This window comes from Pleurodeles waltl, chromosome 4_2 (assembly GCF_031143425.1).
Source record: "Pleurodeles waltl isolate 20211129_DDA chromosome 4_2, aPleWal1.hap1.20221129, whole genome shotgun sequence".
NCBI lineage: Eukaryota > Metazoa > Chordata > Amphibia > Caudata > Salamandridae > Pleurodeles > Pleurodeles waltl.
This window is the reverse complement of record NC_090443.1, coordinates 1,008,206,469-1,008,494,826: the sequence shown is the minus strand read 5'-3', so window position 1 is coordinate 1,008,494,826 and position 288,358 is coordinate 1,008,206,469. Positions and strand designations below refer to the sequence as shown.

Genomic DNA, 288,358 nt, shown 5'->3' with positions numbered 1-288,358 from the left:
CCACCTCCCCCACCCAGACACCTCCAATGTGCGCTGAATCAGCTGAATGAGAGTGTACTCACCCCCTTGTGGCTGCTGTGATGCCCTCAAGCGCCCATCCAACTCCTGATACGCCACCGCAAGGATCTGGAACATCAGCGGGGTCATGGTGCGAAGAGCACCCCTCTCACGTTGGGAGGCCATCCCCAGCTGGGCCTCCGCCATCTTCTTGCTCCAGCGGCGAATGTCCTCCCATCTTTTACGGCAGTGGGTGCTCCGTCTGTGGTGGACACTCAGGGTCTGCACTTCCTTGGCGATGGCACGCCAAATATCCTTCTTCTGGTGGGCGCTGACCTACAGGAATAGTACAGGGGAAAAGGAGAAGCTATAACAGTCTGGACCGTCAGAGTCATTTGCCCGCGTCCCTACCCTTGCCATGACGCACATGCACTCACCGTCGTTTCATGCACGCCTCATTCTCCCCCCCTATCTTCCATCCACACCACTCCACACAGGCATTGCCCATACAGCATGCTCACAGTGTACTTGCCTGTTTGTCTGGAGGACCGTAGAGTAGCGTGTACTGGGGGAGGACCCAACCCACTAGTTTCTCCAACTCCTCCGTGCTGAAGGCAGGGGCCCTTTCCCCAGACACATGAGCCGTTGTCTCTTCCAGACTGAGATCACAGCAGCACTTGCAGCGTAGGTCCTCTCCTGTCGAAGATCAGGTATCAAGTGAGTGAACAGAGAGAAAATGGCTGTCAGGTCCAAGGCAGTGCGTACCGTCACCGCCGGCGTACATCGTCATTGGCTCCTGGGACCCATAGGGTCCAATGTTAACCAATGCAGGATTGCGCCGCAGTCTTCGACCACCTACCGCGACGGTGTACAACGCCAGTGCAGATACCTCATATCCCCTTATCCCACATTACAGGTCAGGCAGTCGCCATTTCAGGGGGCCACATGGCATTCATTTTAAATGCGTCACACATATCTAGGCCTTGCATACACACTAAGACAGGCACATAGCGGATTCAAAAATATGTGTAATAAAGTTGTGTTTTCGTACCTCAGTGTTGGCTAACCCTCTGCTCGCTGTTCTCCTTCATAGAGCACGTCCGCTGGGGCAGGTGAGGAGATGGCGGCATCCTCCGTTGTACAGACCGCTGGTGGGCCTGTCGACAATGGAAGAGTGACATGTAATTGTCACGTAATTGTCACCTACAGACTGGACAGTGCCACAATCCATGAACTGTGTGCCCAGTTGGAGCTGGACCTGAAGTGAGCTATCCGCCATCCCACAGGTATCCCCCCTCTAGTGCAGGTGCTGTCAGTACTCCATTTCCTGGCAAGTGGGTCTTTTCAGACAAGAGTGGCCATTGCATCAGGGATGTACCAGCCTATGTTCGCCAACGTGTTGTCCAGAGTGTTGTCTGCCCTGCTGAAACACATGCGCAGCTACATCATGTTCCCTCAGGTGGAGGATTTGTTCTATGTCTCATCTATCTGTCACTTTCACCCAGTGTATGGACCATGAGTTATCACTTTCCCTTTCAATTTCACAGATGTGGGTCCCACTGTGTGACATCTGCTTTGTTTCCTCATGGACTACAGCTGTGTGACATAGGTATGTTGACAATACAATGGATATTGCATTTTTTCCTCAGTTATTGCAAATACACAATTGTGAAATCACAGATTGACTCCAGATAGTTTTGTGATTTAAGGGTGTTTATTTAAGTGCTAAATAGTGGAGGGGGGTTGTATAATGGTCAGGGGTGATGGTGGAGGAATGTTTATGGCAGAGTCCAGTCTATTAGTCTCAGAGGTGCATTGTCCAAAGGGGCATAGGAAGTGGAGCTGTGGCAGTTGATGGATGGACAGGGTGACAAAGTGGGACAAAAGGATGACAATCAGGGTGGTCTCATTTCTTGGCGGGGGTCTTGGTATTGTTCTCTATCTTTGTCCTGGATCTCAGGGACCTCTTGCGGGGTGCTTCTTCATCTGCAGGGGGTGGGGTGCTGGTGTTGTGGTCCTGTGGTGGTGCCTCCTGTCCACTAGCGTCGGCAGAGGTGGAGGGCAGTTCATCGTCCAGGCTAGTGTCAGGGGCCCCTTGTTGTGCCACAGTGTCCCTCCTGGTGTTGATGAGTTCCTTCAGCACCCCTACAATGGTGCCCAGGGTGGTATTAATGGTTTTGAGTTCCTCCCTGAACCCCAAATACTGTTCCTCCTGCAGCCGCTGGGTCTCCTGAAACTTGTCCAGTACCGTTGCCATCATCTCCTGGGAATGGTGGTAGGCTCCCATGATGTTGGAGAGGGCCTCGTGGAGAGTGGGTTCCCTGGGCCTGTCATCCCCCTGGCGCACAGCAGCCCTCCCAGTTCCCCTGTGTTCCTGGGCCTCTGTCCCCTGAACCGTGTGCCCACTGCCACTGCCCCCAGGTCCCTGCTGTTGATGGGGTGGTGGGTCAGCCTGGGTTCCCTGTAGTGGTGGACACACTGCTGCTTGACGTGTCCTGGGGACAGAGGTATGGGCCCACTGGGTGCCTGCTGTGCTGGTGTTTCCAGAGGGGGGAGACTCTGTTGTGGCTTGTGCCAGTGTGAGGGGAACCGACTGTCCTGAGGTCCCAGATGGACCGGGCTGGTCATCTAGATCCAGTTGGACAGAGCTGCTGTCATCACTGTGGGCCTCTTCTGTGGCGGGAGTGGACATGTCTGGACCCTCCTGTCCGGTGACGTTGGGTAGGGGTCCTGCAGGGGTGTAAGGGCATGATTATTGCATCTGTGTGTGCCATGGTGTGCAATGGGTGGGTGACCCTGTACCCCAGGGCTTGCATTCTTGTGTGGGATCTTGTGTGATAATTGTTTAGGGGTATGTGTGGGTATGTGCAGTGGCCATGCATTGGTGATGGGTTTCCATGCTTTGTTGCTGCATGCAGGGCTTGGTGTTGGGATGTGTGGTTTGTGATAGTGGGACATATGTGAGGAGTTGGAGTGATGGGGGGGAGGGCGAGGGTGGGGGTATGTGATAGCATGCAGGTAGGGTGGGGGATGAAGTAGTTAAATATTTCACTTACCAGAGTCCATTCCGCCAGCTACTACTGCCAGGCCCTCAGGATGCAGTATAAGCCAAGACCTGCTCCTCCCATGTTGTTAGTTGTGGGGGTCCGCCGCCAGCCCTCTAAACCGCGATGTGGTGTCTTGAGACCACGGAACGTACCTTCCCCCGTAGGTCATTCCACCTCTTCCTGATGTCATCCTGTGTTCTTGGATGTTGTCCCACTGCATTGACCCTGTCCACGATTCTGCGCCATAGCTCCATCTTCCTAGCTATGGTGATGTGCTGCACCTGTGATCCGAATAGCTGTGGCTCTACCCGGATGATTTCCTCCACCATGACCCTGAGCTCCTCCTCAGAAAACCTGGGGTGTCTTTGCGGTGCCATGGGGTGGTGGGGGTGATGTGTGGGGTGGTGTGTGTTGTGATGTGTGGGGTGATGTTTATGGGTGTGTGGTGTTTTGTGCGTGGATGTGTATGTGTGATGGTGTTGTGTGCCTCTATATGGTGGGGTTCTCTTTGCTGTGCTGTCTCTCTGGCCTTCGTCTACATTTCTGGTCGTAAGGGTTTGTGGGTGATGTGGGTGTGTGTTTTATATTGTATTGGATGTTTGGTGTGTGTATGTGTATCAGGTGTGTGTATTTAGATTTGTCCAATGTGGTTGTGTTTTGTAAATGTGTGTGTATTTTGAGCGAGGCGGTGTGTACCGCCAATGGAATACCGCAGTTGAAAGACCGCTGCGTGGATTCGTGGGTCATGATAGGGTGGGCGCATTCCTGTTGGCGTGACTGTGGAGGTTTTGTTATCGCCAGTTTATCACTGACCTTTGGTGTGGCGGACTTGTGTGGGTGTCTGGATTTTGGCCGATTCCGAGCTGTGGGTCGTAATAGTTGTAGCGGAATTCTGCGGCCGCAGCGGTGTGTTGGTGGTCTTGTGCACGGTGGTAAGCCACATTTACCTCCAATGTTGTAATCAAATCAAATCATTAACATTTATAAAGCGCGCTACTCACCCGTGCGGGTCTCAAGGCGCTAGGGGAAAGAGGGGGTTATTGCTGCTCGAATAGCCAGGTTTTTAGGAGTCTCCGGAAAGCGGAGTGGTCCTGGGTGGTCCTGAGGCTGGTGGGGAGGGAGTTCCAGGTCTTGGCCGCCAGGAAGGAGAAAGATCTCCCACCCGCCGTGGAGCGGCGGATGCGAGGGACGGCAGCGAGTGCGAGGCCAGAGGAACGGAGGAGGCGGGTGGGGACGTAGAAGCTGAGGCGTCGGTTGAGGTATTCCGGTCCCTTGTTGTGGAGGGCTTTGTGTGCGTGGGTGAGAAGTCGAAAGGTGATCCTTTTGCTGACTGGGAGCCAATGCAGGTGTCTCAGGTGTGCGGAGATGTGGCTGTTGCGGGGTACGTCGAGGATGAGGCGGGCCGAGGCGTTTTGAATGCGTTGCAGGCGATTTTGGAGTTTGGCTGTGGTCTCGGCGTAGAGGGTGTTGCCATAGTCCAGGCGGCTCGTGACGAGGGCGTGGGTCACGGTTTTTCTAGTGTCGGCCGGGATCCAGCGGAAGATCTTGCGGAGCATGCGGAGGGTGAGGAAGCAGGCGGCGGACACGGCGTTGACTTGCTTGGTCATGGTGAGAAGAGGGTCCAAGATGAAGCCGAGGTTGCGGGCGTGGTCTGTGGGGGTCGGTGCGGTGCCGAGGGCCGTGGGCCACCAGGAGTCGTCCCAGGCGGACGGGGTGTTGCCGAGGATGAGGACTTCCGTTTTTTCAGAGTTCAGCTTTAGGCGGCTGAGCCTCATCCAATCTGCGACGTCCTTCATACCCTCTTGTAGGTTGGTCTTGGCACTGGCGGGGTCCTTGGTGAGGGAGAGTATAAGTTGGGTGTCGTCGGCGTAGGAGGTGATGATGATGTCGTGCTTGCGTACGATGTTGGCGAGGGGGCTCATGTAGACATTGAAGAGTGTCGGGCTGAGTGATGAGCCTTGAGGTACGCCGCAGATGATCTCGGTGGGTTCTGAGCGAAACGGAGGGAGGTAAACTCTTTGGGAACGGTTTGAGAGGAAGGAGGCGATCCAGTCCAGGGCCTGGCCTTGGATTCCGGTGGAGAGGAGGCGGGTGATTAGGGTGCGGTGACAGACGGTGTCGAAGGCAGCCGAGAGGTCGAGGAGAATGAGGGCGACTGTTTCACCGTTGTCCATCAGGGTTCTGATGTCGTCTGTGACTGAGATGAGGGCGGTTTCTGTGCTGTGGTTGGTTCGGAATCCGGTTTGTGAAGGGTCGAGCAGGTTGTTGTTTTCCAGGAAGGTGGTCAGCTGTTTGTTGACGGTCTTCTCTATTACCTTGGCTGGGAAAGGCAGAAGAGAGATGGGGCGGAAGTTTTTCAGGTCCCTCGGGTCAGCCGTAGGTTTCTTTAGTAGGGCGTTGACTTCGGCGTGTTTCCAGCATTCGGGGAAGGTAGCAGAAGAAAAAGAAGAGTTGATGACGGTCTGGAGGTGCGGGCGATGATGTCGTCGGCTTTGTTAAGGATGAAGTGAGGGCAGGGGTCCGAAGGGGCGCCGGAGTGGATAGAGTTCATGATGGATTTGGTTTCTTCAGTGTTGATGTGGGTCCAGTTGTTGAAGGTGATGGCCGGGGGTGCGGGTTCGGTGGTGTTTGGTTGGGTCTGGTGTCGGAAGCCCCCTAATCTCCAGATAGCAAAATCATCAGCTGAGATACAGTCCCTATTACATACCAACTTACCCAAGCACTTTGGAGAATTGGTGGCCAGAATATTCAACGCATCTGACACTATGGGGATTGTTCACTTCTTTAAAGCTGTCAGTTCTGGATTTGTCAGCGCCTTCTGGACTGTGTTTGGAGTGATACATTCAGCCCTACATTTGCTCTTTTTGAGTGTTTTTGGCAGATTTCCAATAACTTTGGTGCTAGTTGGTGGAATTCTGCTATTTTTGATACGCAGTGGCTGTCCCATCTCAGCAAAGTGTAGTGATAGAACTACCATCAGCCCAGCTGTGTTGTGAATGTATGATGCAGTACTTCAGTGCTCCCTTGCTGTAAGAGCTTACTAGTGTGCCAGTGCTAGGACAGGAAAAGCGTGCACCATATAATGTTAAAAACAGCCCATTCCTGCCCTTTCACACAGCACAGCAAGGTGGCTTGCTGCATTGACCTGTGTGAAAGGTTTTTAAATATGCCAGTCCGACCGCCACCATTAGTCTGGTGCTCCTAGGGCCACCAGACTTGTAATCTCTGGTTCCCTATACTGGTTTTATGTTGTTTTAGTGTCATTTTAAAGACAAAAATATAATTTGTTTCTATAAATATGTGAGGCATTTGTATTGTGTTTTGTGTTTTACTTAATTACTGGTTTGTGATTTTATATGCTTTACACACCTGTCTCCTAAGTTAAGTCTCACTGTTCATTGCCAAGCTACCAAAGGTTGAGGTGGGATTAATTTATTGAGACCTAAGTGGACCTAGTGGGGATTAGTGTAGGTACTTGCCTGCCCTTACCAATAATCCGCTTTCCAACAGTGAATTTAAGTGTTTTTTTGCAGTTCAAAACATTAATACATTAATCCTTTCAACATAGTCACCTAATTGTAACATTAATTTAACCTCATTTCACTGAATTTTTAAGTATTGCAGGCTTCAGGAGAGCAGCGTTGTTCTTTTGAGATGACTTTCTGAGGTTTCTGGTCTTAACCCTAATGCTTCACCAGCAGGAAGAGTTTGTCGCTACTTGTGACCAATTGTTTGTTTGTGTAATAAATCAAAGCGGCAGTGCCTAGCATCGAAGAAATGTGGAGAATTATGGAGTAGGCGAGGATGTACTTATCTCCTGCATGTGTACATAACACTGGAAGACAAGTGACTGTGGCCTGACTTCTAAAAGCATCTGGCGCTACCCCAGAATGGAAGGCACTATCTCATCAGAGAAAATACGTTGAGCAGATTCCCTATATTGCCAATGAGGCCCTGTAAATGATTCATGCAGGGTCTGGAGTCTGCGTGCATATTTTTTTGTTTATTTGGTGAAAGCATGTGAAGCAGGAAATGGATTGGGAGCTAAAATTCTTATTTGTAAACAAAGAGACATTGAGGATGGCATTTCAAAGGCACGGTTTGTCTGGAGCGTATTGGTTTAAGAAATAACACATACTACTAATTAATTTGAAGTGAAATAATTGTGCTGAAAGTAAAAAGAAAAATTTTGCAATGACTAGTGTTATGAAGATTGTCAACAACAAGTAGAGTGCACTGTTCCAGAAAAGGGAGCGGGGTTTTAGTTACAGGGAACCCGAAGGTTTAGGAGCAAGAGCCCTCACACACCCAATAGGGTGTCATGCTTCATCATTGGGAGATGCTCCTCATCAGACCGGCGCTGCAATGTCTGACGGGGTCCCCAGTATGGGGGCTCTTTGCCGGAGATCTTTTGTACAGGTCGCCAAGGAAAGGGTGTCTAGGCAGACTTGCGTCAAAAAGCAGGAGAGAGAAGATTAAAATTGGTTCTAAACCTCAATGTCTAGGTATTTTACTAACGGAAATCTAGGGTCTAGACCAAGATTAAAAACAACGTGAAAGTGTCCATGTGAGATATAATGCTCAACCACTTTCTGCAAATGAGTCAGGGCGAGAGAATTATCACTAGGGCTCTAGGCTAGGGTCAACATGTTTGGCGTCTAGTGGTCCAAAAGGATCCAATGACGCTTCATCAGGACCAAAAGGAAAAAAAGCCTTCTCCTGAGAAAAATTTGAAAAAACAACCCTGTAGGTTTCTAAGAAAGGTTAGATTAACCTTCAAGTAACTTACATTGAAGCCTATTGTCCGTCGGGTCAATTAAACATACGGTCACCCTGTAAAAAATATTATTAAATAAGAAAAAAGAGTGTGTTATAAATTCAAACATAACCCTTGTTTAAAAAGTGCACACATGAATGTGGAGACCATCACGCACACTCAAAAAAATTATATTCAAGGCTTACCATCCCAAATTTAGGACAAGGCTCCCTGGGAAGAGGAGGCCTAAGACTGGGGCTGCTAATATCAAAACAAACGTGATACATAATGAAATAAACACAGCAACCTGTATGCTATCAAATATGTAAAATTCATTGAATGAATCATAACACGCCAATCACTCACACTAACTGCAATACATTAGAACCCATTCCCTTCTAATATATACTCACCAGTTTCTTCACTTTTGTTGTTAAAATTAATTTCACAGATTGTTTTTGGTGCCTCTGCTTTACCCTTAAAAAGTTTTATTCCAATCAAATGCCCTATAAAGTGCATATACTTTTCAATTGATTCTGTATGATACTGATAATTATCAAAAAGTTAATTCTTGCAGAGGATGCCTATTCATCTTATTTTTGCTATCTTCTCTCTATCAGATAGAGATATGCAATTTACTTTCGATATTGAATAACCTTCATGGGATCTAATATTACCGATGAACATGTAACTCTGCATTCAAACCCCATGGGCTCTCAGTTCCAATTAGGATAATCCATCTTGATTCAGTTCTCCGCAACTGTTGTTCTTGATTTCCACCTCCGGGGTTGAGATTGATGCGTTGTATCCCGTAATATTGTAGTCCTGTGTATTCGCCATTGTGTTGTTCCCAAAAGTGCTTTGCCATACAGTATGTCATATCTTTATTGTTGATTGCTCTCAAATGTTGAAGTATCCGAAGCTTCAAATTGTTCACTGCATTTCCCACATATTTTTTGCCACATCTGCATTCCAATACATAAATTACAAACGTTGTCTCACAAGTAATTCTTTCCCTAATTTTCATGATTTTCCCATTGTACGTCTGAAAGTTAGAAGTATTTTTTCCAATGGAACACGCTTTGCATTTCCCACATTTCCAAAATCCAAATTTGTTCTTGTCTAGCCAGTTCGAAATATGTTTCTTCTTTGGGACCATAAAACTACTAGACAAATGTTCTCTTAAGGAAAATGCTTTTTTGTATGTGACTTGTGGGTAAGCTGGTAATATCCTTTTCAGTGTCTCATCCAATTGCAATAAACTCCAATTTTTGCTCAACAGTTTTTTAACCTCAGGACTGGCAGTATCAAATCTCATAATATATCTGATCTCACATTCTTCAGAAATCACTGAAGTATTCTTATTTTTTGGTATCAAGAGTTCAATTTGTTTGTGTTTTGTCACCCTCATCATTGTATCTTTTAAGGCAATATCTGGATATCCTCTCTGTATGAAGCGCATATACGTATCTTCCAAATGTCTTTCAGAGGCGGAGTCATCTGAACAATTCCGCCTTACCCTCACAAATTCACCATATGGTATACTCCATTTGAGAGCTCGAGGATGACCTCTGTTGGCATGCAATAGACTATTTACACTTGTAGCTTTTCTATAAGTCTGTGTGCATATCATTTTCTCCTTCATATACACACCTACATCCAAATAAGTTATAGTTAAACTGTTGTGGGTTATCATTAAAAGAGATGATGAATTTCTCTAATGCTTCTCGTTCTCCCTACCAAATCAAGATCAGATCATCAATGTACCGGACCCATAACATACATATATATATCATATATATATACATATTCATATATGTTGGACCTGGCCCTTTTTGCAGGATCATCCCCAATCTTTTTTCCTCCTTCCTCCTATTTTTTCAGACCTGTTTTTGTTGGTTTTAGGACTCTGCGCTCTTTACCACTGCTAAACTACAGTGCTAAAGTGCATATGCTTTCTGTGTAAATTGTATTGGTGATTGGTTTATCTATGATTGGCATATTTGATTTACTAGTAAGTCCATGGTAAAGTGCACTAGATTTGCATAGGGCCTGTAAATTAAATGCTACTGATTGTGCCACCCACCTGAGTATCCAGGTAAATATGGCTCAGACCTGCCACTGCCGTGTCTGTGTGAGCAGTTTTAAGCTGCCACTTCGACCTGGCAAGTGTACCCACTTGCAAGCCCTAAGCCTTCCTTTTTTCTACATGTAAGGCACCCCTAAAGTAGACCCTAGGAAGCCCCGTGGGCAGGGTGCAGCGTATGTTAAAGGTGGGGCATGCACTGGTGTACTTTACATGTCCTAACAGTGAAATACTGCCAAATCGTTTTTCACTGTTGCAAGATCTATCTCTCTCATAGATTAACATGGGGACTGCCTTTAAATAACTTTTAAGTGCAGATTCCCTTTGAGGGGAGATAAAAATGTGGAGTTTGGTCCCTCCAGAGACAAAGAGAGCTGGGGAGTAGCCTGCATATCCTGATGGGCCATCTGAGCTAAATTGGAGAAAGGAGTGGTCACTTACACCTAAATGGTCTGTGCCTGCCCTCATACAATGCAGTCTCCAACCCCCTGGTGTGAGTCTGGAGCCTGGCCTGGGCAAAGCAGGATCTTGTAAACAACAGAGACTTTCCAAAGTATTGGAGCCAAAACCCCTGAAAATGGGATTTCTTCAAGGATTCAAGAGGAACCTCTGCCAAGGAGAAGAGCTGAAGAGCTGAGGAGAAGTGCTGCCCTTGCCTATGACTGTGCGTTGTTGGCTATTCTGTAGTTGCTGCTTCTACCTGTGAAAGGGAACAAAGAATGGACTTTGTTGTGCATTCCTGCTTCAGAAAAACCTCCAAGGGCTTGAGTTGAGCTTGCCTCCTGTTGTTGAAGTCTCTGGGCCATCAAAGACTTCTCTCTGCCAGCACTTGGACTGTCTGGTGAGACTCCTGTCCTGCCAAGTGGTGCCCCATCCAGTCTCTGGACCCTTAAAAGGCAAAGTTGTAGGAAAAATGACTAGAATCCACACAAACACCACCATGCGGGGAAATTTTAGACACACCATCCGCAACAGGGATGATAAACGACGTGCCACGGCTGAAATTGATGCTCCACCCGTATCGTGCCTGGCAAATCGATGTATCACAGCTGGAGAAACAACGCGCAACACCCGCTAGCGGCTGCTGATAAGGCCGCAAACCCCTTGCAGGGTGGTTCCCTGGCACTGTACGTCCAGATTTCAAACGTAACATTGCTGGACGTGAAAAATCAATGCAACGCCTGCCCGGACCCGAGGTACCCATCTGGAAATCAATGCATTGCTCTCTTGCGTGGGAGAAAAGTGACACATCGCCGACCCTTTCGAAGAAGGAAACAACTCACGGGCTCACTTGCGAGTAAGGAATAGATGAATCGCTGACTTTTCTGATGCAAGCTCACCCGTGAGGCTTTATTTTTGAGGCAAACCAGGTACTTTGTGTAACAAAAGCATTTTCACTGTTTTCTAAAGATTAAGGGGGTCATTCGGATTTTGGCGGGCGGCAGAGGCCGCCCGCCAAAGTTCCGCCATCAGAATACCGCTGCGCGGTCAGAAGACCACCGCGGTTATTCTGAGTTTCCCGCTGGGCTGGCGGGCGACCGCCAGAAGGCCACCCGCCAGCCCAGCGGGAAACCCCCTTCCACGAGGATGCCGGCTCCGAGTTGCACCCGTCGCGATTTTCAGTGTCTGCATGGCAGACACTGAAAAACTTGGTGGGGCCCTGTTACGGGGGCCCCTGCAGTGCCCATGCCATTGGCATGGGCACTGCAGGGGCCCCCAGGGGCCCCACGACACCCCTTACCGCCATCCTGTTCCTGGCGGCGAAAACCGCCAGGAACAGGATGGCGGTAAGGGGGTCGGAATCCCCATGGCGGCGCTGCTAGCAGCGCCGCCGTGGAGGATTCCCCAGGGCAGCGGGAAACCGGCGGAACACCGCCGGTTTCCTGTTTCTGACCGCGGCGGTCAGAATGCCCAGGGATGCACCGCCAGCCTGTTGGCGGTGCATCCGCGGTCCCCGGCCCTGGCGGATTTTACCGCCAGGGTCGGAATGACCCCCTAAGACTCATATTCTTTTTAAAAATTCATATTTTGACTTGTGTATGTTGGATTTTTGCGTTTTGGTCTTGTTTGATTTAGATAAATGTTACCTATTTTTCTAAACTGGTGTGGTTTCCAATTTGTAGTGTTTTCACTGTATTACTGTAAAGAAATGGCTCCCTGTTGCAGTTACCCCCCACTTTTTGCCTGATACTGATGCTGACTTGACTGAGAAGTGTGCTGGGACCCTGCTAACCAGGCCCCAGCACAAGTGTTCTTTCACCCAAAATGTACCATTGTTCCCACAATTGGCACAACCCTGGCACCTAGGTAAGTCCCTTGTAACTGGTACCCCTGGTACCAAGGGCCCTGATGCCAGGGAAGGTCTCTAAGGGCTGCAGCATGTCTTATGCCACCCTAGGGACCCCTCACTCAGCACAGACACACTGCTTGCCAGCTTGTGTGTGCTGGTGGGGAGAAAATGACTAAGTCGACATGGCACTCCCCTCAGGGTGCCATGCCAACCTCACACTGCCTATGGCATAGGTAAGTCACCCCTCCAACAGGCTTTACAGCCCTAAGGCAGGGTGCACTATACCACAGGTGAGGGCATAGGTGCATGAGCACTATGCCCTTACAGTGTCTAAGCAAAACCTTAGACATTGTAAGTGCAGAGTAGCCATAGGAGTATATGGGCTAGGAGTCTGTCAAAAACGAACTCCACAGCTCCATAATGGCTACACTGAATACTGGGAAGTTTGGTACCAAACTTCTCAGAATAATAAACCCACACTGATGCCAGTGTTGGATTTATTAAAAAATGCACACAGAGGGCCTCTTAGAGAGGCCCCCTGTATTTTACCCAATTGTTCAGTGCAGGACTGACTGGTCTCTGCCAGCCTGCTGCTGAGAGACGAGTTTCTGACCCCATGCGGTGAGAGCCTTTGTGCTCTCTGAGGACAGAAACAAAGCCTGCTCTGGGTGGAGGTGCTTCACACCTCCCCCTGCAGGAACTGTAACACCTAGCAGTGAGCTTCAAAGGCTCAAGCTTCGTGTTACAATGCCCCAGCGCACTCCAGCTAGTGGAGATGCCCACTCCCTGGACACAGCCCCCACTTTTGGCGGCAAGTCCAGGAGAGATAATGAGAAAAACAAGGAGGAGTCACTGGCCAGTCAGGACAGCCCCTAAGGTGTCCTGAGCTGAGGTGACTCTGACTTTTAGAAATCCTCCATCTTGCAGATGGAGGATTCCCCCAATAGGATTAGGGATGTGCCCCCCTCCCCTCAGGGAGGAGGCACAAAGAGGGTGTACCCACCCTCAGGGCTAGTAGCCACTGGCTACTAACCCCCCAGACCTAAACACGCCCTTAAATTTAGTATTTAAGGGCTCCCCTGAACCTAAGAATTTAGATTCCTGCAACTTAAAGAAGAAGAGGACTGCTGAGCGGAAAAACCCTGCAGAGAAGAAGAAGACACCAACTGCTTTGGCCCCAGCCCTACCGGCCTGTCTCCCTCCTTCAGAAGAAAACTGCTCCAGCGACGCTTTCCCCAGGACCAGCGACCCCTGAATCCTCAGAGGACTGCCCTGCTTCCAAAAGCCCAAGAATCTCCCGAGAACAGCGGCCCTGTTCAACAAAGACTGCAACTTTGTTTCCAGAGGAGCAGATTTAAAGACCCCTGCAATCCCCGCAAGAAGCGTGAGACTTGCAACACTGCACCCGGCGACCCCGACTCGACTGGTGGAGAAACAACGCTACAGGGAGGACCCTCCGGCGACTCCAAGACTGTGAGTAACCAAAGTTGTCCCCCCTGAGCCCCCACAGCGACGCCTGCAGAGGGAATCCCGAGGCTCCCCCTGACCGCGACTGCCTGACTCTGAAATCCCGACGCCTGGAAAAGACCCTGCACCCGCCCCCAGGACCTGAAGGATCGGAACTCCAGTGCAGAAGTGACCCCCAGGAGGCCCTCTCCCTTGCCCAGGTGGTGACTACCCTGAGGAGCCCCCCCCTTGCCTGCCTGCACCGCTGAAGAGACCCCCTGGTCTCTCATTGAAAACCATTGGAAACCCACACATGTTTGCACACTGCACCCGGCCGCACCCGCGCTGCTGAGGGTGTACTTTTTGTGCTGACTTGTGTCCCCCCCGGTGCCCTACAAAATCCCCCTGGTCTGCCCTCCGAAGACGCGGGTACTTACCTGCTGGCAGACTAGAACCGGGGCACCCCCTTCTCTCCATTGAAGCCTATGTGTTTTGGGCACCTCTTTGACCTCTGCACCTCAAGGTTCAACTTCTAGTATTGCTTGGCATTGTGTTTATCATGTTTCTTTCCAATCACATGCGTGGGTTGACTGTCATAGGCATGTCTGAAAGCATCACAGTAAGGAGTTACCTCTGTTATAAAGGTTAAGGTCACAGACCCTCACACTAAAAGTTGCAGGTTGTACTCCAGATGTGTCCATTGTCATTTTCCTTTTAATTTCTTTTAAACTTCAGGTTCATACTGAAAGGTGATAAAAAACTCTTTTTACTTGACAAGTACATTTTTGTTTATCAGTTTCTCTCTTTCAATCTCTTCCTCCCTCTTACACACTCACTCAGACCCTTACACATCCACTCAAAGGCCCACTCAAACACTGATGCACCCACTCACAGACCCACTTGGACTCTGACACGCCCACTCACAGCCCATTAGACACTGACACACCCTCTCACGGACCCATTCAGACCCACTGAGACCCTCATGCACCCACTCACAGATCCACTCAGGCCCTCATGCACCCACTTGAATACTCACACATACACTCACATACCCACTGAGACCCTGACATACCCACTCACAGACCCACTCAGACACCAATGCACCCACTCACAGATCCACTCTTTCTCTGCCTTAAACATGCATGTGCTGAACAATGCACATGGTTGGTAAAGGCCGAGAAAAAGGGAGTCAGGATCGGGAGAGGACGCAGTCAGGTAAGTGGGGCTGGGGCTGGGGTAGGTGTATTTTTAGAGGCGAGGTGGGGGTCAGGGTAGTTTTAATTTTTTAGAGGCAGGGTGGGGGGTTGGGGTAGTTTTTGAGGGGAGGGGTGGTGTTTGGGATAGTTTTAGTTTTTAGGGGTGGTGGTGAGGAGTTGGGGTACTTTTAGTTTTAGGGGCAGGGGTGGGGGGGTTGGGGTAGTTTTAGGGGTGGGAGTTGGAGGCCAGGGTAGTTTTAGTTTTAGGGGTTGGGGAGGGGGTAGATTTAGTTTTTTAGGGGCAGGGTGGGGGGGTCTGGTTAGTTTTTAAGTGTGGGTGGTCGTGGTAGTTTTAGGTTTTGGGGACGGGGTCAGGGTAGTTTTAGTTTTTAGTGGCAGGGATGGGGGGTCAGGGTAGTTTTAGGAGCAGGAGTCGGGTAGTTTTAGTTTTTAGAGGTGGGGTGGGGGTCGGGGTAGTTTCAGTTTTTATGGGCAGGGTGGGGCATCTGGGTAGTTTTAGTTTTTAGGGGCAGGGGTGAGAGGTCAGGTAATTTTAGTTTTTAGGGGAGGGATGGGGGTTGGGTAGTTTTAGTTTTTAGTGGCAGGGTCTGGTAGTTTTAGTTTTGGGTACAAGGGTCAGGGTATTTTTCGTTTTTAGGGGCAGGGGTGGGGGGTCATGGAAGTTTTAGTTTTAGGGGCAGGGGTTGGGGTAGTTTTAGTTTTAGGGTTGGGGAGTCAGGGTAGTTTTAGTTTTAGGGGCGGGGTGGGGGTTAGGGTAGTTTTAGTTATTAGTGGCTGGGGTCGGGTAGTTTTCATTTTTGGGGACGAGGGTGAGGGTAGTTTTAGTTTTTAGGGGCAGGGGTGGGGGGGTCGGGGTAGTTTTAGGGGCAGGGGTAGTTTTAGTTTTTAGGGGAGGGGAGGGGGTCGGGGTAGTTTCAGTTTTTATGGGCAGGGTGGGGCGTCCGGGTAGTTTTAGTTTTTAGGGGCAGGGGTGTGGGGGTCAGATAATTTTAATTTTTAAGGGAGGGGTAGTTTCAGTTTTTAGGGGGTGGGGGTCGGAATCATTTTTGTTTTTAGGGGCGGGGTGGGGGTGAGAGTAGTTTTAGTTTTTAGGGGTGGGGTGGGGAGTCGGGGTAGTTCTTGTTTTAGGGGCGGGGGTCGGGGTAGTTTTATGTGCGGGGCTGGGGGTCAGGGTAGTTTTTGTTTTTAGGGGTGGGTGTGCGGGGGTCGGGCAGTTTTAGTTTTAGGGGTGGGGGTTAGGGTAGTTTTAGGGGCAGGGGTGGGGGCAGGTAGTTTTAGTTTTAGGGGCAGGGGTGGGTGGTCAGGAAGTTTTAGTTTTTAGGAGTGGGGTGCGTAGTTTTAGTTTTAGTCATGGGTGGGGGTCAGGGTAGTTTTTAGGGGCAGGGTGGGGGGTGGTCCAGTTTTAGTTTTTAGGGACAGGTGGGGGTTAGGGTAGTTTTAGTTTTTATGGGCCAGGGGTTGGGGTAGTTTTAGTTATTAGGGGGGTGTCGCAGTGGTTTTAGGGGCTGGGGTGGGGGTCGGGGTAGATTTAGTTTTAGGGGCATGGTGGGAAGTGGGGGTAGGATTGTTTTTAGGGGCGGGGTGGGGGTTCGGGTAGGTTTATTTTAAGGAGTGGGGTAGTTTTGTTTTAGGGGATGGGGTGGGGGTCAGGGAGGTCACATGCTGGAACCACACATCCCGTGCCACACATGCCTTTACCAAGCATGGCTTTACAACAAAAAATCGATGTAACAACATTTGTGGTTAAGGCATTTGTGTTAACAATGCGGTTGTTGTTCCGACAGCATTGTTCAAGCATGCGTGGTTCCAGGATGCGTTGTTTCATCGTGTATTCCTGGCTGAAGGCGGTGCGCGGCAGTGGTTTGATTAATGTTTAGTAATTAAAGTCACTTTACATTTACAAAAAACATAGAAATTCACTGAAAAAAACAAAGGTTACAGGAACATTATAGTTAGGAAATAGAATTAAAAAACATAGAAATTCACTTAAGAAACCAAAGGTTAAAAGGATGTCATAGTTAGATTCTGAATTTTCTTGCACGAAACCTTAGACATTCATGAGTTATAGTTAAAGTTATTTCAAGTAACTATAACTATTGCCCTTAGGTAACTATAACTAACGCCCTTGTCTTGCACTGCTAATTACCCCAGATTTCACAGCACTTGTGACAATATTATAACATCATTGATCATATCACTGTAACACTTGCTGTAAAATTATTAAAAGTATGGGGCACACAATCAATGCTTGGACCCACTGTGGCTATACACTTTCCCCTAGACCTCCAGAAGCTTTCTACCCAATTTGTTGTTGGACCAGTCAACAACAGGCTCCAGAGTGTCTCCAGTGGGGCATCAGAATACAAGTAAAAAGATTTTAGGAGGGGAAAACAGGTGGAGTACAGCATTTTCCAGCTTCCTTCAGCATATTCATTGACTACCTCCCCATCTATAAAGCGGTCGCCTGGGGAGGTGCCCACAACGACCAACAAGGAACAGTCCCCCAGGGAGTGCCCTGTATCATTCTCCAAGACTTTGGGGGTGCACCAAGTGTTCCACCCTTCTTTTGAAAATGCTCTGTCTTGCCTGGCGGGTCCCCCCATCCCAGTGGTCTAGCATCTTTAGGGCAGTATCTGTGGGAAAATGAGCAGGAGGAGGAATCCTCAATATGTAGGCCTATGTAGGGTCCTAAACATACTGTGGGCCACCATCACCACCAATCTGCCTCTCTCTGTATTTCTCATTGTCCCATAAGCCACACAATTCATGCCCCAATGCACCACTCATGTCTTCTCTGCTGTCTCTTGAACGCCTCAGGCCTCACCATCTTCGGAACCAGCTGAGGAGTCAGCCCAACCTACCTCTGTCAAACAACAGCGCAATCTCACCACAAAATTCTCTTAACACTGGGCCCCCAGATGCCACTAGAGGCTCCCTTGATGCATTGGCTGGGCTCAGGCACCCTGTCATCTCTCACCCTGGCTGACCGCACCTCAGCCACTCTCTGCTCAAGCAACCACTGCAGGAAGCGGCTCCACCCACCGAACTACTGTTGGCCGAATTGGGCTCCGTAAACATTCTACCCCAGATGTCAACCGCTAGTGTGCTCGACCCGACACAAAGCCCCCAGGAAGCTGCAGTATTTAGTGGATGGCCTGCATGAGTGGTGAACCTCCATCACAAAGTGATTGTAATGTTCGCGGCATAGCCACGCCCTCCAGTCACATTTTTCTGAACTCAGATTCTTCTAGCAGTTCAAGGCTGCAGGTTGTAGCTGCATAGGGCTACCAGAGTCCAGATACCTTTTCCAAAAGGCCAACTGAATCAGATCTTCTGCTGTGGGAAAGCTCTAAGTGAGGGCAACCGGAATATTTGGACCTGTGGCTTTGACTTCCTGTGGTCTTTGAAGTCAAAAAGGTTCTAAGTGCCAGGTTTCAGGAATAGTTAGAAGGAAAACACTTTGATACCAGCTAAACGTCCAAGATCTTTGACACAGAGTCTCACAGTCAAGACTCAGGGCCTCATTACGACTCTGGTGGTAAAAACCGCCAGGGCCGTGGTCCGCGGGAGCACCGCCAACAGGCTGGCGGTGCTCCCTTGGGCATTCTGACCGCGGCGGTACAGCCGCGGCCAGAAACGGAAAGTCGGCGGTGTACCGCCGGCTTTCCGCTGCCCAGGGGAATCCTCCATGGCGGCGCAGCTTGCTGCGCCGCCATGGGGATTCCGACCCCCATTCCGCCATCCTGTTCCTGGCGGTTTCGGCCACCAGGAACAGGATGGCGGTATGGGGTGTCGTGGGGCCCCTGGGGGCCCCTGCAGTGCCCATGCCAATGGCATGGGCACTGCAGGGGCCCCCGTAAGAGGGCCCCACTTAGAATTTCAGTGTCTGCTTAGCAGACACTGAAATTCGCGACGAGTGCTACTGCACCCGTCGCACCCCTTCCACTCCGCCGGCTCCATTCGGAGCCGGCATTCTCATGGAAGGGTGTTTCCCGCTGGGCTGGCGGGCAGCCTTTTGGTGGTCGCCCGCCAGCCCAGCGGGAAACCCAGAATACCCGCGGCGGTCTTTTGACCGCGCAGCGGTATTCTGGCGGCCCCAGCCAGGACGGCGGCTTCCGCCGCCGGCCGGGGTCAGAATGACCCCCTCAGTCCAGAAGTAGCAGGCAGGGCAGTCCAGGGTAGATGCAGTGGAACTGGCCAGCCAACCCTTTGGAGAAAATGATTCTTATAGCTTGTTGTGTCCTTGTAGCATGAACATTAGTTCAACTTTAGGACGCTTTGAGGTAGATTTACAAATTACAAAGCTGTCACCCAGTGCAGCCCAGCAGGAAAAAATTATGTGTTGCATTGCATGACTGTTGGAAAATGGGTTATTGGTAAGGGCAGGTAGGTACCTACACTTAGCAATAGGCCACCAACCTCCACTTAGGTCCAGTTAGGTCTCAGTAAATTAAACCCAGCTCAACCCTTGGTAGCTTGGCAACGAGCGACAAGGCTTAACTTAGGAGACAGAGTGTAAAGCATTCAAATATCACAAAACAGTAATTAAATAAAACACAGGAAACAGTTTAAAAATCCAAAACCAATTTATAACAAAAATTTACAGTGCACTAGGGTCTCGCATTTGTCGGAGTTACAGCTGTTGTAAACTCCCAACTGGATTTTTCCTGCATCAAAAGAAAAAACCAGCGCGATCGCTCTGTACAGTTCACACAAAGTGCAATTATGAACTTAACGGCAAAAGTGCGGCAAAAGTGCAATTAACGAAGCGCTCGACTTCTGCCCAGCAAGGTCGCACTCCAAAAACAGAGAAAAAGTAGTCCACAACCACAGCGAGCCTCGCATGTTTTCCGTACTTGGTCGCTGAGCTCGAGGAGGGCTAACCACGGAAAAGGCATGACATATGTGTGCCTTCGACTAATCAAAAGAAGCGGATTGTAACAGGCAAGCCAACTTGCCAATGAAAGACACTGATGTGACGTCGACGGGGCTCCGAGCCCTTTTCTGATACCTAAAGCATCTCGCTAGCGATACGCAGGCTCGACCCTAAAAATAGATTATATTTTTATCTTTAAAATGACACAAAAACGAATAAAATCAGATAAGGGGAACCGGAGATTTGAATTTTTAAAGAATTATTGTTTTTTTTAGCGCCTAGAAACAAAAAGCGCCAACAGGGTCATCTGGTTGCACCTCGACCGGGGCAAAGTCAAAGTTTAAGGCCGACCGCGATGGAGCCCTGCTCGGCTACAGCTCAATGGAGGCCTCAGTCAAAAGTTTACCTTCGGACTTTATCTCTTTTCTGAAGATTTTCTTCAGCGGGACGAACCTGCCAGTCCAATCTGACCTCCTGGAACTCTTCTCCGGATACGCGTCGTGGGAACCCTCGGTGGAGACTTTTACTTTCGGACTTAGTAATTTTTTTGAGGTGAAAATCCTTCGACCGGGGTAAACCTGGATCTTGATCCGACGTCCATGGAGCGCTCCTCAGATACACTGGCTGGGAGGTCCCGGTCAACTTTGTATGTTCGGACTTAGGTGGTATTCCAACCCTGGCGGTCGGTGTTAAAGTGGCGGCCAACCCGCCAACAGGCAGGCGGTAAAAAAAATTGAATTCTGACCCTGGCGGGAACCGCAGACCGAGACCGCCACTTTAACACTCCGACCGCCACGGCGGGACAAACAAACAGCGCGGCGGTCACCGCCAACAGGCAGGCGACAGACAATGTACCGCCCGCCCTATCACAACTCACCAATCCGCCACCTTTTCCGGGGCGGGAGCCCCGCCGATAAAAACACGGCGGAAACAGACTACGAACGGGAAAACGCTCACCTCTATACACTCCACGAGGAATCTGGACAGCATGGAACCCGAATTAAACATCCTACCAGCTATTGTCTACCTGCTCCTCTACCAGGAGCATGAACGCCGGCGCAGACGACAACGGTGAGTACTGCACCTACGACACAGGAGAGGGGGGAGGAGAAAAGGTTACTGGCACACACATACGCGACACACCCACCCCCCCACCCCCCCAAATACCTACACACCAATGCAGAGCAACAAGTCAGAGTGACACCCCCCAAACCCCCCGGAATAATGCAAAGACAAAATAAAATGATCATTAAAAATGAAGTATATTATAGCATATTTGAAGTTAAGTGAAATATTAAATATATACATAAAATATATTACAACATGAACAATATATACATAGCTCAAAAGTCCGGCACATATTGGCTACCTTCCATTGTTCGTGGGCCAATGTGCATAAACACATGGGCAAAGCCCACACACGAGACCCGATTCCATTGGAGAGAACACTGCTGGGGCATCAGATAATAAAACTACAGGCACCTCAGGGGGAAGGGAAGGGGGGGCACCTCAGCCACATGAGTCCACGACGCCAGATCCACGAGGGGCCTCCATGCCCACTGTACCATCCAGGGGAGTGCAAAGTCACAGTCTCTCAAGTCCCTACAGTGGGTGGATTGCCCACTGCTGCATCCTGGGGAGTGCAAAGCCACAGTCTCTCAAGTCTCTACAGTGGGTGGGTTGCCCACTGCTGCATCCTGGGGAGTGCAAAGCCACAGTCTCTCAAGTCTCTACAGTGGGTGGATTGCCCACTGTTACATCCTGGGGAGTGCAAAGCCACAGTCTCTCAAGTGGATTACAGACTCCACTGGTTATGGAGGAGGCATGTTGCCCAGAGTGCTTCATGAAGCCCTGCCCGACACAGATCCGGCCTGGCCAATGGGCCAGCGGTGCTTGAGATGAAGGGCCCAGCGGAGCAGTTCAGAGACGGCGGTGCCCAGCGGAGCGGTGCTTGACAGGAAGGGCCCAGCGGAGCAGTTCAGAGACGGCGGTGCCCAGTGGAGCGGTGCTTGACAGGAAGGGACCAGCGGAGCGGTGCTTGAGATGAAGGGCCCAGCGGAGTGGTGCTTGAGATGAAGGGCCCAGCGGAGCAGTTCAGAGACGGCGGTGCCCAGCGGAGCGGTGCTTGAGATGAAGGGCCCAGCAGAGCGGTGCTTGACAGGAAGGGCCCAGCGGAGCAGTTCAGAGACGGCGGTGCCCAGCGGAGCGGTGCTTGTCTTTAAGGGCCCTGTTCAGCGGTGCTTGCCACGGCGGGGCCCTGTTCAGCGGTGCTTGTCTTGAAGGGCCCTGTTCAGCGGTGCTTGCCACGGCGGGCCTTGTTCAGCAGTGCTTGTTTTGAAGGGCCCTGTTCAGCGGTGCTTGTCTTGGCGGGGCCCTGTTCAGCGGTGCTTGTCTTGGCGGGGCCCTGTTCAGCGGTGCTTGCCACGGTGGGGCCCTGTTCAGCGGTGCTTGTCTTGAAGGGCCCTGTTCAGCAGTGCTTGCCACGGCGGGGCCCTGTTCAGCGGTGCTTGTCTTGAAGGGCCCTGTTCAGCGGTGCTTGTCTTGGCGGGGCCCTGTTCAGCGGTGCTTGCCACGGCGGGGCCCTGTTCAGCTGTGCTTGTCTTGGCGGGGCCCTGTTCAGCGGTGCTTGTCACGGCGGGGCCCTGTTCAGCGGTGCTTGTCACAGCGGGGCCCTGTGCAGCGGTGCTTGTCTTGTGTTCCTAGGGAACCAGATCTGGCCAATATTTCCCGCTCAGTCACCATCCGACCTTTCGCTTGCGGGGCCCTCCTGTGCTGGAGTCCTGGGCCCGTGGGTGTCCTCCGTCACACCCGAAATGGGGCTGGTGGGGCCCTCCTGGGCAGCTCGCCTGCTGCCGGACTTGTCCACCCTGCTGCCCTTGCCCTCCTTCGCCGAATCTCTGGGGCCATTGCCTCCCTTTGTGGATGTGCCAGGTGACGGTGCAAGGTTGTGTCCTTGGGGGCAGCCGTCTCAGGCCTGTCGCGCCGGCCCTTCCCTTTTTTGGTTCTTTTCCCAGGGGGTGGGCTGGCTGTCCCCTTGCTGCTGGCCGATGTTCCTGCCCTAGGAGCTGGTGGACTCCAATAGCCCTGAACTATGGTCCTAGTAGGTGCAGGGCTTGTGGTGGCTGAGGTGCTGTTTGGACTCTTACGAGATGGAGGGGGTGGGTCAGGTGATGCAAAGAGGTTAATTGTGGAGAGGAAAAACTTTTTAGGAGCAATGGGAAGGGTAGGTGCAGTGGGTATGGGAGTGGAGGAAGAGGATGTGGTTGTAGGAGAGTCAAGTGTGCTGTCTTTGGGTGCCGGTGCTTGTGACGGAGGCTGTCGTTAGGTGGATGGCTATTGGATGGGTGGCTGCCTGCGTTTGTGTGGTTTGGAAGAGGGGGTGACAGACACAGTGGGAGAGGACACAGGGGACGTGTAAATGGCAGTGGGGGTGGTGACTGCACGTGTGCGGAGTGTTCTGGTGGGTGTGTTGGTGATGGACGTACTGGCTGATGGTGGTGTGCATGCAGGTGTGAGTGGAGACGTCACAGGGAAGGAGGAGGGAGACGAGGAGGAGGGGGACACAGAGGAGGCAGTGGCTGTTGGCATGTCTGCATGTGGATGTTGCTTGGGTGAATGCTTGTGTGATCTGTGGTGCTTATGTCTGGATGAGCTGCCCTTGGGTGTTGAGGTGTGTGCAGGCTGGTCTGTAGGTGTGGCTGGGATAGGCAGAGGAACAGGGGAGTGGGACTGGGTGGAGGGAGTTGGAGGAGGGAGGCTGGAGACAGGGACAATGGCTGCCGCCAGTGCTGAGGCCAGAGCGTTGAACGATCGCTGATGGGCAGCCTGACCCGAATTAATGCCCTCCAGGTAAGCATTGCTCCGGTGCACCGCCCTTTCTACACCCTGGATGGCATTCACAAGGGTAGACTGCCCAACAATGAGCGTCTGGAGGAGATCAATGATCTCCGCACTGAGGGCAGCAGGGGTAACTGGGGCAGGGCCTAAGGTGCCTGGGGCGAAGGAGATGCCCGCCTTCCTGGGCGAGCGGGCACGGGGCGAACGCTGAGGGGCTGCTGGGAGGGGGGAGCTGGTGCGCTGGGTGGCGGCTGTACCTGTTGTTGCAGTGGGCATGGTTGTTGCCGCCACCACAAGGGAGCTCCCTTCCGAGGACATGTCTGTGTCGCTGACGTCTCCACGGGTCCCCGTTGTGGAGCTCCCCTCGCCCTCCGTCTCACTGGTGAACTCGGAGTTGGTTGCATGGCTCTCCGGGGCCATGTGAGATGCAGCTCCCTCGTGCGCCAATGCCACTTCTCCTCCGCCTGATGATGCTAATGCACACATGAACAGGAAGACCAAAAAAAAGGGGGGGGGGAGAAAGAAAGACAGGTTGAGTGCATGCATTGGCGACACCGTTGGCGGAGAGGAGAGACACAGAAGCCCCCTGCACTACGCCGCGCACTCGGGGTACACTACTCAATTATTGTGACTTGGCCTACAAGTCTATGGATGACAAATGCACACATAGGTGAGCCCGGGTCATGGATAGCTGTACTTAGCACCCTACAGAGGTGGGGGGCGGGGGCACAGGGCCATGCCTTACGGAGGGGCTTAGCCTACAGAAACCGCCCTGGCCTAGAGATAGCCACAGCCCTCCTCCCCCACCCAGACACCTCCACTGTGCGCTAATATAGCAGAATGTGCTGATACTCACCCCCTTGTGTCTGCTGTGATGTCCTCACGCGCCCATCCAAATCGGGGTAGGCCACCGCCAGGATCCGGGACATCAGGGGGGTCAATTGCCGTGTGGCACCCCTCCTAGGTTGGGAGGCCATCCCCAGCAGAGCCTTGGCGGTCTTTCTGCTCCCGCGGCGGATGTCCTCCCACCTCTTGCGGCAGTGGGTGCCCCGTATGTTGTGGACCCCCAGGGCCCGGACGTCCTTGGCGATGGCACGTCAAATGTCGATCTTCTGATGGGTGCTGACCTATGTGACATGTACAGGGTGGGAAAAGAAATATCATCACTTTTCTGCATGGTCGATGTGAGTGGCCCCCCCTCCCCAACCTTGCCATGTGGCACATGCTCTCATCTGTCGTGCGATGCATTCCTCATTCGCTCCCCTCACCACCATCGTTCATTCACCCCACTCAACCCAGGCATTGCCCACTAAGCATGGTCCCAGTGTACTTACCTGTTGGTCTGGAGGACCGTAGAGTAGCGCATACTGGGGGAGGACCCCATCCACGAGTGTCTCCAACTCTTCTGAAGTGAAGGCAGGGGCCCTTTCCCCAGTCGCAGCAGCCATTGTCACTTCCAGACCGAGGTCACAGCAGCACTTGCAGTATAGGTCCTCTCCTGTGGATGATCAGGTCTTGAGTGATTAAGCAGATAGAAAATGGTGGTCACGCCCGCGGCGGTGCGTACCGCAGCGGTGCGTACCGCGACCGCCGGCGCACTTTCTCAGTGGCTCCTGAAACCCATAGGGTTCAATGTTAACCAATGCGGCTTTGCACCACGGTCTTCGACCGCCTACCGCCACGGTGTGCCACGCCATCGCAATGAGCTCACATCCCATTGTCACACTTCACAGGTCAGGCAGCCGCCATTTCAAAGGCCCACATGGCTTAATTTCTACTGCGTCACACAGGCCTAGGCCTTGCATTGCCACTCATACAAGCCATTCAATGCATAGAGAATCGTGTACTGTGCAAGCTGTGTGAACGTACCTGTGGGTTGATTGACTCTGTGCTCCATGTTGTCCTTCCTAGGCACCGTCCGCTGGGACTTGTGAGGAGATGGAGGACTGTTCCCGTGTACAGAACGCTGGTGGACCTGTCGACAATGGAAGAATGACATCTCATACTCACATACAGACTTGACCGTGCCACTATACAGGAACTGTGTGCCCAGCTGGAGCCAGACCTCATGTCACCCATCCGCCAACCCACAGGGATTCCCCCTCTAGTGCAGGTTCTGTCAGTACTCCATTTTTTGGCAAGTGGATCATTCCAAACAACAGTGGCCATTTCATCTGGGATGTCTCAGCCTATGTTTTCTAAGGTTTTGTCCAGAGTGTTGTCTGCCCTGATGAAATACATGCGGAGCTACATTGTTTTCCCTGAGGTGGACGATTTGGCTACAGTGGAGGGTGATTTCTATGCCCTTGGACATATTCCCAACATCATTGGTGCCATTGATGGGACCCATGTGGCTTTGGTTCCCCCCAGAGGAAGTGAACAGGTGTACAGGAACAGAAAAAGTTATCATTCGATGAATGTCCAGGTGTTCTGTTTGGCAGACCAGTACATCTCCCATGTAAATGCCAAATTCCCTGGGTCAGTGCATGACGCGTACATCATGCGAAATAGCAGCATCCCTTATGTGATGGAACAGCTACAGAGACACCGTGTGTGGCTAATAGGTGACTCTGGTTACCCCAACCTGTCATGGCTACTGACCCCAGTGAGGAATCCCAGGACCAGGGCAGAGGAACGGTACAATGAGGCCCATGGGCGTACTAGGAGGGTGATTGAGCGGACCTTCGGCCTCTTGAAGGCCAGGTTTAGGTGCCTGCATATGACAGGTGGATCCCTAATGTACTCACCAAAGAAGGTGTGTCATATCATCGTGGCCTGCTGTATGCTTCACAACCTGGCTTTGCGATGGCAGGTGCCTTTCCTGCAGGAGGATGGTCCAGATGGTTGTGTTGTGCCAGCGGTGGAACCTGTGGAGAGTGAAGAGGAGGAAGACGACGGGGACGACACAGACAACAGGGACAGAGTGATACTACAGTATTTTCAATAACACACAAGTAAGAATCAACACCGGCATTTTACAATTACTTACAGTCTCCTGCCTCTCTACTGTCTGTCCTATTCCCCCAGTGTATGTTAACTGAGTTGTGACTTTCCCTTCAAATTTCAGAGATGTGGCCCCCACTGCGTGACCTCTGCTTTGTTTCCCCATGGACTACAGCTGTGTGACAGTGGTATGTTTTCATCACTGTGTAACTGGACATTTTGGCAGCATTATGTTTAATACATTTGTTCACAATACAGGCAGACTCCAGATTGTTTTTGTGCAATACGTGTTTTTATTAAAATGCTGAATTTAGGGACATGGTGGGAAATCGGTGATGGGTGATGGTGGAGGAATGTCCATGGCAGAGTCCAGCTTTTCAGTCTCACAGGTGCATTGTCCATATGCCTGTGGAAGGTGGAGCAGGGGCAGTTCAAGGTTGGACAGGGTGACAATGTGGGACAGTGGGATAACATCAGGGGGTATCCTTTGCTGGCGGGGGTCTTGACATCCTACTCTGTCTTCTTACGAGATCTCAGGCCCCGCTTGCGGGGTGGTTCTTCTTCTGCAGGAGGTGGGGTTCTGGTGGCCTGTTGTTGTGTGGGGGCCTCCTGTCCACTAGCGCCGGCGGAGGTGGTTGCCTGTTCTTGGTCCATGCTAGTGACAGGGGCCCTTTGTGGTGCCACATGGTCCCGCAATGTGGTGACAATCTGGTTGAGTGCCCCTACGATGGTGCCCATTCCCTGAACCCCATGTACTGTTGCTCCTGCATGACCTGGATCTCCTGGAACCTGGCCAGTACCGTCGCCATCGTCTCCTGGGAGTGGTGGTATGCTCCCATAATGGAGGAGAGGGCCTCGTGGAGAGTGGGTTCCCTGGGCCTGTCCCCCCCCTGTCGCACAGCAGCCCTCCCAGTTCCCCTGTTTCCCTGGGCCTCTGTCCCCTGGACCGTGTGCCCACTACCACTGCCCCCAGGTCCCTGTTGTTGTTGGGGTGGTGGGTTAGCCTGGGTGCCCTGTATTGGTGGACACACCGCTGATTGACGTGTCCTGGAGACAGAGGCATGGGCCCGCTGGGTGGGTGCTGTGCTGGTGTTCCCAGAGGGGGTTGGGTCTGCTGTGGCCAGTGGCTGTGTGAGGGGAACCGACTGTCCAGAGGTCCCCGATGGTCCGGGCTGGTCATCTGGGTCCAGGGAGACAGAGCTGCTGTCATCACTGGTGGCCTCTTCTGGGGGTGGGATGGACATTTCTGGACCCTCCTGGGCGGTGTGGTGGCGTTCGGGTCCTGCAGGGGTATAGAGGTATGGTTATTGCTTCAGTGTGTGCCATATCGGTCAATGGGTGGGTGCCTGTGTAGCCCAGGGCTGGCATTCCTGTGTGTGGGCTTTTGTGAGGGTGGCTTGTGGGGGAGATTTGTATGTGCAGTGGGCATGCTTTGGTGATGGGTGTCCATGCTTTGTGGACGCATGCAGGTCTAGGTGTTGGGATGGGTGGGTTGTGATGGTGAGACATTTGCAGGGAGTGTGTGTGATGGGGGTGGGGGTGAGGGTGGGGGTATGATTTGGGATGCAGGTGGGGTGGGGGTGGGAAGAAGTAGTTAAGATTTGACTTACCAGAGTCCATTCCTCCAGATACTCCTGCGAGGCCCTCAGGATGCAGGCTGTGCAAGACTTCCTCCTCCCATGCTGTAAATTTGGGGGGAGTAGGTGGGGGTCCGCCGCCAGTCTTCTGCACCGCGATGTTGTGCCTTGATACCATGGAACGCACCTTCCCCCGTAGGTCGTTCCACTGCTTCCTGATGTCATCCCGATTTCGTGGATGCTGTCCCACAGCGTTGACCCTGTCGACTATCCTTTGCCATAGCTCCATCTTCCTGGCAATTGTGGTGTGCTGCACCTGTGTCCCGAAGTGCTGGGGCTCTACCCGAACTATTTCCTCCACCATGACCCGGAGTTCGGCGTCTGAGAACCGGTGGTCTCTTTGGGGTGCCATAGGGTGGAGTGGATGAGGTGTGGGGTGGTGTATGTGTTGTAGAGTGTGGTGAGTGTGGTGATGTGTGGTGTTTTGTGCGTGGATATTGTGTGGGTGATGGTGTGGTTTGCCTCTGTGTGATGGTGTTGTCTAAGCAGTGCTGTCTATCTCTGGCTTTCTGTCGTTTTTTTTTGTCATAGGGGTTTGTGGGTGATGTGGGTGTGTGTTTTATATTGTATTGGGTGTGTGGGTGTGTTGTTTGTATGTGTATCAGGTGTGTGTATTTCAAATTGTCCAATGTGGTTGTGTTTTGTAAGGGTGTGTGTATTTTGACCGCGGCGGTGTGTACCGCCAATGGAATACCGCGGTTGAAAGACCGCCGCGTGGATTCGTGGGTCGGAATGGCAGGGGCGCATTTCTGTTGGCGTGACGGTGGAGGTTTGGTCATCGCCATTTTTTCGCTGACCTTTGGTGTGGCGGACTTTTGTGGATGTCGGGTTTTTGGCGGTTTGCCAGTTGCGGGTCAGAATGACTGTGGCGGTTTACCGCGGCGGTGTTATGGTGGTCTTCTGACCGGCGGTAAACGCCTTTTACCGCCGAGGTCATAATGACCCCCTTAGTCTCTTTTTTGGAGATTTTCTTCACCGGGACAAACCTGCAAATCAGGCCGGGTCACGGTTGAGGAAAGCCGGCTAGAATTGCCACGGCTGGTCGGTCCCTCTATGAAGCTTTTTTTCAAAAGTTCTCCAAACTTCTCCAAACTTCTGGGTCTTCTCCCAGATGTTCTTTTTGGGTTCTTTTGGGGTCCACAGCTCACCCCAAGGGTCCAGATGCCCTGAGATGATCCTTGGGGGTGTGGACTACAACTCCCAGAATGCACCTGGCGCAAACTCCTTTTTGGCCACTGGACAGTGGTCAGCTGGTCGGTTTCTTCAGGAGTTGGTGCAGGGGACTCTGGTTAGCATTTTTACACCTGTAGAAAACAGGGAGTCCCTCCTTGAACCAGTTGAAGCCAGGCAAAGTCCTTCTTGTGGTGAAGCCCAAGTGTGCAGCTGGTGCAGTACTTCTGAGTACAGGTTCCAGGTGCAGGCCAGGAGTCCTTCTTCTCCTTTGGTTCTTCCTTGTTGGAATCTGATGGGGTTCTGAGGTGTGGGTGCAGGTCTGCCAGTTTTATCCTTGCTCCTGGGTGAAAAACAGGGGGGTCTTGATTTTCCAATCAGGTGCAGGGTCCTTCCCCCAGTGATGACCACTTCCTGGGAAGTGTAGCAAAAATCAATCCCAGGAGGCAACATTCTTAAAAAATCCATCATGGCGAAAAATGATTTTTGGAGGTTACATCTGGCTGAGCCCACCCACTGGTGTGGCTAAAAATCATAAACACACCTCTCTCCTGTCCTCTCCTAATCTAATCAAGGGGGCACCTAGTTGTCTGGGGTTGCAGGATGTGGGGGTGTTGCTGGGTTGCTCCAAATGTCCTTCTCTGCCTTTGAAGACCAGTTTGGCAGCCCTCCCCCTTCTTGCCTCACCATCTGTTGAGGGGAAATTCCCTCCCACAGGCACATCTCTTTGTGTGAAGCCAGGCCACTTCACACCTCATCAATGCAGCCTGGCCAGGCTGCCAGAGACTGGCCAATCAGGGCACAGCAGCAAAAACAATGCAGGGCTGAAATTGGCAACTTTTCAGGTAAACTCTTTACCTGAACAAGTTGTATTAAATCCCACAACTGGAAGTTGTGGGATTTATTATAACAATTAATTTGATACCAAACTCTTTGTATCTGTCATTTAAGGGGACTTTTAAAATTAAAATAAAGTCTCCCCATTCTAGCCTATGAAGGCCATTTACTACAATGAGGGAAAAACGGATTTGGCTGTTTTTACCTCACCGGGGCTTATAAAACTACTTTTATAAGGTCCCTGCTTATAGTTACATGGCACCCAGCCCTAGGGGCACATAGGGCACACCTTAGGAGTGACTTATATGTACAAATAAGGTAGTTCAAGACTTTGGAGCTAATTTTAATTCCAAAGTCGAGTTTGCATATAACTTTAATTTAAAAGCAGCCAGCAAGGCAGGCCTGCCTTTAAAATGTCGCTGGGCACCTCAGCAGTGCACCTACATGCCCTACCATATACTAGGGACTTATAGGTAGGTTGACTTGGCCAATTATAATTAGCCTAATTTGCATATTGATTTTATACAGAGCACAGGCCCTGGGACTGGTTAGCAGTACCCAGGGCACCATCAGAGTCTGGAAACCACCAGCAAAAAGTGGGAAATGAAGGCAAAAAGTTAGGGGGCCTCTGCAATCAGCCCTGTTTTCTCACAATGACAGGGAAGGAGTGGGAGAGCACCATATCTACAATGATTTGGCCCTCTCCTCCCCTTTCCCTGGCGCTTATGCAGATTTTAACTGCTGTGCACCAAGCTTTGAGCCATAGTGCAGCAAACATGCCAAGTGAGAAAATAAAGGAAAAATGATAAAAATATATTTTAATGCCTGGTTTCAAAAGGCATTATTTTTTTACACAAGACCCTGTCTCACATTTTTAGTATATAGGGTTTTGCTTCAAAAAGGGTGAGTGGTTGCACGTAAATGACAAGGTAACACCCTCTTCACGCGAAATTCTGCAAAGCAGCACTTTGTGCTACTTTGCATTACTTTTAGTACGTTTAGTCAATTTCCAGGTCGAAACAAGTTTTGCACTGAAAAGTAAATAATTAGGAAAACATTTTGTGCTGGTGTGTGTCACTTTTATGATGCAAATCCAACACAAAATGTTTGTAAATCATACCTCTGGCGTCCATTTCTTTTTCCTGGGTACAAGAAAGAGAAAAGGTCCAGTCTTCTGGTCCCTTCTCAAATCACAGACTGCAGAATCAGTGCTTTTCTGTTCTTCCACAAGCCCTATATGTGTTCTAAGCAGGGTGCTGCGGATGCCAGCTTGTGAGGGGTGGGAACTCCTGAACACTTCTAAATCAATGTCGTAAAAGTTACCAGGGGTGACTCTACCCACTTTTGCAGCATGTCCTGTGTGCAGTTCTGCATACAATTCCATAGTACCTCTTTCAACCTAAAATCAACAGGGCAGAACCTTTCCTTCTGTGCGCAGAGTTCCTGTACCAACACTAGAGATGTGACCAGGGAAATAAACAACCTTGTCTCTGTGGTCACTCAAAGGTTCTGGGCAGCTCCTCTCCCAATGGGATTAGTACCGGGCTGACTAAAGGGCCAAAGGTTTGGATGGCCCAGGGGCCTGTCTGTGACAGAGTAGGCCTCTTTGAAGTTAATACATTTCTGAGGCACAGACCTTATGGTCATCCTGCCAGAGGAAAATAACACCTCCCCACACCAAGGCATTTGACTCAGCTCTAGGAGTATGTTCACACCTCATCAAAGAAGGTATTTAGCTCCTAGTTGACACTTGATTCTCATGCAAATGGGCATTAGAGGCTTCAGGTAGGGAAAAGGTACATTTCTAAACATCCCTTTTCCAATATGTTTATTATAAATCCAACTTCACCAGTGAAATTGGCTTGTAATAAACATTTAAATAGTCCAAAAATGAACAATGTATCTGTTTCCTAGCCAGGAATAACAATATTAAATCTAATATTGCATCCCAATTCTTTACTTTGTAACACCCAACCCTGTTACAATAAGCCTTTTAGGGCTTTTTCTGTAAGTCCATGTCCAACATTAACCTTTTACATCCCCTACTTTTAAATGTCATGCACCCTTTTTTCTGGTCAGTAAGGCTTACTCAGGGGGACTTACGAATATTTAAAATTATGGTTTTAGGCTTGACAAAAGTGGTTATTTTGACAGGTCAAATTTGAAGTTTGCGGCTGTATAGCTAGGTTACAGGCTCAAACCTGCAGTCGGATTTACAGAGGCACTGTAATGGGTGTGACAGTGTGTTCTGCAGTTCACTTGTGACATTTATTTGACAGGACTGATGTGCATCCTATTCTAAGGATGTATAGGTAAGTAAAATATGCCACTTCATTTTATGCCAATGTCATCATGTGGAAAGGAGGAGCACAGTTGCTTTTCCACACTTAGCAGGGATATTGGGCAGAGTTCTACAGCCAGCAAAACAGTCAAAGCAAAACAGTGAGGGCACATCATGCAAAAGATGATATTTCTAACAGGAACGATGAGTCAGGACAGTCTCTGCTTTGATTTTGGGCTTTTTATTTCCATTGGCTTCAGATTTGCTGATCCATCACAGATTTACACTGGGGGTCATTCTGTGTGCCATGGTAAATCCACATATTGGCAAAGAAAAATAATCAGGCGTTTTTTTACCCAGGAGGGTTTCCTCAGAGACAACTACATAGTTCTATGTGGTCAGGATGCATGTATTCTGACCCCTTTTTTGTGTTTCTAATTATTTTTTCTCCTCTGTGCCCAGCCAAGAAACAAAATAGAGCCACAATTTTTTCTTCATTTTGCAGCCAGCCAATCAGGTCCTTGTTTTTTGCCCAGATCAGCGGCTCCGGCTGTAGCCATGTCTAAAAACTGCAAAATCCCCATGGACACTGCATAGGAGAAAAGGTATTTTGCGTTCCCCCTATTTGATCAGCCCCCACTTGACAAATTACCCTGAAACTTTCCAGATAGCAGCTCAACTAACTTGCATACTAGTTTTGAAAATTTAATGAGGGTTTGATTCTTCAAATGGCACCAAAATTATCAGTAAAACAAAAAGAACACTTTATCTATTGGAAAGGTTGGTCCTAACTATAACTACCTAATGGCTATCAGCAGTAAGTAATAATGCTAGTGGACAAAGAGTTAAATGCACCAGTAAGTAGACAATGAAAAACTGTGAGATATGTAGTTTCAGCACTAATATGTCAATTTCAGAAAGAAGCAGAAAAGGTGACTGTTAAATGTGCTCTGTTGGCAGAGAAAATCAAGATAGGTTCATTTAGGAGGTTGAGCCTGCTGTGGCATTTTCATACTTTGCAGAAACCAAGGTCATTGCTCAAGCTGGGCAAACATGAATCAAAATTGATAGGCATTAATACTTTTTGAACGAACAAAGGGGTAACCCTACCATAGCCAAATTAGGGACTGTGTACTGTGGAGGGGGGCCCCTCCCGTTTTGCTACATCACTGCTCTGGATGTTTCAGGGAGTGCTTGCTCTGACCCTTATTACTAAGAATTTTGGGGTTGCATGGACCATGTCCTTGAGTCCTGTAATACCTGTCACAAGATATTGTTCATGTTGTGGCTGCCAATCAGGGCTGGCTAATCCCCATCTATTTGGCTATACTCAGTCCATATCTGGACACTCTGAATTTTTTATCCCTTCATACATGAGTGGATGCGTTGATGTTCCTACGTATTCATCCATGCAGTCTGACACATTCCTAGATTTACCAACACCAGTAGAATTAGGAACACATTCGAATTTTATGACTCCTCTCCAAAAGTTCAGCAAGCTGAAATATCTTTATTTCTTCTTCTTGTTTCCTCTTTCTAAATGTGCTCCATCTGCAGTACCCCCAATGCCCATAGAAAGAGTAAAATGCCTCTGTGAATTTCTTTTGTAAGAGAAGGTGCAGAATGTTAAGTTTTGGGCAGATTTGTCAAAATGTATTGACGTCATTAGTGAAATAGTACTCTTCCTATGGAAACTATGACTTAACTAGTACTACATATATCCATACAACATGCATACATATAATTGCAGAACACCAATATTAATCAATAATTGAACTTGTGAAGTTTGCGACTGTCAGTCCAACTCTGTAAACTTTAATTTCAGCATCACAATGCAGACTCATAGGAAAATGTCTAGCCACACAAGTTCATGTTTAATGCAGTGTCAGAACAATTTATATAAGTGTTCTGAAATATGTGAAGATTAATCTGATTCTTTCCAAATTGTTTGCACACTTCTACTAAAAAGAGAAATTGTAATATGGATTAAAGAAGTTTTAATTTTACTGTTGTAGTCTGTGATTGTGAACAATCCATTATAAACAATGCAATATAATATTCAATTATTTCCCCTAGATAATTGGAATGAGGCATGCAGGATGCCCAGAAAACAGCACAGGTATGACAGTATTCCTGATCTTGGGATTTCAGACGCTTCCTAAACTGAATTCCCTGATCTTCCTTTTCTACCTCTCCATTTACATGTTGACAATAGCTGGAAACATCTTGATCCTGGTCACAATATCAACTGATATGTGTCTTCATTCACCCATGTATTTCTTCTTTGGTAAATTGTCATCCCTGGAAATTTGGTACACAACGTCTATCTATCCAACCCTGCTGGGTCCACAAGTACGGGAAGGCATTAGGATTGCTGGACATGGCTGCATCATTCAATTCAGTCTTTTTTGTAGGTTTACAGGATCTGAATGTTTCCTTCTAACGGTAATGGCATATGACAGGTATGTGGCTATCTGCCAGCCTTTACACTACACCACTCTTATGGATATGCAACTTTGTGTTCAGCTAGCTACTAGCACATGGGTGATTGGTTTAATAATTTCAATCATCAATAGTGTTTTCTTGTGTATGTTACATTTCCGTGATCAGAATGAAGTGGACCATCTCTTCTGTGATTTAGCACCCCTTATCAAAGATGCTGGCTCAGACACATCCCAGATAGAGTTTGAGGTTTTCCTCTTCTCCTTCGTTGTACTTTGTACACCATTCCTGTTGGTCATTATCTCGTGTGTTTACATTATCTCAACTATCCTGAAGATCCCATCAACCACAGGTAAACAAAGAGCCTTCTCCACCTGCAGCTCGCACCTAACCATTGTTATAGCCTACTTTGGGATTCTCAACCTCGTCTACATGGTACCATCAGCAAGTCAATCATTCAACCTGAACAAAGCCTTTTCACTTCTATACACTGTTGGGACTCCATTGTTCAACCCCATAGTGTATTCTTTGAGGAACAAGGAGATCAGAGAGGCCTTGAAAAAGTCCTTGAGCTACACTTTGTGCCAACTATAGATGTGATTGGTGGCAAACACCTTAAAGTATGCAAAGAATGAACTGTTTCCAGCAAGGTGTTTAAGTAATGCATGTGAAAAATCTAACAAAAGTTGAGGCCAAGTCTACTGAAACACTATTAGCTACAGTAATTTTCAACCATGATTTCTACATGAGTTTCTTACATAAAAGTGCATGAAGAGTTGTTTTTCACTTTTAATTATACCATGCCAGAACAATGACTCAAGGGGTCAGACCGTCTTAGATGTCCAATGTCTCAGCTCATTCAAATTACAGTAACTTAACAATTCTTTGCTGATTAAATCCCTTAATTGGAGTTGAAAACAGAAAGACTAGGGACTTTCTTTTTTACAAGCCTTGGCACGATACGGACACTCTTTTTACAAGCCTTGGCACTATTCGTACCTCAGGCAAGGTCCCTGTTGGTTGTCTTTCTATGTATTGTACCTTGAATCTATGGGTTTATAGTAATACCTCAGTGACTCAGCTGTAGGGTAATCTGCAGGCATCTCTATTTATTATGTGGGTGGCAATGGGTTTGTACTGATAGCCCAGACTGCAGCTGCTCTAAGGAGTTTCATTAATGTGGGAGCTGAGGGATTTTGCTGTGGTGCTGTGTCCTACTGTTTCTAGGTTACTTACATAAACTGTGATTCATATGCAGTCACATTCTGACCTGACAACGTCTGTCTTCTACTGGTCTGAGGTATTGCCAGAATATGTCTTTCATTGTTTGCATTGAAGCATTTTGCCTTTAACTGTACCTGTTGAGGAGAGACACAATTTTTCCTAAATAATCAAACACTATGTAGAAAAGGCAAAGGTTATGGAAGGCCTAGATGGGCAATAATAGATTATGGACTTCAGGTATGGGATTCCTCAACGCCTAGAGCTTCCCCATTCTTTACAGTTGTCTTCACTAATACTTCACTGGTAAGCATCTGTATAGAACCCAGGCATTGCCAACAGCTTAGATAATACCTATGAATATGGGCCAAAAGAATGAGTAAGGTAAATTATAGGAGACAGTTTTGGGGATATTATTTGGCACATGTTTGGTACTGTAAATGTATGCCCAATGTTCAACACTATTTCTTCACACACTATAGGGAGAGTGCGATCTGGCCATGAACACCATGTGCAGTAGACAGAGGTGTACATTGTTGCTCTTTTTGTCTGATGTCTCCTTGCTAAAGTAGAGAATTTACATTTTACTTATGTTGCTTTGTGTGGGATTATTGGTCCTCATTATGACCCTAGCGGTCGGCGTTAAAGAGGTATTAATACCGCCAACAGGCCGGCGGTAAAAAAAATGGGATTTTGACCCTGGCTGTAACCACCATCAAAAACCGCCACTTTAACACACCGACTGCCAGGGTGGTAACGGCCGCTGGGTTGGAGACTTCGGTCTATTAATTGGGGTCAATTGTAGTCCACAACAAGTAATAGTGTCACTATTTTGATAGGTCTAGGTACCAGTTTCAGTAACTTAGACCTGAGCTCTCACTTGTAGCTGTGGCACAGAGTGGACATGCTTGACTTAAGAAAATGTGTACAGCATTCATCAGTTCCAACACAGTTAAGAAAACAAAAAATGATAAAAATCCCACTCAAATTTATAAAAATAAAGAAAATTATAAGAAACAAAATGACACCATAACAACAAAAAGTCAATAACTGGTTCCACTAGACTGGGTCCAATACAAATGTTAAGGCTGACAGAGATAGGATGTTGGTGAACACAAGAATTGGATTGGTCTTGGTCAAGGAGTGAAGTTCGGACTTATACATTAACTTGAGAAAGAGTGGTCATGAACAAGTCATTGGTAGGGCAAGCTGGATCGAAGTCTGGGTTTGATGTCCTGTTGCTGAAGAACAGGATCCAGGTGTAAATGTCAGTTGAAAACTGAAAAGGTCTGAAGAAGTGACGTCCTGCATCCATGCCCAGGAAGGTTTTGACTTTAATCAGCTTTGGATGTCGTTCTCAGGGAAGCTTTCTATGTTCAAACTTTTCTGGAAATCAGATCTTCTTTAGCCTGGGAGACAAGGAAATAGAAGCTTACTGATGATTCAGCATCCACAGCTTTGGTCTGGCAGCAGTTTCAGTCTTCAGTCTTCTGCTGTTCTTCTGTGAAAAAGCTGGCAGTTTCCAAGTCCCAACTTTTGCAATGGTGGGCAGGAGGAGTACGCTCTGGCACTTAAAAAGGGGGCTTAGGATCTTAGAATCTTAGGGATACAATAGAAAGGCCAGGACTTTCTCCAGAAGAAGCCATTACATTGGTCCAGGGCAGGTCTAGTTATAACTGGACAGCTGGGCTCTTGAGAAATATGTTCTTTTTGTAGCCTTTGTGTCCCTAACAGGAGACAGATAACTGACCCGTGAAGTCTGCTTCTTGGCCCTGGGTACAAGTGAAAGCAGGTTCAGCCCTTTGGGTTCTTCTCCAAGGTCATAGCAGGAGGTGCAGTCCTTCTTCTGCCTTCCACAGGTCTAGCAGGATGTCCAGCGGTGCTATGTTTATGCATGATACTAGCTTTTGGGTGAGGGTGACTTCTGGCTGTTCACTAACAAATGGGAAAAGAGTTCCCAGGGGCAACACTATCACCTCGCAGCAGTTCTTGTTTGTCGGCCAGTATACTATACTTCTCTACCCAAAACAAACACTGCAGACTATTTTTCTACTGTGAAGAACTTCCTGTGTTCCTCCAGGGGGTGGATATAATAATAGGTAAACTCTCCCTTGTGGTCACTCCAAATTATTTCTAGTTTAGCCTCCTCTCCCACTGGATTTGGAGACAAGCTAACAATAAAGACAAGAGGAAGGCATGCCTTGGAGTGAGCTACATGTGTCGGTTTCAGGGTAGGCACAGCCACCAGGCCATTCTGCTCAATGAGAAAAAATATCTCCCCACACCCAAGCTTTTTGTCCACTGTCTGGGAGCAATCCACATCTCACCACAATGGACTTACCACTCGTTAGGTGACACTAAATACTGGCAGAATGACACAATTAGCTTAGGCAGGAAAAAGACAATTTCTAAAAGTGTCAATTTCAAACCAGTAATATAAATCCGTTATAATGGCCATTAAGTTGGATTCTAAACTTCTTTTGAAATAAGTAATTGGATCATTTTTATAGCTGGTGATGCAATTTTAAAGGGCCAGGGGAAAGCATGAGCTACAGTTCCCAATCTTTCAGGTGGAGACCTCTTATCCGAGATGTCCTGGGCCCTGACTTATTATTATTGGTCCTGAGCAAGTGGGCCACCTACCAATTCTGCACTTGACTCACAGTAATAGCATGTGTCTAGCGGCCCAAGGCTTCTCAGGGGGAGGATTTTGGGGGTGGACGTAGATGCATGTGGTAAACAGAGGCTCACAATTCAAAATATAATTTATAGCAGCAATACATGATTGTTCAGTCACATATTTGCTTTTATGAAAAAATGAGTATTATATGTGAACACAAATTAAAATACAATATACACAAATAATAGAAACAGGTCACCTGACGTCAGAACTCTTATGTTAGATAGGCAAGTGTTAGACTTGACATTCTTAAGGTGGTTCCTCCCCCAAGCTTTTTGCCTGCTTGACTCATATTGTGCTGGTTTCTGTTTGTTCGTCTAAGGATGCTGAGCACTTTACCACTGCTGGCCACTGCAAAAGTGCATATGCTCTATCCCTAAAACATGGTTTGATTGATATATACCTAACTGTCATACCTAATTAACGTATAAGACCCTAGTAAAGTGCACTACTAGTATGCAGGGCCTGCAAAATGAATTGCAACTAGTGGGCCTGCCGCACTGCCTGTGCTACCCACTTAAATAGCATTTTAAAACATTTCTCAGGTCTGCCATCCAAGCCTGAAGGTAGTGTTACACTGCCTTGTTGACTTGACATTTATAACTGCTTGCCAAGCCTTAAAAGCCCCTTTTATTATATATGTCACTCCTAAGGTAGGCCCTAGATAGCCCATAGGGCAGGGTGCTATGCAATTAGCAGGTATTTTTAAGTTTTAAAACTCTGAAATTAGTTTTCCACAACTGTGAGGCCTACTTCTCCCAAAGGATTACATTTGATATTCCTTATTGTATTTAATAAGCTGTAATGCCTGACTGGGAATGGGTAGATCTGTCATGTTTAGTACCTATGGCATTGTAATGATAAAGCCTCTTTAATGGTAAAGTCAGAATTATGGTTACAATTGTGAAAATGCCACGTTTAAAATTTTTGCATTTACTGCTCTTAGACCTGTGTACTTGCAGGCTGTCTCCAGAACACATCTGGGGTGGGTGACAGTTGGACTTTGTGCATTCCCTCTAGACAGCCACAGACAAAGAGAGCTTAAGTATGACTGATGGGCCATCAACATGCTGATGAACCCTCCTGAGTAGGATATAAGGGAGGAGCTGGACACAGCCTCAAACTTACACCTCAATAGGCTATGTCCTGTCCCCACACAAAGGGTTGCATACCACCCTGTAGAACCTCTGAGCACTTCAACCACACTTCTTTAAAGTCACCCCCACTTCAAAGGCACAATTGGGTATAAGTATTGGACCTCTGACCCTACCACTGCAGTACACTACTTGACCTGTGAATAACTCTGCCAGGAGGAAAGACTGCTGTGCTGCTACAAGGACCACAAATCCAGACAGATGCTTTGGAAGAACTGCTTTTCGGCTGTGCTGCCCTGTTGTCTGCTACACTCTGCCCTGCTGAGTGAGGACTGGACCAAACGCACGTATACCCAGAGTGACTCCAAAGGCAAGCTGGCTTGCCCCTGGTCTAGGTCTCAGGAATATCATAGACTTCTGATAACCCGTCCCAGCTTTGATAATTTACTTACAATGGGACTCGTTTTAGGCCAATGAATCTTTTGACCCTGATTGGAGACTCCTCAGGACGAGATATCAATTTAACATCCCAACCGACAGATCAGTAACCAAATTGATATTCGCAATAACTTATCAATAACACTAATCATTGACATTTAATAAGAATGAAACACACCATGACCTTTCGGCCATTGAATAACCACACACATCTAGTACAATTTTGGATATATATTCCCTATTAGTTATAACCTACTAGCATATTCATTAGGCTCAATACCAATAAGCACATCAATAAAACTACAATATGGCAACTGGAATAAGATGTTATCAATGCAAAGATCATAAACATTAGGATAAAACACAAAGTCAACATGAATCAAACTTTAGCAGAGTATCATTAGTACATTATTCAACAAAGCAAAGATTCAGTCATTTGTCTATAAGCACCCGATTTTGGTGAACTCCTTAACGAACCTCAAATTAGCAACCCCATGGTGGGCTTCATGCAAAACAATTTAGTAACATGAATTTAGAAAACATTTAATTATGGCCTCTGTCAAAAGAGCAGTTGGTACCTAGAAAGGAAAGGCAAACAGACAATTACAATTCATCATCAGATAGTTACCCATCCAAATGGGGCAGCATACAGTGACAGTCTTCGTCCTCAGGTCAGCAGTCGATTCGCCATCAGCCAGGATAAGCAAGTAAGGCTCAGCAAGGAGGAGAAGTGCAAATCAGGCAAGGGGTACGGTGAGGATGGTTTAGGGCATCAAACAGCTAAAGACAAAGGGGGTCATTTCAACCCTGGCGGTACAGGACTGCCAGGGCTGAAATGACGAAAGCACCGCCAACAGGCTGGCGGTGCATTGCTGGACATTACGACCGCAGCAGAAGCGCCACGGTCGCTGCTAGCAGCGCTGCTGAGGGGATTACGAGTCCCCCTACTGCCAGCCTTTTCCTGGTGGTTTAAACCGCCAGGAAAAGGCTGGCGGTACGGGGAGTCGCGGAGCCCCTGGGGCCAGCTCCTATGTTGCGGGCCAGATCTCCAATGGGCTGGCGGGCGGAAACCAGGTTTCCGCCCGCCGGCCCAGTGGGGATCTCCTAATGACCGCGGCGGGGGTGCGGCCGCATTGGCAGCCGCACGGCGGTCAGATCTTGGCGGGGGGCTGTAGCCGGCCGCCAAGGTCATAATGATGGCCAAACTCTCTCAGGATAGCTAAGAAGAATAACGGCTTCAAGAGTGGCAGGGTAAAGACGAGTAATGGCTCAAAAATGGCAAAGTAAAAATGGCTCAACAATGGCTGATTTCTCCTTGTGTCATGCCGTTATATCAAATCTGTCGAACAAGTCTCTAATTTCCAATTGAGCAAATTTTGGTGCATCGTTATCTCTGTCCAATAATCCGTTGCACACCTTACTAGAATTTTCACCTAAGACGGTTCTCATGCAGTTTATTGGCTCCTGTGATTGACGTCTTCAACGGGTAGAATGTCAGGTAAGAAAAGTTACACTTGTCGCTCCAGTCAGTAGTTCCAGCGTGTTTACCAGTTTAGGCGACCTTGCACCTGTTACGAATTACACTGTTGCATTCGGCAAGAATGAGCAAGTCGGGTGTCATGAGAAAGAATTTACTATGGCTACACACATCTCTCTAGCTTCTGGAAAAGTACAGCTTCGTGTCCGTCAGGAAGGCAGCACATTGCACGTTAGAAAAACACAATTAATATGAGACCGGGCAGCTAGGCCCAGAGCCTTGCTAGCTAATGCCTAGTGAGTAATTGAGCAAAACCTTAATACATAACTCTTAGTGCTAATACAAAATCATACATGAATACATCATTAATTCATTTTAGTCCGTTTCATTAGTCATCATATACATTGGTGGCCACACCCCGTGGGCACAATTCAAACGTGTGCATTAGTACTGCATATATGCGGTTTCATTAGACATTACATTGCAAACTTTTCATTGTTAATATTGATTATAAAAGTAACACTATGTAGATAAATACAATACACTGTTCCAGCGGGAAGAAGAGAAAGGATACAAAGGAGTCCTACATTTTAAGAGCAAGAAACCTCACACACCCACATGGGTGTAATGCTTCATCATCGGAGTTGCTCCTCGTCAGACCGGCACTGCAATGCACACATTAATGACATTGATTGGATGCCTTAGCGTTACTGATAACTTCCTCTAGCCATAAGATATTTCTGTACAAAGGAACAGCAACAAATAACCACTCATGTTGATTTAACCCTTGTCTTGCTGATTCTATTATTTTGGTATTATTATCTACCATGCACACGATCAATATTGTTTGACAATTAATTATGAACTATGTCTGTGATTGGTGACATGAGCATTAAGATATGTATATTATTGCTGGGGCATAAATATTTGATATATTTCCGGAGTACCACTATGTTTGATTAGACATTCCACTGCATACAATAACAAATTGTTCTACTGTTTTTTGATATTTTTTGTACCCCTGCTTCAGAGCATTTTGCGCCCGACCACTTGACTGTGTGGTCCCAGGAAGCGCGTTCCCTGATAGGGAGGGTAAGCTGGTTTTCTTCCCCTTGCATGCATACGTGTGCCACGTCTGACACCCTCACCGTGTTTTCCCACCGTCTGACAATGTCGTTGCATTATTTTGTATTCATGACATCGTCACTGTGTAAATACGTGCTGACTTTGCCACCCTTGACTGACCTATGTTTATTCGATTACAGGGCGACATTTAGGAATAGTACATCCATTACATTCCCGGACTAGTGTAAGTGACTGGATACATTGCAACTGAGAATTTCAGGTTATAGCAATCCCTGCAGCTTATTATTAGGAGAAACATGTAGTCATTAGGTCCTGAAGAAGTGTCGCTGGATCCGTATGGACCATAGAGACGCGAAACATGTCGACCCTTTGTTAGGGATGGTTTGGAAGTTCCCCAGCCTTTCTTTCCTTGTGGTACAGAGTGATTGACCATTACTCCTGTTTCACTCTTGTGACTATTTTTTAATCTTGGCCTCAATCCTCTGTATGGACTAATAAATTGATTACCCTGTGTTTAGGTTTGGGAGCCAATTTTAACCCTTAACTTTATTCTTCTATTTTTCTCCTTCCCAAACTCACACTTGGGGTCTTGGCATCATCACAAAAAGATCTCCGACAAAGAGCCCCCCCTTTTGGGGTGGTGCCCGTCAGACATTGCAGTGCCGGTCTGACGAGGAGCAACTCCGATGATGAAGCATGACACCCATGTGGGTGTGTGAGGTTTCTTGCTCCTAAAATTTAGGACTCCTTTGTATCCTTTCTCTTCTTCCCGTTGGAACAGTGATATTTATCTACATATTAGCTCTAATCGGGAGGTCACACACTGGACCAGAATTCCTCCCTATCCCCCTGTTTATTATTCTTATGAGCACAGCAGCCCAGCTGTGGGATCTATTTATTCATAACCCCCAATGATGGATAATTTCCAGGGGCTTAGCTTTGATGATGACATTGTGTCTGCGATTCTGCAGACTCCATCTATTCTAGGAAACGACGGTGCCGGACCTTCGGGTCCATCTAAGGAAGAGTGGGACAAACTGTCTACACTCAAGCGTGATCTTATCAAAACGGTCCTACATGGGACCATTATGACAGAATATCTAAGAGCACACATAGCCCCCAAAGGTCTTCTTGTATCTAACATACCTAGGATCTTTCTTCAGGACTTCGTCTTTAGAAAAGACTGGGCCCAGATCGCCTGGAAGTGCACCAGGGATTGGCTGGTGCTTATAATAAACACATCCAAACGAATAGCACAATCTATTATGGTACAGATCAATCTCATGGAAGGTACACTCAAAACAACAGTTTCACTCGCCGCTTTTAAGAGTTGGTTGACGGAGATTAATACCGAACTCAATGAGACAAAAGAATTCTTGACCCAACAAAAGATTACCAAATTACAGAAGGACATCACGAGGTTCAGCAGAGAGAAAGTCTATCCCTATATTAAAGATGACTTCACTGCTGAGACACAATCCTTCTCCTCAGATGAATCCTCCTCCTCAATTAGGAAACCTCGGAAATACAGTAACAGCTCCTCATCTGATGGGTGGAGTACGGATGATGATAGATCACATCCTTTTTACCACTTCACTCGATATCCTCCTGGGCAACCCCTAGCGTGGCAGCAGCCCTTCCCGTTCTACCAACCACGCCCCATGTTGCCATACATGCCTTTTTTCAGGCCGAGGCCGGGGCAGAGGAAGAGGCAGAAGGAGAGGAAGAGGCAGGAGGGTACACTGGGCTCAGGACGAACCTCAAATGATAACTCGCAGCCAAGGGAAGAACCCACCAAATAGGACCTAGTAGTAAATCTCTCATCAAGACCACTCTCCCCAGTTGGGACCCAGGTTTTGGATAAAGGTTTGGGCTTTGTTCCCACACCAAAAGAAGATTTATTTTGTCACCATTGTGAATTGTCCCAGTTCTTCAGAAAAATAAGATTACGGTTTCTCTTTAAAGATAGACCTAGTATAGAGCAGTCCATAGACTCAGGTCTCAAGAGACCATCTAAATTTATGCCTCCAGCCTCATCAATGCCCTGCGAAGTCTTGGCATTCGAAAAAGCAGTATTGAGTGATCTCACTACACTGCAACCTAAACAGAGTTTTATTAACACTTCCAACATTGAGAAGAGTGCCCTTAAGACTTTGGCATCCGACACAAGTATTGTGATCAAATCAGCAGACAAAGGTGAGGCTATAATCGTGATGAACTCGGTTGCTTACAGACAGGAATGTCTGCGTCTACTTGGGGATTCTACCTACTGCACTCAGATTAGATATGATCCCACGGAGAGATTACAAACTGAGATATGCAGGATGATAGAGGAGGCCCTGAGTAATTCATGGATATCGCATAGAGAAGCAGAATTTCTGGACACTGTGAATCCTCGTACCCCCTATTTTTACTGCCTTTGCAAAATTCATAAGAGCAAGATACCTCCACCAGGTCTTCCGATAGTCTCTGGGATAGGCTCAGTCCTCTAACCGTTGTCAACCTTCTGTGACCACTTTCTACAACCCATTGTTCAGGAGTCTTCTACTTATCTCAGAGATACAAAAGATGTCCTAAACCTGATAGAGACTATCAATTCTACGGTTCATGTTCATGCCTTGATTACCTTGGATGTCGAGGCTCTGTATACCAACATTCCACAAGAGGCTACTTTGCAAGTAGTTGAGACTGCTCTTTTGTCTGCTAATCGGGAGCTAACTACTCCGGTTCATTTCATAATGCACTGTGCTGCATTAGCTATGAAAGAAAACTTTTTTCAATTTGAGGACCTCCTTTTCCACCTGATTCGTGGTACATCGATGGGAAGCACTTTTGCCCCTAGTCTCGCCTGCCTCTATATGTATGACTTTGAGACACGATTCATATTGCCGAATACTAATCCATTTCACGGCAACATTAAATTGTGGCGTAGGTACATTGATGACATCCTGATAGTTTGGCAAGGCATTCTTGCTGAGGTCGACCGATTTACGGCTTGGGTCAATGCCTTGGACCCTTTTTTGAATTTCACTTCCTCTGTATCAAGTACACAGATACCTTTTTTGGATCTTATGATCAGCATAGAGGGTGGAAAATTATTCACGTGCACCTACCATAAAGCTCCTGACCGAAACAGTCTATTGTTATATGAGAGCCATCATCCAAAAGCACTGAGAGATAATCTACCCTACGGCCAGTTTCTCCGACTACGTCGCAATTGCAGCAGTATTCACATGTTTAATTCTCAAGCAAGAGATCTGTCTAACAAACTCTGTAATCGCCACTACCCAAACCAGGTGGTGAATACAGCCTACAAGCGGGTGAAATATTGCAGTAGAGATACATTGTTATCTACTACTTCGCGAACTTCAGACACCAAACTTACCTGTGTGTCCACTTTCACCCCCCTGTCTAATACTGTAAAGAAAGTTGTGAATAAGAGACGGGCCATATTATGCTGTGGAGAAGAACAGATTTCAAAACCCCTCTTCGCTTTCAAAAGAACAATCAACATTAAAGACGTATTAGTCCATACCAGACCACGTCCTGTCTCTTTACCCCCTAGACAGAGAGTTCTTTGGGACATTCCACCCATTACAGGCCATTTCCCGTGTGGTAACTGTAACGTTTGTGCCCTAACAAAACGTTTGAAGTCTCTTGATCTTGAACCAATAGGTACATGGCACCTATTAAAACACACCAACTGCAATACTCGCAACTGTGTATATTTAATTACATGCCCTTGTGGGTTACACTACGTAGGGATAACTACACGAGCAGTGAAACTGCGAATTAATGAACATCGCAGCAACATCAGATGAGGTCGCACAACTACTAAATTGAGCATTCATTACATAGAAGTTAAACACAGCCCAGATGACATGTGGTGGGTTGTTTTACAGACTAGCCCACACAATGACACTAGATCTCTTCTCGAACTAGAACAACGGTGGGTGTTTAAATTGGACACCCATGTTAATGGACTCAATGAAGATATTCCATGGGCCAGTCTGTTGCAGTAGTCCCTTTGTACCTGTTATTGGGTTGACCTCAGTGTTCCCACTCATTGCATGATTATAACTGGGTGTCCCCCTTTTTTTATTCTCAGCCAAGCTTTCCTAGTTAAATGTGTTTATTCTGCCCCTTACTAACATCATAACACATAGGAATTTTTGTATTATCACCTTTGCAATTATGGATAGTCACTTGATTACTATCATCTACTGAATCTGTATTTACGGATCCCTTGTACAACATTTGTGCTTGATCTATGTAAGTCCTCTTCCCATTTCTACATCTTGGTAACGAAAAGAGAGTCCTTCCTCTATTTCGACTCCTATTACACGACGAACGTATTCCCGGCATACGTCTAGCTCGGTTACTAAGCATTGCGAGCTGCTTCACACTGCAGCAACTTCCGGTCCGCGGGCTTTTTCTTCCGAGTGAACCGTGTTGTTCCCCATTGAATCGGGAACACGGACCCGGGTAGGTTCCCCGATGCTGTCAGGAGCGCTCCAAGTAAGTAATTATGGACTGCCGCTCCTGTATTCGATTTATTATTATTGACGTGCATTTATTTTTTTGCGGTGACATTTCAAGCAATTATTTTCACAATCGTCTCTCTATTTTATTAATAATTCCCTAGGGAGAGTGGTGTTATTACTCCCTGGCAGACTCATTTTTAATTGAGTACCGTGGCTGACTTAGCCATTGTTTAGTACTGTTGTGCAAAGGTATTTCCCTTCTAATTCACTCAACAGATTACACACATTAATGGCATTGATTGGATGCCTTAGCGTTACTGATAACTTCCTCTAGCCATAAGATATTTCTGTACGAAGGAACAGCAACCAATAACCACTCATATTGATTTAACCCTTGTCTTGCTGATTCCATTATTTTGATATTATTATCTACCATCCACACGATCAATATTGTTTGACAATTAATTCTGAACTATTTCTGTGATTGGTGACATGAGCATTAAGATATGTATATTGTTGCTGGGGCATAGATATTTGATATATTTCCCGAGTACAACTATATTTGATTAGACATTCCACTGCATACAATAACGAATTGTTCTACTTTTTTAAATAAATTTTGTACCCCTGCTTCAGAGCAATTTGCGCCCGACCACTTGTCTGTGTGGTCCCAGGAAGCGCGTTCCCTGATAGTGAGGGTAAGCTGTTTTTCTTCCCCTTGCATGCATACGTGTGCCACGTCTGACACCCTCACCATGTTTTCCCACCGTCTGACACTGTCGTTGCATTATTTTGTATTCATGACATTGTCACTGTGTAAATACGTGCTGACTTTGCCACGCTTGACTGACCTGTGTTTATTCGATTACAGGGCGACATTTAGGAATAGTACATCCATTACATTCCTGGACTAGTGTAAGCGACTGGATACATTGCAACTGAGAATTTCAGGTTATATCAATCCCTGCAGCTTATAATTATTAGAAACATGTAGTCATTAGATCCTGAAGAAGCGTCACTGGATCCGTATGGACCATAGAGACGCGAAACATGTTGATTCTTTGTTAGGGATGGTTTGGAAGATCCCCACCCTTTCTTTCCTTGTGGTACAGAGTGATTGACCATTACCTCTGTTTCACTCTTGTGACTATTTTTTAATCTTGGCCTCAATCCTCCGTATGGACTAATAAATTGATTACCCTGTGTTTAGGTTTAGGAGCCAATTTTAACCCTTAGCTTTATTCTTCTATTTTTCTCCTTCCCAAACTCACACTTGGGGTCTTGGCATCATCACAAAAAGATCTCTGGCAAAGATCCCCTCCCTTTTGGGGTGGTGCCCGTCAGACATTGCAGTGCCGGTCTGACAAGGAGCAACTCCGATGATGAAGCATGACACCCATGTGGGTGTGTGAGGTTTCTTGCTCCTAAAATTTAGGACTCCTTTGCATCCTTTCTCTTCTTCCCGTTGGAACAGTGTATTGTATTTATCTACATATTATCACTAATCGGGAGTTCATACACTGGACCAGAATTCCTCCCCATCCCCCTGTTTATTATTCTATTGAGCACAGCAGCCCAGCTGTGGGATCTATTTATTCATAACCCCCAATGATGGATAATTTCCAGGGGCTTAGCTTTGATGATGACATTGTGTCTGCGATTCTGCAGACTCCATCTATTCTAGGAAAGAACGGTGCCGGACCTTCGGGTCCATCTAAGGAAGAGTGGGACAAACTGTCTACACTCAAGCGCAATCTTATCAAAACGGTCCTACATGGGACCATTTTGACAGAATATCTAAGAGCAAACATTGTATATAACATACCTAGGATCTTTCTTCAGGACTTGGTCTTTAGAAAAGACTGGGCCCAGATCGCCTGGAAGTGCACCAGGGATTGGCTGGAGCTTATCATAAACACATCCAAACGAATAGCAGAATCTATTATGGTACAGTCAAAACAACTGTTTCACTCGCCGCTTTTAAGAGTCGGTTTACAGAGATTAATACCGAACTCAATGAGACGAAAGAATTCTTGACCCAACAAAAGATTACCAAATTACAGAAGGACATCACGAGGTTCAGCAGAGAGAAAGTCTATCCCTATATTAAAGATGACTTCACTGCTGAGACACAATCCTTCTTCTCAGGTTAATCCTCCTCCTCAATTAGGAAAACTCAGAAATACAGTAACAGCTCCTCATCTGATGGGTGGAGTACCGATGATGATAGATCACATCCTTTTTACCACTTCCCTCAATATCCTCCTGGGCAACCCCTAGCATGGCAGCAGCCCTTCCCGTTCTACCAACCACGCCCCATGTTACCATATATGCCTTTTTTAGGCCGCAGCCGGGGCAGAGGAAGAGGCAGAAGGAGAGAAAGAGGCAGGAGGGTACACTGGGCTCAGGAGGAACCTCAAATGATAACTCGCAGCCAAGGGAAGAACCCACCAAATAGGACCTAGTAGTAAATCTCTCATCAAGACAACTCTCCCCAGTTGAGACACAGGTTTTGAATAAAGGTTTGGGCTTTGTACCCACACCAAAAGAAGATTTCTTTCGTCTCCATTGAGAATTGTCCCAGGTCTTCAGAAAAATCAGATTACGGTTTATCTTTAAAGATAGACCTAGTATAGAGCAGTCCATGGACTCAGGTCTCAAGAGACCATCTAAATTTATGCCTCCAGCCTCATCAATGCCCTGCGAAGTCTTGGAATTTGAAAAAGCAGTATTGAGTGATCTCACTACGCTGCAACCTAAACAGAGTTTAATTAACACTTCCAACATTGAGAAGAGTGCCCTTAAGACTTTGGCATCCGACACAAGTATTGTGATCAAATCAGCAGACAAAGGTGGGGCTATAGTCATGATGAACTCGGTTGATTACAGACAGGAATGTCTGCGTCTACTTGGGGATTCTACCTACTACACTCAGATTAGATATGATCCCACGGAGAGATTACAAACTGAGATACGCAGAATGATAAAGGAGGCCCTGAGTAATTCATGGATCTCGCACAGAGGAGCAGAATTTCTGGACACTATGAATCCTCGTACCCCCTATTTGTACTGCCTTCCCAAAATTCATAAAGGCAAGATACCTCCACCAGGTCGTCCGATAGGCTCAGTCCTCAAACCGTTGTCAACCTTTTGTGACCACTTTCTACAACCCATTGTTCAGGAGTCTGCTACTTATCTCAAAGATACAAAAGATGTCCTTAACCTGATAGAGACTATCAATTCTACGGTTCATGTTCATGCCTTGATTACCTTGGATGTCGAGGCTCTGTATACCAACATTCCACAAGAGGCTACATTGCAAGTAGTTGAGACTGCTCTTTTGTCTGCTAATCGGGAGCTAACTACTCCGGTTCATTTCATAATGCACTGTGCTGCATTAGCTATGAAAGAAAACTTTTTTCAATTTGAGGACCTCCTTTTCCACCAGATTCGCGGTACATCAATGGGAAGCACTTTTGCCCCTAGTCTCGCCTGCCTCTATATGTATGACTTTGAGACACGATTCATATTGCTGAATACTAATCCATTTCACAGCAACATTAAATTGTGGCGTAGGTACATTGATGACATCCTGATAGTTTGGCAAGGCACTCTTGCTGAGCTCGATCGATTTACGGCTTAGGTCAATGCCTTGGACCCTTTTTTGAATTTCACTTCCTCTGTATCAAGTACACAGATACCTTTTTTGGATCTTATGACCAGCATAGAGGGTGGCAAATTATACATGTGCACCTACCATAAAGCTACTGACTGAAACAGTCTGTTGTTATATGAGAGCCATCATCCAAAAGCACTGAGAGATAATCTACCCTACGGCCAGTTTCTCTGACTACGTCGCAATTGCAGCAGTATTCACATATTTAATTCTCAAGCAAGAGATCTGTCTAACAAACTCTGTAATTGCCACTACCCAAACCAGGTGGTGAATACAGCCTACAAGCGGGTGAAATATTGCGGTAGAGATACATTGTTATCTACTACTTCACGAACTTCAGACACCAAACTTACCTGTGTGTCCACTTTCACCCCCCTGTCTAATACTGTAAAGAAAGTTGTGAATAAGAGATGGGCCATATTATGCAGTGGAGGAGAACAGATTTCAAAACCCCTCTTCGCTTTCAAAAGAACAACCAACATTAAAGACGTATTAGTCCATACCAGACCATGGCCCTCATTCTGACCTCGGCGGTAAAAGGCGCTTACCGCCGGTCAGAAATCCTCCATAATTCTGCCGCGGTCGCGGAAATCCGCCACGGTCATTCTGACCCGCAGCAGCCAAACCGCCGAAAATCCGACCGCCACAACAGCCCGCCAGACCAGCGGTCGGCGGAAAAGTGGAGGTGACCAAACCTCCACCGTCACGCCAACAGAAAGACGCCCATGCCATTCTGACCCACGAATCCACGCGGCGGTCTTTCAAACGCGGTTTTCCATTGGCGGTACACACCGCCGCGGTCAGAATACACACAAACGAACAAAACTCAGCAACATTGGACGATTTGAATTCCACACACCTGATACACATACACACACCACTCCCACACACACAATACAATATAAAACACACACCCACATCACCCACAAACCCCTTCGACCTAAATCCAAAAAGAAGCACTGAGAGACACAGCAGCGATCATAGAACACCATCACACAGAGGCACACTACACCATCACCCACACAATATCCACACACAAAACAACACACACCACCACACTCAACACACTTAACTACACATACTCCACCCCACACATCATACACACCACTCCATGGCACCCCAAAGACACCCCCGCTTCTCAGACGAAGAACTCAGGGTCATGGTGGAGGAAATCGTTCGGGTAGAGCCCCAGCTCTTCAGCACACAGGTCCAATACACCAGCATTGCCAGGAGGACGGAGCTATGGCAGAGGATTGTCGACAGGGTCAACGCTGTGGGACAGCACCCCAGAAATCGGGAAGACATCAGGAAGCGATGGAACGACCTACGGGGGATGGTGCGTTCCATGGTATCCAGGCACAACATCGCCGTGCAGAAGACTGGCGGAGGACCCCCACCTCAACCCCCACAATTTACCACATGGGAGGAGGAAGTCTTGAACATCCTGCATCCTGACGGCCTCGCAGGAGTCGGCGGAGGAATGGATTCTGGTAAGTTGAAGCTTCAATACTGCTTCCCCCCCACCTGCATGCCAAATCATACCCCAACCCTCACCCCCATCCACGAACCCCACCCTCACCCCCACCCCCATCCTCACCCCCACCCTCACCCCCACCACCATCCTCACCCCCACCACCATCCTCACCCCCACCACCATCCTCACCCCCATCCCCAGCACACCTATTCCCTGCCAATGTCTCACCATCACAACCCACACATCCCAAAACCTAGGCCTGCATGCGTCCACTATGCATGGACACCCATCACCAAAGCATGCCCAATGCAAATACACATCCCCCCCACAAGCCACCCTCACCAAAGCCCCCACACATGAATGCCAGCACTTGGGGACACGGGAACCCACAGATACACCCATATGGCACACATTGAAACTATAACCATACCTCTATACCCCTGCAGGACCCGACCGCCAACACCCCGCCACGGAGGGCCCAGAATTCTCCACACCCCCCACCCAAGAGGCCGTCAGCGATGACAGCAGCTCTGTTGACCTGAACACTGATGACCAGCCCGGACCATCGGGGACCTCTGGACAGTCGGTTCCCCTCAGACAGCCACAGGCCACTACAGACCCAAACCCCTCTGGGAACACCAGCACAGCTCCCACCCAGCGGGCCCATGCCTCTGTCTCCACGGCGCGTCAATCTGCGGTGTGTCTACCACTACAGGGCACCCAGGATAACCCACCACCCCAACAACAACAGGGACCTGGGGGCAGTGGCAGTGGGCACACCGGCCAGGGGGCAGAGGCCCAGGGAAACAGGGGAACTGGGAGGGCAGCTGTGCGACAGGGGGGGGACGGGCCCAGGGAACCCACTCTCCACGAGGCCCTCCCCACCATCATGGGAGCATACAACCGCTCCCAGGAGACGATGGCGACGGTACTGGCTAGGTTCCAGGAGATCCAGGTACTGCAGGAGGAACACTATCGGGGGTACAGGGAGGATATCAGAGCCCTCACCTCCACCCTGGTTATCATGGTAGGGCTGCTGCAGGAACTCATCAACACCAGGATGGACACTCAACAACAACAAAGGGCCCCTGCCACTAGCCTGGACCAAGAACAGCCAACCACCTCCGCCGGCGCTAGTGGACAGGAGGCCCCCGCACAACAGCAGCCCACCAGACCCCCACCTCCTGCAGGAGAAGAACCACCCCGCAAGAGGGCCCTGAGATCTCGCAAGAAGACAGAGTAGGATGTCAAGACCCCCGCCAGCAAAGGATACCACCTGATGTCATCCCACTGTCCCACATTGTCACCCTGTCCATCCTTGAACTGCCCATTCTCCATCTCTCCACAGGCCTATGGACAATGCACCTGTGTGACTGTTACTCTGGACTCTGCCATGGACATTCCTTCACCATAGCCCCCACCCACTTGAAACCACCCATCCCATTTTGAGCACTGAAATAAACACCTATTTTGCACAAAACTATCTGGAGTCTGGCTGTGATTTCAAAATATTGTAATTGACATGACAGTGCAAATATGTCCTTGTACATAGTGAAGTCAACAAACAGCTGCCACAAAGCTGTAGTCCATGGGGAAACGAAGCACAGGACTCGTAGTGGGGACCCCAGATCTGAAATAGGTAGGGAAAAGCCACAACTCAGTCATCAAACACTGGGGCAAATAGACAGGCAGCAGAGATGCAGGAGAGTAGTTTACATTTACTAAATTAGGTTTGAATTGTTACCTGTGTCCTATTGGAAGTACTGTGCAATGATTCTGTCCCTGTTGTCTGTTTCAGCCCCGTCGTCTACCTCCTCGTCACTCTCCACAGGTTCCACAGCTGCCACAACACCATCGTCTCGACCATCCTCCTGCAGGAAAGGCACCTGGCGGCGCAAAGCCAGGTTGTGAAGCATGCAGCAGGCCACGATGATGTGACACACCTTCTTAGGTGAGTACATTAGGGATCCACCTGTCATATGCAGGCACCGAAACCTGGCCTTTAGGAGGCCGAAGGTTCGCTCAATCACCCTCCTAGTACGCCCGTGGGCCTCATTGTACCGTTCCTCTGCCCTGGTCCGGGGATTCTTACTGGGGTCAGTAGCCACGGCAGGTTGGGGTACCCAGAGTCCCCCAATAGCCATACACGGTGTCTCTCTAGCTGTTCCATCACGTAAGGGATGCTGCTAATCCTTAGGATGTAGGCGTCATGCACTGACCCAGGGAATTTGGCATTTACATGCGAGATGTACTGGTCAGCCAAACACACCACCTGGATGTTCATGGAATGGTAACTTTTTCTGTTCCTGTACACCTGCTCCCTGTCTCTTGGGGGAACCAAAGCCACATGGGTCCCATCAATGGCACCAATGACGTTGGGAATATGTCCAAGGGCATAGAAATCACCCTTCACTGTAGCCAATTCGCCCACCTCAGGGAAAAGGATGTAGCTCCTCATGTATTTCATCAGGGCAGACAACACTCTGGATAACACCTTCGAAAACATGGGCTGAGACATCCCAGAAGCAATTCCCACTGTTGTCTGAAATGACCCACTTGCCAAGAAATGGAGTACTGACAGGACCTGCACCAGAGGGGGAATCCCTGTGGGTTGGCGGATGGAGGACATCAGGTCGGGCTCCAGCTGGGCACACAGTTCATGTATAGTGGCACGGTCAAGCCGGTAGGTCAGGATAATGTGGCGTGCTTCCATTGTCGACAGGTCCACCAGCGGTCTGTACACGGGAGGATTCCTCCTTCTCCTCGCCAAACCCAGCGGACGGTGCCTAGGAAGGACAACATGGAGCACACAGTCAAGCAACCCCCAGGTACGTACTCACAGCATGCACAGTAAACGATTCTCTATGCAGTGAATGGCGTGTATGAGTGGCAATGCAAGGCCTAGGCCTGTGTGACGCAGTTGAAATTGAGCCATGTGGACCCTCGAAATGGCGGCTGCCTGACCTGTGAAGTGTGACAATGGAATGTGAGGTCAATGCGCTGGCGTGGCACACCGCGGCGGTCGGCGGTCGAAGACCGCGGCGCGAAGCCGCATTGGTTAACATTGAAGCCTATGGGTTTCAGGAGCCAATGGCGAAGGGCGCCGGCGGTGGCGGTACGCACCGCCGCGGGCGTGACCGCCATTTTCTATCTACTTATTCACTCGACTTGAACTTTCACAGGAGAGGACCTATACTGCAAGTGTTGCTGTGACCTTGGTCTGGAAGGGACAATGGCTGCTGCGCCTGGGGAAAGGGCCCCTGCCTTCACTGGAGAAGAGTTGGAGAAACTTGTGGATGGAGTCCTCCCCCAGTATGCGCTACTCTACGGTCCTCCAGACCAACAAGTGAGTTTAATTCAATATGGATTTGGGGCCACTGGCTGGCTTGGGGGCCTGGCGGGGATGGGGGGCACGTTGGGCCTGGCGGGGGGCATGGCGGGGGCATGGCGGGGGGCCTGGCGGAGATGGGGGGCATGTTGGGCCTGGTGGGGGGCATGGCGGGGGGCCTGGCGGGGATGGGGGGCATGTTGGGCCTGGCGGGGGGCCTGGCGGGGATGGGGGGCATGTTGGGCCTGGTGGGGGGCATGGCGAGGGGCCTGGTGGGGATGGGGGTATGTTGGGCCTGGCGGGGGCGTGGCGGGGATGGGGGGCATGTTGGGCCTGGCGGGGGCCTGGCGGGGATGGGGGGCATGTTGGGTCTGGCGGGGGGCCTGGCGGGGATGGGGGGCGTTGGGCCACTGGCAACGAAAATGCAGACAAACTTGAACGTGGTATTTCTCCCTCCCTGTACGTGTCACATAGGTCCGCGCCCATGAGAAGATCGGGATTTGGCGTGCCATCGCCAAGGAAGTCCGGACCCTGGGGGTCCACCATCGACGGGGCACCCACTGCCGCAAGAGGTGGGAGGACATCCGCCGCGGGACCAAGAAGACCGCTGAGTCTCTGCTGGGGATGGCCTCCCAACGTAGGCGGGGTGCCTGCCGTCAACTGACCCCCCTGATGTTCCGGATCCTGGCGGTGGCCTACCCTGATTTGGATGGGCGCGTGAGGGCAGCACAGCAGACACAAGGGGGTGAGTACAAGCATAATCTACTCTGTTGTCGCGCAGTGGAGGTGTCTGGGTGGGGGAGGAGGGCTGTGGGTCCCCCTAGGCCAGGGCGATATCTGTAGGCTGGGCACCCCCGTAAGCCCCTGTGTCCCCAGCCACCACCCTCAGTAGTGTGCCAGGACAGCCATCCCTGGGCCGTGTCATCCATGGGTGCAGTTGTCAACTCTAGGCGTGTAGGGCATGTTCCACGGAATGCGTAGCGGACCCCAAGTGCGCAACTTAGTGCAGGGGGCATCTGTGTCTGTCATGTCCGCTAACTGTACCGGTGATCCATGTACTCAAAATCTCTTTATTTCTCTCTCCCCCCCCCTTTTTGTTTGTCTTTCTGTGCTTGTGTGCATCAGCATCATCAGGCGGAGGAGAAGTGGCATCGGGGCAGGAGGGAGCTGCATCTCACATGGCCCAGGAGGGCCATGCCACAGAGTCTGACTGGACCAGTGAGACGGAGGGCGAGGGGAGCTCCACAACGGGGACGACTGGACCCTGCAGCGACACGGACACGTCCTCGGAAGGGAGCTCCCTTGCGGGGGTGGCACCATCCGTGCCCCCCGCCATAACAGGTACAGCCGCCACCCAGCGCACCATCTCCGCCCTCCCAGCAGCCCCTCAGCGTTCGCCCCGTGCCCGCTCTGCCAGGAAGCCGGGCATCTCCTTCTCCCCAGGCACCTCAGGCCCTGCCCCTGTTACCCCCGCTGCCCTCAGTGAGGAGGTCATTGACCTCCTTCGAACGCTCATTGTTGGGCAGACTACCCTTTTGAATGCCATCCAGGGGGTGGAGAGGGAGGTTCATCGCAGCAATGCGTACCTGGAGGGCATTCATTCGGGTCAGGCTGCCCATCAGCGATCGTTCCAGGCTCTGGCCTCAGCACTGACGGCAGCCATTGTCCCTGTCTCCTGCCTCCCTCTACTAACTCCCTCCTCCCAGTCTCCTGTTCCTCTGCCTGTCCCACCCACACCATCAGACCAGCCTGCACACACCTCAACACCCAAGAGCAGCTCATCCAAACATAAGCACCACAGATCACGCAGACATTCACACACGCAACATTCCGATGCAGACATGCCAACAGTCACTACCACCTCTGTGACCCCCACCTCCTCGTCTCCCTCCTCCCTCCCTGTGACGTCTACACTCACACCTCCATTCACCTCACCATCAGCCAGTGTTTCCATCACCAGCACACCCTCCAGTACAGTCCGCACACGTGCAGTCACCACCCCCACTGCCATTTACACGTCCCCTGTGTCCTCTCCCACTGTGTCTGTCACCCCCTCTTCCACACCACACAAACGCAGCCACCCACCCACCCAACAGCCATCCACCTCACGACAGCCTATCCCTCCTGCACCTGCACCCAAAGACAGCAAACGTGACTCACCTACAACCACATCCTCTCCCTCCACTCCCATTCCCACTGTACCTACCACTCTCCATTGTCCCAAGAAACTCTTTCTCGCTACTGCTAACTTCTTTCCTGACCCTGAGCCCCCCCCTCCTTCTCGTCGGGGTAAGAAGAGCACCTCAGCCACCACCAGCCCTGCAGCCCCCTTGACAAGGGTGCAGGGGTATTGGAGCCCACCAGCCCGCATGTCTGGATCTTCGCCCAGCAGCAAAGGGACAGCCAGCCCACCCCCTGGGAAGAGGAGCAGAAGGCGGAAGGGGCGCCGCAGGAGCCCGGGTTCTACATCCCCCCAGGACACCACCCAGACACCGTCACCAGCCACAGCTCCAAGGGGAGGAAAGGGCCACAGACTCCCGACTAAGGAGGGCAAGGGCAGCAAGGCGGAGAAGTCAGGCAGCAGGCCTGCTGCCCAGGAGGAGCCCACCACCCCCATAGCTGCTGCCCAGGGAGGACACAGCCCAGCTGGCCAGGAGCTGGCTTTGCTCTCCCCAGGATGACCCAGTGGGCAGGCCACCCACTGTATGGACTGTATGGACTGTGGCTTTGCTCTCCCCAGGATGGGCCAGTGGTCATGGAGTCCCCTCGTGGATCTGGCGTCGTGTACTCAAGTGGCTAAGGTGCCCCCCCTTCCCTTCCCCCTGAGGTGCCTGTCCTTTTTTCTTTCTGATGCCCCTGCAGTGTTCTCTCCGTGGAGTTCTTGTCGTGGGACTGGGCCTTGCCCCTTTGCTCAGGACCCCTGTGGTCCACGGACAGTGGTTGGACTACATATAGTAGATGTATATATTTTGTACATAGTTTATTTATTTATTTGGATTACTGCTGTCCATTTTTCAATATATCTGCCCGTTTAAGATCTCTTCTTTTGGTCTTTGCATTATTTCGGAGGGGGGGGTTTGTGGGTTGTGACAGTGATCTGTGGGAATGCATTGATGTGTGTGTTGTAGTGGGTGTGGGTGGGTGGGTGTGTGCCGGTAATCTTTTCCCTCCCCTGTGTCGTAGGTGCAGTACTCACCGATGTCTTCCGCGCCGCCGGGCGTGCTCCTGGTACAGGAGCAGGTATAGGAGTGCGGGGATGACCTGTAACTCGGGTTCCATACTGCCGTAATCTCGCGTGGAGTATGTGGTGGTGAGCGTTTTCCCGTTCGTAGTCTGTTTCCGCCGTGTTTTTATCGGCGGGGCTCCCGCCCCGGAAAATGTGGCGGATTGGTGGGTCGTTATCGGGTAGGCGGTACATTGTCTCCCGCCGGGCTGTTGGCGGTGACCGCCAGGCTGTTTGTTTGTACCGCCGTGGCGGTCGGAGTGTTGAAGCGGCGGTCTATGTTGGCGGGAACCGCCAGGGTCAGAATTCCATTTTTTGGACCGCCAGCCTGTCGGCGGTATGGTCGCGGCTTTAACACCGACCGCCAGGTTTGGAATGAGGGCCCATGTCTCTTTACCCCCTAGACAGAGAGTTCTTTGGGACATTCCACCCGTTACAGGCCATTTCCTGTGTGGTAACTGTAACGTTTGTGCCCTAACAAAACGTTTAAAGTCTCTTGATCTTTAACCAATAGGTACATGGCACCTATTAAAACACACCAACTGCAATACTCGCAACTGTGTATATTTGATTACTTGGCCTTGTGGGTTACTGTTGAAGTAGATGAGTTTCTTGAAAGGGCTGAGGCAACAAGTCTCTTAGCCCTGGAAGAAGAAAAGATTGCAGCTCAGGAGCTGAGCTGTAAAGAGCTGAAACTGGAGGCCGGAAGGGCTGAGTCCAGTTCAGATGGTGGCAGCAAAAATCTTGCATCCAGTACTGCTGAAGAAGGGCACAAGCCCAGAGGTGTGGTGCCCAACTTGAAGAAGGGAGTTGACACACCCCAGGTGGTTCAAGAGTATGAGGTAGTTCCCGTTATGCACAGGGTCCCTGAGAAGGATTGGGGAACTGGCACAGGGAGTCATATTCCTACTGGGGGGAGGGACACTTTACTGACTCTAGCAGAGAGTGACAGAGAAAAGGGTTCCCCCCTGGTGGACGTCCTGGATATAGAGTGTAGAGACATCCCCGAAGAGTATGGGTTGAGTGTCAGGTCAGGGACAGGCAGATACTGTCTCACCAGTCTCAAGAGGGTGATGTAGAGTGCTTTTCCAAGGCTGAGTTACTGGGTGGTTGGGTGAAGGGTACTGTGGTTAATACATGTGAAGGGCAGAGTGATGTAATTGCTGGAGAGCATATGTCTGGTCCTTATTTTCCAGAGCTACGCCAACACCAGGTGGAGTATGAGTTCTCTGACCCCAGGGAACTTACAGTGGAGGCAGACTTTTGGGTGAGTACCAGAGAGTCTGAAGAGGCATTTGGGGGTGCTCCTGAAGGGAGTGGTCTAGGTGGTTCCCGACCAAGTGAGGTGGGAGAGGATTGTAGTGTCCCAGGTAGGTCTCAGAGCCTAACCTGTACCGTAAGGCCACCTTTTGAGGGAAGCCCCGCAGTGTCAGAAGAACTTGGGGGGATGACTGTGGACAGTTCTGGTGTCTGGCAGTACCACTCCTAGTGAGGGGGTGCAGAAGTCCAGACATAGGGTTGAGAGGGGGTGGCAGACCCCAGTGGAGGATCTTGAAATTCAGGGGTCAGCTCTGAGAGCAGAGCCCCCCAGGAATGACGCAGGTGAGACCGTTTCTGGTTTGGGGGAAACCCAGACTCTGCCGGATGGGCAGAGGTCGGGAGACCTGCGCCAACCAGACTCTTGTGTGGCCCTTGGGGACGGTGTGTCCCTTGTGGGGGGTGAGAGTGCCCCCCAGGAAGTCCTGGCATGCCAGGCAAAGATTCAACCTCAGGGTGGTGACTCTGGGTTGGATAACCGGGTTCAGAGGTTAAACTCTGACCTGGTGGGGGGTAGATGTGCCCCCCAGGAAGTCCTGGAATGCCAGGCAATGGTTCAACCTCAGGGTGTTGATTCTGGGTTGGATGACCAGGTTCAGAGGTTAAACTCTGACCGGGTGGGAGGTAGGTGTGCCTCCCAAGAAGTCCTGCTGTGCCAGGCAATTGTCCAACCTCAGGGTGTTGACTCTGGGTTGGATGGCCAGGTTCAGAGGTTAAACTCTGACCTGGTGGGGGGTAGGTGTGCCCCCCAGAAAGTCCTGGCGTGCCAGGCAGTTGACCAACCTCAGGGTGTCGACTCTGGATTGGATGGCAGGTTCAGAGGTTAAACTCTGACCTGGTGGGAGGTAGGTGTGCCTCCCAGAAAGTCCTGTGGTGCCAGGCAATTGCCCAACCTCAGGGTGGTGACTCTGGTTTGGCTAACCAGGTTCAGAGGTCAAACTCTGACCTGGTGGGGGGTAGGTGTGCCCCCCAGAAAGTCCTGGTATACCAGGCAATGGTTCAACCTCAGGGTGGTGACCCTGGGTTGGAGAACCAGGCTCAGAGGTTAAACTATGACCTGGTGGGAGGTAGGTGTGCCTCCCTGAAAGTCCTGGCCTGCCAGGCAATGGTTCAACCTCAGGGTGGTGACTCTGGGTTGGATATCCAGGTTCAGAGGTTAACCTCTGACCTGGTGGGGGGTAGGTGTGCCCCCCAGAAAGCCCTGGTGTACCAGGCAGTTGTCCAACATCAGGGTGGTGACCCTAGGTTGGAGAACCAGGTTCAGAGGTTAACTTCTAACCTGGTGGAGGGTCAGTGTGCCCTCCAGGAAGTCCGGGCGTGCCAGGCGATTGTTCAACTTCAGGGTGGTGACTCTGAGTTGAATGGTCAGGCGCAGAGGTTAAACTCTGACCTGGTGGGGGGTAGGTGTGCCTCCCCGAAAGTCCTGGTTTACCAGGCAGTGATCCAGTCTGAGGGTACAGACCCTGGGCTGGAAGACCAGGTTCAGGGTGTCCCCCCGGACCTGGAGGGAGGGGCTACTGGTAACAGTGCCCCTACTATGTTGTCTTCTGAGGAGGCCACTCCTAGTTGGAGGGTGCTGGACCCCAGAAGGGAGGGCAGGGGGAGGGAAGCCTCACCCCGGGCCCTAGTCCAACCTGAAGGTACAGACCACAGGTTGGAGGGCCAGTTGCAGGTTAACAGCCCTGCACTGGTGGAGGAATGGTACAGGGCGACTTCTTTAAGCACCCTGACCATGTTGGATTCTGGGGGTACCGCTCCAGGAGGGAGGGTACAGAGCCCCAGAGGGGAGGACCAGGTTCAGGCTGTCATCCCTGACCTGGTGGAAGGGAGAGTGGTTAAAGGGTGCCCAGCACCTGGGGCTACCGCCCCCCACTCCCCACAGCCACAGTGGGGGGAGAGCTTTGAGGGGCCTGGGGCCTGGCTCTCATCCCTGGCAACTGTCAGTAACCACTGTGGCTTGCTGTCCGGGTGGACAGAGTTATCCCTGGGGAGGGGACAAGTGTCACACCCCGGGGGTAGAGTGGGCAACACCACTGTGCTGGCCATGGTGGTACTATCCTGCTCCTGGGATACATCTGTGAGCAAAGTAAGGTTAGGTGCTGCACAGATGGGATCCGCAGGTAAGGAGAAAGGTTCCCCATGGGTTGGCTTAGTGGGCCCTGAGAGTATGGACAGAGGGATCCAATTGGAGTCACGAAGGCGAAGAACTGGAGCATGCCCCTGCTGTTGTAGGCCTGGGTCCTTGTTCTGTCGCCTCAAACAGGGAAGTACATCAGGATAGTGATTGTTCTCCCCTGGCTTTAGGCTGGTAGGGGGTCATGTTGGACCTGGCTTTTTGACAGGGACATCCCCAAACTTTTTGCCTCCTTCCTCCTATTTTTTTCGGACCTGTTGTTGTTGGCTTTTGACCTCTGAGCACTTTACCACTGCTAACCAGTGCTAAAGTGCATATGCTCTCTGTGTAAATTGTACTATTGATTGGTTTAACCATGATTGACTATTTAGTTTACCTGTAAGTCCCCAGTAGAGTGCACTACATGTGCCTAGGGCATGTAGATTACATGCTACTAGTGGGCCTGCATCACTGGTTGTGCCACCCACCTCAGTAGCCCCTTAAACCTTGTCTCAGGCCTGCCATTGCAAGGCCTGTGTGTGCAGTTTCACTGCCACTTCGACTTGGCATTTAAAAGTACTTGCCAAGCCTAGAACTCCCCTTTTTCTACATATAAGTCATCCCTAATGTGTGCCCTAGGTAACCCCTAGAGCAGGGTGCTGTGTAGGTAAAAGGCAGGACATGTACCTGTGTAGTTATATGTCCTGGTAGTGTAAAACTCCTAAATTCGTTTTTACACTACTGTGAGGCCTGCTCCCTTCATAGGCTAACATTGGGGCTGCCCTCATACACTGTTGAAGTGGCAGCTGCTGATCTGAAAGGAGCAGGAAGGTCATATTTAGTATGGCCAGAATGGTAATATAGAATCCTACTGACTGGTAAGGTCGGATTTAATATTACTATTCTAGAAATGCCACTTTTAGAAAGTGAGCATTTCTTTGCACTAAAATCTTGTTGTGCCCTTCAATCCACGTCTGGCTAGGTTTAGTTGACAGCTCCTTGTGCATTCACTCAGACACACCCCAAACACAGGGTACTCAGCCTCACTTGCATACATCTGCATTTTGAATGGGTCTTCCTGGGCTGGGAGGGTGGAGGGCCTGCCCTCACACAAAGGACTGCCACACCCCCTACTGGGACTCTGGCAGACAGGATTGAGCTGAAAGGGGCTTGGTGCATTTCTTAGACACTCTTTGAAGTCACCCCCACTTCAAAGGCACAACTTAGTATAAAACAGGGCCTCTGCCCTACCTCATCAGACACTTGCTGGAGAAGAAACCTGAACCAGAAACTACATCCTGCCAAGAAGAACTGCCTGGCTGCTCAAAGGACTCACCTGTCTGCTTTCTACAAAGGACTGCTGCCTTGCTGTTGCCCTGCTGCCTTGCTGAACTCTTGTCTGGCTGTGAAAGTGCTCTCCAAGGGCTTGGATAGAGCTTGCCTCCTGTTCCTTGAAGTCTCAGGACCAAAAAGACTTCTTCATTTCACTTGGACGCTCCGTGCGCCGAAAATTTCGACGCACAGCTTGTTTCGCGGCGAGAAAAACGCCGCACACCGACGCTGATCAACGCGACGCCCTCGGGACGATCGAGACTTCGACGCACAACCTCGCAAGGACAACGCTGCCCGACTTTCCAGGAGAAATTGACGCGACGCCCACCGTGAGCGCGAAACTTTGACGCACGGCCTCGCAAGGACAACGCCGCCCGACTTCCGAGGAGAAATCGACGCGACGCCTGCCGTGAGACCAAAATTTCGACGCACGGCCTCGCAAGGACAACGCCGCCCGACTTCCAAGGAGAAATCGACGCGAGGCCTACCGTGAGATCGAAACTTCGACGCGCAGCCCCGCAGAACGACGCGCAGCCGGAAAACAAGCAGGAGAATCCACGCACAGACCCGGGACATCTGGTAATCCCCGCGATCCCCAAAAAGAGACTGTCTGCGCGCCGGAAAACGACGCCCGACTTCCCCGCGTGGAAAAGAACGACGCAAGTCTGTGTGTGCTGAGGAGAAATCGACGCACACACCCCTTTTTCCACGCATCTCTTCTTCTGTGGCCCTCTGAGGAGATTTCCCACCAGAAACCAGGTACTCTGTGCTTGAAAGACACTTTATTGCTTTTTAAAGACTTAAAGACACTTAATATCACTTTTCAGTGATATCTTTACAAATTCGTATTGCAACTTTGATCGTTTTGACCTACAATTACCCAGATAAATATTCTATATTTTTCTAAACACTGTGTGGTGTATTTTTGTGGTGTTATACTATGGTGTTGTATGATTTATTGCACAAATGCTTTACACATTGCCTTCTAAGTTAAGCCTGACTGCTCGTGCCAAGCTACCGGAGGGTGAGCACAGGCTGATTTTGGATTGTGTGTGACTTACCCTGACTAGAGTGAGGGTTCTTGCTTGGACAGAGGGCAACCTGACTGCCAACCAAAAACCCAATTTCTAACAGTTACACTACGTAGGGATGACTACACGAGCAGTGAAACTGCTAATTAATGAACATCGCAGAAACATCAGATGCGGTTGCACAACTACTAAATTGAGCATTCATTACATAGAAGTTAAACACAGCCCAGATGACATGTGGTGGGTTGTTTTACAGACTAACCCACACAATGACACTAGATCATTTTTCGAACTAGAACAACGGTGGGTGTTTAAATTGAACACCCATGTTAATGGACTCAATGATGATATTCCATGGAACAGTCTGTTGCAGTAGTCCCTTTGTACCTGTTATTGGGTTGACCTCAGTGTTCCCACTCATTGCATGATTATAACTGGTTGTCCCCCTTTTTTTATTCTCAGCCAAGCTTTCCTATTCACATGTGTTTAATCTGCCCCTCACTAACATCACAACACATAGCAATTTTTTTATTATCACCTTTGCAATTATGGATAGTCACTTGATTACTATCATCTACTGAATCTGTATTTACAGACTCCCTTGTACAACATTTGTGCTTGATCTATGTAAGTCCTCTTCCCATTTCTACGTATTGGTAATGAAAAGAGAGTCCTTCCTCTATTTCGACTCCTATTACACTGTATGTCAAGAACAAATCCAAGTCCTATCCTCACCGCTGATCACCCACGTTAGAGATGAGTTCTATAGTTTGCAGTCAGCTTACACCCTGTCCAAGTAGGGACCCTCACTCTAGTTAGGGTAAGAGAAAGGGAGTCACACACCTGAGATAACCGTTGCTCAAGCAATGTATAAAGTGTTTGTATACACACATAGTAACATAGTGAAAACATCACAAAAGTACTCCTCACCAGATTAGTAAAATAGCCAATATTTATCTGAGTAACACTGACCAAAATGACAAAAATCCAATATACACAAGAAAAGATAGCAATTTTTAAAGTTAAAAGGATCTCAATTCATAGGAATCAAAGGATGCGTTGTTTTAGCACAAAGTACCTGATATGCATTAAAAACAGAGATGCAATAGAGGTGATGAGTCAGAAAAGCAAGTGATACCTTGATTCCTTATTCACGAGTGAGGCTGTGCATTGATTCTTTCCCTGCCGGGTAGGTGAAGCATCAATCCTTTCCCCACAGGACAACGATATGTCGATTTCTGGTCACAAAGCCTTGGTTCCTTGAGCTGATGTTAAAGATTTGACAATCAAGGATGACACATTGAAAATCCAGATGCAAGACAACGATGGATCCATGCCGAAGCAGACGATGCATCTATTTCACTGGCGCTGCATCAATTTTTCAGCCACGGTGCAAGCAGTGTGTCAATTTTTCTGCTGCAACAGCCACAGTGCGTGGACTTTTCTTTAGTTCACCAGCTTCCACGTCCAAGAGTCCAGGGACTGGATTTGGCACCACCTGGCAAGTCAGGACTCTCAGCAGAAAAACCTAGGCACTGGCAGATGAATTCTTTGATGTTCCTGAGACTTCACAACAGGAGGCAAGCTCAGATCAAGCCCTTGGAGAACCTTGGAAAGCAAGATGTAGAAAGCAAAGTCCAGTCCTTACACTCACAGGGCAGAAGTAGCAGCAGCAGGCCAGCACAGCAAAGCAACAGGCAGAGTGGCAGGTCCGTCTAAAGCATCCAGCTCTTCTCCCTGGCAAAATGTCCTCAGTCCAGAAATGTTACTACTGCTTTCCTGGGCTCTGGGGTGGGGTCTATTACTTACCTTTGGTGTTTTCTTACACTCCCAGCGCTCCTCTACACACAACACTTGCCTAGGTGGGAAGCAGACTTTCGCATTCTACTATCTTAGTATATCATTTGTGTTCCCCCTTGGCCCATTGCAACATTTTGTGATTTTCACTGTTTGCACTATTTTCTGACTATTTACTTACCTACTAGTGCATATATTGTGTAGTTTACTTACCGCCTAAGGGAGTATAGCCTCCAAAGTATTTTTGGCCTTGTGTCACTAAAATAAAGTATCTTTATTTTTGGTAACACTTAGTATTGTCTTTCTTGTGTGTGAGTACTGTATGACTAAAGTGGTATTGCAAGAGCTTTGCATGTCTCCTAGTTTAGCCTTGGCTACTCTGCCTACAGCTACCTCTAGACAGCCTAGCTCCTAGACACTGACTACATTTCACTAATCAGGGATAAATGGACCTGGTATAAGGTGTAAGTACTTGTGGTACCCACTACAAACCAGGCCAGCCTCCTACAAAAAAGTCTCTGTTGTTTTCAAGATCCTGCCTTGCCCAGGCCAGGCCCCAGACACACACCAGGGGGTTGGAGACTGCATTGTGTGAGGGCAGGCACAGCCCTTTCAGGTGTAAGTGACCACTCCTCTCCTCCCTCCTAGCACAGATGGCCCATCAGGATATGCAGGCTACACCCCAGCTCCCATTGTGTCACTGTCTAGAGGAGAGGTGTAAACAGCCCAACTGTCAAACTGACCAAGACAGGGAATCCACAAACAAGCAGAGTCACAGAATGGTTTAAGCAAGAAAATGCCTACTTTCTAAAAGCAGCATTTTCAAACGCACAATTTGAAAAAACAAATTCACTAAAAGATGTATTTTTAAATTGTTAGTTCAGAGACCCCAAACTCCACTTGTCTATCTGCTCCCAAAGGGAATCTACGCTTTAATCATATTTAAAGGTAGCACCCATGTTAACCTATGAGAGAGATAGGCCTTGCAACATTACAGGCCCTGTGCACCTTTAGTGCACTGTACTAGGGCCTTACTAGTAAATCAAATATGCCAATCATGGAAAGCCAATTACACCTACATATTGCATAGGAGCACTTGCACTTTAGCACTGGATAGCAGTGGTAAAGTGCCCAGAGTATCAAAAACAGCAATAACAGAGTCCAGCACACATCAACAACCTGGGAAACAGAGGCAAAAAGTTAGGAGGGACCACAAACGGGATGCCAAATCTAACAACCACCGACAGTTCAGAGAAGCATAAAGGGAGGCCCTGACCCTCAGACGTGAGATCAGTGCTAACCGATCCAAGGAACTCTTCACTATTGTCAGGGAGTTCACCTACACTGCAGCCACTGAAAATGCCATTCCAGAATCACAGAAGCTTGGCAACGACCTTACCAACCACTCCCTAAACAAAATAGCAACCATCTACAAGAACTTAAATCCCCAACCATTCTACTCCCGCAACCTCCAATCTACCCCTACTACCGACCAACCGCTCGACACCTGGAAGCAGCTCACCGATGCAGACAAAACCACTCTAATGATCTCTCTCCACTCCGGAGCACCCACAGACCCCTGCCCACACAGTCTCTTCAACCTCAGAAGGGGCAAGATCAGTTGTCAACTTACCACCATCATCAAAGCTTCACTAACCTCGGCCACTTTTCCCAACATCTGGAAACACGCCAAGATCAGAACCCTCCTCAAGAAACCCTTGGCTGACCCCAACAAACTACAAAACTACTGACCCATCTCACTGCTCCCTTTCCCTGCCAAAGTCCTGAAGAAGGCCATCAACCTCCAACTCACCGAACACCTGGAGAGAAACAACGTACTTGACTCATCCCAATCAGGTTTGAGATCCAACCACATCACTGAGACAGCTCTAATCACGGCCTCAGATGACATCTGCGTGATACTTGAGGAATGAGAATCCAACACACTCATCCTGCTGGACCTCTCTGTCGCCTTCAACAGTTTCCCGCCAAACACTCATCCACCGCCTGCACCAGTCAGCAATAACAGACAAGATCAGGGCTCAGATGGATGGCCTTTTTGCTCACCGGACGCCCTCAGAAAGTCCGCCTCCCCCCCTTCAAACCGCAGGCCAAACACAACATCTGCGGCATTCCCGAGGGCTTGTCCCTCAGTCCCACACTTTTCAACATCTACATGACTCCCCTAGTGGACACTGTCAGATCGCAAAACATCAACATCATCTCCTATGCTGACGACATGCAACTCGTCCCATCACTCTCTGCCGACCCCACTGAATATCCAAAACTGCATGAAGAACACCTCAGCATGGATGAAGGACATCTGCTTAAAGCTGAACACTGACAAGACGGAAGTTCTTATCTTTGGCGAAAAATACCACCCTCTGGAATGATTCCTGGTGGCCGTCAGAGGTCAGCCCCACTCCAATGCCGAAAGACCATGCCCTCAACCTCGGCATAATCCTTGACAACAAACTCTCAATCAGATGGCAAATCAACTCTGTTGCCTCAGCCTGCATCCATATACTTTGCATGCTCTGGAAAATCTTCAGGTGGCTCCCCATCAACACAAAGAAGACAGTTACTCATGTCCTCATCACTAGCCGCCTTGACTACAGCAACATACTCTACGCGGGCACAGCCAGTTAACTCACTCAAAGCCTCAATACAGAACACGGCTGCCAGACTGATTCTTGACCTACCTAAGAGAACCAACATCTCCTAGTACCAGAAATACCTTCATTGGCTACCTGTCCAGAAGAGATACCACTTTAAGCTCCTCTCCTATTCCTAAAAAGTCCTCCACAACAAGGACCCACTGACCTGAACCAATGTCTGCACTTCCACCACTCCTGCAGGAACCTCTGCTCTGCACACCTGGCCTGTGCACGGATCCCTTTCACACTCTGCTGCTGGGCCAGAGGCCACTCCTTCTCCTTTCTCGCCACCAAGGCCTGGAACACCATTCACCTGTGCACCTCCCCTAGGCTGACCGAATTTAGGAAAGGGGTCAAGACCTGGCTCTTCGACTAAGACCTGCACCTAGTGCCTGGATAACCTAACGGGTGACAATTTGCGCTTTACAAATACTGATTGATTGATTGATTCCTGTTGTGATGACTACCCTGAGCATTATAATAGACAACCAACTTTTAGATGTGGAGTGCATTCACAGTTTCCATCACAGAGACAAGCCTGTGCTGGAGATCACTCAAGAGAAATTATAATTGTATAAGTCACCAGGGGAGTACAGGTACAGCAGTGTTTTTGCACTGTATTTACAGGAGTGCTATTATATTTTTATAGCCATAATCTGAATCAGGTGCATCTGTGAATGACTCCTATAAGAAGGGATGGCCTAGAATAACACATTTCAGCCCCAGTGGAAATAAACCAAAGAGTAATGTAATGCACAACACATTTGATAAATTGGTTAGGACGTGGATGACCAACTATAGAGGGCATGGTTAGCCAAATGGTTAGCCAAATGAACCAATGTTGGACTTGGCCCTTCCTGCAGAGTTACCCAAAATATTTTGCCTTCACCCCTCCAGTTTTCTGAACCTGTTTTGTGGCTTTTCGGTCTCTGTGCATTTTGCCACTGCTAATCAGTGCTAACGTGCTTTTGCTATCTCTCCTTTAAACATGGTAAAATTGGCTTACATTCAATTGCAACATTTAATTAATAATAACTTTTGATTGGGAACAGGTGAGTTTACACTTTTTAGGGTGGGGGCACATACCCCGTATCAAAGTCTCCGGGAAAGTTATGTGTCTATCCATTGCCTCATTAACAAGGTTAGCAACATCTGCCCAATCTTCAACAATATTGGAACATGCCCCAAGATACTCTCCCATGTGAGCTGTGCACTGTACAAATATACATATCATAACACAGAAGAAATGAAGAAGGAAACTCGTGGATGGAATAGCCTTCCACAAGACAATGATTTCCCCCCAGACAGAGAAATTATGCTTCATGGAGAACGTCCCTTCAGCACCTAACCAACAAGAAAGAAAGGGGAAAAATAAATAATTTTGAGCAGGAGATGGCAGAAGGTGAAAAGTGAGGAAAGAAGCTGGTTGATTTTGGCAAGAGTGAGAGAAATTATGGATTGACGGGAAAGTATCTTGACGCATCTTTGAAAGTATACAAGTGCAGGCCAGAGGGAGCCTCTGGGAGGAAGTAGACTGCACACCAGCTGCAGAGTTTCTACAGTGAGACCTCTTCTAAATTGTTTCCTACTGCGTTTAGCTGAGTAAGAGAAAATTTGCTTTTTGGAATGAGAGAAATCTACAGGCAAAATTAAGACAGGTCTTTGACCATAGGTCAGGTAAGGCACAACGAAAAGAGTAAAGTATCTGGATGTCAGTGCACACATTCACTGTCTAGGAGTACATGGTTCCTACTCAGAAAAGTCTTTGTTCTACCTCTAAAAATCTAATGATTAGGATTGCAATTATTGTCTATCCTTTTGCAACACAGTAGACCCTTGGTCTGTACTGTTATTTAAATTATACAAACCAAGCAAGGAAGCAACAGAGCACTGAACATTGCTTGAGGGGGTTATGCAAATACAATTTGCACATTACATTTTATGGGCACAGGGAGATTAAGCCCCTCATTATGACATTGGCGGTAAATTCCGCTTACCGCCATGCCGACTGCCGCCAACATACCGCCGCCTCAGCGGATTTAAGCTACCTATATTATGACACACACATAGCAATCCATCACTATACAGCAACACACACAAGCCCAAAGGTCAGTGATAAACTGGTGGTATTCAAACCCACACCGTTTCGCCAACAGAACTACGCCCACAACATTATGACTCACGAATCACCGCAGCGGACATTCAATAGCGCTAAACCATTGGCGGTACATACCGCTGCACTCAAAATACGCACACACATACAAAACAACACCACATTGGACAATTCAAACTACACACACCTGACACAGATACACACACCACACCCACACACCCACGCCATTATAAAACACACACTCACATTACCCACAACCCTTTACAACTAAAAACAAGTGCCACAAGAGAGATAGCAAGACCACAGCAAGACCACAACCACACACCACCATCACCTAAACACCATCCACGCACCATACCTCACAACACCCCAACACATTACCCCACACACCCTCACCCACACCACTCACACTACACCCATGGCACCACAATGACACCCCAGGTTCTCAGAGGCAGAACAAAGGGTCATGGTGGAGGAAATCATCCGGGTAGAGCCACAGTTTTTCAGACCACAGGTGCAGCAGACATCCATTGCTAGGAAGATGGAGCTATGGTGGAGAATCGTGGACAGGGTCAACGCCGTGGGACAGCACCCCAGAACAAGGGTTGACATCAGGAAGAGGTGGAACGACCTTCGGGGAAAGGTGCGTTCCATGGCAGCAAGACACCAAATAGCTGTACAGAGGACTGGCGGTGGATCCCAACCTCCTCACCCCCCCAAAACTAACAACATGGGAGGAGCAAGTCTTGGCAATCATGCATCCTGAGGGCCTGGCAGGAGTAGGAGGAGGACTGGACTCTGATAAGTCAAATCTCTATTACTATCAGCCCCCCTACCTGAATGCCATCACATATCCCCACCCTTACCCTCACTCCCATCACTCCACCACCTCCCACACACCCCACCGTCACAACCCACCCATCCCATTACCAAGCCCTGCATGCAACACCAATGCATGGACACCACTCACAGACCTGCATGGACACCTATCACCACTGCATGCACACTAGAGGGAAACAGCTAGCCCACCAAATAACAACTCACACAAGGCAAAGCTGCCAGGGCAATAACAACCATAGAGGGCAACACACCCATGCACAAGATGTCACACGCAGAAACAATAACACTGCATTTAATCCCCACAGGTCCCCCAGCCAACGTCACCAGAGAGGAGGTGCCAGCAACATCCAGTCTCCCCCCCCCAGAAGAGGCCCACAGTGATGACAGCAGCTCTGGATGCCTGGATCTGGATGACCAACCTGGCCCATCAGGGATCTCCGGACAGTCCGTTTCCCAGGCACAGTCCCATACCACCACAAAGCCTCCCCCCTCAGGATACACCAGCACAGTACCCACCCATCGGGCCCATACCTCTGTCACCAGGACACGTCAATCAGCAGTGTGTCCACCACTACAGGGACCCCAGGGCATACCACAAACACAGGACGATCAGGGACCTGGGGTCAGTGGCAGTGGGCGCACGGTCCAGGGGACAGAGGCACAGGACAACAGAAAAGCTGGGAGGACTGTTGTGTGACAAGGGGAGGACAGGCCCAGGGAACCGACTCTCCAGGAGGCACTCACTGCGATGCTGGGAGCATATCAACATTCCCAGGATACGCTGGGCCAGATCCTGGACAAGATGCAGGAGAACCAGCGGCTGCAGGAGGGACAGTACCTGGGGATCAGGGAGGACTTGAAGGATATCAACACTACACTGGTCACCATTGCAGGGGTGCTGGCAGACATGCCAACACCATAAGGGAGGCACTGGCACACCACCAGGTCCCTACCACTAACCAAACTGATGAAAAGCCCTCCACCTCCGCTGCCGCTCGTGGACAGGAGGCCAACAGGCCACTAGCACCCCTCCCCCTGCAGAAGGAGAACCACCCCGCAAAAGTTCCCTGCCATCCAGACAGAAGCCAGAGATGATTGCCAAGACCTCCGCCAGGAAATAAGACTCTTCTGAATGTCACCCTTGTGTCCCACCCTGTCACCCTGTCCACCTTGAACTGACATTGCTCCCCTTCCTATGCCCCCTTGGACAATACACCTGTGATCCTCATAGACTGGACTCTATCCTGGACTTTCCTCCACCATCACCCCAGCCCATTGCACATCCCCCTCTACTTATTAGCACTTAAAAAAACACCCTTTGAAAAAATACAAGTATGGAGTATGTCAAATGATTTAAGTATGTATTCATTTAACAAGGTTTAAACATTGTAATTCAACTGTACATCAATGTATACATAGGACCTGTAGTTGGCTGCAGTCAACACACCAGGAGAGACAGTGGGGCACAAATATCTGAAAATAGAGATGCCAAAGGGTACAGTGAGTGGCCATAGGATTTGGAAAATCACCCTGCCAGTGACAATGTCAAACACAAAACTGTCAATTAAATGTGAATTTACACTGTCTTACCTGTGTGTCATTGGAAGTACTGATGTGAATTATTGCACTTCTGTTGTCCTCATCCTCATCCTCTGCCTCCTCATCTTCACTGTCCACAGAGTCCACTGCTGCCACACGGCCATCTCCAGCCTCATCCTCCTGAAGAAAAGGCACATGGCGACGTAAGGCAAGGTTGTGCAACATACAGCATTCCACAATGATCTGGCAGACCTTCTTGGGTGAGTAGCACAGGGAACCACATGTTAGATGGAGGCAACAAAACCTATCCTTCAGGAGGCCGAATGTCCTCTCTATAATTCTTCTTGTTTGCCCATGTGCCTCATTGTAACATTCTGCCCTTGTCTGGGGAATTTTGCATAGGGGTCAGTAGCCATGAGAGGTTGGGGTAACCAGAGTCACCTGCAAATATCGAGGGACAACTGTTAGACACACACTAACCCTTAGGGCCCACACCATACCCTTATACCAACATACACTGGGTGGGAACCAGGGCTCACCTATTAGCCACACCCTGTGCCTCTGGAGTTGAGCCAACACATATGGGATGCTGCTATTCCTCAGGATAAAGGCATCATGCACAGACCCAGGATGTTTTGCATTGACATGGGAGATGTACTGGTCTGCCTGGCACACTATCTGCACATTCATTGAGGGAAAGCTCTTTCAATTTCTGAACACCTGTTCATTTCTCCGGGGGGTGGGGCAAATGCAATATGTATACCATCAATTGCCCCAATAATGTTGGGGATATGTCCCATTACAAAGAAATCAGCTTTCACTGTGGCCAAATCTTCCACCTGTGGGAAAATGATTTAGCTGCGCATGTGTTTAATCAGGGCAGACAACACTCTGGTCGGCACTATTGAGAACATTGTCTGAGACATTCCTGCTGCCAACTTGGAAGGAGCCAGTTGTCAGCAAATGAAGCACAGATAGGACTTCCACAAGAGGGGGGATCCCGGTGGGGTGACGGATAGCAGAGATTAGTTCAGGCTCCAATTGGGCACAAAGCTCTGTGATTGTGGCCCTGTCCAGTCTATAGGTGAGGATGATGTACCTGTCCTCCATTGTTGCCAAGTCCACCATGGGTCAGTACACGGGGGATGTCTCCATCTCCTATTCATCCGCAGCGGTTTCAATCTATGGGGTAAAACGGTGAGCAGCTGGTCAGCATCTCAATTTCCAACCATTACACTTCATTGCATGTTGTGATTGTAACAGTATATTGTTGGAGAGGTCCAAATGGTGCTTATGTGTACTGTGACACAGTTAGGTGTCATGGCCTGCTGCTGTAACCTGTGTCTGGAACCAACCATGGCTCGTGTCACTGGGAAAAGGGCCCCTGCCTTCACCTCAGCGGAGTTGGAGAGATTGGTAGATGGGGTCCTACCCCAGTACCAAATGCTGTATGGGCCTCCAGACCAACAGGTGAGTACACTGTGAGCACGATGCATGGGGCATGAATGCATGGAGTGGTGTGTGTGAAGGGCTTGTGTAGGGGGGTTGGTGGATGGGCCCTGGGCAGCGTGCAGCATGTATGCTGGGCCATGTCTGTGAGTAAGGGGATGGGAAGGGCTATGGTGGACCATGAGTGTAACAGGCAGGACTGTCTGATACCTTTTCCTGTTTTCTCCGCAGGTCAGCGCCCATCAGAAAAAGGGTATATGGCGTGCCATTGCCAAGGACGTGTGGACCCTGGGGGTCTACGTCAGGCAGAGCACCCACTGTCGGAAACGGTGGGAGGACCTGAGAAGCTGGGCACGGAAGACGGTGGAGGCCCAGCTGGGGATGGCCTCCCAACAAGTAAGGGGTGCCCATCGAACCCTGACCCCCCTGATGGCCCTCAAACTGGCAGTGGCCTATCCCGAGCTGGATGGGCGCTTGGGGGCATCACAGCAGCCACAAACGGGTGAGTACAGTGCCCCAATATACAACTTGTGCGTGGTGGGGTGGTATCCAGGTGGGAGATGTGGGCCTGTGGGTGCCCCTAGGCCAGGCCAGACATTGCAGGGTAGGTCCCATGTTGGGCAGGGTCTGATGTAAACTTCCTCCAACCAAGCTAGTAGGCATCCACTACTGGGCATGGGTCTGTGGGTCTCAGGTATGCTGCAATTGCTATTAGGTGTCCCTGTCCATGGGCGGGTGACTAGCATTCTGACTGGTAGTGCATTTCCTCTTGCGTACGGCTGTTCCCTGTGTCTGTGTGTCGTGTACGCCAAAGTTGGTGTTGTTGCCACCATTGACCAAGTGTATCCTTTGTTTCTTCCCCCCCTTTTTGTTTTGTCACCCTGTCCTTCTATACATTAGCATCATCTGGCAGAGGAGCAGAGGCACCGGCGATGGCGGGAGCTGCATCCCACAGGACCCAGGATTCTGAATCCACCGACACTGAGGGCACCAGTGGGAGGGAGGGCGAGAGGAACACCACGATGGAGACTGGAGGGGACAGTTATGACAGTGATACCTCTTCCGGTGGAAGATCCCTTTTGGTGGCAGACACCTCTGTGCCCACCCCAACTACAGGTACAGCTGCCACCCCCATACCAGCACCGCCCTCTCAGCAGCCCCTCAGCATGTTTCCCGTGGTCGCTCACCCAGGAGGGTGGGCATGTCCTTCGCCCCAGGCACCTCAGGCCCTGCCCCAGTTAGCCCTGCTGCCCTGAGTGAGGAGGCTATTGACCTCCTGCGATCCATCTCTATTGGGCAGTCAACCATTGTGAATACCATCCAGGGGCTGACAGCCCAAATGTAACAGACAAATGCATTCCTAGAGGGCATTCACACTGGCATTGCGGCCCAACAGAGATCAATCCAGGCTCTGGCCTCCTCTCTGATGGCAGCCATTGTCCCTGTTTCTAGCCTCCCCCTCCAACTTTCTCTACCCAATCCCATTCCCCTCAACCCCAACCTACCCCAAGCACACAGGCAGACCAGCATGCACACAAGATAACACACAGGAGTGGTTCAGGCAAACACAAGCACCACACATCATCCCACAGGCACTCACACAAACACCATCCAGAATTAGACATACCAACATCCACTGCCTCCACTGTGGTCCCCTCCTCCTCCTCGTCCACCTCCCTCCCAGTTGCATCTCCACTCACACCTGCATGCACTACATCCTCATCCACTACCACCAGCACGCCTATCACTACACAACTTTCAGTGTCAGTCACCACCCCCACATCCATGCACACGTCCCCGTCTCCTCTCCCACTGTGTCTGTACCCCGTCTCCCAAAGTACACAAACGCAAGCACTCAGACACCCAACAGACATCCACCTTACAACAGCAATCAGCCCTTGCACCCGCACCCAAACACAGCAGACAGACACTTCCTATAACCACTTCCTCTTTCTCCACTCCCAAACCTTCTCCCTCTTCCCTCCCCAATGTCCCTAAGAAGCTTTTCCTCTCCACCATTGCCCTCTTCCCTACCACTCCCCCCCAGCCTTCACATTGGGCCAGGGTGGTCAGAACCCAGGCGAGCACCTCAGCCACCCAGTCCAGAGCCACAATAGTGTCAATAGCTACTCCAGGTGGGAGAGGATACCGGGCACCAGGCAGCCACTCTGAAAGGGTGGCTGCACCGGGTGCTGCAAGGAAGGCCAAGGAGGCACCCCCAGCTTCCTCAAGGAAGGCCAAGGAGGCACCCCCAGCTGCTACAGGGAAGGGCAAGGAGGCACCCCCAGCTGCTTCAAGAACGGGCAAGAAGGCACCCTCAGCTGCTACAGGGAAGGGCAAGGCGCAATCCCTGGTTGCTGACAGGAAGGGCAAGGGGCCTGCACCAGCAGGCAGAAAGGACAGGAGGCCTGGTGCTAGGACTCATTCCGAGCCACCACCACCAACCATGGTGGTTCAGCCGTCCGAGGCTGCAGGGGAAGGGCTGGAGCCTCCCCCCACCACTGCCAGCAGCAGCAGCTCCAGTGGGCAGCCATCTGGGGATGCAGGGGATGGGCTTGAGTCTCCCCCCATCACTGCCAGCTCAACCAGCAGCACCACCACTGCCACCACTGAGCAGCCGTCACCGATGGCGGGCAATGAGTAGTCCTGAGTCCATGGGCTGTTGTACAGCCTGCCACCAGCAAATCCTGTAGGTGAGAGACTGTGACCTTGCACTCCCCAAGATCTGCATCACTGGGCACAATGCCCCCTCCAGAACCAGTGGAAGAAGTCAGCCACTCACCCCATCCTTCCCAGGATGAAGCTCACTGGGCACAATGCCCCCTCCAGAACCAGTGGAAGAAGCCATCCACTCACCCCATCCTCCACAGGATGAAGCTCACTGGGCACAATGCCCCCTCCAGAACCAGTGGAAGAAGCCATCCACTCACCCCATCCTCCATAGGATGAAGCTCACTGGGCACAATGCCCCCTCCAGAACCAGTGGAAGTAGTCACCCATTTGAGAGACTGTGGCCTTGCACTCCCCAGGACCAACCAGTGGGCAAGCCGCCCACATGAGAGACTGTGGCCTTGCACTCCCCAGGTCCAAGCAGTGGGCAAAGCACCCACTTGAGAGACTGTGGTTTTGCACTCCCCAGGACCATGCAGTGGGCAAATCACCCACTTGAGAGACTGTGGCCTTGCACTCCCCAGGACAGAGTAATGGGCATGTAGCCCCCTCCAGGGCCAGTGGTGTTGTACCATCTTCCGGCTGTGGTGCTCCTCATTCCCCGTCCCCCTGAGGTGCCTATTTTCAACCAGATGCCCCTGCAGTGTTCTCCCCGTGTTGTTGCAGGAGAGAGGCGGGGGCCTTGGCCTATGTGATGTGACCCTCTGGCCCACGGACATTGAGGACTGGGCAGTGTTGCTACATTTGTAAATATGTATATATGTTTGGATTTTGACGCACTTATTTATAGTATTTTATCGTATTACACTCACTTTCTTCAAATCATTTTGTCCTTGCATTATTCCTGAGGGGTACGGGGTAAATATGATATGTTGCTGCATCTGGTTGTTTGTATGGTATTAGAGGTGGGGGTGGGGCTGTGGCGTGTGTGTGTCACCCTCTTTTCCTCCCCCCTCCCTTGTGTGCTAGGCGAAAGTATTTACTGTGGTTGTCTTCACCGGCGTTGGTGTCCATAATGAAGCAGAAGGTAGACGAGCATGGGGAAGACATGCAGCTCAGGTTCCATGGCGGGCTCCATGGCGTCGTGGTTGTTTCTGAGTCTCCAGAGGTGGGTCATTTCCCTTCTGTGCTCTGTGTCCGCCAGGATTTTGATGTTGTTGGTACCGCCCCAAAAAAGGTGGCGGATTGGATGGTCATAATAGTGTGAGCGGAACATTGTCTTCCGCCTGGCTGTTGACGGTTACCGATGTGGTGCTTGTCGATTCCGCCCTGGCAGTCGGTGTGTTAAAATGGCTGTCTGTCTTTCTGAGCGGTTTCCGCCGAGGTTGTAATTCCATTTTTGTTACTGCTGGCCTGTTGTTGGTATTACCGCTGCTTTATCACCGACCGCCAGAGTTGTAATGAGGGCCTAAGTGATTTGAACAGAATAGCACATTCTTCATTTAAATGCCGGGGCTACGATTTGAAACTGGGTTCCCAGGTTCCAAAGTTAGCAGTTCTAGCCTCAAGGCCACATCTCCTCCAAAGTACCCTAGTACGGTTGCAGCTCAGTTTTCTTCATATGCTCTCATCTGTTCACAACTAAGATAACTGTGCTTAAACATTTGCCACACTCTTTCTAAAACTTCTTCTGGGGTGGGGATCTCCAAGCAACATGGAAAGATTTTTGAACTATCATTAGGCTAAGACCAATGCAACTGGACCAGTCTATTTTCGAATGCATGAACTGCCACACATAATCCCATACATTAGAACCAGACGTTCCATATTCCTGTCTGGTCTAGTGGCCCGTAATGTAAAAAATGGATTGTTTGCCATACATCCTGCTAAATTTCCTTAAGGAAAAACCCAGCTTCCACTTTTGCTAAGACCATTATTACTGACACAGAGGGTTTTTAAATATACACAACACAGTATATAGTGCACAGAGAAATAATCCCCATACCACACATTGGACCAGAGCCCCATAAGTAGTCTTAATTCAAGTTCCATAGACTGTTTCCACTCCTATTCTATGTGTTTGCCACCCCATCTGGAACTTTTGAGTCTATTTGTTCCCCGTCATGTACAACTTATAATTTGTAGTGCTCCAAATAAATCTATTTTTAACCTTCTGAGACTGATTCATTTAGGACAGTGGAAATGGACAATGCACTGGGTGATCAGGTAGAAAAGTCATGTTTACACTCAACAGACATTGTAATTTGATATTCTCTTTAATGGTAAAGTCTGATTTTAAACACAATTCTGAAAAGTCCACTTTTAAAAAGTTAGTATTTACATGTTCTAACCATTTAGTGCTTGTAACCTGTATTCTGGGTTGCATGACTGTGATGAACATGACAGTTGGCCTTTCTGTGTTCCTTCCAGACAATGGCCCTCATTATGACCTTGGCGGGGATCTCGGTCACAACACAGAAGCCGGCTCCAAATGGGGCCCCGCGACTCCCCGTACCGCCAGACTTTTCCTGGTGGTAGGGGGACTCGTAATCCCCTGGGCAGCGCGGATTATCACCGCCGGGGCAAATGTGGCGGGAAACCGCCGGCCCCCGCGATGCGACCGCAGTGGTTCTGCTGCGGCGTAATGACCTTGGAAGCACCGCCAGCCTGTTGTCGGTGCTTCCGTCAAAACAGCCCCGGCGGTCTTGGACCGCCAAGATTGTAATGACCCCCAATGACACAAATTGGACTAGGTGCTGGCAGGATGGGTCAAAGGAGTAGCTTTAGAAAACTCACTAGTCTGGTGTCACTGTGGACCCTACGGGGAGGGGAAAAAAGATAATTCCAGAACTAGATAGAGGAGCAGCTCTAGACATTATTCTACTTCAAAGCTGACACCAGGTATAAATATTGGACCCTCGGACTAACACTTCAGTACACTTCTGGACCTGTGGATGCTATAGAAGAAGGACTGCCCTATTGCGGGATGACTATTTGCTTCTGAAGTCAAGCCCTTCTGTCTGAGAAGGAAGACTGGACCTGCTCACTTTATCAGAGGCTACCTGAATGACTCCAAGGGTCAGTTGTCTGACCTCCTGTCTGAGCTACAGGGACACAACAAGTTCCAGAGGCCTCCCTGCAACTGCCCAGCTGACCTGCTGCAAATGGGCCTGCCAGGACCTACAGTCAACAACTTCCAGCCAATGTGAAGCATTGGCGAGCCTGGCTCTCTTTACTACAGTGACTGCCAGTGACAACCAGCTACAAAAGATCTGCACTTCGCTCTACAGCTTAAACAACTTGATGTGATTGCCAACACAAGGCTCCAGTCACTACTGTCCATGATGCCCAACAGGATATTCACACTACAGTGACAACTATCCACGATGCCCAGCCTGCTCTTCACCATACAGCAACAACCATCTGCAATTGTCTCCCTGCTTCACGTCACCTCCTCCACCGCAAACCGAACTCTTTGTGCCAGCAATTGAGAAGGTAACTTTTTCAGGGGGATTAACCTGGTCCACGTGTCCCACTGCCGCTCCAAGTTGGCTTGAACCTATGACTTTCACCTGGTCTAGCACAACCAGATAACCACGATTCGACCTTTGTGCTTTCAGATGCTGCAGTTTAACTATACTCAAATTTCATATCTCCAGTTCTACTGATTGTTTTTTTCATTTTTATGCACGATTATTCTTGGGTTGTGCCTTCACTTTATCATTGTTTGTGTGCTAGATAAATACTTTGCACATTGCCTCTAAATTATGCCTGACTGCTTTTGTGCCAAGGTACTAGCGGGTAAAAACGGGTTAACTTAATGTGTTTGTTTGTTTGAGAAAGAGTCACACTCCCTCAACCCAACAACCTTTTTTCTTACAGCAAGCCTTTCCTGTGTTGATGAGTAGTATTGCAGATAAAAAAAAAAGCTGTGAGAAAGTACCTCTTCTCACACCAATTTGTTGCTGTCTGGTATGCTGGGTTTGGAACTATGTACACTGGGGCACTGCTGTCCAGGCCACAGAGTATGTGTCCTGACGCCTAAAACATGGTAAAAAATTGGCTACCTCTTAATTAGCCCGCTTACCTTTCCATTAAGTAGATAAAACAGGGCACATGGTGTAGGAAGATACACTTATGACATAGAAATGTTAAATGTCACAAGGGGAACTGTAGCACATCGTGTATCCTCCACTAGGCTGACAAAGAAAGCAAGGCGTCATGCTTATCTGTGTAGCCTGACTCCTGCAGCTCTATAAAACTCATAGGGGACTCTGTCAAAATAACTCTTTTCTGACAGTAAGAACCTTAATTTTTAATTTTAAATAAGTCGCCCCTATGTAGGCCTTGTTGCTCACAAGACAGGGCACCTGTTATAAAGTTGAACATGTAAGAATTTAATATTTGTATGGTCCTCAAATTCAATTTTTACTTTTATGACTATAACTGCCCTATGATAAAATGATAAAATTCAAATAAAATATTAAGGCCCTCATTACAACCCTGGCGGTGGGTGTTAAAGCGGCGGTAATACCACCAACAGGCCGGGGGAAAAAAAATCGAAACACGACCGTGACAGAAACCGCAAACATAGACAGACACTTTAACACTCTGACCGCCACGGCGGTACAAACAAACAGCGCGGTCTGTCACCGCCAACAGACAGGCAGAAGACAATGTACCGCCCACACTATTATGAGAGGCCAATCCGCCACCTTTTCCGGGGCGGAACCAACGTGAACAAAAACACGGTGGAAACTGGACTTGGAAGGGAAAACACTCACCTCTCCACACCCCACGAGGAACCAGGATGCATGGAGCCAGAACTCCAAATACTCCCTGCGATGGTATCTATCAGGAGGAACAAAGCCAGAGGTGACGACCACGGTGAGTACTGCACCTACAACACAGGGGACGGGGGAGAGAAAAGAGAGTGACACACACATGCAACACACAACACCCCCACCCCCACCCTCACCCACAACAACATACACACAAATACATGCTGCAACATTACATTTACACCCCTAACCCCCCTTTCAAGAACTCAAGGACAAAAGGAAATGAGTTGAACAATTGTAATCATGAAAAAAACAGTAATCAACACTGAAAATACAGTATATACAATTATGTACACCAACTACACAAGTCCGGATAGTGCACCAATAATTGTCCGTGGACCACTGGTCCCAAAATGCATGGGCGAGGACCACACTCGATACCAGACTTCAAACTGAGAGAACACTGCAGGGGCATCAGATCGAAATGAAACAGGCACCTCAGGGGGAAGGAAAGGGGGGGCACCTCAGCCAGATGAGTGCATGACGCCACTGCTCCACGAGGGGGCTCCATGCCCACTGCTTTATCCTGGGGAGTGCAAAGCCACAGTCTCCCAAGTCTCTCCAGTGGGTGGTTTGCCCACTGCTTTATCCTGGAGAGTGCAAAACCACAGTCTCTCAAGTCTCTCCAGTGGGTGGTTTGCCCACTGCTGCATCCTGGGGAGTGCAAAGCCACAGTCTCTCACGTCTCTCCTCTGGGTGGTTTGCCCACTGCTGAATCCTGGGGAGTGCAAAGCCACAGTCTCTCACGTCTCCCCAGTGGGTGGTTTGCCCACTGCTGCATCCTGGGGAGTGAAAAGCCACAGTTTCTCAAGTCTCTCCAGTGGGTGGTTTGCCCACTGCTTTATCCTGGGGAGTGCAAAGCCACAGTCACTCAAGTGGATGCCTTTCTCCACTGGTTCTGGAGGGGGCTTTGTGCCCAGAGTGCTTCATCCTGTCAAGGACAGAGGTAGTGGATGCCTTTCTCCACTGAAGGTGTGACATCATGGAAGCTGCCCAGGCTCCTGGAACTGACCACCAGGATCAGTCGTCTGACCACTGGGGATGGCAGCCATGTCTGCGGTGGTGCCACTAGCTCAAGATGTCGCAGGGCCGCTGGCAGTGCTTGCGGCGGTGTCAGTAGCGGCGGTGCTGGCTGCGGTGTCAGTAGCGGCAGTGCTGGCTGCGGCCTCTGTGGCATCGGTGCTGGGGGCGGACTCTGTGGCATCGGTGCTGGCGGCGGTGCATGTGGCGGTGCAGGTGGCAGTGCAGGTGGCGGTCTTCTCTGCCATACCGGTTGGCGTTGAAGTGGACAGAAGGTGTGACACTGGTCCCCTAGTCGGTGCCACCATGCCCTCTCCTGACCTGCCCTTGATTTTCTGGCCCTTCCCCACCTTGGATGGTGGCGCAGCTGTCTTGCCACTATCCCCTTTTGTTTTCCCTGAGCCCTTGGTGGCAGGTGTTTTCGCCTTCTCCCTCCGGGTTGTGGGCAACTTTTTTACTTTTGCAGGTGGCGGAATGTCCTTGCCCTCACTCCGTGGCACACTCGCTGCCCTGATGCTTGGCACACTCCAAAAGCCAGCTGTTGCTGGGACCACTGTGCCCGGTGATGTGGGAGCTGAGGTGCTGGGTTGGGACCTGGAAAGCCTGGCCCTAGGGGACGGACGGGGGGGCGGTGTAGGGAAGAGGTCAATGTTAGCCAGGAATTTTTTTTTGCACACACTGGGACGGGTAGATGGAGTGGGTTTGGGAGTGGAGGAAGAGGTAGTGGTTGTAGGAGGTGTACGATTGCTGAATTTGGGTGAAGGTGCATGGGCTGGAGGCTATTGTGAGGTGGATGACTGTTGGGTGGGTGGGTGTGTGCCTGCGTTTGTGTACTTTGGGAGGAGGGCTCACAGACACACTAGTAGAGGACACAGGGGATGTGTGAATGGAAGTGGGGGTGGTGAGTGCACGTGAGCAGTGTGTGGTGATGGGCGTGCTGGTGATAGAGGTACTGGCTGAAGATGTAGTGTATGCAGGTGTGAGTGGAGATGAGATAGGGAGGGAGGAGGACAACGTGGAGGAGGGGGACACAGTGGAGGCAGTGGATGTTGGTATGTCTGCATGGGAATGATGCTTGTGTGAGTGCCTGTGGGATGTGTGGTGCTTATGTTTGCCTGAGCCACACTTGTGTGATGAGGTGTGTGCATGCTGGTCTGATGGTGTGCTTGGGATAGGCTGAGGTATAGGGGATTGGATCTGGGTGGAGGAAGTTGGAGGGGGGAGGCTGGACACAGGGACAATGGCTGCCATCAGTGCTGAGGCCAAAGCCTGAAATGCTCTCTTTTGGGCTGCCTGGCCAGAATGAATGCCCTCCAGGTATGCATTTGTTTGTTGCAAATGCCTCTCGACACCCTGGATGGCATTCAGAATGGTAGATTGCCGAACAGTTAGGGATCTCAGGAGGTCAATAGCCTCCTCACTGAGGGCAGCAGGGCTAACTGGGGCAGGGCCTGAGGTGCCTGGGGCGAAGGAGATGCCCACCCTCCTGGGTGAGCGGCCACGAGACACACGCTGAGGGGCTGCTGGGAGGGCGGTGCTGGTAGGGGAGCGGCGGCTGTACCTGTTGATGTGAGGGGCACAGAGGGGCCCGCCACCGCAAGGGAGCTCCCATCAGAGGAGGAGTCGCTGTCGCTGATGTCACCTCCTGTCCCCGCCGTGGAGCTCCCCTCGCCCTCCATCCCACTGGTGGCTTCAGACTCCGTTGTTTCGCCCTCCAGGGCCAAGTGGGATGCAGCTCCCTCCTGCTCCGGTGCCACTGCTCCTCCGCCTGATGATGTTATTGCACACAAGAACAGGGAGACCACAAAAATGGTGGGGGAAAGACAAAAGAAATCCATGTTCAGTGCATGCAATACCACTACCGTTGGCAGACACTACAGACACAGCAGCCCTCTGCACTACGCCATGCACTTAGAGTTCCTAGATTACTCACATGCCCATGGGGTACAAGGCCTATGCCCGATTGCTGAACACATGGAAGTCACAGGAGCCTGACTAGGTGTAGATGGCTCTTACCACTGGTGGGGTTCGGGTGCCACATAGCCTGCCTCACAAAGGGTCCTTGCCTACAAAGCTCGCCCTGGCCTAGGGTAACCCACTGCCTACCTCCCCAACCCAGACACCTTGTAATGTGCGCAGAGTCAGATGGATGTGACGGTACTCACCCCCTTGTGGCTGCTGTGATGCCCTCAAGCGCCCATCCAACTCTGGATACACCACCGCCAGGATCCGGAACATCAGGGGGGTCATGGTGCGACGGGCACCCCTCCCACATTGGGAGGCCATCCCCAGCTGGGCCTCTGCCGTCTTCTTGCTCCAGCGGTGAATGTCCTCCCATCTTTTCCGGCAGTGGGTTCTCCGTCTGTGGTGGACCCCCAGGGTCCGGACATCCTTGGCGATGGCACGCCAAATATCCTTCTTCTGGTGGGCGCTGACCTAGAGGAATAGTACAGGGGAAAAGAAAAAACTGTAACCGTCCGGACCTTCACAGTCATTTGCCCACGTTCCCACCCTTGCCCTGACGCACATACACTCACCGTCCGCACATGCAAGCCTCAGTCCCCCCCCCCCCATGTCTCTTCCATCCACACCACTCCAAACAGGCATTGCCCATGCAGCATGCTCACAGTGTACTCACCTGTTTGTCTGGAGGACCGTAGAGTAGCGTGTCCTGGGGAGGACCCCATCCACTAACTTTTCCAACTCCTCCGAAATTAAGGCTGGGGCCCTTTCCCCAGACACATGAGCCATCGCTTCCAGACTGAGGTCACAGCAACACTTGCAGTGTAGATCCTCTCCTGTCGAAGGTCAGGTATCAAGTGAGTGAACAGACAGAAAATGGCGGTTACATCCGCGGCGGTGCGTACCGTCACCGCCGGCATACATCGTCATTGGCTCCTGGGACCCATAGGGTCCAATGTTAACCAATGCAGGATTGCGCTGCTTTGTTCGACCGCCTACCGCGATGGTGTAGAACGCCAGCGGAGTTACCTCATATCCCCTTGTCCCACCTTACAGGTCAGGCAGCTGCCATTTTTAGGGGGCCACATGGCATTAATATTAACTGCGTCACACCTATCTAGGCCTTGCATACACAACAGTAACAGGCACATTGCGGATTTACAAATGTTTGCAAATGACATTTAGTAATACCTCAGTGTTGGCTGACTCTCTGCTCGCTGTTCTCCTCCATAGGGCATGTCTGCTGGGGCAGGTGGTGAGATGGGGGCATCCTCCAGTGTACAGACCGCTGGTGGACCTGTTGAGAATGGAAGAGAGACACGTAAGAGTCATCTACAGACTTGATCGCGCAACAATCCATGAACTGTGTGCCCAGTTGGAGCCAGACCTGATGTCAGCAATCCGCTATCGCATAGGAATCCCCCCTCTAATTCAGGTCCTGTCAGTACTCCATTTCCTGGCAAGTGGGTCTTTTCAAACAACAGTGGCCATTGCATCAGGGATGTCCCAGCCTATGTTCTCAAACGTGTTGTCCAGAGTGTTGTCTGCCCTGCTTAAACACATGCGCAGCTACATCGTTTTCCCTCAGGTAGAGGATTTGCCTACAGTGAAAGGTGAGTTCTATGCCCTGGGACATATCCCCAACATCATAGGTGCCATTGATGGGACACATGTGGCCTTGGTACCCCCCGCAGGAGTGAACAGGTGTACAGAAACCGGAAGAGCTACCATTCAATGAATGTGCAGATGGTGTGTTTGGCTGACCAGTACATCTCCCATGTGAATGCCAGGTTTCCTGGCTCTGTGCATGACGCTTACATTCTGAGGAATAGCAGCATCCCTAATGTGATGGGGCAACTCCAGAGGCACCGTGTGTGGCTAATAGGTGAGGACAAGAACCCTATACCCTGTGAATAGTGGTCTGTGTCAGGGCTTTGTTCCTAAGGGTTAGTGTGTGTCTAACAGTTGTCCCTCGACATTTGCAGGTGACTCTGGTTACCCCAAACGGTCATGGCTCCTGACCCCAGTGAGAAATCCCAGGACAAGGGCAGACGAACGCTACAATGAGGCACATGGGCGAACTAGGAGAGTGATCGAAAGGACCTTTGGCCTCCTGAAGGCCAGGTTTCGGTGCCTCCATATGACAGGTTGTTCTCTCTACTACTCACCAAAGAAGGTGTGCCAGATCATCGTGGCCTGCTGTTTGCTGCACAACCTGGCTTTGCAACAACAGGTGCCTTTTCTGCAGGAGGATGGTCCAGAGGAGGTCGTGTGGCAGCTGTAGAGCCTGTGGACAGTGAAGAAGAGGAGGCAGAAGAAGAGGATATCGACAACAGAAACAACGTTATCCAGCAATACTTCCAGTGAGACACAGGTAAGAAGATGTCACTGCCTCACACCTCTCATACAATTGTTAGACCTATCATATGTCTGTCACTTTCACCCAGTGTATGGACCTTGACTTGTCACTTTGCCTTTCCATTTCATAGATGTGGGTCCCACTGTGTGACCTCTGCTATATTACCTCATGGACTAGAGCTGTGTTACATCGGTATGTTGACGATACAATCGACATTGCTATATTCCATACTTATTGCAAATACACATTTGTGAAAGCATGGACTGACTTCAGCTTGTTTTGTGATTCAAGGGTGTTTATTTCAGTGCAAAATAGTGGAGGGGGTTATAAAATGGCCAGGGGTGATGGTGGAGGATTGTCCATGGCAGAGTCCAGTCTATTTGTTTGACAGGTGCATTGTCCAAAGGGGCATAGGAAGTGGAGCTGGGCAGTTGATGGATGGACAGGGTGATGAAGTGGGACAGAAGGATGACATTCAGGGGGGACTCATTTCCTGGCAGGGGTCTTGGAATTGTTCCCTGTCTTTGTCCTGGATCAGGGACTGTTTGTGGGGTGGTTCTCCTTATGCAGGGGGTGGGGTGCTGGTGTTGTGGTCATGTAGCGGTGCCTCCTGTCCACTAGTGCCGGCGGAGGTGGTGGGCTGTTCATCATCCAGGCTAGTGTCAGGGGCCCCTTGTTGTGCCACAGTGTCCCTCCTGGTGTTCACAAGGTCCTTCAATGGTGACCAGGGTGGTGGTGATGGACTTAAGTTCCTCCCTGATCCCCAGATACTGTTCCTCCTGCAGCCACTTGGTCTCCTGAAACTTGGCCAGTACCGTTGCTATCGTCTCCTGGGAATTATGGTACGCTCCCATGATGTTGGATAGGGCCTCGTGGAGAGTGGATTCCCTGGGCCTTTCGTCCCCCTGTCACACAGCAGTCCTCCCAGTTCCCCTGTTTTCCTGTGCCTCCGTCCCCTGAACCGTGTGCCCACTGACACTCCCCCAAGGTCCCTGATTTTCTTGGGTTGGTGGGTTAGCCTGGGTTCCCTGTAGTGGTGGACACACTGCTGCTTGACGTGTCCTGGGGACAGAGGGATGGGCCCACTGGGTGGGTGCTGTGCTGGTGTTTCCTGAGGGGGAGGCTCTGTGGTGGCTTGTGCCAGTGTCAGGGGAACTGACTGTCCCGAGGTCCCAGACGGGCCGGGCTGGTCATCTTGATCCAGTTGGACAGAGCTGCTGTCATCACTGTGGGCCTCTTCTGTGGGGGGGAGTGGACATGTCTGGAACTTCCTGTCCAGTGATGTTGGGTAGGGGTCCTGCAGGGGTGTAAAGGCATGATTATTGCATCTGTGTATGCCATTGTGTGCAATGGGTGGGTGACTCTGTACTCCAGTGCTTGCATTCTCTAGTACCTTGTGTGATAATTGGTTTGGGGTCTGTGTGGGTATCTGTAGTGGACATGCTTTGGTGAAGGGTGTCCATGCTTTGGTGTTGCATGCAGGGCTTGGTGTTGGGATGTGTGGGTTGTGATAGAGGGACATTTGTGAGGTGTTGGAGTGATGGGGGTGAGGGTGAGGGTGAGGGTGAGGGTGGGATATGTGATAGCATGCAGGTAGGGTGGGGGATATGGTAGTTAAGATTTGACTTACCAGAGTCCATTCCTCCTGCTACTCCTGCGAGACCCTCAGGATGCAGTATAGCCAAGACCTGCTCCTCCCATGTTGTTAGTTGTGGAGGAGGAGGTGGGGGTCCGCCGCCAGTCCTCTGTACTGCAATCTGGTGTCTTGAGACCACAGAACGCACCTTCCACCGTAGGTCGTTCCACCTCTTCCTGATGTCATCCCTAGTTCTTGGATGCTGTCCCACTGCGTTGACCCTGTCTACGATTCTGCACCATAGCTCCATCTTCCTAGCTATGGAGGTGTGCTGCACCTGTGATCTGAATAGCTGTGTTTTCTACCCGGATGTTTTCCTCCACCATGACCCTGAGCTCCTCCTCAGAGAACCTGGGGTGTCTTTGGGGTGCCATGGTGTGGTGTGGGTGATGTGTGAGGTGGTGTGTGTTGTGATGTGTGAGGGGATGTGTTTGTGTGTGTTGTCTGAGGTGCGTGGATGTTGTGTGAGTGATGGTGTTGTGTGCCTGTGAATGCTAGTGTTGTTGATGGTGGTGTCTCTCTCTGGGCTTCTTTCTCAATTTTTGTCGTAGGGGTTTGTGGGTGATGTGGGTGTGTGTCTTATATCGTATTGAGTGTGTGGGAGTGGTGTGTGTATGTGTATCAGGTGTGTGTATTTAGAATTGTCCAATGTGGTTGTGTTTTGTAAGTGTGTGTGTATTTTGAGCGCGCCGGTGTGTACTTCCAATGGAATACCACGGTTGAATGACCGCCACGTGGATTCGTGGGTCGTGATAGTGTGGGCGTATTCCTGTTGGCGTGACAGTGGAGGTTTTGTTATCGCCAGTTTATCACTGACCTTTGGTGTGGCGGACTTGTGTGGGTTTTTGGCGGATTCCGGGTTGTGGGTCGTAATAGCTGTGGCAGAATTCCACTGCCGCCGCGGTGTGTTGGCGGTCTTCTGCGCGGCGGTAAGCGGGATTTACTGCCAATGTTGTAATGAGGGCCTAAATCTTCAAATTTTAGATTGGGCAAACTACAGAGGATTATAAACTGCTATTTGTATTGGTTATTAAAAATCAAATTCATTGATGAAGTAGATTTTAGGAAAAGTGAGTTTAAAAAAAAGTTATATTTGACATGCCTGAACCTCCAAAGGCTAATTAACAAGCAGCAGGGCCCTACCACTGCTTCCCTTAAAAAGATGTGAAAACTGCTCCCAGAGCAGGCACAGTGGTGACGAATTTTTGACAGGAAGACGTGAGGGTGAAGAATGTGGCACTTTGGTACTTTGTGACTAGCTTGGCACCATCCCAGTGAAAGAGGAGCTAGTCTCAGGCCAGTTTCATTTCGCGAGCTAGAGGTGACTGCTTGTTTCTCCAAACATATCCTTGGCTTTCTTCAGGGGCAAAACATTCTTTCAAGTTAGATATGTCACAGAGTAGCGCACAGTGGGATAGTATACGATAAGGTAAACAGGATGTACTGAAAAAATGGAAAGGGTTGCCCTTGGGAACTTTTTTCTCATTGGTTCAGGACTCAGGGGTTGGGTTGGTTCAGGACTCAACCCTACCCACTTGCTAGGGAAACCTAAAAACTGGCTTCTCCGGACCTGCAGTAGAAAGAAGACAACTTAACCTGTTGCTTGAGATCTGTGTGGAGACGTGAAGCGATATATCTGCTTCCACATGTACCCAGGACTAAGAAGTGTACTCCAATGGTTAATTGGCTGACTTCCTTTGTGGCTGTAGAAAAACAACAAGCTACAAAATGCTGTTTCTTGAATTGCTGAACTGACAAGTATCAACTGGACTAGACCCTGCTGCTGGCCTCTGTCCAAGTAAGCCCTGGTCTTACGTACTGTCCATGAGATCCTTGGGGGCAGATTTATGGAAAGTGGCGCTACACTGAGTGCAGTGCCACTTTTCCTGCACCCCTTAGCAGCCCCCTTCCGCCACCATGTGTGCATCATATTTAAAATGCGGCGCACCACGGCTCAGGGTAGGGGGCAATAGTGTAATTTTTCATGATGCTAATGATGTATTCTGTAGGAGTAGCGCCAAAATGTTGGTGCTACTCCTGCAGAGTACAAAGGGGGCCATTATAAAGAATGGAAGCCCCCTTTTAACGCCTGCTGTTGAGCAGGCTTTAAAAGTGCTGTAAAGAATGGCACAAGGAAATCTCATAGATTTCCTTGCACCATTTTTCCAGCTCCCCTAATGGGGGAACGTACCTTTGCACATATTATGCCTGGTGCAGGTGTTAGCGTGCCAGAGCCTTAATAAGTGAACTTACAAGGAGACATGTTTGGGTCAATAAACCTTTGGACCACGTTTGGAGACTTACCAGTATGAAATATTTTCTTGACATAATCAATCAACAAATCAATATACAAATCAATAAGGCTAATCACTAATCGATGAGCAATCAAAAAGAATCAATAACCGAACACACCATGACCTTTCAGTCATGAATAACAACACCAGTTTAGTTAAGTGTCAGGATATTTATTTCCCTATTTGTTACAATCTAATATCATGTTTATTAATCTCAATAGAAATAAACACATCAAAACCACTATTACTTGGCAATCAGAATACAACTTAGTCAATGCATAGATTATGATCACTCAGAACGTAAGCACATCATTAATATGAATCAACTTAGCAGAGTCTCATTAGTGCATGATTCAACAAAGCAAGAACTCTGTCATTTGTCTATTTGCATCAGATATTAGTGAGCACCTTAACTAACCTCGAATTAGCATTAGCATGTTGGGCTTCATGCAAAATATTTTAGTGAACACGAATTTAGAAAACATCTATACCAAGGCCTCTATCAAAAGAGCAGTTGGTTCCTAGAAAGAAAAGGCAAACAGACAATTACAATTTGCATCAGACAGTTACCAATCCAACGGATCAGCAAGCAGCGTCAGTCTTTGTCCTCAGGACATCAGTTCATCAGCATGAGGCAAAGTAGGACGGGGCAAAGTCTCAAGATAGCATAGCTAAGGACAGATTACTTCCCTCATATGGAGGAGAAGATAACATCAGGCAAGATGGGTAGAGGATAGTTCACAAGGGGCAAACTAAACTAAAGTATGGCAACTGGCAAAAGTCTTTAGCAAAGGAATACGTGGTAATGTCTCTAAAGAAGAGTGAAGGGCAAATGTTCATGGCAGAAAGTCCTTAACGAATGGCAGTATTGCAGAAAAGTCTCTCCTTCTCCTTGGGTCATGCCGTTATATCAAAACTGTCTAACTATTCTCTAATTTCTCATTGGATAATTTTTGCTGCATTAGTATCTCTAGCCAATCACAAGGTAAGTCCCCTGCTAGAATTTTCCTCAATTTTCAGTTCTCATGACACAGATTGGTCCAGGTTATTGACGTCTTCAACGGTTGGAATGTCAGGTAGAAAATGTTACAGTGTCTTCATTGTCTTCACCTAGGAAAGTTAACCTTGCACCTGTTACGAATTACACTGTTGCATTTAGCAAGAACATCGCATTGAGCAAGTCGGTTCTCACGAGAAAGAATTTACTACGGCTGCACACATATAATCTTCTGAAAAAGTACAGCTTCATGTCCTTCAGCAAAACAGCACATTACACAATATCGAAAACCAATTCAAATATGAGGCCAGGCAGCTAGGCCCAAGCCCTTGTTAATTTAAACCCATTTTAATTAAGAAAGCAGACTCTTAACAAATAACCTAAAGCATAAGATATTAGTACACATTCAAACATTAGTGCATAACATTTCATCAACAATAAACTCTTTTCATAAGTCTTCTTGTACATTGGTAGCCACTCCCTGTGGGCACATTTCAGACGCGTGCATTATTTTTCTATGTTAACACATTTATATGCAGCTTTATCACACATTATATTCCAAGCTTTGTATTAATATTGCTTTTAAAACTACACACTCCAACACAGGTATAATGTAGCGCAAAGGGTTACAGAGTGGCGTAATGCAAGCATGGTCTCTGTAAATATGGCGCAGGGATTTTGGCATCGTTGGGCCACATTAACATGAAAAATAATGACGTTAATGTGGCGCAAGTTGGCGCTAGGGCATTCTAAATATGCCCCTTGGAGTGACCAAGAAGAGTTGCTTCAGAAACTCTCAAAAGGTGGAATATTTTTAAACTTCCAAGATCTCTGGAGAATCAGCGGGACCTTACAGTGAAAGGTGTCTGATTTTAGTGCAACTTCTCAGATACTTCTTCAAGTTTTCCTTCCTGGAGCATTTTGAGCTTGAGATAGAATACAATATTCTATAGAGATGCGATCCAAAGACTTCCCTCACTCACTAAATCAGGTACATTGATTTTAACTGATTGACAGAACATCGTAAAGTACATGTTCTTTTACATGTCTGCAAGTATCAGCAGCAAGTTCATATTCTGTTCTCTGCAGTGCATTTAAACAATCACTTTAGCATCTTCTGTATCCTCTCTACTGTGGATTAACACAGAATGATGCCCCCCACAGAATGTGATGCGGCACCGCTGCATCTTCCGAATCTCACAGATATTCATGAGCCTTGGGCTGAATGAGCCCCTCCTAAGGAGATCAGGGAGGGGGTGAAAGGCTGGGAGCCCCCCCCCCCAACACAGGGCCTGCAGGGACCTGTGTTACACCAGTGCCCATCAATTGATTTGACTGAATGATTTTTTTTAAAAAGTATGACACATCACAATGGCTCCTTCGTGCTACATGACAATCAAAGTGAACATCATCTAAAAAGCAGACAAGGGCTGGACCTGCTCAACTTCAGGAGAGGAACTTCTGAAAGAAAAGTGACCCTGGGGATCTCATTCTACACTGAAGGATGTTAAAAGCAAAATGAATGACTGCCACAATTTGCCTGTTTGATCCTCCGCTGATCTAGGAACAGAGGGCCAGATGTAGGAAGCATTTTGCATGGTGCAAACTGTGAAAATCGCAGTTTGCGCCATGCAAAATGCTCATCGTGATGCTAATTCACATTTTGCGAGTCGGTACCGACTTGCAAAACGTGAACGTGACTCGCAAATAGGAAGGGATGTCCCCTTCCTATTTGCGACTCGCACCGCGATGCTAAATTGCTTTGTGACCGCGAACGTGGTAGCAAAGCAATTCGCAGTTACCACCAGTGTCACACTGGTGGTAACCTATTCGCAAAAGGGAACGGGTCCCCCTTTGTGAATGTTGCCAAAAAGGTTTTTTCAGAGCAGGCAGTGGTCCAATGGCCTACTCTGCCTACTCTGAAAAAACGAAACCAAATGGTTTCGTTATTTTTTTGGTTTTCCAACTCGTTTTCCTTTAAGGCGGCGGCAACCGGCACAGCTGAGAAAGGTTCTCTCTGCTCATTCAGGCTGTGAGCCCTACTCTCTGCATCTCCTCTGGCAGAGGGGACTGGCCAAGGGGGGTTTTCCGCAATGGATGTGATCCTTGGCATGCCCGGTGTTATCTCACTGTGGGGTTGAGAGTCTCCGACTTGCACATTGCTCCCCAAGCTGCATGTCACAGTCCCCTCGCTGGGAGGGGTGGAAAGCCGTAGTCATAGTCCACACACCACTCTCGGATAAGGTTGAGCACCTCCACCCACGCATCCTGGCACCAACGGGGAGTGACAGTTTGAGAATGTCAAGAAGCACCAGTCCAAGTAACCACAGATAACATGCTCTTCCTGTGCTGGGGGAGAGATAACAAAAAGTGCCCAACATAGGCATATGAAGGGAGAATGTAGGTTGAAGTACAGTGCTCTCCCAGCGCTATAGTTTCAGGATCAAGTGTTAACCTGCACTTGAAGGGAAAAAATAAAGTGCTCACAATGTGCTGAGAACACCTGTGGGGGCACAAAGCAGGGCAGTAGGCCAGCTCATCCAGGTAGATAGAAGGCAGGTATGGCAGTTCTGCCTTATATTACCACAGTGCTTTGGCTGTCCAATGTCAAGGTACAGCTGGCAGCAGGGCAACAAGCATCCAGTGTGTGCTTTATGCCCTCCAGCAGTAGCAGGGTATCAACAGAAGAGCAGTCCAGATGAGTCCTTTCTGCAGTCCAGCAGTCCTTCTGGCAGAGGTTCAGTCTCAGTTCCAAAAGTGGTCTAAAAATCATGGCCCCCTGTACTTATACACTGGTGCCCTGCTTCTAGAAGGTGGGTGAAGTTTTCAAGAAGGTGTAGGAGGCTGGCCTGGCTTATAGTGGGTACCCAGTGGTACTTACACCTTGTGCCAGATACAGTTATCCCTTATTAGTAGATTGGTAGCGTTCTAGCAACTTAGGCTGATAGAGGTAGCTGTAGCAGAGCAGCTTAGGCTGAACTAGGAGACATGCAAAGCTCCTACTAACACTTATATTATATAGCACTATATCATAAGAATCGCAATACTCAGTTACTAAAAATAAAGTTACTTAGTGACAATATGTCAGAAACTATCTCAGAGGATATACTCCCTTAGGAGGTAAGTAAAGTATATAAAATATACACACAAACCAAAATCTGGTAAGTAAACAGTTAGAAAAGTAGTGCAAACACTGTAGAATACAATAGGATGCAATAGGCCTAGGGGCAACAGAAACCATATACTCTGAAAGTGGAATGTGAACCACAAGGCACCCCCGGCCTAGTGTAGTGTGTAGAGGGTCGCAGGGAATGTAAGAAAACACTAAGGGTGTCCAAGATACCTCACCCCAAGACCCTGAAAAGTAGGAGTAAAGTTACCCTACTTCCCCAGAAACACACTAAAGTTGTGATAGGAGATTCTGCAAAGACAACAACTGACTGCAAAGCACTGAAGACGGATTTCTCGACCTGAGGATCTGTAAAGTAAGGGGACCAAGTCCAAGAGTCACTAAAGTGGCCAGGGGGGCAGGAGCCCCCTAAACCCTGGATGCAGGTGCAAAATGGCTGCCTCCGGGTGGAAGAAGCTGAAGATTCTGCAACAACGTGCCAGGAACTTCTCCTTTGCATAGAAGATGTCCCACAGCGTGCTGGAGGATGCAGAGTTGTTTCCATGCAGAAAGACCGCAAACAAGCCTTGCTAGCTGAAAAGGTCGCGGTTGAAGAAAAATTGTGCTGCCCTGGCCCAGGAAGGACCAGGAGGTCGCTACTTGGATGAGGAGACAGAGGGGGTGCTCAGCAACACAGACAACACATACAGAAGCAGGCAGCACCTGCAGAAGCACTTGAACACGGGTTCATGAAATCTGAGCACAGCAGTTGTCTCAACACTATAAAGGAGGGTCCTACGAAGCCGGAGGTCAACTCAGCGAGTTGAGCAATGCAGGACAGAGTGCTGGAGACCTGGGCTGTGCTGTGCACGAAGGAATCCTTACAAGAGTGCACAGAAGCCCTAGCAGTTGCAGTTCACACAGTACACAGGATTACTGTCTGGCGGGGATGCAAGGATTTATCGCCTCCAAATTTGGATAGAAGGACCACTGGACTCTCGGGGTCATTTGGATACAGCTCCTGTGTTCCAGGGACCATGCTCGTCACGATGAGAGGGGACCCAGAGGACCGGTGATGCAGATGGTTGGTGCCTGCAGTAGCAGGGGAAAGACTCCGTCAACCCACAGGAGATTTTTTCTTGGCTTCCAGTGCAGGGTGAAGACAGACAGCCCTCAGAGCATGCACCACCAGGAAGCAGACGAGAAAGCTAGCAGGATTAGGTGCTCCAATGTCGCTGGTAGTCTTCTTGCTACTTTGTTGCAGTTTTGCAGGTGTCCTGGAGCAGTCAGCGGTCGATCCTTGGCAGAAGTCGAAGAGGGAGATGCAGAGGAACTCTGGTGAGCTCTTGCATTCATTATCTGAAGGGAAGCCCACAGGAGAGACCCTAAATAGCCCTCAGAGGAGGATTGGCCACCTAGAGAGGTAAGCACTTATCAGGAGGGGTCTCTGACGTCACCCGCTGGCACTGGCCACTCAGAGGCCTCCATTGTGCCCTCACACCTCTGCATTCAAGATGGCAGAGGTCTGGGACACACTGGAGGAGCTCTGGGCACCACCCCTGGGGTGGTGATGGACAGGGGAGTGGTCACTCCCCTTTCCTTTGTCCAGTTTCGTGCCAGAGCAGGGCCTGGGGGTTCCCTAAACTGGTGTAGACTGGCTTATGCAAGGAGGGCACCATCTGTGCCCTTCAAAGCATTTCCAGAGGCTGGGGGAGGCTACTCCTCCGCAGCCCTTCACACCTATTTCCAAAGGGAGAGGGTGGAAATTCTTTGTTCTTCCTTCCTGGGACTGAGCTGCCCAGACCCCAGGAGGGCAGAAGCCTGTCTGTGGGTTGGCAGCAGTGGTAGCTGCAGTGAAACCCCCAGAGACCTGGTTTGGCAGAACCCAGGGTCCATGCTGGAGCCCCGGGGATGCATGGGATTGGCACCCCAATATCAGATTTGGCATGGGGGGACAATTCCATGATCTTAGACATGTTACATGGCCATGTTTGGAGTTACCATTGTGAAGCTATATATAAGTATTGACCTATATGTAGTGCACACGTGTAATGGTGTCCCCGCACTCACAAAGTCTGGGGAAATTGCCCTGAACTATGTGGGGGCACCTTTGCCAGGGTGCACTCACACTTAGTAACTTTGCACCTAACCTTCACCAAGTGAGGGTTAGACATATAGGTGACTTATAAGTTACTTAAGTGCAGTGTAAAATGGCTGTGAAATAACGTGGATGATAATTGGCAGGTGGTTCAGGCACACTGGCTGTTCTGACGGGTGCCACCTTGGAGCCACTCATACATGCAGTAGCTGCAAAAAACTACAGTGGCCATGGACTGGGTGGCTGAGGTGCTGGCCCGAAGTGAAGGACGGGGAGGGGCAGGGAATAGGTCAATGGTGGCGAAGAAAAGCTTCTTAGGGACACTGGGGCAGGAAGAGGGTGAAGGTTTGGGAGTGGAGGAAGAGGGAGTGGTTGGAGGAGGTGTCTGTCTGCTGTGTTTGGGTGCAGATGCATGGGCTGGATGCTGTTGTGAGGTGGATGGCTGCTGGGTGTCTGAGTGCTTGCGTTTGGGTACTTTGGGAGGAGGGGGTCACAGACACAGTGGGAGAGGACACAGGGGACGTGTGCATGGATGTGGGGGTGGTGACTGCCAGTGGGGGGCATGTAGTGATAGGCGTGGTGGTGATGGAGGTAGTGGAGGAGAATGAAGGGCATGCAGGTGTGAGTGGAGGTGCTACTGGGAGGGAGGTGGACAACGACGAGGAGGAGGACACAGTGGAGGCAGTGGATGTTGGCATGTCTGATTCTGGATGTTTGTGTGGGTGTCTGTGAGATGATGTGTGGTGCTTGTGTTTTCCTGAGCCACTTTTGTGTGTTGATTCGGGTGATTGCTGGTCTGAAGGTGTGCTTGGGATAGTCTGGGGTTGAGGGGATTGGGACTGGGTAGAGGAAGTTGGAGGGGGGAGTGTAGGAGGCTGGCCTGGCTTGTAGTGGGTACCAATGGTACTTACACCTTATGTCTGGTCCAGTTATCCCTTATTAGTAGAGTGTTGTAGTGTTCTAGCAGCTTAGGCTGATAGAGGTAGCTATAGCAGGGCAGCCAAGGCTGAACTAGGCGACATGCAAAGCTCATGCAATACCACTTATATCATATAGGTACTATATCATAAGAAAGACAATACTCATAGTTACTAAAAAATAAAGGTACTTTATTTTAGTGACAATGTGCCAAAAATATCTCAGAGGATATACTCCCTTATGAGGTAAGTAACATACAAAAAATATACACAAAATATACACAACTAACCGAATCAGGTAAGTAAAACAGTCAGAAAATAGTGCAAACACTTTAGAATACAATAGGATGCACTAGGCCTAGGGGCAACACAAACCATATACCAAGAAAGTGGAATGCGAACCACAAATGGACCCCTAGGCTAGTGTAGTGTGTAGAGGGTCGCTGGGAGTGTAAGAAAACACTAAGGGTGTAAAGGAGACCCCACCCCAAGACCCTGGAGAGTAGGAGTAAAGTACTGCTATTTCCACAAAAACACACTAAAGTTGTGATAAAGGATTTTGCAAGGACCATAACAGACTGCAAAGCACTGAAGATGGTTCCTGGACCTGAAGACCTGCAAAGGAAGGAGACCAAGTCAAAGAGTCATTAAAGTGTCCAGGAGGGGGTCAGGAGCCCACTAAACCCCGGATGAAGATGCAAAATGGCTGCCTCCGGTTGAAAGAAGCTGCAGGTTTTGCAATAACGAAAAGGAGGTAGGACGTTCTTCTTTGTGCAGAAGATGTCCCACGACATGCTGGAGGATGCAGAATTATTTCCTTGGCAAAATATCACAAACAAGCCTCGCTAGCTGCAAGAGTCGCAATTGGAGAAAAAGGGTGCTGCCGGGGCCCAGGAAGGACCAGAATGTCACCACTTGGGAGAGGAGACAGAGGGGGCCCTCAGCAATGTAGAGAGCCCTCGGACAGGAAGGAAACACCTGCAGAAGTCCTTGAATATGGGTTGAAGAAGTATGAACATGGTGGTCGTCTCAACAAAGAGAGGTCCCACGACACCGGAGATCAACTCAGGGAGTTGAGCATCGCAGGACGGAGTGCTGGGGACCTAGGCTCGGTTGCTCATGCAAGATTTCTTGGAAATGTGCAAAGAAGCCCTTGTAGCTGCAGATCACGTGGTGCACAGGTGTGAGGAGGGGAGGGGAGGCAAGGACTTACCTCCTCCAAATTGGGACAGTTGGACCACTGGACAGTCTGGGTCACTTGGGTCTACCACCTGTGTTCCAGGGGCCACGCTCGTCAGGATGAGAGGGGACCCAGAGAACTGGTGACCCTGAAGTTTGGTGCATGCTGAAGCAGGGGGAAGATCCAGTCTACCCATGGGAGATTTCTTCGTGGCTTCCATTGCAGGGTGAAGGCAGGCAGCCCCTAGAGCATGCACCACCAGGAAACAGTTGAGAAAGCTGGCAGGATTAGGCGCTACAATGTCACTGGTAGTCTTCTGGCTACTTTGTTGCAGTTTTGCAGGCGTTCTGGAGCAGTCAGTGGTCGATCCTTGGCAGAAGTCGAAGACAGAAGTGCAGAGGAACCCTGATGAATTCTTGCAAGTTGTAATCTGAGGAAAAGCCCACAGGAGAGACCCTAAATAGCCCTCAGAGGAGGACTGACCACCTAGTCAGGTATGCACCTATCAGGAGGGGTCTCTGACATCACCTGCTGGCACTGGCCACTTAGAGGCCTCCAGAGTGCCCTCACACCTCTGGAAACAAGATGGCAGAGGTCTGGGACACACTGGAGGAGCTCTGGGCACCACCCCTGGGGTGGTGATGGACAGGGGAGTGGTCGCTCCCCTTTCCTTTGTCCAGTTTCATGCCAGAGCAGGGACTGGGGGTTCCCTAAACCGGTGTAGACTGGATTATGCAAAGAGGGCACCATCTGTGCCCTTCAAAGCATTTCCAGAGGCTGGGAGAGGCTACCCTCCCCAGCCTTCAACACCTATTTCCAAAGAGAGAGGGTGTAACACCCTGCTCTCAGAGGAAATGCTTTGTTCTGCCTTCCTGGGACTGGGCTGCCCAGACCCCAGGAGGGCAGAACCCTGTCTGTGGGGTGGCAGCAGTTGTAGCTGCAGAGAAAACCCCAGAGAGCTGGTTTAGCAGCACTGGGGGTCCATAGTGGAGCACCCAGGATGCATGGAATTGGTTCCCCAATACCAGATTTGGAATGGGGGAACAATTCCATGATCTTAGACATGTTACATGGCCATATTCGGAGCTCCCATTGTGAAACTACATATAGGTATTGACCTATATGTAGTGCACCCGTGTAATGGTGTCCCGGCACTCACAAAGTCTGTGGAAATGGCCCTGAACTATGTGGGGGCACCTTTACTAGTGCAAGGGTGCCCTCACACTTAGTAACTTTGCAACTAACCTTCAGCAAGTGAAGGTTAGACATATAGGTGACTTATATGTTACTTAAGTGCAGTGAAAATGGCTGTGAAATAACGTGTGTGTTATTTCACTCAGGCTGAAATGGCAGTCCTGTGTAAAGGTTTGTCTGAGCTCCCTATGGGTGGCAAAAGAAATGCTGCACCCCATATGGATCTCCTGGAACACCAATACCCTGGGTACCTAGGTACCATATACTGTAGAATTATAAGGGTGTTCCAGTATGCCAATTGAAATTGGTAAATGTAGTCACTAGGCTATAGTGAAAAATTTAAAGGCAGAGAGAGCATGAGCACTGAGGTACTGATTAGCAGAGCCTTAGTGACACAGTTAGGCACTACACAGGTATACACAATCAGGCCATAAACTATGAGCACTGGGGTCCTGGCTAGCAGGATCCCAGAAAGACAAGCAAAAACATACTGACATACATGTAAAATTGGGGGGATCATGCCAAGAAAGATGGTACTTTCCTACACAACCCCCCCTTCCCCCCAAACGAGGGACAATAAGGCTAACCTTGCCCGGATGAGTCTTCATTATCTAAGTGGAAATATCTGGAAGGTCCATCTGCATTGGAGTGGGTATTCCGAGGTCTATGTTCCACTGTATAGTCCATTCCCTGTAGGGAGATGGACCACCTCAACAATTTAGGGTTTTCACTTTTCATTTGTTTAAGCCATAATAGAGCTTAGGTGGACTGTTTGAACAATAAAGTGAGTACCAAAGAGGTATGGTCTCAAATTTTTCATGGCCCAGATCACAGCAAAGGCCTCCCTCTCTATGGCAGACCAATGCTTTTCTCTAGGGGTCAACCTCCTGCTGATAAAAGCAACAGGTTGATACTGGCCCTCTGTGTTTAGCTGTGATAGAACTGTCCCTACCCCTAATTCAGAAGCATAAGTTTGTACAATTAATCTTTTGGAGTAACAAGGGCTTTTGAGGACAGGTGCAGAGCACATGGCCAGTCTGAGCTCATCAAAAGCCTTTTGACAGCTAGCTGTCCATAATACCTTTTAAGGCATCTTCTTTGATGTGAGGTCATTAAGAGGGGCAACTATAGTGCCATAATTCTTGATGAACCTCCTGTATTACCCAGTAAGGCCTAGGAAGGCTTTCACTTGGGTATGAGTTGTAGGGGGAGTCCATTCCATTATGGTTTGGATCTTCCCCTGCAGTGGTGCAATCTGTTCCCCACCTACCAGGCGGCCCAGATAAACCACTTTCCCCTGCCGTATCTGACACTTTGAGGCCTTGATAGTGAGGCCTGCCTTTTGCAGGACCTCCAAAACTGTCTACAGGTGGACCAGGTGATCATCCCAGGTGGAGCTAAAGACAGCAATATTGTCTAGATATGCTGCACTAAAGGCTTCCAGTCCTTGGAGGACTGTATTCACCAACCTCTGAAAAGTGGCAGGTGCATTTTTCAATCCAAAGGCTGTAACTGTGAATTGATAGTGCCTTCCAATGGTTGAAAATGCTGTTTTTGGTTTAGCATCTTCTGGTAACTTTATCTGCCAATACCTTGCAGTTAAATCAAAAGTGTTTAGATACTTGGCAGAAGCCAGTGTATCTATCAGCTCATCTGCCCTTGGTATAGGGTGAGCATCAGTTTTTGTTACTTGATTGAGACCGCTATAGTCCACACAAGACCGCATTTCTTTCTTTCCATCTTTACTTTGAGGTTTGGGGTCAAGCACCACTGGGCTGGCCCAGGGGCTTTCAGAGGGTTCAATCACTCCAAGTTCCAACATTTTCTGTACCTCTTGTTTAATACAGTCTCTGACATGGTCAGGCTGTCTATAAATTTTACTTTTGACAGGTAAACTGTCTCCAGTGTCAATTGTGTGCTCACACCACGTAGTTGTCCCTGGAACTAGTGAGAAGAGGTCAGAGAATTACCCAAGGACATGTATGCAGTTGTCCTTATGCTCAGCAGTAAGACAATCTGCTAGTACAACCCCCTCCACTAAGCCATCAGCTTCAGTGGTGGAGAAGAGGTCAGGGAGAGGGTCACTCTCTTCCTCCTGCCCCTCATCTGTGGCCATGAGCAGGGTTAAGTCCGCCCTGTTATAGTAAGGTTTAAGGCGATTGACAAGAAAGCACCCTAAAGGGGCTTCTGGCAGTGCCTAGGTCTACCAAATAGGTGACCTCACCTTTCTTCTCCACAATGATAAGGGTTCTAATCCATTTGTCCTGGAGTGCTCTTGGTGACACAGTCTCCAATACCCACACCTTCTGTCCTGGTTGGTACTGTGTCAGGACAGCCTTCTGGTCATGCCATTGCTTTTGGAGCTCTTGGCTGGCCTGAAGGTTTTTATTGGCCTTTTTCATGTACTCAGCCATCCTTGATCTGAGGCCAAGCACATCGTCCACAATGTCTTGTTTGGGAGCTTCTAAAGGTTGTTCCCAACACTCCTTCACAAGAGCAAGGGGAACTCTTACAGGGTGTCCAAAGAGGAGTTCAAAGGGGCAGTAGCCCACTCCTTTATAAGCAAAAAGGAGGCATGGCAACAGGACATGCCATCATCTCCTGAGTGTTTCAGGGAGTTCCATGATCATGCCTTTGAGAGTTTTGTTAAATCTCTCAACCAATCCATTTGTTTGTGGATGATAAGGAGTGGTGAACTTGTGGGTAACACCACACTCCTTCCACTTTGCTTTGAGATATGCAGACATGAAGTTACTACCTCTGTTTGATAGCACTTCCTTAGGGAAACCCACTCTGGAAAAGATTACCAGGAGGACTTTTACGACTGCAGGAGCTGTAGTGGTCCTTAAGGGTATAGCTTCAGGATACCTAGTGGCATGGTCCACCACCACTAGGATGAATCTGTTCACTGAAGCTGTTGGAGGGTCAAGGGGGCCAATAATGTCAACCCGTACCCTTTCAAAGGGCACCCCAACCACTGGAAGTGGAATTAAGGGGGCCTTAGGTGTGCCACCAGGCTTGCCACTGGCTTGGCAGGTAACACAGGAACGACAGAACTACTTAGTGTCCTCTGACATATGAGCCTAGTGAAACAGTAGAACCAATCTGTCCCATATTTTACTTTGGCTCAACTGCCCAGCCAAAGGAATATCATGTGCCAAAGTCAGAAGAAACTCTCTGTATTGCAAAGGGATGACCAATCTCCTGGCAACTCCAGGTTTAGGGTCCCTTGCCTCAGTATGGAGAAGGTTGTCTTCCGAAGAGACTTTGTGGGTATCAGTGACATCCCCAGTTTGCTGTTTTTACAGCTTGCTGTCTGAGACCCTCTAGTGTGGGACAGGTCTGCTGTGCCACAATCAGCTCTTCCCTAGCAGACCCCCCTGCACCCAAAAGCTCAGCAGTCTCAGCTGACAGCTCCTCTGGTGTAGGTTCTGCACAGGGAGAAGATTCCTCTTCCTCAAAAGCGGAATCTTCTAGAGAGGGAGGAATAGTGGGCAAGGATTTACCCTTTCTACACCCAGCTTTTGGGAGCACTTGGTCCATTTTTCCAGGATCCAAGTTTCCCTGTCCTCCTTGCTTCTGGACCTGAGCCCTTGTGAGAGCAAAGATATGCCCTGGAATGCCCAGCATTGCAGCATGAGCCTTTAACTCTGCTTCAGCCCAAGCTGATGTTTCAAAATAATTTCCTTGTAAGCAGTCTACAGGTAAATCAGTGGCTACCACAACTTTCTTTGGGCCAGTAACCCCCCCCCCCCCACACACACATCCCAGTTGAGATTCAAAACAGCCATGGGGTGGCTAAGAGTATTGTTATGAGCATCAGTCACTTAGTACTGCTGACCAAGTAGGTGTTGTTCAGGGCATCCAGTTTCTCTATCACCATGGTGACACTGGCTCCTGTGTCCCTGTAGGCCTCAACCTCAACACCATTTATTAGGGGTAGTTGCTTGTACTTACCCAGATTAAAGGGGCAAGCAACTAAGGTGGCAAAATCAATACCACCCTCAGAGACTAAAACAGCTTCTGTGGTCTCCCTAACTAGACCAACTCCCACTACATTACCATTGGTGAGCCCAGCTTCACCCTTTGTCTGGCTATTTGTAGTGTTCTTCCCACCACCACTGCTATTACTAGGGGCACTACTGGACGCAATTGGGGTTGTGGTGGTGGGAGCCTTGGTGTTTTGCTTTGGACAGGTGGAATCACTTGCCCAATGGCCTTCACTTCCACATAAATAACACAATGGCTTCTTTTGATTGTGAGAAGAGGATTTGGACCCACCTCCCCCAGAGGATTTTTGTGGGCCTGATGAAGACTCAGAATTCTTTTTGTCTTTGTCCCCACACTTGTCATGAGACTTACCATCCCTCTTCTTGCCATCCTTGTTATCCGCTGTAAAAGCTTTTCTGCTCACTCTTATTCTCACCCATTTATCTTCCTTCTTTCCCAATTCTTGGGGAGAGGTCAGATCTGAGTCTACCAAGTACTGGTGCAACAAGTCAGACACACAATTATTCAAAATATGCTCTCTCAAAATTCGATTATATAGGCTTTCATAGACAGTCACCTTACTGCCATGTTACCATCCCTCCAAGTCCTTCACTGAACAGTCTACAAAGTCTGTCCAGGCTTGAGAGGACTCTTTTCTGGTATCTCTGAACTTTATCCTGTATTGTTCAGTGGTTAAGCCAAATCCATCTAAGAGTGCATCCTTCAAAACTTTGTAATTGTTGGCATCACTCTCCCTGACAGTAAGGAGTCTGTCCCTACCTTTGCCACTGAAAGATAGCTACAATATAGCAGCCCACTGTCTTTGAGGGACCAACTGTACCATACAGGCCCGCTCAAGTGCATAAAACCACTTGTTTATGTCATCCCCCTCCTTGTAAGAGGGGACAATCTTATGCAGGTTTCTTGAATCTGTTTCTCTAACAGGATGACTAATAAGTTGCTGCTGTTGCTGCCACCATGGGGAACTAACCCCAACTTCTGTCTTTCTCTCGCTACATCTAAGGATTCCCTATCTAAGGCCAACTGCTGCTGTCTTAGCCTCAGTCTGGCCTCTTCCAACCTCAGCTTTCTGAGTTCCCTGTCTAGGGTGTTATCCTCAGGGTGGGAGGTTTGGGAATTCTCTGATACAGAGGTGATGTGAGAATGGGAAGAAGTGGACCTTTCTCTGACTACCTGAACCCTAGTGACCTGGCCTTTTGGAGTGAAAGGTGTCCTACTGTTGCGTGACCTCCTCCCACTAGCAGCTTCACTAGATGGCCTGATAAGTAAAAGGTCTTTGGAAGTACCCTCTCCAGAGTTCTCAGGACCCTCCCCTGAATCTATCTGGGTACCCCCCTCCTCTACCTCCTGATCCTGGGTTTGACTCTGGTCACTTTCAAGGAGAAGGTTAAGAAGGAGAAACTTAGTGGGGTTCTTACCAATCCCCAAACTTCTTTCTACACAGAGACCCCTCAAACTTTTAAAGTTTAGATTGTCATAAGTTGTTTTCACAACTTTGGGAGGGGCCTCTCCCAGAGACATGGTAAAAAGAAAGAGGTTAGGTGTAAGAGAAAAAGTTTAGAGCTTCAGAGAGAAAAAAACTTTTTCAAACTTTTTAGAAACTTTTTAGAAAGTTTTTAGAGTGAAAGTAAGACTGTTAAGTGTATTTGTGTATATTTCTAAGTATTTAGAATATGGTTTTCTTATGAAAAGCACCAATGACAAAGTAGTAAAGCAGTTACAAGTACTTATCCCACCGCTGCACCCCCAATGTAGGAGGCTGGCCTGGCTTGTAGTGGGTACCAATGGTACTTACACCTTATGCCTGGTCCAGTTATCCCTTATTAGTAGAGTGTAGTAGTGTTCTAGCAGCTTAGACTGATTGAGGTAGCTATAGCAGAGGCCAAGGCTGAACTAGGAGACATGCAAAGCTCATACAATACCACTTATATCATATAGGTAAAATATCATAAGAAAGACAATACTCATAGTTACTATATAGGATATACTCCCTTAGGAGGTAAGTAACATACACAAAATATACACAACCAACCAAATCAGGTAAGTAAAACAGTCAGAAAATAGTGCAAACACTGTAGAATACAATAGGATGCAATAGGCCTAGGGGCAACACAAACCATATACTAAGACAGTGGAATGCAAACCAAGAATGGACCCCTAGGCTAGTGTAGTGTGTAGAGGGTCGCTGGGAGTGTAAGAAAACACTAAGGCGGTCATTACAACATTGGCGGTAAAAGGCGCTTACCGCCGTGCAGAAGGCCGCCAACACACCGCCGCGGCTGCGGAATTCCGCCACAGCTATTATGACCCACATCTCGGAACCCGGCAAAATTCAGGCTCCCACACAAGTCCGCCACACCAAAGGTCAGTGATAAACTGGCGAAAACAAAACCGACAACGTCACGCCAACAGAAATGCGCCCACACTATCACGACACACGAATCCACGCGGCGGTCTTTCAACCGCGGTATTCCATCGGCGGTACACACCGCCACGCTCAAAATACACACACTCTTACAAAACACAGCCACATTGGACAATTCCAAATACACACACCTGATACACATACACACACCACTCCCACACACCCAATACAATATAAAACACACACCCACATCACCCACAAACCCCTACCACAAAAATTGAGAACGAAGCACAGAGAGAGACACCACCAGCAAGTACAACAGCATCCACAGGCACATAACACCATCACCCACACAACTTCCTCGCACCTCACACAACTCACCACTACATATCACCACACTTATCACCACACACATCACCCCACACATCACCTACACCACCCCATGGCACCGCAAAGACACCACAGGTTCTCGGAGGAGGAGCTCAGGGTCATGTTGGAGGAAATCGTCCGGGTAGAGCCACAGCTATTTGGATCACAGGTGCAGCACACCTCCATTGCAAGGAAGATGGAGCTATAGCGAAGAATAGTGGACAGGGTCAACGCAGTGGGACAGCACCCAAGAAATCAGGAGGACATCAGAAAAAGGTGGAACGACCTACGGGGGAAGGTGCGTTCCGTGGTCTAAAGACACCACCTGGCGGTTCAGCGGACTGGCGGCGGACCCCCACCTCCTCCCCCACAACTAACAACATGGGAGGAGCAGGTCTTGGCGATTCTGCATCCTGAGGGCCTCGCAGGAGTAACTGGAGGAATGGACTCTGGTAAGTCAAATCTTAACTATTACATCCCCCACCCTACCTGCATGCTGTCACATACCCCCACCCTCACCCCTCTTACTCCAACTCGTCACAAATGTACCAATATCACAAACCACACATCCCAACACCAAGCCCTGCATGCAACAACAAAGCATGGACACCCATCACTAAAACATGCCCACTGCACATACCCATACACCCCCCTAAACCATCATCACACAAGCCCCCACACAGGAATGCCAGCACTGGGGTGCACAGCCACCCACCCATTGGACACCATGTCACACACAGATGCAATAATCATGCCTTTCCACCCCTGCAGAACCCCTACCCAACGTCACCAGACAGGAGGGTCCAGACATGTCCACTCCACCCACAGAAGAGGCCCTAAGTGATGACAGCACCTCTGTCCAACTGGATCTAGATGACCAGCCCGGCCCATCGGGGACCTTGGAACAGTCAGTTCCCCTCACCCAGTCACAGACCACCACAGACCTTCCCCCCTCTGGAAACACCAGCACAGCACCCACCCAGCGGGCCCATACCTCCGTCCCCAGGATACGTCAATCAGCTGTGTGTCCACCACTACAGGGAACCCAGGATAACCCACAACCCCAACAACAACAGGGACCTGGGGGCAGTGGCAGTGGGCACACAGTCCAGGGGACGGAGGCCCAGGAACACAGGGGAACTGGGAGGGCTGCTGTGCGACAGGGGGCAGACAGGCCAAGGGAACCCACTCTCCACGAGGCCCTCTCCTCCATTATGGGAGCATACCACCACTCCCAGGAGACGATGGCAACGGTACTGGCCAAGTTTCAGGAGACCCAGCGCATGCAGGAGGAACAGTATATGGGCTTCAGGGAGGAACTCAGAACCATCAGCTCCACCCTGGGCACCATCGTAGGGGTGCTGAAGGAACTACTTAACACCAGGAGGGACACCGTGGCACTCCAAGGGGCCCCTGACACTAGCATGGACGATGAACTGCCCACAACCTCCGCCGGCGCTAGTGGACAGGACGCCCCGCAACAGGACCACCACACCAGCACCCCACCCCCTGCAGACGGAGAACCACCCAGCAAACGGTCCCTGAGATCCAGGAACAAGACAGAGCACAATGCCAAGACCCCCGCCAAGAAAGGAGACCACTCTGATTGTCATCCTACTGTCCTACTTTGTCACCCTGTCCATAATTAAACTGCCCCAGCTCCACTTCCTATGCCCATATGGGCAATGCACCTGTGAGACTAATAGACTGGACTCTGCCATGGACACTCCTCCGCCATCACCCCTCACCATGTAACTTCCCCCTCCAATATTTTGCATTTAAATAAACACACCTAAAGCACAAAACGATCTGGAGTCTGTCTGTGATTTCGAAATAGTGTATTTGCAATTACAGTGACAAAATGTTCTTGAAATAGTAATACCTATGTCACACAGCTCTAATCCATGAGGAATCTAAGCAGATGACACACGTTGGGACCCACATCTGTCAAACCGTAAGGGAAAGTGACAACTCAGTGACCATACACTGGGTGATAACGACAGGCAGTAGAGAGGCAGTATTGTAAAAGTACATGTAGTAGGCAGGAATGTATTCTCACCTGTGTTTCACTGGAAATATTACTGGATCACTGAGTCCCTGTTCTGCATGTCTTCTTCCTCTGCTTCATCCTCATCACTGTCCACAGGCTCCACAATGCCACAACACCGCCATCTGGACCATCCTCCTGCAGAAAAGGCACCTGTTGTCGCAAAGCCAAGTTGTGAAGCATACAGCAGGCCACGATGATCTGGCACACCTTCTTTGGTGAGTAGAATAGGGATCCACCTGTCATGTGGAGGCACCTGAACCTGCCCTTCAGGAGGCCGAAGGTCCGCTCGATCACCCTCCTAGTTCGCCCATGGGCCTCATTGTAGCGTTCCTCTGCCCTGGTCCTGGGATTCCTCACTGGGGTCAGTAGCCATGACAGGTTGGGGTAACCAGAGTCACCTGCAAATGGCGAGGGACAACTGTTAGACACACACTAACCTGTAGGGATAACCCCAGACAAACATTCCCAGTGTCTTGCTTCCAGAGGCTCACCTAATAGCCACACACGGTGCCTCTGGAGTTGACCCATCACATAAGGGATGCTGCTATTCCGCAGGATGTAGGCGTCATGCACTGAGCCAGGGAACATGGCATTGACATGGGAGATGTACTGGTCTGCCATACATACCATCTGTACATTCATCGAATTATAACTCTTCCGGTTTCTGTACACCTGTTCACTCCTGTGGGGGGGGGACCAAAGCCACATGGGTCCCATCAATGGGACCTATGATGTTGGGGATATGTCCAAGTGCATAGAAGTCACCTTTCACTGTAGGCAAATCCTCCACCTGAGGGAAAACGATGTAGCTCCGCATGTGTTTCAGCAGGGCAGACAACACTCTGGACAATACGTTGGAAAACATAGGCTGGGACATTCCTGATGCCATGGCCACAGTTGTTTGAAAAGACCCACTTGCAAGGAAATGGAGCACTGATAGCACCTGCACTTGAGAGGGGATTCCTGTGGGATGGCGGATTGCTGACATCAGGTCTGGTTCCAACTGGGTACACAGTTCCTGGATTGTGGCACAGTCAAACCTGTAGGTGATTATCAAATGTCATTCCTCCATTGTCGACAGGTCCAGCAACGGTCGGTACACCGGAGGATGCCGCCATCTCCTCACATGTCCCAGCGGACAGTGCCTATGAAGGACAACAGCGACCACAGAGTCACACAACTCAGAGGTACGTACCTACAGTTTACCCAGAACACCAATCATACACAAAAGGTGGCCTGCATGTGTGTTGAGACTAGGCCTAGGTATGTGTGACGCAGTTGGAAATTAGGCCATGTGGGCCCCTGAAATGGCAGCTGCCTGACCTCTAAATTGGGACAATGGGATGTGAGGTAACTGCGCTGGCGTACACCGTCGCGGTAGGCGGTCGGAGACCGCGGCGCAATGCTGCATTGGTTAACATTGGACCCTATGGGTCCCAAGAGCCAATGATGATGTACGCCGGTGGTGATGGAACGCACCGCCGCAGACGTGACCACGGCGGACGTGACCGCCATTTTCTATCTGTTGAATCACTCAATACCTCATCTTTGACAGGAGAGGACCTACACTGCAAGTGCTGCTGTGACCTCAGTCTGGAAGAGACAATGGCTCGTGCGTCTGGGGAAAGGGCATCTGCATTCAGCATGGAGGAGTTGGAGAAGCTCATTGTTGTGGTCCTCCCCAGTACACGCTACTCTATGGTCCTCCAGACAAACAGGTTAGTACACAGGGAGCATGTTGTATGGGCTATGTCTGTATGGAGAGGGCTGGGTGTGAGAAGGAAGGGGGCAGAGTTCTGCGTGCATGAAAGACGGTGGGTGCATGTGCCACATGGCAAGGGTAGGGATGGGGGCCACTCACTTTGACGGTGCAGTTGGTAATGACTTCTCTTCTTCCCCTGTACATTTCATGTAGGTCAGCGCCCACCAGAAGAAAGATATTTGGCGTGCCATCGCCAAGGACGTCCGGACCCTGGGGGTCTACCACAGATGGAGCACCCACTGCCGGAAAAGATGGGAGGACATTCGCCGTTGGAGCAAGAAGACGGCGGAGGCTCAGCTGGGGATGGCCTTCCAACGTGGGAGGGGTGCCCGTCGAACAATGATCCCCCTGATGTTCAGGATCCTGGCAGTGGCCTACCCGGAGTTGGATGGGCGCTTGAGGGCATCCCAGCAGACACAAGGGGGTGAGTACACTCTCATTCAGCTGACTTTGCGTGCAGTGGAGTTGTCTGGGTGGGGGAGGATGGCTGTGGGTTTCCCTAGGCCAGGGCGAGTTCCGTAGGCTAGGCCCCTCCGTAAGGCATGGCCCTGTGGCCCCCCACCCCACCTCTGTAGAGTGCCAAGTACAGCTATTCATGCCCCTGTGTCATCTATGTGTGCAGATGTCGTCCATAGCCTTGTAGGCCATTTCCCAGGAATTGCACTGTAGAGCCCAAGTGCGCGGCATAGTGCAGGGGGCTTCTGTGTCTGTCTTGTCCGCCAACAGTCGCGGTAATCCATGCACTCAATATGTCTTTATTCTGTTTCCTCCTCCCCTTTTTGTGGTTTCCCTGTTCTTGTGTGCATCATCAGGCGGAGAAGCAGTGGCACCGGAGCACAAGGGAGCTGCATCCCACATGGCCATGGAGGGCCACATTACGGACTCTGAATTCACCAGTGGGACGGAGGGCGAGGGGAGCTCCACGGCGGGGACAGGAGCTGAGACCAGCGACATGGACTCGTCCTCTGACGGGAGCTCCCTTGTGGTGGCAGAAAACATCTGTGCCACCTGCATCTACAGGTACAGCTGCCAACCCCCCTACCTGCAACGCGCTCCCAGCAGCCCCTCAGCCTTCGCCTAACTCCAGCTCAACCCTTGGTAGCTTAAGAGACAAAGGCCCTCATTACGACCCTGGTGGTCGGTGATAAAGTGGCAGTAATACTGCCAACCGGCTGGCGGTAAGTACTGCCAAATTATGACCATGGCAGTGATATCTCCGAAAGACAGCCAATGTACCACACCGACCACCAGGGCGGAAACAACAGTCACCACTGCGGTAACCGCCTACAGCCAGACGGAAGACAAAGTACCGCCCACCATATTATGACATGCCACCTTTTCCGAGGCGGTACCAATGCCATCAAAAGCCTGGCGGAAACAGAGCACAGAAGTGAAAGGACTCACCATTGGAGATACAGGGAAGAACCACGCTGCCATGGAACCAGAACCGCAAGTCTTCCCTATGATCGTCTACATCATGCTCCACCACGAAGACCAACACCAGCGAAGACGACGCCGCTGAGTACGGCCGCCTAGCACACAAGGGAGGGTGGGAGAAAAACAACAGTGACACACACACACGCACAACACACACCCCATACACACACACCATACAACCAACCAGCTGCACAAGAAAAACAAGGTATGCCAATAAATTGGCTGAATAATGCAAGGACAACAGGAATTGACTAAAGTGGTTGTAATCAGTTCAACATCAAAAGTAATAATTCGATTTGGCAACGCAACAGATATGTACAAATGTACAAAAAAGGGACACTGCCTGGTTCTCAGTTCCTAGGGGCCACATGGACAAAGGGCAAAGTCCAAGGCCCCACTCATTCCCTGCACCTATACGGAGAGAACACTGAAGGGGCATCAGTTGGCAAATAGGCAGGCACCTCAGGGGGAGGGGGTTACCTCAGCCAGATGCGGAAACAAGACCACTGGTTCTGGAGGGGGCAACATGCCCTGTGCTTGGTCCTGGGAAGTGCAAGGCCACAGTCTCTCGGGTAGGTGAATACATCACCGGTTCTGGAGAGGGCAGCATGCCCTGTGGTTGGTCCTGGAGAGTGCAAGGCCACAGTTTCTTAAGTGGGTAAATACCCCACTGGTTCTGGAGGGGTTAACATGCCCTGTGCTTGGTCCTAGGGAGTGCAAGGCCACAATCTCTCGAGTGGGTGAATACCCCACTGGTTCTGGAGCGGGCAACATGCCCTGTGCTTGGTCCTGGGGAGTGCAAGGCCACAGTCTCTCGAGTGGATGACTTGCCCACTGGTTCTGGTAGGGGCAGGCCGCACAGCAGCCCATGGACGCTGGATCATATGGTGTCCACCGGTGGTGGCAGATGCACTCTGGTGGTGGTAGTGGGAGGCTCCTGCTCAGCCCCTGCACCCTCTGATGACTGCACTGTGGTTGTGGTGGTTGTGGGAGGCTCCTGCTCCGCCCCTGCACCCTCTGATGCCTACACTGTGGTGGTGGTGGTTATGGGAGGCTCCAGTTCAGCCCCTGTACTCTCCGATGGCTGCACTGTGGTGGTGGTGGTAATGGGAGACTCCTGCTCAGCCCCTGCTCCATCCGATGGCTCCTTCCCCTTTCTGCTGGCTGATGCAGGGTCCTTTCCCTTTCTGCTGGTTTGTGCAGGCTCCTTCCCCTTTCTACTGCCTGGTGCAGGCTCCTTCCCCTTTCTGCTGGCTGGTGCAGGCTCCTTTCCCTTTCTACTGACTGGTGCAGCCTCCTTTCCCTTTCTTGTGGCTGGTGCAGGCTCCTTCCCCTTCAGTATTTGTGGCCTGGAATCCTTTCCAACACGAGTAGGTGCTGATGAAACTGGGCCCGTGGACTCTTTGGCCAAGGTGCTTGGCTGGGTTCTTGATACCCTGGCCATACATGTAGGACAGAGGGAGAGGTAGGGAAGAGGTCAATGGTGGAGAGGAAAAGCTTTTTAGGGACATTAGCACGGGAAGAGGGAGAAGAAATGGGAGTGGAGGATGAGGGATTGGTTGTTGGAGGTGTTTGTCTGCTGGACTTGGGCGCAGGTGCATGGGCTGGATGCTGTTGTGAGGTGGATGGCTGTTGGGTGTCTGAGTGTTTGCGTTTGTGTACTTTAGGAGGAGGAGACAAGACACGGTGGGAGAGGACACAGGGAACGTGTGCATGGATGTTGTGGAGGTGTCTGCCAGTGAGGTGTGTGTTCTGCTTTGTTTGGTGATGATGCAGGTAGTGGATGATGATGTAGTGCATGCAGGTGTGAGTGTGGACGTAATTGGGTGGGAGGTGGAGGAGGGGGAGACTGTGGAAATAGTGGATGTTGTGTCTGCAAATGAATAGTGTTTGTGTGAGTGCCTGTGGGATGACGTGTGGTGCTTCTGTTTGCCTGTGACACTCTTGGGTGTTGTCATGTGTGCATGCTTGTCTGGCTGTGTGCTTGGGATGGGTTGGGGTTGAGGAGAATGGGACGGGGAAGTGGAAGTTGGAGGGGGACGGTTGAAACAGGGACAATGGCTGCCATCAGAGAGGAGGCCGGAGCCTGGATCGATCTCTGTTGGGCCACCAATCCAGTGTGAATGCCCTTCAGGAATCCATTAGATTGTTGCATCTGGGCTGCCAGCCTCTGGATGGCATTAACAATGGTTGATTGCCCTACAGAGATGGATCGCAGGAGGTCAATAACCTCCTCACTCAGGGCAGCAGGGCTGACAGGGGCAGGGCCTGAGGTGCCTGGGATGAAGGAGATGCCCACCCTCCTGGGTGAGTGGGCACGGGCAACTCGCTGAGGGGCTCCTGGGAGGGCGGGGCTGGTACGGGAGGTAGCGGCTGTACCTGTAGCTGGGGTGATCACAGAGGTGTCCGCCACCACCAGGGAGCTCCCATCAGAGCAGGTATCAAAGTCTGTATTGTCCCCTCCAGTCTCTGCGATGGTGCTCACCTTGCCCTCCGTCCCACTGGTGCCCTCAGTATCGATGGACTCCTGGGTCCTGTGGGATGCAGCTCCCTGTCGCCGGTGCCTCTGCTCCTCTGACAGATGATGCTAATGCACATAAGGACAGGATGACGAAACAAGAATGGGGAGAGAGAGAGAGAGACAAAGGATACACTGGGTCAATGACTGCACCAACACCACGGTTGGCGTACACAGCACCCTCACACACAGGGTACAGGCCTCCACACTATGCATTGCACTACCAGTGATATTGCTAGCCACCAAGGTATGAGGAGGAGCACACACCACCAACTGCAGCACACTTGGGACACACGCAGCCCTGACCAATAGTGGATGCTAACAAGCTGCCAGAGGACCTACGCTGCTATGTCTGGTCTGGCCTAAAGGCACCCACTGGCATACATCCACCACCCGGATACCATCCCTTCAGCCGTTTCCTTCAATGATAGCCACTGTACTCACCACCTTGTGGCTGCTGTGATCCCCTCAAGAACCCATCCAGCTCTGTATGCCCAGTATGTGTGCCATCAGGGGGGTTCAGGGTTCAACGGGCACCCCTTCCTCGTTGGGAGGCGATCCCCAGCTGGGCCTCTGCGGCCTTCTATGCCCAGCATCTCAGGTTCTCCCACCGTTTGAGACAGTGGGTGCTCCACCTGCCATAGACCCCCAGGGTCCGCACCTCCTTTGCGATGGCATGCCATATACAGACAGGAGAACACCATTAGATAAGCAGTCTAGCCAGTAACACAAATGGCCCACCATACCCGTTTCCAGCACTATTGGCACTTACATAGCCCAGCACTCAATGTGTACCCAGCCAGGAGGACGGCCCTGACCCCTTACACAATGCCTTCACACACACCTCCATACATTCATGCCACATGCATCGTGCCCACAGTGTACTCACCTGTTGGTCTGGAGGCCCATACAGCAGTCCGTATTGGGGTAGGACCCCATACACCAGTCTCTCCAACTCCTCTGAAGTGAAGGCTGGGGTCGTTACCCCTGTCACACTGGTCATGGTAGGTTCCAGACACAGGTCACAGCATCACATGCAGTGTAGGTCCTCTCCTATGGAAGGTCAGGAAATAAGTGAGGAATCAGAAAGAAAATGGCGGTCCCGTCCATACCGTCACCACCTGCGTAGATCACCATTTGCCACTGTACCCCATAGGGCCCAATTTTAACCAATGATGAATTGCATGGTGGTTCCCAACCACCTCCCGCCATGGGGCACAACGTCAGCAGCATTACCTCACTTCAACCTGTCCCTCCACACAGGAAAGGCGCACGACATCTCGGGGGGGCAGGCCTATGGAATAATGCTGCATCACAGGAGAAATAGGCACATACTGTACAAATCACACTGACCCAGTACATGTTTACAGATTGCAAACTACTGTTGTGGCTCCATTGTTCAGTTTGTGACAGCCTCTTCACTCTTTTGTCCCTTAGATTTCTACTGCTGCGGATGAATAGGAGATGGAGACATACCCCCATTTACAGACCCCTGGGGACTTGGCTACACTGGAGGACAGGCACATAATACTCACCTATAGACTGGACAGGGCCAAAATCACAGAGCTGCATGCCCAATTGGAGCCTGACCTGATATCTGCTATCCGTCATCCCACTGGGATCCCCCCTCTTGTGCAAGTGCTATTAGTTCTCCATTTCCTGGCAACTGGTTCTTTCCAAGTGACAGTGGTCTTGGCAGCAGGAATGTCACAGTCAATGTTCTCAATAGTGCTGACAAGAGTGTTGTCTGCCCTGATAAAACACATGTGCAGCTACATTGCATTCCCCCAGGTTGAGGATTTGGCTACTATGAAGGCCTAGTTTTATGCAATGGGACATATCCCCAATATAATTGGGGCGATTGACGAAACACATATTGCATTGGTCCCCTCGCCAGAATGAACAGGTGTTCAGGAATTGTAAGGGTTTTCACTCTATGAATGTGCAGATGGTGTGCTTGGAGGACCAGCACATCTCCCACATCAATGCTAAGTATCCAGGGTCAGTGCATGATGCCTTTTTCATGAGGAATAGCAGGATCCCAAATGTGATGGCCCAACTACAAAGGCACAGGGTGTGGCTAATAGGTGAGCCTAGGTTCCCACCCAATATATGTTGTTGTATGCCTATAGTGTTGGCCATATAGGATAGTGTGTGGCTAAATGTTGTCCCTCAATATTTAGAGGTGACTCTGGTTACCCAAATCTATCATGGCTGCTGACCCCTGTGAGGAATGCCAGAACAAGGGCAGAAGAACGACGTTATAATGAGGCACATGGGCGAACCAGAAGGATAATTGAGAGAACCTTTGCCCTCCTGAAGGCCAGGTTCCAGTGTCTCCATATAACAGGTGGATCCCTGTGCTACTCACCCAAGAAGGTCTGCCAGATAGTAGCGGCCTGCTGCATGTTGCACAACCTGGCCCTCAGATGCCATGGCCATTTTCTGCAGGAGGAGGAGACTGGGCAGCAGCGGACCCTGTGGACAGTGAGGATGAGGACAGCAGGACACCTGTCATCCGTCAGTACTTCCAGTGACACACAGGTGAGACAGTGCTATTTTACATTTCAATGACTTAGAGTGTATTCTATCTGGCATTGGCATGCTGGTATTTCCTACTTACTGTTACCTCTGGCTACTCATTTTGCAGATGTTGATGATTTTACAAATACTTGTGGTGTAATCACAACAGCCAGCTACAGGTCATTAATTCTATGCTCATTCTATGTACAGTTCATTTGCAATGTTTGTACCTGTTTCAATCAATACATATTTGAAATACATGACATACTCAAAATCGATTTTTATCAAAGGGTGTTTATTGAAGTGATAATATATAGAGGGAAAAGTGCAATGGGATGGGGTGATGATGGAGGAAAGTCCAGGGTATTGTTCCAGTCTGTTTGTAGCACAGGTGCATTGTTCAAGGGGACATAGGAAGGGGAGCAATGGCAGTTCAAAGTGGACAGGGTGACTGAGTGGGACACAAGGGGGACAATCAAGAGAGTCTCATTTCCTGGTGGGGGTCTGGGCAAGAGTCTCTGGCTTCTGTCTGGATCACAGGGAACGTTTACGGGGTGGTTCACCTCCTGCACGTTGTCTAGGATCTGGCCCATCATGTCCTGGGAATGTTGATAGGCCCCCAGGATCTCTGAGAGTGCCTCCTGGAGAGTCGGTTCCCTGGGCCTGTCCTCCCAGTGTCCCTGTTGGCCTTTGCCTCTGTCCTCTGAACCATGTGCCCACTGCCACTGACCCCAGGTCCCTGATTGTCTTGGGTGCAAGGTGTAGTCTGGGTCCCTGTACAGGTGGGCACACTGCTGATTGGTGTGTCCTGGGGACAGAGGTTTGGGGATGCTGGGTGGTTGTTGTAGTGTTGGATATTGATGGGGGAGGCTCTGTGGTGGTCTGTGACTGGGCTTGGGTAACCGGCTATCCAGTGGTCCCTGATGGGCCAGGTAGATCGTCCAGATCCTGAAGACCAGAGTTACTGTCATCACTGTGGGCCTCTTCAGTTGGGGGACGGGATAGTGCTGGCACCTCCTCTCTGGTGACATTGGTTGGGGTGCCTGTGGGGATGTAAATGATGTGTTATGGTTAATGTGTATGACATATTTTACATCCCTGGCTTCCCCTCTATGGTGGTTGTTGTTGTCCTGACAGCTTTTACTTGTGTATGTTGGTGTATGGTGGGATTGTTAGTTCTCTATGCTGTGCATGCTTTAGTGATAGGTGCTCATGCAGGGCTGTGAGTGGTGGTCATGCATTGGTAGAGCATTCAGGGCTTGGCATTGGGAATAGTGAGATGTGATGTTGGGGTGTGTGGGATGTAGTGGAGTGATGGGAGAAAGGGTGAGGGTGAGGGTATGTGATGGCATGCAGGTAGGGGGGTGTTCATTGTTGAAAGTCGACTTACCAGAGTCCAGTCCTCCGACTCCAACCAGCCCCTCAGGATGCAGTTTTGGCAAGACTTGCTCCTCCCATGCTGTGAGTTGTTGGGGAGGATGTGGGAGTCCACCGCCAGTCGTGTGGATAGCGAGCTGGTGTCTTGCTGCTATGGAACGTACCTTCCTCCGTAGGTCATTTCCCCTCTTCCTGATGTTGTCTCTTGTTTTGGGATGCTGTCCCACGGCGTTGACCCTGTCCATGATTCTCCGTCTGGCTATTGATATTTGCTGCACCTGTGATCCAAACAGATGTGGCTTTACCCTTACAATTTCCTCCACCATGACCCTTAACTCCTCCTCAGTGAAACGGGGGTGCCCTTGTGGTGCCATGGGTGTTATGTGATGTGTGTTGGTGAGGGTGTGTTGGGTAATGTGCTGGGTTGTGTGGAGTTGGGTGCGTGAGGGATGTATGGGTGTATGTGGTGTGTGTATGTAGTTGTCTCAGTGGTCTTGGTGTCTGTCTGGTGGCAATGATTTGTATTCGCAAGGGGCTGTGGTTAATGTGGGTGTGTGATTTATAGTGGTGTGGGTGTGTACGTGTGCTGTGTGCATGGGTTTCAGGTGTGTGTTGTTTGAATTGGCCAATACAGTGTTGTTTTGTATTTGGGTGTCCATTGTGAGCGCAGCGGTTTGTACCGCCAATGGTTTACCGCCGTTGAATGTCTGCTGTGGTGATTCGTGGGTCATAATGTGGTGGGCGTTGTTCTGTTGGCGTAACGGTGTGGGTTTTGATACTGCCAGTTTATCACTGACCTTTGGTCTGGTGCATTTCTGTGTCAGATTGGTTTGTGTGTGTCATAATATGGTGAATGGATATCCGCCGCTGTGGTAAGTTGGCGGCGGTCATCGTGTCAGTAACAGGGAATTACCGCCAGGGTCATAATGAGGGCCAAAGTGTAAAGCATTCAAGTATCACAAATCAATAATTACATAAAACACAGGAAACAGTTTAAAAGTCCAAAAACAATCAATAAAGATAGAGAATATTTGTATCTTTAAAATGACACCAAAACAAATCAAAATGGATAAGGGGAACCGGAGATATGAATTTTTAAAGACTTAGGCCCTCATTTTGAGATTGGCAGTAAAAACCGCCTACGGCCGCGGCAACGGCCGCCAAAAGACCGTTGCCGCAGCTACTAGCCATCCGCCATATTATGACCACAGATGGATTTCCACCACAAGAATGGTGGAAATCCGGCTGTGGCCACGCAGGCGGATGGCGGTAAGGTGCCACCAGCAGCACCGCCTCCAGCTGTATTATAACCAATAATACGGCCTGGCGGTGTTCTGCTGTCGCAGCGCTCCATCCTGTCTCCTGCTGAAGGACCCCCTGGATCCAGGTAAGTCGGGTTTCCAACAGGGGAGGGTGGTGATGGGCGTTGTGTGTGTGTGTGTGTGTGTAGGGGTGTGTAAATGTTAGTGTGTGCATGGATGTGGGTGTGTGTTGCATCCTGAATGCGTCTGTGCATGTATGGAGGTGTGAGTTCATGTACGTTGTGTTATGTGAATGCTTGTCTACATCTATGTATGAAAGTGTGTGTGGAATGGATGTATGTATGCATGTGGGAATGGGTGTGTGTATGCGTGTGTGTGTGTGAAGGGGCGTGAATGTAGGGGGGTGGAGGGGCTTTGGAGAGGTAGGAGGGAACGTGGGGCTAACTGGAGAGGGAGGTTGGGGATACCCCTATCAGTGACAGGGAAGGAATTCCCTGTCACTGATAATGCCTACCACCATGGTTTTCATGGCATTAAGAAAGCCACAAAAACCATGGCGGTAGGTGGGGTCATAATCCCGCAGGTGGATGAATGACCTGTGGAAGAATGGGACCAAGTCCAAATGGCACAGAAGAGTCCAGGAAGAACCGGAGCCCCTGCTAACCTGGATGAAGGTGCAAAAGTGGAACCATCAGTGAAGAACAACAGTCAGTACTGCTCCCAAGAAGATGTATGTGGGTTCCTGGTTGGTGTAGAAGATGTCACATGCTGGATGGATGATTGCAGTCTGGTTTGCATCGCTGGATTCTGCCAACAAGCCTTGGCAAATGCAGAGCTTGCTGTTGGAGGAAAATGCCGCTGCCCGGGACCAGGAAGGACTAGGTCAACTCTACGCAGGAGGGAGAGTCAGAGGAGGCCTCAGCAATCTAGAGAGCCCTCAGAAGACCAAGCAATGTGACTAGGAATCCCAAAAGATGAAGACAAATGAGGTGCAAATGGAGGCCCACACAGCACGACAACAAAGGGTCCCACTCTGCCAGAGAACATCACAGAAAGCTGTGCATCACAGAAGGGAGTGCTGGGAGCCGGAGCTTTGCTGTGCATGAAGAACTTTGTGGAAGGTCATACACAAGCCTTGGTAACTGCAAATCACGTGGTGCACGGGTGTACTGTCTTGCGTATGGAGGCAAGCTCTTACTTCCACCAAAGTTTGGACAGCTGGACATCAGGAGCGTCAGGACCACTTCAGTCAACCATCTGTGTCGCTGGGTCCATGCACTTCACCAGGAGAGGGGACCCAAGCCACTGGTCATTGCTGCAGAGGGTACCTGCTGGAGAAGGAAAGTGATACCTTTACTTCTAGGGAGATTCCTTTGCTCTTCTGGTGCAGGCTGAAGACTGGAAGCCTTCTGAGGATTCACGACTGGGAAGCAGTTGCAGTTGCTGGCAGGAGTTGAAGATACAGTGTTGCAGAAGTCATCTTGGCTTCTTTGTTGCAGTTTTGTAGAGTTCATGAAGGTCCAGATGCAGTTTCTTCAGTGAGAAGGTGAAGTAAAAGATGCAGAGGATTCCTCCTGGAGTCATGCAATCTGAATCTGAAGAACCACCCAGAGGAGGGACCCTAATTAGCCCTGAAAGGGGGATTGGTCACCTAAACACCCATCGTGGGAGGGCTCTGACATCACCTGCTGACACTGGCCACTCAGATGCTCCCAGAGTTCACTGACCATCCTGAAAACAAGATGGCAGAACCCAGGAACCCTGTGGGGGAGCTCTGAGCACCATCCCTGGTCACTACCCTTCCCTTTGTCCAGTTTCTCGCCAGAGCAGGGACTGGGGGTTCCTGAACTGGAGTAGATTGGATTATGCAAGTAGGACACCATTGGGTATTAGGTTAATATTGCCAATTATAGTTATCCTAATTTGCATATCTACTTTGACACAGGGCACTGGCCCTGGGATTGGTAAGCAGTACCCAGGGCACAACCAAGAGTCATTAACAACCAGTATCTGTCCAAAAAGTTTGGGGATGACCAGGGCAAAGAGGAGGACTCTTCTACACTCTACCTCCAGCCAAGGACTTCCTTATGCAGGGTACAGTCTGATGGGAGGAGCAGAGAGGTCTGGCAGGAGAGTAAATGGTGACGCATTGGTTGAGCTAGCTGGACCAAAGGTTGTGTTGGGCCCTGTAAGCATGTATGAGGAGCTTGAAGTTGACCCTCTTCATGAAGGGGAGCCAGTGGAGATTTCTAAGATGTCCTGTGATGTGTTCTTGGTGGGGAAAGTTCAGGATGAGTCTGGCGGAAGAGCTCTGCATTTGTTAAAGCTTGCTCAGGTTCTTCTTGGTGGTTTCAGCTTAGATGTGTTGCGGTAGTCAAGTCTGCTTGTGATCAGGGTGTGTGTCACGGTCTTACAGCAGTCACTTGGGATTCATCTGAAGTTCTTCAGGAGGAGTCGGAGGATGTGGAAACAGGTGGAGGTGACAAAGTTCACCTGTCTTGTCATGTTAAGTGCGCTGATTCAAGGACAACGCCAAGGTTTGCATGTGTGGTCTGTAGGGGTGGGGGGCTGCCAAGTGTGGAAGGTCACCAGGAGTCATCCCAGGTTCAGTAGGATGGTCCCAGGATGAGGATATCGGTCTTGTCGGAGTTTAGCTTAAGATAACTCTCCTTCATCCAGGTGGCGACTGCTTCCATCTCGTCTTGGAAGTTCTTCTGGGCCATTGTGGGGTTTTCGGTCAGGGAGATGATCAGCTGGGTGTCATCGGCATAGGAGACAATGTTCAATCCATAGTTCCGACAATTGGAACGAGCTGGACCATGTAGATGTTGAACAGTGTGGTACTCAACAAGTATCCTTGGGGTACTCCAAAGCTGATCTCTGTAGGTTTTGACAGGTGTGTTGGGAGTCTGACTCTGCATTCTGCCTGTGAGGAAGGAGTGTATCAACGGAAGGGCTTTGCTGCGTATATCTGCTTCGTGGAGTCTGGTGCATAGGGTGCGGTGGGACACTGTGTCGAAGGCGGCTGATAGGTATAGTAGGATGAGGGCTGCTGTTTGGCTACAGTCGAGGAGAGAGGGAATGTTATCTGTGATGGTAAGCAGGGCCGTTTCGGTCCTGTGGTTAGTGCTGAATCCTGATTGGAAGATGTCCAGGATGTTGTTGTCCTCGATGTGTTGGTGGTGCGGAGTGTTGACTGCTTTTTCTGCAACCTTGGCAGCAGCAAGATGCGGAGGTAGTTCTTGAGATCCGTGGGGTCAGTTGTGGGTTTCTTCAAGAGTGAGCGGATCTCGGCGTGCTTCCAGTCTTCAGGGAAAGTGGCTGACTCTAGGGAGCAGTTAATGGTCTTGTGGAGCTTGGGTGCGATTGAAGCACTGGCTTTGTTGAAGATCTAGTGGGGGCTCCAGAGAGGATGCTGCTCATGATGAAGCGAGTCTTGTCTATCATGAGGGGGGGCCAGGTGTGCAGGAACTGTGGAGGTTCAGTGGATCCGAGTTGGGGCATGTGGGTGAGTGCGGAGAGTCTTGGGGTCTGAAGCTGTTAAAGATATCCTTGATTTTCCTATGAATTTAGGCGGCTAATCTGTTAGGAGGGATGTTAGTGGCCTCAGCTTGTGGTTCGGCGAATTCCTTGATGACGGCAAAAAGTTCTACTGTGTTGTGAGTGGTGGCGTTGATATGATCCTGGAGGGTGGTTTTTCTGTAGGCCACGGTGGGATGAATTGTGTGTCGTCTGCGTAGGAAGTGGTTAAAATTCTATAGGAAGTAATAAACAATATTAAAGAGCTCATTTAATTGTTAAATTGAGAAGGTCTAATGGTCTAGTTAGGAGTTTGGCAGATGGGAAGACCTGTCCACTGAACTTCTGACAAGGAGGTTGCCACCACACTGGCTACCTCCCCGCCGTACCCATTACGACTTTCCTGCTGGGATGACCAGCAGATTCAACTCAGTGGGAAAGAGGCGGCAGCACTGCCTCCGGCTTGTAATAGTGCAGGGCCGCCCTACCTCATTGCGACCAGCACCCAACAAACGGCCTGTCATGATTACCGATCCCGTCCGTACCCTGGCAGTCTGACTGCCATGGTCATAATGTGATGGTCAAACTGCCATAGCAGCGACAGTCCTGACCACCACCAAGAGTGACGGTCTAAGTACCGCCAGACTCATAATGAGGCCCTAAGTGATGAGCCCCGCAAAACACCAAAGGCTAAAGATGTCTCTTCTGATGAATGCTGTCCGATGGAAAATTATTGTGTCCTGTCAGCCAAGAAAGATCTGAATGAAGCCCAGGCCTTACTGTTGATACTATTATCAAGGAGACACTGAAGAAGTATGGGATGAGAAATTGTATCAAATGCTGCTGATAGATCCAATAGGATCAAAAGTGTTATTGCCGGTATCCAGTCCCACCCCGATAGTCTCAGAGAATTCTAATAAGGCGTACTCTGTAGAGTGCCTAGGTCTAAAACCAGATTGATAAAAATGTAATCCTTTAGACTCACAATCTTCTGTAAGATTATAACTAGTACAGGAATCAGCTAAATAGACCTAAAGCTGGTCAAAATCAAGGAGTCCGCCAAAGGTTTTATTAAGAGTGGTTTGACCACTGTCATTTTTCAAGGTCCTTGGACTTCTGCCTGAAAGAAGGAAGTCTTTAGTGTCTGGTTTATAAGCAGATTCACAATATCAGTGTCCCGGTGCACAATGATAAGCAGGCATGGGTCCTGGAGAGAGCCAAACTTACAAGAGAGGATAGCTTGCCAAAGTTGTGGCAAAGAAATCGACTGAAAAGTGGATTCAGTGCCTCCCCATGTGATTGGCTTTGTTTGGGACGAATGCCATCATAGCCATGTTAAATTGTTAAGATTTTTTTCTTCCTACAAGGTAGAAAACCTGTCCCATAAGACCTGTGAAGGGAGAGTACCGCTTGACAAAGCTTTCAGTTGCAAAAAAGACTTGGAGAACTAGAAAATATTTTTTGGGGGGCGGTCACAATTGGCTTATTCAACTTGGATGGTAAAATAACATCTTTTAGTTTCCCCAGTCGATTTATAGTATATTTTTTGGGCAAGCCGGAACCTATTTAATCCTCAGATTTATAGACCAAATGACATTTGCACTTAAGATGCTTACACTAAAGCTTTTCTTTGGCTAAATTTGGCATGTATCTAGGTGATTGTTACAAGGAAGGAAAGGAGTATGATGGAGCAGTAGTTACAGAGGACATCTTGGTCAAGGTTTGACCTTTTGTACAAGGTGCAGATTTAATCAGTTCCCAAGAATGATGATTGGGTACTTCTGAGAAGAAATGTGTTGATATTCAATAAAGGTGTATGTGCTTCAAGAGGTAATAGTTCATGTGAGGTGGCAAGATGAGGGCATCAAGATAGAAGGCTGATTTGGGGAAGATTAGGATGGTAGTCAAGATTGTGTTGGAATGTCAATGAGAAGCATATGAAGATTTACAATTTGGAAGGTGAAAATGACCATGTTGGATCTGATTGTTGTCAGTTTTCTTAATGAAATATTAATCAATGTCAGTTAATTTCCAAATTGACTGTAGGTAGTCTTGGAACCAGGTTGGAGCAATGATTGACATGCATGTTTCTTTATGTAAAGTCCTGGGAATGGTTTCTAGATATTTGTTGTATATGTCATTGACACACCTTCCATGTAAACTTACAGGATTTTCAAAGGATTTTGTTATTTGTAGCCAAACATATTAATTTATCCTCTCCAACTGTTATTTCTCAACCAAGTTGTTTTTGAACTGCTTGCCTTTTACTTCGGGATTCAATTTTCCAGTCTTTGCTTTTTTTCTTTTCAGATTCCTTGATTCCTTTCCCCCAGAGGTATCTTTATGGTACTGCTTATCCATTTATTCCAGCATTGTACTTCACACAGGTTTTTATGGTTTTCTTTTTTAATCACAGTTAGCTTTTTTCAAAAGTTTAAAAAAATGTAATCGAGCATTAGGAAGTACCTTTTGCTTTTACTATAATATACTTGCTCATAGGGTCTTTCAGGCAGCCCTCTTCATCTAGTGGTCTGTTAAAGTGTCATTCCATTTTTCTTTAATACAGTAGTCTAGCCAGAGCTGTAGTTGGCGGCTTTGTGTGCAAAATAACAAGGTATAGGGATGCAACTCTTAGTGATTAACACTGGCTGAGATTAATTCAAGCATTCCACACATCACTGTTTTGAAAGCATATTATGTTGCCCTAAGTGGGACTGGTAATCCCAGACATGGGTTCCATGCGCACTGTATCACTAAAACCGAGTTGTACCCATCTGATAAACCCATAACCAGGGCACAACTGGTCCCGGGTTGCTTGTGTTCTGGTTCAGGGAAGACCTGGCTTGGCAGTTTGGGCTGGACTGCTCCAATTAGAGCAGGGTCTGTCAAGACTAATTTGCATGTAACTGGGTCCAAACTGAGATGGCATGGTGTGCAAAATAACAATGGATTGGGATGTGGCCCTGAGTGATTACCAGCTGCTGAGATGAATTCAAACATTCCATCCTCCACTGTTGTGTATTGTAATAGTATTTATAGAGCGCTTACTACACCTGACGAGGCATCAAAGCGCTTTTCGGCGAGTAGCACGCTTCTCCGGAACCCAAGAGGAATTAGTGGTGGATTAGTATAGGGAAATATGAGTACAGTTTTAGTATTATTATGAGTTAATTTGAGCCATGGATATATGATACTTATTGTACAAAACCACTAACATCATTTAATTTTCAGGAATTGGTCACAGGTAGTATTACTTTACGAGAGACTTACAAGTAAATGAAATAGACCAATTGGGTGTAGTGTACCAAAGTGTAGTACCCTTTAGGGCTGATTTGTTTTAATTCATAGGAGCAAAGGAGTCCAACAAACACTTAACGTACTATTGTAAGAGGCTGGCTGTAAAGAAATGGCTCCCTGTTGCAGTTACCCCCCACTTTTTGCCTGATACTGATGCTGACTTGACTGAGAAGAGTGCTGGGACCCTGCTAACCAGGCCCCAGCACCAGTGTTCCCTCACCTAAAATGTACCATTGTATCCACAATTGGCACACCCTGGCATTCAGATAAGTCCCTTGTAACTGGTACTTCTAGTACCCAGGGCCCTGATGCCAAGGAAGGTCTCTAAGGGCTGCAGCATGTCTTATGCCACCCTAGAGACCCCTCACTCAGCACAGACACACTGCTTACAAGCCTGTGTGTGCTAGTGAGAACAAAATGAGTAAGTCGACATGGCACTCCCCTCAGGGTGCCATGCCAGCCTCTCACTGCCTATGCAGTATAGGTAAGACACCCCTCTAGCAGGCCTTACAGCCCTAAGGCAGGGTGCACTATACCATAGGTGAGGGTACCAGTGCATGAGCATGGTACCCCTACAGTGTCTAAACAAAACCTTAGACATTGTAAGTGCAGGGTAGCCATAAGAGTATATGGTCTGGGAGTCTGTCAAACACGAACTCCACAGCACCATAATGGCTACACTGAAAACTGGGAAGTTTGGTATCAAACTTCTCAGCACAATAAATGCACACTGATGCCAGTGTACATTTTATTGTAAAATACACCACAGAGGGCACCTTAGAGGTGCCCCCTGAAACTTAACCAACTATCTGTGTAGGCTGACTAGTTCCAGCAGCCTGCCACACCAGAGACATGTTGCTGGCCCCATGGGGAGAGTGCCTTTGTCACTCTGAGGCCAGTAACAAAGCCTGCACTGGGTGGAGATGCTAACACCTCCCCCAGGCAGGAGCTGTAACACCTGGCGGTGAGCCTCAAAGGCTCACCCCTTTGTCACAGCCCAGCAGGGCACTCCAGCTTAGTGGAGTTGCCCGCCCCCTCCGGCCACGGCCCCCACTTTTGGCGGCAAGGCTGGAGGGAACAAAGAAAGCAACAAGGAGGAGTCACTGGCCAGTCAGGACAGCCCCTAAGGTGTCCTGAGGTGAGGTGACTCTAACTTTTAGAAATCCTCCATCTTGCAGATGGAGGATTCCCCCAATAGGGTTAGGATTGTGACCCCCTCCCCTTGGGAGGAGGCACAAAGAGGGTGTACCCACCCTCAGGGCTAGTGGCCATTGGCTACTAACCCCCCAGACCTAAACACGCCCTTAAATTGAGTATTTAAGGGCTACCCTGAACCCTAGAAAATTAGATTCCTGCAACTACAAGAAGAAGGACTGCCTAGCTGAAAACCCCTGCAGCGGAAGACCAGAAGACGACAACAGCCTTGGCTCCAGAAACTCACCGGCCTGTCTCCTGCCTTCCAAAGATCCTGCTCCAGCGACGCCTTCCAAAGGGACCAGCGACCTCGACATCCTCTGAGGACTGCCCCTGCTTCGAAAAGACAAGAAACTCCCGAGGACAGCGGACCTGCTCCAAGAAAAGCTGCAACTTTGTTTCCAGCAGCTCCAAAGAACCCTGCAAGCTCCCCGCAAGAAGCGTGAGACTTGCAACACTGCACCCGGCGACCCCGACTCGGCTGGTGGCGATCCAACACCTCAGGAGGGACCCCAGGACTACTCTAAGACTGTGAGTACCAAAACCTGTCCCCCCTGAGCCCCCACAGCGCCGCCTGCAGAGGGAATCCCGAGGCTTCCCCTGACCGCGACTCTTTGAACCTAAAGTCCCGACACCTGGGAGAGACCCTGCACCCGCAGCCCCCAGGACCTGAAGGACCGGACTTTCACTGGAGGAGTGACCCCCAGGAGTCCCTCTCCCTTGACCAAGTGGAGGTTTCCCCGAGGAACCCCCCCCTTGCCTGCCTGCAGCGCTAAAGAGATCCCTAGATCTCCCATTGACTTCCATTACAAACCCGACGCGTGTTTCTACACTGCACCCGGCCGCCCCCGCGCTGCTGAGGGTGAAATTTCTGTGTGGGCTTGTGTCCCCCCCGGTGCCCTACAAAACCCCCCTGGTCTGCCCTCCGAAGACGCGGGTACTTACCTGCAAGCAGACCGGAACCGGGGCACCCCCTTCTCTCCATTCTAGCCTATGTGTTTTGGGCACCACTTTGAACTCTGCACCTGACCGGCCCTGAGCTGCTGGTGTGGTGACTTTGGGGTTGCTCTGAACCCCCAACGGTGGGCTACCTTGGACCAAGAACTAAGCCCTGTAAGTGTCTTACTTACCTGGTTAACCGAACAAATACTTACCTCCCCTAGGAACTGTGAAAATTGCACTAAGTGTCCACTTTTAAAACAGCTATTTGTGAATAACTTGAAAAGTATACATGCAATTTTGATGATTTGAAGTTCCTAAAGTACCTACCTGCAATACCTTTCGAATGAGGCATTACATGTAGAATTTGAACCTGTGGTTCTTAAAATAAACCAAGAAAAGATATTTTTCTATATAAAAACCTATTGGCTGGATTTGTCTCTGAGTGTGTGTACCTCATTTATTGTCTATGTGTATGTACAACAAATGCTTAACACTACTCCTTGGATAAGCCTACTGCTCGACCACACTACCACAAAATAGAGCATTAGTATTATCTATTTTTACCACTATTTTACCTCTAAGGGGAACCCTTGGACTCTGTGCATGCTATTCCTTACTTTGAAATAGCACATACAGAGCCAACTTCCTACATTGGTGGATCAGCGGTGGGGTACAAGACTTTGCATTTGCTGGACTACTCATCCAATACCTGATCACACGACAAATTCCAAAATTGTCATTAGAAATTTATTTTTTGCAATTTGAAAAGTTTTGTAAATTCTTAAAAGACCTGCTAGGGCCTTGTGTTAGATCCTGTTTAGCATTTCTTTTAGAGTTTAAAAGTTTGTAAAAGTTTGAATTAGATTCTAGAACCAGTTGTAGATTCTTAAAAAGTATTCCAACTTTTAGAAGCAAAATGTCTAGCACAGATGTGACTGTGGTGGAACTCGACACCACACCTTACCTCCATCTTAAGATGAGGGAGCTAAGGTCACTCTGTAAAATAAAGAAAATAACAATGGGCCCCAAACCTACCAAAATACAGCTCCAGGAGCTTTTGGCAGAGTTTGAAAAGGCCAACCCCTCTGAGGGTGGCAACTCAGAGGAAGAGGATAGTGACTTGGAGGAAAGTTCCCCCCTACCAATCCTATCTAGGGAGAACAGGGTCCCTCAAACCCTGACTCCAAAAATAATAGTCAGAGATGCTGGTTCCCTCACAGGAGAGACCAACACCTCTGAAATCACTGAGGATAACTCCAGTGAAGATGACCCCCTGTTAGCCAGGATGGTCAAAAGATTGGCTTTGGAAAAGCAGCTCCTAGCCATAGAAAGGGAAAGAAAAGAGATGGGCCTAGGTCCCATCGATGGTGGCAGCAACTTAAATAGGGTCAGAGATTCTCCTGACATCCTAAAAATCCCCAAAGGGATTGTAACAAAATATGAAGATGGTGATGACATCACCAAATGGTTAACAGCTTTTGAGAGGGCTTGTGTAACCAGAAAAGTAAACAGATCTCACTGGGGTGCTCTCCTTTGGGAAATGTTCACTGGAAAGTGTAGGGATAGACTCCTCACACTCTCTGGAAAAGATGCAGAATCTTATGACCTCATGAAGGGTACCCTGATTGAGGGCTTTGGATTCTCCACTGAGGAGTATAGAATTAGATTCAGGGGGGCTCAAAAATCCTCGAGCCAGACCTGGGTTGATTTTGTAGACTACTCAGTAAAAACACTAGATGGTTGGTTAACTGGAAATGAAGTGTGTGACTATGTTGGGCTTTATAATTTGTTTATGAAAGAACACATTTTAAGTAACTGCTTCAATGAAAAGTTGCATCAGTATCTGGTAGACTTAGGTCCAATTTCTCCCCAAGAATTGGGAAAGAAGGCAGACCACTGGGTCAAGACTAGGGTAACCAAAACTTCCACTGGGGGTGACCAAAAGAAAGGGGTTACAAAAACTCCCCAGGAGAGAGTGGGTGACACTAGAAACAAAGAAAAAGAGTCCTCTGTAGGCCCCCAAAAACCAGAACAGGTGGGTGGGCCCCAAGACACAACCCAAAACAAAGGTGGGTACCAGGGTAAGAACTGGGATGCCACTAAGGCATGGTGCCACAACTGTAAACAGTCTGGGCACCACACCAAGGACACTTCTTGTCCCAAAAACAAACCCCAGAACAAAATTCCAGGGGTAACCAGTGTAGCCATGGGAGATGACTCCTCAGATGAGGAGGTCTTCATAGCCTTCAACTGGAAACAGGGCCCAACAGGTGAGTTGGAGATTCCAGAGGGAAGTAGACACTTCCACCACCTACTGGTGAATGGAATCCCAACCACTGCCCTGAGAGACACTTGTGCCAGTCACACTATTGTGCATGACAGGCTGGTACTCTCAAACCAGTACATCCCAGGTGAGACTGCCAGGGTAAGAGTTAGCCTAGACAAGGTCACTAAGAGGCCTGTGGCTTTAGTACCCATAGAAGTGGGTGGCACTCTTAGCTGGAGAAGGGTAGTAGTCAGTACAGACCTCCCCCTTGATTGTCTCCTTGGAAATGACTACCCAGAGGTTAGTCAGAGCCCAAGAGAGGAACTGGTCCAGTGCCAGTCCTCTCCCAAGGATTCTGGAAGTCCTGCCTCTGCAGTAAATGCAAGCAGGCCCCAGAAGAAGAAGAAAAGAAAACAGAGTAGGAAGGGTGGACAACCTTTAGCCAAGGTTACAGCAAGCCAAGGAGATTCTGCTCCAGTAGGGGAGAACTCCAAAAATGGCCCTGATAAAGTCCAACCTGACCCACAAGAAGTCCTGGCTAGTCAGGCAACTGTTAAACCTGAGTGGGTGGCTCCTCAGCTAACAGAAGAAAGAGTGGAAGAAGGGTGTTTACTACAAGATGTGGTAACTCCCCACTCTAATACAGCAGACAGGCAACCTGAACCCAAAGAGGCCTGTAACTTAGCCCCTTCCCTTTTAGGTGAAGAGCTAAAGGTGTGGTTCTGGGCACTGACAGCTGTCAGTGGCCTCTGCTGGGTGTTAGCCTTTATGGCTGCACTATCCTTAGCATGGTGGTCTGACCCCATGCCAAATAGCAAGTTAGGCCCCCTGACCCTATTGGTCATGGTGGGGTTACTCCAGCTCTGGGTAACCTCTCTGGGTAAGCTAGGGGTAACCCTGGCCAAGATAAGGTTAGCAGAGGTGGATACCTCTAAAACCAAAATAGAAAGAATGGGTGGAGACATTGAAGAGGCAGACAAGAGGCAATTCAGACTAGGTCCTATCACTGTGGAAGTAGGTCAGTTCCCCAAAGGGAATGACCTGAACAGAAGGATGTAAGGCAGAGTAGGCCCTGCAACTAACCAGCCTATTTCTCCTACTCTTCCTCGCCTGACAGACTAGGAAGACTCTCCCAGCTTGGGCTGAGTCTCCTGGCCTGTGGGCTGGGGGGGGCTTGTGTAAAGAAATGGCTCCCTGTTGCAGTTACCCCCCACTTTTTGCCTGATACTGATGCTGACTTGACTGAGAAGAGTGCTGGGACCCTGCTAACCAGGCCCCAGCACCAGTGTTCCCTCACCTAAAATGTACCATTGTATCCACAATTGGCACACCCTGGCATTCAGATAAGTCCCTTGTAACTGGTACTTCTAGTACCCAGGGCCCTGATGCCAAGGAAGGTCTCTAAGGGCTGCAGCATGTCTTATGCCACCCTAGAGACCCCTCACTCAGCACAGACACACTGCTTACAAGCCTGTGTGTGCTAGTGAGAACAAAATGAGTAAGTCGACATGGCACTCCCCTCAGGGTGCCATGCCAGCCTCTCACTGCCTATGCAGTATAGGTAAGACACCCCTCTAGCAGGCCTTACAGCCCTAAGGCAGGGTGCACTATACCATAGGTGAGGGTACCAGTGCATGAGCATGGTACCCCTACAGTGTCTAAACAAAACCTTAGACATTGTAAGTGCAGGGTAGCCATAAGAGTATATGGTCTGGGAGTCTGTCAAACACGAACTCCACAGCACCATAATGGCTACACTGAAAACTGGGAAGTTTGGTATCAAACTTCTCAGCACAATAAATGCACACTGATGCCAGTGTACATTTTATTGTAAAATACACCACAGAGGGCACCTTAGAGGTGCCCCCTGAAACTTAACCAACTATCTGTGTAGGCTGACTAGTTCCAGCAGCCTGCCACACCAGAGACATGTTGCTGGCCCCATGGGGAGAGTGCCTTTGTCACTCTGAGGCCAGTAACAAAGCCTGCACTGGGTGGAGATGCTAACACCTCCCCCAGGCAGGAGCTGTAACACCTGGCGGTGAGCCTCAAAGGCTCACCCCTTTGTCACAGCCCAGCAGGGCACTCCAGCTTAGTGGAGTTGCCCGCCCCCTCCGGCCACGGCCCCCACTTTTGGCGGCAAGGCTGGAGGGAACAAAGAAAGCAACAAGGAGGAGTCACTGGACAGTCAGGACAGCCCCTAAGGTGTCCTGAGGTGAGGTGACTCTAACTTTTAGAAATCCTCCATCTTGCAGATGGAGGATTCCCCCAATAGGGTTAGGATTGTGACCCCCTCCCCTTGGGAGGAGGCACAAAGAGGGTGTACCCACCCTCAGGGCTAGTGGCCATTGGCTACTAACCCCCCAGACCTAAACACGCCCTTAAATTGAGTATTTAAGGGCTACCCTGAACCCTAGAAAATTAGATTCCTGCAACTACAAGAAGAAGGACTGCCTAGCTGAAAACCCCTGCAGCGGAAGACCAGAAGACGACAACTGCCTTGGCTCCAGAAACTCACCGGCCTGTCTCCTGCCTTCCAAAGATCCTGCTCCAGCGACGCCTTCCAAAGGGACCAGCGACCTCGACATCCTCTGAGGACTGCCCCTGCTTCGAAAAGACAAGAAACTCCCGAGGACAGCGGACCTGCTCCAAGAAAAGCTGCAACTTTGTTTCCAGCAGCTCCAAAGAACCCTGCAAGCTCCCCGCAAGAAGCGTGAGACTTGCAACACTGCACCCGGCGACCCCGACTCGGCTGGTGGCGATCCAACACCTCAGGAGGGACCCCAGGACTACTCTAAGACTGTGAGTACCAAAACCTGTCCCCCCTGAGCCCCCACAGCGCCGCCTGCAGAGGGAATCCCGAGGCTTCCCCTGACCGCGACTCTTTGAACCTAAAGTCCCGACACCTGGGAGAGACCCTGCACCCGCAGCCCCCAGGACCTGAAGGACCGGACTTTCACTGGAGGAGTGACCCCCAGGAGTCCCTCTCCCTTGACCAAGTGGAGGTTTCCCCGAGGAACCCCCCCCTTGCCTGCCTGCAGCGCTAAAGAGATCCCTAGATCTCCCATTGACTTCCATTACAAACCCGACGCGTGTTTCTACACTGCACCCGGCCGCCCCCGCGCTGCTGAGGGTGAAATTTCTGTGTGGGCTTGTGTCCCCCCCGGTGCCCTACAAAACCCCCCTGGTCTGCCCTCCGAAGACGCGGGTACTTACCTGCAAGCAGACCGGAACCGGGGCACCCCCTTCTCTCCATTCTAGCCTATGTGTTTTGGGCACCACTTTGAACTCTGCACCTGACCGGCCCTGAGCTGCTGGTGTGGTGACTTTGGGGTTGCTCTGAACCCCCAACGGTGGGCTACCTTGGACCAAGAACTAAGCCCTGTAAGTGTCTTACTTACCTGGTTAACCGAACAAATACTTACCTCCCCTAGGAACTGTGAAAATTGCACTGTGTCCACTTTTAAAACAGCTATTTGTGAATAACTTGAAAAGTATACATGCAATTTTGATGATTTGAAGTTCCTAAAGTACTTACCTGCAATACCTTTCGAATGAGGCATTACATGTAGAATTTGAACCTGTGGTTCTTAAAATAAACCAAGAAAAGATATTTTTCTATATAAAAACCTATTGGCTGGATTTGTCTCTGAGTGTGTGTACCTCATTTATTGTCTATGTGTATGTACAACAAATGCTTAACACTACTCCTTGGATAAGCCTACTGCTCGACCACACTACCACAAAATAGAGCATTAGTATTATCTATTTTTACCACTATTTTACCTCTAAGGGGAACCCTTGGACTCTGTGCATGCTATTCCTTACTTTGAAATAGCACATACAGAGCCAACTTCCTACACTGGCCCTCTATGTAGTGTGCAAAAGTGGGCACACTGCAGGGGATCCAGGCAACCACATGTTGGTTTACAGGGGTAAAAACTAGGTCACCTAATGTTCTAATTTTTAAGGTAGCTTGGTCCAGCAGGTAGGCCAATTTGTGAGAATTGCAAAGCATTTGTTGTACTCACAGTATCAGTCTTCACAAATCACATAACTCGTGACCAATTTATAACAATACTTCAGATTTCTGTGTAATTTCCAGGACTGAGAATATCAAAATTGGTTAAGTACTTTTTTAGTTATGGGTTTTTGAAGTTTAATAAAAATAGTCTTATTATGTGTAATTACGCACCATAGGAAACAATGGAAGATCACCTTTAAAAATACATATAGACGTGTACAGTTGGTTTACCAAGTTCTTCTTTTTGCAGGTTGGTCAGGGTTCTGGGGGGCACACTGCGCCAGCTGGAGAAGTTCAGGTGGCTTCTGGTTCCAGCAGAAGCAGTGGGAGAAGGTCTCTGGAGCTGGTGCAGGGCCACTGTAGGGGGACCACTTGGAAAAGCACTGGACAGGTAAATAAAAAAAAACCTGTGGGTCACCTTGGAGTGTTGAGGTCACAAGGGGTGGGGGACCATTAAGGCACAGCGGGTTTGTCATTGCAGGGCACAGGGCGGCCAGGTGCAGAGTGAATCGGTGAGCCAAGAGTTGTTCTCAAGGACGCCCTCTGGAACAGGAGATAAATTGGTTCAAGGGCTATTTGCAGGACGACGGGGGCAATCTGGCAAGAGGATCAGGATGTTTCTGAAGTTCCTTAACATAGGCTTCCTTCTGGTCCACTTTAAGCCCCGGGCGGGTTGGATTTCTTGGTGTCCAGTGTTAGCTGACCGATACCCAGGGTATTGGTATGGTTTGACCACTGGAGGTTGCAGTGCCACCAACCTTGGCATAGTTGAAGGATTTGTCCTCACAGTTGTTGGTGTATCATTTGGTCCAGCTGCAACTTCCTGGTCAGAAGATGGCAGCTGGTCAGTGAAGTGACCCTTATGGGTTTTCTGGTTTCTTGTTGTTGTAGAGTTGTACCTCGACTCTGGAGGGAGTTCTATGGTGATTTTCAAAGCCTAGAGGTCTTCTGGGGTTCTTTAGAGTTTTTCCAGTTGTCCATATGCTCCTGAGCGGCGATTGTCGGGTCCTGGTTGCAGCAGGCAGGATTTGGTGCCTCTTCTTTGTTACAGCAGGTCCACAGTTCTCGTGCTTTGGATCTTCTTGGTGCTGGTCTTCTTTTGTCCATCAAATAAAATTTCTTGGTCTAGGTATGCCTATTAAATACTGTATTTAGTGGACGTTTTAGGGGGAACCTGGTAGTGACCAATGGATCACCTACTTTTGGGTGGCTAGACCTACTAAATTGACCACTTTTCCTGTGTGAAGGGTCACTTCCCTTTCCCTGATTGACTATTTTCCTTCCATCCAAGATGGAGGAAAATGAAATGGTGTGCCCACCTCTCAGGCAACACCTTATGGGTGGTGCATGCCAGGTGGGGCAACTCCACCTACTCTTTGAGTTTCCTTCTGTTGCTCCCGCCAAAAGTGGGGTTTGCACGGGGTTACCCTCTGCTGCTAGCAGCAGGCCTTAGGGTCGAGTTTCAAAGGCGGTTAGCCCTTTGAAGCTCGCTGCCAGGGCAGTGCACATTCCTCAGGGAGGGGGTGTTTCCACCTCCTCCCAGGAAGGGCTTGGTTCTACAGACCACAGTGACAGATCTCTCCCCCAAGGTTTGTAGATTGGATGTCTTGAGGTGGCAGGCTGGATAGAAACAGTCAGCAACCATACCAAGGTAGTTCGCTTTTGCAGGGGGCACCTCTAAGGTGACCCTTGAGTACATTTAGGGATAAATCCGATACTGGTACCAGTTTGAATTTATCATTCTGAGTTGTTTGATACCAGACAACGCAGTGTTCAGAGGGGCCATTACGTTGCTGGGCAACTCGTATTGACCAGTGTCCAGCACATGTATTAAAATGGCTGCTCTGTTCACACACTGTGTCCCAGCTTTTGGAAGGACATAGCGGGGGCATATTGCTCATGCAGCTATGCCCTAAAATAAATTATGGTGCACCCTGCCTTAGGGCTGTCTTATCCATATTATAAACAGTGTATGGTGGACAGGGCACACAGGCAGTGTGCCATGTTGATTTTGTGTTGTAGGCTTGCACCAGGCACACTGCCTAGGTAGAGCCACAGACACTTGCAGACATACACACAGGTCACTGTGCACGACTATCTGGACTTACTAACAGTGTACTTTTGTGCCCAACAGGTGACAGTGCATATGCTCTAAGGCCTTGGATCATGACTCCGTTTTTAACACCAAGTAATGAATCTGAGAGGCAATACAACAGTGCGCATAAGAGGACCAGGAACCTGATCGAGCGCACCTTCGGACTCCTGAAGGCAAGATTCAGATGCCTCCACCGCAGTGGAGGCGCCCTCCAATACACCCCCATTACCGCATTCAAAATTGTGGTCGCATGCGCCATCCTCCACAACATAGCCACCCGACGTGGGCTACCTCTCACCCCTGCAGACCCAGATCCTGATGATGAAGAGCAAGAACAACCACATCGCCATCATGGGGATAGGAGTATGGCAAATCAAGGCAGACTGAGACGGGAACACATTGCAACACAATATTTTGGACGGTACGTGTAAACTCCCACCATACTCACCCATTAACCAAACACTCCTTTAGTTAAGTGGAAGAAAAATAACTGTTTTAATAATGTAATGAATTAACTATATACAAGATGAAATTGTCCATGGGCAGGGAAATGCCAACCAGTCATGTGGCACATTAACGCCATGTGCCACATTTATTTCTCAGGGCTGTTCTCTAACATCTCCTGCCCCTCCTGCCAGCCTGGCTGGTCCCTGCTGCGTCCATGGTGCTCTGCCTCCCACTCCTTAGCACCCTACTGTCAGTGGCAGATACACTGCTCACTGTGGAGCCCTCCTCACTATCTTGGGGTGTTTCCCCGGTGGCCCTCGACATCTCCCGTGTCTCCATTAGTTCTATTATATGTGTGAGACGTCCCAGGCCCCTGGCAACATCCCCAGCAAAATGGCCCATCTCTATTTGCAGGCCAACTGTCCTCCTCGACAGGCCTGTTGTGTTGATGGCTAGCCTGCCGATCGATGTGGCCATCCTGTCCAGTCTTAGCATAATCTGGCGATCTCTGCGCCGCCCAGCCTCTGCCTGGCCCAGCAGTCCGGCCGCCAGTTCCCTGATGGCAAAGGCATTGTCCCCAGTGTTCTGGCGCATCAGGTCCATGCGTCTGTTGAGGTGCTGCATGCTTGCATGGTTGTGTCTCACAAAGCGGTGCAGCACCCCACTAATCCTGCCCAATATTGTGTTCTGCAGGCGCTGACCCCGCAGCAGATGTGCCTCAGTGCTGGTTGGAGGAAGTATCCGGGATCCAGATGCTCTTGCCCTGCGACGCCTGCGCAGTGGTGGCTGCCCTGTGCTCCCACCTGTATCCTCTCTGGCTGTTGCTGGGGCAGCTCCTGGTGTTGTTGTTGCAGCAGGCGTTACCACTGCAGGAATGCTGCTGACTGTGCAAGTGGGGGTGCTGGAGGGTCCTGGGGTGTCCTCCTGGGCCTGGGTGCTTGGGGTGTTGGGGGTGTCTTGCTGGAGACCTGTGGGACATGGGGAACACACTGTCAGTGTCTAGTATCTATTGCACAATTCCTAATAAACATTTGCCTATGACCTGCCTATTTGACTACATTTCCCAAAATGCATCATTCTGGCTTTTTCTACCCTGAAATGGAGCTAATTTGGTTGTGCATGCACCTGTGTACATGGTGGGTGGGGTATGACATTGATAGGGGTACAGGCTTATCACATGGTACTCACCGGTTGATGTGCTGGGCTCTGAGGTGTCCAGGTCCCCAAATCCACACACTGCCTCCGCCTCAAATGTTTCCTCAATCCTTTCTTCAAGGGGTGTGGGTGGTGGCACAGATGATGGTCCCCCTCCAGTGCCTCTCATCTCCCGGAGCCTTTCTGCCACCCTCTCCTTGGTCCGGGAGCGGAGGTCATACCACCTCTTCCTTATGTCCTCAATTGTCCTGTGGCTGACACCCAGGGAATTTATTTTGTCTTGCATTTCCTGCCAGATTTTCTTTTTGGTGGCCTCAGGAACAGTAAGGGCTGCTCTCCCAAAGAGCTCATCATGGTGCTGACAACATTCCTCGGTCAGCACCTCAAGCTCCCTCTCAGAAAATTTCATTTTCCTTTTTCGTGGGGTTCCCTCCATGGCTGCTGCTGCTTGTTCAGTGTGAAGACTGGCAGTTATAAAAGGGTGTGGTCCAGCCTCCTCCCAGGTGTATTTGTAAACTTCCTGGCTGTGATGTCATCATCATGTGCCAGGAAGTGTTTCCAGAGTGTTCTGGTGTGCTTTCTGGAGTGTTCTGCTGCACCTGCAAGCAATTTTGAAGGAAGTCGCACACAGCGTTGCGAGTCCGGCTGCGAGTCGCAAAATCGAACCGGTTATTTTCCTGGCATACCAAATTGCGACTCGCATTTTGCGAGTCGCATCGACTCGCAAAATGCGAGTCGCAATTATTATTTTTGCTACATCTGGCCCTTTGTTTCTTCCACAGAGCTCTATATAAAAAGGATCCTCATTATCTAAAATCATTAATTTCACTATACACACCCACAAGAGTTTTGAGATCAGCCTCTAAAGCCCTTGTAGTGGTTCCCAAAGTAAAGAGAACATCATGGGGAGGAAGATCCCTGAAGTATCAGGGAGCCAGACTTTGGAACTCTCTTCCAATGGATATTCGTATGATGACTCAGGAGATTGAATTTAGTAGTAGCTCTACCTAGGCAGTGTGCCATGTTGATTTTGTGCGAGTAGCACGCTTCTCCGGAACCCAAGAGGAATTAGTGGTGGATTAGTATAGGGAAATATGAGTACAGTTTTAGTATTATTATGAGTTAATTTGAGCCATGGATATATGATACTTATTGTACAAAACCACTAACATCATTTAATTTTCAGGAATTGGTCACAGGTAGTATTACTTTACGAGAGACTTACAAGTAAATGAAATAGACCAATTGGGTGTAGTGTACCAAAGTGTAGTACCCTTTAGGGCTGATTTGTTTTAATTCATAGGAGCAAAGGAGTCCAACAAACACTTAACGTACTATTGTAAGAGGCTGGCCCTCTATGTAGTGTGCAAAAGTGGGCACACTGCAGGGGATCCAGGCAACCACATGTTGGTTTACAGGGGTAAAAACTAGGTCACCTAATGTTCTAATTTTTAAGGTAGCTTGGTCCAGCAGGTAGGCCAATTTGTGAGAATTGCAAAGCATTTGTTGTACTCACAGTATCAGTCTTCACAAATCACATAACTCGTGACCAATTTATAACAATACTTCAGATTTCTGTGTAATTTCCAGGACTGAGAATATCAAAATTGGTTAAGTACTTTTTTAGTTATGGGTTTTTGAAGTTTAATAAAAATAGTCTTATTATGTGTAATTACGCACCATAGGAAACAATGGAAGATCACCTTTAAAAATACATATAGACGTGTACAGTTGGTTTACCAAGTTCTTCTTTTTGCAGGTTGGTCAGGGTTCTGGGGGGCACACTGCGCCAGCTGGAGAAGTTCAGGTGGCTTCTGGTTCCAGCAGAAGCAGTGGGAGAAGGTCTCTGGAGCTGGTGCAGGGCCACTGTAGGGGGACCACTTGGAAAAGCACTGGACAGGTAAATAAAAAAAAACCTGTGGGTCACCTTGGAGTGTTGAGGTCACAAGGGGTGGGGGACCATTAAGGCACAGCGGGTTTGTCATTGCAGGGCACAGGGCGGCCAGGTGCAGAGTGAATCGGTGAGCCAAGAGTTGTTCTCAAGGACGCCCTCTGGAACAGGAGATAAATTGGTTCAAGGGCTATTTGCAGGACGACGGGGGCAATCTGGCAAGAGGATCAGGATGTTTCTGAAGTTCCTTAACATAGGCTTCCTTCTGGTCCACTTTAAGCCCCGGGCGGGTTGGATTTCTTGGTGTCCAGTGTTAGCTGACCGATACCCAGGGTATTGGTATGGTTTGACCACTGGAGGTTGCAGTGCCACCAACCTTGGCATAGTTGAAGGATTTGTCCTCACAGTTGTTGGTGTATCATTTGGTCCAGCTGCAACTTCCTGGTCAGAAGATGGCAGCTGGTCAGTGAAGTGACCCTTATGGGTTTTCTGGTTTCTTGTTGTTGTAGAGTTGTACCTCGACTCTGGAGGGAGTTCTATGGTGATTTTCAAAGCCTAGAGGTCTTCTGGGGTTCTTTAGAGTTTTTCCAGTTGTCCATATGCTCCTGAGCGGCGATTGTCGGGTCCTGGTTGCAGCAGGCAGGATTTGGTGCCTCTTCTTTGTTACAGCAGGTCCACAGTTCTCGTGCTTTGGATCTTCTTGGTGCTGGTCTTCTTTTGTCCATCAAATAAAATTTCTTGGTCTAGGTATGCCTATTAAATACTGTATTTAGTGGACGTTTTAGGGGGAACCTGGTAGTGACCAATGGATCACCTACTTTTGGGTGGCTAGACCTACTAAATTGACCACTTTTCCTGTGTGAAGGGTCACTTCCCTTTCCCTGATTGACTATTTTCCTTCCATCCAAGATGGAGGAAAATGAAATGGTGTGCCCACCTCTCAGGCAACACCTTATGGGTGGTGCATGCCAGGTGGGGCAACTCCACCTACTCTTTGAGTTTCCTTCTGTTGCTCCCGCCAAAAGTGGGGTTTGCACGGGGTTACCCTCTGCTGCTAGCAGCAGGCCTTAGGGTCGAGTTTCAAAGGCGGTTAGCCCTTTGAAGCTCGCTGCCAGGGCAGTGCACATTCCTCAGGGAGGGGGTGTTTCCACCTCCTCCCAGGAAGGGCTTGGTTCTACAGACCACAGTGACAGATCTCTCCCCCAAGGTTTGTAGACTGGATGTCTTGAGGTGGCAGGCTGGATAGAAACAGTCAGCAACCATACCAAGGTAGTTCGCTTTTGCAGGGGGCACCTCTAAGGTGACCCTTGAGTACATTTAGGGATAAATCCGATACTGGTACCAGTTTGAATTTATCATTCTGAGTTGTTTGATACCAGACAACGCAGTGTTCAGAGGGGCCATTACGTTGCTGGGCAACTCGTATTGACCAGTGTCCAGCACATGTATTAAAATGGCTGCTCTGTTCACACACTGTGTCCCAGCTTTTGCAAGGACATAGCGGGGGCATATTGCTCATGCAGCTATGCCCTAAAATAAATTATGGTGCACCCTGCCTTAGGGCTGTCTTATCCATATTATAAACAGTGTATGGTGGACAGGGCACACAGGCAGTGTGCCATGTTGATTTTGTGTTGTAGGCTTGCACCAGGACACCCAGCCTGCCATGGCAGTGCAGGGGGCATCTGGGTGCATGACCCTATAGGGTGGGACCATCAGTGCTTCTGCCGTCAGGGGCCTACCCTTAGTAACCCATGCCCTGGGTACCTAAGTACTGTTTAGTAGGAACTTAGGGCTAGATGTAGGAAGGTTCCCTTTTGCGAGTTGCAAATTGCGAGTCCCAGCGACTCGCAATTTGCAACTCACAAAAGGGAATGCAGAAAGGTGTCTCAGACACCTGCGACTCGCTATGGGGTCGCAAAGACCCACCTCATAAATATTTATGAGTTGGGTCGCAGTTTGTGACTCCATAGCGAGTCTAGGCACTCACGGGGATGGTGGCCTGCTGGAGACAGCAGACCCCCATGTCCGTGACTGCTTTTCAATAAAGGAAAACGAGCTGCAAATAGAAAAAATACCGAAACCTTTTTGTTTCGTTTTTTTTCAGAGTAGGCAGTGGTCCATAGGACCACTGCCTGCTCTGAAAAAATATTTTTGTTTGCATTCACAAAGGGGAAGGGGTCCCATGGGGACCCCTTCCCGTTTGCAAATGAGTTACCATCCACTTCAAGTGGATGGTAACTGCGAGTTGATTTGCGACCGCTTTCCCGGTCACAAATCAACTCTACATCGCGATGCGGTCGCAAATAGGAAGGGCACACCCCTTCCTATTTGCGAGTCGGTTCCGACTCGCAAAATGTGTTTCTGCATCACGTGAGGCCTTTTGCGCCTCGCAAACGGCGTTTTTCGCCGTTTGCGAGGCGCAAAATGCTACCTACATCTGGCCCGTATAGTGGTAGCTAAAGGAGCATCGAATTACCTTTGCAATGTTTTAGGGAAAGAACACTGGCACTGGGAAGCTTGTTAGCAGGATCCCAGGCACTTGAGTCCAAGTTGCATCCAGAAGCCAGGCAATAAGTGGGGTTGTACTGCAACAAAGTGCCAGTTTCCCACACTGTTCACAGTGAAGTGTGTCAGGGTCCTCAGGGGTAGCAGAGGGGCATGTTTGCATTATATAAGGGCTAATTTTAAAATGATCATGTGGTTATCACAAATGAATTTACTTGCCAACTGTGTAGGGGCCTATAGGTTGCAATACGATTAGGATTTCCCACATTTTCAGTTCAGGAAAGAGGAATCACTTCTCGGCAAAAGTAGTAAGGTAGGGCAAAGATAACCAAATGTAGGTTGTGTGCGTGAGTGTGCACCCCAAATATCGAAATTGAAATCAGAATAGCAACACGTATTGATAATGTATATCTAATTCCAGATATATGTATTTATGATATATATATATGTATGTGTGTGTGTGTGTGTGTGTGTGTATATATATATATATATGTATTTATAAATATATGTATGTATATATCTATGTATATACTTACGTGCACATATATATATATATTTAATGTTAAATATATTATGAAGAATTCAAGGGGGGTAGCTAGATGTTATTTTATGTTATGTTATTGGGACTTATATAGCACCAACTACCCGGAGGCCTCGTAGCGCTGATCAGCTTGAAAGATTAGACATACTGGAGGAATCCTAAACTTCACTGGAGAGGGGGGCACTTAGAGGAAGTTAGAATAGCCAGATTTTAATGGCTTTCCTAAATTCAATCTCCAGAGTCATCATACGAATATCCATTGGTAGAGAGTTCCAAAGTCTGGCTCCCTGATACTTCAGGGATCTTCCTCCCCATGATGTTCTCTTTACTTTGGGAACCACTACAAGGGCTTTAGAGGCTGATCTCAAAACTCTTGTGGGTGTGTATAGTGAAATTAATGATTTTAGATAATGAGGATCCTTTTTATATAGAGCTCTGTGGAAGAAACAAAGGGCCAGATGTAGCAAAAATAATAATTGCGACTCGCATTTTGCGAGTCGATGCGACTCGCAAAATGCGAGTCGCAATTTGGTATGCCAGGAAAATAACCGGTTCGATTTTGTGACTCGCAGCCGGACTCGCAACGCTGTGTGCGAGTCTGCAGATTGCGAGGTCGCTGTTTGTGAGTGTGCAAAAAACGAACTCGCAATTAGCGAGTGGTTGTCGCAAATTGCGACTTCCTTCAAAATTGCTTGCAGGTGCAGCAGAACACTCCAGAAAGCACACCAGAACACTCTGGAAACACTTCCTGGCACATGATGATGACATCACAGCCAGGAAGTTTACAAATACACCTGGGAGGAGGCTGGACCACACCCTTTTATAACTGCCAGTCTTCACACTGAACAAGCAGTAGCAGCCATGGAGGGAACCCCACGAAAAAGGAAAATGAAATTTTCTGAGAGGGAGCTTGAGGTGCTGACCGAGGAATGTTGTCAGCACCATGATGAGCTCTTTGGGAGAGCAGCCCTTACTGTTCCTGAGGCCACCAAAAAGAAAATCTGGCAGGAAATGCAAGACAAAATAAATTCCCTGGGTGTCAGCCACAGGACAATTGAGGACATAAGGAAGAGGTGGTATGACCTCCGCTCCCGGACCAAGGAGAGGGTGGCAGAAAGGCTCCGGGAGATGAGAGGCACTGGAGGGGGACCATCATCTGTGCCACCACCCACACCCCTTGAAGAAAGGATTGAGGAAACATTTGAGGCGGAGGCAGTGTGTGGATTTGGGGACCTGGACACCTCAGAGCCCAGCACATCAACCGGTGAGTACCATGTGATAAGCCTGTACCCCTATCAATGTCATACCCCACCCACCATGTACACAGGTGCATGCACAACCAAATTAGCTCCATTTCAGGGTAGAAAAAGCCAGAATGATGCATTTTGGGAAATGTAGTCAAATAGGCAGGTCATAGGCAAATGTTTATTAGGAATTGTGCAATAGATACTAGACACTGACAGTGTGTTCCCCATGTCCCACAGGTCTCCAGCAAGACACCCCCAACACCCCAAGCACCCAGGCCCAGGAGGACACCCCAGGACCCTCCAGCACCCCCACTTGCACAGTCAGCAGCATTCCTGCAGTGGTAACGCCTGCTGCAACAACAACGCCAGGAGCTGCCCCAGCAACAGCCAGGGAGGATACAGGAGGGAGCACAGGGCAGCCACCACTGCGCAGGCGTCGCAGGGCAAAAGCATCTGGATCCCGGATACTTCCTCCAACCAGCAGTGAGGCACATCTGCTGCGGGGTCAGCGCCTGCAGAACACAATATTGGGCAGGATTAGTGGGGTGCTGCACCGCTTTGTGAGACACAACCATGCAAGCATGCAGCACCTCAACAGACGCATGGACCTGATGTGCCAGAACACTGGGGACAATGCCTTTGCCATCAGGGAACTGGCGGCCGGACTGCTGGGCCAGGCAGAGGCTGGGCGGCGCAGAGATCGCCAGATTATGCTAAGACTGGACAGGATGGCCACATCGATCGGCAGGCTAGCCATCAACACAACAGGCCTGTCGAGGAGGACAGTTGGCCTGCAAATAGAGATGGGCCATTTTGCTGGGGATGTTGCCAGGGGCCTGGGACGTCTCACACATATAATAGAACTAATGGAGACACTGGAGATGTCGAGGGCCACCGGGGAAACACCCCAAGATAGTGAGGAGGGCTCCACAGTGAGCAGTGTATCTGCCACTGACAGTAGGGTGCTAAGGAGTGGGAGGCAGAGCATCATGGACGCAGCAGGGACCAGCCAGGCTGGCAGGAGGGGCAGGAGATGTTAGAGAACAGCCCTGAGAAATAAATGTGGCACATGGCGTTAATGTGCCACATGACTGGTTGGCATTTCCCTGCCCATGGACAATTTCATCTTGTATATAGTTAATTCATTACATTATTAAAACAGTTATTTTTCTTCCACTTAACTAAAGGAGTGTTTGGTTAATGGGTGAGTATGGTGGGAGTTTACACGTACCGTCCAAAATATTGTGTTGCAATGTGTTCCCGTCTCAGTCTGCCTTGATTTGCCATACTCCTATCCCCATGATGGCGATGTGGTTGTTCTTGCTCTTCATCATCAGGATCTGGGTCTGCAGGGGTGAGAGGTAGCCCACGTCGGGTGGCTATGTTGTGGAGGATGGCGCATGCGACCACAATTTTGAATGCGGTAATGGGGGTGTATTGGAGGGCGCCTCCACTGCGGTGGAGGCATCTGAATCTTGCCTTCAGGAGTCCGAAGGTGCGCTCGATCAGGTTCCTGGTCCTCTTATGCGCACTGTTGTATTGCCTCTCAGATTCATTACTTGGTGTTAAAAACTGAGTCATGATCCAAGGCCTTAGAGCATATGCACTGTCACCTGTTGGGCACAAAAGTACACTGTTAGTAAGTCCAGATAGTCGTGCACAGTGACCTGTGTGTATGTCTGCAAGTGTCTGTGGCTCTACCTAGGAGGTATCCGTCTCCAAATTCCCCACGTTCCAGGCGTTTATGTATCCCACTATGTCTAAAAATGTATGAGTCATGGGTACTGCCTGGAAACTTAGCTACGATGTCCGTGATGATGTAATGGGCATCACAAACAACCTGTATGTTGAGTGAGTGGGTACACTTTCTGTTGCGGAAAATATGTTCCAGATTAGCAGGGGGGCATATTTGAATGTGTGTCCCATCTACACATCCAATGACATGGGGGAAGTGGGCAATGCGGTAAACGTCCAGCTTGGTGCTGTTGATTTCTGCCTCATTCCTTGGTAAGTATATGAAGTGAGACCTGTGCGTGACTAAGGCATCTAGGAATGCCCTGAGGAACCTTGACACTGCACTTTGGGATACCCCACCTGCCACGGCAATGACCCCCTGATAGGGTGCAGTGCGCATAGTACTTGCACATGCGTAGGGATGGCGCAGCCACGCAGAGTCTTGTGTTCTAGCTGTGGTTTAAGTAATTCTATTAATTCTAGAATGGCTGCGCTGCTAAGGCGGTATTTATCATAGATCTCCTCTTCAGTTTGCTGGAAAAGGGTCTGCCTGGTTCTATATATCTTCTCCTGTCTGTGGCCCCTCCTCCTCCTCTGCTGGGCTGCGTAGACTCTCCTCCTCACTGCTATCAGGTATATGTCCGCCATCTTGAGTAACCCAGATGCCTTCTGGGTCTCCTTTTATAGTTTGGTAATGGTTACGACCTGCTCTGAGTTAGTGGTAAATGCGACATGCAAACTGGACTTTTTGCGACTAGTCGCAATTTGCGACTTGCAATTGCATATGGGTTGCGACTCGCAATTTCCGGGTCGCAAAATGGGGTCGCAACGGATGCGACTCGCAAACGGGCCCCATCGCTTTTTGCGAGTCAGAAATGGGCTTTTTGCATCCCATTTCCGATTTTGCACTGTCGCAAATTGCGAATCGGCCCGTTTGCAAGTCGCAAACGTTTGCTACATCTGGCCCAAAGAGCCTTAAACGTTATCCTTTTTGCCACTGGAAGCCAGTGCAGTTCAATCAGAGCTTTCTTAGCTGATGTGGTCCTAGGCAGATTAAAAAGCAGACGTGCTGCAGCATTTTGTACCACCTGTAGTTTGTTAACCACATAACCTGGAGATCCCAAAAAGAGACTATTTCCATAATCTAATCTGGATAAAATCAGGGCTTGTACGGCCAATCTTTTGGCCAATGGAGGAAGCAGGCCAATAATCTTCCTAAGTAGCTTAAGTATCCCAAAACAGGTGGCTGACGTTCTCCTGGCCTGATGTTCCATGGTGAGTTTGGGATCCAACCAATCTGGGCTTTGGGAGGGGGTAAATAATCTAAATGTATTACTGGTCCTATGTTTTTAGCAGGGTTGGCCAGTTTTCCCAAAAACATAATTTCTGTATTTAGTTTGTTGAGTAGCAGCCTGCTTTCTGTCATCCAAGCCGCAATCGCTTGGAGACAGGCAGGCAGGGCCCGGTTATCCGCCTGCTTATTGGAGGAGAAGGAAACCACCAGCAGTGTGTCATCCGCATATGAGACCAGGGACACCCCAAAAGGTTCTATGACTTCTGCTAGAGGGGACATATAAATGTTAAACAGAGTGGGACTCAGAGATGAGCCTTGCGGAACTCCGCATAAACATTTCAGCTGGGCTGAGAGAAAAGAGCGATCCAGAACTTGAAAGGTTCTGTTTTGTAAGAACGAGCTTAACCATTTGAGCGCCCTTCCTTTGATCCCACTATTTCCCATTCTTTGAATAAGTAGATCATGATTGACTGTATCAAATGCCACGCTCAAATCTAGCAATATTATTGCAGTTGCCTGACCTTGATCCATTTGTTTTCTCGCTTCTTCCGTGACCGCAATCATGGCAGGTTCAGTGCTATGGCCCGGTCTAAAGCCCATTTGAGTTATGTGCAAAATCTTGTGTTCCTCTAAAAAGCCCGATAGTTGTATATTTACATGCTTATCAATATGTTTTGCCATCATAGGGAGGAGCGAGATAGGCCTATAGTTTTTAAAGACCGCTCCGTTTAGATTAGGCTTCTTTAGAAGGGGCTTGGCCACTGCATGTTTCCAGGAGTCCGGCACCATCCCACTTTGTAGCAAGCTGTTCAACATATCCGTTATTACCGGATTTAGCGCTACTCTTCCCTACATAATAATATGGGGAGGTGCGGGATCAAGTGGAGAGCCCGATTTTAATTTACTAAGGAGCCCCAAAGCTCCTTCCTCAGAGATGGGAAGGAAACTCTGTAGAATATTGTCACCTTCCTTCTTCTCCATCGCATACCCTGAAACTCCCCCTACTTCCCCTGAGAAGTTTTCATAGATGTCCTCAATCTTCTTTAAGAAGAAAGAGGCAAAGTTGTTACTATGTTCTTCTGAAGCTTCCATTGCTTCCGGGCATGCAGGAATATACAATAGCTCCTTGAGCACACCAAAAATTTATTTTGGAGATCCTGCCGCCTTTTCAATTTTATCACCATAAAAGGTCGCTTGGGCTAATCTGATCTTCTTCTGGTACGACCTAATTAAACCTCTGTACTCTTCTCTGTCTTCCTTTAGTGATTTCCTCCATTTCCTTTCAATCTTCCTACAGTTCCTCTTTAATGTCATTAAGTGGTTATTGAACCTGGGAGCCTTTCCTCCATTCTTTTGCCCAGAGGGGGATGTATAGGGCAGCACTCTGTCCAGACTGTCAGAGACCCACTCATTAAAAGAGGTAGGGTCTATCTGCCGGTCCCTCATAAAATATTTTTTATTTCTATTCAGTGAATTGACCCATTCTGTTGCCTTTAGTCTATGCCACTTCCTAATCTTACTGTTGGAGTGATGGTGATGTCCAAACCTATTAGTTATATTAGCTCTTAAGGTGATTAAAAAATGATCGGACCATGCTACAGGGGTGGGGGGTAGTGCAACCAATGATGACAGATTACTAAACACCAGGTCTAAAGTATGCCCTTTCTCCTGTGTGGGACCGCTGATCAATTGGTGTAGTCCTAGAGCTTCCAAATCATTAACTAACCGCTTAGTTGCAGTCAGTTCTAAATTATCCACTTGGATACTAAAATCTCCTAATAGGGTAAAATTTGGCCCAGTGCAAATAAAACTTGCCATCCGTTCTGGTAAAAGGTTCAAGAATTCATCATAATTCCCCGGGGGCGATAATGTAGTACTCCTGTAAATGTAAACGTAGGACTAAAGGTGATGGTAAAAATCATTCCCTCACACCCTGCAGGTCAAGGGGACTGTAGTTGAAAAGGAAGCCTTGTTTAAAAATAATAGCTATTCCCCCTCCTTTCCCTTTATCTCTATCGGTTCTTGCTATGACATACCCTTTGGGTAATGCAAGAGCTAAATCCGGCCCAGAACTCTCATGGAACCACGTTTCTGTCAGGAAGAGGGCATCTGGTGCCCCCTCGCTCAGCAAATAATTTATATCTAGTTTGTGTGCTGGCAGAGAGCGGCAGTTTATTAACTGAATCCTCAAATTATATTTGGAGGGTTCTGCCTGATCTAAGTCAGGACCCATAGGCTTTTCCAGAGTCCAATCACATCTAGGGCAGGACCATATCTCCCCCACAAATGTAGCAGCCCTCTCCTACCAGAGAGGAGTGTTTTTGCGTGCGGAGCCCGTTAAGGTCATTATGTTCCTTCTTCCCAGCTGCCTATCCATATGTGACCTTTCTGGCAGGAGTCCCCCCTCGAACAAAGAGCTCATGAGTCCTACAACAAGCTTTTAAAAAAAACCTTAGATTGGTCAGTTCATTATAGAGGACTGTCCCTGCGCCATGTAAGTGACATTTTAAAGGTGCGGAGATGAGCTGGATTTGGCCACTATCCTCATGATATTGAGGGTGATTGGATTATTGTCAATTTCAGATTCCCCTTCCTGGCACACAACATCTTGTTTAGCCCGAGTGTCCATGTTTCAAGGAGAAGTAAGATCACCCCATCCCCGTGGGTTACTTTTATAAATCTTTCGTTTCCACCCCTCCAAGAGGACTTCCAGACCAGCAAACACAGTCTGTTAATTTTGGGGACAGGGTCTTCAGATGGGTATACCTTGTGTTCTTCTGTTATTCCCCAAAGGAAGGTTAGTTAGCAGATTTCTGCTTGCCTAGAGCCAGGTCCATTGGTCATTCCTGGTTTTTCTCCTGCGATTCCCACGTGAAATAGATTCGAAGCACTCTCTGACGTAGATTGACGCTGGACAAAACGCTATATTAGCCTAGGCCTCATCTCGATTTTAGAAGTGTCTGCTTCTGAGACAGGCATTACGGGTAGTCAGGTGGGACATGGTGGTAGCCTTAGTTACGGTAAGGCTCGCCCTTTTTCAATGTTAACCTGGAATGTTGCATGGCTGAAGGGGAAAATTGGAAGTAAAGACTGGCAAGTTTATATATCAGAATATGATATTGTTGCCCTTCAGGAAACGCGGGACGTGGATCCTATATGTTGCGAGGGGTTTGCACGTCATTTTACCCCAGCGTTGCCCTCGGCAAGAGGTAGGGTGAAGGGAGGGCTGGCCACCTGGGTTTGTTCGAGTTTGAAGGTAAATGCCACAGTTATCAACACAGAGGGTCCTGCACTGTTGTCTTTGTGTGTAAAAGATAAACAGTCACGGTTTTCCTTTTATATGTTGGATTTTTATAATAATGACTGCGAATGGCCCTTGCATGCATTGTAATGCTCTGTTTATATTTTTAGACAGTTTGTTGGGGATGTTGGTAAAGTTCAACCTTTTTTTTTTTTTGTGCAGGGATTTTAACGCCAAGCTGGGGGACAGTGACGTGGATATTGGAACCCCAGTTGAGGGACCAACTGATCTAGGTAAAGATGTTCGGGCAAATAGCAGTTCTCACCTCTGAATTCGATCTTTTTGACCTTATTAACAACTTTAGAGAAGATGCACTGAATTAGACAGTCTTTTAGAAGCCGGGAGTTGAGTTGGGTCATTGATTACATATTTGTAAATCATAATTTTGTGCCATAATTTTTTGGAAGAGGAGGTGGTTCTGACTGAGTAGAGGGTTCATAATGCACTGTTAGGCTCTCACTCCTGATGCACAGGCATACTTGCTCCACGAAAACAGCAGGAGTTATAGAACACTCCACTGATGGCCTAAGGTTGATCTGGAGTCTTAAAGCACCAGAAAGGACTTTGGATCTCATTCTCAGAGCATTTTTTAAACTGTTTGAGTAGTGCTAGTGAAGAGGGTATGTTTAATGGGTGTGTTGGCTTGATGAAGGGTATTAGATATTTTCTTCTTAAAGCAACCAGACCCAGTATGGGAGGCCCCCGCTGGTTTGATGCTCAGTGTTCTTTGACAAACCGCAGATTGAGGAGGGCGTTAACAGCTACCCGAGGGTGGGGGATTAAGTACGGGCAGCCTGTATGAAGTATAAGAGAGCATTAAAGAAAAGGAAAAGGGTCTTATTGGAGTATGATTGGAAATGCTTGGAGTTAACTGTTAAAATGAAGCATACTAAGGGCTTTTGGGACACTGTGAAAAGGATTAGGGAAAGGTATGTGCCTGATAACCCACCCTTGCAGAACAATGTCCCTGGATCGGACTGGGTCTCCCACTTTAGCTCAATTTACCATCTGGAGGAGGACCGGACTATGTGTAATTCCTTGGTCTCCCGATTGCGGAACTCCCAGCCCCTTTCAGTCTTGCTTGGCGAAGTGGATGATGTAATACTTCAATGTTCTGGTGGGAAACCCCAGGTCCTGATAAGGTCCCAATGGAATTAATAACATGTAATGTTGATTTGTAGGGCCCTCTGATCACCAACGTATTTAATAGCTCCTTGAATCAGAAGATCCCTCGTTATTGGGCCTTGTCTTCTATGGTTTCCACATTTAAAAATGGCGACCGCGCTCACCCAAATGTTATAGGCCAATATCTTTAATGGCTAGATAATAGGTAGGATGGGTTTTAATCGTCTTACGTCTTAGGCTGAAGAGAATAACATTTTTTGTCCTTACCAGTTTGGGTTTCGGTCTGGGCTCGGTACAGTGGAGCAATGTTTGGATTTGAGTTTCTTGGTTGAGAAATATACATTGGTTGGGAATGGTCCATTGTACCTGACCTTTATGGACCTTCCAACAGCTTTTGATCATGTAAATCAAACCAAACTGTGGATGATGTTATTAAACATGGGGTTGGATTTATCCATAATAAACATTTTGCATACACTCCATGTCGACCTTGCCGCCAGAGTACGGTTGAGCACCCAGGGGGACAGATATGCAGAATTCCCTTTGAAATGTTGGGTCTGGCAGGGGTGTATTATGACCTGTTATTTTTTCTATTTACATAAATAAGCTGTGTTCTGCACTAATTAAGTCCCCATTGGATGTCCCAGGGATTGCCCACACTCAGGTTCCAGTGCTTTTATATGTGGACAATGCAGTGTTGTTGGCACTTACCCCAAATGCGCCTCAGACATTGGTAGAACGTTTTATGGATTTTATGAGTAGCGCAGAACTTACCACTGATTATGTGAAGTCACAGGTCATGGCATATGGGCCTGGTAAGTGTAATATTTCTAGGCTTAAAATCAAGGGGCAGCTTTTGGAGCGTGTTCATGATTTTAGTTACTTAGGAGTTTATTTTAACTCCAAGGGATCGTGGTTGCCCTAGGTGCGTTCACATCTCCTAAAGTTAAGCATATCCGCTAGTTCATCATTTAGTTAACCTAGGGATGGGACGAAGGGTTTAATCCTTCTACTGGTAAATATCTATAACTCTCAATGCATTCCTGCGGCTATTTATGGGGCTGTAGTTTGGGGCTGTTGCAATATTAAGTCCTTGCAAAGTGAGGAATCCCGTATTTGTCACAGGCTTCTGAAAGTCCCTCCCACTAGATCGAGTTATATAATGCGCTCTGAGCTTAGCCTTAAGTATATCACTGATGGGATGAGTTTGGCTTCTTTGTTGATTTGGGTAAGAGTGTGGTCAAATCCAGCAGCACCTTTTTGTAGGGATATAATAAAGGATTGCCACAGTTTAGAAAAAAGGGCGCTCCATCCCTTGGATCAATTACGTATTTAGAATTTTTAGCGTATTAGGATTGGAGAACTTTATATTGTCCCCACTGTCTATTAGCAAGAGCGACAGGTTGATTGTAAGGCGTCGTTACCTTGAATATTGCAGTGAGACTTAGAGATGAACTAGGTAAAGTGTCAGTTTTATATTATTTTATCTTGCATGAAACTCGAGAGCCAGCTTTTTATATGTCTCTATCAATTACGAATTGGGAGAGGTCCCTCTTGTTTCATTTTAGAGCAGGCACGGAGTGAAAGCTATTGTGTTTTTTGGTTGAAGGCAGACCGATCAGGAAGTCCCTTCTGTCATGGATGGGTCAGCACGTGGTTTGCAAGAGTCCCGTAAGAGCGCACATAAAAAAATGGAGCCCATTTTCCCCGTCAGCTTTCTCTCTCTCGTGGGAGTGAGAGGCTCCAGTGAGTCCTCCAGGAGGGAGCGTTTTGATTGGCTGGCTGTTGGAGGTTTAGAAATGGCCACCATTACTGTTTGTTCTGAAAAATTTGAGGTGTTTTAAAACTGAACTAAAAAATCTATATAAGGTGGCTGGACAAAGGCATCCTGCCCTCCGCCCCTCCCCCCCCCCGACTTTGACAGGAATTCTGTACGGCATAACAACTGTTGTGAATAAAGTGTGAACTTATTTTTTGAAAAATGGTGCAATCTCAGAGGACTATCAGAGGAACAGGAAAAGTTGAAAGGAGTAGAAATCCGTGGTATGTACACGTCACTGTAGAAATCGGTCTTACAAAAGAGAATTACTGTTTATCAGAGCTTAGTATTCATGCCTATCACCTTGGAAAGAGGTCTCACCCTACTGCTTACACCCAATGCTCTGAGGAGAGCAGAGAGGCCAGTCCCTCCACATACCCTACTACCCACACCATTCATCCCACAGAGAGGCTTTAATTGAGAGGCTAGTCTCTCTATAACCCTCACTAAGCACATCTGTCATTCAAGAGAGAGGTCTAAGTGGAGAGGTCAGCCCCTCCCAGACCCTACTACATACATCTGTCACCTGAGTAAGGGATCTCACTAGAGAGGCCAGTCCCTCTGACACCCTCCTATGCACACACATCATCCAAGCGATTGGTCTCTTGTAAAAGGCCACTCCCTCTCTGCACCCTACTATACACCAGTAACCTTCAGGAGAGGTCTCAGCAGAGAGGTCAGTCTCTCCCCACATGCTACTATACACACACTGTGGGGTTGGATGCCTGTGGGGGCGGTTGGACGCAAGCCGGGCCCTGTGGCCAGCCGAACAACACACATGACCAAAGGCTGTACACAGTGTAGGGTTGGCTACCTCAGCGGATGATTGGCCACAGACCATGCAGCTAACCCCTGCAGCACATGACCAATTGCGATGTTTGGCAGGGGGACGTTGGTTTGACATATGGTAATAAAATATTACTTCACATTAAAAACCCTAGAAATGTACAAATGCGCAGCACATCAAAAGTGAAATAATTAAATTTTGTTAGGCAATGCCAAGTGGCCTGATACTGTGCTCCTCATAGCACATCCTTTAATGAGGAATGGAGCGATGGTAGCAGCACCAATGAGACTAGTCAAAACTTCTTTATGATAGCAATTGATATTTGGAAGGCAGACAAAAGATTGCATGTTGTAGCTCCAGAGGAAGAACAAAGAGGTTGGAGTAGAGCAGGTTGTGTTCAGACAGATGAGGATGATGTTTGGCTTTCCAGTGAAGCAAAAGCAGTGTTGACAAATAGTTTGTTGTCCTCAATGGCAAGGTATTACCATGGACAGGCTCACATTGGTAGAGACACAATGATTAGAACGTTCAGACAAACAGTGTACAATCCCCTGTTCAGATTGGTTGCTAAAGCAGCTTGTCAGAGCTGTGTAACATATCAACAAATAAATGTAGGGAAATGCTCTCTGATATTTTTATTAGCTCCAAACTTCAATGGTAGAATATTTGACTGCATACTAGTTGCTTTGGGACTTAATCTAGGAATCAACCTTTTACCTAATTTGTTTGTGCTCTAATTTGATTAATTTAATAATTTATTGTGTTTTGGAACTCAACAGGCATCCACCTAAAAGATACAAAAGCACATCCATTTCTTCAACACTACATAGTAGCTATAGTCATCCCTTTACAAATAAAATATGGCATATGGCATATGGCAATGTGTAAATTAAAATCAACAAAAAAAACGTTGCAATTAAATAATTTGATGACAACAAGCAAAAAAAGAAAACCTTGCAGTGAAATTCTTGATAACAACAAATTGCCAGAGTCCACTGATCACAAACTGTGGGCTATGGGTAAAGCATATATCAACTCCACCCTCTCCTACAAGAAATGTAATGAAAAGTTCAGTATCTGAAGAGCTACTACTAAGTAAAGATGGTCCTTGCCATCATTGTTATTTCTTATGGTCTTGGAGTCCCTGGCAAAGGATATCCTGCACACTCATACAATCCAAGGCGTAAGTAAATGCCAGTGAACAGGAAAAAATGCATTACCCATGCAAGCACGTTTTCTTCCTTTGCAGGAATCCAACGCATCATTGAGGTAGATGGACCTTTTAACTCAATACTGCAATCAACAATTTAAACCCCATGACCAATGTAGCCATGGAAGTACAACTCCAATCTGAATAAAGTTTTTAAGTTTTATTTTACAACCACAAAGTTAGTGTCATAAAGGCAGTGCATAAAACTAAATTGTAAAGCTACATGATGACCAAAGGTCACCCAAAGCGACAAAATAAATTAAGTTTAATTTGTGTTGTACAATTAGGCATTTAGGAATAATCATACATATCATTAAGGTTAAAGTCTGGGAAACAGAAATATATCTTAGATCAGATTGTATCAACATTGATCAGACTCAATTAGGCAGAATATGCAAATTTAGTCTGGGCACAGGTTGTCCCTACAGCTAACCAAATTAGGAAATGCATGTGTGGGGTAGGGCAAAACATGCAGGCAAAATACACAAGAAGACAAAAATAATTGTGGAACATGTAACTTGGGAATGCCATCCGAGAATAGAAAAGAGTATCAGCACATTAAATCTATTCTAGAAAAAGGGGACATGTCAAGAGACAATGGCATTGAGTTGAGAGAGTATACAGTATTCAGGGAACCTTCAGCAACAGAGCAACATCTCAGCAGCAGGTGTCATCAGGAAAGGTGCAGATAGAGAAGCTGCACAGAGTCAAGAGTTCTCAAGAGCCAAGGAAAGATTGACTGAAACTTACGAAGTCCATCCCTATAGAAAAGCACACCAATGGCTCTGATTTGTCAGTTCAGTGGCCTCACATCACGCTAAAGAGGCCTCATCCAATCAAAGATCAACAAAATGTCAGGTAGCAACACTTGGGTATTTTCTCAGGTTTGGTCTGGGATTATCCCCTATCCGTGTGAATCATAAGTGCTCGAAAGGTTTTGCATTCCTTTGCAACACTTTCTTTAGTTCTCAGGTTCTTACAATGCAGTCATCTCAGTTCCATGTGAATCCTAACAGTTTGAAACAAATTATTTCATGTCCTTGTAAAGTTTAACATCCAAGGACAAGTATATTTATTTTACACAGTTAGGCAATGGATTTTTACGAATGGGACTTTGCTCTTAATGGGAAAGAATTTTTAAAAAAAGCTTTGCATTATAAGAAAAAATCAATTGCAACATCTTTTACATCACTGCAAATAATACAAGTTCTGCAGGCCTTGTTAAACTAACATAAGAAATCGAAATGCATTACAGGGAGTGCAGAATTATTAGGCAAATGAGTATTTTGACCACATCATCCTCTTTATGCATGTTGTCTTACTCCAAGCTGTATAGGCTCGAAAGCCTACTACCAATTAAGCATATTAGGTGATGTGCATCTCTGTAATGAGAAGGGGTGTGGTCTAATGACATCAACACCCTATATCAGGTGTGCATAATTATTAGGCAACTTCCTTTCCTTTGGCAAAATGGGTCAAAAGAAGGACTTGACAGGCTCAGAAAAGTCAAAAATAGTGAGATATCTTGCAGAGGGATGCAGCACTCTTAAAATTGCAAAGCTTCTGAAGCGTGATCATCGAACAATCAAGCGTTTCATTCAAAATAGTCAACAGGGTTGCAAGAAGCGTGTGGAAAAACCAAGGCGCAAAATAACTGCCCATGAACTGAGAAAAGTCAAGCGTGCAGCTGCCACGATGCCACTTGCCACCAGTTTGGCCATATTTCAGAGCTGCAACATCACTGGAGTGCCCAAAAGCACAAGGTGTGCAATACTCAGAGACATGGCCAAGGTAAGAAAGGCTGAAAGACGACCACCACTGAACAAGACACACAAGCTGAAACGTCAAGACTGGGCCAATAAATATCTCAAGACTGATTTTTCTAAGGTTTTATGGACTGATGAAATGAGAGTGAGTCTTGATGGGCCAGATGGATGGGCCCGTGGCTGGATTGGTAAAGGGCAGAGAGCTCCAGTTCGACTCAGACGCCAGCAAGGTGGAGGTGGAGTACTGGTTTGGGCTGGTATCATCAAAGATGAGCTTGTGGGGCCTTTTCGGGTTGAGGATGGAGTCAAGCTCAACTCCCAGTCCTACTGCCAGTTCCTGGAAGACACCTTCTTCAAGCAGTGGTACAGGAAGAAGTCTGCATCCTTCAAGAAAAACATGATTTTCATGCAGGACAATGCTCCATCACACGCGTCCAAGTACTCCACAGCGTGGCTGGCAAGAAAGGGTATAAAAGAAGGAAATCTAATGACATGGCCTCCTTGTTCACCTGATCTGAACCCCATTGAGAACCTGTGGTCCATCATCAAATGTGAGATTTACAAGGAGGGAAAACAGTACACCTCTCTGAACAGTGTCTGGGAGGCTGTGGTTGCTGCTGCACGCAATGTTGATGGTGAACAGATCAAAACACTGACAGAATCCATGGATGGCAGGCTTTTGAGTGTCCTTGCAAAGAAAGGTGGCTATATTGGTCACTGATTTGTTTTTGTTTTGTTTTTGAATGTCAGAAATGTATATTTGTGAATGTTGAGATGTTATATTGGTTTCACTGGTAATAATAAATAATTGAAATGGGTATATATATTTTTTTTGTTAAGTTGCCTAATAATTATGCACAGTAATAGTCACCTGCACACACAGATATCCCCCTAACATAGCTAAAACTAAAAACAAACTAAAAACTACTTCCAAAAATATTCAGCTTTGATATTAATGAGTTTTTTGGGTTCATTGAGAACATGGTTGTTGTTCAATAATAAAATTAATCCTCAAAAATACAACTTGCCTAATAATTCTGCACTCCCTGTATAATTCATTAACTGCAATTTAATGAAGCATGTAAAATATAAACTTATAAAGTCATTAGTGATTCATTATTAAAACAATACATTTTGCATTAAATGAATACTTTGTTAATGCAGAATGATAATAATTATGACAGAGAAGTACATTTCTTTATTTCCGCTCAACTCTTTAATCTAATAACTCACACATTAAGGGGCAGATTTAAGAAAAGTGGTGCTGCACCCAGTGCAGCGCGACTTTTCTTCTGCCCCATCACCCCAATGTGTGCGCCGTGTTAGAAATACAGCACAACTTGGCTCAAGGTAGGGGGTAATAGCATCAACATTTTTGAAGCTATTGATGCACTGTTCAGGGTTAGTGCCAAAATGTTGGCGCTAACCCTGAACAGCACATAGGGGCTCATTGTAGAGAATGGCGTTTGTTAATGGTGTTAAAAGTAGCTGCAAAAAATGCGCAGTGGAATCTCTTAGATTCAACTGTGCCATTTTTAAAGTCATCCTAATGGGGGAATCACCACCTTTGCATACACTATGCATGACCCATGCATAATGTTATGCAAAGGGTTTCAAAGTTTCGCAATGCATGCATTGCGGCACTTCGTAAATATGGCACAGCGATTTTTAAGCCTAATGTCACAATAGCATCAAAATAATTATGCTAATATGGTGCTAGTACTTCTTAAATCAGGGCCTAAATGTTCCATAAAGGCATTTGTTTTGATACATATGTTTGAACTAGAATCTAGGTTACACTTTAACATAGTTTTTATTTTACTGATATGCTAATCAATAAAGGAGGTACATTGTGACCACCATCAAAATGAAAACATAAGCACTTTTTGCGTGTCAGTGAAGGTTTCTACATTAGGCTTTTTAACTTTGGACATGGAATATCTGCTTCTACTGAAATCTGGGCCACTAAAAGCTTTACTAAAATGTATGCTCCAACACCCATGTACTGGCTATTCCATATGGTCATGTCCGTACAGTTCCAGAATTATTAATTCCCTGCAGAGTAAGGCCCAGATTTAAGAGGGCCTAGCGCCATGCTAATGACACATTAGTGTATTTTTTTATTCTAATGTAGCTTTAGATGGCCAAAAATGTGATGCAATATTTACAAAGTGGCACAATGCTTGCATTGCGCCACTTTGTAACCCTTTGCACCCCATTATGCCTGCGCCAGGAATAATGTATGCATAGGGGCATTCCCCCATTAGAGTGGCTGAAAAATGGCGGCAAGAAATCCAAGAGATTATTTGGTATCATATTTATTGGCATTTTTAATGCCTGCTCAGAGTATGTGTTAAAAGGAGGCTCCCATTGTTTTCAGTGGGCCTCTGGGTGCTTTGCAGGATTAGTGTCAACATTTTGGACGTTAATACTGCAAAGCGACGAACTAGTGTAAAAAAGCATGACACTAGTTCCCTAACTACCACCATTGTGCACCGTATCTCAAATACGGTGCACACACAGTGGCATTAGAGGGGAATTAAGGGGTGCATATGCAGCACAACTTTTCATAAATCTACCCCTAAGTGTGTGTATGCAATTTGTTATTTTCAAAAACTACATTTGCATGCTTCCAAGGGAATCTTGTCTTTCTCTTGCTCAAGTGAACACCAAACAAGCTTTGCCCGCCAATGATATTTGGATGGTACAATCTGAGGACACTAGGGTTACACACACATATGCATATGGCTGACTATGAAAATTAATTATTGCTAGTTCTGATCAGAGGTCACTCTGGAACATTATCTGTGAGTGTATGCAAGTTAAGGTTTCTATTATGAAGTCTTTATTAATTACCAGTCCCTGCACCAACACTTGTTTTCAAACGGATTGCACTTACTGCACTCCATAATTACCTGGAATCATAAAGATTGAACCCTTAGATTTTGTTTAGAGGTACTTTTTCTGCAGGTGAAACTTAGCAGAACGTAATAGGAAAAGTCCCAGTTAATACCAATTTGCATGTTAGTCTCACTGTTGAGGACATAACTTGTAACAGGTGCTACTTATCACACCAGCTAAATCCTACTCACTGGAGTATAGCTTTTTAATGGTTGCAATAAACAGCACCTACCCCTCAAAGGCACTTGTAATCAAGTCCTACCTAATAGGTTGAGCAATGAAAATGTTTAATTGTATAGCAGGGAAACTGGTATGGTGCCTGACTTAGCAAAGGATGGGGTAATACGAGGTTGAGAAAGGGTGAAGGAACAAGGGTGGGTAAACTTGCCTCTTGGCAAGTGTGTTCAGGCACACACAGTGTGGCGTTGTAGGTGTATATGGTGAGCACATCTGCCACTGGGAACTTGCATGGGCATAAAAATGATACATGGACAAGTTATGTCCCCTGAAACCAATGGAGCTCATTACAACAAATAATACTTGCTCTGTATATGAACATAAACTATGTGCTAAAAAATACTTTTTTATTAACTACTATTGGCCAGTAGGTAAAGGTCAGAGCAGGCAGGAAGGCAGAGCCTATCTGTCCTGTCAGCATGTGGCAGACTGAGCTCCATCCTACTAGGGAGAGCACCCCTGCACAAATACCTGCTAATACCTGGATGCTGCCCAGTTAGGGTCCTGAGTACATTTAGGGCCATATGTACGAACACATTTTCCCATAGACACAGAATGGGTAAAACCCTTTGATACATCTGGCTCCAATCTTGTCTTGGTGGTTCAGCCATACTGCTGGGTTTGAGAGCCCTGCAGTGGCAGTGCAATGCAGTAAACCTGCACAGTTAGAGCACGCAATGGCGAGGCAGACTGGGACCCAAGTGGCAACTCTCAACCAGGGGGTTGAGAAGCGCTTAATGAAAAGAACGCACAGACTGACAGTCACAAACACAAAGAAACCTGGAGGTCAGATTCCTGCTTTGGGCAAAGGCTCCGGAACTAGGAGTGTGGAACGTGATGCAGTACCCCAGGTAACCTTGAAAGAGCTCAGATAGAGAACAAGCAATAAAAGAGTCCTTCAAGTATTTTATTTTGTGAGCATGTGTTGTGTTTTCAAAGTCAGACTGTCGGTAGGCAATTTCTTCTAATAATCTGTTGGTTTTATTTTTCAGTCAAGCCTACTGGATAGCTTAAATGTCAGGTTGCAAAAACCTAAAAAGCAGACTTGAAATAGGCTAAAAGTGCACCACTTGCCCGTTGCTTATGATTGGTTGCCATTATTGCCACCCTCATTTGGATGCATTTGATTTAGTATCTTGCATTATCCGTCTAGTGTCTGTCCTTCCCGTGGAGCATAGCCTTTTTAATTGAGATCTCTCACAGCTCACTTTTTTAGGAACTTCTTTTTCATTTTGCTTAAGCACTCCACAAGAGGTCATATGTGTTTTACCCACAGCACTTTTCTTCCACCCCTCAGCCACAGTCTGTGTTGCTCTCTCTCACCCACGTGCTTCCTCCAGCCCCCACTTTTGTGTTGTGGTCACCCTCATGTGTGTCTACCCTTACCCCACTTTCTCGCTTGTGTGCTTCTCTTTCCTGTGCTGCATTTCTCCTCTCCCTCCTCCGCCCTCCCACTGCCCATTACTACCCCCTCTCCCTGTCAACTTGCTCCCCATTGCTACCCCTCCTATTCGCAGTATAAAAAAACAAAAATTCAATTATTTTTGCGGAGGACCAGGCACCAAATTTCTGCCCGACTGTCCACATTAAAAGTGCTTTTGTGCTGCTTACATTTCTTTGCTATTATTTATCAATGGACCTCGGACCAGTAAATAAAAAAAATGGTGCCTCCATCATTTTGAAGGCATGCGTGCATAATAGAGCCTGCATGCGTATATAATGACATGGCTGCCGTAGCTTTTTTATTTTCATTTTGTTGAGCTTTTACAGGGGGCGGGGAGGCGCGCTCGGGGGGGGAAGGAATTTTAATAAACTAAAAAAAATATATCTCCACTCTGCTCTGCTTCTTCCACACTGCCGTTCCTCCGTCTTGCAGTGCAAGCACAGGCTCCTAGCCTGCCCTCTGGCCAATCCTGATGCTGCTCTGAGCAGCTGGGTGCTTCCAGGCAGACTGGGAGCCTGTACCTGCTCTCTCCAGCATGGCAACAGTGTGTCGGGCTGGAGAGAGCATACTGCGTATGTGTGTTTGACTGGCATGAGACGAATCGTCAAACATACATGTGCACTGAGGGAAGTACACAGTGCACTCCCCTCACTGCTCATCACCCCATGGCCACACCCCTTTCACAACTACATAGTTTATTACCCCTTCGTTGTGAAAGGTTTGCAGCTTCTGCTGGTGGCAGGGGGCGATTCTCCTCCGCCATAGCGGAGGATTCGCCACCACATACAACATGGATAAACAACATTTAGCTTGTTTTTAATATAGAGGCATGGCTTTTTATATTCCATTGCTGAGGGCATGAGAAAGGAATTTTCTAACTGAACAGAATCACACCTAACCAGAGTGTGTGAAGCAGAAGGCTACACTATTTCAAAAGATTTCTAATACACAGGTAGATAAAAAACATGTGTTTGCTTTAAAAATTAAACATTACAATTAATTTCAAATATCATGGAAACATGTGAAGTGCCCATGATTTATTAACTCGTCTGAGCCTAAAGCTAAAAAACTGAGGGGTAGATTTATTAATCTTTTGTGCAGGTCTGCAGCAAACCACCTTGATGCGCTGCATGAAAGGGAAAGTGCAGAAATTGGGTGTTTTATTCCCTGTTATACAGTGCATTGCTGTCCTTTCCTAGCATTGGTGCACTTTTTGCAGCCTAGCGCCAATGCAGGCATCCCTGCATCATGTTCCTGCATTGTAGGTAGGACTGCTTTTATGCAGGAAGGGACACCTTCTTGGTGAAAAACAGTCCTGAGTGTCAGTTTCCTTTTTCTATTTGTGCTGCAGAATGAGCATACATAAAAAGAGGAAAAAAGCGAGGAGAAATAAAGATATTTCTTCTCATTAAGCCTCACCTGGGGAGGGGTAGCATTTTGACGCATTCCCAGGTCTACCACCAATGGTCACTCTTGGAATGCGCCAAAACTCAAGGGTGGATGCTTGAAAACACCCACTCTTCACCCATGGAATGCCTCCCTGCAGCATAGTAACACAAGTGAGTGATGCAAAACTCAGATTTTGTGTTACCCTTGTGACCTTTGTTTGGTGCACAGATGACGCAAAACCTTAATAAATATGGACGTGATTCTGAATCCTATTGGGGGTGCAAACACATAGGAGCAGATGTACATTTGTTAAGAAAGAGGCCTTTGAGCTAAATATTTAATGTATTTTTGGTGTAATAGGAATGTCCAGTTTATTAGCATGTTTTGCTATTTATCAAACACCACACATATTGACACTTTTTAAAAGTTCTGCCCAGTATGTCTGCTGAACCGACATCTGTGCATATTTCCATGTTCACTCAGTGGGAGATCAGAAGTAAATACATTTTTAACACAACATCAACAAGGAAAAAATGCATCACAGCACGTATGTTCCATCACCTGTAACCATTAACAAACGCTATAAGTAAACGTTCAGAAAAAAAATTATAACGACATGCAATGCTGTGGCATGTCCTTTTTACCCACCAAAATTGGTAGAGTGGTAGATACTACTGACCTGAAATGTTTTTATTGTTTGGTAATGTGTTTCATCTTCTGATTTAGCACTAAATAATTTAATTTAATTTTGTCACCATGTGTAATCCACAGATTTGAGTGAACTTTAGGTTATTTCATTTTTTTTGACCTAGGGTATCCATTTTTGTTTTCTTGTTGAGATACTGTATGGTGTACCAAGCAAAATCTTCAATCTACAGAACTACGATTTTTGGCCATCTGCTGTTGTTTAAGAATTGGCACAGGTTTGTCAGTCCCATGTTGATTTGTTAAAAAATCTTTGAGGTAAGTTGGGATTTAGAAGCATTGAACACTGTTAGTTTATACAAAAAATAAAATAAATTGTATGCCTCTGCTGGACCTGGCCGTCTCTCCAGGGGCACCCCAAACGTTTTCCCTTCATCCCTCCTCTTTTGCAGATTTTTGGTTTGTTGGCTTTAGGGCTCTGCACACTTTACCACTGCTAAGCAGTGCTAAAGTGCTTGTGTTCTGTCACAACAGAGTAACATTGGCTTAAACACAACTGGCACATTTTAATTTACTTGTAAGTCCCTAGTAAAATAGTACTACATGTACTCAGAGCCATTATATAAATGCTAATAGTTGGCCTTCAGCACTGATTTTACAACAAACTTAAGTAGCCTTTTGAAGCATGCCGCTGCAGCCTGTATGTACAGTTTTAAACTACCATTTTGACCTGGTAAGATAAACCTTTTGCTAGACCTTAAAAATGTTCCTTTTTAATACAGGAAAATCACCCCTAAGTTAGGTCCTAAAAAGCCCATAGGGCAGAGTGCATTGTATTTAAAGAGTTGGACATGTACTTTTAGGTTTTACATATTCTAGTATTAAAAATACTCTCAAATTTGTTTTTCATTATTGCAAGGCCTACCTTTCTCAGAGAATAACCTTGGGTTAGCTTATTACATTTAATAAGTGATAACATTTGATTGGGAGCAGGTAGGAATGTTATGTTTGTGTCTGACAAATTATAATTTGAAACCCTCTTTAGTGGTAAAGTCACATTTTAAGTCACTATTTTGGAACAGTCACTTTTAGAAAGTGGGTATTTTCCTGACCTGACCATTTGGTGCCTGCTGCCTGTCCCTGGGTCTCATGACTATGTATAGTTAAAAATTGGCTTTTGTGTATTCTTCCCAGATAGCCACACAATAGAGGGCTTGGGTGTTGGCGGGTGGGTTATCCTGACTTGATTAGGGGTTTGACTCTGTCACCTGTCACACTTTCTCTTCAACGACCCTGTCTCAGCTCACACACAAAGGACTTCACAATAGCCTATTGTGCCGGCAGGGAGACTGGGACCGGTACAGGGAGGCAAAAATTTCCAGACATCTCTAAAGGGGAAAAACTCCAGAAGTTTCTTTCACTTCAAAGTGGACAAAAGGAATTAAAAGGGACCCTCAGAACCACTCTTCAGTATACTCCTAGACCGATGGATAGTACGGAAGAAGGACTGCCCTGCTGGCAGAGGACTACCTTGCTGTTTGAGACCTGCCCTGCTGTCTGAGACGGAAGACTGGATTCGCCCCTTTTATTCTAGGTTGAAGCGACTCCAAGGGTCAGCTGACTGACCTCCTGTTCTGAGCTGACCCGCTGCACTGAACTTGACTTATTCCTGCTGGCTCTGTTGTAGTGATTTCCTGATCCCCAAGAGGTCCCTTTCAGGTTCTGGATCCCTGAATGGGCATCAGATGAGATCCTCATAAAAGAAAAGGAGAAATCTTGAAGTTTTTGGACGCTTCACAACCGCAAATTGTCCATTTGCATCTAGATCTTGCTGCCTGCGCCAACCGCCAATGTGAATCTCCAGTGAACCTGACTCTTTGCACTACAGTGACTGCAAGCAATGGCCAGCAACACGAGAGATGTGCACTTCGCGCTACAACATTGGTGACTGCCAACATGAGTCTCCAGCAATGCCTGTCCTCAGTTCCAGACAGGATCTTCGCACTGCAGTGATATCCATCCACATTGTCCACCCTGCTCTTCGCGCTACAATGTTGAACACCCGCGATGCTCTTCCTGCTTTTCTCAGCCTCCCCCATCGGGACCAGAACCTGGTCCCTGTAAGGGCCCACCCTCCATTGCATTTGGCCTGAATGTGTGACTTTCACCCTGTGACAGAGTACTTTGATTTGATTTCCTCAGGAGCAGATAATAAATCCCCAGACCCAACCCAGACTACTCGCAATGAGTTAGAATCTTCGTATTGAGCACCCTGGAGAGGGAAAGGGGAATGGGATTAAGAGAGACTGCCTCAGAGATGATGGTTCATCAAATATTCAATTTGCTGCCTCACTTCTTATATGACTGGAAAACGGCACCTGAAAAAATCACATTCACAATCACTAGGGACACACTTTTATAAGTTACAATACTTTCTTATTAATTAACCTTTTATTCTTTCTGAAATTCAATGTTATTCTCACTGACCCTGAGATCTCTGAGGTCTTGCTTCTCTCTGTTGATGTATTTGAGTGTTATGAATATGATAATGCACTTCGTGGAATAGTTATCAAATAAACACAAAGAGTTGTCAGCTTCTTTACTTATGTCATGAAATTTTCCGTTCTGAATGCGTTTCTCTGTTCATTCTTAATTATTCTGTTTTGGGTTGCTATATTTTTATATATATATATATATGTATATATATATATATATATACAAACAACACCCTCCTGATACCAGGAAAGATGATCCGGACACCAAAGGAATGCAACCTTCAATAGATAATTTTAATGTCGTGTTTCGGCCGTAGCCATCTTCACAAGGTAGAAAAGCGTGACTCAATTCCTAATCGCTTAGTAAAAGCCTTCCAAAACGAATTGGGACCCCCTGTCAGAAACAAGAATTTTTGGAATTCCATGGGCGCGTACTATATGTTGTGTACACAACGGGGCAAGTTGTGGGGCTCGAGGAATTTCTTTTAAAGGAATGAAGTGTGCCATTTTAGTGAAAGTGTCCACAAAAACTAAAATAGTGTTACAACCTTGACTACTAGGGAGATCTACAATGACATTCATAGTAACAGTATGCCAAGGATGAGGTGCTGTGGGTAATGGTCTTAAAAGACCTTGTGGAGCTGGATTTTGTGGCATTTTTCACAAGTTGACACATAGGCCCTCATTCTGAACCTGGCGGTCGGTGATAATGCGGCGGCCAAGCCGCCAACAGGCCGGCGGTCCAAAATATGCAATTCTGACCCTGGCGGGAACCGCCAACACAGCCCGCCGCATTAACACTCCGCCCGCCACGGCGGAACAAACAAACAGCGCGGCGGTCCCCGCCAACAGCCAGGCGGCAGACAATGTACCGCCCACCCTATCACGACCCACCAATCCGCCACCTTTTCCGGGGCGGGAGCACCGCCGATAAAAACACGGCGGAAACAGACTACGAACGGGAAAACGCTCACCTCTACGCACTCCACGCGAGATTCCGGCAGTATGGAACCCGAGTTGCAGGTCATCCCCGCACTCCTATACCTGCTCCTGTACCAGGAGCACGCCCGGCGGCGCGGAAGACATCGGTGAGTACTGCACCTACGACACAGGGGAGGGAAAAGATTACCGGCACACACCCACCCACCCACACCCACTACAACACACACATCAATGCATTCCCACAGATCACTGTCACAACCCACAAACCCCCCCTCCGAAATAATGCAAAGACCAAAAGAAGAGATCATAAACGGGCAGATATATTGAAATATGGACACCAGTAATCCCAATAAATAAATAAACTATGTACAAAATATATACAGCTACTAAATGTAGTCCAACCACTGTCCGTGGACCACAGGGGTCCTGTGCAAAGGGGCAAGGCCCAGTCCCACGACAAGAACTCCACGGAGAGAACACTGCAGGGGCATCAGAAAGAAAATAGGACAGGCACCTCAGGGGGAAGGGAAGGGGGGGCACCTCAGCCACTTGAGTACACAACGCCAGATCCACGAGGGGGCTCCATGGCCACTGGCCCATCCTGGGGAGAGCAAAGCCACAGTCCATACAGTCCATACAGTGGGTGGCCTGCCCACTGGGCCATCCTGGGGAGAGCAAAGCCACAGTCCATACAGTCCATACAGTGGGTGGCCTGCCCACTGGGCCATCCTGGGGAGTGCAAAGCCACAGTCCATACAGTCCATACAGTGGGTGGCCTGCCCACTGGGCCATCCTGGGGAGAGCAAAGCCACAGTCCAAACAGTCCATAACAGACTCCACTGCCACTGGAGGAGGCATGTTGGCCAGAGGACATCCTGCAGCCCTGCCCGAGACAGATCCTGCCCTGCCACGTCTGCCAAAGGGCCAGCGGTTCTTGCCTGGAAGGGCCCAGTTCAGCGCTTCTTGCCTTGAAGGGCCCAGTTCAGCGCTTCTTGCCTTGAAGGGCCCAGTTCAGCGGGTCTTGCCTTGAAGGGCCCAGTTCAGCGGTTCTTGAGACGGCGGTCCCCAGCGGAGCGGTGCTTGAGACGGCGGGGCCCAGTTCAGCGGTTCTTGAGACGGCGGGGCCCAGTTCAACGGTTCTTGAGACGGCGGGGCCCAGTTCAGCGGTTCTTGAGACGGCGGGGCCCAGTTCAGCGGTTCTTGAGATGGCGGGGCCCAGTTCAGCGGTTCTTGAGACGGCGGGGCCCAGTTCAGCGGTGCTGGAGACGGCGGGGCCCAGTTCAGCGGTTCTTGAGACGGCGGCCGGTCTATGGCCAACTGCTCATTGCCTGGTGGTGCCCTCCTGGGCAGCGGGGATGGTGCTCCTTCAATGCCCACCTGGGCTGTGGGTGGTGGGGCCCTCCTGGCCAGCTGGGCTGGGTCCTCCCTGGCCAGCGGCTATGGGGGTGGTGGACTCCTCCTGGGCAGCAAGCCTGCAGCCTGACCTCTCCGACTTGCTGCCCTTGCCGTCCTTAGTCGGGAGTCTGTGGCCCTTTCCTCCCTTTGGAGCTGTGGCTGGTGACTGTGTCTGGGTGGTGTCCGGGGGGGATGTAGAAGCCGGGCTCCTGCGGCGCCCCTTCCGCCTTCTGCTCCTCTTCCCAGGGGGTGGGCTGGCTGTCCCCTTGCGGCTGGGCGAAGATCCAGACATGCGGGCTGGTGGGCTCCAATACCCCTGCACCCTTGTCAAGGGGGCTGCAGGGCTGGTGGTGGCTGAGGTGCTCTTCTTACCCCGACGAGAAGGAGGGGGGGGGGCTCAGGGTCAGGAAAGAAGTTAGCAGTGGCGAGGAAGAGTTTCTTGGGACAATGGAGAGTGATAGGTACAGTGGGAATGGGAGTGGAGGGAGAGGATGTGGTTGTAGGTGAGTCACGTTTGCTGTCTTTGGGTGCAGGTGCAGGAGGGATAGGCTGTCGTGAGGTGGATGGCTGTTGGGTGGGTGGGTGGCTGCGTTTGTGTGGTGTGGAAGAGGGGGTGACAGACACAGTGGGAGAGGACACAGGGGACGTGTAAATGGCAGTGGGGGTGGTGACTGCACGTGTGCGGACTGGACTGGAGGGTGTGCTGGTGATGGAAACACTGGCTGATGGTGAGGTGAATGGAGGTGTGAGTGTAGACGTCACAGGGAGGGAGGAGGGAGACGAGGAGGTGGGGGTCACAGAGGTGGTAGTGACTGTTGGCATGTCTGCATCGGAATGTTGCGTGTGTGAATGTCTGCGTGATCTGTGGTGCTTATGTTTGGATGAGCTTCTGTTGGGTGTTGAGGTGTGTGCAGGCTGGTCTGATGGTGTGGGTGGGACAGGCAGAGGAACAGGAGACTGGGAGGAGGGAGTTAGTAGAGGGAGGCAGGAGACAGGGACAATGGCTGCCGTCAGTGCTGAGGCCAGAGCCTGGAACGATCGCTGATGGGCAGCCTGACCCGAATGAATGCCCTCCAGGTACGCATTGCTGCGATGAACCTCCCTCTACACCCCCTGGATGGCATTCAAAAGGGTAGTCTGCCCAACAATGAGCGTTCGGAGCAGGTCAATGACCTCCTCACTGAGGGCAGCGGGGGTAACAGGGGCAGGGCCTGAGGTGCCTGGGGCGAAGGAGATGCCCGGCTTCCTGGCAGAGCGGGCACGGGGCGAACGCTGAGGGGCTGCTGGGAGGGCGGTGATGGTGCGCTGGGTGGCGGCTGTACCTGTAATGGCAGGGGGCACGGATGGTGCCACCCCCGCAAGGGAGCTCCCTTCCGAGGACGTGTCCGTGGCGCTGCAGGGTCCAGTCGTCCCCGTTGTGGAGCTCCCCTCGCCCTCCGTCTCACTGGTCCAGTCAGACTCTGTGGCATGGCCCTCCTGGGCCATGTGAGATGCAGCTCCCTCCTGCCCCGATGCCACTTCTCCTCCGCCTGATGATGCTGATGCACACAAGCACAGAAAGACAAACAAAAAGGGGGGGAGAGAGAGAAATAAAGGGATATTGAGTACATGGATCTCCGGTACAGTTAGCGGACATGACAGACACAGATGCCCCCTGCACTAAGTTGCGCACTTGGGGTCCGCTACGCATTCCGTGGAACATGCCCTACACGCCTAGAGTTGACAACTGCACCCATGGATGACACGGACCAGGGATGGCTGTACTGACACACTACTGAGGGTGTTGGCTGGGGACACAGGGGCTTACGGGGGTGCCCAGCCTACAGATATCGCCCTGGCCTAGGGGGACCCACAGCCCTCCTCCCCCACCCAGACACCTCCACTGCGCGACAACAGAGTAGATAATGCTTGGACTCACCCCCTTGTGTCTGCTGTGCTGCCCTCACGCGCCCATCCAAATCAGGGTAGGCCACCGCCAGGATCCGGAACATCAGGGGGGTCAGTTGACGGCAGGCACCCCGCCTACGTTGGGAGGCCATCCCCAGCAGAGACTCAGCGGTCTTCTTGGTCCCACGGCGGATGTCCTCCCACCTCTTGCGGCAGTGGGTGCCCCGTCGATGGTGGACCCCCAGGGTCCGGACTTCCTTGGCGATGGCACGCCAAATCCCGATCTTCTCATGGGCGCGGACCTATGTGACACGTACAGGGAGGGAGAAATACCACGTTCAAGTTTGTCTGCATTTTCGTTGCCAGTGGGCCAACGCCCCCCATCCCCGCCAGGCCCCCCGCCATGCCCCCCGCCAGCCCCAACATGCCCCCCATCCCCGCCAGGCCCCCCGCCAGGCCCCCCGCCAGGCCCAACATGCCCCCCATCCCCGCCAGGCCCCCCGCCAGCCCCAACATGCCCCCCATCCCCGCCAGGCCCCCCGCCAGGCCCCCCGCCAGCCCCAACATGCCCCCCATCCCCGCCAGGCCCCCCGCCAGCCCCAACATGCCCCCCATCCCCGCCAGGCCCCCCGCCATGCCCCCGCCAGCCCCAACATGCCCCCCATCCCCGCCAGGCCCCCCGCCATGCCCCCCGCCAGCCCCAACATGCCCCCCATCCCCGCCAGGCCCCCCGCCATGCCCCCCGCCAGCCCCAACATGCCCCCCATCCCCGCCAGGCCCCCCGCCAGCCCCAACATGCCCCCCATCCCCGCCAGGCCCCCCGCCATGCCCCCCGCCAGCCCCAACATGCCCCCCATCCCCGCCAGGCCCCCCGCCAGGCCCAACATGCCCCCCATCCCCGCCAGGCCCCCCGCCATGCCCCCCGCCAGCCCCAACATGCCCCCCATCCCCGCCAGGCCCCCCGCCAGGCCCCCCGCCAGGCCCAACATGCCCCCCATCCCCGCCAGGCCCCCCGCCATGCCCCCCGCCAGCCCCAACATGCCCCCCATCCCCGCCAGGCCCCCCGCCAGCCCCAACATGCCCCCCATCCCCGCCAGGCCCCCCGCCAGGCCCCCAAGCCAGCCAGTGGCCCCAAATCCAGATTGAATTAAACTCACTTGTTGGTCTGGAGGACCGTAGAGTAGCGCATACTGGGGGAGGACCCCATCCACAAGTTTCTCCAACTCCTCTCCAGTGAAGGCAGGGGCCCTTTCCCCAGGCGCAGCAGCCATTGTCCCTTCCAGACCGAGGTCACAGCAACACTTGCAGTATAGGTCCTCTCCTGTGAAAGTTCAAGTCGCAAGTGGATAAGTAGATAGAAAATGGCGGTCACGTCCGCGGCGGTGCGTACCGCGGCGGTGCGTACCGCCACCGCCGGCGCCCTTCGCCATTGGCTCCTGAAACCCATAGGCTTCAATGTTAACCAATGCGGCTTCGCGCCGCGGTCTTCGACCGCTGACCGCCGCGGTGTGCCACGCCAGCGCATTGACCTCACATCCCATTGTCACACTTCACAGGTCAGGCAGCCGCCATTTCGAGGGTCCACATGGCTCAATTTCAACTGCGTCACACAGGCCTAGGCCTTGCATAGCCACTCAGACACGCCATTCACTGCATAGAGAATCGTTTACTGTGCTAGCTGTGAGTACGTACCTGTGGGTTGCTTGACTGTGTGCTCCATGTTGTCCTTCCTAGGCACCGTCCGCTGGGTTTGGCGAGGAGACGGATGAATCCTCCCGTGTACCGACCGCTGGTGGACCTGTCGACAATGGAAGAACGCCACATTATCCTGACCTACCGTCTTAACCGTGCCACTATACATGAACTGTGTGCCCAGCTGGAGCCCGACCTGATGTCCCCCATCCGCCAACCCACAGGGATTCCCCCTCTGGTGCAGGTCCTGTCAGTACTCCATTTCTTGGCAAGTGGGTCATTTCAGACAACAGTGGGAATTGCTTCTGGGATGTCTCAGCCCATGTTTTCGAAGGTGTTATCCAGAGTGTTGTCTGCCCTGATGAAATACGTGAGGAGCTACATCATTTTCCCTGAGGTGGGCGAATTGGCTGCAGTGAAGGGTGATTTCTATGCCCTTGGACATATTCCCAACGTCATTGGTGCCATTGATGGGACCCATGTGGCTTTGGTTCCCCCAAGAGACAGGGAGCAGGTGCACAGGAACAGAAAAAGTTACCATTCCATGAACATCCAGGTGGTGTGTTTGGCTGACCAGTACATCTCGCATGTAAATGCCAAATTCCCAGGGTCAGTGCATGACGCCTACATCCTGAGGAATAGCAGCATCCCTTACGTGATGGAACAGCTAGAGAGACACCGTGTATGGCTATTGGGGGACTCTGGGTACCCCAACCTGTCGTGGCTACTGACCCCAGTAAGGAATCCCCGGACCAGGGCAGAGGAACGGTACAATGAGGCCCATGGGCGTACTAGGAGGGTGATCGAACGCACCTTTGGCCTCCTAAAGGCCAGGTTTAGGTGCCTGCATATGACAGGTGGATCCCTAATGTACTCACCTAAGAAGGTGTGTCACATCATCGTGGCCTGCTGCATGCTTCACAACCTGGCTTTGCGCCGCCAGGTGCCTTTCCTGCAGGAGGATGGTCGAGACGGTGGTGTTGTGGCAGCGGTGGAACCTGTGGAGAGTGACGAGGAGGAAGACGACGGGGCTGAAACAGACAACAGGGACAGAATCATTGAACAGTACTTCCAATAGGACACAGGTAACAATTCAAAGATAATTTAGTAAATCTGAACTACTCTCCTGCATCTCTGCTGCCTGTCTATTTGCCCCAGTGTATGATGACTGAGTTGTGGCTTTTCCCTCCCTATTTCAGATCTGGGGTCCCCACTACGAGTCCTGTGCTTCGTTTCCCCATGGACTACAGCTTTGTGGCAGCTGTTTGTTGACTTCACTATGTACAAGGACATATTTGCACTGTCATGTCAATTACAATATTTTGAAATCACAGCCAGACTCCAGATAGTTTTGTGCAAAATAGGTGTTTATTTAAGTGCTCAAAATGGGATGGGTGGTTTCAAGTGGGTGGGGGCTATGGTGAAGGAATGTCCATGGCAGAGTCCAGAGTAACAGTCACACAGGTGCATTGTCCAGAGGCCTGTGGAGAGATGGAGCATGGGCAGTTCAAGGATGGACAGGGTGACAATGTGGGACAGTGGGATGACATCAGGTGGTATCCTTTGCTGGCGGGGGTCTTGACATCCTACTCTATCTTCTTGCGAGATCTCAGGGCCCTCTTGCGGGGTGGTTCTTCTCCTGCAGGAGGTGGGGGTCTGGTGGGCTGCTGCTGTGCGGGGGCCTCCTGTCCACTAGCGCCGGCGGAGGTGGTTGGCTGTTCTTGGTCCAGGCTAGTGGCAGGGGCCCTTTGTTGTTGTTGAGTGTCCGTCCTGGTGTTGATGAGGTCCTGCAGCAGCCCTACCATGGTAACCAGGGTGGAGGTGAGGGCTCTGATGTCCTCCCTGTACCCCTGATAGTGTTCCTCCTGCAGTACCTGGATCTCCTGGAACCGGGCCAGTACCGTCGCCATCGTCTCCTGGGAGCGGTTGTATGCTCCCATGATGGTGGTGAGGGCCTCGTGGAGAGTGGGTTCCCTGGGCCCGTCCCCCCCCTGTCGCACAGCTGCCCTCCGAGTTTCCCTGTTTCCCTGGGCCTCTGCCCCCTGGCCGGTGTGCCCACTACCACTGCCCCCAGGTCCCTGTTGTTGTTGGGGTGGTGGGTTATCCTGGGTGCCCTGTAGTGGTAGACACACCGCAGATTGACGCGCCCTGGAGACAGAGGCATGGGCCCGCTGGGTGGGAGCTGTGCTGGTGTTCCCAGAGGGGTTTGGGTCTGTAGTGGCCTGGGCCTGTGTGAGGGGAACCGACTGTCCAGAGGTCCCCGATGGTCCGGGCTGGTCATCGGTGTCCAGGTCGACAGAGCTGCTGTCATCGCTGATGGCCTCTTGGGTGGGGGGTGTGGAGAATTCTGGGCCCTCCGCGGCGGTGTGTTGACGGTCGGGTCCTGCAGGGGTATAGAGGTATGGTTATAGTTTCAATGTGTGGCATATGGGTGTATCTGTGGGTTCCCGTGTCCCCAAGTGCTGGCATTCGTGTGTGGGGGCTTTGGTGAGGGTGGCTTGTGGGGGGGATGTGTATATGCATTGGGCATGCTTTGGTGATGGGTGTCCATGCTTAGTGGACGCATGCAGGCCTAGGTTTTGGGATGTGTGGGTTGTGATGGTGAGACATTGGCAGGGAATAGGTGTGCTGGGGGTGGGGGTGAGGATGGTGGTGGGGGTGAGGGTGGGGGTGGGGGTGAGGGTGGGGTTCGAGGATGGGGGTGAGGGTTGGGGTATGATTTGGCATGCAGGTGGGGGGGAAGCAGTAGTGAAGCTTCAACTTACCAGTATCCATTCCTCCGCCGACTCCTGCGAGGCCGTCAGGATGCAGGATGTTCAAGACTTCCTCCTCCCATGTTGTAAATTGTGGGGGTTGAGGTGGGGGTCCTCCGCCAGTCTTCTGCACGGCGATGTTGTGCCTGGATACCATGGAACGCACCTTCCCCCGTAGGTCGTTCCATCGCTTCCTGATGTCTTCCCGATTTCTGGGGTGCTGTCCCACAGCGTTGACCCTGTCGACAATCCTCTGCCATAGCTCCGTCCTCCGGGCAATGCTGGTGTATTGGATCTGTGTGCCGAACAGCTGGGGCTCTACCCGAACGATTTCCTCCACCATGACCCTGAGTTCTTCGTCTGAGAAGCGGGGGTGTCTTTGGGGTGCCATGGGGTGGTGTGTATGATGTGTGGGGTGGAGTATGTGTAGTTAAGTGTGTTGAGTGTGGTGGTGTGTGTTGTTTTGTGTGTGGATATTGTGTGGGTGATGGTGTTGAGTGGCTGTGGCTGCTAGTTTGTGGATGGTGGTGTCTCGCTCTTGCCTTCTTTCTGAATTTTTGGTCGTAGGGGTTTGTGGGTGATGTGGGTGTGTGTTTTATATTGTATTGTGTGTGTGGGAGTGGTGTGTGTATGTGTATCAGGTGTGTGGAATTCAAATCGGCCAATGTGGCTGAGTTTTGTTCGTTTGTGTGTATTCTGACCGCGGCGGTGTGTCCCGCCAATGGAATACCGCGTTTGAAAGACCGTCGCGTGGATTCGTGGGTCGTAATGGCATGGGCGTATTTCTGTTGGCGTGACGGTGGAGGTTTTGTCATCTCCACTTTTCCGCCGACCGCTGGTCTGGCGGTCTGTTGTGGCTGTCGGATTTTCGGAGGTTTGGCTGCTGCGGGTCAGAATGACCGTGGCGGGTTTCCGCGACCGCGGCGGGATTATGGAGGATTTCTGACCGGCGGTAGGCGCCTTTTACCGCCGAGGTCAGAATGACCACCATATTGTCTTATCTGAGTTTTCATTGGCGGCCACCAAAAATTTCGTTGTATCAAATTCTGAGTCTTTTGAATTCCTTTATGTCCAGTCAACTGGTCATCATGACAGGCCTGAAGAACTTTTTCCAGCAGTCAGCACATAGAGTGCACCTTTATAATATGGCAAGCCATTTTTGATTACTCTTTCTGGGTCTTCTTTGGACCACTTCAGCGTTCCTTTGGCTGTTGAATTCTCTTGGATTTCTTTGGTCAAGTCTGCATAATGAATGGTTAATAAAAACGTCTCCTGTGGAATGATTGGATCTTTTTCTGGAAGCTTTTTAGATGTACCAATATCAATTCGAGACAGAGCATCTGCCTTGCTGTTAGCTTTTCCTGGGCGAAAGGTGATAACAAAATCAAAGTCTACAAAAAAAAGGGACCAAGGCAGTTGTCTTGCTGTTAATGTATGAGCTGATTTTAAAAACTGTAGATTTTGGTGGTCTGTGTGGATGGTCACTTTATGCTTAGATCCCCAGATATAGGCCCTCATTACAACCCTGGCGGTCGGTGTTAAAGCAGCGGTAAAACCGCCAACAGGCCGGCGGTAAAAAAAATGGAATCACGACCATGGCGGAAACTGCCAACATAGACAGCCACTTTAACACTCCGACCACCACGGCGATACAAACAAACACCGCGGCGGTAACCGCCAACAGACAGGCGGAAGACAATGTACCGCCCACTGTATTACAACAGGCCAATCCGCCACCTTTTCTGGGGCGGATTCACCGTGAACAAAAACACGGCGGAAACAGGACTTGGAAGGGAAAACGCTCACCTCTACACACCCCATGAGGAACCAGGATGCCATGGAGCCCGAACTCCATATTCTACCTGCCTTTGTCTTCCTGCTCCTCTACCAGGAGCACGAACGCCGGCGGCGAAGACCACGGTGAGTACTGCAACTACGACACAGGGGAGGGGGAAAGGAAAAGATAGTGACACACACACGCAACACACAACACCCCCACCCTCACCCACTACAACACACACACAAGTACATGTTGATACATTACAGTTACACCCCCCAACACCCCCGGAAGAATGCAAAGACAAAAGGAAATGATTGTAACGATTGTAATCAATTAAAATCCAGTACTCAAAAATAAATATACACTATTAACAAATATATACACCAAGAATTCAAGTCCAGGTACTGCACCATTTATAGTCCGTGGACCACTGGGCCCAAAATGCATGGGCGAAGCCCACACAAGATACCCGATCAAAACGGAGAGAACACTGCAGGGGCATCAGATAGAAATACAACAGACACCTCAGGGGAAAGGGAAGGGGGGGCACCTCAGCCGGATGAGTGCACAACGCCAGCTCTACGAGGGGGCTCCATGCCCACTTCTGTATCCTAGGGAGTGCAATGCCACAGTCTCTCAAGTCTCTCCACTGGGTGGTTTGCCCACTGCTTTATCATGAGGAGTGCAAAGCCACAGACTCACAAGTCTCTCCAGTGGGTGGTTTGCCCACTGCTTTATCCTGGGGAGTGCAAAGCCACAGTCTCTCAAGTGGATACCAGTCTCCAATGGTTCTGGAGGGGGCTTGGTGCCCAGAGTGCTTCATCCTGCCAAGGACAGAGGTAGTGGATGTGAATCTCCACTGGTTCTGGAGGGGGCTTGGTGCCCACAGTGCTTCATCCTGCTTGTGGCAGCCTCAGTAGCGGTGGTGCATGCGGCGCTCATTGGCCTGCGGTGCTGGTGGGTGGCTCAGTGAGCGTGCTGGTGGCGGCGGTGTCCTTGGCAGCGGTGCTGGTGGCGGCGGTGTCCCGGGAAGCAGTGCTGGTGGCGGGGGTGTCCTTCGCCGCGGTGCTGGTGGCGGTGGTGTCCTGGGAAGCGGTGCTGGTGGTGGCGGTGTCCTGGGAAGGGGTGCTGGTGGCAGCGGTGTCCTGGGAAGTGGTGCTGGTGGCGGCGGTGTCCTTGGCTGCGGTGCTGGTGCCGGCGGTGTCCTAGGAAGCGGTGTTGGTGGCGGTCTTGTCCGCCGTGCAGGTTGGCGGCGACTTTCCTTTCTTTCTGTGCCCCTTCCCCACCTTGGATGGTGGCGCAGCTGTCTTCCCACTCCCAATTGTAGTCCTAGGAGAGCCCTTGGTAGACTTCCCTTTCTTTCTGTGCCCCTTCCCCACCTTGGATGGTGGCGCAGCTGTCTTCCCACTCCCAACTGTAGTCCTAGGAGAGCCCTTGGTAGAAGGTGTTTTGCCCTTCTCCCTCTGGGCAGTGGCCAACTTCTTATGCTTCTGAGGTGGGGGCCTGTCCGTGGTCTGGCTCCTTGGCACACTGGCTGCCCTGCTGCTTGGCACACTCCAGCAGCCGGTTACTGCTAGCACCACTGTTCCCGCTGATGGGGTGGCTGAGGTGCTGGGTTGGGACCTGGAAAGGTGTGCCCCAGGGGACTGAAGGGGTGGGGGAGGTAAGGGGAAGAGGTCAAGGTTGGACAGGAAAGGTTTTTTAGACACACTGGGACGGGTAGATGGAGGGGGTTTGGGAGTGGAGGAAGAGGTAGTGGTTGTAGGAGGTGTACGTTTGCTGACTTTGTGTGAAGGTGCATGGGCTGGAGGGTGTCATGAGGTGGATGGTTGTTCAGTGGGTGTGTGACTGCGTTTGTGTACCTTGGGAGGTGGGCTCACAGACACACTGGGAGAGGACACAGGGGATGTGTGAATGGTAGTGGGGATGGTGAGTGCACGTGAGCGGTGTGTGGTGATGGGTGTGCTGGTGATGGACGTAGTGGCTGAAGATTTAGTGCATGCAGGTGTGAGTGGAGACATGACAGGGAGGGAGGAGGGAGATGAGGGAGGAGGAGGGGGACACAGTGGAGGCAGTGGGTGTTGGTATGTGTGCATGAGTATGATGCTTGTGTGAGTGCCTGTGGGATGTGTGGTGCTTATGTTTGCCAGAGCTTCCCTTGTGTGTTGAGGTGTGTGCATGCTGGTCTGATGATGTGCTTGGGATAGGCTGAGGTACAGGGGTTTGGGTCTGGGTGGAGAAAGTTGGAGGAGGGAGGCTGGACACAGGGACAATGGCAGCCATCAGTGCTGAGGCCAGAGTCTGAAAAGCTCGCTGTTGGACTGCCTGACCAGAATGAATGCCCTCCAGGTATGCATTTGTCTGTTGCAACTGCCTCTCTACACCCTGGATGGCATTCAGAATGGTAGACTGCCCAACAGTGAGGGATCTGAGGAGGTCAATGGCCTCCTCACTGAGGGCAGCAGGGCTGACAGGGGCAGGGGCTGAGGTGCCTGGGGCGAAGGAGATGCCCAACTCCTGGGTGAGTGGCCACGGGGCACACGCTGAGGGGCTGCTGGGAGGGTGGTGCTGGTGGGGGGGAGTGGCGGCTGTACCTGTAGATGAGGGGGCACAGAGGGGCCCATCACCGCAAGGGAGCTCCCATCAGAGGAGGAGACCATGTCGCTGGTCTCAGCGCCTGTCCCTGCCGTGGAGCTCCCCTCGCCCTTCGTCCCACTGGTGCCTTCAGACTCTGTTGTCTCACCCTCCAGGGCCATGTGGGATGCAGCTCCCTCCTGCTCCGGTGCCACTGCTCCTCCGCCTGATGATGCTATTGCACACAAGAACAGGGAGACCAAAAAAAGTGGGGGAAAGACAGAAGAAAGACGTTCAGTGCATGCAATACCGCTACAGCTGGCGGACACTACAGACACAGAAGCCCTCTGCACTGCGCCGTGCACTTAGAGTCCCCTAATTAATAACAGGGACATGGGGTACAAGGCCTATGCCCGATTGCTGCACACATGGAAGTCACATGTGCCTGACTAGGTGTAGTTGGCTCTGAACACTGGTGGGGTGGGGTGGGGTGCCACATGGCCTGCCTTACGAAGGGACCTTGCCTACTAAATTCGCCCTGGCCTAGGGGAACCCACAGCCCACCTCCCCCACCCAGACACCTCCAATGCACGCTGATTCAGCTGAATGAGAGTGTACTCATCCCCTTGTGGCTGCTGTGATGCTCTCAAGCGCCCATCCAACTCCGGATACGCCACCGCCAGGATCCGGAACGTCAGGGGGGTCATGGTGCGATGGGCACCCCACCCACGTTGGGAGGCCATCCCCAGCTGGGCCTCCGCCCTCTTCTTGCTCCAGCAGCGAATGTCCTCCCACCTTTTCTGGCAGTGGGTGCTCCGTCTGTGGTGGACCCCCAGGTTCCGGACTTCCTTGGCGATGGCACGCCAAATATCCTTCTTCTGGTGGGTGCTGACCTACCGGAATAGTACAGGGGAAAAGGAGAAGATATAACCGTCCGGACCGTCACAGTCATTGGCCCGCTTTCCTACCCTTGCCATAACGTACATGCACTCACTGTCGTTTCATGCACACATTTTACTTACCTGTTTGTCTGGAGGACCGTAGAGTAGCGTGTACTGGGGTAGGACCCCATCCACTGGTTTATCCAACTCCTCCGTTGTGAAGGCAGGGGCCCTTTCCCCAGACACGAGCCATTGTCTCTTCCAGACTGAGGTCACAGCAGCACTTGCAGTGTAGGTCCTCTCCTGTCGAAGATCAGGTATCAAGTGAGTGAACAGATGGAAAATGGCGGTCACGTCTGCGGGATGCGTACTGTCACTGCCGGCGTAAATCGTCATTGGCTCCTGGGACCCATAGGGTCCAATGTTAACCAAGGCAGGATTGCACCGCGGTGTTCGACCGCCTACCGCGACGGTGTACAACGCCAGCGCAGTTACCTCATATCCCATTGTCCCACATTTCAGGGGGCCACATGGCATTATTTTTAAATGCCTCACACATATCTAGACCTTGCATACACACTAAGACAGGCATATAGCGGAATGAAAAATTTGTTCAATAAAGTTGTGTTTTCGTACCTCAGTGTTGGCTGACCATCTGCTCGCTGTTCTCCTCCATAGAGCACGTCCGCTGGGGCAGGTGAGGAGATGGCGGCAGTGTACAGACCGCTGGTGGACCTGTTGACAATGGAAGACCGACATGTAATTGTCACCTACAGACTGGACCTTGCCACAATCCATGAATTGTGTGCCCATTTGGAGCCGGACCTGATGTCAGCTATCCGCCATCCCACAGGTATCGCCCCTCTAGTGCAGGTGCTGTCAGTACTCCATTTCCTGGCAAGTGGGTCTTTTCAGACGACAGTGGCCATAACATCAGGGATGTCCCAGCCTGTGTTCTCCAACGTGTTGTCCAGAGTGTTGTCTGCCCTGCTGAAACACATGCGCAGCTACATCGTTTTCCCTCAGGTGGAGGATTTGCCTACAGTGAAAGGTGACTTCTATGCCTTGGGACATATCCCCAACATCATAGGTGCAATTGATGGGACACATGTGGCATTGGTCCACCCTCGCAGGAGTGAACAGGTGTACAGAAAACAGAAGAGTTACCATTCAGTGAATGTGTAGATGGTGTGTTTGGCCAACCAGTACATCTCCCATGTGAATGCCAAGTTTCCTGGCTCAGTGCATGACGCTTACATTCTGAGGAATAGCAGCATCCCTTATGTGATGGGGCAACTCCAGAGGCACCGTGTGTGGCTATTAGGTGAGGACATGGACCCTACACAGTGTGACTAGGTGTCTAGGTCTGGGGTTGTCCCTAAGGGTTAGTGTGTGTCTAACAGTTGTCCCTCGACATTTGCAGGTGACTCTGGGTACCCCAACCTGTCATGGCTACTGACCCCAGTGAGAAATCCCAGGACAAGGGCAGAGGAACGCTACAATGAGGCACAAAGGTGAAGTAGGAGGGTTATGGAGAGGACCTTCGGCCTCCTGAAGGCCAGGTTCAGGTGCCTCCATATGACAGGTGGTTCCCTATTCTACTCACCAAAGGAGGTCTGCCAGATCATCGTGGCCTGCTGTATGCTGCACAACTTGGCTTTGCGACGACAGGTGCCTTTTCTGCAGGAGGATGGTCCTGAAGGAGGTCTTGTGGCAGCTGTGGAGCCAGTGGACAGTGAAGACGAGGAAGCAGAAGAAGAGGATATCGACAACAGAAACACAATGATTCATCAATACTTCCAGTGAGACACAGGTAAGAAAACATCACTGCCTGCTACATCTGTGCACAAATTATTGGAGAATGTGATGATAAGGAGGCTACTTGGGACTTGGTGTACGTTCCTACTTTACCATGAAAGCAATTCTCTTTACAATAGGAGGAACTCATTTCTATTGTTCTCTTACTCCAATCAATTCGAGGATTATGTTCAGTAAGCCAAGGCAGACCCAGAATTAATTGAAATTGTGGAGCATCTATTAAATTAAAAATTATCTGTTCCTAATGTCCACTAAAGCCTTGCAATTGAATTGGTTCGGTTTCATGAGTAATTGGACCTGAAGAAAGACTGGTACCATCTACTGCTCTTTCTACTTCCAGAGTTGATTACTTGACAAATCGAATTCCCATCTTATGAGTGTTTTTGATGTCACAAAAATTGCCTGTAGCTCCAGAATCAATCATAACCGATATCCCCTGAATTTCCTTCTCAGGCGTCTTGACTGATATGTTTTCTACCAAATGTGGTGCTGCTGTCTGTAAGGTATTTGCCACCCGCTGCTCTGAGGGAGTTGTCTTGGGTTCTGCTTTCATCAGGGCAACTTCCCCTACTGATGAAGCTGGCTTTTTCCTGACTGAACAGACTTTGGTTTCTTGGGGCAATTTTTAACAAAATGTCCAGATGCACCAGAGTATAAACACAGTTGATTCATTCGTCGTTTTTCCTTCTCTTCCTTAGATAACAGACCTCGAATGGAACTAATTTGCATTGGCTCTTCCACTGTTATTCCATCTTCTACTCTCGTATGAACATTTTTTACTCAATCGAATCTCGGAGGGAGAGGCCAATAATCTCTCCTTTTTTCTGCTCTTCGTTCAGTTAAACGATGGTCATCCTGCAGTACAAGATTGATTAATTCTGAGATTTCAGTGGGTCTGTTTGGAATTTGCACCAAAGCATCTTTCAATTCATCCTTTAACCCATGATAGAATATGGTGCCTCTTTTTGACTCTGGCCAAGCGGTTTCTACTATGAGTTTATTAAAATGAGCCATATAAGCTACTAGATCTTTATTACCTTGCTTAATTTCCAACAGTTCATTGTCAGTGGCTTGAGCTGCATTCGGCAATCAAATATTCTTAAGAACTTTTCTTTGAAATTTTGAAAATTATATAAAACTGGATAATTTCTGGAAACAATTGGCATCTGGCATGTTACATGGCCATATTCGGAGTTACCATGGTGAAGCTACATATAGGTAGTGACCTATATGTAGTGCACGCGTGTAATGGTGTCCCCGCACTCACAAAGTTCAGGGAATTGGCTCTGAACAATGTGGGGGCACCTTGGCTAGTGCCAGGGTGCCCTCACACTAAGTAACTTTGCACCTAACCTTTACCAGGTAAAGGTTAGACATATAGGTGACTTATAAGTTACTTAAGTGCAGTGTAAAATGGCTGTGAAATAACGTGGACGTTATTTCACTCAGGCTGCAGTGGCAGGCCTGTGTAAGAATTGTCAGAGCTCCCTATGGGTGGCAACAGAAATGCTGCAGCCCATAGGGATCTCCTGGAACCCCAATACCCTGGGTAACTCAGTACCATATACTAGGGAATTATAAGGGTGTTCCAGTAAGCCAATGTAAATTGGTAAAATTGGTCACTAGCCTGTTAGTGACAATTTGAAAGTAATGAGAGAGCATAACCACTGAGGTTCTGGTTAGCAGAGCCTCAGTGAGACAGTTAGACACCACACAGGGAACATATACATGCACACCTATGAGCACTGGGGCCCTGTGTGACAGGGTCCCAGTGACACATACATATAGGCCACAAACCTATGAGCACTGGGGTCCTGACCAGCAGGATCCCAGTGACACATAGCAACCATACTGAAAACATAGTGTTTTCACTATGAGCACTGAGGCCTGGCTATCAGGATCCCAGTGAGACAGTGAAAACAATGACAAACACCCTGACATACACTCACAAACAGGCCAAAAGTGGGGGTAACAAGGCTAGAAAGAGGCTACCTTCTCACACAACCCCCCCCAAACGAAGGACAATAAGGCTAACCTTGGCCAGTTGAGACTTTATTGTCTAAGTGGTGATAAGTAGAGAGTAGCTCTGCAATAGACTGGTTACTCCCTTTATCATCCACTATATGGTTACTTCCCTGTGGGGATGTAAACCACCCTGTTTGAAGTTTTTTAGCTAAGCAACAATGTGAAGATGTATTTTCAGAGTTTCTATCAGTAAGTTTTAGTTTAGAGCAGTGGGAATTGTCCACTGAACCTATTTGTAGTGATGGAAATGCCAGACAGGGATGCTGTCTCAGAAAAGCCATAGCTGGGCAAAAACTTTGTCCATCTGGCTGGAAGAGAGAACAGGGATGCTGTTTCTCTTGAGTTGGAGCAGGGCAGGGATGCTGTCCTATGAGCTCCACACTAGGGCAGGGATGCTGTCCTAAGTGTTGTGAGGTAGTGCAGGGTTTCTGCACTAAAGTTTCTCTGGGAGGGTTGGAGGGATGCTCCATGTTAACTAAAATGGTGCTGTTTTTCTCACCAATGTTAATTATCCCACAGAGAGGTACTTCCACCTCAGGGAGTCCAGCTTTGCCAGCTGATGATTCCCTTGGAACAGGTGCCACCCCAGGAGAGGTTTCTCCCACCACAGGAATAGTATCCTGAATGGTAGGGTGGTTAGGGGATACTGTGATACCCTTTTTACCTGTTGATGGAGAGGGATCCTGAGTTTTCAGGCCTTCTCTCCTTTGCTTTTTCATTTCACTTGAAATGAGAGGGAACAATTCCTCAGGGATGCCCAGCATGGCTGCATGGGCATAAAACTCTACATCAGCCCAACCTGAGGCCTCTAGGTCATTACCTAAGAGACAGTCTACAGGTAAGCTAGGTGATACCACCACCTGCTTAGGGCCAGTAACTCCACCCCAACTAAACTGAATTATAGCTAAGGGAAGAAACTTAGTGGAGTTATGGACATCAATAATCTTATACTGTTGTCCAATGATGTGTTGATCAGGGTGCACTAGGTTTTCAGTCACCAAAGTGAAACTGGCACGTGTGTCCCTGTAGGCCAAGGCCTCAACACCATTTATTGAAACTGTCTGCCTGTACTTATGCATTGTAAGGGGACAATCAGCCAGTGTGGCAAGGCCAATGCCACTAGGTGTGACAGAAACTGTCTTGGGACTGATTACATCAGTTTCCACTATGGACCCATAAGTGAACCCAACTACACCCTTTGCTTGACTGTTGCCAGCAGTCCCACCACTAGTACCACTACTGCTAGGGGCACTAGAGCTTGATGTATTAGTGGTGGTAGGCTCAGGGGGTTTACCTGGACAGGACTTATCCCCTGGCCTATGGCCTCTGTTTTTACACACAAAGCACCAAGGCTTTTTAATGTGTGCAGGTTGAGAAGAAGAGGAAGAATTAGTTTTATCCCCACCCTCTGAAGAGTGTTTAAGATTTGAAGTGGGATCTTTGGTTTTACCCTTATCCCCATGCTTATCTTGAGATTTTTCACCATCTTTCTTCTTATTGCCATCTTTGTCACCCCCTGTATGAACTTTTCTGTTCACCCTTGTTCTGACCCATTTGTCTGCCTTCTTTCCCAATTCTTGGGGAGAGGTCAGATCAGAGTCTACCAGGTACTGGTGCAACAAATCAGACACACAATTATTAAGTATATGCTCTCTCAGGATTGTGTTATACAGGCTTTCATAATCAGTAACTTTACTGCCATGTAACCACCCCTCCAAGGCCTTCACTGAATGGTCAATGAAATCAACCCAGTCTTGTGAAGACTCCTTTTTGGTCTCTCTGAACTTTATCCTGTACTGTTCAGTGGTTAAGCCATAACCATCCAGGAGTGTATTCTTAAGAACTTGGAAATTATTAGCATCATTTTCTTTTACAGTAAGGAGCCTATCCCTACCTTTTCCACTAAATGATAGCCATAGGATAGCAGCCCACTGCCTTTGAGGGACATCCTGTACAACACAGGCCCTATCAAGTGCAGCAAACCACTTGTTAATGTCATCCCCCTCCTTATAAGGGGGAACTATCTTGTGCAGATTCCTGGAATCATGCTCTTTTGCAGGATGACTATGGGGAATACTGCTGCTGCCACCATGGGTATCTAAACCCAACTTCTGTCTTTCCTTCTCTAATTCAAAAGACTGTCTATCCAAATCCAGCTGTTGCTTTTTAAGCTTCAGTCTGGTTTGTTCCACCCTCAACTTATTGAGTTCCCTCTCTAACATTCTGTCATCAGGGTTGGTGGGAGGGACATTTCTAGAAACAGAGCTATGATGGGAATGAACAGAAGGAGACCTGTCCCTTACAGAAGCCAACCTAACAGCTTGGTTTACAGAAACATTACTACCAGTATGGTGAGAATAAATGCTTTTGCTATGATGTGAGACAACACTATTTATTTGGTGTGGCTCATCATCATTACCATCTATGCTAGATTGTCTAGTAATGGGCAGGCTAGGAAGTTTCTTTCCTGAATCTTTTCCTGGGGGAGTCCCTGAATCAGATTGGGAACTATTAGGTACTTTTTCAACAGATGGGGCACCTATGGCCTTATCCTGTTCTCTAAGCATGTTAAGTAACAGTTCCAAGGAAGGATTCTTCCCTACACTCAAACCTCTCTCTATACAGAGACTCCTTGCTCTTTTCCAGCTAAGGTTGTCATATGCAAGTTTGGACAGATCAACACTTTGGCCTGTGCCAGACATTTTTTAGAGAGAGTTAAAGTGATAGAAAGAGAGAAAAAAGTTTTCAGAACTTTTTGGAAAGACAGAAAAAAACTTTTAAAACTTTTAAGAACTTTTTGAAAGTTTAGGAGTACTTTTCAGCACTTAGAAAAGAGTGAAAAGAGGAAATGCAAAACTTTTTGGCTATGTGTATATACACTGACCTTGTTTTGTATATTTTTCTCTTATGAAAAGTACAATGACAAGAGTGGTAAGTAGTCTCAAGCACTTATCCCACCACTGCACAACCAATGTAGGAGGCTGGACTGGCTTGTAGTGAGTACCAAGGGGTACTTGCACCTTGCACCAGGCCCAGTTATCCCTTATTAGTGTATAGGGTGTCTAGCAGCTTAGGCTGATAGATAATGGTAGCTTAGCAGAGCAGCTTAGGCTGAACTAGGAGACGTGTGAAGCTACTACAGTACCACTTAGTGTCATATGCACAATATCATAAGAAAACACAATACACAGTTATACTAAAAATAAAGGTACTTTATTTTTATGACAATATGCCAAAGTATCTTAGAGTGTACCCTCAGTGAGAGGATAGGAAATATACACAAGATATATATACACAATAGCAAAAATATGCAGTATAGTCTTAGAAAACAGTGCAAACAATGTATAGTTACAATAGGATGCAATGGGGAAACATAGGGATAGGGGCAACACAAACCATATACTCCAAAAGTGGAATGCGAACCACGAATGGACCCCAAACCTATGTGACCTTGTAGAGGGTCGCTGGGACTATTAGAAAATAGTGAGAGTTAGAAAAATAACCCTCCCCAAGACCCTGAAAAGTGAGTGCAAAGTGCACTAAAGTTCCCCTAAGGACAAAGAAGTCGTGTTAGAGGAATAATGCAGGAAAGACACAAACCAGCAATGCAACAACTGTGGATTTCCATTCTAGGGTACCTGTGGAACAAGGGGACCAAGTCCAAAAGTCACAAGCAAGTCGGAGATGGGCAGATGCCCAGGAAATGCCAGCTGCGGGTGCAAAGAAGCTTCGACTGGACAGAAGAAGCTGAGGTTTCTGCAGGAACGAAAAGGGCTAGAGACTTCCCCTTTAGTGGACGGATCCCTCTCGCCGTGGAGAGTCGTGCAGAAGTGTTTTCCCGCCGAAAGAACGCCAACAAGCCTTGCTAGCTGCAAATCGTGCGTTTGGCGTTTTTGGACGCTGCTGGGGCCCAGGAGGGACCAGGAGGTCGCAAATTGGACCTGAAGAGAGAGGGGACGTCGAGCAAGACAAAGAGCCCTCACTGAAGCAGGTAGCACCCGGAGAAGTGCCAGAAACAGGCACTACGAGGATGCGTGAAACGGTGCTCGCCGAAGTTGCACAAAGGAGTCCCACGTCGCCGGAGACCAACTTAGAAAGTCGTGCAATGCAGGTTAGAGTGCTGTGGACCCAGGCTTGGCTGTGCACAAAGGATTTCCGCCGGAAGTGCACAGGGGCCGGAGTAGCTGCAAAGTCGCGGTTCCCAGCAATGCAGCCCAGCGAGGTGAGGCAAGGACTTACCTCCACCAAACTTGGGCTGAAGAGTCACTGGACTGTGGGGGTCACTTGGACAGGGACCTCGCTCGTCGTGCTGAGAGGAGACCCAAGGGACCGGTAATGCAGCTTTTTGGTGCCTGCGGTTGCAGGGGGAAGATTCCGTCGACCCACGGGAGATTTCTTCGGAGCTTCTGGTGCAGAGAGGAGGCAGGCTACCCCCACAGCATGCACAAGCAGGAAAACAGTCGAGAAGGCGGCAGGATCAGCGTTACAGAGTTGCAGTAGTCGTCTTTGCTACTATGTTGCAGGTTTGCAGGCTTCCAGCGCGGTCAGCGGTCGATTCCTTATCAGAAGGTGAAGAGAGAGATGCAGAGGAACTCGGCTGAGCTCATGCATTCGTTATCTGAAGTTTCCCCAGAGACAGAGACCCTAAATAGCCAGAAAAGAGGGTTTGGCTACCTAGGAGAGAGGATAGGCTACTAACACCTGAAGGAGCCTATCAGCAGGAGTCTCTGACGTCACCTGGTCGCACTGGCCACTCAGAGCAGTCCAGTGTGCCAGCAGCACCTCTGTTTCCAAGATGGCAGAGGTCTGGAGCACACTGGAGGAGCTCTGGACACCTCCCAGGGGAGGTGCAGGTCAGGGGAGTGGTCACTCCCCTTTCCTTTGTCCAGTTTCGCGCCAGAGCAGGGGCTAAGGGGTCCCTGAACCGGTGTAGACTGGCTTATGCAGAATTGGGCACCTCTGTGCCCAACAAAGCATTTCCAGAGGCTGGGGGAGGCTACTCCTCCCCTGCCTTCACACCATTTTCCAAAGGGAGAGGGTGTCACACCCTCTCTCAGAGGAAGTTCTTTGTTCTGCCATCCTGGGCCAGGCCTGGCTGGACCCCAGGAGGGCAGATGCCTGTCTGAGGGGTTGGCAGCAGCAGCAGCTGCAGTGAAACCCCAGGAAGGGCAGTTTGGCAGTACCAGGGTCTGTGCTACAGACCACTGGGATCATGGGATTGTGCCAACTATGCCAGGATGGCATAGAGGGGGCAATTCCATGATCATAGACATGTTACATGGCCATATTCGGAGTTACCATGGTGAAGCTACATATAGGTAGTGACCTATATGTAGTGCACGCGTGTAATGGTGTCCCCGCACTCACAAAGTTCAGGGAATTGGCTCTGAACAATGTGGGGGCACCTTGGCTAGTGCCAGGGTGCCCTCACACTAAGTAACTTTGCACCTAACCTTTACCAGGTAAAGGTTAGACATATAGGTGACTTATAAGTTACTTAAGTGCAGTGTAAAATGGCTGTGAAATAACGTGGACGTTATTTCACTCAGGCTGCAGTGGCAGGCCTGTGTAAGAATTGTCAGAGCTCCCTATGGGTGGCAACAGAAATGCTGCAGCCCATAGGGATCTCCTGGAACCCCAATACCCTGGGTACCTCAGTACCATATACTAGGGAATTATAAGGGTGTTCCAGTAAGCCAATGTAAATTGGTAAAATTGGTCACTAGCCTGTTAGTGACAATTTGAAAGTAATGAGAGAGCATAACCACTGAGGTTCTGGTTAGCAGAGCCTCAGTGAGACAGTTAGGCACCACACAGGGAACATATACATGCACACCTATGAGCACTGTGGCCCTGTGTGACAGGGTCCCAGTGACACATACATATAGGCCACAAACCTATGAGCACTGGGGTCCTGACCAGCAGGATCCCAGTGACACATAACAACCATACTGAAAACATAGTGTTTTCACTATGAGCACTGAGGCCTGGCTATCAGGATCCCAGTGAGACAGTGAAAACAGTGACAAACACCCTGACATACACTCACAAACAGGCCAAAAGTGGGGGTAACAAGGCTAGAAAGAGGCTACCTTCTCACACACCTCTAAAAAGGTTACAGCAGGAACGAACTATTGACGAATAAGCATTTATAAAGACAGCATTTAAAATACAGTCAAGAGGGAATCGATACCTCACCTAATTCAACCATCAATAACTATAAATATATGTATATAGCAACCCAACAGAATAATTAAGACTGAACAGAGAAATGCATTCAGAACGAAAAATCTAATCACATAAGTAAAGAAGCTGACAATGCTTCGTGTTTATTTGATAACTATTCCACGAAGTTCATTATCATATTCATAACACTCAAATACATCAACAGAGAGAAGCAAGACCTCAGGGATCTCAGGGTGAGGTAGAATAACATTGAATGTCAGAGAGAATAAAAGGTTAATTAATAAGAAAGTATGGTAACTTATAATAGTGTGTCCCTAGTGATTGTGAATGTGATTTTTTTCAGGTGCCATTTTCCAGTCATGTAATAAGTGAGGCGGCAGATTGAATATTTGATGAACCATCGTCTCTGAGGCAGTCTCTCTTAATCCCATTCCACTTTCCCCTTCCAGGGTGTTCAATACGAAGATTCTAACTCGTTGTGGGTACTCTGGTTTGGGTCTGGGATTTATAATCGGCTCCTGAGGAAATCAGATCAAGATGCTCTGACAGATTGAAGTGCCCTCCCTAATTTTGGGGAAGTCAGATTGCTAACTGAGCAGAATGGCAGAAGGAATTGATGTAAAAGCCTTAGCCACTATTTTAGAAGGACTGCAGAAGCAATTAAATAATACAATAGAAGAAACAGTCCAAATAAAACAACAAATAAATAAGTTAGGAAACACTTCCAAGTCCAGTGATTCAGCATTTTCACAGACCCCTAGTTCTTCACAGTCCACATGTATATCTACTCAAGTAATTCACGCTGTTTCCCCTATTATTCCTCCGGCCCAACCTGAGTGTTTTGGTGGAGATCCAAATAAGGCGCAACTTTTTCTAACTCAATGCTCATTGCATTTTTTATGTAGACCCATCATTTTTTCCGAAGACCAATGCAAGGTGGAATTTATATTGTCTTATCTGATCATGGAATTGCCCCCTCTATGCCATCCTGGCATAGTTGGCACAATCCCATGATCCCAGTGGTCTGTAGCACAGACCCTGGTACTGCCAAACTGCCCTTCCTGGGGTTTCACTGCAGCTGCTGCTGCTGCCAACCCCTCAGACAGGCATCAGACAGGCATCTGCCCTCCTGGGGTCCAGCCAGGCCTGGCCCAGGATGGCAGAACAAAGAACTTCCTCTGAGAGAGGGTGTGACACCCTCTCCCTTTGGAAAATGGTGTGAAGGCAGGGGAGGAGTAGCCTCCCCAGCCTCTGGAAATGCTTTGTTGGGCACAGAGGTGCCCAATTCTGCATAAGCCAGTCTACACCGGTTCAGGGACCCCTTAGCCCCTGCTCTGGCGCGACACTGGACAAAGGAAAGGGGAGTGACCACTCCCCTGACCTGCACCTCCCCTGGGAGGTGTCCAGAGCTCCTCCAGTGTGCTCCAGACCTCTGCCATCTTGGAAACAGAGGTGCTGCTGGCACACTGGACTGCTCTGAGTGGCCAGTGCCACCAGGTGACGTCAGAGACTCCTGCTGATAGGCTCCTTCAGGTGTTAGTAGCCTATCCTCTCTCCTAGGTAGCCAAACACTCTTTTCTGGCTATTTAGGGTCTCTGTCTCTGGGGAAACTTCAGATAACGAATGCATGAGCTCAGCCGAGTTCCTCTGCATCTCTCTCTTCACCTTCTGATAAGGAATCGACCGCTGACCGCGCTGGAAGCCTGCAAACCTGCAACATAGTAGCAAAGACGACTACTGCAACTCTGTAACGCTGATCCTGCCGCCTTCTCGACTGTTTTCCTGCTTGTGCATGCTGTGGGGGTAGCCTGCCTCCTCTCTGCACCAGAAGCTCCGAAGAAATCTCCCGTGGGTCGACGGAATCTTCCCCCTGCAACCGCAGGCACCAAAAAGCTGCATTACCGGTCCCTTGGGTCTCCTCTCAGCACGACGAGCGAGGTCCCTCGAATCCAGCGACTCTGTCCAAGTGACCCCCACAGTCCAGTGACTCTTCAGCCCAAGTTTGGTGGAGGTAAGTCCTTGCCTCACCTCGCTGGGCTGCATTGCTGGGAACCGCGACTTTGCAGCTACTCCGGCCCCTGTGCACTTCCGGCGGAAATCCTTTGTGCACAGCCAAGCCTGGGTCCACGGCACTCTAACCTGCATTGCACAACTTTCTAAGTTGGTCTCCGGCGACGTGGGACTCCTTTGTGCAACTTCGGCGAGCACCGTTTCACGCATCCTCGTAGTGCCTGTTTCTGGCACTTCTCTGGGTGCTACCTGCTTCAATGAGGGCTCTTTGTCTTGCTCGACGTCCCCTCTCTCTTCAGGTCCAATTTGCGACCTCCTGGTCCCTCCTGGGCCCCAGCAGCGTCCAAAAACGCCAAATGCACAATTTGCAGCTAGCAAGGCTTGTTGGCGTTCTTTCGGCGGGAAAACACTTCTGCACAACTCTCCACGGCAAGAGAGATCCGTCCACTAAAGGGGAAGTCTCTAGCCCTTTTCGTTCCTGCAGAAACCTCAGCTTCTTCTGTCCAGTCGAAGCTTCTTTGCACCCGCAGCTGGCATTTCCTGGGCATCTGCCCATCTCCGACTTGCTTGTGACTTTTGGACTTGGTCCCCTTGTTCCACAGGTACCCTAGATTGGAAATCCACAGTTGTTGCATTGCTGGTTTGTGTCTTTCCTGCATTATTCCTCTAACACGACTTCTTTGTCCTTAGGGGAACTTTAGTGCACTTTGCACTCACTTTTCAGGGTCTTGGGGAGGGTTATTTTTCTAACTCTCACTATTTTCTAATAGTCCCAGCGACCCTCTACAAGGTCACATAGGTTTGGGGTCCATTCGTGGTTCGCATTCCACTTTTGGAGTATATGGTTTGTGTTGCCCCTATCCCTATGTTTCCCCATTGCATCCTATTGTAACTATACATTGTTTGCACTGTTTTCTAAGACTATACTGCATATTTTTGCTATTGTGTATATATATCTTGTGTATATTTCCTATCCTCTCACTGAGGGTACACTCTAAGATACTTTGGCATATTGTCATAAAAATAAAGTACCTTTATTTTTAGTATAACTGTGTATTGTGTTTTCTTATGATATTGTGCATATGACACTAAGTGGTACTGTAGTAGCTTCACACGTCTCCTAGTTCAGCCTAAGCTGCTCTGCTAAGCTACCATTATCTATCAGCCTAAGCTGCTAGACACCCTATACACTAATAAGGGATAACTGGGCCTGGTGCAAGGTGCAAGTACCCCTTGGTACTCACTACAAGCCAGTCCAGCCTCCTACAAGGTGTGAAAAGCTTACTGTATCTGTAAATGCTTATTCGCCAATAGTTTGTTCCTTCCATAAGCTCTTTAGAGCTGTCAAGAACTTTCTGTATCTGTAAATGCTTATTTGCTAATAGTTCGTTCCTTCCTTAAACTCTTTAGAGCTGTCAAGATCTTTCTGTATTTGTAAATGCTTATTTGCTAATAGTTTGTTCCTTTCATAAACTCTTTGGATCTGTCAAAACTTCTTGAATCTATAAATCCTCATTTGCCATGAATTATTATTAAAAAGAACGTTTACCTCGAAAGCTAGCTCTCTTTAAACATCTGGATTCTTGTCAGACCACAGTTGAAGTTCAAAACTTCCAAGTGGCGAGCGCATATCCTAGCAATTAAACTGAATGCAACATTAGTACTGCAACTTAACTTTCTGGATTCCTCTCTTTGGCCTTTTCTTTGTAATAAACGCAATACAGCTTGGAAAACCTTCTTCCAGCTAGAATGTCGCTGTCTCCACTGTGGATACCTTTTTGCCTGCATCCTTATTGCTTTTCTTAGATGTTTTACTGTTACAACATGGCAGGTTTGAGGGGTCATGACAACCTGTCTTGCATAACCACGAGTGACGCTTTTTGCTTTTCAGAGCTACTTACCTTAAATCATTAATCATTAAAATGGCATATCTCTGGATCTACTGATTGGATGTTTCTCAATTTGGTATCAAATATTAAAATTTACTCTGTTTTTCAAAATTAGTGTCAGAATATTTCTTTTGTTGTTTTCAACAAGCCTGATTGCTTTTGTGCCAAGATACCAGAGGGGTAAGCACAGTTTAATTTAGTGACTTTTTGTGGTTCACCCTAACAAGGATTGCTTGCTTGAGTAGGGTTCCACCCCTCTTAAACAGCAACCCAATTTCTCCCAGCCTACATTTGAATATTTGGTAATAGCATTCTGGATGAGAAACCTGCTGATCAAATTAAGATTTTTACATGTACTATACGATGGTGGGATAGAACCTGATTACTTGAAAGTGACACTACCCTATCACACCACACTTAGCACTATGGCCCTCATTACAACCCTGGCGGTCGGTGTTAAAACGGTGGTAAGACCGCCATCAGGCCGGCGGTAAAAAAAATTGAATCATGACTGTAGGAGGCTGGACTGGCTTGTAGTGAGTACCAAGGGGTACTTGCACCTTGCACCAGGCCCAGTTATCCCTTATTAGTGTATAGGGTGTCTAGCAGCTTAGGCTGATAGATAATGGTAGCTTAGCAGAGCAGCTTAGGCTGAACTAGGAGACGTGTGAAGCTACTACAGTACCACTTAGTGTCATATGCACAATATCATAAGAAAACACAATACACAGTTATACTAAAAATAAAGGTACTTTATTTTTATGACAATATGCCAAAGTATCTTAGAGTGTACCCTCAGTGAGAGGATAGGAAATATACACAAGATATATATACACAATAGCAAAAATATGCAGTATAGTCTTAGAAAACAGTGCAAACAATGTATAGTTACAATAGGATGCAATGGGGAAACATAGGGATAGGGGCAACACAAACCATATACTCCAGAAGTGGAATGCGAACCACGAATGGACCCCAAACCTATGTGACCTTGTAGAGGGTCGCTGGGACTATTAGAAAATAGTGAGAGTTAGCAAAATAACCCTCCCCAAGACCCTGAAAAGTGAGTGCAAAGTGCACTAAAGTTCCCCTAAGGACAAAATAGTCGTGTTAGAGGGAAAATGCAAGGAAAACACAAATCAGCAATGCAACAACGATGGATTCCTGACTGAGGGTACCTGTGGAACAAGGGGACCAAGTCCAAAAGTCACAAGCAGCTCGGAGATGGGCAGATGCCCAAGAAATGCCAACGGTTGGTGCAAAGAAGCTCTTACTAGGCTGAAGAACTGTGAATACTGCAGGAACGACAAGGGCTAGAGACTTCCCCTTTGGAGGATGGATCCCCCACGCCTTGGAGAGTCGTGTAGAAGTGTTTTCCCGCCGGATGGACGCCAACAAGCCTTGCTACACGCAAATCGTGCGTTTGGCGTTTTTGGACGCTGCTGGGGCTCAGGAGGGACCAGGAGGTCGCAAATTGGACCTGCCAAGAGAGGGGACGTCGAGCAAGACAAAGAGCCCTCACTGAAGCAGGTAGCACCCGGAGAAGTGCCAGAAACAGGCACTACGAGGATGCGTGAAACGGTGCTCGCCGAAGTTGCACAAAGGAGTCCCACGTCGCCGGAGACCAACTTAGAAAGTCGTGCAATGCAGGTTAGAGTGCCGTGGACCCAGGCTTGGCTGTGCACAAAGGATTTCCGCCGGAAGTGCACAGGGGCCGGAGTAGCTTGCAAAGTCGCGGTTCCCAGCAATGCAGACCAGCGAGGTGAGGCAAGGACTTACCTCCACCAAACTTGGGCTGAAGAGTCACTGGACTGTGGGGGTCACTTGGACGGTGTCGCTGGATTCGAGGGACCTCGCTCGTCGTGCTGAGAGGAGACCCAAGGGACCGGTAATGCAGCTTTTTGGTGCCTGCGGTTGCAGGGGGAAGATTCCGTCGACCCACGGGAGATTTCTTCGGAGCTTCTGGTGCAGAGAGGAGGCAGACTACCCCCACAGCATGCACAAGCAGGAAAACAGTCGAGAAGGCGGCAGGATCAGCGTTACAGAGTTGCAGTAGTCGTCTTTGCTACTATGTTGCAGGTTTGCAGGCTTCCAGCGCGGTCAGCGGTCGATTCCTTATCAGAAGGTGAAGAGGGAGATGCAGAGGAACTCGGCTGAGCTCATGCATTCGTTATCTAAAGTTTCCCCAGAGACAGAGACCCTAAATAGCCAGAAAAGAGGGTTTGGCTACCTAGGAGAGAGGAAAGGCTACTAACACCTGAAGGAGCCTATCACAAGGAGTCTCTGACGTCACCTGGTGGCACTGGCCACTCAGAGCAGTCCAGTGTGCCAGCAGCACCTCTGTTTCCAAGATGGCAGAGGTCTGGAGCACACTGGAGGAGCTCTGGACACCTCCCAGGGGAGGTGCAGGTCAGGGGAGTGGTCACTCCCCTTTCCTTTGTCCAGTTTCGCGCCAGAGCAGGGGCTAAGGGGTCCCTGAACCGGTGTAGACTGGCTTATGCAGAATTGGGCACATCTGTGCCCAACAAAGCATTTCCAGAGGCTGGGGGAGGCTACTCCTCCCCTGCCTTCACACCATTTTCCAAAGGGAGAGGGTGTCACACCCTCTCTCAGAGGAAGTTCTTTGTTCTGCCATCCTGGGCCAGGCCTGGCTGGACCCCAGGAGGGCAGCTGCCTGTCTGAGGGGTTGGCAGCAGCAGCAGCTGCAGAGAAACCCCAGGAAGGGCAGTCTGGCAGTACCAGGGTCTGTGCTACAGACCACTGGGATCATGGAATTGTACCAACAATGCCAGGATGGCATAGAGGGGGCAATTCCATGATCATAGACATGTTACATGGCCATATTCGGAGTTACCATGGTGAAGCTACATATAGGTAGTGACCTATATGTAGTGCACGCGTGTAATGGTGTCCCCGCACTCACAAAGTTCAGTGAATTGGCTCTGAACAATGTGGGGGCACCTTGGCTAGTGCCAGGGTGCCCTCACACTAAGTAACTTTGCACCTAACCTTTACCAGGTAAAGGTTAGACATATAGGTGACTTATAAGTTACTTAAGTGCAGTGTAAAATGGCTGTGAAATAACGTGGACGTTATTTCACTCAGGCTGCAGTGGCAGGCCTGTGTAAGAATTGTCAGAGCTCCCTATGGGTGGCAAAAGAAATGCTGCAGCCCATAGGGATCTCCTGGAACCCCCATACCCTGGGTACCTCAGTACCATATACTAGGGAATTATACGGGTGTTCCAGTAAGCCAATGTAAATTGGTAAAAATGGTCACTAGCCTGTCAGTGACAATTTGGAAAGAAATGAGAGAGCATAACCACTGAGGTTCTGGTTAGCAGAGCCTCAGTGAGACAGTTAGTCACTACACAGGTAACACATTCAGGCACACTTATGAGCACTGGGGCCCTGGGTTACCAGGGTCCCAGTGACACATACAACTAAAACAACATATATACAGTGAAAAATGGGGGTAACATGCCAGGCAAGATGGTACTTTCCTACACAACCCCCCCCCAAACGAAGGACAATAAGACTAGCCATTACCTGATGAGTCTTCATTGTCTAAGTGGAAATATCTGGAGAGTCCATCTGCATTGGAGTGGCTACTCCCAGGTCTATGTTCCACTGTATAGTCCATTCCCTGTAGGGATATGGACCACCTCAACAATTTAGGATTTTCACCTTTCATTTGTTTTAGCCAAAGTAGAGGTTTGTGGTCTGTTTGAACAATGAAGTGAGTGCCAAACAGGTATGGCCTCAACTTCTTCAGAGCCCAGACCACAGCAAAGGCCTCCCTCTCAATGGCAGACCAACGCTTTTCTCTAGGGGTCAACCTCCTACTAATAAAAGCAACAGGTTGATCCTGGCCCTCAGAATTAAGTTGTGATAGGACTGCCCCTACTCCTAATTCAGATGCATCAGTTTGGACAGAGAATTTTTTAGAGTAACAAGGGCTTTTCAGGACAGGTGCAGAGCACATGGCCTGCTTCAGCTCCTCAAAAGCTTTCTGACAGTTTGCTGTCCATAATACCTTTTTAGGCATTTTCTTGGATGTGAGGTCATTAAGAGGGGCTGCATTGGAGCCATAGTTCTTAATGAACCTCCTGTAATACCCAGTGAGGCCTAGGAAGGCTCTCACCTGAGTCTGAGTGGTAGGGGGGACCCAATCAATAATAGTTTGGATTTTCCCCTGAAGTGGTGCAATCTGTTCCCCACCAACAAGGTGTCCCAGATAAACCACCTTACCCTGCCCTATCTGGCACTTTGAAGCCTTGATAGTGAGGCCTGCCTTTTGCAGGGCCTCCAAAACTTTCCATAGGTGGACCAGGTGATCATCCCAGCTGGAGCTAAATACAGCTATATCATCCAAATATGCTGCACTGAAAGCTTCCAGCCCTTGCAGGACTGTGTTCACCAACCTCTGAAAAGTGGCAGGTGCATTTTTCAAACCAAAAGGCATTACAGTAAACTGGTAATGTCCTCCAATGGTAGAAAATGCAGTCTTAGATTTAGCATCTTCTGACAATTTGATCTGCCAATACCCTGCAGTCAAATCAAAAGTGCTTAGATACTTGGCAGATGCCAGTGTATCTATGAGCTCATCTGCCCTGGGTATAGGGTGAGCATCAGTTTTGGTTACTAAGTTGAGACCTCTATAGTCTACACAAAACCTCATTTCCTTCTTTCCATCTTTAGAATTGGGTTTTGGTACCAGTACCACAGGAGAAGCCCATGGACTGTCAGAGTGCTCAACCACTCCTAGTTCCAACATCTTCTGAACTTCTTGCTTTATGCAGTCCCTGACATGGTCAGGCTGCCTATAGATCTTACTTTTGACAGGTAAACTGTCTCCAGTATCTATAGTGTGCTCACACCAAGAAGTGGTGCCTGGCACAATGGAGAAGAGTTCTGAAAATTGTCCTAGGAGATTTATGCAATTATCTTTCTGCTCAGCAGTAAGACAATCAGCCAAAACTACACCTTCCACAAGAGCATCTTGTTCTGTGGAAGAGAAGAGATCAGGTAGAGGATCACTGTCTTCTTCCTGTCCCTCATCTGTTGCCATGAGCAGGGTGAGATCAGCCCTGTCATAGTAGGGTTTCAGGCGGTTGACATGGAGCACCCTAAGGGGACTCCTGGCAGTGCCTAAGTCAACCAAGTAGGTGACTTCACCCTTCTTTTCAACAATTGTGTGTGGACCACTCCATTTATCTTGGAGTGCTCTTGGGGCCACAGGCTCCAAGACCCACACTTTCTGCCCTGGTTGGTACTGAACCAAAACAGCCTTCTGATCATGCCATTGCTTCTGGAGCTCTTGGCTGGCCTGAAGGTTTTTACTGGCCTTTTTCATGTACTCAGCCATCCTTGATCTGAGGCCAAGTACATAATCCACAATATCCTGCTTAGGAGCTTTTAAAGGTTGTTCCCAACCCTCCTTTACAAGTGTGAGTGGACCCCTAACAGGGTGTCCAAAAAGAAGTTCAAAGGGGCTGAAGCCCACTCCTTTCTGGGGTACCTCCCTGTAGGCAAAAAGGAGGCATGGTAGAAGGATATCCCATCTCCTGCGGAGTTTTTCAGGGAGTCCCATAATCATGCCTTTGAGAGTTTTATTAAATCTCTCCACCAGTCCATTTGTTTGTGGATGATAGGGTGTTGTGAACTTGTAAGTTACACCACACTCCTTCCACATGGCCTTTAAGTATGCAGACATGAAATTGCTTCCTCTGTCTGATACTACTTCCTTTGGGAAGCCCACCCTGGAAAATATTCCCAGGAGGGCCTTTGCCACTGCAGGAGCTGTAGTCGTCCTTAAAGGAATAGCTTTAGGATATCTTGTGGCATGGTCCACTACCACCAAGATAAACCTATTGCCTGAAGCAGTAGGAGGGTCAAGGGGGCCAACTATGTCAACCCCTACCCTTTCAAAGGGAACCCCAACCACAGGCAGTGGGATAAGGGGTGCCTTTGGGGTGCCACCTGTCTTGCCACTGGCTTGACAGGTTTCACAGGACTTACAAAATTCTTTTGTGTCCTCAGACATCCTAGGCCAATGAAACAATGGTACCAATCTGTCCCAAGTTTTCATTTGACCCAGGTGCCCAGCTAAGGGAATGTCATGTGCCAGTGTTAGGAGGAACTTTCTGTACTCCTGAGGAATCACTAATCTCCTGGCAGCTCCAGGTTTAGGATCCCTATGCTCAGTGTACAAGAGGTTGTCCTCCCAGTAAACTCTGTGAGAGTCACTGACATCCCCATTAGCCTGTTTGACAGCTTGCTGTCTGAGACCCTCTAATGTGGGACAGGTTTGCTGTGCCACACTCAGCTCCTCCCTGGCAGGCCCCCCTTCACCCAAAAGCTCAGCAGTGTCTGCTTCCAGCTCCTCTGGTGTAGGTTCTGCACAGGGAGGGAATTCTTCTTCCTCAGAAGTAGAATCCACTGTAGAGGGAGGGATAGTAGGAAGTGGTTTGCTTCTACTAGCCCTAGCTTTAGGGAGCACTTGGTCCATTGTTCCAGGATCCAAGCTTCCCTGTCCTTTTTGCTTTTTGGCCTGAGCCCTTGTCAAAGCAAAAATATGCCCTGGGATGCCCAGCATTGCTGCATGGGCCTCCAACTCCACATCTGACCAAGCTGATGTCTCCAAATCGTTCCCTAATAGACAGTCTACAGGTAAATCTGAAGCTACCACAACTTTCTTTGGAGCAGATACCCCCCCCCAGTTGAGATTTACAACAGCCATGGGGTGGCTTTGTGTTATGTTGTGAGCATCGGTTACTTGGTACTGGTGTCCAAGTATGTGTTGTTCAGGGTGCACCAGTTTCTCAATCACCATTGTGACACTGGCACCTGTGTCCCTGTAGGCCTGGACCTCAACACCATTTATTAGGGTTAGTTGCTTGTACTTCTCCAAGTTATGGGGGCAAGCAACCAAAGTGGCTAAGTCAATAGCCCCTTCAGAGACTAAAGTAGCCTCTGTGGTCTCCCTAATCAGACCAACCCCAACTAAATTACCAAAAGTGAGCCCAGCTACTCCCTTGGATTGGCTATTAGTAGGTTTGCTCCCACCACCACTGCTATTAGTAGGGACACTAGGTGTAGCAGTAGGGGTTGTAGTGGTAGGAGCTGTGGTGCCTTTCTTTGGACAACTGGGATCTGTTGTCCAATGGCCTTTTATTTTACATAAATAGCACCATGGTTTCTTTTCCTTGTTCTGATTAAAGGAGGATTTGGGCCCACCACCCCCACCAGAGTGTTTTTGTGGGCCTGATGAAGACTCATTTTTAGATTTGTCCCCACCCTTGTCAGAAGACTTACCATCCTTCTTTTTGTTGCCATCTTTGTCACCCCCTGTATGAACTTTTCTGTTCACTCTTGTTCTGACCCATTTGTCTGCCTTCTTTCCCAATTCTTGGGGAGAGGTCAGATCAGAGTCCACCAAGTACTGGTGCAACAAATCAGACACACAATTATTAAGAATATGCTCTCTCAGGATCAAGTTATACAGGCTGTCATAATCAGTAACTTTACTGCCATGTAACCACCCCTCCAAGGCCTTCACTGCCTGGTCAATGAAATCAACCCAGTCTTGTGAAGACTCCTTTTTGGTATCTCTGAACTTTATCCTGTACTGTTCAGTGGTTAAGCCATAACCATCCAGGAGTGCATTCTTAAGAACTTGGAAATTGTTAGCATCATTTTCTTTTACAGTAAGGAGCCTATCCCTACCTTTTCCAGTAAATGATAGCCATAGGATAGCAGCCCACTGCTTTTGAGGGACATCCTGTACAGCACAGGCCCTCTCAAGTGCAGCAAACCACTTGTTAAAGTCATCCCCCTCCTTGTAAGGGGGAACTATCTTATGCAGATTCCTGGAATCATGCTCTTTTGCAGGATGACTATGGGGAATACTGCTGCTGCCACCATGGGTATCTAAACCCATCTTCTGTCTTTCCCTCTCTATTTCTAAAGACTGTCTATCCAAATCCAGCTGTTGCTTCTTGAGCTTCAGTCTGGTTTGCTCCACTCTCAATCTATTGAGCTCCCTTTCTAACAATCTGTCATCAGGGTGGGTGGGAGGGACATTTCTAGATACAGAGGTATGATGGGAATGAACAGAAGGAGACCTGTCCCTTACCAAGGGCACCCTAACAGCTTGGCTACCAGCATAATGTGAGAGCACATCATCAGTATGATGTGATTCAACCTCTGTACCAACTATGCTAGACTGTCTAGTAATGGGCAGGCTGAGAAGTTTCTTTCCTGAACCTTTTCCTGGGGGAGTCCCTGGATCAGATTGAGAACCATTAGCTACTTTTTCTACAGATTGGGCACTTATGGCCTTATCCTGTACTCTAAGCATATTAATTAACAGTTCTAAGGAAGGATTCTTCCCTACACTCAAACCTCTCTCTATGCAGAGACTCCTTGCTCCTTTCCAGCTAAGGTGATCATATGCAAGTTTGGACAGTTCAACTTTTTGGCCTGTGCCAGACATTTTTAGAGAGAGTTAAAGTGATAGACAAAGAGAAAAAAGTTTTCAGAACTTTTTGGAAAGACAGAAAAAACTTTTTAAACTTTTAAGAACTTTTTGAAAGTTTAGAAGTACTTTTCAGCACTTAGAAAAGAGTGAAAAGAGGAAATGCAAAACTTTTTGGCTATGTGTATATACACTGACCTTGTTTTGTATATTTTTCTCTTATGAAAAGTACAATGACAAGAGTGGTAAGTAGTCTCAAAGCACTTATCCCACCGCTGCACAACCAATGTAGGAGGCTGGACTGGCTTGTAGTGAGTACCAAGGGGTACTTGCACCTTGCACCAGGCCCAGTTATCCCTTATTAGTGTATAGGGTGTCTAGCAGCTTAGGCTGATAGATAATGGTAGCTTAGCAGAGCAGCTTAGGCTGAACTAGGAGACGTGTGAAGCTACTACAGTACCACTTAGTGTCATATGCACAATATCATAAGAAAACACAATACACAGTCATACTAAAAATAAAGGTACTTTATTTTTATGACAATATGCCAAAGTATCTTAGAGTGTACCCTCAGTGAGAGGATAGGAAATATACACAAGATATATATACACAATAGCAAAAATATGCAGTATAGTCTTAGAAAACAGTGCAAACAATGTATAGTTACAATAGGATGCAATGGGGAAACATAGGGATAGGGGCAACACAAACCATATACTCCAGAAGTAGAATGCGAACCACGAATGGACCCCAAACCTATGTGACCTTGTAGAGGGTCGCTGGGACTATTAGAAAATAGTGAGAGTTAGCAAAATAACCCTCCCCAAGACCCTGAAAAGTGAGTGCAAAGTGCACTAAAGTTCCCCTAAGGACAAAATAGTCGTGTTAGAGGGAAAATGCAAGGAAAACACAAATCAGCAATGCAACAACGATGGATTCCTGACTGAGGGTACCTGTGGAACAAGGGGACCAAGTCCAAAAGTCACAAGCAGCTCGGAGATGGGCAGATGCCCAAGAAATGCCAACGGTTGGTGCAAAGAAGCTCTTACTAGGCTGAAGAACTGTGAATACTGCAGGAACGACAAGGGCTAGAGACTTCCCCTTTGGAGGATGGATCCCCCACGCCTTGGAGAGTCGTGCAGAAGTGTTTTCCCGCCGGATGGATGCCAACAAGCCTTGCTACACGCAAATCGTGCGTTTGGCGTTTTTGGACGCTGCTGGGGCCCAGGAGGGACCAGGAGGTCGCAAATTGGACCTGCCGAGAGAGGGGACGTCGAGCAAGACAAAGAGCCCTCACTGAAGCAGGTAGCACCCGGAGAAGTGCCAGAAACAGGCACTACGAGGATGCGTGAAACGGTGCTCGCCGAAGTTGCACAAAGGAGTCCCACGTCGCCGGAGACCAACTTAGAAAGTCGTGCAATGCAGGTTAGAGTGCCGTGGACCCAGGCTTGGCTGTGCACAAAGGATTTCCGCCGGAAGTGCACAGGGGCCGGAGTAGCTTGCAAAGTCGCGGTTCCCAGCAATGCAGCCCAGCGAGGTGAGGCAAGGACTTACCTCCACCAAACTTGGGCTGAAGAGTCACTGGACTGTGGGGGTCACTTGGACGGTGTCGCTGGATTCGAGGGACCTCGCTCGTCGTGCTGAGAGGAGACCCAAGGGACCGGTAATGCAGCTTTTTGGTGCCTGCGGTTGCAGGGGGAAGATTCCGTCGACCCACGGGAGATTTCTTCGGAGCTTCTGGTGCAGAGAGGAGGCAGACTACCCCCACAGCATGCACAAGCAGGAAAACAGTCGAGAAGGCGGCAGGATCAGCGTTACAGAGTTGCAGTAGTCGTCTTTTCTACTATGTTGCAGGTTTGCAGGCTTCCAGCGCGGTCAGCGGTCGATTCCTTATCAGAAGGTGAAGAGGGAGATGCAGAGGAACTCGGCTGAGCTCATGCATTCGTTATCTAAAGTTTCCCCAGAGACAGAGACCCTAAATAGCCAGAAAAGAGGGTTTGGCTACCTAGGAGAGAGGAAAGGCTACTAACACCTGAAGGAGCCTATCACAAGGAGTCTCTGACGTCACCTGGTGGCACTGGCCACTCAGAGCAGTCCAGTGTGCCAGCAGCACCTCTGTTTCCAAGATGGCAGAGGTCTGGAGCACACTGGAGGAGCTCTGGACACCTCCCAGGGGAGGTGCAGGTCAGGGGAGTGGTCACTCCCCTTTCCTTTGTCCAGTTTCGCGCCAGAGCAGGGGCTAAGGGGTCCCTGAACCGGTGTAGACTGGCTTATGCAGAATTGGGCATATCTGTGCCCAACAAAGCATTTCCAGAGGCTGGGGGAGGCTACTCCTCCCCTGCCTTCACACCATTTTCCAAAGGGAGAGGGTGTTACACCCTCTCTCAGAGGAAGTTCTTTGTTCTGCCATCCTGGGCCAGGCCTGGCTGGACCCCAGGAGGGCAGCTGCCTGTCTGAGGGGTTGGCAGCAGCAGCAGCTGCAGAGAAACCCCAGGAAGGGCAGTCTGGCAGTACCAGGGTCTGTGCTACAGACCACTGGGATCATGGAATTGTACCAACAATGCCAGGATGGCATAGAGGGGGCAATTCCATGATCATAGACATGTTACATGGCCATATTCGGAGTTACCATGGTGAAGCTACATATAGGTAGTGACCTATATGTAGTGCACGCGTGTAATGGTGTCCCCGCACTCACAAAGTTCAGTGAATTGGCTCTGAACAATGTGGGGGCACCTTGGCTAGTGCCAGGGTGCCCTCACACTAAGTAACTTTGCACCTAACCTTTACCAGGTAAAGGTTAGACATATAGGTGACTTATAAGTTACTTAAGTGCAGTGTAAAATGGCTGTGAAATAACGTGGACGTTATTTCACTCAGGCTGCAGTGGCAGGCCTGTGTAAGAATTGTCAGAGCTCCCTATAGTGGCAAAAGAAATGCTGCAGCCCATAGGGATCTCCTGGAACCCCCATACCCTGGGTACCTCAGTACCATATACTAGGGAATTATAAGGGTGTTCCAGTAAGCCAATGTAAATTGGTAAAAATGGTCACTAGCCTGTCAGTGACAATTTGGAAAGAAATGAGAGAGCATAACCACTGAGGTTCTGATTAGCAGAGCCTCAGTGAGACAGTTAGTCACTACACAGGTAACACATTCAGGCACACTTATGAGCACTGGGGCCCTGGGTTACCAGGGTCCCAGTGACACATACAACTAAAACAACATATATACAGTGAAAAATGGGGGTAACATGCCAGGCAAGATGGTACCTTCCTACAATGACCATGGCGGAAACCGCCAACATAGACAGCCACTTTAACACTCCAACCGCCACAGCGGTAAAAACAAACAGCACAGCGGTCCCTGCCAACAGACAGGCGGAAGACAATGTACCGCCCACCCTATCACAACCTGGCAAACCGCCTCCTTTTCCGGGGCGGAACCAACACGAACAAAAACACGGCGGAAACAGGACATGGAAGGGAAAACACTCACCTCTCCACATCGCACGAGGAACCAGGACGCCATGGAGCCAGAACTCCAGATACTCCCTACGATGGTCTTCCTGCTCCTCTATCAGGAGCACCAAAGACGGCGGCGACGACCACGGTGAGTACTGCACCTACAACACAGGGGAGGGGGGAGGGAAAAGAGAGTGAACACACACGCAATATGCAACACCCACACCCCCACCCTCATCCACAACACCATAATCACAAATACATGCAGCAACATTACATATACTCCCCACCCCTCTTCAATAACGCAAGGACAAAAGGAATTGATTTGAACGAATGTAATCAATAAAAATCAGATAGTGCAATTTCAAAAATCAGTATATACAAATATGTACACCAACTACACAAGTCTGGATATTATTCAAACATTTTCCGTGGATCAGAGTCCCAAAATGCATGGGCGAGGCCCACACATGACACCAGACTTCAAACAGAGAGAACACTGCAGGGGCATCAGATCGAAATGAAACAGGCACCTCTGGGGAAGGGGGGATACCTCAGCCTGATGAATGTACGACACCACTGCTCCACGAGGGGGCTCCATGCCCACTGCTGTATCATGGGGAGAGCAAAGCCACAGTCTCTCAAGTCTCTCCAGTGGGTGGGTTGCCCACTGCTGTATCCTGTGGTGGGCAAAGCCACAGTCTCTCAAGTCTCTCCAGTGGGTGTTTTGCCCACTGCTTTATCATGGGGAGTGCAAAGCCACAGTCTCTCAAGTCTCTCCAGTGGGTGGGTTGCCCACTGCTGTATCCTGGGGAGTGCAAAGCCACAGTCTCTCAAGTCTCTCCAGTGGGTGGTTTGTCCACTGCTTTATCCTGGGGAGTGCAAAGCCACAGTCTCTCAAGTCTCTCCAGTTGGTGGGTTGCCCACTGCTGTATCCTGGGGAGTGCAAAGCCACAGTCTCTCAAGTCTCTCCAGTGGGTGGTTTGCCCACTACTGTATCCTGAGGAGTGCAAAGCCACAGTCTCTCAAGTCTCTCCAGTGGGTGGTTTGCCCACTGCTTTATCCTGGTGAGTGCAAAGCCACAGTCTCTCAAGTCTCTCCAGTGGGTGGTTTGCCCACTGCTTTATCCTAGTGAGTGCAAAGCCACAGTCTCTCAAGTGGATAACAGTCTCCACTGGTTCTGGAGGGGGCATTGTGCCCAGAGTGCTTCATCCTGCCAAGGACTGAGGTAGTGGATGTGATACTCCACTGGTTCTGGAGGGGGCTTGATGCCTAGAGTGCTTCATCCTGCCAAGGACTGAGGTAGTGGATGCCTTTCTCCGCTGAAAGTCATGCGTCATGGAAGCTGCCCACGCTCCTGGAAATGACCACCAGCCTCGGACGACTGACCACTGGGGATGGCAGCAATGTCTGCAGTGGTGCCACAGGCTCAGGATGTCGCGGGCCGCTGGCGGTGCCTGCTGCGGGGTCAGTAGCGGCAGTGCTGGCGGCGGGCTCTGTGGCAGCGGTTCTGGCGGTGGGCTCTGTGGCATCGGGGCTGGCGGTGGGCTCTATGGCAGTGGTGCTGGCGGTGGGCTCTGTGGCATCAGGGCTGGTGGCGGGCTCTGTGGCGGCGGTGCTTGCGGCGGCCTCTGTGGCATCGGGGCTGGCGGCGGGCTCTGTGGCGGTGGTGCTTGCGGCGGCGACTGTTGCATCAGGGCTGCCGGCAGGCTCTGTGGCGGCGGTGCTGGTGGCGGGCTCTGTGACTGCGGTGCTGGTGGCGGGCTCAGTGACTGCGGTGCTGGTGCCGGGCTCAATGACAGCGGTGCTGGTGGCGGTGCAGATGGCGGTCTTCTCTGCTGTACAGGTTGGCGTTGACATGGACAGAAGGTGTGATACTGGTCCAATTGTCGGTGCCACCATGCCCTCTCCTGACCTGCCCTTTATTTTCTGGCCCTTCCCCACCTTGGATGGTGGCACAGCTGTCTTGCCACCATCCCCTTTCGTTTTCCCTGAGCCCTTGGTGGCAGGTGTTTTCTGCTTCTCCCTCTGGGATGTGGGCAACTGTTTTACTTTTGCAGGTGGCGGAATGTCCTTGCCCTCGCTCCGTGGCACACTGGCAGCCCTGTTGGTTGGCACACTCCAATAGCCCGCAGTTGCTGGCACCACTGTGCCTGGTGATGTGGTGGCTGAGGTGCTGGGTTGGGACCTGGAAAGCCTGGCCCTAGGGGAGGGACGGGGGGAGGTGTAGGAAAGAGGTCAATATTAGCCAGGAAAAGTTTTTTAGACACACTGGGACGGGTAGATGGAGGGGGTTTGGGAGTGGAGGAAGAGGTAGTGGTTGTAGGAGGTGTACGTTTGCTGAATTTGGGCGAAGGTGCATGGGCTGGAGGCTGTTCTGAGGTGGATGGCTGTTGGGTGGGTATGTGCCTGCGTTTGTGTACTTTGGGAGGAGGGCTCACAGACACACTAGTAGAGGACACAGGTGATGTGTCAATGGTAGTGGGGGTGGTGAGTGCACATGAGCGGTGTGTGGTGATGGACGTGCTGGTGATGGAGGTAGTGGCTGAAAATGTAGTGCATGCAGGTGTGAGTGGAGACGAGACAGGGAGGGAGGAGGAGGACGTGGAGGAGGGGACACAGTGGAGGCAGTGGATGTTGGTATGTGTGCATGGGTATGATGCTTGTGTGAGTGCCTGTGGGATGTGTGGTGCTTATGTTTGCCTGAGACACCCTTGTGTGTTGAGGAGTGTGCATGCTGGTCTGATGGTGTGCTTGGGATAGGCTGAGGTACAGGGGAATAGGTCTGGGTGGAGGAAGTTGGAGGGGGGAGGCTGGACACAGGGACAATGGCTGCCATCAGTGCTGAGGCCAGAGCCTGCAATGCTCTCTGTTGGGCTGCCTGGCCAGAATGAATGCCCTCCAGGTATGCATTTGTTTGTTGCAAATGCCTCTCGACACCCTGGATGGGTCAGAATGGTAGATTGCCCAACAGTGAGGGATCTCAGGAGGTCAATAGCCTCCTCACTGAGGGCAGCAGGGCTGACTGGAGCAGGGCCTGAGCTGCCTGAGGCAAAGGAGATGCCAACCCTCCTGGGTGAGCGGCCACGGGACACACGCTGAGGGGCTGCTGGGAGGGTGGTGCTGGTAGGGGGGGTGGCAGCTGTACCTGTTGATGCGGGGGGCACAGAGGGGCCTGCCACCACAAGGGAGCTCCCATCAGAGGAGGAATCGCTGTCACTGCTTTCACCTCCTGTCCCCGCCGTGGAGCTCCCCTCGCCCTCCGTCCCACTGGTGGCTTCAGACTCCGTTGTCTCGCCCTCCAGGGCCAAGTGGGATGCAGCTCCCTCCTGCTCCGGTGCCACTGCTTCTCCGCCTGATGATGATATTGCACACAAGAAGAGGGAGACCACAAAAAGGGGGGGAAAGACATGTTCAGTGCATGCAATACCACTACCGTTGGCGGACACTACAGACACAGCAGCCCTCTGCACTACGCCATGCACTTATTGTTCCTAGATTATTCACAGGGCCGTGGGGTACAAGGCCTATGCCCGATTGCTACACACATGGAATTCACAGGAGCCTGACTAGGTGTAGATGGGGTGCCACATAGGTTGCCTCACAAAGCGACCTTGCCTACAAAGCTCGCCCTGGCCTAGGGGAACCTACTGCCCACCTCCCCCACCCAGATACCTCGTAATGCGCGCAGAGTCAGATGGATGTGACTGTACTCACCCCCTTATGGCTGCTGTGATGCCCTCAAGTGACCCATCCAACTCTGGATACGCCACTGCAAGGATCCGGAACATCAGGGGGGTCATGGTGGGACGGGCACCCCTCCCACGTTGGGAGGCCATCCCCAGCTGGGCCTCCGCCGTCTTCTTGCTCCAGTGGCACTGTCGGCAATGTCCTCCCATCTTTTCCGACAGTGGGTGCTCTGTCTGTGGTGGACCCCCAGCACGCCAAATATCTTTCTTCTGGTGGGCGCTGACCTACAGGAATAGTACAGGGGACAAGGAAAAACTTTAACCATCCGGACCGTCACAGTCAGTGGCCCACGTTCCCACCCTTGCCCTGACGCACATACACTCACGGTCCGCTCATGGAAGGCTCAGTCCCCCCCCATGTATCTTCCATCCACACCACTCCAAACAGGCATTGCCCATGCAGCATGCTCACAGTGTACTCACCTGTTTGTCTGGAGGACTGTAGAGTAGCGTGTACTGGGGAGGACCCCATCCACTAACTTCTCCAACTCCTCCGAAGTGAAGGCAGGGGCCCTTTCCCCAGACATGTGAGCCATCGTCACTTCCAGACTAAGGTCACAGCAGCACCTGTTGAAGGTCAGGTATCAAGTGAGTGTACAGATAGAAAATGGCGGTCACATCCACGGCGGTGCGTACTGTCACCGCCGGCATACATCGTCATTGGCTCCTGGGACCCATAGGGTCCAATGTTAACCAATGCAGGATTGCGCCGCGGTCTTCAACCGCCTGCCGCTACGGTGTAGAACGCCAGCGAAGTTACCTCATATCCCCTTGTCCCACCTTACAGGTCAGGCAGCCGCCATTTCAGAGGGCCACATGGCATTAATAATAACTGCGTCACACCTATCTAGGCCTTGCATACACACAGTAACAGGCACATTGCCGATTTAGAAATTTGTGCAAATGACATTTTGTAATACCTCAGTGTTGGCTGACGCTCTGCTCGCTGTTCTCCTCCATAGGGAACGTCCGCTGGGGCAGGTGATGAGATGGCAGCATCCTCCGGTGTACAGACCTCTGGTGGACCTGGCGACAATGGAAGAGAGACACGTAATAGTCACCTACAGACTTGATCGTGCAACAATCCATGAACTGTGTGCCAAGTTGGAGCCAGACCTGATGTCAGCTATCCGCCATCCCACAGGAATCCCCCCCTAGTGCAGGTCCTGTCAGTACTCCATTTCCAGGCAAGTGGGTCTTTTCAAACTCCAGTGGCCATTGCATCAGGGATGTCCCAGCCAATGTTCTCAAACGTGTTGTCCAGAGTGTTGTCTACCCTGCTGAAACACATGCGCAGCTACATCGTTTTTCCTCTGGTGGAGGATTTGCCTACAGTGAAAGGTGCCTTCTATGCTCTGGGACATATCCCCAACATCATAGGTTATATTGATGGGACACATGTGGCCTTGGTGCCCCCCGCAGGAGTGAACAGGTGTACAGAAACCGGAAGAGCTACCATTCTATTAATGTGCAGATGGTGTGTTTGTCCGACCAGTACATCTCCCATGTGAATGCCAAGTTTCCTGGCTCAGTGCATGATGCTTACATTCTGACGAACAGCAGCATCCCTTATGTGATGGGGCAATTCCAAAGGCACCATGTGTGGCTAATAGGTGAGGACAATCACCTGGGAATAGTTGTCTGGGTCTGGGGTTGTCCCTAAGGGTTAGTTTGTGTCTAACAGTTGTCTTTCGACATTTGCAGGTGACTCTGGGTACCCCAACCTGTCATGGCTACTGACCCCAGTGAGGAATCCCGGGACAAGGGCAGAGGAATGCTACAATGAGGCACATGGCCGAACTAGGAGGATTATAGAAAGAACCTTAGGCCTCCTGAAGGCCAGGTTCCGGTGCCTACATATGACAGGTGGTTCTCTCTACTGCTTACCAAAGAAGGTGAGCCAGATCATCGTGGCCTGCTGTATGCTGCACAACTTGGCTTTGCGACAACAGGTGCTGTAGGAAGTTGGCTCTGTATGTACTATTTCAAAGTAAGAAATAGCAATCAAAGAGTCCAAGGGTTCCCCTTAGAGGTAAGATAGTGGTAAAAAAAGATAATTCTAATGCTCTATTTTGTGGTAGTGTGGTCGAGCAGTAGGCTTATCAGAGGGTAGTGTTAAGCATTTGTTGTACACACACAGGCAATAAATGAAGAACACACACTCAAAAGACAATTCCAGGCCAATAGGTTTTTATTTAGAAAAATATATTTTCTTAGTTTATTTTAAGAACCACAGGTTCAAGATTTACAAACAATACTTTAAATGAAAGGTATTTCACTCAGGTATCTTAAGAACTTTGAATCATCACAATAGCATGTACAGTTGAAGGCAAAAATGGCAATAAGCTATTTTAAAAATGGACACTGAAAAAATCAACAGTTCCTGGGGGAGGTCCGTATTTATTAGTTTCAGAGGTAAGTAAAGCACTTACAGGGTTCAAAGTTGGGTCCAAGGTAGCCCACCGTTGGGGGTTTAAGGCAACCCTAAAGTTACCACACCAGCAGCTCAGGGCCGGTTAGGTTGCAGAGGTCAAAGTGGTGCCCAAAACACATAGGCTTCAATGGAGATAGGGGTGCCCCGGTTCCAGTCTGCCAGCAGGTAAGTACCCGCGACTTCGAAGGGCAGACCAGGAGGGTTTTGTCAGGCACCGGGGGGGACACAAGCAGGCACAGAAAGTACACCCTCAGCGGCACAGGGGCGGCCGGGTGCAGAGTGGTAACAGGCGTCGGGTTCACAATAGAATTCAATGGGAGACCAAGGGGTCTCTTCAGCGATGCAGGCAGGCAAGGGGGGGGCTCCTCGGGGTAGCCACCACCTGGGCTAGGAAGAGGGCTGTCTGGGGCTCGCTCCTGCACTGGAGTTCGGATCTTTCAGGTCCTGGGGGCTGCGGGTGCAGTGTGTTTCCCAGGCCTCTGGTTCTTTGAAGCAGGCAGTCGCGGTCAGGGAAGCCTCTGGATTCCCTCTGCAGGGGTCGCTGTGGGAGCTCAAGGGGGCCAACTCTGGCTACTCACAGGCTCGCAGTCGCCGGGGAGTCCTCCCTGTAGAGTTAGTTTTCCGCAGGTCGAGCCGGGGGCGTCGGGTGCAGAGTGGAAAGTCTCACGCTTCCAGCGGGAAATGTGTGGTCTTTAAAAGTTGCTTCTTTGTTGCAAAGTTGCAGTCTTTGTGGAACAGGGCCGCTGTCCTCTGGAGTTTCTTGGTCCTTTTAGATGCAGGGTAGTCCTCTGAGGCTTCAGAGGTCGCTGGACCCTGGGGGACGCGTCGCTGTTTGAGTTTTTCTTGGAGTGGGGAGACAGGCCGGTAGGGCTGGGGCCAAAGCAGTTGGTGTCTCCGTCTTCTCTGCAGGGCTTCAGGTCAGCAGTCCTTCTTCGTCTTCAGGTTGCAGGAAACTATCTTCCTAGGTTCTGGGGGCCCCTAAATACTCAATTTAGGGGTGTGTTTAGGTCTGGGAGGTTAGTAGCCAATGGCTACTAGCCCTGAGGGTGGCTACACCCTCTTTGTGCCTCCTCCCGGTGGGGAGGGGGTCACATCCCTAATCCTCTTGGGGGAATCCTCCATCTGCAAGATGGAGGATTTCTAAAAGTCAGAGTCACCTCAGCTCAGGACACCTTAGGGGTTGTCCTGACTGGCCAGTGACTCCTCCTTGTTTTCCTCATTATCTCCTCCGGCCTTGCCGCCAAAAGTGGGGGCAGTGGCCGGAGGGGCGGGCATCTCCACTAGCTGGGATGCCCTGTGGTGCTGTAACAAAGGGGGTAAGCCTTTGAGGCTCACCGCCAGGTGTTACAGTTCCTGCAGGGAGAGGTGAGAAGCACCTCCACCCAGTACAGGCTTTGTTCCTGGCCACAGAGTGACAAAGACACTCTCCCCATGTAGCCAGCAACATGTCTGGTGTGTGGCAGGCTGGCAAAAACTAGTCAGCCCACACTGGAAGTCGGGTATGTTTTCAGGGGGCATCTCTAAGATGCCCTCTGGCTGTATTTCACAGTAAAATGTACACTGGCATCAGTGTGCATTTATTGTGCTGAGAAGTTTGATACCAAACTTCCCAGTTTTCAGTGTAGCCATTTTGGTGCTGTGGAGTTCGTGTATGAAGACTCCTAGACCATATACTCTTATAGCTACCCTGCACTTACAATGTCTAAGGTTTTGCTTAGACACTATAGGGGCATAGTGCTCATGTACCTATGCCCTCACCTGTGGTATAGTGCACCCTGCTTTAGGGCTGTAAGGCCTGCTAGAGGGCTGACTTATCTATGCCAGAGGCAGTGTGAGGTTGGCATGGCACCCTGAGGGGAGTGCCTTGTCGACTTAGGGCCATATTTATACTTTTTGACGCAAAACTGCGCTAACGCAGTTTTGCGTCAAAAAAATTTGCGCCGGCTAACACCATTCTGAAGCGCCATGCGGGTGCCGTATTTATTCAAGGACGTTAGCCGGCATTAGCCGCCGGCGCTGCCTGGTGTGCGTGAGAAAAAACGACGTACACCAGGCAGCACCGGCGTAGAGGGATATGGAGCTTGGGCGCCAAAAAATGGGGCAAGTCAGGCTGAGGCAAATTTTTCGCCTCAACCCGATTTGCGCCATTTGTTCCGAATTCCAACCCCCATTGAAATGACTCCTGTCTTAGCAAAGACAGGAGTCATGCCCCCTTGCCCAATGGCCATGGCATGGTCATTGGGCATAGTGGCATGTAGGGGGGCACAAATCAGGCCCCCCTATGCCACACAAAAATAAAAAATAAAAACTTACCTGAACTTACCTTAATGTCCCTGGGATGGGTCCCTCTAGCCTTGGGTGTCCTCCTGGGGTGGGCAAGGGTGGCAGGGGGTGTCCCTGGGGGCTTGGGAGGGCACCTCTGGGCTCCTTCCGAGCCCAGAGGTCCCTTAACGCCTGCCCTGACCAGGCACTAAAAAACGGCGCAAAAGCAGCCGGCCGTCATTTTTTTTGACCCGCCCACTCCCGGGCGTGAATTTTGCCCGGGAGTGTAAATACGGCACACATGCCTCGGAGTCAATTTTTTAGACGGGAACGCCTACCTTGCATATCATTAACGCAAAGTAGGTGTCCACGGTAAAAAATGACACAAACTCCATGGACTTTGGCGCTAGACGCGTCTAACGCCAAAGTATAAATATGGAGTTAGTTTTGCGTCGGAATTGCGTAAAAAAAAACGACGCAATTCCGGCGCAAACAGAGTATAAATATGCCCCTTAGTCTTTTTCTCCCCAGCAGCACACACAAGCTGGCAAGCAGTGTGCATGTGCTGAGTGAGGGGTCCCCAGGGTGGCATAAGACATGCTGCAGCCCTTAGAGTCATTCCCTGGCATCAGGGCCCTTGGTACCAGGGGTACCAGTTACAAGGGACTTACCTGGATGCCAGGGGTGTGCCAATTGTGGAGACAAAGGTACAGGTTAGGGAAAGAACACTGGTGCCGGGGCCTGGTTAGCAGGCCTCAGCACACTTTCAAATCATAACTTGGCATCACCAAAGGCAAAATGTCAGTGGGTAACCATGCCAAGGAGGCATTTCCTTACAGGTGCCTTTTCTGCAGGAGGATGATCCAGCTGGAGGTCTTGTGGCAGCTGTGGAGCCTGTGGACAGTGAAGAAGAGGAGGCAGAAGAAGAGGATATCGACAACAGAAACAACGTTATCCAGCAATACTTCCAGTGAGACACAGGTAAGAAGATTTCACTGCCTCACACATCTCACACAATTGTTTGACCTATCATAAGTATGTCACTTTTACTCAGTGTATGGACCCTGACTTGTCACTTTGCCTTTCCATTTAACAGATGTGGGTCCCACTGTGTGACTTCTGCTATATTACCTCATGGACTAGAACTGTGTTATATCGGTATGTTGACAATAAAATTGACATTTCTTTGTTCCATAGGTATTGTAAATACACATTTGTGAAAGCACAGACTGACTCCAGATTGTTTTGTGATTCAAGGGTGGTTATTTCTGTGCAAATAAGTGAAGGAGGTTGTAAAATGGGCAGAGGTGATGGTGGAGGAATGTCCATGGCAGAGTCCAGTCTATTCATTTCACAGGTGCATTGTCCAAAGGGGCATAGGAAGTGGAGCTAGGGCAGTTGATGGATGGACAGGGTGACAAAGTGGGACAGAAGGATGACATTCAGGGTGGTCTCATTTCTTGGCGGGGTCTGGCATTGTTCTCTGTCTTTGTCCTGGATCTCAGGGACCGCTTGCGGGTGGTTCTCCATCTGCAGGGGGTGGGGTGCTGGTGTCGTGGTCCTGTGGCGGTGCCTCCTGTCCACTAGCGCCGGCGGAGGTGGTGGGGTGTTCATCATCCAGGCTAGTGTCAGGGGCCCCTTGTTTTGCAACAGTGTCCCTCCTGGTGTTGACAAGGTCCTTCAGCACCCCTACAATGGTGACCAGGGTGGTGTTGATGGACTTGGGTTCCTCCCTGATCCCCAGATAGTGTTCCTCCTGCAGCTGCTGGGTCTCCTGAAAGTTGGCCAGTACTGTTGCCATCGTCTCCTGGGAATGATGGTATGCTCCTATGATGTTGGAGACTGCCTCGTGGAGAGTGGGTTCCCTGGGCCTGTCCTCCCCCTGTTGCACAGCAGTCCTCCCAGTTCCCCTGTTTTCCTGTGCCTCTGTCCCCTGAACCGTATGCCCACTGCCACTGCCCCCAGGTCCCTGATTTTCTTGGGGTGGTGGGTTTGCCTGGGTTCCCTGTATTGGTGGACAGACTGCTGCTTGACGTGTCCTGGGGACAGAGGGATGGGCCCGCTGGGTGGGTGCTGTGCTGGTGTTTCCTGAGGGGGAGGCTCTGTGGTGGTTTGTGCCAGTGTGAGGGGAACCGACTGTCCTGAGGTCCCAGATGGGTCGGGCTGGTCATCTTGATCCAGTTGGACAGAGCTGCTGTCATCACTGTGGGCCCTCTTCTGTGGGGAGAGTGGACATGTCTGGAACCTCCTGTCCGGTGACATTGCATAGGGGTCCTGCAGGGGTGTAAAGGCATGATTATTGCATCTGTGTGTTCCATCGTGTGCAATGGGTGAGTGACCCTGTTATCCAGTGCTTCCATGAACTTGTGTGATCATTGGTTTGGGGTCTGTGTGGGTATCTGTTGTGGACATGCTTTGGTGATGGGTGTTCATGTTTTGGTGTTGCATGCAAGGCTTGGTCTTGGGATGTGTGGGTTGTGATAGTGGGACATTTGTGAGGTGTTGGAGTGATGGGTGTGAGGGTGGGGGTATGTGATAGCATGCAGGTAGGGTGGGGGGGATGAGTAGTAAAGATTTGCCTTACCAGAGTCCATTCCTCCTGCTACTCCTGTGAGGCCCTCATGATGCAGTATAGCCAAGACTTGCTCCTCCCATGTTGTTAGTTGTGGGGGAGAAGGTGGGGGTCCGCCGCCAGTCCTCTGTACTGCAATCTGGTGTCTTGAGACCACGGAACGCACCTTCCTACGTAGGTCGTTCCACCTCTTCCTGATGTCATCCCTAGTTCTTGGATGCTGTCCCACTGCGTTGACCCTGTCAACGATTCTGCGCCATAGCTCCATCTTCCTAGCAATGGAGGTGTGCTGCACCTGTGATCCGAATAGCTGTGGCTCTACCCGGACGATTTCCCCCACCATGACCCTGAGCTCCTCCTCAGAGAACCTGGGGTGTCGTTGAGGTGCCATGATGTGGTGTGGGTGATGTATGAGGTGGTGTCGGTTGTGATGTGTGAGGGGATGTGTTTGTGTGTGTTGTCTGAGGTGCGTGGATGGTGTGTGAGTGATGGTGTTGTGTGCCTGTGGATGCTAGTGTTGTTGATGGTGGTGTCTCTCTCTGGCCTTCTTTCTCAATTTTGGTAGTAAGGGTTTGTGGGTGATGTGGGTGTGTGTTTTATATTGTATTGGGTGTGTGGGAGTGGTGTGTGTATGTGTATCAGGTGTGTGTATTTCGAATCGTCCAATGTGGTTGTGTTTTGTAAATGTGTGTGTATTTTGAGCATGGCGGTGTGTACCACGGAATACCACGGTTGAAAGACCGCCTTGTGGATTCGTGGGTCGTGATAGTGTGGGTGTATTCCTGTTGGCGTGACGATGGAGGTTTTGTTATCGCCAATTTATCACTGACCTTTGGTGTGGTGGACTTGTGTGGGTGTCTGGATTTTGGCGGATTCTGGGCTGTGGGTCGTAATAGCTGTAGCGGAACTCCGCTGCCGCAGCAGTGTGTTGCGGTCTTCTGCACGGCGGTAAGCAGGATTTTCCACCAATGTTGTAATGAGGGCCTCTATTTGTACTATTAGGCCCTCCAGAGTTCCCATATCTCCTGGTGACATCTGCCTACTTAGCATACACTTGCCCTTTATGGAGTAGTTAGGTTTTTCTCCTCTCTAATGAGGTAACGTTACTGGCAAGCTTCCCCCATCTGGGTGATTGACCTTTTCTCTCATATGTGTAATGTTTAATGGGTAGCCTTACCTGGTGAGAAGATTCTAGAAATGCCCTAAAGCCTTTAAAAACCAACAGTGGATGCTCTGCAGTGCGCATTGGCATGAAGTATCCCAAGCTAAAGGTGTGTAGCTGTAGTCAAGCTGTAGCTCAGAGCAGGCATTAAAAGGGGGAATGGCATTGTTTTCAGTGGGCCTCTATGTATGCTGATGAACTCTGCAGGAGTAGCACCAAACGTTTGGCGCTACTTCTGCAGAGTACATCAATAGCGTAAAAAAAGAAATGACGCTATTGCCCCCTACCCTACACCATGGTGCACCGTATTTTAAATACAGTGCACACATGGTGGCGGGTGGGGGGGGGCACTAAGGAGCGCAAGGAGAGTGGCGCTGCACTTGCCACAGTGCCACTTTCCTTAAATCTGCCCCTAAGTGTGCAGGGGACTAGGTCGGCACAATGGCTTTCTTGCTCCCTTAATGCAAGTAACAAAGAGAGAGACCATTAAGGCAGGGCTGTTTCAATAGAGAGACTGCTTCTGCAATCTCCCTCACTCGCCTGAGAGGAGTGGTCTGTAGTACAGATATGGCATCAGGGGCACCTGGTATCATAAATCAGTCATAGTTGCTGCCAGTGCTTAATTTGTAAATAAAAACACGGTGCCCAAAGCTCTCCTATTAAGTACATAGCTGCTGCAATTAAATATGCAAGCACAGAATACTGAGGTAGCATAATCCTGAAGCCATCTCAGGGTTTTTTAATCCATTTACAGCCACTCCCTGCCCCTTCAGCTGACTCTTGTCCCTTCTGCTTTCTCTCTTTGTGACGCTTCTCTGTCTTTCTTTGTTCCATCTTTTTCATATATGTAATTTGCTCACAGTAAATGCCTGATGCAGAAAATAAGTGCTGGCCCTCAAGAAAAAGTGCCAGTGCCCCCCACCACCAGAAACCATCAGCTCAAATTAAGCACTAGTTGCTGTTCTGTTCCCTTCATATGTTCATATTCCTTCTTCACTTGCACAACCTCAGGTGGCAGACTGCATGACAGCTATCATGTCAGCCCAGATGGAAATTATGAGAGCAGTGGAGAGGTGTAGGCATATGGAGCAGGAAGGAGGATGGTTTCTTCCAGTAGTCTGTCTAAGTAGAAATATTGTTTACTAATTTTGTCTTAAACATTTAGATATTTGTCATGTGTAGATGGTCCCAATTGTGCCCGGTGGTGCCATGTACATGTCCACACTATTCTGTATTGTTTTGAAGTTCCTAAAAATAGGTAGTTGCTTATTATGACAAGATTTTAAAGACGCCATTAATTAGTTAGGGCTTTATTCAAAGGTTGTTGGACTAGCAGCTTCCAGATATGCTATCATAAAGCCATTTTAGGTGCAAGTTTACTTCTTCGATGGGTCACACATACTCTCCTGGACCATAGTGCAGAATCTATACTTTTTTAATCTTAGTTGAAACTGTGTCTTATCTTCGAGAGTATTGCAGCCCTGCTTTTTACTTAGAACTTCTGCTGTTTGTCTGCACAAACACACTGCTAGACACATACGAAATAGAGATGTCAGCAGCTTGCTTTACAGCCCAGTCATTCGGGTATTCCTTTAAGCACCCAGCTTTTCATTCAGGGAAGAATAGATAATAAGGGACCAACAGAGACCTTGCTAAATATACATCTATTGCCAAGATCTGGCAAAGGAGTGCACTTGGTGTAAGAAATTGGGATGTAGGTCGACTGGGTTGTGAGACCTGGTCAAGCAGCAACCACAAACCTTGTTAGTGTAAGACACTGGCAAACCTCAAATTAACCTGTGCTCAACCCCCTGGTAGCTTGACACAGAGCAGTCAGGCTTAACATAGGGGCAATGAGTAAAGTATTTGTTCAACGCTTCAAACAGTGAAAACACAACACAAAAAGATCCCACACCAGGGAAGACTATAGAGCTTAATTTAACAAATAAAAAAGGACCAAAACAACAAATACCCAATCAGAAGAACTGGAGTTGTGAAGTTTTCAAAGAATAAATTGTAAAATAGCACCTAAAGTGCCAAACATGGCTATCTGGTCGCCCTGGACTGAGCCAAAGCCAAAAGTTCAGGCAACCGTGATGAAACTCAGGTCGGATACAGTCCCAGATTAGTCCCACTGAAGTTTTACCTTCTCAAGTTTTGTGTCAAGTGTCCTGTTCAGATTGGAGTGGATCACAAGGAGCTAGAAGAGTGTCCCTGATGGTGGTTGGAGTGGTACGAAGAGCAGGCCGGATGCGATCAATACTTTCTGTGAAAAGAGTAGGGCTTGTGGTGGCTTGTGTTGAATTTTGGCGCAAGCGATGCAGTTCTAGTGCAAACAGGCATGTTCACAAAGAGCCCAAAACCTTGGGTCCTAGAACTGGTTGGGAAGTTTTTTATGTCCCTGAGACTCAGATCAGGAGGCCAGCAGACTAGCCCTTGAAGTCACTCTGGAATCCTGGGTTGAAGATAAAGATGCAGGTCTAGCTCTTCCTCCTCAGGCAAGAGGGCATCAGGTCAGCACAACAGGGCACTAGTTCCTTTAGAGCAGCAGCCAAGCAGAGTGGCAGTCCTTGTAGCATCACAGCAGTTGTTCTTCCTGGCAAAGCATCCACTGGTCAGGAAGTATACTGAAGAATTGATGTCTGAGGTCCAGTATGCATGCCAAGTTGTGCCTTTAAAGTGAAGGAGAAGATTATAGAGGTTGCCTTTTGAAGTCCCCAGGCATTTTGCCTTCCCTGGCTCCAGATGAACTACAGGGGGTATGCAGCCGTTTTTGTGGAAGTTGGACACAGAGTATTCAGGTGTAATTGGGCTAGGCTCAGGTCCTCCCATCCATACTACGAGTGATGGCCGATCCAGGCAGACCTAAGCTTCCTAATGTGTGTGCTGTGTAGGATGAATTCACAAACATAACTGTCATCTACACACAGTTATGTGATCAGAGACAGACTACAGACACTTAGGGCCTGATTTAGATTTTGGTGAATGGAATACTCTGTCATAAATGTGACAGATATCCTGTCCATTGTAGTACAATCTCCATGGATATATTGGGATCGTAATACAGCAGACAGGATTTCCGTCATGTTTGTAACAGAGTATTACCCTCCTCTGAGATCTAAATCAGGCCCTAAATGGCTAAGCCAAGAAAATGCCAACTTTCTAAGTGGGAAATAACAAATAAAATGTAATAAGGCAATTCCAATGTTATCCTGTGGGAGAGATAGGCCTGGCAGTACTGAAAAACAAAGTTAGGAGATTTCACTACTAGGACATGTAAAACGTAATAGCACATGTCGTATCTTTTGAATACACTAACCCTGCTATCTGGGCTGTGCAGGACCTACCCTAGGGGTGACCTATATATTAAAAAAATAACCTTTATGCCTGGTGTTAGATATTGGGTCTCTAGCTGGCAGAGGTATGCACCCTGTCCAAGTAGGGACCACAGTCCTAGTCAGGTAAATTAACCTGTACTCATCCTCTGATAGCTTGGCACACAGCAGTCAGGCTTAACTCAAGAGGTAATGTGTAAAGTATTTGTGCAACACACAGTAACACAAGGAAAACACCACAAAAATGACTCCACACCAGTTTCGAAAAGTAGAGAATATTTATCTGAGAAAAATAAGACCAAAACAACAACAATCCAATAAGTAGAAGTTGAGATATGAGTTGATGAGTTGTTAAATATTAAGGGCCAGATTTATGCTGGCCTTGCGCCGTTCCGACACCACATTAGCTTATTTTTTTTTTGCTAATGTGGATTTGGAAGGGGAAAAATGCTGCACCATATTTACAAAGTGCTGCAATGCTTGCATTGTGCCACTTTGTAACCCCTTGCGCCACATTATACCTGCACCAGGCATAATATATGCAAGGGGGTGTTCTAGCAATAGAGAGAGCCGTAAAAATGGTACAAAGGAAGCTATGAGATTCCTTTGCACGTTTTTATCAGCATTTTTAAATGCCTGTTAAGTGCAGGGGTTACAAAGAGGCTTCCATTGATTGCAATGGGCTTCTTGATGCTAATCCTGCAAAGGGCCAGACTAGCGTAAAAAAACATGATGCTAGTCACCCTAACTACCGCTAGGGTGCATCGTAGCTCCTGCTCAAAGAGGTGCAGGAAAAGCGGCGCTGCACTAGGTGCAGCGCCACTTTTTATAAATCTGCCCCTAAATATTAAAACTGTGCTTAAAAGCTGTGAGGGACCAGTGCAAATCAAAAGTTCAGGCTGACCATAATGGAGGGTAGGCCAGCTACAGAACCCACGCAGGGTACACTAAAACAGTACCTTTGATGGAGCAAAGGGTCAATGCTGAGGGCACAATGCATCGGTTTTCCCAGAAATCAGCTGTAGAACCCACCTCTGAGCCCAGGCCTTGAGGGGGCACCTCAGTCAGGGATAAGACTCACAGATGGCAGAGTCCAGCAGCACCAGGAGAGTTGCAGGCAGTCTTTTATGTCCTTGAAACTGCGGAAGACAGGGGGCAAGCTAACAAGCACTTGGAGAATCTTGGGTTCAAGGATGTAGAGAATAGGTTTAGCCCTTCTCACTTCAGGCAAGAAACAGCAGGCCAACACAGAAAAGCATGTAGCAAAGTGGCAGTCCCTCCTACAGCACAACACACAGCAAGCAGTAGGCCAGGATAACAACATGGTGGCCGTCCCTTTTGGCAGCACAGCAGTCCTTCTTTCTGGCAGAATGTCCTTGGTTCCAGTAGAGTTCTGATCTGGTGGTGTTTACAGTCCAGTCCTTCTACCCAAATGTGCCCTTGAACTGGGGGAGAATTCAGAGAGGCTTTTGAAGATCATAAGGTCCTCGCACCATGTCCTTGGCTCCAGACACATTACAGGGTGTTATGCAGCCCTTTGTGTGAGAAGAGGCACAGCCCTATTCAGTTGTAAGTGAGGTAGTGTTAAGCTCCGCCTCCCCTCCCATCAAGCCAATTAATGGCCCATTAAGGCCCATTAGGTCACATCTAAGCTCCATTGTGTGTGACTGTCTAGACGAAAACACAAAGCCCCAGATGTGTATTCAAGATAGGCTCAGGCACAGAATGGTTAAAGTAAGAAAATGCCAACTTCCTAAAAGTGGCATTTTCAGACTTAGAAATTAAAATCCAACTTCACCATAAGTTGTGATTTAGAAATTGTGAGCCCAGAGGCACCAAACTCAAAATTTCTATCTTTTCCCAACAAGAAATTACACTTAAATGCTACTTCAAGGTGACCCCAATGTTAATCTATTGGAGAGATAGGCCTTGGAGTAGTGAAAAAAACAAATTTAGCAGTTTTTCACTACCAGGACATATTAAACTTAAAAGTACATGTCCAACTTTTTAAATACACTGCATCCTACCCTTGGGGCTAACTAGGGTTCCTCTTAGGTGTGACATATGTAATAAAGGGGAACGTTTCGGCCTGGCAAGTGGGTGCAACAAAAACAAGGTCAGAAACCGAGGAGGAGGAAGGCAGAAAGTCTGGGGGTGACCTTGCAGAAAGGGCCATTTCCAACACCTGGAATAAATAGCAATTTAAAACTGCACACACAGACTCTGCAATGGCAGGGCTGGTGCATGTTTAAAGGGCTACTTAAAGTGGGTGGCACCATCAATGCTGCAGTCCCACTAGTATCATTTGATTTACAGTCCTTGGGCACATGCAGTGCTGCTTTACTAGGGACTTATAAGTACATTAAATATGCCAATTAAATATAAGCCAATATTACCATGTTTCAAGGAGTGAGCATGTGCGCTTTCAAACTTCTTAGCAGTAGTAAAGTGTGCAAAACAAAAACAAGATTAGAAAAAATATGGAGGATGGCAAAACGTTTGGTTGAAGACCATCATAAGGCTGACAGGTCTAACACTTGACCTTCCTGTTCCCAACTCCAAATAAGGAATTTTATTGGGATTTAGAATAAAATGTGTGGGATATACTGTGATTTATTATGAGTGTGACTGAAGATATCTGCACTTCTGAAATGATTTATTTTTTCAAGGCCTTGACCCATAAGTCATGATTCTGGCATTGTATTGTTATTATTATCACGATTTGTCACTTCTATTTATGTCTAGTTTAGGTGACATATGTTAATCACTTAGAAATGAATGTGTGTGGCTGACAGAGAAAGCATGTATATTTTTAAGTTGCTTTTTTTCTTGCAGTATGATCACTAAGTGTGCCCAAATACATTTTTAGTATTTGACTTGTGTGTTGTCAATAGTTAAAGAAAAAGTCAAGGGGCATCAGGCCATTTTGAGTCTACTGTTTATCCGAAAAGGCTCAACAACATTTGAATATTGTCATAAAAACTAGACTAGGGTGTGAATAGTTAGAGAGAAACCTTTGTTCCAGGCGCAACCAGGCAGGCCAAACAGAATCACATGACCTGCTTTCCATACTACGTGTATTTTGGCTAGGATTTTGTGTTCTTGAGTTTTCCCTATAAAGTTTTATGGGATTGATCATTACCTGAAACCTATCTTACTCATATATTGCTTAGTGTGTTTGATGTGGTTACAATCCAACTGGTACATTAACTGAGTCCTTAGTGCTGCGGGATGTCTAGAAAAGTGAACTCTGTGTTCTAGAGTAACCTAGAAAATTTACCAGTATGGCTGGAAGACAGAACATCTATTTGTATGCTTTGATGTAAGAAAATCACTTGAAAATCCGGCTTGAACAAACTGTACTCATTAATGTTTCACTGCACTTCTTTTAACAAAGTATAACTAAATGAACTTGGCCTTAACTGTTGTCATATTTTTCTCTCATGTGACTTAGACAAAATCTTGAAGCACTTACATCTTGGCACATTCACAAGTGTTTTTTCCAAGGCTTCTCTGATCTCCTTGTTCCGCAGAGAATACACTATGGGGTTAAACAATGGTGTCCCAACAGTATATAGAAGTGAAAAGGCTTTGTTCAGGTTGAATGCTTGACCTGCTGTTGGTACCATGTAGACGAGGATGAGGATCACAAAGTAGGCTATGACGATGGTGAGGTGCGAGCTGCAGGTGGAGAAGGCTCTTCGTTTACCTGTGGTTGATGGGATCTTCAGGATAGCTGAGATAATGTAAACATATGAGATAATGACCAACAGGAATGGTGCGGAAAGTACAAAGAAGGAGAAGAGGAAAACCTCCAACTCTATCTGAGATGTGTCTGAGCAAGCATCTTTAATAAGGGGTGCTAGATCACAGTAGAAATGGTCCACCTCATTCAGATGTGGGAACTCTAATGCACACAGGAAAAAGCTATTGATGACTGAAATGATTAAACCGAGCATCCATGTGGTGGTAGCTAGTTGAACACAAAGTTGCTTGTCCATAAGAGTGGTGTAGTGTAAAGGAAGGCAGATAGCCACATACCTATCATAGGCCATTACTGTTAGGAGGAAACACTCAGATCCTGTAAACCAAGAAAAAAGACTGAATTGAATGATGCATGAATGACGAGCAATCATAATTCCTTCTCCCACTTGTGCACCCAACAGGGTTGGATAGATAGATGTTGTATACCAAATTTCCAGGGCTGCCAAATTGCCCAAGAAGAAGTACATGGGTGAGCTAAGGCGCATGTCTATTGATATTGTTATCAGTATCAAGATGTTCCCAGCTATTGTCATCATGTAAATGGTGAGGAAGAACAGGAAGATGAGGGGGTTCAGCACAGAATGTGTCTGAAATCCCAGAAGGAGAAATACTATCATGTTGGTGCTGTTTTCTGGACATCCTGCATGTGTCATTCGAATTACCTAGGGGAATGAATGAAATATTGTTTTGCACTGATGATAATTGATTCTTCACAATCATAGAATATAGGACTACAATAAAAATTTGTAGGAAGAAGCTCAGGCATGCACAGCATTCTTCTAACCACCTTGAGACACCCAAATCATTATAACACTTCAAGAGCATTATGAACAATGTTCATGTGGCAAAAGTCAGAGAAAATCAGCTCATTAGTCTGATATGAATGACGTCATCTTACTTTTTTAAGTTAAGTGTGCAATCCTTTAGAAAGGTGTGTGTTGTGTGTGTATGTGTGTGGGCACATATTCAGTGAAAAAACAAAGGTTAAAGTAACGTTATAGTTAGTTGAAATGTTCAGTAACAATTTAATGTTTTTAAGTAAAATAACACATAAATTCACCAGTTATAGCTATCTCAATTAGCTATAATTCCTGCCTTAAGATACTATACCTCACACCCCTTCCATGTACAGTTTTCTCATTCATCATTTCATTGAAAATCTTGCAGTGATTGTACCAAAGATTTAATATATGAAGTAATTAGCAATAGATTGTGATAGTCCTCTGTCTGAATGAACACCTCTAGCTGTACAAGTACCTTGTTGTTCCCATTGGTCATTATTTCCAAAATCCATTTGTGTCCCGTTTCTGTAGAGCCTCTTCTATATAAATATATATATATATATATATATATATATATATATATATATATATATATATATATATATATATATATATATATATATATATATATATATATTAAAAAACCTTAAACAGAGGAGTGCATGGTTTGGGCACCATGCTGGATGGCTCTCCCATAAGCTCCATGGAGCGACCTCATCACCTGAGCCATCTACACCTTTGATGCTGAAAGGGCATGGTATCAGCACTGAGCTGGATGGTGGCTCTTCCATGAGCTTCATGGAGCCATCACCATGCTGGAGCTATCTACGCATATTGATGGTGCAATCCGACTGGGGAGCTGATGAGGACTTCTGTGGCAGAGCTGAGTTTAGCCTGGGGTGCCATATTTATCGGCGACTGAGGCTCCATCCTGCTGATCGGGGTGGGCCCCAAAATGGGCCCTCCCACACTCTTCCTTTGTTCCATAGCAGCATTGGAAAAGCTGTGCTGTAGGGAAGAGTCACATGAGTTGTCCTCAACTACTTTCTGATCAAGTGAATTGCAGACTTGAGAGATTCATCCCATGGCCCCCTTGATGTCCCTGAGAGCATCATGCTAAAACGAATGCTGTATATCAGATGCTGATCATTGCTGAACATGACTTGATACCTTTAGATTTATCTAAGCTGTATAACAAACTCAGCGGCATATTTATACTCTGTTTGCGCCGGAATTGCGTAGGTTTTTGTTACGCAAATCCGACGCAAAGCTAACTCCATATTTATATTTTGGCATTAGACCCGTCTAGCGCCAAAGATCTTGGAGTTTGCTTCATTTTTTAGCGTGGACACCTTCCTTGCGTTAATGATATGCAAGGTAGGCGTTCCCTTCTAAAAAATGACTCCGAGGCATGTGCGCCGTATTTATACTCCCGGGCAAAAATGACGCCCGGGAGTGGGCGGGTAAAAAAAAATGACATCCAGCCACTTTTGCGTCATTTCTTAACGCCTGGTCAGGGCAGGCGTTAAGGGACCTGTGGGCTCGGAAGGAGCCCAGAGGTGCCCTCCCATGCCCCCAGGGACACCCCCTGCCACCCTTGCCCACCCCAGGAGGACGCCCAAGGATGGAGGGACCCATCCCAGGGAACTTAAGGTAAGTTCAGGTAAGTATTTTATTTATTTTTTTGGCATAGGGGGGCCTGATTTGTGCCCCCCCTACATGCCACTATGCCCAATGACCATGCCCAGGGGACAGAAGTCCCCTGGGCATGGCCATTGGGCAAGGGGGCATGACTCCTGTCTTTGCTAAGACAGGAGTCATGTCAATGGAGGGTGGGAGTAAAAAAAAATGGCTCTAATCGGGTTGAGGCAGATTTTTTGCCTCAGACCGACTTGCCCCATTCTTTGACGCCCAAGCTCCATTTTCCCCTACGCCGGCGCTGCCTGGTGTGGGTCATTTTTTTTGACACACACCAGTCAGCTCCGCCGGCTAACGTCATTCCATAAATAAGGCGCCCGCATGGCGCTTTGGAATGGCGTTAGCCGGCGTTACATTTTTTGACGCACAACTGCGTTGGCGCAGTTGTGCGCCAAAAAGTATAAATACGGCCCTCAGTTTCATGCTTATCAACCTCTTACTCAAATACATATAGAACTCGGGCTGGAGTCTCTCTACCCCCTCCTCCCCAGAAGCGGTGGTTGCCCAGAAGCGGTGGTTGCGCTTAGAGGCCTACTTGGATATTTTGGGGTGTGCCCCCCCTATGGTGTCTGCATTTCCTCTATTAGGGAATTGCCTATGGGCTTTTGTTTGTCACTCTCTGATCTTTATGGGCTCATACACACTCTAGGTACTGTACTTACCCTATATTCGATCTGCCTCTCATGCCTGAATTCGCACTGCCCCTCACACCTGATATGGCTGAATGTTGTCTTTGGCTGCTACTATCACTGATGTTTACTTGCTACGTTACTATCAGGAGTGCTTTTTTTTGTGAATGCTATCTGGCTCATGAATCTATACATATCCTCTTAGAGGGCTCGTGGAATGAAGGGATTGTGCTAATCAGGGTTTGTGATCGTGGTACAATCTGAACTGTGGCTACTCCACTGTGCCTGATACACAGGGCATTTCAGCGGTGTTTTCCCCCCTCCACCCCTATTTGATCTATGCATTCTTCCTCATACTCCATTCCCACATATTGGCAGAGTCCAGTGTCTCTAAGGACAAAGATGGTAAGGGAAAGCTAGAATGTTTCAAACAGGATCCCCCAATAAATGACTCCTCTGCTATGGGCAAACCTGGAGACTTTGCAACAATAGAGGCCATCCTATCTAAGCTTAGTGCTGTGGATGACATTGCTCAAGGTACTAAAACTAACACAGATCTCAAGCAAGTAGAGGTGCCAGTCATCAGGAGGGACTTGAAAGACCTGACTATCAATTTTAAACACGCTGAAGGTAGAATTAGCAACATAGATGATCATGCAATGGCTCATGAGAAACAACATCAAAGGGTCGATCAGGTTGTATCCTCTCTCAAAAGAGACGTCACCAACATGGAGGAACGTAATAGACGTGGAACTCTTAGAATATTTGGTCTTCCTGAGGTGATGGAGTACAAAGCTCCATCTGTGGTTGAGTTTCTGGAGTCCTGGCTCCCAGCTGCCCTCCAAATATAATTCCATTGAGACTTTGAAATAGAGTGCGCCTACCGGACCTTTACATCTCCAACATGTGAAGATCATTCTTGCACATGTGAGGAAATCCAGTGGAGTCTCCTGGCAACGGTCTAATATCTCTATTTCTCAAGACTTCATAAGAGATATGGTTGTGAAGGAGGAAGGGCTGTTTAGCCCTATGGAACAGACTGAACGAAAGGTTCTTTGGAACCCATTAGGAATTGTCTCCACTCTTGGCAGGCCGTCTTCAGGGCTAATAATTCCCTTTCCAATACTGAGTAATGTTGTTCAGACACGGAGAGTACATGAGACAGATAAAACACAGGATGTTCTAGACCATCGTCATCTTGTTGTTGGAGTAAGACAGCTCCGATGGCCCTTTCGGAAGAAACAGTAACAACAACAAATTGTTTGTTGGTGTCTGGATGTCTCAGTATTGGTGCTTAAGTGAAGGCCTTTTCTAGACTTTGAAAAGCTGCTTCCGCCGCCTTTGTCCACACAAATCCATTACGTAAATTCTCCTTCTTTAAAGTTTGAGTTATTTGGCTGGTCTGTTCCGTAAAGTCTAAGATAAACTGACGATAGATGTTGGCCAGTCCTAGAAAACATTGGGTGTCCTTGATGGAGGAAGGGGAAGGCCAGTCTAGGATGGCTTCTACCTTTTCAGGATCCATTGCTATTCCAGTGGGACTGATGTGATAACCCAGGTATTTGACTTTGGTTTTATCAAACTCACATTTCTCTGGTTTACAGTACAGTTGATGTTGCCTGAGTCTTTGGAGGACTTGTTTAACGTGAGTAGAATGAAGTTCAGGATGTCTAGAATATATAAGGATATTGTCTCAGTAGATCACTACTGTATGGTTCAAGAGATCAGAGAATACCGAGTCCATAAATCTCTGGAATATCGAGGGGGCATTAGTCAGGCCAAAAGGCATAACTCGGTCTTCATAATGAACAAATGGGGTTCGAAAGGCAGTCTTCCACTCATCTCCTTTCTTAATGCGCAACAGGTTATAAGCTCCACGAAGATCTAATTTAGTAAATCATTGTGCCCCTCTGACCGCCTCCAGATTCTTTGATGAGAGGTAAAGGATAACGGTCCTTCATGGTGATCTTATTTAAACCACGAAAATCCAAGCAGGGACGAAGATCTTTAGTCTTCTTGGGTACAAAAAGAGAGGAGCCCCCGCAGGAGAGGCAGATGGTATGATAAGACCGCTGTGTACATTTTCTTGTAGGTAATCTTTAAGAACTTCTTTTTCAGGTTCTGTGAGAGAATACATTCTCCAAAAGGGAACAATCGCCCCAGGTTCCAGGGGAATTGTACAATCATAATCTCGATGTGGGGGCAAAACAGGTCTGGAGGGTTTTTGGAAGACATCTTGAAAGTCCATATAGTGATCGGGGACCCCTTAGACTGTATTGATGGAACAACCGGTAGGGAGTTTGGAAGGTATCATTTTCTTGGGTGACCAGTAAGTGTCTGAGGCAAAACAATGTTCATGACAAATCTGTGAGGACAAAGAAATAGTCCTGGTTTCCCAATTTAAATAAGGATTATGTTTTATGAACCACGGAATCCCTAGGATTATAGTATGATTGGGAGATGATATTAAGTCAAAGGAGACGTGTTCTTGGTGGTTCCCAAATGGTAAATTGAGAATTAGGGTAGTAGTATCAACTGGACCAGAAGATATTAAGAACCCATCCACAGTGTGTACATGTTCTGGAACTTCCTTGGGTCATGTTGGTATTTGTTGTGTTGTGGCCCAGGATTTATCCATATAAATGCCACTAGCACCACAATCAAGTAGGGCCATTGTTCTCTCCTCACGACCATCAGGTAACTGCAGAGTCACAGGTAGCATGAATAAAGTAGTGGCATTGTCCTTGAAAGAACTAATGGAAGGTATAGCAGATGATCCTGTCCCCTCACTTCTTACAGAGGACGGGAAGTAGCGTTTCCCGATGGCCTTAGAGGACGAACGGGGCATGTACGGAGCATATGACCAGCAGCACCACAATACAGGCACAATCCTTTCTTTCACCTTTCTTCACTGGAGGAAAGTGGGCCACGAGTAATATCCACCTGCATAGGTTCACTTTCAGTTTCTCTGACGGGAGGGCGAGGTTCCTCCGGACGGTGCAAGAAGACACGTGAGGTACTTGGCTGGGAAGGTCCTCTATTTCTTCTTTTTTCCAAACGTCGTTCTTGGAGACGATATTCGATGGAAAGAGCAAAATTCATCAGACAGCGGAGATCTTCAACTCACGTGGAGTGCATCAACTCGGCTTTGATCTCCTCCTTTAGCCATCTACGATATAGGGTAACCAGAGCACGCTCCACCCAGGTTGTCTCAGCCGCAAGATGTCAAAAGCGTATTATATATTGGAGGACATGCTTGAGAGCCTTGTTGGATGTCACACAGTGCTTCTTCAGCGGAGGCCTCCAATCCTGAATGACTAAACATCTGTTTAAAACGATTCACCAAGGCTGGATAATCAGACAATACTGGATCATTGGACGATACCATTGGGGTCGCCCAGGCCAAGGCAGGACCGGATAGGGCACTGATAAGATAACCCACCTTTGTCTTGTCGTGAGAAAATTGTGTGGGTCGGAAGGCAAAGTAAACAGTCAACGCATCTAAGAACTCTTGCAGCTTTGTTGGTTCACCGGAATATCGAGGAGTTGAGGTGGAGACGGTAGGAACATCCGTACTGCGGAAGGCCAAAGCTTGTCGTAAGGCAGCATTCTCATTACGTAATTGTTGCAGTTCCTGAGCCTGTTGCTGAATGGTTGCCAGAAAGGACTGGTCAGGGTCTGCTGCAGCCGGCACTGTCTCATCCATGGTGTTAGACGAAGTTGGGTGTTTTTGGCGCTGCAATCTGTCACGACTTACGCGTTGCTTGAGCCTGGAGTCCGCTGAACGACTGACGAGGTTTTTGTTCTTGAATGTTCGGCCTTGGCCCAGGTAGCGGCGACTCTTTCTGGTAGCCACAGTTCTGCAGGCGATAGGAACGCCAAGGGCAGTCCGTGTCCTTCAGAAGTAGTGCCAGAGGGAAAAAAAAACTAAAAGGGGAAAAAACCTCAAAAAGGAATTTCCTGGAACGAGAGCAAAATTCAGTATGCAAAATATAAGATCAAAATATGAACAGGAAAGCACTGGAACAAAGGTATAACCAGTATCTGACACAAGGGAGAAGGAGCGAGGACACCATCCAAACAGAAAGTGTTGCAGCACAAGGAGGAAGAGAATCACAGCCCTTAAATACCCTTAAAACAGGAAGCGACCAACAGGAAGTGCAAGGACACCATATTGGATATGGAAAAAACACATAGAAAGTAAAGAACAAGGAACCATAGTCCTTAGGGAACTAATGCATGTTGGGAAGAGAGGGACATAATGGGAAAGAAGGAAAATCATAAAGGTAAGTACAAATGAAGGCGACAGAAAAGAAGGACAACAATAACAGATAAGTGGGGGGAGGTTATAGGTGCAGGGAGGCGTGCTGTGCTGAAAAGAAACAAGGCCCCATGCCCAATTTGGGGCCTTGAATGCTGCAAGAGAGACTGGGGGGGCGACGCGATGGTGCCCCCTGGTGGTAGGGGGATGGTAAAGGGAGCAAGAAAAGTGGTGCTGCACACTGATAAGTTTGGTCACAAACATGCAATTCCCTGTGTTCTGGCCCTGTTGCTGACTTAGCATGCTCCTCGGCTAGTTCAAAAATGAATGGTGTCATTACACATTACACTTAACACAAAATTCTGGCATACTATCAGCCCCATACTTAGGCACATATTTGTGAAATGTTTGCACCACCTTAGCATAAATTTGTTTCTGCTAAAGCAGTGCAAACTTAACTCATATTTATATTTTGACGCTAGACCGATCTAGCATCAAAATATCAGAGTTAGCGTCATTTTCTGGAAGCTACAACACCCACCTTGAGTCGAATTGCAACAATGATATGCAAGGTAAGCGTTCCCTTCCAAAAAATGACACTAGCCCTCTGGCTCCATATTTATCTCCCTTAAGAAAAACAATGCACACTCATGTAGCGGACCCAAAAAATGATGCTAAGCCCGAAAAGTCAAAATTTAGTCTGACCAGACGTTAAAGGGATGTTATGCCCATTTCCTCAGGGAAAAACCATGGAGTCCACCATGGTGTCACTGTTTTGGGCACCTAGGGTCCCACCCCAGCAACACCACCACCCCCACCACAGGTACACTATAGGAGGATTGTCCTTTGTGTGCCACTGGGATCCACTTACATGTGCCCCCCTTGCTTACACTGGTTCTGTTGTGGTTATCCTGGAAACACTTGCCCCTTGTGGTGGACATTGGGGTTTGGGTAATGTCTCCTGTCCACGCTTAGACAGGAGTAATTTTTTGGCTGCTTGTGTGACCAAAAAATGACGCTAGGCTGACTAGCAGCAAAATGTTTGACGCTAACCAGTCTAGCGTCATTTTTTACCCAGTAGCGCCATTTTCCCTAACGCCATCCCTCACCAGTTAGCGTCTTTTTTTTACGCTAACCATTCCTTAGTGCCATTGTACGTCTTTTTTAAAATATGGTGCATGGATGGCACTATGGAGTGGCGTTAGCTAACGCTCAACTTTTTGATCCAGAACTGCGCTAGTGCAGTTGTGCGTCATTTTTCATAAATATGGGTCTAAGGGCCAGATGTAGCAAAGTTTTGCGAGTCGCAAATGGCCCGATTCGCAATTTGCGACACCGCAAAATTGGAAATAGGATGCAAAAATCCAATTTCCGAAGTGCAAATTGCGATGCGAGCCATTACCGACTCGCAAAAATAGCGACCTGATTTTGCGAATCGCAAACCATATGAAAAAGCCAGTCGCAAATTGCGACTAGTCGCAAAAAGCCCATTTTGCACACCCAAATTACCACTAAGTCAGAGCAGGTGGTAACCAGAACCAAAGTATAAAAGGAGACCCAGAAGGCATCTGGATTACTCAAAATGGCTGAAATATATGTGATAGCAAGGAGGAGGAGAGTCCACGCCCCCAGCAGAGGAGGAGGAGAAGCCAGAGACAGGAGAGGATATACAGAACCAGGCAGACACTTTTCCAACAAACTGAGGAGGAGATCTATGACAAATACAGACTCAGCAGTGCAGCAATATTAGAATTAATTGAACTGCTTAATCCGCAGCTTCAACGCCAGACTTTGCGCGGCAGCGCCATTCCCACACATGTGCATGTGCTATGCTCACTGCACCTCTTGGCCTCAGGTAGCTATCAGGGGGTGATTGCAGTGGCGGGTGGGGTAACTCAAAGTGCACTCTCAGGGTTTCCTAGATGCCATACTCACACACATGTCCAGATACATATACCTACCCAGGAATGAGGCAGAAATTAACAGCACCAAGTTGGACTTCTACATAATTGCCAACTTCCCTCATGTAATAGGGTGTGTGGACGGGACACATATACAAATTTGCCCTCCTGCAAATCTGGAATATCTGTTCCACAATAGGAAATGTACCCACTCACTGAATATCCAGGTGGTATGTGACGCCCATAATGTCATCATTGACATTGTAGCCAAATTTCCAGGGAGTACACATGACTAATACATATTCAGGCACAGTGGGATACACCAACGCCTAGAAAGTGGGGAGTTTGGAGACGGATATCTATTAGGTATTGCTCATTACACCCTGAAGCCATACACACAGGTCACTGTAGAAACCATCCATGCCCTGCTAACATTGCTTATTTTTGCCAAACAGGTGACAGTGCATATGCGCTAAGACCATGGATACTTACCCCGTATCTAACACCTGGCAATGAGAATGAGACGCAATATAACAGTGAACATCGGCGGACCAGAAATGTCATTGAGAGAACCTTTGGACTGCTAAAGGCAAGATTCCGATGCCTCCACAGAAGTGGAGGTGCACTCCAGTATGCCCCAATAACAGCATTCAAGATCGTTGGCGCATGCGCAATACTACACAACATTGCCACCAGACGTGGGCTACATCTCACCCCTGAAGACCCAGATTCGGAGGATGAGGAGCAAGAGCTACCACATCGCCAGCCTGGCGATGGAAGCATTGCAAATCAAGGCAGACAGAGACGGGACCACATTGCAACCCATTACTTTAAAAGGTACGTGGCAACTGTCACCACACTCACTAATGTCACACAAAAAGAGCCCAGTTGTGTAGTGGAACAAACAAAACGTTATAATTTGTGATCTAAATGTTGAAAGAATATAACTGTCCGTAAGGGGCTGCACATGTCCACTCTTTATGAGGACACGTTAACTTCATGTGCCTCATGAGTCCTGCTGTGTTATAGCCTACACCCTCCTCCTGGTTCGGCCAGCAAGGCTCATCCCAGGTGGGTCTGCTGAACCCTGCCGTGCACTTCCACTCCTTAGCACACATGAGTCAGTGGCTGACACACTGCTGATAGTGGACCCCTCCTCACTGTCCTGAGGGGTCTCACCTGTGCCCCTTGCCACCTGCCTGGCCTTCAACATGTCCACTGCCTGGCTAATGCGGCCCAGTCCCCGTGCCACATCCCCTGCAAAGTGGCCAAGTTTGACCTGCAAACTCACGGTCTGTTTTGACAGGCCTCTAGTGTTCGTGGCAAGACGCCCAATGGACGCTGCCATGCGGTCAAATCTTGTGACTAGGTGGCGCTCCTGGCGCCTTGCGCTGTGTCTATCAGCCACCAGTTCCGTCACTAGTTGGTGGATTGACTGGGTGAGTTCGCTCACATTGTCATTGAGTCTTGTGAACTGCAAGTTCACATCAGCCAGGCCATGTGTCATGTTATTTTCCAGTCTATGCAGAGCACCTGATATTAACCGTAATTGCCTTGTTTGCTGGTGCTGACCGGTAAGGAGGGATGCCTCGACTACAGACATTGCTGCCTCCCCTATCTCCTCCTGGGGCACCGCCTGGACGTGGCATCTGCGACATGGTTGTGCTGCTGGCTCTGGACGTCTCACTGTGTGTCTGGGGCCAGGGGTCGAGTTTTCTTCCTCCATGTCCTGCACTTCTTCTGGAGGGGACTGTGGTGGTGTCGTGCTGGGCCCTGGAATAGCTGCTGCAGCCTCCTGCACTGCCTGTGGCCTGCTGTCTCCTCCCTGGATGGTGTGGCTTGTGGGGGTGTTGTGTGGGGGACCTGTGTGACATAGGGAACACACTGTCAGTCTCTCACATCTGTTGTATGCCTCATCATAAACATTTGCCTATATGCTGACTACTGTACTGCATTGCCGATAATGCACCATTCTGGTGGTTGCTAGTTTGGAATGGAGCTAGTCTGGTTGTGCCTGCTGCTGTGTACTGGGAGAGTGTGGATACTGCATTTGTAGGTGTGAATGCATATTTCATGGGATTCACTTTTGGATGTCCCTTGCGCAGAAGTGTCCAATGCTCCAATTCCTGAAACAGCCTCAGGCTCCAGTGTCTGCTCCACCAATTCCTCCATGGCTGTGGGTGGTGGGATGGTGGATGGGCCTCCTCCTGTGCCCCTCATTTCCCTGAGGCGCTCTGCCACCCTCTCCTTTGTTCTGGAGTGCAGGTCGTACCACCTTTTTTTAATTTCATCCATGGTTTGGTGGCTCACCCCAATGGCATTGATCCTCTCCTGGATTTGCAGCCAGATCTTCCTCTTCTCCGTGTCTGGGACACTCAGGGCTGCCTTGCCAAAAAGTTGGTCATGGTGCTGGCAGCATTCTTCTGTTAGCACCTCAAGTTCTTTTTCAGAAAACTTGAGTTTCCTTTTCCTCCCTGCACTGCCTGTGTCTTCCATGGAAGCAGCAGCTCCTCTCTCCTGGTTGTTGCACAGCAGTTTGAAAAGGGTGTGGTCCTCCCTCCTCCCAGGTGTATTTGATGACTTCCTGGTTCTGATGTCATCAGCAAGATCCAGGAAGTGTTTTTCCAACTGTTATGCTGCACCTGCATGCAATTTGCGGGCCAGTCGCAAATTGCGACACCCGACTCGCAAATTGCGAGTTCGCTTTTAGCGAGGTCGCAAAAAACGACCTCGCTAAAAGCGAATTCGCAAACTGCGGTGCGACATCATTTGTGAGTCGCAATTTGATGTCGCTTTTTTTTCTTGGATCCCATTTTGCGAGTCGGAAATTGCGATTCGCATTGACTCGCAATTTCCGACTCGCAAAATTTTTCCTACCTACATCTGGCCCTTAATGCTTTACCTCAGGCTGCGAAACTAGTTATGGGGGTGACTTCTATCTTCTAATGGACATCTTTCTCAACAGACAGTCATCTTTCCATTATAGGCCTCCAAGGGCTCACACGGCAATTCAATATTTTTTTTGCAACACATAAACTAATGAAAATCTGGTGCTTACAGAACCCTACAGGGAGTGATTTTGAATTTTTTTCTTCTCCACCTAATCTTTTTCCAGGATCAATCATATTTTGCTTAGTCCTGGTTTAGCTCTGGATATTCCGGATTCCTCAATTGAACCCATACTAGCATCTGATCACGCTGCTATCACTGTACCCTTTATGTTCCTCCCCCATCGCGCCCCAAGCAAGGTGTATGGACTATGAGCAAAGAACTCAGAATGTGAAGAAGATACACTATGGCCCTCATTACAACCCTGGCGGTCGGTGTTAAAGCAGTGTTAATACCGCCAACAGGCCGGCTGTAAAAAAATCTGGATTTGGACCATGGCGGTTACCGCCATCCAAATCTGCCGTTTTAACACACCGACCGCCAGGGTGGTAACTGCCGCTGGGCTGGAGACTTCGGCCTCCAGCGTGGCGGTCATCACATTCCCACCCTCAGGATTACGACCTGGCCTACCGCCATGGGTTCCGTGGTTTCTGTACTGCCACGAAAACCATGGTGGTAGGCACTATCAGAGCCAGGGAATCCGTTCCCTGGTACTAATAGGGGTCTCCCCCACACCCAACCCCCTCCCCAGAGTCCTCCCCCACCCTCCCCCACCCACTCCTGCCCCCTCACATGTTCACACCGACATGCGCACCCATATACACACATGCACACACGCATACCCACCACTACCCACGCATGCAGACATACATACCCACACGCCACAACATACACCAACAGACCTTTAAAAACATACATGCATCGACAACACACAACACTAACATTCACTCATTCACACATGCATCCACCGCGACTCACACCCGCATGCACGCATCCCAAAACATGCACCCCCCCCCACATACACACAACACCCCTCCACCCACCTCCCCGGTCGTAGAACCCGACTTACCTGCTTGCAGGGGGTCCTCCGGCTGTAAAGGTTCCGCGGCGCTGCTGGCAGCAGCAGCGTCAGCCAGCAGAACACTGCCAGGCCGTATCCTTGCTCATGATACGGTCGGCGGTGTTTCTCTGGCGTGGCTGTGCTGCTGTGAGCAGCGCCGCCTTACCGCCGACCACCACCATGGCGGTCAGCGGTGTTCAACTGGATTCCTGGCGGTATATAATACGCGTTGCCGGCTGGTAGTACGGCGGCTGTATGTTGGTGGCTGTCGCCGTGGCGGTAGGCGGTCATTACTGCCAATCTTGTAATGAGGGCCTATGTTTGGGTATGTGATCTTAATATTTCGGAAGGAAAATTATGAATCGGTTTCTTCTGCAATAATTCTGTGGGATGCTTTGAAATGCACCATGAGAGGCTTCTGTAGTAGTCAGATGGCCAAAAAAACATAGGGACATCAAGGCCTCTTTGTCGTCTCCTAATAAATTAATTAAGTATAAGACATCTCTTTATAGACTCTCTAGAGAGCGTTCTTTATTGGTAGATATTAAACGGCTCACATTATGGGGCATATTTATGATTTGCTTGTGCCATTTTAGCATCAATAATTTTTACGCTAAAGTTGCACTGAGCTATCTTCATATTCTAGCACCAAAATATTGTAGTTAGCACCATGTTGTGGGTGCAGCAAACAACCTAATTAGATGCAAGATAGGCGTTGCCATCCACAATATGGCGCAAACCCCCACGCCTTATTTATACTCCGGCGCAGAAATGACGCACACATAGTAGGCGGACCCAAATAATGGCGCTAAGCATACTTAGCACCATTATTTAACGCCTGGGTCAGACCAGGCATTAGGGTACATGTGGAGCCATTTCCATGGCCAAACACCATGGAATGGGCATGCAGATGACCACCCCAAGCCCCAGCAACACCTCCACCCACACCAGAGGGACACCATAGGATGGGGGACACCATCTCGAGTAAGTATCATTATTTATAAATGTATATTTGTATATATGTATATATATATATATATATATATTTTTTTTTTTTTATGTGTCATTGAGGTCCCCTTACATGGAGCTTACTGCCTGGAAATGAGTCTTATGGCCTTGGCCAGGGAACACTGGTCCCCTGTGCTGGCCATTGGGGTGGTGGGCATGACTCCTGTCTTTACTAAGATAGGTGTCATTTTTGGGTGCTAGTGGGTCAGAAGATGATGCTAGGCTGGTTAGCAGCATATTTATTGCCGCTAACCAGCCTAGTGTCATTTCTGAGCCACTAGCACTTTTTACCCTACTGCCATACCCCCCACCCGGATAGTGTCTTACGGTGACAAAAGCAAAAAGAACAGATGAACAGATGATGGACGGAATGCTGAACAATGTAAATATTCACCCCCAGTAACAGATCTGGGTTTAATCCATTGGTTTTTGCTCACCACGCCACCCCAGTTTGGACCAGCCATATGCAAATAACTCTTGACCCTGCTCCCCATGAGAACAGTCCAGCTCGAACTGTCAGGCCAGGTCCGTCCGTCATCTGTTCTTTTTGCTTTTGTTTCAGGTCTGGGGAGGATACAGCGGATTCTGTGGGTTGGTCTGGACTGGTGGTGTGGAAACAATAAACAAATTGGCTTACCTCCAAACTTCCTGGACTGTAGCACCTTTTTAACAATTTTATATATATATATATATATATATATATATATATATATATATATACACAATCCAAAAAGGGAGCACTCTGTCTTACATTTCAGCTCGAATAGCCCCAAAGCATCATGATAAATGCAGTCATTAGAATGAATTCAAATAATATTTCAAAAAGTATTTCACCATAAATGGGTGCAGCAAGTGCTGTAACGTTGTAGAACGTTTTTCACCATAAGTTGGTGCGACGAATGCCGTATCTCCGGACACGTGTTTCTGGCTTTCGGCCGTCATCAGCGGAGAACAAAGTGTGGCAGACGGGGTTGCTTGAAATGCCGCCTAAACGTATTCTCAGGTTTTTGTACCACTCAGTAGGTGCACAGGTGCTTCACCAGAGCTCGTCAGCTCAAAGGCTCACGGGAGCCGTTACATACAAAATCCAAAAAGGGAGCACCCTGTCTTACATTTCAGCTGGAATAGCCCCAAAGCATCATGATAAATGCAGTCATTAGAATGAATTCAAATAATATTTCAAAAAGTATTTCACCATAAATGGGTGCAGCAAGTGCATATACATATATGTGTATGTATATATATATATCGCCACTAGGTAGTTTTAGTTAGAACCTAGTTTCCTTAGGAAAAGCGTTTTTTGACTTGCCTACATCTTTGCCAACGTTTGATGAAACTTCACAAAAGTTTCCCAGAAAGGTGCCCTCTAGGGCCTTGTTGTGCATGAATGTTTTGGGATGATCCGCCAAGCAGGGGCGGAGAAAAAGTGGGGGGTTGAAAAAGTATGTTTCCCATGTTAATTCCCATGGAGTAGTTAGACACGCCTGCAGCCCGAACCACTGGACGTATTTACACCAAATTTGCCAGAAAGGTAGCTTTTGGTCCAGAGATCACGCTTTTTGTTACTTGGTGTGAATCAATTTAGTAGCTTCGGGGAAATTGAAGAAAATCTCATTTGTATATCTAGAGTAGCAACAAATTTGTGACAATTTGCAACATATTCCCGAACATGCACACCAACAGGACGGGGTCATTGGCTGGCCGCAAACTGAACAGGAAGTTGCAACCGTCATTTTATGTAAAGTGACATGGTCCCTGGGGCTGAGGAATAGAAAGATTAAAGTGTTATAAGGGTTAGGGGTGTGGGTACCCTAACCGTAGGGTTGAGATATATGTGTGTTTTAGGGTCACATTATGAGTTTAAAAAGAAGAAAAAATATTGTTTTTACCACATGCAATAATCATGAATGTTTATATTAGAGAACGCAGGTTAATTTAATTTAGTGACTTTGCGGGTCCACCTTGACAAGAGTTTCAATTAAGACGGGGGCAGATATCCACTATAAGTAATAATCCAAATCCCTTTAGGATGGCTGTGAATCCCATCCATTTTGAGTAAATCTACACTCTCCCATTGTAGTTTACAATAGGTTTCGGGGATAGGAATAAATTTTATCTTTTGTTAAACTTCAGAAGAAACGTACTGCATCACATATGAGAAAGAATTATTATTTATTCTGACAAAATGACCCAGCATTAGACAATCTTCCATAAAGGAACACAGAATGGCACAACAAAAAGCACCATAACATACTCTAGCCTAGCATAAAATCACACAACATAACATAACCTAACATAACACAGCATAGCAGAGAACAACCTATCACAGCACAAGACAATGTTTCACAACATTGCATTGCAAGGCGCATCATAAAACACCCTAACATAATAGGGCATGGTAATGTATAATACAACATAAGACGCTGTTAGGGAACAGATGATAAGCATAGCATGACGTGCATAACATAGCGTAACATCACAGCATGCACACTATGACACGACATAAAACAAACTGATATAAGAGCATAACACAGTGTGACCCAGTTACCACAACATTCCATAACATAATGCAGCATAGATCCGCATGACATGACACCCTACCATAACACAGGATAGCATAGTGCAGCACAATGCACCACATCACGGAACATAGCAGAATATAACAGGATGGAACAATGGGGCACATTAGGATACACCCTAAAACAGTATATCATATAATAGAATGATACAAAATAGAACATCCTAGCATGTCACAGCTTTGCATAGCATGACACAACATAGCACAGCCTAGCATAATATAGCATAGCATAAACCTCATAACAGCACAGTCTAGCAGGAGACAACACACACTAACCAAACGCAGCATAGTACAGCTTTCCACAACATAACAGCATGTCATTATGCATAATGCAGCATATTTCTGCAAGGCATGATACAACACACTACGACACAACATAGCATAGCACAGTACAATACAACACATCATAATGCAACTCACAATAATATAACACAAAATACCACAGCCCACCCAGCATAAAGCAGTTTATCAAAACACCATAGCACAACATTAGATAAAATAACACACTGCAGCAGAACACCCCACAGCAGAATATCACACATTCCATCACAATATACCTGTGACTGGAACTCTGAGGCCGTGACGCTTGCGGAATCCTGCCTATCATGCCCCAGGGGGACCTATGAGGGGGAGACTGCAACTGCAGCAGAGGCAGTGTGCATCAACTGCAGTGCTGATAGGTCAGAGGAACCAGGAAGTAAGGCAAGCGAGCAGAGCGAGAGAAGACGATGAACGGAGAGGACGAGAACGAATCCAGAACACCCAAGATGTGTTTGCAGACCACCAGCGAAGAGAGCAACTTCGACAGCCCAGGAGAGGAAATGGGAGCATTTTTGAGCTGCGTTCAAGGAGAGACATGGATCTCTCAGGTGCGGGACCGCATACGCTGTCGCTACGGGTGGTTTACTGGCTGAAAGGGGGGGACTTGGGGAGTGGACGGATTGACCCACCAATACTTCCATTTATTCCTTATTCAAACAATATTTTTCTCTTTCTTGTGCTTTTTTTGCTTTTCTTGTTTGCATGGTCAGGGTTATAAACACTGAGCATGAGATTAAATGCGAGGCTTCCAGTAACTACTGATATCAAATAAGATGCAAAGGAGAAACTGACAAGCCAAGTGGGAGAACTAGGAATAATCGGTGCCCTCACAAACCCCCATCACCCCCCACCTTTTCTTTGAGCACTATGAGTATAAAATCCCCACCACTTACCTGATCTCGTTCTACCTTCTTCCTGATGTACGGAGAAGCATCTGACATGAAGAATTGTCACCTAAAAAGAAAAGAAAAGAGAGACAAGAGTAAAAGTCAAGAAAATACAAATTTTTTCCACCCCACAGGAGAACTATGGTGTGACAGGAGTAAAACCCATTGTTTATTCATTTTCTATATATGTTGTCTCACAAAATAAAACAGAACACAAAAGATAAATCTACAGACAGCCTTCCTGGTTGTTAATTGTAATTAAAACAGACACTAAGAGTGGCCTAACGTGTCATCCCTGCTCAACACCACAACCTGGGTCAATGGAATTATGCAATTCTCTGGCTGTGTAATTATGAATTTACCACATAATCTACTATCTGCTGCTTAATTTACAGATTTTACAAAAAAGTATATTTCTTGGTCAGAGAGATCAAACGTTGCTAAAAATGCAGTAACAGGTGTTGCTGTGCAGTGGAAGACCATATGCAAAAGGCAACTGGTCACTTTTCAATTGCTTTAGGCTATATGTAAGTGTAAACTGTTACTTATGAAGTGGAACCTTTGCCCATACCGTGTTCACATGGAAAAGAAGTAATAAAATAATGCGTTAATACTGAGGAGTAATGTGCCACATCACACCGCATATGTTGCCTTTTCTTGACACACAATTTATTCAACCCTGCTGCATAATTTGGTCCTTTCCTGTTGCATTATTCATCTGGCTCTGACCATATCATTACTACATAGCAAGGCACAAACTGCCCGAATATTATACCAAGTATCACAGAAAACAACAACATTATACACCTTCATATTACACAGCAAAGCAATACAGAACATACTAAGGAATCATACATCAAAGCACACCACTACTTGTCATAACACAGAACAACATAACACAGCACAGCATGCTACATCATAACATCCCGTCTTAACATGATAAAGCATAGCACCGTCTGACACAGCAGACACCACTATCTCTGCACAGCACATCATAGCACAACATGACACAACAGAAAACATTTTAAAACAACACAACATAATACACCCTAACACAGCATTTTACAGGATTGCACAAGTCATAATATAAGAGTATAGCACTGCATAATACAGCATAATCCTGATACACCAACACACATCATATCCCAGCATGGCACAACATAACTCAGCACAGCATGAGGCAACATAGCCCAGCACACAATGACACATGACTGCATAGCATTGCCTGTCTCAGCAGTACATTGTAGAACATAACATATAGCACTCTGTAAGTGTAACAAAGAACTGTATAGCACACTATAGAAAAGTACGATAGAGGATCTATTGTCAGTTAGATTGCTCAGTTGACTAATAGTTTGTTATGTTATAATTTATTTGTAGAGCTCTTTAGAACAGATACTTCTTGGTGTTTTTGGAAGACACAACATATAAGCCTGACAGTGACTGGGAAAAGACGTGGGGAGATACCTAATAATGAAAGAGCCTGGTTTTCAGGTGACGTCTGAAACAAAGTACATTTATCACTGTCTATAAATTCAGAGGAAGAGGCTTCCCCCATTTAGCTGGTGCTGTAGAAAAGCACAGACTTCATAAGTGACCCTACTGATCCTTTCGATGGTCGCAATAATTAGTTTGCAGGTTTGAGGGAGTGTGTCAGTTAATAGAAGGAACAATTATTGGCCAGAAAAGAAGGTGATCTGCGGGGTAGGACTTTTTGGAATATTTTTAGGACCTTAAAGGCTACCAGAGATTAAATGGGAGGTCAATGCAGAAATCATAGTACTGGGGACATATGTGACCTTCTGGCAGTGTTTCCAAGCACTCATGCTGCAGCATTCTGAGCAAGCTTCAGTCCATGTAAGCTGATTTCTGGAGATTCTGGGGGTTTGTCTGGACATCAACTGAAAGACATGTGCACAAATCAAATCAAATCAATTTGTACTTTATTTCAAACCATAGGTCATAAAAGTTTATACATAAAACAATAAAACAGAAAAGGGCATTGATTATCATTGTGCTTTACAAAGCACTACACTGGCTTAAAATAGAATTTACATTACATTAAAATAGCTTCTCTAAGGCCATAGTCACTGGGAGTAAAAGGTCAATCATAGGCCAAAGCCTGTAGTGATCCGCCATTGTCCATTAGGAAAAAAAAAGAAAAAACACACCTGGTACAAACTTTTACATTTAGATGCCAAAAATTACTTAAATATCTGCATCACAGAGTTAAAATTATGCAAATATTTAAGAACCAACAAGACAATAAAAGTGATTACAGAATCAAGTTTTCCCGATTGTTACCATCATCAAGATAATAGCAAATAATCCGACCCAGGATCTAAAATACTGAGATTGTGTTGTAAATTGATACAGTTTCATATTAATTAAAATAACATGCTTTGGCCAAAAGAGCCTGCTGCCTGCATGATCATATGAGCAAAGAAAGTGGAGGACAAGATTTGCATTAGAAAAACACATAATTTAAGCACGGTCAAATCATTAGAAACACATGCACAGTGTGACAAAAAGCATATATCGTAACTTAAAACAGTTATCAAATGTATGTTAAAATAGCACACACACTGAACGAGTGCATAGAAATAACAGTTTACAGCTAGCACTGGTGGTAAAGTAACAGAAACACAGGATAATTGCCCATGTACTATCTAAAATAAATCAGTTCCAAAGCCCTATCCAAGCCACAAGGTTAAATAGTTCTTTACCCGTAATACATGCTAAATACTGTGACCTGATGTTGTAATGGCCCTATGGTGAATGGACCAAACTGCTGACAAGTATTTGTTAACTGCATTTACTACCAATGTAGACAGTTCGTATTTGCAAATTCTATGTGCATTGGCACGATCATATAAAAACAAAGCCTTGCACAGCGGAATAATCAATTTTTCCCTGGGAATTTTATATAGGGGCAAAAAAAGAGCACGTGTTCACTTGACTCCACACATAAATTGCACTTTTTGCATTTGTTGGCCTCAGGGCTGTTCTGCGACCACTCGGCAGTAAAAGTATTAACTGGTAAAATGCCATATCTAAACTGGAGGAATAAAGTGCAGGCATGTGCAGATATTGGCAGATCAAGGAATTGCTCAGGCCATGGCTCCTGTTTAAGGAGCAACAATTCTGATGTTAAACAACCCACCCCATTACTATGAAGGATCTGCTCATTGGCATTCTCCCAATATCTCAATTTGACCAGTGAAATAGCGTTAGCTGGGATCGAGTCAGGCGTCTCCCAAAATTGGGGGAAATCCAAGTCATCCCAGACTAATTTCATTACCCTGAGCCAACTGACCTTTTTCCAGGTACTTTGATTCCTTATTAGATCTTTAATTGCCTCACGAAAGGGTTCCAGTTCCTCTGTCCTCCAGAGGTGAATTCAATATAAGGGGAGCCTCAAGCCCGCTACATCTTTAATTCTGTTTATCCCAAGATCTAGTCTAAGGGGGATCATCGGGGTACCCTACCCTGTCCTGGTTATGTGTCTAATAAAATCGTTCTCTTTAATTTGTAGAGCATCCAGCTGCCTTTGGAAACCCCATAACGCTGCACCATACAGTGCAGCACCCCTGATCTCAACTTTGTAGATTTCTACAATGGGGTTTAATGGGGGGCTAACTACAGCTCTGGCTTTGTCACCCAGAGCCCCTCCTCTTTGACATATAATATGTGCTCCTTTTGTGATGTGTGCTTCCCTTCTACCTGAGACCATCAGCCTGATCCCTAGATAGTCAAACTTGTTGACCCTTTCCAATGGAATAAAATTCATTAATATGCTAGCTTAAACTTAGTTTTCCCGACATTGACCTCCAGACCGAAGTCTCTGCAAAATACCCAAAATTGGCCAACCAAATTTTGCAATCTCTAGGGTGATTTTGCCAAGATGATGGTATCATCCACATAAAGCAACCCTGGGATTTTCTGGCCTGCCAACCTAGGTGAGTCATTATTACAGTTTGTTAAATACTTAATACAGTTATTTATATATAAAAGGAAGAGGGTGGGGGCAAGGACACATCTTTGCCTCACTCCTCTCTCAATAATAACTGGATCTATTAGTTCACCACCCTTGCCACTTCTAATTTGGGCGAAGTTGCCTTCATGAAGTCGGACAATAAGGTTCGGAAGGCCTCCGTTAGTCACTGTCAACCATAATTTGTTCCTGGGTACCAGATCAAAGGGCGCTCGAAGATCAATGAGGGCCACATATACATTTCCACCTCCGATATCCACAGTCCTCCATTTGGTTGCCAGAAACCTCAGGACTTGATCTATTGTACTGACCGCAGGTCTAAAACCTGCCAGTAAATCAGAGATTGCCCCACTCTCTGTGATCCACTCTTCTAAGTGAAACAGAATCTGCTTCGCAAACATTTTTTGGAAGTTATCGAGCAAGCTTATTGGACAATAGTTGAAGGGATCGCAGGGACTACCCTTCTTTAAAAGCGGGACTATCTCAGCTCCCCTCCATGTGCAAGGAATGGGTGCTCCTGCGGCAACTGCATTGCAAACCTTGTTCAGGTAAGGGGCCCAAACTTCAGGGTTTGATTTAAAGAGATCACCAGGTATTTTGTTGAGGCCCAGGGCCTTTCCCCACTTAAGGGATGCTATTGCTGCCTTAGTTTTGGCTAGGGAAAACTTAATTGGAGGGACACCGATTTCCCTAATGGTGTTCAACTCCCTAACATTAGGTTCATTAGCCCCTGGGTAAAGTGACCCAAAATGTTTTACCCATACTACCGGGAGGATCGATGTGCCAAGCAAGGGCTGGGAATCACCGCTATCATTTGAAATCAGCTTCCAAAACTTGAAGGCATTGTTGACTCTTGCAGCCTCCAAAAAAGCAACCCATCGTTTCTCTTCCCAGCTCCTTCATGCCTGGGATAGTTCCAACCTATAGCTCTCTCTTGACTGTCTTATTGGCTCTCTTATCCCCCTTCTCAGGTCCCTCAATAAATTGTGCTTGGCTTCCCTGCATGATTGATTGAACCACCTCTCACTACACCTGTTTCTTGTTTTGGCAACGACTTCTTTTATAAAAAGTTCTTTTAGGGAGTGAAATCATTCCATATGAACAGCCAGGAGCCTGCTAACATCCTCGCATAAATGGAGCATAAGCTCCATTTGATCTGCCAATAGGCTGTATATTGCTGAAAGAGAGCTTAGAGAAGAATTGACTACTTCCCCCCTGACATTCCGTTTGTTATTTGTCATGGTAAGATGCTGCACATAGTGCCTAGAAACAGGAGCAGCAGACCCCTAATAGATAGAATCAACGGGCCATGGTCACTTTCTTCATGCTCTTTTACCACCATACCGACCACAGGCCCCCACAAACAAATGTCTAGTAGAAGGTAACAAATGTGCACAAATCAATTTCTGAGGTTGAGAGAAAAAGCAACAGTGAGTTGGGTAATAACTTGCCAACACTGCCTAGAATCCAGGCCACTGCAGTGCCAGGTTAGGTAAAACATTTCGGTTCCCTCGCCTATTACTCGGTCAACATTTGATGCTTAAACAGGCAATTCCAAACTCTGCTGGTGACGTCTCAGGTGGGCAACCACATTGTGATACTTTTACATTTCTATTTTGTGGCTTAGTGTAGCCACTCTAAGGCCCGTATTTATACTTTTTTTGCGCCGCATTTGCGTCGTTTTTTGACGCAAAAACGGCGCAAACTTGCAAAATACCATTGTATTTTGTAGGTTTGCGCCGTTTTGCGTCAAAAAGCGGCGCAAATGCGGCGCTAAAAAAAGTATAAATACGGGCCTAAATAACTAATGTGCATTCTGTTTCTATATGCATTTTTTTAAGCTGAAACACTGCACCATGTCGAACACAAGGGGAGCACTTAGGAAAACAAAATGCATGTTTGCTAGGAGTGCTGAATACCATCTATTCACAAACCACTGGCTGTGATGATGTGTCAACTCTGATATATTAAACAATTACCTTGAAGTCCACAAACTTTGTCCACCACTACCAATTAATAGAAACTACATTAATTGAGCCTAAAAAGCCATGAAACAAAATAAAGGTTACAGCTTGAAATTATAATGAGCCTAGGAAATGAGCAAGACATGTTTTCCTAAGCAAAACTGACTTTGATTGAAGACAATAAATTCATATCTATAAACAGCATGGTCTTTGAATATTCGTCATCCTTTCTAGTTGCAAGCTGCCAGTGGAAGACAAATATGAGTAATGCAACCAATAACACTGGACATCTTATGTAAGAGCAAAATATAGACACAGCCTTCAAAAACACACGAAGACAATTTCCATCCACATTAATAATGTTCATAAAGGTTTTATTCAAATTCTCGTCATGCTTCAATCAATGCTGTGATTTGGGGTAATGGGTAGTTGAGAACACCCTACCGGGTTCCTCCAAGCAAGAGAGTTTCCTGCAGTGAGCAGCTTATCTGTATAACATTCAACAGGCAATGAAATCGGTATAGGTAAGGTTGGAAATAAAACACCTGCTAATTGAGTGCTAAGAGGCAATTCTGGTCATGGGGTGCCCTGTATTAATTGACAAAAAAAAATTAGAAATCATTTTCTGGTCTCCCCTGTATGTTTGCAAATGAGTTAATTGGCTGGCCAAATAATTACAAAGCAATTTGTAACTACACTTGAGGAAGCACTTTAAAAAATATTGTAGATGACTTATGAATAAATTAACCGTCTCAATGATAATTGTGGTAACATTTTTGCCGCAAATGTGACGCTATCGGGCCACTATCATAGCGCCATTTTTACAAGGTGATGCAAACTAGGTTTGCGCCACTTTGTAAACCCTTTGCGCCACATCATTCATAATATATGCATGATGTATGCAAACAGGGAGTTCCTTCTTTAGAGGGTTGCTAAAAATGGCACAATGGAATCTACAAGATTACATTGTGCCATTTATAGCGTCATTTTTAACGCCTGCTAAAAGCAAGAGTTAAAAAGAGTCTCTCATTGATTTTAATGGGCCTCTTAACACTATACTGATTAGCATAATTTTTTATGATGCTAATTCAGTATAACATTACAATAGCGTTAAAAGGTTACTCTATTGCGCCTAACATGCGCCATGGTGCGCTGTATTGTAAATATGATGTTACCATAATGGCGTTGGGGGATACAAGGGGACCGCAAGAAAGGTGGCACATCACTATTGATGCGCCACTTTCTTGTAAATATGGCCCTTAGTATGGACACAGTCAATTCAAAATTATCCTATGTTTAGCACAACCTTGACACAATAGGGTACAATATTTATTTCACATTACAACATTAGTATTGTTAACCCCACCAAACAGCGCCTTGAGCGGAGTCTGTTTCTAGAGCCACACTGCACAGGTTTTTCACTCAGACAATCCAGTGTTCCTACCAGCAAGAGCCCTGAAGAGACTGGCATGGATGTCATTTAGGGCTCGCCAGGGGTCTGCGACCCCTGGCTTTCCCCTTGTGACCCCTGGCACTGCCTTTGCGACCCCAGAGGTAGCAAAATCAGTGCCTGGAATACAGGGCAGCTGTTGAAGCTTCATGTTTCTGGATGTGTGTAAAAAAATTACTACACAAACAAGGAACTATATTATTCACTGCCAATTTATAAAAATGTTTATAATTAGAAGGCATATGACCCTATCTGCAGCTAAGGTATGTAAAAAATGCTTTTAAATGTAGGTTGTATGCATGCTTGCAGGTGAGTGTATTTATTTGAGAGAGTGTCCAAATGTGTGTATTTGTAAGCATAAGTGTGTGAGTCAAAGTAAAGGTCAAATTGTGTGTGATGTCTCTTTCGCTACCCTTGGTATTTTGGTGAATTGCGGCCATGGTGACTGGGTTCTTAAGCCCCAGTGTGCAGGAGTATTACATATTGATAGAAAGAGGAAAATAGTATGACTATAGAGCAGTTCCTCACCTTTTACCTTCACTGGACCTGCACTGAATTATTGAAGCAGGAGACCCCTGCCTAAGCCACCTCTATGATTTAAATCCCAGAACAAAGTAGAAAAATACACCACATCATTACACAAATTGTGAAATATTTTATTTATATCACCAACACAAAAATAGACAAAAATCAGAAGATTCATCTTAATGGGTTGATGGAGCTTTGCAATATTTGCTTTCTTGTTTAAAAGATGTAATGGTATGTTTGACTCTAGCATATCACTTTGTCTTGTTTGTTTTAAATGCATGTTCTCCTTTTGTTGAAGATGTCAGTATTTCATTTTAGGCTTCCAATAATCAATGTGAGATTCTAGGCCTTATTTACAAGGAAATGATGCACAGTCGTGCCGCAAACCAGCTTGCTGCGTTGCACTGCACTATTTTGAAAGTGCAGGGGTGTGTCGTATTTACAGAAATATGCTGCATCCCTGTACTTTACTCTGTGCCGGCACTCAAACTGCTGCCTAGCTCCAATGTAGGCACCCTTGTGCCATGATGCAAGGGTGCCTACATTGCAGGGATAGTTGTGTATGTGCAGGAAGGGACACCTTCCCGAACATAGACAATCATTAATGGTGTTTCCTCTTTCCATGTGTGCTTCTGCAGGACACATAGATAGAGGAAAAAATGGGGGGAAAAAAATTATTTTTCTCCGTTGCGCAACTTTAAAGCCACCCCTGAAGTGACATAGGCATCTGACTCATTTGCAGCCCTGTAAATCTGGGACACCCAGAAACATCCATGGAACCCCCCTTTTATCCAGGGTTATGCATGAAAGGGGGCCATATTTACAAGGCCCTGAAAAGCCACATAAGGTGGCTTTGTGAGTGGCCTTGTAAATATGGACCTGCACACTGCGCCACCGGAGTGTAAAAAAAAGATGACACTCCGATAGCACAGTGTGCTGCTAGGACCTTGTAAATGAGGTCCTCTGATTGCTGTACTTTCTCGTGCTTCTTCGAATCAAGATACTGATGCTGACTGAGGAGCCAATTCACAAAGGTAACTTATGATACTACAATGCAGATATTCAGTCCTGAGTGCAGAGACTCCACACTTATAGCTTTACTACTTATATGTTACCTTTGCAAATCGGGCCTGTAATCTTCAGTCTGCAATTTCTAATTCCTTCACATTTACAGATTGTTTACATTTTTCATTATTACATTTTATATTTTTATGTGTACACACTTCGTTATTCTGCAAAAATTATTTAATTTTTCAAACAGTCCCAGATCACCTGAGTAGGATTTTTGGACCCCCAGATGTCCGCAGACCACAGGATAGGATTCGCTACTGGTATAGAATGCGCCGGACTGAATATGAGGCCAGCATCCATAGAACAAGATAAAGCAGCATCCTGAAGGCATTAACCACTGGTGGGTCTGAATTATCTCAAAACCCCAAAATATTATGAGCTGCATTTACAATAGGCCTGCGCCACTAGAGCACCACTTTTTATGATGCTTCAGTGGCACAGGCCTCTCAATCATATCTATGAGGCAATACCAAGCCACCCTGCATGGCTTTGCATTGCCTCATGAACATAGAGTAAGGCAAGGCAGCGTAAAGAACTACGTTGCCTTAGTCTACGTCAAGGAGGAGTTCCATTGGCATTGCAGTCGGTTTCCCATGCCACACCTATGGGTTTTGACACATTCCCAGATTTACACGTATCTGTAAATCTGGGAATGCGTCAGAACTGTGTGCCTCCCCCTTTAACGAGGAGAAATAACTTTATTTCTCCTCATTTTTTCCTCTTTCTATGTGTGCTGCATTTTGCATCACACATAGAACGAGACAAACGCCTCCATTGATTGTTTTTGTGCAGGAAGGTGTCCCTTCCTGCTCAAAAACAAGTGTGCCAACAACGCAGACACCCTTGCACCACGGTGCACGGGTGCCTGTGTTGTCGCTAGGCATCAATTTGTGCACCAGCCTAGGCAGAAGAGACAGTAATGCGGCGTATTTCATTATTATGGTGCATGCCTGCCTATTCCTTGTGATGCAGGGTAGCACAGCAAAGTGACCTGCTGCGCTGCCCTGTGCCAAAAACTTGTAAATGAGGCCCTACCTTTTTTGTGAACATGAGGCTTCAAGAACCAAGAAAAATTCTACCCAGCCTGAAGTGTTGACATTGCCTTCAACTTTCCCTGATTGAAAACATAGGGCCTCCTTTAGACTTGATTCTGATTCTCTGATCTCTAAAGGAAGGCCAGAATTGGAAGTTGTGTGGAGGTAAATGTGTCTGTCGATTTAATTAGAACTGGCCAGTGTTGTGAAACATGAATTCATCGTCTGTCAGAACAGTAGACTCGGTTTTTGTTTGGTAAAATCATGTTTCCCTTCCCTACCCATCTCAACGCTATGACCCCCTCCCAGCCCCACAGAGGAGCCTTTACACTTAATTTATTTTCTGAATCCTAATGAATTGGGAATTCTGTGCAGCACACCAGCTGGAAAAAAAGGATCCAGATAGTTTTTGCCATCATGTTAGCTCTAACTCAAAATTGCAATACACCGATTTGTAGATTTTCCAATGATTGCTGAGTCCGAACACCAGGAATACCTGCATGGAATTCCTCATTACTTGTAACAGTGCCCAAGTGCTGAATCCATAAGAAAGAAAATCCACTGGTTAAAAATGTTCGACTCCTAGCCCTAGAATTGATGAAATTATTTTTCGAATTTAACAGAACCTCCAGAAATTAGAGGAGTTTCTTTTACTGGTCACCTCTAAATAAAGGCAATAGATTTTAGGAACTTGATTAATATGAGGTGCTATTATTCAACTCAAGTGACTTATGTCGTCAACCTCTAAATTAAATTAGCTTGAGCTAAGGAACTGACGAGCTCTGGGTGATGCACCTGTGCACGGTGAGTGCTACAGAGACCTGAGAAGACTTTGGGAAGCATTTCCAGCGCCCTCAAAAAGATGTGTCTCTGCTGAAGAAAAACCATTATCCTGGATGCACCAACAAAGGTGAAAAACTAAAGACTGAGTAGTGGGATGTGAGGCAGTGTGCTCCCATCCTCCTATTATTTAAAGCTACAGATGAACATTTCAAATATTTACAGCAAGCTCCATCATCTGAATGGCATCATATTATAAACCTACAAGCATGTTTGTGTAAAAACGATTGTTAGGGCCTTCGGTACGCGAGATGGGTGGATATTTACAAGCACATGGTGATGTGCGGGCAATCGGGAGGGGTGAGTGCAGGGGCGGACTGGACTATAATACAACATGGAGTGCTGCAAGGGCTGGTCCAACAAGTCAGTACAGTGGAAGAGGGGGGTTTATCCGCTTGTGGACCTGTTTTATGGAACTGTTGACTTCCTTGACATAAACTGTGCCTGTCGCAAGCACACACGCATGCAGCCTCCCATACTTTGCAAAGCACAGTTTGTCTTTTTTTTGTGTGTGAGCTCCAGATTTTCCAGCAATCATGCTACGTACGACAAGCAGGGCGCTTATAAGGGGACGTAGAGGCAGTGGACAGCGAGAGGATTGTGGATTGGAGGGAGTACTGAGTGAGGGATAACACAATATTGTGTAAAGTTACAAATATTTTTGACGATTTTAAAAACTGCGAAGGAGAGAGTGAGCGTTTTTGACTGAATGTGTCTAAAAATATCTGGTGAAATCCGACAGACATCTCACCATACACGACTGAAAGCATCTGTATCCAACTAGTTATTCGAAAATTCATTTATTGGGGGGTGTAGCACCCCCTCCCCCCGCGGCCGAAACTACGCCTCTTATTTTAGCTCTATGACTCACCTTTTTATTTTTGACTCGGGCCCAGTTTCTGTCCGACCCTGAAGAAGTGACTGGAGGCTAGCACTGCTGTAGAGTACAAGGCGCAAACAATCCCAAAAATTGACGTCTTTTGGCAGTACATGCGCACATTGGGATGTTGATGATATCTGAGCAAATAGTTAAAATCCTAGTAGAAAGTAAAAAGATATAAATTGAATTAACTTTTCTTAGGGGATGCTGAAGGCACATCACAAATTCCAGTGTGAGCTCCGCAAAGAAATGGAAACACTGAAATCACTGTACAGAAGAAGAAAACTTGGGTTTGTAAGTGGGAGCATGCACGCAGCAGTAGAACGCATCCGGCAGTGCTATCACTGCAGTCTGTGTGAAGTCTCTGGGGGTAACGCGCTCCAGCGCAGAGCAGGCAGGGTCCACCCTGCAGATGGCTCCAGATCTCCTTTTATCCTCCTCTCAGCAGAGGGTGGCTCGCCTCCCCAGGTCCCTGCCAGCACACGCCGCACCTCGGTATTCCTCAGTGAGTTATTAACTTTAGCCACCGAAACTGACACAGTGAAACTGGGAAAGTTTCGCCAAGCTTCAACTCTCTAAACTTTGTGATTAGATTTGAGTTCCAAAACTCAATTTTAAGAAGCAGGCACCTACGGTAGATCTTCAAATGTAATGCATTTTAGGCTGTACTCGTCTTTCGGCCATATACATTTGATCTTCCCATTTAATAATTTTTTTTTAGCTTATATTCTTGTAATTAGGTTATAATTGATTTTCCTTTCACCCTGTTGTGCTCTTTTTAACACAATTGTAGCTCCACAGTAGCTGTAGACACAGACTGGACTTGAGGCAAGTAGGTTAATAGTTGGTCTCAGAATAGTTTGTCTCAGTGATATAGGACAGGGCAGGTCCTCTTTCTTGTCACCAACCTTACAGTATCAGTACAGTATAAGCATCCCTTCCTAACTTCTGGTGAGTTAGTCACCATAGATGATCTTTTTATGTGACTCTGAAACACTAGGGCCATATTTACAAGCCCCTTGCTCCACCTTTTTACGCCAAATTGGCATTAAGGAGGTCTTTCCCCCACGCCATTTTTTCACAAAGTGGCTGTTGGACCTGACAGCCTCATGGTGGTCACCACTAACTTTTTGCCTGCCTCCCTCCACTTGTTGGACACTGTTTTTGCTGGTTTTAGGACTCTGTGCACTTTACCACTGCTAACCAGTGCCAAAGTGCAAATGCTCTCTCCCTTAAACATGGTGATATTGGATCATACCCAATTGGCTTATTGAATTTACTTATAAGTCCCTAGTAAACTGCACTACATGTGCCCAGGGCCTGTAGGTTAAATGCTACTAGTGGGCCTGCAGCACGGACTGTGCCACCCACATAAGTAGCCTCTTAACCATGTCTCTGTCTCAGGCCTGCCATTGCACGGCCTGTGTGTGCATTTTCACTGCCAATTCTACTTGACATTTAAAAGTACTTGCAAGCCTTAAACTCTGCTTTTTCCACATATAAGTCACCCCTAAGGTAGGCCCTAGGTAACCCATAGGGCAGGGTGCTATGTATATAAAAGGCAGGACATATACCTGTGTAGTTTATATTTCCTGGTAGTGTAAAACTCCTAAATTTATTTTTCACTGCTGTAAGTCTTGCTCCTTTTATAGGCTAACATTGGAGCTAACCTTGTATAGGCCCTCATTACAAGGCTGTGGGCGCCAGAATACCGCCAGTGCTGGCGGTAGTTCTGGCTCTCTATTTCGACTTTTCCGCTGGGCCAGCGGACGGTAACATTGTTACCCTCCGCTGATCCAGCGGAAAAGTCACATCAACATTGCAGCTGGCTCGTAATAGAGCCGGCGGCAATGCGGATGTGCAGCAGGTGCAGTAGCACCCATCACACATTTCACTGCCTCAAATTCGGGCAGTGAAATGCGCAATTGGACTGTGCCTGGGGGCCCCTGCACTGCCCATGCCAAGTGCATGGGCAGTGCAGGGGCCCCCAGGGGCACCCCGAGTCCCCTTAAGACCAGCCTTTCCATGGCAGTGTCTACCGCCATGGAAAGGCTGGCGGTAAGGGGAGTCGAAATCCCCAAGCAGCGCTGACCTAGCGGATTATAACCGCCAGGGCTGCCATGGCGGTATACCGCCTGTCCCAGAGGTATTACCGTGGCGGAAGCTCCATGGTTGAAATGAGGAAGGCAGTACCTCCAACCTGTTGGCGGTACTACCGCCAGGGTTACAATGAGGGCCATAGTGTTTGAGTGGTAGATTCTGATCTGAAAGGAGTAACAGGGTCGTATTTAGTATGGCCAGAATGGTAATACAAAATCCTGCTGACTGGTGAAGTTGGATTTAATATTACTATTGTAGAAATGCCACTTTTAGAAAGTGAGCATTTCTCTGCACTTAAATACTTTTGTGCCTTACAATCCACGTCTGGCAAGGTTAGTTGACAGCTCCCTGGTGCATTTCACTCAGACAACCCCAAACACAGGATGCTCAGTCACACCAGCACACATCTGCATACTGAATGGGTCTTCCTGGGCTGGGAGGGTGGAGGGCCTGACACTTACATTTAAAAGGACAGTGACCTGCCCTCACACAATGGACTTCCAAACCCCCAAACCCCCTACTGGAACCCTGACAGCACAGACAGGATAGAACTGAAAGGGGACCTTCTGCACTTCTAAGCCACTCTTTGAAGTCTCCCCCACTTCAAAGGCACATTTGGGTATTTAAATCGGATCTCTGACCCTACCAACTCAGATACTTCTGGACAAGATACCTACTGGAAAAGAAACTCTGAACCGGAACTTGCCACCTGCCAAGTGAAGCTGCCTGGCTGCCCAAAGGCCTCACCTGACTGCTTTGCTGAAAAGCAATATTTATAAGGGGATTCCCTGAATATAATGCACGTAGCTCAGACAGGGAAATAACCAAAGTAGGTAAAAACTACTACAAAAGCTACTAAGATAGCCATGAAGATACCATCATCTTCACGTACCAATACTATGGTCTGAGATGATACTAACTATATGTGACTGACCAGTAGAGTATTTTTAATAGGCTACTCAGTTTAGGTACTCAAATAAAAGAATCCTATTACATAATTGATACAAGCTTATTTTACAAATATAGATATTTTATTATTCCATAATGATACAATCATGAAAAGTATATACATTAAATCAAAAAAATAGAAGAAAATACATACAAAGCACCTAAGTCAAACATACCACATAGACATTAAATAATTCAAATAAAAAAACGTGTGTTATTTACAAGTGAACCAACATATTAAGGAACCAATGATACCATAGGGACCGAAGGCCTACGCGCGTTTCGGTGTTATGTAATGTAGAAGACAACCTTCCTCAGGTCCGTTCCCAGTGGTAATAATGTGTAATACTCGAATCTTGGCAGCCAAGTCTTCTGGTCAGATCAATTGTAAATTCATGATATTCTTTTTGATAATGTAGTCCAAAAATCTAATGGGAGAATTGATTTATATGAACATTGTGTATAAAATTCTCGTGCTAGTAGTCTAGTGGTCACCTCTGTGAGCATGACATATATATCTCTACCGGCAGTGGCATATTGTCTTATCGAAAAGGCATGCCCAAAGAAAGTAGAATGAATTGTATATAGTGTAGTTAATGGAAAGATGCATAGGTCATAAGGTATAGAGTATAAACAAATATAGACTGAAATTGCTTAATTGGAGAACATGAGAGTAGTTCATGCGATGTCAATTACTGCCGTGCATGCCTAATGCCATTAAAAGTTGCAATAGTTAGTATATCCACAGTGATAAGTGTCTAATATTAATCTGTATACCTTAGTTCCCTTAGAATAAGAACATGCAGCTCGGTACATGCAGGATGGTGGAAAAATGATAGATTTTAATACAGACAGACCTTGTTTGGAGAGTCTTGTCTAGCGTTTTTATAGGCTATTGATTCTTCTGACCATAACTGCTTCGCTGCAGAACATAATAGTACCTATTATGATACAGGAAAATAGACTGGATAAGAACCTAGAAAAACTAAGTGGATAAATAGATAAATAAAGAGATAGTAATAATAGATGAAAAATTTAATCAATATATATTATTACTATTAATAATATAGTCTACAAATCACCTCGATATAGGCTGATGTCAGTTTCTAAATTCGGGTGCAAATGAGCCCCTGTGTATAGATATAAATCCTCAGAATCTTGCCGATGGACTGAGTGGTTTCGGGAAGTGAAAGCCTGGATACATTAATTTGGGCTCTTATAGATAACAATAAATGAAGACAGACAAGAAGGAAAAAACCAAGATAGTTAGACCCTTATGTGGTTATAGCTCATGTAGAGCTGAGTAACAGTAATCAACTGATGGTAATACAAATATACTGAAACGAGCGCTACAGACTCGAATAAAAACATACCGGTCTCGGCGTTGGATCTTCCCGCGTTCGCTGACGAAGTCAGCTGCCGCCGATAAAGGGCGTATTTAAGCGGCCGTGCAGAGATGTTATCTCTGTTACAAGGCCGCACAGAAGGGAAAAAATAGGCAGGCTACTATTGCGGCCATATTGGGGTTGTATCGGGAGTATTTGAGTAGAGCAAAACGGGTAGTAAATATGCTTTGATCAATACCTCTTACTCCCCAATTTAAATATTTAAACAAGTAGTTTTAAGAAACAGCCTGTAAATATTCCACAGAGGCATCCAAAATATCGATGTTAAATAAAATATTATCGTAGACAGAACGTGAATTGCATATATAGTATATGTTACTGAGACTGGCCATGAGATAGTAATTCAAGAAGCCGGAGACATTGTTGGCTATACTACATCTATAGGGTATACTCTAAATGGTAGTAGGATAGAAGTTAAACACTGACAGACTCACTTCCAAATACAAATCTCCTTCTTTTAGCATAAAACAAGTTATGCTAAAACTAGTACCGTGATAAAAGGTAAAGGTGGAAGTAAAGATTATAATAGAAGATAAATTTATATGATGGCATTTTCCCACGGAGTATATTCATTCAATCCCTTTTCGCAGCTATTTAATGTAAATATCCAAAAGACTTCTCTCTTTTTTCGAATTATGTGATCTTCTCTCTGTCCAGAATTCTTAATCTTTTCTAAGACAATCCAAGAGAGATCCTCAATTTTATGTCCATGTTGTATCCAATGGGTGACCAATGGAGCATTTTCTTTGCTATTTCGGATGTTGGAAATACGCTCCAATATTCGAATTTTCACTTCTCTTCCAGTTTCTCCTACATAGAGGAGAGGACAGGGACATCTAATTACATAGATACAGTTGACTGTTTTACAGTTAGTCATATCTGATAATTGGAAGTTGGTACCATTCCATGAAAATATATTGCCCACAATAGCTCTCGGGCAGGCTTTGCAGTTACCACATTTATGGTTACCTGTAATAGGTCGATTGCCATGTATCGACTTTTGACAAAAGGTCTCGTTCTTGGGTAGAATAGCTCTAACGAGTTTATTCGCGATGTTTTGATTTCTCCTAAAAGACAGGAGAGGGCGCTCTAATGATGCTTTACTAGAGTCACTGTTTAAAATGTGCCAATTGGTGAATATTATTTTCCTGACTTTGTCATTAAGATTGGAATGTTGAATAACACAGGTTATGGGAGAAATATATTTTTTATTCTGTTTCTCAAACATACTTGCTCTGTTGTAGTATTTGGCTCTTTTGTATGAATCTCTAATCAATTTTTTGGGGTATCCTCGTAACAGAAATTTCTGTTGTAGGATATTGGCGTGGTGTTCATAGTCTCCCATATTGGAGCAATTTCTGCGAACCCGTAGGAATTGACTAAAGGGTATCCCTTGTTTCTGACTGGTGGGATGAAAGCTGTCATAATGTAATAAAGTATTCCTCGCTGTAGGTTTGGTAAACAGCGACATCTCAAGTTTGTAGTTAGCATGACCAATCCAAATGTCTAGGAATTCAACTTTATCTCTGCTGGTGTGAATAGTAAACTTGAGATTGGGATCACATACGTTGATCCAATGACTGAATTCTGTTAGAGCGTCCACATCTATGTTGGCTCATTTGAAGAAACCCATATCTACAACGAGATGGCACCATTTTATGAAAATGTCCACTGTTGGTCACGATTCATAGATGATATTTTTTTCATTTGGACAGGTGAAGAGGACACTCTAACAGAATTCAGTCAGTGGATCAACGTATGTGATGCCTTTATGGCATGCCTTTTCGATAAGACAATATGCCACTGCCGGTAGAGATATATATGTCATGCTCACAGAGGTGACCACTAGACTACTAGCACGAGAATTTTATACACAATGTTCATATAAATCAATTCTCCCATTAGATTTTTGGACTACATTATCAAAAAGAATATCATGAATTTACAATTGATCTGACCAGAAGACTTGGCTGCCAAGATTCGAGTATTACACATTATTACCACTGGGAACGGCCCTGAGGAAGGTTGTCTTCTACATTACATAACACCGAAACGCGCGTAGGCCTTCGGTCCCTATGGTATCATTGGTTCCTTAATATGTTGGTTCACTTGTAAATAAGACACGTTTTTTTATTTGAATTATTTAATGTCTATGTGGTATGTTTGACTTAGGTGCTTTGTATGTATTTTCTTCTATTTTTTTGATTTAATGTATATACTTTTTATGATTGTATCATTATGGAATAATAAAATATCTATATTTGTAAAATAAGCTTGTATCAATTATGTAATAGGATTCTGTTATTTGAGTACCTAAACTGAGTAGCCTATTAAAAATACTCTACTGGTCAGTCACATATAGTTAGTATCATCTCAGACCATAGTATTGGTACGTGAAGATGATGGTATCTTCATGGCTATCTTAGTAGCTTTTGTAGTAGTTTTTACCTACTTTGGTTATTTCCCTGTCTGAGCTACGTGCATTATATTCAGGGAATCCCCTTATAAATATTGCTGTCTAGTTACGACACTTTGTCGTTAGGGGATAATTGTTTGAGTATTGTCTATATATGTTCTTTGCTGGTTTGTTTTCCAGTTGTTTGTTTTTGTAGTCTTTTTCATCATATTATCTATTATCAGCTTTTCACGTGCTAGCCCTAGTGGTCACCTGGTCATTTTATCTCCCATTTTTCTTTGAACACTATGGCCCTCATTCTGACCTTGGCGGGCGGCGGAGGCCGCCCGCCAAAGTCCCGCCGTCAGGTTACCGTTCCGTGGTCGAAAGACCGCGGCGGTAATTCTGACATTCCCGCTGGGCTGGCGGGCGGCCGCCTTCAGGCCGCCCGCCAGCCCAGCGGGAAAGAGGCTTCCACGATGAAGCCGGCTCGGAATCGAGCCGGCGGAGTGGAAGCTGTGCGACGGGTGCAGTTGCACCCGTCGCGTATTTCACTGTCTGCGCAGCAGACAGTGAAATACATTTAGGGGCCCTCTTACGGGGGCCCCTGCAGTGCCCATGCCAGTGGCATGGGCACTGCAGGGGCCCCCAGGGGCCCCGCGACCCCCCCTACCGCCATCCGGTTCCCGGCGGGCGGACCGCCGGGAACTGGATGGCGGTAGGGGGGGTCGGAATCCCCTCGGCGGCACAGCTAGCTGCGCCGCCTTGGAGGATTCCAATGGGCGGTGGTACACTGGCGGGAGACCGCCAGTGTTGCCGGTCCGACCGCGGCTTTACCGCCGCGGTCGGAATGCCCATTGGAGCACCGCCGGCCTGTCGGCGGTGCTCCCGCGGTCCTCCAACCCGGCGGTCATGGACCGCCAGGGTTGGAATGACCACCTATATGCATGATACATCTATCGTCCAATACACTAAGTTTCGGATATATTTTCTCATTTATCTTTTCTATCTAGGGATAAAGTCCAAATTAGATTTAAAAGGAAAAATAACGAATAATTTCCTTACATATTTGGTTAGATTCTACTATGGAGTCGATTAAGACTTTTGGCTTTAGCGAGGAAGATCTAGCTAAATTATTGGAACAACCTAGATCAGGAACATTCACTTCCTCCAACCAACCCAAAGAAGGGTGGTCCAAACTATTGGAACTCAAGAAAAAAACGAAACGTACAGAATTACATGCAGATTATATTTTAGAATATTTTAGAGCCGGGATCATTCCTGCAGGATTACGAGTGAGAAACATCCCAGGTCTCTTTGTAGAGATTAGACAATTCCTAGAAAAATGGTCCCTGATCTCCAATCGTTGTTCTCGAGATTGGATCATCCTTATTATAGAGACCGCTAGAGAATTGATGGAAACCCTTATTAAAGAAATTCAGTCACTCGAAGAAGAACTGAAAACTCATGACTCTATACAGGAAGCGAAGAAACAGCTAGAGACTATTGAACAAGAACTTGAATCGTTCAATTTATATCTGATTAAGAGAAAGACAGACAAGCTTAGAAAGGACATCAGATGGTTCACCAAAGAACAAGCGTACCCATACTTATCAGATGGATATTATGCGAACCAACAACGAAACGTATCACAACAAGACCGACAATTTTGGACTACGAAGAAAATCGTTACCTTCTCTGACACCTCAGAATCTGAGGGAGAAGGAACTCTTAACCAGTCTGAACAATATAATGTGAGGGTAGACCCCAATGAAGGCCCAAGCCGCTCGAACCATTTTTTATCCAGAGGAGGGAGACCTCGAATGAGATACAGAAACTACCAGAGGGGCAGGTTTCAGAATGTGGACAATCAACCACATACCCTCCAAACCAGGAGACAACAATATGGGAGGGACTAAAGACAGCACCAGTCTTCAATCTAAGTACTTCATCCATGGATATAGATACTGAGTCCCTATTGAAGAAAGGGTTGTCATTTATCCCCACTACTCCCATTAACAAATTCGGTCTTATTTCCGATTTGCATGCCTTCTTTCGAAAAATCAGGCTCTCTAGATATTTTGAAGACAAAACAGATCTGAGGGAACGAAATCTTTCTGGACTAAAACCTGCTTCCACCTTCACTCCCCACCTTGATATGGTGGGACCTGAAATTATAATTTTTGAGAATATAGTGTTGAATAAGATTCAATCACTGTTGAAATTTGTCCCTAAGCCATATTTTAACTTAAATCAAGGAGAACATCAAGCCTTACAAAGACTGCAAAAAGATAAACTTACTACAGTCAAACCATGCGATAAGGGAGGAGGTATAGTTCTGATGGAAACTGAAGTCTATAAATCCAAAATTCTAACCATGTTAAACCAATCAGACTACTATCAGAAGACAGGTAAAAACTGGCAAGAACGAGTTAAGAGAGAGATAATTAACATAAGCACTGAAGCTTTAGAGAATGGGATCATTTGTCAACAAGAGTTCTCATATCTTAATCCAGTAAAAACTAGGACTCCTGTGTTCTATGGGGTCCCTAAAATACATAAAAATAAGACAGACCCCCCTATGAGACCTATTGTCTCCACGGTAGGAGCACTGACAGAACCTCTATCTAAATACGTTGAGAAATTTATAAACCCGCGAGTAGCACTACTACCAGCATTCATTCGCGATACCAGCCACATTATTGCCAAACTAGAAGGTCTTCCATTCAATTCGATCACCCAACTACTAGTAACTATGGACATTGAAGCACTGTATACTAACATCCCACAGAAAGAAGCGTGGCTAGCTGTTGCACGCCTCTTCGAAAAAGAAGGTAATACGGAACATTCTTCCTTCATTTTACAGTGCCTCAACATTGTCCTTCAAGAAAACTTTTTTGAATTCGATGGCCAAACTTACCAGCAAAAGAAAGGGGTCAGTATGGGGGCTGCCTGCGCCCCAAGTGTGGCCAACATCTATGTTGGCTCATTTGAAGAAACCCATATCTACAACGAGATGGCACCATTTTATGAAAATGTCCACTGTTGGTCACGATTCATAGATGATATTTTTTTCATTTGGACAGGTGAAGAGGACGCTCTAACAGAATTCAGTCAGTGGATCAACGTATGTGATCCCAATCTCAAGTTTACTATTCACACCAGCAGAGATAAAGTTGAATTCCTAGACATTTGGATTGGTCATGCTAACTACAAACTTGAGATGTCGCTGTTTACCAAACCTACAGCGAGGAATACTTTATTACATTATGACAGCTTTCATCCCACCAGTCAGAAACAAGGGATACCCTTTAGTCAATTCCTACGGGTTCGCAGAAATTGCTCCAATATGGGAGACTATGAACACCACGCCAATATCCTACAACAGAAATTTCTGTTACGAGGATACCCCAAAAAATTGATTAGGGATTCATACAAAAGAGCCAAATACTACAACAGAGCAAGTATGTTTGAGAAACAGAATAAAAAATCTATTTCTCCCATAACCTGTGTTATTCAACATTCCAATCTTAATGACAAAGTCAGGAAAATAATATTCACCAATTGGCACATTTTAAACAGTGACTCTAGTAAAGCATCATTAGAGCGCCCTCTCCTGTCTTTTAGGAGAAATCAAAACATCGCGAATAAACTCGTTAGAGCTATTCTACCCAAGAACGAGACCTTTTGTCAAAAGTCGATACATGGCAATCGACCTATTACAGGTAACCATAAATGTGGTAACTGCAAAGCCTGCCCGAGAGCTATTGTGGGCAATATATTTTCATGGAATGGTACCAACTTCCAATTATCAGATATGACTAACTGTAAAACAGTCAACTGTATCTATGTAATTAGATGTCCCTGTCCTCTCCTCTATGTAGGAGAAACTGGAAGAGAAGTGAAAATTTGAATATTGGAACATATTTCCAACATCCAAAATAGCAAAGAAAATGCTCCATTGGTCACCCATTGGATACAACATGGACATAAAATTGAGGATCTCTCTTGGATTGTCTTAGAAAAGATTAAGAATTCTGGACAGAGAGAAGATCACATAATTCGAAAAAAGAGAGAAGTCTTTTGGATATTTACATTAAATAGCTGCGAAAAGGGATTGAATGAATATACTCCGTGGGAAAATGCCATCATATAAATTTATCTTCTATTATAATCTTTACTTCCACCTTTACCTTTTATCACGGTACTAGTTTTAGCATAACTTGTTTTATGCTAAAAGAAGGAGATTTGTATTTGGAAGTGAGTGTGTCAGTGTTTAACTTCTATCCTACTACCATTTAGAGTATACCCTATAGATGTAGTATAGCCAACAATGTCTCCGGCTTCTTGAATTACTATCTCATGGCCAGTCTCAGTAACATATACTATGTATGCAATTCACGTTCTGTCTACGATAATATTTTATTTAACATCGATATTTTGGATGCCTCTGTGGAATATTTACAGGCTGTTTCTTAAAACTACTTGTTTAAATATTTAAATTGGGGAGTAAGAGGTATTGATCAAAGCATATTTACTACCCGTTTTGCTCTACTCAAATACTCCTGATACAACCCCAATATGGCCGCCATAGTAGCCTGCCTATTTTTTCCCTTCTGTGCGGCCTAGTAACAGAGATAACATCTCTGCACGGCCGCTTAAATACACCCTTTATCGGCGGCAGCTGACTTCGTCAGCGAACGCGGGAAGATCCAACGCCGAGACCGGTATGTTTTTATTCGAGTCTGTAGCGCTCGTTTCAGTATATTTGTATTACCATCATTTGATTACTGTTACTCAGCTCTACATGAGCTATAACCACATAAGGGTCTAACTATCTTGGTTTTTTCCTTCTTGTCTGTCTTCATTTATTGTTATCTATAAGAGCCCAAATTAATGTATCCAGGCTTTCACTTCCTGAAACCACGCAGTCCATCGGCAAGATTCTGAGGATTTATATCTATACACAGGGGCTCATTTGCACCCGAATTTAGAAACTGACATCAGCCTATATCGAGGTGATTTGTAGACTATATTATTAATAGTAATAATATATATTGATTAAATTTTTCATCTATTATTACTATCTCTTTATTTATCTATTTATCCACTTAGTTTTTCTAGGTTCTTATCCAGTCTATTTTCCTGTATCATAATAGGTACTATTATGTTCTGCAGCGAAGCAGTTATGGTCAGAAGAATCAATAGCCTATAAAAACGCTAGACAAGACTCTCCAAACAAGGTCTGTCTGTATTAAAATCTATCATTTTTCCACCATCCTGCATGTACCGAGCTGCATGTTCTTATTCTAAGGGAACTAAGGTATACAGATTAATATTAGACACTTATCACTGTGGATATACTAACTATTGCAACTTTTAATGGCATTAGGCATGCACGGCAGTAATTGACATCGCATGAACTACTCTCATGTTCTCCAATTAAGCAATTTCAGTCTATATTTGTTTATACTCTATACCTTATGACCTATGCATCTTTCCATTAACTACACTATATACAATTCATTCTACTTTCTTTGGGCATGCCTTTTCGATAAGACAATATGCCACTGCCGGTAGAGATATATATGTCATGCTCACAGAGGTGACCACTAGACTACTAGCACGAGAATTTTATACACAATGTTCATATAAATCAATTCTCCCATTAGATTTTTGGACTACATTATCAAAAAGAATATCATGAATTTACAATTGATCTGACCAGAAGACTTGGCTGCCAAGATTCGAGTATTACACATTATTACCACTGGGAACGGCCCTGAGGAAGGTTGTCTTCTACATTACATAACACCGAAACGCGCGTAGGCCTTCGGTCCCTATGGTATCATTGGTTCCTTAATATGTTGGTTCACTTGTAAATAAGACACGTTTTTTAATTTTAAATATTTAATGTCTATGTGGTATGTTTGACTTAGGTGCTTTGTATGTATTTTCTTCTATTTTTTTGATTTAATGTATATACTTTTTATGATTGTATCATTATGGAATAATAAAATATATATATTTGTAAAATAAGCTTGTATCAATTATGTAATAGGATTCTGTTATTTGAGTACCTAAACTGAGTAGCCTATTAAAAATACTCTACTGGTCAGTCACATATAGTTAGTATCATCTCAGACCATAGTATTGGTACGTGAAGATGATGGTATCTTCATGGCTATCTTAGTAGCTTTTGTAGTAGTTTTTATCTGCTTTGCTGAAAAGGACTGCTCCCTTGCTGTTGCCCTGCTGCCTTGCTGCCCTCTGGCTCTGCTGAGAAGTGCTCTCCAAGGGCTTGGATTGAGCTCGCCTCCTGTTTTCTGAAGTCTCAGGGCCAAAAATACTTCATCTCTGCAAGGAACTCCTTGTGCGGCGAAAATCAACGCACAGACTGCTGGAATCGACACACTGCCTGCATTGCGGTGAGAAAATCACTGCACGCCGAACTGGAATGATGCAGCCCGGCTCCCTGAGTGGAGATCGAAGCAGCGCCAGCATTGTGACTGGAACTTCGACACATGGCCCACTGGATCGATGCATAGCAGAGCCAGAAAGACACAGCCCGACTTCCTGTGAGAGGAATCGACACAGCGCCTGCCGTGCGACAGAAATTACCCTGCATCACCCACCGGATTGACGCAGCTCCAGTTACTGCACCCTGCACACCCATGATGTCTCCGCATCATCCCCAGGGCATCAAAGTACCCCGCAGCCCGAAGAGGATCTAAGTCTGTGTGCCGTAAATTGACGCAAAGCCCTTGTTGTGTGAAAAAACATTGACGCATCGTCTGTGTGTGCCCGGAGAAACCGACACACACCTCCCCATTTTCCACGCATCTCCTCCTCTGTGGTCCCTTGCAGATAATTTAGATGCAAACCAGGTACTTTGTGCTTGCAAGGGACACTCATTGCTTTTAAGAACTTAAGACTCTTTTTATCATTTTTCTAAAGTGATATTTCAATGTGTACTTATCAAATCTTGATCCTTTTGATCTACATTTAATTAGATACATATTCTATATTTTTCTAAGCCTGTGTGGTGTATTTTTGTGGTGTTTATACTGTGTTATTGCATGATTTATTGCACAAACACTTTACACATTGCCTTCTAAGGTAAGCCTGACTGCTTCCTGAGGGTGGGCACAGGATAATTTGGATTGTGTGCGTCTTACCCTGACTAGAGTGAGGGTCCTTGCTTGGACAGGGTGTAACCTGACTGCCAACCGAAGACCCTATTTCTAACAATGGTGCAATGCACCTCATTGTGTCTGCGTCATGCATAATGTATTCAAGGGAGGCGTTCTAACACAGGGAGGCCCAAAAACATGGCATAGTGAAATTTACAACATGTTCCGAGCAGTCATTAAAATTATGCACCCATATGATGTATGGGCCTCCCTATGCAGTGCTGCACTAGCATCAATTCTGCAAAGCACCACAATAGCATCAAAACATTTGATGCAATTGTGCTAACTACCACCATGGTGCACTGTATTATAAATAATGGTGTTGTTAGGTGGCAGTACGGGGGGTGCAAGAAAAGTCATCAGGACTGATGCGCCACTTTGTTGTAAATCTAACCCGGTAGGGAAGAAGGTGATGCTGGATTAACCATTAGGTTGATGACTAAGGAAGACTGTCAATGAAGACTCAAATAGAAAATGACAGATGATCAAAATCAACATCTGAATGGACAAAAAATAACCTAGCATTCAAAATAATACCAGAACCAATTGAAAAGGTCCATTAGGGGAGATTTTACACAAATAGCATATTCACCTAGAGGGCAAAAAGTCAGATTTCCAGTCAATTACATATTTGTCATATCAACAAAAGGTAAGTGTCATTTACATAGCGTAACCTAAGAATCGTTTGGACTAAAGAAAAATCCTGACAACCAGAAGAACATTGGAGATACCAGCAAAGCATGAACAAAATGTTCCAGAATAAGTGCAATCATGGAACATGCCACATTGCAAAGTCTTTAACCTTAGTAGAGTGACACATGTCAAATCCAAATACAGTGTTACCAGTCACTATTCTATGGGATACCTCAGAGATGAAGAACACTGACACAGGCATACCACTCTGAACCAAAATACCACATGCGGTAACTGCTGCCCTTACAATACCAGAAAGGACTGTGAACATCAGTGAAATAAAAAAAAAAACACAAGAACATGGCAAATATTTAACCCTCTTCTTGAGCCAGTAACTGAAGAATTAACATTTAGGGACATTGAAGACAATACATCCACCAGAAGACAATGTGGCATTAAAGCGGTCATTCAGAGCAAAGAAATAACAGTTCTCTAGACAAACAAGCCTGCATCGCTGACAATCACCAACAGGTGGCATCCTAGAATGTTGGATAGGTTAGTAATACCAGCTTGGGTTTGAGATGCATCGTTACATCATTCACTAAATGCCCCCTTTGAACTCCACCAATTGCGGAAAACTCACAGCTTTTAAAGGAAGGCCTATAATATCAGAATACACGTATCATAATGAGAGATGGGATAAAAACAAACATTGAGATACCAGAAAAACAGTGTCACGAATGAGAAAGACCTCAAAGGAGGAGAATCATATTTAAGCAGGAAGGTGAAATTATCAAGGACGTATGCCCACACCAGATCACAGCACAGTTGGGAAATTGCACAAGATATAGAAAAACATGCAAATTAGTCACAGAACCTTATATGCAACTGCTGACAGCATGAGGTCACACCCAGTCCCTCACTAACCCATAACAGTATAGAAATGAAATCATGAAATCAAAGAATGTAGGGACTTCCTAACGAGGATGCAACTCAAATGCCAAAATAGCGACCGCCCATGGATCAAAACCCCACACTTGTGAATGGGATCTAGGAAAGAGGGACTCGGAAGATGAGACAATGCTATGAAAATTGATGAGGAGAGGGCTATAGAAGGTTCAAAGGTCCAGGCAACTACCTAGAGATTCTGCTACTGCATTGCAGAATACTGCTGGTCAACACCTCCAATGAGTCCTTAATGAGTAATGTAAAAGGTAGTGGTCACAGGATTCAGAAAGTTATTACAAAAGTATTGGCTCTATGCCTAACATTGCAATCATGTTTGATAGAGGCTTCATCAGGTTTGTCCATGCAATAAATGTAGGTTCTCTACAACACAATATGGCAATCCACCCTTCTCATCCAGATACTGCTGTAACTTCCCAGTAAAAAAAAGTATTAATTCATTAATCATAAAGGAAAGGATAACAAAAATAATGCATAAAGATGATATCTCATAGTTACATTTTTGGTAGGGTTTAGCGACAATAGCAGGATATGTTCCTAATATTTAAAAAAATCTCTAGAGCTTTGAAGACTAAAAAGTGAGCTTTCACAGTTCTGGTTCACCTTAGCAGAGGGGCATCACCTAGAATACAATTACAGGCAAAAAGAAAACTGTTCTACTGTCTCTACTGGACCAGCAAAAGGCCTGCTTGCAGTTGATTTGGTCGTGTGATTGATGCTGAAGTCTTGGTATAAGATGTTTTTTTTAATTCCGGACCAAAAGATACATGGATAGAAGTTTCAAAAAGTCAAAAGATGGTTGGAAGAACTTTCTGTATCTTTTAAGGTGGGGGCCCAAAGAGCAGCAGTAAAGCAAAAATGTAATAATGTACTGCGCACCATTCCTGAAACGTGATTCTGTGATTATAGGCATTGATGAAGTTACTTTATTGAAACATTCTCTTTAAGTAGTGATGGCCTTTTCTGTATAAAGCTACCTCAGTTATTAAGGATATTTCAGATGTCTCCACTATTTCCCACCCCCTCATGCTTAGATTGCAAAACAGTACAGCCAATGGCCTGACTCATTGAACTCCAGAAAGGTGGCCCATCAGTTCTGGAAGCAAAAATCGAGTAGCAGCAGTGTTCACACAGGCCTATCTCTAAAGGTTTTTCAAATACATAAAAGCTAAGTTTTATTCACAGTAGGATGTGACCTTCTGTCAGTAAAAGTCAGTGGATCCTTTAAGAGTCCAGCCACTCAATCAAATTAGCTTTATTTCATATTTCAAGTGTCCGAAAACATTTACTTAGAATCCACATATATTCTTGATAAAGAGATACAGGGAAAATTCCTGAAGTACTTCCTAACTATAATTTTTACCATATTTCACTGGAGTGGTCTAATGATAGACCTTTATGAAATTTGATAAACTTTTAGCAAAAAGTGAAAATTAGGGGCATTTACTGGCATATGTACGAGCCCCTAGCACCAGCTTGCGCTGCCTTAGCATAATATTTTTACACTAATGCGGTGCTAACGTGACTTTTCAACCCGTGCCATATTTACAAAGTGGCACAATGCTTGCAACCCCTTGCACCACATTATGCCTGCTTCAGGCATAATATATGCAAGGGGGGGGTGTTCTCACGCAGGGTTGCCCAACAAAATGGTGCAGTGAAATTTACAAATTTCACTGCAGCATTTTTTTCATCATTTATTAATGCCTGCTCAGAGCAGGCGTAAAAATGACTCCCCCATTTTAATCAATGGCCCTCCCTGTGCTTTGCTGCACTAGCATCAAAATTTTGGACGCTAGTGCAACAAAGCGCCACAATATCTTAAAACATTTTGATGCTATTGTCCTAACGAGCGCAATGGTGCACCATATTGTAAATACGGCGCAACCATGGTGTTGTTTGGTGGAGCAGGGGTGACACAAGAAAAGTGGCGGATCGGGACCTATGCACTACTTTTTTGTAACTATTCTCCTAAGCGACTTTTAAATTTTAGAAACTAAGGACCAAATGTACAAAAAGTTTTTGAATCCACAAACTGTACGAATCGTTATTTAGGGCCATTTGCAAATGTAAAAGATCCTTTCTGCATGCACAAAAGACATTTTGGTGATTCCAAATTGTGATTCCTTCTGTTTGAAATCACTATTTTTGTGATTCCAAATAATAAATTGGAAATAGGGCTTTCCAAATTGCGAATCACAAATAGTATGAATGAAGCATTGCCTAATTGGGAACAGTCGCAATATGCAATTTTAGGAAATGCAATTACCACCAAATGAAATCAAGTGTTAATCAGGTACAACCTTTATAAAGCACAAAGACCATCAGGCCCTTTCAAAATGACAGATGTGTATGTTCTGAGTCTGACAAGGAGGATATGGATTTTGGTGCATATGCAGAGAAGGAGACAAGAGAGGATTTTTAGGGTTAAGGTAACTCTTTTGATCAAACTAAAGAGAAGATATTTGAGAAGTACAGGCTTAGTAGTCAGATCATTTTGGATTTAATAGCTGATTTATATCTACAGTTATGCACTTTTTTCTCCTCAATACTTTCACTGCACATGTTGCAGTGATAATATCAATGATGTCATAGGAGATGTCATGAGTGATGTAATATGTGGGATATTCAGCAGTGCATGGGGAGAGCACAAGCTATAGTTAACTTAGAGCACAAGTTATAGTTACTTGAGATAAATATTACTAGTGAATTTCAGTGTTTTTTAGAGTTTAAAATGTTACATTGTTACTGAACATGTCATCTTACAATGAGGTTAATTCAACCCCTGCCGTGCATGGCCAAACCTCATGCTGCTCATGGCATTCGGCCTCAGCTCCCGTCAAGTAAAAGCAAACAGCTACTGCCTGAGAGTGGGCACCTCGGGAGGTAGCCGGCTCTTGGGGGGGGTGGAGGTCCCCGGGACCATAAATGGCTCCAAGACGGGGGCCACGCAGACGTCATCCTTCATTTCAATTTGGCCTGGGGAGGTGGTGGTCCCCTGTGCCAGAGGGGTCCACAGGACTCTCCTATTTTTTTTATTTCTTTCCCTGGGGAGGTGGTGGTCCCTGGGATGCCGGGGGGCATGGGTACCCCCTTGCATTATTTACAAAGAGCTGAAGGGATGTGGCAGTCCCTAGGGGGTGTCTGCAGGATCAACCCCCTACAAAGGTTTTGAAATATTGCTCCAGTGAGATAGTGGTACCTGGAGTACAGGGGGTGTTTGGCCCTGTGTGCTATTTACATATAGGTCGTGGCGGTCCTCAGGGCATGGGGGGCTTTGCGGTTTCTGCATACACATTTATTGCCCCATGGGCCCCAGGCGTACATTATTTGCAATGTTTCAGCGAGGTGACAGTCCCCAGGAGGTAGGAGGGGCCATGTGGGCCCCCCACATACATAACATTTATTGTCCCGGGGTGGTGGCGTCCCCGATACACGGGGGTGCTGCATAGCCCCCCCTACATTCATTATATTGCATTGCCACAGGGAGGTGGCAGTCCACAGAGCTTTGATAAGCCCTAGGAGAGGGGAATTATGCCCCCTTCTATATTTTGTGAATGCCCCTAGGACCTGGCCCACCCAGAGGCAAAATGAAAGGGAAGGGTAGGAAACTCTACAGATAGGAGATATTGCTTCCTTCTTACAACCTACACAGGTTCCACTGCTGAAAAGGAAACATGAGCGTTAGTTGACTTGTGCTATAGAGCAAGAACCATCAGAGAAACAGTAAAAAAGTGAATAAAGAACCCTGATGAAGTCCCGTCTAGGGGATGAAATGCGTTGGCTAGACTTATGGAGAATCATCATTATAGGAGTAAAGAAACAATTTTGGAATCGAAACACAGTATCATGGTTCCCGCTTCATTGGATTTTCAGGGAAGACTGTCATTTCATATGATAAGACTTATAAGAAATGTTCGAGTATTACTGGAATTTGTGAACACTTAAATCCATTTCTTTGGACTACCTTAGCCCTCCCTTTTATGTAGGGATGTTATTTCTTTCTTGTGCTCTTTTTTCTAGCTTGCAATGACTAGCAGAAAGACAAAGTTTATTTTTTACACTCCTCATATAATTATAGGAAAGCTAAAATCTTTCTGCACGTTCTATACATTCCAAACTACTGCAGTTTTTTTTTTTTTTAAACTGACTTGTTTTAAACTGTTTATAATATCTTTTTGAAACATATATCCGAAAGGCCTTTGATGTGTTTACTTTTGCACCAGAGGTTCTACTTTTCCTCTTCAAGTTTGCAAACATGCTCCGAGATAAGAGCCTCATGGGCTGCCATTGAGTCACTTTTTTGGGATGCAATGGCAGTGCAAAACTCAAAATAATATTTATGAGGACACACAAAGCCACTTTGACTGGCTTTGAAAAGCATCATAGATATGGAGTAAGGCAAGGCAGCGCAAACCACTGCATTGCCTTACTCTGCAAAAAAAGTGTTGTTCCATGAGCATTGTGGTGGGTGTTCCTACACAGCACCGATGGATTTTGATGCATTCCCAGATTTACAAGACCTTGTAAACCTGGGGATGTGCCATAATCTTACTCCTCCCCAGGAGAGGCTCAACGAGGAGAGAAATCTCCTGCAGCACGCATAGAAAGAGTAAAAAGCATCCCAGGATTGTTTTTATGCAGGAAGGTGTTCCTTCCTGCACAAAAGCAATCCAACCTACAATACAGACATCTTTCCACCATGGTGCAGGATGCCTGTGTTGGCACTAGGCTGCCAAAATTGCACCAGCGCAGTGGGAAAGAACAGAAATCTGCAATATGCCATAGATACAGTGCATTCCTGCCCTTTTCTTTTGATTCAGGGAAGCATGGCAAGGTGACAAGCTGTGCTGCCCTGCGCCAAAAGGCAATAAATATGGGCCCAAGGTTTTAAGTGGTTTGTGGAAAAAGGTGATGGTGTGACCATGTGCTATATAGAATAAAGTACCCCCATCACTCATGATTAGGATATTGCAAGTCACCTTGGAGTTCCATAACTTTGTAAAGGAACTCGTCCTTCAGCCTCGTTCCTATATAGGGGTATGGAACTCTTTGCTGACTTGCAATTTCCTTATAATGTACAACAGAGGTTACTTTATCCCTTATAGATTCAATACACTAAAAATAGCAATTCCACAACTTTTCCACTAAGTTTCACTGTAATCTCAGCATTTTGAGCTAAGGCCTGATTGGTCTCATGTTCATCCCAAGAATTATATTAATCTTATGTATGTTTTGGGAAGTTATTTCAGTGCTCAATCTAGCTCTTTCATTACTACCTTTTCAAAAACTCCCACCTCTGGAACAACCATTTCTAAACTGGGATTGAATTTGGAACAAGGGTTGCAACTGGAGATGTTTGTTTGTGTATTGATATTCATTGCATGACTAGAAGAAATACTTATTCAGTCTGATCTTCCAGAATATTTCAAACATAATAATCCCTCACTCAGGAACAAAGGACAATCCTTTTCTTTAAACTGACCCTTCTGCTGGTAATAGGACATTGCAAATAGGAATTGTGGTATTATCTACTATTTCCAATGCCATGATCTCCTGGTTTGCATATATTATTGTGGATGTTCTTGTCCTGTGAACCAAACAAAGCCTTCATTTGGATGTCTTCTTCCTCTGGGGTTGCCTCACCAAAATCCAAAAAAGGGAAGTAAGTTAGATGTATGCTAGCTTACTGTACTTCTGGGAGCATCAGAGCCACAAAGTTCTGTTACATGAATCTATCTTATAGGGAACATTTATTCTTCTTGGTGTAGCTTCACCTTCTGATTCAGAAGAAATAGTATCAGAAAATGTATCTACTTTTCTTTGTGTGAAATTTCTATCCTGTAGAATATTTGTCCCACTTTACCTGTCACTGTGAAATCAGGTACCTGTTATTATATTACACAGAGCAGACCATTAACTGGTCAAAGACAGTGAGTGATGGCCCTTTATTGTGTTCATCATGTATCCCCTTTTGTTGTGGATTTGGCTAGTAATTAGTATTCACAATTTACTTCAAAGTTCAGCCACCTCTATCCTGTTCTCTATGTTGCACCTTTTATGGTACAGAGCCCAAAGTTAAAGCTTTTCATCTCAATTATGAGTAAGCTTGGCAAGCAATGCCTCTACACTGTCCTGTGCTGTTTTTCTATCACAAGTTCACATCCTGTTCTCAGTCCTTTATAGGGATTCCCTACTGCTAAATGAAGGTTCGGTTATATTGCCCACTGATTTATTAAATTGAGTTATAGTGACTCTGTTACTGAGGTTACTAATAATCTTAGGATTTCTGTTATCAATATAACATTGATTGCCTAATTATAAGGATCAAGAAATAAAAAGCAACACAGGCTGATATAAAAGTGCATGCATAGAGTTATTCATGTTATCTTGATAATTTGGGGAAAAGATACTGGAACTTAACTTAAAGGGTAATACTAAGAAGAGCTTACTTCCCAAAGGTTGCTGGAAATGGTATCATAAACATTCATTTATTCCAAGCTGATAACGAGCAATTCAAAATGAAATAAGAATAAATATTTACATTTGTAAAGAACTATGGAGCTATAAAAATTATGATTTCAGCTAGTATAAAAATTCATTATTGAATTTGGAGACAGGTAAGATTAACAATGGTTATCTTTCCAAGTGTTCAGAGAAGATAACATATGAAGAGATTGTTGAAACAAGTATCTTTAGGAGTTGTGAATGCTTAAACAACATGGAGTTAAGTTTGTTTCTTAATTCTTTTCAGATCAATTATCATTTCTTAATTCTTTTAAGATCAATTACTTCACCTAAATAATTTAATAGTTTTTTTTGGAACTACATAGAATTTGTTGATACATCACAATAAGGATTAAGCTACTATCTTTGTTGTTTTCTACCTTTCTTTTCAGCCCCCTTCATCAATTTGCAAGATTCAAGATTATCTGATAGATTATCTTCCTACATTTTACACAGTCCTGATGAAGGTGGGGCAGCCAAAAGGAGATTCCATTGAAACATGTCAACATTTTTAAACATCTAGGGGCATATTTATACTGTGTTTGTGCTGAATTTGCATAATTTTTTCTATGCAAATTTGGCGCAAACCTAACTCCATATTTGTATTTTGACACTAGAGATGTCTAACATCAAAATATTGTAGTTAGCACCATTTTTTGGATGCGTGCACCTACCTTGCATCAATGAGATGCATGGTAGATGTTCCCATCTAAAAAATGGTGCTAACTGCATAGCCCCACATTTATCCCCCATGCTAAAATGACTCACGGATGGGAGGAGTGGCTAAGTAATGGTGTAAAGCTTACTTTGCACCATTATTTCATGCCTGGGTCAGATTAGGCGTTAGGGGACCTGTGGACCCATTTCCATGGTTAAACACCTTGGAATGGGCCCACAGATGCCCATGCCAGGCCCCAGGAACACCTCCACCCACACCAGAGGGACACTGGAGGATAGGAGACCACATCCCAGGTAAGAAGGGTAAGTATAGGTAAGTATTTAAAAATAATTAAGTGCCATTGGGGGCCCTGGCATGGGCCTCCTTGCATGGCACTGGGTGCAATGGCCATGCCCAGGGGACCCTGGTCCCCGGTGCTGGCCATTGGGTTGGTGGGCATGACTCCTGTCTTTCAGAAGACAGGAGTCATGTGGTATGGATAGTTTTGCATCAGAAAATGACGCTAGGCTGGTTTACAAAATTTTTATTGCCTCTAACCAGCCTAGCGTCATTGTTGGATAAAAAAAAACCTTCACCCTACTGCCACCGCCACCGGCTAACGTAATTTTTTCTGATGCTAGCACAACCTGAGCGCCGTCTTCCAGCATTCTATAAATTTGGCGCCCGGCTGGTGCTTCGAAATGAGGCAAGCCGGCGCTGTACTTTTGCCGCCTAAGAAGGATTCTGTGGTTCTAAAAATTCTGGACCCATGTAATTTACTTTGCCACAGCAGTACGATTTTAGTATCAAAAGACCGATAATGACTAGTACACTAAGCATGAGCATTTTCGCTCAATTCCAGCAGCGTTTTCACCTCGAAATCGCCATTTTCGTCCTGCACTCGTGGCTCCCATTTTATACACGGCAGCCATTTTAAAAGTTGCCCTCACATAGGCTTATAATACAGTCAGATTTGATTCCAAGGACACGTACACCTTGATTGACTTTTCTCTGACCTGGGCAAGCTGGAACCATTGCCTCAGGCCAAACCTGTTTGGTCAGTCCCTCTCCCAGTGGCCGAATCAGATAGCATCAAGGCACACCATGCCATAAAACCCTTATTATCGCTCACACACCCTGCCTAATCTTGCTCACACCTGCACCTGCTCTTTTCTTCTTCTTACTTTACGAGGGGGAGGTGCCCGTCTTTATTGGGGGTCCACACTTATCTGATGTAAAATACTAGGCCTTGCCGGGTAATTTATTATGGGTTGGATGACATGAAATATGAGGTTTCATCATGACACTGTTTTTTCCTTTGTAGTGAAAACATGTGAATGACCAACCAAAATGTCAAGAATGTTTGCCTGAAGCTTAAAAAACTGTATATAAGGAAACCTGACTTTGCATTGAAACACAGTCTCCTGAGAACATACAAACCGTGCTGTTGTACTTCTAGGACGCTTGTTACTTGGCTGCAGCCAATAAATTCGATCTTTGACTTCACCTAGAAGACTCTGAGTTTCTGTGGTCTGAATCAGGAAAGTACCCGAGGTCTTTGGGTGTACCCTGGCACCGCTGGTTTACCGGATCAGTACCGGTTCTGAAAAACCCAGTACCTCAGTTGGCGCCCAACATGGGGCGATACCAGCGGTACCGGTCCAAGCCTGAGGTCCGTGGGGAGCTTCGTGTGAAAATTCTGGAGGAAGGCCGCCACTTCATCGACCCCTGCATGTCGACGTGGTCCGAAAGTCTTTGCTGCGAGGTTCCCCGCTTTCCGACGGCTACGAAGGACTGCTGCCCTGGCTATCGCCCTGATTTGGACCCTTGATGTTTGGTAGAGCGAAACGATAAGACGAGTCTTCTGGTGACGTCATCTATATTTTTAGTTAAGTATAAGTGGAGCGTCTCCCAGTCCTTAGTTGGACACTTGGTTTGGTCCTTAGTTGGACATTTGGTTTGGTATCCCTTCGGGATCACTTTGATTTGGAACTTGCAAGTACCAAAGCCGAAGGACTCGTGTATTCACGAGACTATCGTAAACGATAATCCTTTGAAGTTTGAAGCTAGACTAGTGAGCGAAGATGCCTGGTCTTAGCAGACTTGGAAATTTGTTTTGTCTTGGTTGTAAAAGGGACTCCCGGTTGGAGGACTCATGTCCGGTTCCTCCGATTGGAACTCCAACCTATGAACTATATGTGAAGCACGGAGTAGGCCCCATCACGTTTAATAAAGTATGGGTCCGCTATTCTTGGAAATAATTGAGAAAAGTTTTCTTTTTTTCTTGTAAATATGACTTACAACTAGGATCTGCAAACGGTTCTGTAAGTAAATTGCGACTGCGCTATTTATGAAAAATGGCTAAAGCGCGCTGTATTGTGTGTACTGTGTGTTTTCTGTTTATATTTGAAATGAGCTCAATGTGTGTTTGTGGGTCTTCTTGATGTTTACAGTTTGTTAAGTAAAATGTTGGTTAATTAATATTAAGTAGAAACTTAGAAAAAATCCAGAAATGAACTATGTGACGTGCTAACATAGCTATATGTTGCTCTTTAATTTATAGAATGAGAAATTGTGCACATATACAAAACTGCAGTTAAATGCTTAATAAATTAGAAAACACATTCAATAGATATAAATAGGGCCCCCCAAAAAAAACGAAATTATCTATTTTTGCAAAAAAAAACAAAAAAAAACAAACATTTACAGCATTTTTCTTAGATGCATTGTATTAGATGTTCACAGGCAAACTTTTCAGCTGCAGTATATTTGATAGGAATGTTCAATTCAGCCAGCACTTTCCCAGTTAAACATGGGTGGAATTTTGCATAACCTTCCTTTTAAATGAAAGTGGTGCAAAAATGTGACGCATTTCAAGTTAGGCTTATGCGCTTAGGCTTGTGAGTTAATGTATCCCAAATAATAGGCAAGGGATGCAGCTTGCTTTTATATGTGGAATTATCACAAAAAAAAGAATAATTTTTTTTTTTTTTTTTTTTTAAAGAAAATTATTAATTATGGAAAAATTATTTAAAAAATAAGTGCCTTTCAAAATCGTTTTTTAATATTTATAAAGCTTAATACCTATACTATGACCTCCTAACATTAAAATTTAATTTAAGTTATGTTGCACCGCTAAAATGACATTTGTATGTGCAATTTTCCCTTGGCGCAGGAGCAAACAAGCTCATTTCTATAAAGTATAAGTTAATATTTTCAATGGCTGACTCATGGATTGTGTAATAGACATTCTGGTAATGCATATTATGCAAGAAAATTGTAGGATATTGATTTTTTAATGCCTAAAATATCAAAGTCGATTTTGGGCAAAAGCACTGTTTAAACTGCATTTTCTTTCATTCAGAGTACTTTTTAAAGTGTCTCAGGCTTCAGTAAATGCATACATTTAGGTTTGATATATATTTGCAGGTTGTGCCTTCTTATGATTCAATGAGTCAATGTGCCAGTACAAAGGCTTGTTTTAATATCAAGGTTGAAGGTTCTAACTTCAGCTGGGCCTACTGAGACGTTCATTCATTCGAGGTTGATGAAATATGTACCATTGCATGGGATTGCAACAAGCATTTATTCTAACAACTGGTATGTGTGTTATTAAGGTTTGTGAATTATTCACAGTAAATGTAGTTTAATAATCTGGAAATATAGATAATTTTTTTAGCGCCTAAAAAGGAAAAATTATTTTTTTTAAAATAGAGTGAATTATTGCAGGTTAGAAGGTAAATAGGAAGGCCTACTGTCTTTGACAGATTCAGAGTGGCAGAAGCTAGGAGAGCTACAGAGGCTGGCTCAAGTCATGATGCTGAGATGCTATCTTTAGTTTTCCCATAAACAATGGAGGAGGCTGTCATGTTGACACTTGTGACCTTTTAAATTAGGGCCTTGTCTCTGTGAAATGCAGAATGACCCTACGGGCCTCTAAAAGTGGGATTTCTGGTTTCTCCAGAAGAACATCAATACAATTAAAGAACTTAATTCCAAAGGGAAAATATAAAAAAAAAGGGGTTTCTTCGAAAGTCCCAACATCATGTTAAATGCTCTGCAGAACTGATACATTTGTGTCTCCGCTCTAAAAAAATAAAATGATGCCTGCTAGTTGCTTTTATTTGACAGAAAACGAAGTGTTGCATTAAGTCTTAGACAGAAAATAAGATGCAGCCCTTTTCTAAAATTTTGAAGGCTACATGCCTTAATGAGAACGATTTGCCAATTGAGACTTATTTTTCACAGTGGAAATTATAGGTGCCAAATTAATATGGAGTGTCAGTGTAACAATTTTTACTTTTAGAAAGGTAAAACTAAGGTGGCTTGATGTTGCGAAGTAACTGACAAGAGGGTAACAGTTAAGTAATGGAAATTTATTTTCATGTATTTGGTCCTATCATGAATTGTTCTTGCTGGTCCTGTATGTTAGAAGAGAAACAGTAAAGTTATATTTGGCAGCAGATTTCCATTGCCTGGTGATCTACTGTCAAAAGGAGGGTAAGGATTTTAAACCTGACAAATTAAACAGGCCCAAATATTGGGTTTTGGGCTGCAGGTTTACAGTGCATAAAGTACATGACATGGTGTTGTGTGTCACCGCTTATTCACACATGCTATTGTTTTGTCTATGCTTTTTGTGCTTGATACACAGCAAGTATATCTGATGGCTTGACGTTTTGTGCGTTTTTATTATTTTTTATTTGTTTTTTTTGCATGTTTGTTGCTGCTTTTGATACTATTACAAGCTCCCCTGTGTTGTGAGGGGATGGTCATGACGATGCCTATCGCTACGCAACAGTTGGTTGAACTTGTTCTGGTTACTAAATTCCACAGATAATGATATTTCATGCTGTGAACATAAAAGACAACACTTCACCAGTGCATGTCTATTTGGCTATAATGGTATTGAAGGAAAATAAAAAGAGATATACAGGATCAAAGTGTGTCACCTGTAGTTAGTCACGTTACTGCCCCTTCCCTTAAAGGAACAGGCAGCCCTACATTTATGTAGCCTTGATTGGACCTAAGGATGAAATTATAGATCTGTGACTCAAGGTGGCCTAATTTCTATATTACATTAGTTAATGATGTTCTGTTTCCTAAGTAGCATATGGCTTTCGTTCCTAAAAAGAAAACCAGGTTTTCATTTTTTCCTGAAGAAGGAACTGAAACATTAGCTAGGAGTACCGTATATGGTGTAGTCGCCAACGGTAGAGTTAAAATTTGTCTAACTTTGGCCTTTGTGTATCACCCGTACTCTCAGTGTTGTGTCACATGCCTGACTATCACCCAAATAATTTTTTTTTTGTTCTTCCTATAGATTTTTTTCTTTTGTTACTTCCCCTGACCAATGTCGCATCATGCTTAGTTATTGAGATTTTAGCTATGTCCTAGTCCCATTTCTCTTTTTCGAATTCCTTTCACCAGTCAGACCTTTTATTATTATTGATGTATTGTTCAGGTTCACATTTCCAGACTGCAGTGATGTACCAGGGACCCCCATGTTATGTATAATTCCCTTTGGTATGACCAGACTGGTTTTCAAGAATTTGCCTTAGGCCTGCTTCAATGTTTTCCAGCCTGACTGTCAGGGTAGCGATAGACTGGTTAACTGACTCAATATTATAGTAAGACAAGTTTTCCATTTCAATAGGAGATATCTTATGTTTACCTTTTTGAACATGACGAATTTTCAATGTCTATTTTAATTTGGTTTTCGGTTCCCTTCTGTTCCTGCTACTTTAATTTTTGGTGGGATCAGATGTGTCCTAATCATGCAAATGTCAGGACCCTCTAGTTCTTGTCTCTTTGTTTGCACATTTGACTATTAGCCTGTGTATTGCATAGTGCACCTGATGCACAGTTTTTAAAGGAAGGTTTCTACATGTCCCTGATAATCAGTATCATGTGATTTCTCTATTGAGATGTTCTAAGATAAGGAGCAACACCTAGACTTAATCATTGAGGGAAATATGTGTTTACCCCATTAGACAATGCCACTGTGTGAGGAAATCCATTCAGATAGAATTCTCATGTAGCTATAGATGGCAGAGAATAATGGAGAGAACCCAATTAAAGATGCTAGAGACCCTGTTTTGCCCTTCTGCCTTTGTCTTTGTATTTTATGCCCATGGTGTATGGCTACTCCTTTGAAGATTGCAGACCACCTGCTTGCAGCCCCCTTGCTAAAAACCATGAACTTTTTTTTAGTAAATTGAAGGAAACTAACAACTGTGGCACATTTACTACGTCACTAGATTCTGCGGGTATCAAGTCATAATAACCTGCAGGACATTGATTTAAGCCTAATTCCCATCAGTGACAGCTACAGATGAAAGACGGACGTCTTGGCCCTACAGTCTCAGCACCCAGAAAGTAGCAAAGCTGGACAGCGATCGCCAGCGCATGGTATCGTACTTGCTCCATCAGACGGCGTTGGACATCACAAAACCAAAGTTTCAGTGTAAAAGAGCTAAAGAGAAGGATTCCTGTTGTTGATGGCAGAGCTGTTTTGAGGTTTCATTTCTCTACCTGTCATGTGCTGGTATTCTCTGACAGTGTGCAATCCCTTGAGCCCCTTGGCCTGAGTTTTGGCCACACACCCCCTTTTCTTTGCTCCAACGGAAGAAGGGCAGTGCACCGGAGATTTCAAGTTTGGAAAAAGGCACTATATTGTGGTGCCCATGAAAGAGCAGCTTGAGCGTCCTCTGACACTAAATAATGAGTGTTGGAGTCTGAAAGTGCTGCTGAGCTTGAGCTATTTCCCAATTAATGGTGCTTGGGTCTGCACGAGATGATTTGTGCCCTTGATCAATGAAGAACACATTGTTTGTAGTGTCTGCCACAGAGGAGAGACACTGGTGCATTGCTTTAAGACATTGAGACTTTCGAGTGAGCTGTGGGTGTTTGCCAGAAGGGCACTCCAACTAAGCAGTACTTTTCTCACGAAGAGGCCTGAATTGAGAGGCCCATGCGAAAGAAAACAACAAAAGAAAATTTGATGGACAATAGAAGCCTGCCAGAGAGGCTTTTTGAACGGACTCTGGGCATAGTTGGTTTCACAAGAGGTTTCCGTGTGATTGTATAGACTAGGTGTTAGGAGACTGATTGTTTTGCTGGCATTGTTTTAAAGTACTATTCTGTTTAGTAAAAGCAGAATAAAGTCCATTTTCTGTGGAAAGAGTACCCCCTTTTCACCTTAGAGCATTGATGAGAGTCACCACTGTTCCACCTGAACATACAAAAATTACTGAAATGCAGAGGAGCCCTAAAAATGTTACTAGATAATTTTAGGATTTGCTTTTTGGTTAGGGTTGTGAAAAATTATTATTTCATTTATAATAGTGGTCACTACTTTCACCCGTTGTCTATATGTTCTTAATAACGTGTTTTCTAGTGTCTTTTAAACATGACGTTGTCATTTATGGGTGGGATTGTTTTTCTCTACTCAATTGACTTCTGCACCCACTTCCCAACCTATGTCTTTTCCTACTATTGTTTCTTTGCACTCTTTTCACCCTTTTCCTGAACATGAGCAGGTTAGAAGATCAGAATTCGTAAGCAATTCTTTTGTACAGCTTCTGCATCAACACTAGTTAGTAGTGAACATCACTAATTGTTGGGTGTGTGATCTTATGCCACCTACTGCAGATAGGGGTATTCCTTATTTTGTCCTGCCATATGTGTCCTTTTGTGCTACTTCATGTTCGAGGAGACCTGTCCAGAGAGAGTTACCAAGTACTAAAATTTTGCTCCTGCAACATCTCCATGGCCTTATAAACATAGACCTGGACTCAGATTAGCATGAGAATAGGTTTATTGCCTATGTAAGGGCAAAAGGAGGGTTTGTGGTTCTAAAAATTCTGGACCCATGTAATTTACTTTGCCACAGCAGTACGATTTTAGTATCAAAAGACCGATAATGACTAGTACACTAAGCATGAGCATTTTCGCTCAATTCCAGCAGCGTTTTCACCTCGAAATCGCCATTTTCGTCCTGCACTCGTGGCTCCCATTTTATACACGGCAGCCATTTTTAAAAGTTGCCCTCACATAGGCTTATAATACAGTCAGATTTGATTCCAAGGACACGTACACCTTGATTGACTTTTCTCTGACCTGGGCAAGCTGGAACCATAGCCTCAGGCCAAACCTGTTTGGTCAGTCCCTCTCCCAGTGGCCGAATCAGATAGCATCAAGGCACACCAGGCCATAAAACCCTTATTATCGCTCACACACCCTGCCTAACTTGCTCACACCTGCACCTGCTCTTTTCTTCTTCTTACTTTACGAGGGGGAGGTGCCCGTTTTTATTAGGGGTCCACAC

General features: G+C 47.6%; 1 long non-coding RNA gene across 2 annotated transcripts; it reads left to right on the top strand.

Moving 5' to 3' along the window:
* The first annotated feature begins 47,310 nt into the window (after positions 1-47,310).
* LOC138294244 (uncharacterized) lies at positions 47,311-286,937 on the top strand. 2 transcript variants are annotated; one of them, XR_011203298.1, is made up of 4 exons: positions 47,311-47,376; positions 152,740-152,810; positions 269,232-269,315; positions 269,745-270,006. It is a non-coding gene; the product is annotated as an uncharacterized lncRNA (long non-coding RNA). The 2 variants fall into 2 exon arrangements; XR_011203297.1 differs by lacking the exons at positions 269,232-269,315; positions 269,745-270,006 and adding an exon at positions 286,253-286,937.
* Positions 286,938-288,358: the final 1,421 nt, after the last annotated feature.